At 36.6% G+C, this 288,358-nt stretch overlaps 10 protein-coding genes across 16 annotated transcripts in view; 4 read left to right on the forward strand and 6 right to left on the reverse strand.

Moving 5' to 3' along the window:
- Positions 1-274: 274 nt before the first annotated feature.
- On the reverse strand, positions 275-194,633 carry LOC106081271 (serine-rich adhesin for platelets). Its single transcript, XM_013243122.2, has 10 exons — positions 193,658-194,633; positions 187,995-191,905; positions 130,402-130,541; positions 92,544-92,672; positions 77,181-77,366; positions 12,283-12,551; positions 11,903-12,214; positions 2,586-2,781; positions 1,809-2,514; positions 275-1,743 (listed from the first exon to the last, which is right to left on the reverse strand). Exons 1-10 carry the CDS (start codon positions 193,664-193,666, stop codon positions 558-560), a joined length of 7,044 nt encoding a protein of 2,347 aa, XP_013098576.2. The 5' UTR covers positions 193,667-194,633; the 3' UTR covers positions 275-557.
- On the forward strand, positions 76,434-92,451 carry LOC106081272 (beta-hexosaminidase subunit beta). Of its 3 annotated transcripts, none has more exons than XM_013243123.2 (9): positions 76,434-76,749; positions 83,107-83,312; positions 83,373-83,452; positions 83,516-83,699; positions 83,760-83,863; positions 83,919-84,237; positions 86,362-86,491; positions 86,547-86,748; positions 91,969-92,451. In XM_013243123.2, the coding sequence occupies exons 1-9, from the start codon at positions 76,697-76,699 to the stop codon at positions 92,404-92,406; spliced, it is 1,716 nt and encodes a 571-aa protein (XP_013098577.2). In that variant the 5' UTR covers positions 76,434-76,696; the 3' UTR covers positions 92,407-92,451. The 3 variants fall into 3 exon arrangements, with proteins under 3 accessions (XP_013098577.2, XP_013098578.2, XP_013098580.2); XM_013243124.2 differs by having other exon boundaries at positions 76,434-76,708; XM_013243126.2 differs by having other exon boundaries at positions 76,434-76,708; positions 83,175-83,312.
- Positions 194,634-197,273: 2,640 nt separating the features above from the next.
- On the reverse strand, positions 197,274-197,963 carry LOC106081267 (NADH dehydrogenase [ubiquinone] 1 subunit C2). The gene is made up of 3 exons (XM_013243110.2): positions 197,737-197,963; positions 197,510-197,653; positions 197,274-197,446 (listed from the first exon to the last, which is right to left on the reverse strand). Exons 1-3 carry the CDS (start codon positions 197,894-197,896, stop codon positions 197,397-197,399), a joined length of 354 nt encoding a protein of 117 aa, XP_013098564.1. The 5' UTR covers positions 197,897-197,963; the 3' UTR covers positions 197,274-197,396.
- Positions 197,964-201,247: 3,284 nt separating this feature from the next.
- LOC106081273 (protein mothers against dpp) lies at positions 201,248-238,566 on the reverse strand. Of its 3 annotated transcripts, none has more exons than XM_013243129.2 (4): positions 238,312-238,566; positions 205,682-206,007; positions 203,680-204,376; positions 201,248-203,619 (listed from the first exon to the last, which is right to left on the reverse strand). In XM_013243129.2, exons 2-4 carry the CDS (start codon positions 205,949-205,951, stop codon positions 203,213-203,215), a joined length of 1,374 nt encoding a protein of 457 aa, XP_013098583.1. In that variant the 5' UTR covers positions 205,952-206,007; positions 238,312-238,566; the 3' UTR covers positions 201,248-203,212. The 3 variants fall into 3 exon arrangements, with proteins under 3 accessions (XP_013098583.1, XP_013098584.1, XP_013098582.1); XM_013243130.2 differs by having other exon boundaries at positions 238,247-238,566; XM_013243128.2 differs by lacking the exon at positions 238,312-238,566 and adding an exon at positions 218,134-219,050.
- A 4,134-nt stretch (positions 238,567-242,700) lies between these two features.
- On the forward strand, positions 242,701-244,034 carry LOC106081275 (tetratricopeptide repeat protein 19 homolog, mitochondrial). Its single transcript, XM_013243134.2, has one exon. It carries the CDS (start codon positions 242,811-242,813, stop codon positions 243,822-243,824), a length of 1,014 nt encoding a protein of 337 aa, XP_013098588.1. The 5' UTR covers positions 242,701-242,810; the 3' UTR covers positions 243,825-244,034.
- A 113-nt stretch (positions 244,035-244,147) lies between these two features.
- Positions 244,148-248,745, reverse strand: LOC106081274 (polycomb protein esc). Of its 3 annotated transcripts, none has more exons than XM_013243132.2 (3): positions 248,500-248,745; positions 248,163-248,340; positions 244,148-245,163 (listed from the first exon to the last, which is right to left on the reverse strand). In XM_013243132.2, the coding sequence occupies exons 1-3, from the start codon at positions 248,604-248,606 to the stop codon at positions 244,270-244,272; spliced, it is 1,179 nt and encodes a 392-aa protein (XP_013098586.2). In that variant the 5' UTR covers positions 248,607-248,745; the 3' UTR covers positions 244,148-244,269. The 3 variants fall into 3 exon arrangements, with proteins under 3 accessions (XP_013098586.2, XP_013098585.2, XP_013098587.2); XM_013243131.2 differs by having other exon boundaries at positions 248,402-248,745; XM_013243133.2 differs by lacking the exon at positions 248,163-248,340.
- A 4,196-nt stretch (positions 248,746-252,941) lies between these two features.
- LOC106081266 (augmin complex subunit dgt2) lies at positions 252,942-254,209 on the reverse strand. The gene is made up of 2 exons (XM_013243108.2): positions 253,609-254,209; positions 252,942-253,555 (listed from the first exon to the last, which is right to left on the reverse strand). The coding sequence occupies exons 1-2, from the start codon at positions 253,844-253,846 to the stop codon at positions 253,095-253,097; spliced, it is 699 nt and encodes a 232-aa protein (XP_013098562.2). The 5' UTR covers positions 253,847-254,209; the 3' UTR covers positions 252,942-253,094.
- A 1,002-nt stretch (positions 254,210-255,211) lies between these two features.
- LOC131996406 (uncharacterized) lies at positions 255,212-255,612 on the forward strand. The gene is made up of 2 exons (XM_059366079.1): positions 255,212-255,289; positions 255,346-255,612. Exons 1-2 carry the CDS (start codon positions 255,278-255,280, stop codon positions 255,583-255,585), a joined length of 252 nt encoding a protein of 83 aa, XP_059222062.1. The 5' UTR covers positions 255,212-255,277; the 3' UTR covers positions 255,586-255,612.
- Positions 255,613-258,704: 3,092 nt separating this feature from the next.
- On the forward strand, positions 258,705-262,658 carry LOC106081276 (U4/U6.U5 tri-snRNP-associated protein 1). Its single transcript, XM_013243135.2, has 6 exons — positions 258,705-259,003; positions 259,351-260,237; positions 260,296-260,843; positions 260,897-261,652; positions 261,718-261,943; positions 262,007-262,658. Exons 1-6 carry the CDS (start codon positions 258,787-258,789, stop codon positions 262,160-262,162), a joined length of 2,790 nt encoding a protein of 929 aa, XP_013098589.2. The 5' UTR covers positions 258,705-258,786; the 3' UTR covers positions 262,163-262,658.
- Positions 262,445-288,358, reverse strand: part of LOC106081277 (protein-glucosylgalactosylhydroxylysine glucosidase) — a 70,444-nt gene continuing 44,530 nt past the window's right edge. Inside the window, exons 2-13 of the mRNA XM_013243136.2 lie at positions 276,539-276,824; positions 276,123-276,475; positions 275,681-275,971; positions 275,522-275,622; positions 275,180-275,463; positions 274,878-275,116; positions 274,727-274,814; positions 274,476-274,670; positions 269,335-269,503; positions 263,062-263,251; positions 262,677-262,820; positions 262,445-262,610 (exon numbers count right to left, since the gene is read on the reverse strand). Of these exons, the coding sequence (XP_013098590.2) occupies positions 262,567-262,610; positions 262,677-262,820; positions 263,062-263,251; positions 269,335-269,503; positions 274,476-274,670; positions 274,727-274,814; positions 274,878-275,116; positions 275,180-275,463; positions 275,522-275,622; positions 275,681-275,971; positions 276,123-276,475; positions 276,539-276,633 (2,193 nt within the window). The 5' untranslated portion in view covers positions 276,634-276,824 and the 3' untranslated portion in view covers positions 262,445-262,566. The remainder of the gene's footprint in view (positions 262,611-262,676; positions 262,821-263,061; positions 263,252-269,334; positions 269,504-274,475; positions 274,671-274,726; positions 274,815-274,877; positions 275,117-275,179; positions 275,464-275,521; positions 275,623-275,680; positions 275,972-276,122; positions 276,476-276,538; positions 276,825-288,358) is intronic.

The following is a 288,358-nucleotide window of genomic DNA, read 5'->3' on the forward strand; positions in this document are numbered from 1 at the left end:
TATATATATTTATATCATTAGTTCACAAATAAATAAAATATGTACACATAACAAATAGGTATTCAATGAAACATTCCGTTTTAAAAAGTACAAGTTAACTAAACGTAAACGATGATTAGTGCTAAAAGTTGTTTTGTTGTTGTTGTGTTGTTGCTGGTGATTTGTTGTTGTAAATTCATTTCATTTTAAACGCACCAAGGTATGGTCTGCACATGGTCCGCCAGTGTGGCCGCCACCACAGGTGCGCATGCACCCTAACCCGCATGGAAACTTGGCCATGATGAGTGAGTGAGTGCATCATAGGCCCTACTCGGTTGTGAGCAAGAGTTGTTGCCTCTAGTTTTGGTTGTTTTTGTTTTTCTTCTAAACGGTGAAAACGAGTGTTGTAGGAAACAAATGTACGAGTGATGATTTGCAGTTGTCTGTGTGTCCTTTATTCCAAAGTTGCTAACAAAACCGTCATCATTTGGTAGCCTCAACTCTTGGTGTCAAGCTTAAAAACTATCCTCGTCGTCCTCTTGGACTTCGTACATGTCATGATGGCGACCTATATCATGTCATAGCGTGGAACTGTTGGTAATGCCTTCGGCATCCTCGGACCAGCTCATCTCCATGGGTGTGCCGGACAAACTGTTCATTTTGTCTATCAGCAAGACTTCTTCGATGGACATGCGTGAGTTTTTCATGGGATTGGACGAAGAGGTCGATTCAGAGTTGGCTGACGATGAGGCTGTGCTGACGACGTCATCCGACGAGGCAGAGCAACTTTCATCCTCGGAGTTGGTACCAGAAACCATGGCTTCGCCGGCCGACTCCTGAATCTCCTGGCACTTTTTAATCACTTTCAGGTCTTGCACCGAGGGATGCGAGGGAAGAGAACGCATTTCCAAACGTTCGCCCTTGTTTAAAGCCGAAGTATCGCAAGTGATGAGCTTGGCATTACTGCGCCTAAACAGGATGTCCTCATGGGGCTCGTTATCAATCTTCAAGGTAGAACAGCGGGGTCTCATGCTGTAAGGCGAGCTGGCAGTCACAGGTTCCTTGAAGGCGACTGCATCGAGGTTCTTGCGTGAACTACTACCCGTAGACATCTGTCGAGACAACTTAGCTGAGCTTGACTTTTGCTGCTGCTGTTGCAGAGCTTCGCAACTCTTTACACTTACTGACTTTGAGCGTATACGTGGATGTAATCTATTGTTAAATTCATTTGTTTCAACTTTGGAATGTTCTCTTATCACTGAGGTGGCAGACATAGACTGGGACAGAGGATTGGGCCCAGCTGCGTCCAATAAACTAGAATTACTTGTTTGTCCTGCACTGGCACTGACGGACAGTTGGCGCCTGGTAGAGGGGCTGCGTTCAACAGATCTAAAGGAGCCGGCTCGTTTAACCATCTTGCTGGCAGCCACTTCGGGCGTTTCATCATCCATTTCCAAGACCCAAGACACTGAGTCGGTCTTCTCAATCACACCCTTGATGACAGGTGAGGTGGGCGGCGAAATGTCTTCCATGTGAACTGATGCAGATAAGGCAGATCCATTCATGGACGATCGATTGGTCATTGATGTGGATGAGATGTCATGAGCAGATAATTCTTGCAGTTTAGATTCCACCAGATGCAGTTGTTCGGAGCGTTGCTTCAGTTGCCATTGTAGGGCTTCATTGTCATAGGATAAACGAGTGCGCTTGACAGATTCGTGGTTAAAGGCCTTTTGGATCTCATCGATTTGTCGCAAGTATTCCCTGCAAAAAAGTTTAATAGTTTTATTGTAGTAGGTTGTGCAAAAATATGCCAAAGTTTTACTTACTTCTCCTTATCCGACTTAATTCCCATCTCGGACAGCAACATTTCATTATTGGACTCCAGCAAGGAGATCTTGGCCTGCAGGGCCATTTTCTCGTCGGCAACCCTTAAAAGTTCTTCATTTTGTTTAGTCAACTTTGAAATTTCTTTCTGCTTCAGCTCAAGCACACATCGCAAGCTTTCGGCCTCACTCTGTAGCCTTGACAACTCCATGTTACCCATGGCCGAACAAGATGATGTGTTTCGAGTTGAGCTGACCCCATTCTCATTAAGACTTCGCCTAGTGTTTCGCAGTATGGCGACTTCATCATTTGATAGGTTAAGTTTGTCCTTCAAATCCCTCTCATTGCTTTCCTTCAAGGACTTTAGTCTATCCAGCTCCTTTGTCAAGGATCTCAAGCGCTCCTCTAATTCTTGCTCACGCTCAGTAGACTGTTGCAAACTTGTTGCGCATGAACTTTCCGTTTGGCTAATTTTTTCCTTCAGTTCTTGTTCGGAAATTTCCAGACTACAAAAGCGCTGTTGCAAAGCACCTTCACGCTCTGTGGCATTTTTCAATTCTTCCTGTTTCTGTAACAGTTTCTGTTCCATTTCCATACGATAGCAATCAAATGTTCTGCGGTGCTCCGCTTGGGCACCTTCCAATTGTGTTTGCAGGGAGAGAATTTTCAGCTTTGCCGCCGATTGGAATTCCAAGAAACTCGATTGAGCTAGAAAATGAGAGAAAATAGAACTTCGTGTCACATGATTGTTAGGGAGGCGAGAGTTTTTGGCTGCTTACCTTTTTCCAATTCACACCGATGCAAAGCCTGCAATTCGTTCTCCCTTTGCGTATAGTAGGCATCTTTATCACAAAGTTGATCCTGCAGCTCGGAGCAAGCAGTCTTAGCCTCATCCAGCAGCAACAGGGTTTTTTTCAGTTTATCCTTGGTTTTAGTGTTTTCCGACTTCAGAGATGGACAAGCAAAAGCATCCAACTGTAAATATAAATTTTAATTAATTATGATAACATTCTAATCCAAACACTGGGTGAAACTGGTGAGGCAGCTAAAGTCTCTGGCTACTGAGTGTGTAATCACCTACCGCACTCTTTGTGGTATTCGTAAAAGGACGAGAAGTCCATGAGGGCGAAGGCAATGGTGTCCATGAAATCAAATCCATTGTTTCATTGGCCAATTTTTCGTTGGGAAATACAAATTTATCGAACATGTTTTACAAAACTCCGATGTTTAACGCTGTCTTGCTAAAAGTAAACTAATGAGGACCTTTTAGCTGAGCCTCCATTTATACCTCTGTTGATTGTTTAGATCCTAGAGCAGGTAGCTGAAGTAAAATGGAAAAATACGTGGCGATTACACTGGCAAACAGAAACATCTGTCCCTTTGTTATGGATTTCTAATTCACTTGGTAATGCACCATGTGAAAACGGGATTGTTTGTGTTCCTATTGACACTTGGAATTTTATTTGAAACTGGTCTGGAGAGAACAGTTGTATTTTGAAGGAAACTTGTCTTCTACAGAAAATACATGCGCTGGGAGTCTTTTGTTAGTATTATGAAGGAAATGTAATTATTTTCCTTTCTGCCTCTGATGTACAGTTGAACAAACAGTGGCTCTAACATGAGACAGGATCAATGGAAATTTAATATTAGGACAATGTTTGACATATGACAGCATACACTCCACACGCACTACTGATTCGGTTTAACTATGTCTGTCTGTCTGTCCATGTTATTTTATCTACAAGGTACAGGACACAATTTCCATCCGATCGGCACAGGCTTTTTTATTAGCCTGTTGAAATTGGAAGAAAACGGTTAAGATTTGGATATAGCTTCCAAATACATGATCGTCATTTGCAAATCGATTTGCACAAGGGAGTCTCTTATGATTCTCGATATTACTGATGAATTTGATAGAAATCGGTTCAGATTTATATAAAGCACCCATATATATGTATCGTCGGATTTTTATATCCACCACAGAAGGATGGGGGTATATTCATTTTGTCATTCCGTTTGCAACACATCGAAATATCCATTTCCGACCCTATAAAGTATATATATTCCTGATCTGCGTAAAAATCTTTGACGATATAGCCATGTCCGTCCGTCTGTCCTTTGAAATGACGCTACAGTCTTTAAAAATAGGGATATTGAGCTGAAACTTTGCACCGATTTTTTTTCCATAAGCAGATTTAGTTTGAAGATGGGCTATATTGGACTATATCTTAATGTAGCCCCCATATAGACCGATCCGCCGATTTAGGGTCTTAGGCCCATAAAAGCCACATTTATTGTAATTGCGTTAGGCCAAATCGGTTCAGATTTGGATTTAGCTGCCATATAGACCATCGATCTCTCGATTTAAAGTCTTGGCCCCATAAAAAAACGCATTTATAATCCGATTTCGCTGAAATTTGACACAGTGACTTATGTTAGGCTTTTCAACATCCGTATCGCATTTGGTTTAGATCGGTCTTTATTTGGATATGGCTAACAAAAAGATCAATATTTTATTCTATAAAATTGAACAGTGAATTGTACTTATTAGACCTCTTAATATACGTGTCGATTTTGCTCCAATTCGGACCATATTTCAATAAAGCTGCTATGGGGGTATAAATTATGCATTTTCACCGGATTATAACAAAAGGTTATTTACAAATATACCCAAGGTGTTTCTAGCCTCTGATATATATTTTCGTACGATTTTGACCAATACTATAATAATTACGGAGGCCACCGTAGCGCAGAAGTTAGCATGTCCGCCTATGACGCTGAACGCCTGGGTTCAAATCCTGGCGAGTCCATCACAAAATTTTCAGCGGTTATTTATCCCCTCCTAATGCTGGCGACATTTGTGAGGTACTATGCCATGTAAAAACTTCTCCTCAAAAGAGGTGTCGCACTGCGGCACGCCGTTTGGACTCGGCTATAAAAAGGAGGTCCTTTATCATTGAGCCTAAACTTGAATCGGACTGCACTCATTGATATGTGAGAAGTTTACCCCTGTTCCTTAACGAAATGTTCATGGACAAAATTTGCATAATAATTACGTAATTTGTTAACCGATTTAAGTTAATTTTAGTTTGCATGACTTATCCTCCATAAAACATGTGGTGTAGGGTATCGATTGGTCGACTTCGCCCGACTTTACCCCGTCCTTACTTATTTAATAAAAGACCATATTAAGCGTAAGTTTTGAAAGTCAAAGCCAAACTAGATTAGAATTGTTACCTATAGATGTCGAAGAAATTAAATCATAAGTCTGTTAATATGGGACCTTATTGACCAATTAGGCACTTACGTGGCATAAATGTTAACTGTACATAAACTCCGAACAAAATGTTTAATTGATTAGCTTCTTTTGTCGGTATCGCTGCAACCATTTTTAGCAAACACTTTTTGGGTATGATCTTGTTGCTATAGTATAGCAAACATTCCCTTTAAACAGAAAAATACGGCTGAAATTGCAGAAAGTGTTTTCTGAATGTACACCATGAATACAAGCAGAGTTACATATATATTCGACCATAATGATGATTTCTACAGACGGATGGTTGCATTGAATGGCAGGACGAAAATTTTAGGCATTTGCTTTTCCTCCACAAAATAGTTTTCAAGCGAAAATTTTAGGACCGACACAAACCATCGATTCCATTTTCGATCGTTAGCTGATTCTTATTTTCGCAGATGACTCTCAAAATCTAATTTTTGAAATTAGATTCTTTACTCTTCTTTTTTAATGCATTTCTCTGTCTCTAACTATGGTACAACGTTTTCCTTGATCCAAAGTAAATTTCCAAAACTTCAACGCTATTTTGACCTTCATTAAAATAATTTTGTCTTTAAAAAAGGCTGCTACTACTCTCGCTCTTTATGATGAAAATCAATATTTTTCACGACAAATTTTTATCAGATCATAGATTTTGAAGCAAAACAGCTTGCTGATTTCATTCAGTTGGACATTTCGTCATAATTTACAACATTTTAATAAGAGCATTATGTTATCATTCAGATTTTTGTTGTTTCAAAAAACCGCGAAAATCATAGGATTTCTTCTGTGTATCACGAACACATTACCGACCTCAAGCATAAGTTAAGGATACTAATATTTAAGATCAATATTCTTGAATATTAAGTGAAAATTTAAAAATTGGTAAACTTTTAATTAACTCATTAGTGCATAGTATTATTTTTTTTTAATTCTTACGCTAAGTGTTCATTTACATGAATAGTTTGGAAAACCATATAGAAAAGAACTTAGAGCATATCACAATTCACAGTTATTCTGTGATTTTTATCAAGTTTCAACTTTAAAGTTCTTGTTTACTAACCAAACCGGCAAGAAAAAATAAAAAAAGTATAAAAAATATGCGTGGCATGTTTTTTAGACCAAATTACACATGTCACTTTTTTGGCCCAAGGACAAACGCTACTAAATTTGAAAAAAAATAGGTTCAGATTTAGATATAGCTCTCTCCAAAGATGTGTCGTACTGCGGCATGCCGTTCGGACTCGGCAATAAAAAGGAGGCCCCTTATCATTGAGCTTAAACTTGAATCGGACTGCACTCATTGATATGTGAGAAGTTTGCCCCTGTTCCTCAGTGGAATGTTCATGGGCAAAATTTGCAAGCTCATTCAACTCTTCAAGGCTAAAGATGAGCATATGGTTTTGGTATCGCTCACGCCATGAGACCAAAATCGAAATCAAGGAAAAAGTTTTGCGGTAGAAAACCGGCTACTTAAGTTTGATTTCACAATTTGTCATTTATTTCGATTTTAGCACTCCACAGCCGCATGAGTGCTCTTTGGACCTTACAAATTGACCCAGCTCAATACTAATCCTTCTTCTTCAACTTTAACTTTAACAAAAAGTCAATATTCATGCCTAACGGGGGAATTCCTCTTCTATCTGGAAGAACTGCCGATTAAATTAAATTTTAACGATAAAGAGGACGGTTTAGAGATAGTCTTTACATACATCACATTCTATACATTTTTGGGAAATTTTTAAGCGTTGACAGAAAGGTCATTATTATCATCCGATTGTGCCTATTTTGATTACAATTGATGGTAGTGAGTGGTCGTTCCTATGAATATCGAATATACTATAGAGTTGGTTATCCCCTACCTATTTCTGGCGAAATTTGTGACACATACAGCTCTCGTTAAATCTATGTGCATATTTGAATGTATTCAACTTGGACTTCGCTATAACAAGGGCCGCCAATCAATAAGAAAAACTTAATTAGGGCAATTATCAAGAATATAATATTGTATCCATTCTTATCTTAAACCCTTTTGGCAAGCACAACAAAAAGTCATTTAGTTTGTTCATTTAGGATGGTTGATTCCTCGATGCCATTGTCCAGAGTTGCGCATAATTACGTCGTATTTACAAAAACTTCAAAGCAACAGCTACATTGATGTTTGCTAATCAAAGGCAATCTATTAACATGTGTGCTAATATTTACATACGTTTTCATTGTAAGGAAATTGTTTTGCTATTTTAACACAACATAGAAAGTCCATTGCTTAGTTGGCTCAACAATGGAGATATTTACAAATCGCACTGATGCAGGGAATTCAATGGTTGAATAATGGGAAATACCCACGGCTTTCATTGATTTGTAATAGTTTTGAATAACCCAAAGATGCTACCAAGAACTCATAATGTTGGCCTTTTCTTAAAATAATACCAAACCCTTCTCGATGTACAAATGTATGTCGGCAAAACCTGTCTGGCAAACAAAATGATTAATCTTTTTATTTTTAAAAACAAACTCAGGCACACCTAATCCCATGCCATCGCTAATGTTCACATAATGACACCAGCTAATGGCATGGAATATAATTACGGACACAGACTCAGATCTTTAGCCGTATAAGCATAATTATATTTGCAAGACGTCCTACCTGTTTACCTGCAACTCTATATTAGAACTATTAAAAATTGCTTCTGAATGGTTACAGGTATAATTAGAGTTTAGCCCAATTCTGTTGTTCTGTCCTATTGGCAAAACCGCCGTGTTTGGAAAAATTCCATAACCGAAATGCGGGATTATATTAGGATTTAAAGCCAAATTGGCTATTTATTTTTATAAGCAAATACCTGCCCTGCTTGTAAAAGGCAATCAGAAATTGTATTTTGACTTTGGTTCTAATGATCTGATGTCAAAAGTTTCAATAGGTTGACTATCATGTCGAGAATATTTCAACATATTACTTCAAGAGCTAAACAATAATTTGGGACTATTTTAAAATTCCCTTAGATGTTAAGAATAACGCTAATTGATTTAAGAAGTAAAACCGCTTTCGGTATACAACACCAACTTTCAACTCTACTCATAGGTCTCAAATTCAAAATCAAGCTAACGACAATATTTCTTTATCTGATACTAATTAACATTCTAGCCTTAGACAAAACGATTGAAGCTAAGATCCTTGATCTTTTGGGTGAGTTTCAATGTTTGCTGTGTTTTATTTTAGTACTGGATAGACAAGCCATGAAGGGCAAAAATAAAACGAAAGAAAAGTTTCCAGTGCACGACTGTCTGTTTACCATGAGATGGTTCGAAATATGACTAAAATCGTAACACAATCCTACAGAACCTACAAATAGTGTTTTACCACAATTGAAAAAAAACCAGTGTTAAAAGAATACCTGTCCTATTATGTACCCGAAAAGTAAGAATTTTAAGATAAGACTCATAGATCATTTCTGGGGCCGAATTACCGCATACGTGATGGAGTACGTATTTTTATCGAATGAGATACAAATACGATTGTGACCTTTGCTCTATTGTTGTAGAAAAAATTGACGCCAAAATAGCTTACAGCATGCAAAAACCAAAGAAAAAACTTCTATGGACTAGAATTTGCGGGGCTAGAGGGGATTCAGCTAGTTTCTTTCCATAAATTACTATGTTGTCTTGTGATTGTTTTAATGTAAGAATCATCTGCATACACCTCTCTACAGCAACTCTACGAGATAGTTTTTTTGGAACATGTCGGTGCTTCGACAAGAAGTTTATATAATATGGTACAAGCCATACTGAGAGAAAGGTTTATATAGGAGCTAAATCAGATTAAGGATCGCTTCAAACCATACTTGGCACAGATATTGGACGTCATATGAGAAGTCGTTGTCCAAAATTTCCTATAGTAATTGTACTTTCTAGGAGCTTAACATATACAATGGGGAGATCGATTTATATGGGAGCTTTATCAAGTTATGGACCGATTCTGACCATACTTAGCACAGATGTTGGAGGCAAAATGTGCAAAATTATAGCTAAATCGGATAATAAATGCGCGCTTTAAGGACTCAAGAAGTCAGCCCGATAGATCGGTTTATATGGCGGGCTACATTCTAATCTGGACCAATTAAGTCCATTTGCTAGCTTTACTAGTTCGACTTCTACAGTGATTTCGGCAGACAGACGGACAGTGTCGCAGATAATTTTTTAAAGGTGTTCCAAACGGAATGAGATCTGCTTATATGGGAGCTATATAAGGTTACGGACCGATTAAATCCATATTTGGCACGTATGTTTTAGGTCATAGAAAAAAAAAACGCTGTGCAAATTTCAGCCAAATCGGGTAAGAATTACGCCTTCTCGAGGCGTATATACCGTCCGGAAAAAAAGACTTAAAAGAAAGGCTTCGTTTTTTTGAGTGGGGCATGCCTTTTACTCTCGGCCCTTATTTTGTACAGCGTATTTGGACTCTATTCCTGAAATCCGTTATAACGCCTATATTACAAAAAATAAAAACTGACCGAGTGACAGCACCCTGACTTCGAATGGCAATGGGACTTCTTCTTAGCGTTGGAAAAAATTCACAAATTTATAACATCTTGTACAACAGTCGTGGTGTACGATAAAACAAGAACCATTCTATCTTCATTTCGGAATGTTTTGAACTCATTTTCACAGAACTACACTAAAAAAATCGCATAAAAATTTTCTATTCAAAATAAAATCGTTTGCAATTAAAAAATTAATTTTTTCAACCATTTTTCTAATTGAATATGTTTTTTGTTTCAATTACTTTCGTAAATGAAATTGAATCTGAAAGAATTTTCAATTATAATCATGATTAAATTTTTTCTATTTTAATTAAATTAATTAATTGAATTGAATTAATTGAATTAATCTTTTTTTAATTGAATCAAAACATTTTGAATAACAAAATAGTCTTAGACTCTATATCTTCTTTTATAATATGTGCACTGTAGCCTTTAATTGTTTTACTTAACCACCATACTACATGTCGTCCCCTGTGATATAACTGGAAGGAGATTTCAAGGGGCCATACGTTCCACATTTTGGTAAATTTATAGTAATCCGATAACAACCGGTTCTACGAACCGAATTTCAAAAGATGTTTTAAAAAATGTCAATCATTTTTTAAACTGGATCAATTAAAAAATTAATTAATTTTTTTAATTGAATATGTAACATTTTTAGTCGAATTTTTTTTCAATTACTCCTTCAAAAACGATGATTGATATTATCATTTTCGTGATTGAAGCAGTTTCAGAAAACAAAATTAGTAGGAGAAATTAATTTCGTGATTGAAATCGATTTTTATTTTTTTCTGTGTAGCTACAGAAAACCTCCCATCATACTAACATAGCAACCTTTAGGAAAACCCACTAGAATAGGTCACAATAAAATTTTAAGGAATTTTGAATGACACATCTAGATTTTCCTATAGTAAATACGCACACAATGATATGCCTTCAATATGTCATTGAATAATTTGTTTTCGCTTGCCAAGCTATAGTATTTGCCAATATGATTTTTTGGCACATCTTAAATCTGACAGTACTTATGTAGGCAAACATATGATGACAATGGCAGTATCGATTATTGGTGATTCCAGAGATATGGATTTTGCCATATGTGTTTGTGTTAAGCTTATGGCAAAGGAAAATTACATCTATGTATCTACCTGTGGGTGAAATGACCCTCTAAATGGGTGTTAGGAAAATGATAAATATTTTCCAACTTTGTTAAATCCCCACAGGTAAAAGTACTAGAATTCATCACACAAACCAAACATGACTATTTGGCTAAAGTATTTTAAAAAGAACAACAAAATGTAACAATTTGTTGAAATCAACCGCATAACCCTTGCTTTCATTCCTACAATTAATTCTACAACGAAGTAAACAAAAACGATATCCTTACAATGGAATGAAGTAAACAATGCGGACAATGTTTTATGTAGTTAACCAAAAACAAATACCACACGGATTTGCCTTTGTTCTTACCCTATGTATGTTAAGATATACATATCAAGGCGGGAATTTCACAAAAGCCTGATTTCAGATTATCGAGTACTCGATGAGCTAGATTTTTATCAATTCAAATGGCTCTTGGTAGACAGAAAGTAGAACGTTCTTCTACTTATACCTGAAACTCAATTTCCAAACCCACAGACGGCAGCTGTTCACTCTCCTTGGGCGTTTCGCTATCAGGAACAAAGAAAAATTGCCACAATTAAATGAAATTAGTTACTACAATGGCAGATGTGATGCTTGGAACCTATGGTACTATTCATTACAAGATTATCCAGTTTGTAGGTTGAAGGATGAAGATTAAAAAAAGGTACAAAAAAGGAACTGCAATAATTAAATTTTGAATATTAGAGCACATTGTTCTACATATTGTTTGCTACAGCTTCTCTTTGAGAAGTTCTTGGCCAATTTCGATATTTATGCATGGAACGTCTTCGACGTACGGCAAATTTTACTTAACGATAGAAATAACTTTGAATTTCTATGAAAACAAATCCTCACCCGGCACATAACATACATTGTGTATGTATACAATTATGTGGTATGGAGTTTGATATTTGAATAAAGTTTGAGGTTTAATCTTGAAATGATGGCAGGCTCCTTGGTTAGTAATTTCTTTCACTTTCACATTTCAAACTTTCATAATCAATATGCCGCACACATAAAGAATTCATGAGTGGTCAACGATTTACATGTAATCAGAGTGCTTCCTGAGACTGAGACTTACACCCCAACTCACGGAAGTTAGATGTTGACTACTAAACTAGCACCAATTTGCACTTACATCATAGACCAGATATTGAAGCAGCACTCCTAAAGCTTCTGTACTCTTCGATTGATGTGCCGATTGCTGCTGCAGTTGTTGCAGTTGCAACTGCTGTTGTTCAAACGCCTCATAGTTCAATGCACCATTGCACGAGTGCCGGTTAAGTAGTTTCAATTGTTGCAAATCATCGACGGCAGGTTCTGCTGAAGGTATGACAATGTCATCTGACAGTTGTTGATGCTGTTTGTGCAGCAAAGACTTTCGACTGACACCAGTCGAGACAGACGACGTTGGTGGTGAAGGGGATTTGTGTAATTTATTTTGGATTTTCTGTAAGAAAAAAGGGAAAGACGTTTTTCAAATATCCCAGCATGGCCAAAAACCCAAAATGTACCAACCTTTTCGTTGAGGTTATTGGCAACAGCTGGCGATGAGGCGGGTGTGGTTTTCTTATTATTGATGTTGGACAGTATGGGCGACGATGTTCTTGAATTTGTTCTGGCCGACTTATCTGTAGTCGCCGCCGCTGCTCCTGTTCCAGTTGCTGCAGCTGTCGTTGCACTAATATTATTATTGTTGTTAAAGGAAATGCCATTTTCCTGGAGATCCGTCGGTGTTTCCGCTTTGCTGATGTTATTTTTCGATTGATTTAAAATGCGATTGTGATCTGTAAATAAACACAAAAACAAAGGGTTAGAAAGCAACTGACTGGAGTCAAAAACAATATGATTCATATTTTTTATTCATCACAACTCGACTGCTTTATGATTGGATTCACACGGCTTATTATGACATCTTGCCAATGGTGAATCCAATATATTTTTATGGCACACAAACAATGAATATTTATACAAAGCAGCGTAAAATATAGATTTATTGTCCAACGATGGCTCATTGCCCTATAAAATAGCAAACATCTGACCATGACTATTGCGTGGCTCCAAAGCAGCTTCCAAAATACTTTTTTCCCCGATAAAATGTAGCATTTACTTTGACGCCAGGCGCGATAAAAACGATTGGAGAATGGACTTCGGTGCTCACTAAAGCGATGCGCTTGAAATTTTGCATAAATACTTCTTATTAATTTAGATCGGTTGGGATCGTAAATGGTACAGCTCCCATATAAACAGATCTCTAGATTACACTTCTTGGGCCTTTAGAGAGCGGAATCCTCATCCGATTTGGCTAAAAATTTGCATGATGACTTTCCTATGGCCTCCAACTGATGTACTAAGTGTGGTAGGAAACGGTCTAAAATCTACGTTTAACTATGCTAACGTCGTCATAAAGCTCATATAGTTCGTGGATCATACGACGCCGATACACTCCATCAAATCGAACTGGTCCCGTCACGGGATAGTTGTGAGCGCCACACAGGCCGGAACATTGAGGTCCGATCTGCGTGGTGTTCATTGTTGTCATGAGAAGCTTAGCTGCAAGCTTCCGCAAGCGTCCATAGGTTGCGCATAGTGGAATACTCCATACGGAATAGCTGCAACGGTAGTCGCGGATAATCAGCGGTATCGAGAGGAGAGTCTCAGTGAGAAGTCGGGCGGCACCGGCTCTTGCACAAATACTGAATGCCTATGATGCTCGATATGACAGGGCGAGTTATTAGCACCTTTAAATAACCAATGGTCACCCTGTTCCCGCGGCGATCGGTCCTTTGGACCGGAACGAGCTTTGACATTTAGAACGAGAATTTTTCCTATGATTTTGCTACTAAGCATGGTTCTAATACCTCGGAACCATTTATCAACACGGGTAGTATCAGTGGCTTGTATAGTGTGATCTTCGTTTGTCGAGAGGTGGCCTTGTTTCTAAACTGCTTACTCAATCCAAAGTAGCATCTTTTTGCCAGTATTATTCTTCGCTTTATATAAACCGCCTCTAGAGGGCGGTTTATATGTTATATTCGGCCCAGCCGATCAAAACACGTATTTAATTGTTTCGTAAATATTACGAAGACAAGCGTAAAATTTTGCGGATCCCTTATATTCGGTGGACATATATAAAAAAAGGGCCATTAATATTTTCCTTTTGCGGTTTAAAACGCAACATTTTCTTGGACCTCCTAATCACAAGTATGTTATTGCTATATGCAATGTGTGCTTAATATTTAGAATATACCCAGCACAGGTTTTTATTAAGTTGGCGACTATCGTGATTTGTAATAACTATATACATTCTTCAAAGATCTTTTCCACCCTTCAATACAGCAAATTTGAGTAATATTGGTTTGTAAAGCAAACATTGAAGACAGAGAAAGTCCCACTAATGATACTTCTTCCCTCTCCCAAGTGTGGCAAGTTTGTGCGTAAGCCAAACTTGCCGATTTACCAAGAAAAACCCCAAACAATTTCAAACACTTTAGCTCTCTGACAGAGGTTACCAACCGATCAATCATATTTTGAGACGTAACTCCATTGTCATAATCGTAAAGCGCAAACTTGACAAATCATCTAGCATCAGCAAAGGGGAAAGTTGTCAACATGATACACGAGGCATTTGTACATGTGTGGACAACGTCACATTAAAATTACCAAAAGTGCTAAATAAACCTCATTTTAATAACCAAATCTGGTTATAATCACCGCTAACAAATTGTCTGGTAATTACGTGAAGAAAACATGACTTTGCATTACGCATCACTCACTCAATCACTTTTTTCAACAAAACAATTTGCAATTTGCATACAAATTAAAACACATAGACATCATCATCTAGTGGCCACACCAGCAACAATTTGCAGCAATCGCCAACATCACCTGGACAATGGCAATGGCCGAAACAATGTTGCTGAACTTTGGTGCATAAGGCTGCCGCCTCTTAAGACATTTATGCTGTGATATGCCATGTACAACAATGTGCGACACTTATTGTGGACGAACAGGCACTTGAAGTCATCACCTTCCAAACCTGAAAGCAACTGCCATCGATAAAACCAATTTATAATTGGCATGGCTTAAAAGCAAACCTATTTATGATTACTTCTAAGATATTAATTTAAAAAGGCAAGCTTGCGAACACACTTTTTTATGTATTTTCAATAAAGGAGTACACCCAGAAAACTTAGTCAGCTGATATAAGCAAACACTGGATGTTGATATTAAATTAAAAATTTTGAATTATTCCATACAAAATTTTTGAACCTCTTAACAACAATTGAGGCATTTGCTATATATTTATGAATAAAAAAAATCATAATTTATCGATTGTTTCTCATCTGGCTTTGAGGGCCACACATTGTGGTAGCTTGTACTTATATCGAATAAACCGTGAAAACGTGTCTACGACTTTTCACACTAGTTGTTCTCTTCCACCGCATGTAGTAGTGATAGACTTATTTTCTATACGACTACCTTGCTTCCATGGCATACATATGCCATTTGTAAATCTTTTGGAAGTTGTATAGATGGCTTCGAACGCTAAACTACGGCAACGGCTCCTGTTCCAAACTTGCCTAACTTGATGGAATATAAGCATTTTTAAAATATTTAGGACATTTTGAGCTTTTATTAACTTTCCCCCTTAAAAACAGCGGAAAATGTTTGTTGTTTCATCAAAAAATTACTAAATTATACCTGTCTCATTTTCTGCAGATGTTCGTTTGTTATAGCAAACATTTTTGCAGTTTCTATTAACAAATTTCTTTGAGCGTAGTAATTTGAATTTCCACATGCATGCGCACCCATGCTATCAAGTGGGGTATGTATTGTAGAAGGCAGTTCATGTATTCGCCACAAAATGAAGACAGCATCGATTGCGGTAGTTTGATGTTGGCTTTTTTTGTTTCTTCTCTATTTCTTTCCTAGCTTCAAGTTCACTAACATTGTTTTTCATCTGCTGCTTCTTTGTGTTGTTTTCTGCTGCCCCATTCATTGCTTATGGAATTTATTTATCATGGGGGTCTATCGCATGGAGTCAGCAGTTTCAGCTTCCTTAAACAGATCTGTCGCCATTGGAATAGCTCATTTTGTTGACAGGTAGGTGCTGACGATGTTGTTGCTACTGCTACTACTGTTGTTTTTGATGTTGCATAAGCTTCACTTTAATTGGGCACACAGATGTGCAACACCACCAGCAGCTTGTACCCATACTATTTTGATTTGGATATGACAAGTTTTTTTGTTTTATTACATGAACCAATACCAAATAAACTAAAAATCGTGGTATTGCATATTTCCTCAACAGTATTACGAGATGAATGTGAAATACCTAGATTTTATCGAACGTACGCATTCTTCAAGCATATTATAAAGAAACATATGGTTATATTCCCACATATCAATGATTTAGTTCAAATCAATTGTATTGAATCTAATTTGTCAAGTCCGAAAGTCGAATCGTAAAATTTGAACTCTTCTAACAAACTTAAGTGCAACTTCAAGTGTTGTGTTTTATTTTAGTAGTAGTGCACATTACGAATTATTGGGTATAATTTGTTGTCGAATGATATCGATACGTGTTATCGCATGACAACGATAACTGTTATTGCATGATATCCATAACTCTTATCACACGATATCGTTTACTATTATCGAATGATATCGATAATTGTTATTGTATAATATCGATAACTTTTATCGTATAATATCGATTACTGATATCACGTGATATATATTGTCTAATAATATCGAAACTGGTATCGTATAATATCGATAACTGTTATCGTATTATATCAAAAACAGGTATCGCATGGTATTGATAACTGTTAACCGTATATTATCGATCACAACTTTGCACAGAATATTTATCCAGAATATACTTATATCATGCACTTGATAGGATCAAAATACTACAGTAATACTCCCATTAAGGAGAGCAAAACAAGATCTGAGGTTCATGCCGGAAGGATCTGTTCATTCAATATAGATAGCATTTGTATAAAGAAGCTGATTGATAGCGGTTCACCTCACACCACGGCACGTTTTAGTTGTAACGTCTAGAAGCCTCGCTACACTCAACCAAATTTGTTATTCAAAACAGCAAAAACGTTTGCTGGAACAGCAGTTTTTGTCTGCTGAAAATGGAAAAGCAGACATTACTGCTGTTTCAGCAAACATAGGGCTGTCGTATTAGCAAACATTTCCTAGTGCTATTTCAACTAACAAAATCTGCTGAAAAAAAATTTGTATGCTACTTTTATGGTTGCCTGTTACATGTTTTGATTATACTAAGCATTCTTTAGAATTTTTTTAGAAAATTTGGTATGCATTGGCATACATTTCGAAGTGTGGCTGAGCTAGCTCGCATTTCTTGTTATTGATCTACCAATGTGCACATGACTGGCATGGAAAGTATACATTCAGTGGTGATAATAAACATCCATAGAGACAGACATTTACATAGTTGCTTTATTTTTATACCCTCCACCATAAGATAGCGGGTATACTAATTTCGTCATTCTGTTTGTAACTACTCGAAATATTCGTCTGAGACCCTATAAAGTATATATATTCTTGATCGTCGCGACATTTTATGTCGATCTAGCCATGTCCGTCCGTCTGTCCGTCCGTCCGTTCGTCCGCCCGTCTGTCTGTCGAAAGCACACTAACTTCCGAAGGAGTAAAGCTAGCCGCTTGAAATTTTGCACAAATACTTCTTATTAGTGTAGGTCGGTTGGTATTGTAAATGGGCCATATCGGTCGATGTTTTGATATAGCTGCCATATAAACCGATCTTGGGTCTTGACTTCTTGAGCCTCCAGAGTGCGCAACTCTTATCCGATTGGAATGAAATTTTGCACGACGTATTTTGTTATAATATCCAACAACTGTGCCAAGTATGGTTCAAATCGGTCTATAACCAGATATAGCTGCCATATAAACCGATCTTGATTTCTTGAGCCTCTAGAGTGCGCAATTCTTTTCCGATTAGAATGAAATTTTGCACGACGTGTTTTGTTATGATATCCAACAACTGTGCCAAGTATAGTTCAAATCGGTCCATAACCTGATATAGCTGTCATATCAACCGATCTTGGGTCTTGACTTCTTGAGCCTCTAGAGTGCGCAATTCTTATCCGATTGGAATGAAATTTTGCACGACGTGTTTTGTTATGATATCCAACAACTGTGCCAAGTATAGTTCAAATCGGTCTATAACCTGATATAGCTGCCATATCAACCGATCTTGGGTCTTGACTTCTTGAGCCTCTAGAGTGCGCAATTCTTATCCGATTGGAATGAAATTTTGCACCACGTGTTTTGTTATGATATCCAACAACTGTGCCAAGTATGGTTCAAATCGGTCCATAACCTGATATAGCTGATATATAAACCGATCTGCGATCTTGACTTCTTGAGCCTCTAGAGGTCGCAATTATTATCCGATTTGCCTGAAATTATGTACTACGGATCCTCTCATGACCATCAACATACGTGTTTATTATGATCTATCTATATATGCCAAAGGGCGGAATTCTTATTCCAATTGGCTGAAATTTTACACAGGTCTCCAACATGTAATAATATAATAATAGCAGAGCAAATCTTTTCTTATATCCTTTTTTGCCTAAGAAGAGATTCTGGGAGAAGAACTCGGCAAATGCGATCCATGTTGGAGGGTATGTAAGATTCGGCCCGGCCGAACTTAGCACGCTTTTACTTGTTTCTTCTAACATCCCCTTCATAATTAAGCAGCAGTCATTTTTAACAAACAATACACATTTCAGCAGTAAGCCTGCTACTCTGAAATAGCAGTACTACTGCTGTAATAGCACGAATACGATATACGAATATTCAGCAGACAGTGTTTGCTGTTTTCAGCATACTTTTTTCTATGACTGTACCAGAAGGATCATTTCATTCTGCACAAGATAATCAAACAATCAATAAAAAGAATACAGTTTACAAACTTTATTAGAAGAGTAAAACACAAACAATTTAATCGCTGAGAAACAATAGAGGAGGAGTGGCAGTTCTTGCAGCACAACTAAGCTTCAACCTTAAAATGGCAGCGTTTCTAGATGGAGAACTCAGTCCGCTAAGAATAAGACTTGATTAGAAGAGTAAAACACAAACAATTTAATCGCTGAGAAACAATAGAGGAGGAGAGGCAGTTCTTCCAGCACAACTAAGCTTCAACCTTAAAATGGCAGCGTTTCTAGGTGGAGAACTCAGTCCGCTAAGAATAAGAAGGTTTAAAATTCCATCCAAACACCTATTTAACGAAATCTTTGAGGACAAAAGGCTTTTTGGTATTATAAACCAAATATATGTCTGAAAACTCGGAATGTGGTAAAGTAGAATCAAAGTAGTCGACACGCCCATTGGAATATGTGTTTTGGGCAATAAATGACGGGTTTTCTAAGATGTTTCTGAGAATGTTTATCGTCTCTTTCCGTCCAAGACAATACCAAATCTCAATACAAAATCTCGGGTGTGGCTATATGACTTAGCTGATATGTATTGTAGTATTTGAACACGTATAGAAAAAAGTCTGTTGATAATAGTAAAGACTGTCTCTTGACTGGTTAATTAATTACAGCAGTAGTTCTGCAGTTATAGCAAAATGTTTTCAATTTCAGAACAGTAGGCGGACTGCTAACCAACAGACTAACTATTTTAGGAAACATTTTTGTAATTTGAAAACAAATTTCGTTGAGTCAAGTACATCTATACGCACTCCCATTTCAACCTAACCTAAGTACATTTATAACCCCTTATGTGTCGATTTTTATACCCTACACCACCACTGTGGTACAGGGTATTATAAGTTTGCGCATTTGTTTGCAACGCAAAGACGGAGAAGAGCTAGACCGATTGATAAGTAAACCGATCGACTCAGAATCATTTTCTGATTCGATTTAGCGATGTCCGTCTGTGAGTCCATGTATTCTTGTAATCAAAGTGAAGGTCGTATTTGTTGTCTAATCATCACGAAATTTTGCACATATCATTTTTTGACTCAAGGACGAACGCTATTGATTTTGGTAAAAATCGGTTCAGAATTAGATATAACTCCCATATATATGTATCGCCCGATTTGCACTTAAATTGCCGTAGTAACTACAATTTTCAACCGATCTACATAAAATTCGGCACGGACTGTTTTGTTACTGATCTTAAAATATCTGCAAAATTTTATCAAAATCGGTTCAGATTTAGATATAGCTCCCATATATATGTATCGCCCGATTTGCACTTAAATGGTCGTAGTAACTACAATTGTCACCCGATCTGCATAAAAATTGGCATGGACTATTTTGTTACTGATTTTTACATATGTGCAAAATTTCATCCAAAATCGGTTCAGATTTAGATATAGCTCCCATATATATATATATATATATATATCGCCCATTTTGCACTTAAATGACCCTAGTAGCTACATATTTCAACCGATCTGCACAAAGTTTGGCATGGATTGTTTTGTCCGAGATTTCATTCAAATCGGTTCAAATTTGCATATAGCACCCATACATATTTATCGCCGGATTTGCACTTATATGGCCGTAGTAACATCAATTTTTAAACGATCTGTCTGAAAGTCGGTTCAGATTTAGATATAGCTGTCATATACATTTATAATTATATATTGCCCGAATTTATAATTGTAGGGTATTATATAGTCGGCTCCGCCCGACTAATTCAAAACTTATATAAATAGTTTTCAAATTGCAGCCCGGTGCAAGGTGCAAGATTTAATGTCAATAATAGATGTTTTAAGGAAACTACGCCTAGCCCTGGTCAACTAATTTCCAAGGCACACGACTCTAAACTCATCATAAAACACATATCCAATATCCTTTAAGATGCAATGGTCAACTGGACCATTAATTATAAACCAACAGCATTCAATAGATGTTTGTTAAATATCTTCAGCAAGCAATACAGGTATCAACGTCATTTGTCGCCCTACCTACCTACCCTACCATCTAATTTGGCGTGTAATTTGCTAAATGACATTTTCCATTTGTAGTAATTAAAACTTCTGGCGAATTGTTGCCAATGATTGTCCACACGAACAGACACACACATCAGAAGGATGAACTTGTCAAGTATCCTGCCAAGAAGAAGACAATGTTCTGTCATTCAATATTGGGACAGGTTTATTTGTCACAATGGCAGACAATTGAATAATAACTTTGCAAGAACAGAGCTGACACCATTGACAAACGACTGACAGGGCCAAACACACGCAAAGCACATGTCCCGACAACAGCGGGTTACAACTATGGGAGGTCAACACCAAACTGTTAAGCCATTCATAAAATGAAAACCAATGTGAAAATGCTTAGACGATGGTCGCCAGAATGTGGTATAGAGGATTCAGGTTTCCTTAAAGGTTTTATAATTGTTGACCCCGACTGGTAACACCCATCGAGACTTTGTGGCAGCAAATTTCTTTGAGAAATCTAAAACGTATTGTGAAGACTAATTCGTGTCAAAGGGGAACATTGTTTTTAAAATTGTCTAAAAAGTCTAAAGAATGGATTTAAGGGACAGCAGATAAGAGATTATACATAATATGATGCTTTGACACTTTACACCATTAGTCCAGATAGGCCCACATGTCTTATGTATGTAGTCGGGTGGTTTTGTTTATTCAGACATATTACACTTGGTTCTTATCACTGTTTGTTAAAAATGTTTGTTCTTTGGAATTTTGACCTGTATAGAAACTTGTATTGAAGAAAAACCTGTTAAGGTGTAATCACAAAAAAAAAACAAAAACGAACAAAGCCGCCAGTTGCCAATAAACATTCCCATTGCATTTATTTTTATTTTCTAAAGGGTGATTTTTTTGAGGTTAGGATTTTCATGCATTAGTATTTGACAGATCACGTGGGATTTCAGACATGGTGTCAAAGAGAAAGATGCTCAGTATGCTTTGACATTTCATCATGAATAGACTTACTAACGAGCAACGCTTGCAAATCATTGAATTTTATTACCAAAATCAGTGTTCGGTTCGAAATGTGTTCAAATTTTGACAAATTTTGTTCAGCGATGAGGTTCATTTCTGGTTGAATGGCTACGTAAATAAGCAAAATTGCCGCATTTGGAGTGAAGAGCAACCAGAAGCCGTTCAAGAACTGCCCATGCATCCCGAAAAATGCACTGTTTGGTGTGGTTTGTACGCTGGTGGAATCATTGGACCATATTTTTTCAATGCTGTTGGACGCAACGTTACGGTGAATGAACACATTTCGAACCGAACACTGATTTTGGTAATAAAATTCAATGATTTGCAAGCGTTGCTCGTTAGTAAGTCTATTCATGATGAAATGTCAAAGCATACTGAGCATCTTTCTCTTTGACACCATGTCTGAAATCCCACGTGATCTGTCAAATACTAATGCATGAAAATCCTAACCTCAAAAAAATCACCCAATATTTTCCAAATATAAACAACGAACGTGCCATACAGTCTGGCATGCCAACTGTGAGTGAGGTGTGGCCATGTGTGCAGTGGGCATTTGGAGCCAAACTGCAATCCAAACATGTTTCTAACAAAAAATGAAAAAAAAAAACAAAACCAAACTCTGACGCTGTAACAGCAAATCCGCCGAATAAGCAGACAAAATTATGTGGAAAAAAGTTCAAGTTCAATATGCCATGCAAACATTCGCATCGGTTGGAGGTGGACATGGTGAAGGGTTGGGTGAATCTGAAAAGTGTGAATTGGCCATGTTTTCAACTATGCCGAAAACGTTCACCTCAAGCTCTGTAGTTGGTGGGATGGTCTCTAAAGAAAATATGGAAGTAGATAGAAGTGTTAGATAAGTGAGAGACTTAACGCACTAAACAGATGAAGAGTACATTAAACATGAAAACTGTAGTATATGTTATCAAAGGAAACAAAAGAATAAAATAATTGTTGACGATCCACGCAAACGAAAAGATGAACATGATCTACGGATCTGCATCTGGAATGTCTTATTACCGCCTTACACGTAGTCCGGTGGAAAGTAAACGGCGTAACTACAACACCAAACGGTGATGAACTATAACTGCCCTGACACGAAGCATGAATTTGGCTTTTGATTTGTGGTTAGTCGGAGGTTGAAACACATTTTCTCCAACTTTTCTTTGGTGGATGAGAAGCTAGCCACAATACGTATAAAAGACAAATTTTTCAACATTAGCCTTATTTGTGCCCATGACCCGATAGAAACCAAGGAAGAGCAGACCAAGGATATATTCTACAAGCGCCTATGTTCGCACCTCATATTGAAATCGTTCCGTGAGATTTTAACGCGTGAAAGAGAAAGAAAATATCTGTGGTAGGAAAATTTTGCCTCCACGAGATAACGTCCGATCTCTATATGAGTTCATATAGAATTCCGATTTTATAGCTGCATTAAAAACAATTTTTGTCCTATCTTTTAAAAATTTGTCCTGAGTTATTTCATTCAATGTGTAATACGTGTGTGTAAATCAGATTGCGATATAGCTTCAAAAATATCTTCTATGAAAAAAGAACTCGTGGGTCAACCTTTGCAAACATTTTGCATGAGATTCTCTATTACATTTCTATAAACAGATTCCATAAATGTTTCCCTTCCAATATGCCCATACATTTGATACAAAGTAGTTCAGGTACATTCAGTTTTTTTTATTAGTATGTGTCATTAAAAACCATCCTTGTACTTTCACAAACCCACAATTCAATGCCCCAAGGATAAAATTTACTCCCACACCAATGTGGGGACCATTCTCTCTAGGCCTTTTATGGCGGCTCCAACAGATGATGTCATTGCACAAATATTGTCATTAATTAAAACAGAATCTCAGTTCTAAAGGAATGCCATGAATGCACTGCAGTTCTAGTGTAAAATTACTGCAAGAAATGTACTTGAACGTGATTCTCAATCAGTCAGTCGCCGGTTGTCTGCTAAATTGCAAAAACACAAAAACAGCCCAACAAGATTGCCACTGTTTTCCATTGCTGGATTTTCTCATTTTCAGATTGTTTGCAGTTAAATAATTAAAACGTTAAATTTTTCAAGAAACAGCTAATGAACACTAAAATGAACTCGATTCATTCATGGTGTTTCGCCATATAGATTTGGAACTATGAAAAACTAAGAACACTGAATCTACATGGACATATTAAGACGCTACGAATTGGAGACAACGATAAGATGTCTCTTTTGATTGCTTTAAATTAGGCTATTTACTGCTAACATAAATCTGTCCAAGAATTACTTAAGGATTTCCATTTTGAAAACAAATAGTAAAACACGTTGCCTACAAGCAGACATAAATTGTGACGCACAGGTGTAGAGCGAATATTGTTCTCGCAGTACAGTGACTCTTTTTACATCATGCAGTGAAGGATATTCATTAGAATCAAAACCATAGCACAGACCGACAAGGATGCCTACCAAGTCTTAGCTAGCCATGTGACCAACATATGTCACCGGTTTGCATGGTAAGGTTAGTTTTCAGGACAAAAAAGACAGGAAACCCAAAATGAAATAACAGTTATTTAAAGCATTTGCCAAGGGATTCTCATTGACGAAAATTTAAAACAAATTTTTTATAACATATGCAACATATAATCCGGACTACTGTGAAATGTTTCAATGAAGTAGATTTTTTACTGCAAGTTGAATATAAGAGAAACTAAGGATAATTTTTTGTGCTAAATGGATCTTGTTGTGTCTGTCCATCCATATTTCGAAATCACCATACCAAACAAATGAATCTGCATAAAATTTGCCACAGATACTTTTTTCCACACAAATTTGACTTCTGGAGCTCCTAAATGTTTCGATTTATCTTAAATTTGGTTTATGCAGTACAAATATTATGCCTCGATATCAGGGACGTAGCCAGGATTTTATTTTGTGGGGGAGGGGGAAGCCCACCCCACACTTTTGCAAAATAGAAAATTGTCAAAATTCTTCTGTTACCGTTATGGGTGTAAGAACTAGCCTATCAGAGGCGACTTTTGGGCAAAAAGTCAGAGCTAAATTTTTTGTGATTGCCATCACACTATTTATAGGCCGATCCTAATCTTTCAAATCCTTCAATGAGATGTTGTCTTTACGAACATCTCAATTTAATAGTGAAAATTTCGGCGAATCAGTTTCAATTTTTGATGAAATTATTCATTTGCGCTCATTTTTGCTCTCAAACTTTTTTATGATTTCAACAGGTTATCGTTTTTGTCGGTCCATTGGTTTTAAAAGGTTTTTATTCCCATAAAATTTTACGTTAACATTAAGCAACTATAATTGTTGAATGTTTCAAAAAATAAATTTCGACCGATTCTTACAAAAAACCATCTACATTCTGCTTAAATAAGGTTGCTAATTTCTTCTTCAATTTAATTATAATCGATCTAAAATCCATTTTTTATGGAAAAATTGAATTCAAATATTGTATATGCTTATAGTTTCCATCATGTCTTTATAAGTCTTAAAGTTTTCCTAATTTATTGGAGCTAAAATAAGAAAAGGTGGTAGAACTAAAAATCAGAAACGCGAAGAAATTTCTATGTTATTGCAGTTGTAAACTTTTTCTTTCTTTGCCCAATAATTGATGTCAAATGACCTAGCTGCAAACGCAAGTGTAATATAAAACTTGCTCTTACAGATGAAAGTCTCCTGACTAATATTACTTGAGCACATTTCCTCACTTAATGTAGCTTAATACCAACATCGTATTTCACAGTGAAAATTAATATTTCTTAGGATTACTTTTTGTATATAATAGATTTTGAGGCAAAAAGAGTTTCTGATTTCATTCATTAGGGCATTTTCCATTATTAATGATAACATTTTAATAAAAATGTTATGTTATCTGTTATATTTTTGTATGCTTTTAAGAAAAAATAATTGTGAGAAATGGATATTTCACTGCGAAAGACCAACTTAATACCCACCTTTTTGTAAACACGTAATATGACTCGTCGAATTTTATTAAATATTTTCGTACCTAACACATAAAGAAAACATTATTTGCAAAAACATTTTATTCTAAAAAGATTTTCTTGGTAGAAAAATCAAAAATTCAAAAAGTAAATTTTAAATATTTCACTGTTCTCAAATCTACCGTCGAAGCCAGCAGAACTGATTTCTACTAGTAGTTTCGTCCCTTAATCACTATGAGCTCCGCATCAATTGCCTTAAATACTGTATTGTGAATTATGGAATTCCGAGAAAAAAAAAACGAAATGGGTTTATTTGAAATAATTATTTTGAAATGTAAAGAATTCTGGGTGATCATTTCGAGTTTTAAAATTGTGTGTCCGGGTCCTTAAAATTTTTCATTTCATTTCAAATAATTTATGATAAAATATCGTACCTATTCTTTCGAAAAGTTTTCCAGACTAACAAGCGAAATATTTAATTTAAAGACAATTTTAAAATAAATTCCCACTAAAATAATAAAAGAAGTATTGAGAGAAAATTCGTATAGAATTATGTCTGGGAAAAATTTTATTAAATGTTCGTCTTTCGAAACAGCTTTTATAAATTTTTTTTTGGCTAAAAAAATTCCATAAAGATTTTGGGTTAAAGAAACTTTTAATAAATTTTCATTTAAAACAATCACAAAAATTGTATCTTCTGAAAAAATTACAATGCATTTCGGTCTTTAACAAAAATTACATTAGCCCATTAAAGAAGAAAAATGTCCAAGAATAGAGCTGCTCTTATTCTAGCTCGAGTTAGGAAAGAGGTAAAGTAATTTGGATTAGCGTAAAGTGGATGACTGAAACCAGTGGAAAATTGGCTTGTCGAAAGTCGGCAATTTTTTGTATCCCAAAAATCGAATCAAAAAATGTCTCAAAATTCTTAGGAGTGAGATTTCTGGAATCCGTTTTAATGCCTTGTTGCATTTGATGGTTTCTATATTAAAAAAAAATTGTAATAATAATGCAACTTCTTTTGAAAGCATGTGCAATTTTATGCTAAAATCATTAAATCAAGCTTTCTTCGATAAATGGTCATAAAATATTAAGACAATGATTTATTTGTTGTATGTGCAAAAAAAATAAAAAGTTTTGTTTTTCACAAAATTTTGAATTCAAAATGTTTAAAATATTGTTACGTCAATATAAATTCCGTTAATTATGAATATATAAAATTTCATAAAAATCGGAATCGAGGGCAGCGCATAATGGGTTAAAACTTTGTCTTTAAAAATATTTGTTGAAATTTGTTTATAAAAAATTTAAGGAAAATGTTTGGGACCGATAAGCATAATAAAAAGACTTTAAAAATGTTTATGTAAAAATTTTATTGAAAATTTGGCTTTAAAAAATAATCTCGAGGTAAGGTAGTCTAAAGAGTTTTTCGCTGAAATGTGCTTCTTAAAAAAGTCATTGACATTAAGTTTTTAGAAACAATTTTATTAAAGTTTTTTTTATAAAAAATTTTTCTTTTGAAAAAATTTAATTAAATGTTGTCCTTACAAAGCTTTTAAATAAATTTTGACTGTTTATTTGTCCAGCTGAAACTAATATAGGGCTTGTTTTTGTTTTTATATAAAAAAAAACATATAAACAATAAAAAAAGCATTTTAAATAAGATTACTAAATTTTTTGTTTAGAATAAATTTAATTCCTTTTGCCAAAATCATTTTGGGGAAGCTAGGGCTATCTTTGTTAAAAATATGTCAAAACGTTTCAGTCACACTTTCCGAGTATGAACTATGAAGTATAACGAACCTTCTAGCTGAAAAAACTACGAACTCGGTAAGAAAGTCAATAATTTCACATATGTGCTTAAGTTTTGTCGCTCCAGCTTTGACATTGGATAACTTTTCCAAACATAACAAAATTTTAAAATTGTATTGTGAAGTTTGTATGCTATATTTTCCTTAAATTTAGAGTAAAGGCAGTAACAAATAAAAATAAATTTTTACATAAGTTTAATATTCAAATTTTTATTGGAAGAAATGCTGGCTGACAGAATTCCGTACTTTAGTTTTGTCCGCCACTGAAGCTCCAATAGCATAATAATTCTTAGTTATTATTATTTGTTTGGCTATAGAGAGAAACCGGGCAAAGAACTTGACAAATGCAACCCATGGTGGGGGGTATACAAGATTCGGCCCAGGCGAATCTTGTATAAAATTCAGAAAAATGCATGAAATATATATTTGAATCGATAGTAAGATCCACTAATTAAATGTTTTGAAGATTATTTCATGCAAATGTTTCACGCTTAGTACAATTTTGGCATACACTTTCCAACATTTCGGCCGGTATCTCACAAGCAAATGCTTCAATGTTGTCTCCAATGCGTCAGTATAGACATGAGCTTCAACATAGCCCCACAAAAAATAGTCTAAAGGATTTAAATCGCACGATCTAAGCGGGAATTGATCGGTCCCGAACGTGAAATAAAATGTTCACCGAATTCGCCTCCCAATAGGTCCATTGTTACGCCTGCTGTGTGGTATGTGGCACTGTTTTGTTGAAACCACATGCCATGCCAAGCTCTTGCAAAAAGTTGGACCACCATTCACAGTTACGTTACGATTCGCATCATCTTTGAAGAAATACGGTCCAATGATACCATAAACCGCACCAAACTGTGACATTTTCTGTATGCATTGGTGGTTCTTGCAATGCTTCTGGCTGATCTTCACTCCAAAATCGAGAATTCCGCTTTTTTACGTACCCATTGAGCCAAAAATGAGCTTCTTCGTAAAGTGGAAGAAGAGCGCGATGAACTTTCTTAACAAAGCACTCATTTTGATAAAAAAAAATTCAATAATTTGCAAGCGTTGTTCGTTTGTAAGACGATTTATGGTTAAACTATAGGCCAAAATGAAGATGTTTGCTAGTGATACAAAATGTGCGTGAGCTGTTTAAACCAGTGTTGTCAAAAAGATAATAGCTAATAAATAGCCCTTTATGTTATCCATACCTTGTGGTATTCTTGTGATACCATACGGGGTTGCTTCACTACCAATTTTTCTATCAGTGTAAGACGTAGACTTAGGTCCCCGGTAACCGAAATGGTACCGTGCTCGGATTACCTGGTCTGTCGCTACTGTTGTATCACAACGAACTAAAATATTGTCGAAGTGAGTCTGTTTAGAAAATCGACCACCACTCTTACCTCGCCTATACTTAGACTGGTTTGACTAAAAAATTGTATGTGAAGTAGACATAAGTCCCTTAACGCTAATACTAAATACCGTCGTGAAACTTCTGTATGCAGACAAAGCCTATATGGGGCTTTGACAATTACCCCGATTCAACTTGTTAAACTCCTAGAAACCCCACTCCTTTGATTTATTCGAAAAAATAAACCAAGTTTATTTCGGTAATGTTCTAACCTACTCTCCACCTTAGGGTGGGAGGTAATTTTACTAGAATAGAGCTGGCAGCTCGAAATTTTGCACAAATATTTATTATTGCTGTCGATTAGGATTGCAATCCCAATTTCTTTTCGATTAAGTTGAAATTTTGATGATCTCTGTTATGACTCTTTACGCTTAAACTGAAATAGTTTCCTTACAAACTGGTATGACATTTAACAATCCAAAGATTCCCTTCTACCGAACTGTACGCTTCTTTACTTCTTACAAATCTCCTGTCTTATACAAAATATAAAGCCCCGAATAAAATAATTAGCTAATGCAAATCAATTACGTGTTTTCAAATATAATTGGATCAAATTATATCAGACTGGATAAAATTGGATACTATTTGATATTAAATTTGTCCCGAATTTTCCACATTTTTTTGCTTGTGGCTTTTATTATATTTGTGTTTTTCTGTCACCCTTCAACTCTAATGTCTATCATAACCACGTTCAGTTAAAACACAAACCCTCATTCACACATGACTGTCGGCTGATTGCCTGCCAGCCTGCTTGCTTGCCGCTCATCAAAATTGGGACTCATTAGGAAATATTGCCAGCTACATGGGCCCCAAATCCATTTAATATTTATATAATTTTAAAAAGTATGTTGTAGACTGAATTAGCACATGCGGACATAAGTGGTCACTATGGAGCACTTTTTTCCCATTTCCAAAACAAAAACGAAGGAATCCCACCAAATGTATCATAAAAATCATTTACTATCCATTAAGCCATTACGGCGTGCGTCATAATAATGTTCAAGTTTGAAATTTAAATGCAAAAATCCTCTGGTAACCTGCCTGGAAATGTTGTGCGGTGTGAAGTTCAACTTGGCTAATTTGTTCATCTTAAAGTTCTTGGTCTTCACCATGTTTGCGGGTCGAGCTGTTTATGCTTAAGCCAATAATCGTTGAATATTCCTAAATTTAAAATAAAAAAGAAAAACAACCATTCACAAGGAATTTATTTAAATGGGAGACAGTGATGTCAGCATTATAAAAAGTAATGAAATATGTATTAAGTTCTTAATGCACACAAAAATAAACAAAAAAATATCACCAAGAAAGAAAATCTACTACAAAGAAATATTGGTCACATTTGGCAAGAGTATTGAACGAACTTCGAAATTCCCTATGATTTGAAGAATGGGACTTGCAGAACTAGCTCTGGGTCTTTTTATAATTACAATCATACAAATTATTATTTGTATCCTTAACATGATACTAATTATTATGATATGTGTAGGTCGCTTTTCTTGCTCGAGTCTATTAGCGATCACTACTCATTATTCATAACGAACAAGCTTTCTAATAGGTTAAACGAGTTTGATAGCAAAACCTACATTGTGTTATCTGCTAAAGCATACAAATGGCCCACTCTGATAAGCTCCGTAGTAAGAGAACTCTTTTTGTATAACATTGCTCATATGGCCAGATGGATATAGACAACTTGTGTAGCAATAACTAAAATAATCATATATACTGACAGATTTAGTAGCAAAAACCCTGATCTCTTCTTAAAGTGAACACTTTCAAACTTTTTCGAGTTATCCATTTGAATGTATTGTTAAAAAAACGATTTGTACATATTCCCTCTTCCAATTCTATCGCAAACCAATCCCTTTTTCCACATACTTTCAAGGTTATATAACCTTGAAATCTCAAACTGAAAGTTTATGCTAAATGATGGCTTACAAAAGAAAACCAACTAACTCGCTCATATAAATTAGGCCATGTTGCAAATGTATTCGAGAAACAGATAGTGCTGGCCGTTTTTCCCTTCGATGAAGATATAAATCAAAAAATAAAAAACAACACATTTTCCCAGAAGTCAAGGCTAACAAGCTTGTCGAAAGATCCGTAGGTGTGAGAAGAAAAAATTCATGTTCAAAGCTCTTTGTTTTCTAAACATTAGAGAGGGCCGTTTGAAATTGGCGTTCTAAGAATGTTTTTAAATAAATTGGTTTAAGGCCGCAAATTCGACGAAATGTCAAAGGAAGTAGAAAAATTCATAGCTAAACTTAAACTGTTGACCTAGGGATAACAAAATGTTCAAGACATATGCAGAAAAGAAAATAGTGTACTGAAACACTTTTTGTCCTAATTTTAAAGATTCGAGCCAAAGATAAGCTGACTTAAATTATAGATGATCAATTTTCCAACATTTTAAGGAAACATTTCTTTGGTGAAAGATAATTTCCTTGATATTAAGAAATTTTTTATCTTAAATGGTAGGTTAAAATATCCTAAATTTTGCGTTTTCATAGTTAAAATCCTACGAATGAGGAAAAATCTTTAAATTTGGGCCAACTGTTTTTCTGAGTAATACAAATCAGCTCACTTTTAACATCTTAAACTTTGTGAAGATAATAACTTTAAAACTAAAAACACGGTTTGACGGAAATTCGGTACAATTTTCATCTGGTAAGTATGCTACAGGGATGGCTCAAAGCTAAAGGCATCTAGCTGGGTATCTATTTAAAAAAAAAAACAGATATCGCGTTTTATTTTCAACTCTATAGTCGGAGATCTAGCCGATCACAGTGTTAACGTTACATTACTAAGCGTGAACATCTAAACGGACTGTAAAGTAATCAATGGGACACTGAAAATCAGGGATCTGCAGACGATTACAATCAAGTAAAATTTACGAGTAGAACAAATGTTGACAAATGAGGTTCGCTTCTGGATGAACAACAGTTTTAACTTGGTTAGATTTCAGTTTTTATGTTGCATACCACTGTCTCTCAAAACCCTAGTCAGCACAGTAATGAGATATTTTTTTCGAACCAGCCTAATAGACGCCCATATCGTATACTATTAAATATGAGTACAGAACAGAACAGAGTAAATAAGAATTTAAATCCAATAAAAACATTAGGCGACTAAACCCTATACATTTATGTAGAAGCTTTCATGTTTCAACTACATAGCAACATAGAACAATCCAAATGATTTTTGCACCAAAGACTCACCATCGTCATTGTCAACAAAATCCCAAAAATCATCTAGCCAATCTTCTTTGGAAGTATTATTTGCATTGGATGATGACCGATGCTTTATGGAATCCGGTTCCTCCTGTGGCGCTGGTGTAGTGTCCATTTTATTTGATGCTTCGAAAGCTATGCTGGCCGATTTTCTCGCTGGATGCTGCCTCAACAGAGGTGATCTAACACAGAACTCCCTTTCGTTGGAGGGAAAGAAGACATCGTCATAGTAATCCTCATCATCACCGACGATCACCGTGTCATAGAAATAATCGGAAAAATCACTATCAAGCACCTCTTCATATTCGAAGTCACAAGACTCATATTCGTTTTCGTTTTCGTTGTAAAAATTCATAGGTGTCTGATTCGACTCCCTATGGGAGTTCGGAGGACAATTGATGGTTTTATTCGATAAATGCCGCCTACAAAAAAGGGCTCGACTGTTATAGCCACTGGGACTGAGAAGCACCTCCACATGTTCGGACTCTCTGCCATAGCTGATGAGACATTCTATGTTGTAGAAGCCTGTGGAAGAGCTAGGCAAGGAAAAGGTTTTGGAGGGAATAAGTGAACGAAATCTTAGATGACGCTGGGATGTTTGCGAGATGGATCTTAGGCTGGAGAAATGGACATTTTGGCAGGTACCTCGTCGACGTCGCGAATAACGATGCTTCCGTTGCATGATTTAAAATACTTGAAAGCGTTAGACACATTCACACATTTCCTGACATTCACAAACGATTGGACCTATGTACATATATTTTTGTTGGTCTATTTTCCCATACAGAAATATGATTTTCTTTTTAATTTTCCGAATTCACAAATTTTCTTATTCACCAATCTTTTTTGCAATAAAATTTTTGTTAAATACCCGACGCGATTGACTAGAGAGATTCTTTATATGTAGAAATTTGTCTACATTTCAGGGTTACGGTATTCTGTTTTTCTTTTTGCTTGTTTGTTTTCTTTTTTCCTTTCTCTGATGTTTTTTTCGTTTCGTTTGCGGCAATTTATTTTCGATTTGTTGACAAATGTGACATGGGTGTTACATTTACAAAATCTTGGTTTATTTCGTTTCAATAGGAAATTATTGAGCAAACAATCGAGTCAAATATTAACGCTATACTGTCACAGCTTGGCGTGGAATCGATCGATCAATCACGCCAGGTTTGCTGAAAGATGCGTCACTTTGGTTATATTTCGAATGATGGAAACAACCACGAACGGCTAGACCAAGACCCAAGAACGAAAATAAATCGATGATTTGTCATAGTCAACAGCGGGTAATTGCGCCAGCGAGCGTTTTTGTTTGGTATCCGCGAGCGACAATATCTTGCGTGCCACTGATTGCCTCGGTCGATAAGTTTATGCGATTTGGCGCTGGCTTCTTTCTCACCACACTTGTGGGGACACCAGTGGCGAGTCTCGACTGGCCAACACCGCCAACTGGGCAGTTGGGCAGAAATCCGCTAAAGGCAAGCGAACAACAAACACTGTCATTGCTCAGATAGACAGACTGATCGCGCTCATAAAAAAATTATGCTGTGTTGGTGGGGCGATGATCGCTCTTCGGCTTGTTTGCGCTTTTTCGTGAACGTGTGCCAAAAACAAACGAACAGCTAGCGCATGTATGTATGGATATGAATGTGCCACCATGCGACTACATAACATTCATCATCCATCCATGGGATATTGCTGCTGGTGTCCAGAGACAAAATTCACACCACAAAAATAACAACATTGCCAAATGGCCAAACGCATTACGCATTTTGCTCATAGGCTTGCATGAGTTGCTTTCAACATTGATTCAATTGAGAGATCTTTCATCTAACCCCCTACCCACTACCCCTATATCCACATCCGCTCCCAACGGCTAATGTCAAGTGGTTGTGGCGGCAAAATAAAGATCAACGCGAAAACAAAACTCGAGCAAACAAACAAAACACACCCTGCAAGTGTAAGGCATCCCCTTTAGAACAGAGCAAAACGAATAATGACGAAACCGGGTTTCCGAGTAAGTTTCCAATAAATGGAACGCATGGTGGTATATAGGTAAGGATTTGAGACCGAACAGTCGATTACGGGTCATAACGGGTGCATTTGCATAAATATTTGTGGATATTTCAGCCTTGTAAACTTCTCTACAAACAGGCGTCGCACAGTGTCGCGATCATATTCGCAATGCAAATTTTTCGATTTAATTTGAAGGATAACATTCCAATTATTGCAAAATGAATTTTAGTTTTAATATGTCTAGTAGTTTTAGGTATATTGGTTCAAATCCAATATTTTTGGCAATGCCTTTTTTGTTTAATGACGAAAATTAAAAGCTTCAACTGATCTCATAAATTTAAATATTTAGAGTAACGGTCAGTATAAGTAAGTCAGTTGGTTAGTTAGCGATGTTAATAAAGTGGCAGTATGTTTTTTGAATAAAAATATTGAACATATATAATTTACAGCTATCCAAAACTGAAGTACTAAGTAAGATGACCTCGTAGAAGTGAATCCTAACTTAAGTGGATCGGGAACAAAAACATTCAAAAATGATCCCCTTATTTTTTCAGTTTTTATACCCTAAATCACTACTGTGCTACAGGGTATTTCTCGTATAACTTGCTGCATTTGTTTGTAATGCCAAGAAGCAAGAGAGATAGACCCATGGATAAGATCCGATTCTGATTCGATTTAGCTATATCTGTCTGTCCGCCTGTCTGTGTGTGTACAAACTACAGGTCTCAATTTTCGTCCGATCTTCTTCAAATTTGGCGAATATATATATTTGGATGTAGCTCTCATACATATGTTCGTCCGATTTGCAGCAATAATGCAATAAAATGGTCATTTGTTAACAGATTCTCTCAAAATTTTGCGTACTTATGACTCTTAATATTACTGGTAAATTTCATAAAAATCGGTTCAGATATAGATAAAGCTGCCATATATGTATGTCGCTTCTAGAATTAATGCAAGCGCATTTATTTGCAATATTGTTTTGCAATAATGTTTTCATTGTCAATAGTTGTTATTACAGTTTGAACATATTAGCTTTGCTCCAAATTTAATACGGTTTGTTTAATAACCCATCTGAAAACATCCGCCGAGGTCCATTAAAATCGTTTCAGAATTAGATATAGCTCCCATTTTGTACTTAGAGGGTAGGTAGAGTATTATAAAGACGGCACCGCCCGACTTTTGCCTTTTATCACTGGTTTAAGTCTTAAAAAGTATATTGTTAACCGTTAGAAGTATCTGCTGCATGCACCTGCTTTAACGAACGTTATTAATCTTATTAAACCCACCACCATGGCTTTAGGCTTTACCGGCGTATGTCCGTAGTGGCGTGGGACGGATTAATATTCGCACCCTCTTTTCAAACTAACCTATTAAACCCACCATCATTGGAATGGGATTGGACAACTCCTATATAAGGTGGTACTTTGATTTGGCTTCTTGAACCACAAGAAGCCTTAATATTTGTCCGACTAGGCTGATTTTGCACGGCCAAAATCCGTCCTTAGCTCCCATTAAACCGATTTTGTTGAAATGGTGCACGGAGTGTTTGGTTATGACTTTCAACAACCGTGACAGGTACGATCTAAATCAGTCCATAATCCGATATAGCTTTCATATAAACCTATCTCCCGATTTGACAAGTTGAGCCCTTGAAAGCCGTAATTGTGATACGATTTAGATGAGATTTTGCACGTAATGGGTTATTTTGATTTCCAACATCCATGGTAGGTATTGTCCAAAAGAGGAATGAAAAAAATCAACTCTATTCATACGCAAATATTACCCGATTGGATTCATAGATTGGTTGGAGAGAAGTCTTAACTAAATATCTGTTCTAAAATTCAGCGAAATCGGATGACAAATATGTTTTTAATGGTCCCAAAATATGGTCCAATATGATTCATATTCGGTACGGTATCGGCTAAAAAATAGGTATTTTACAGGCCAAAACCATTAATCGGGAGATCGGTCTATATGACAGCTATATAGAAAAACTAACCGATTTTGTCCATATTTGGCATGGTTGCGGACCCAAGGTAAGTTTTTGTTTAAACTTGAGGGAAATCGGATAGAAAAAGAGCATTTTGTGGTCTCGGGAAGGAAAAACGGAAGATGGTTCTACATGAGACCTATTATTAAACGTAGACCTATTTGGTTCATTTTTCATCCTAAATCTTCTACAATAATAAAAAATTCTGTGCCAAGTTTCATCCACCTACGTTAACTCCTTCTATTTTTGGCCAACTTTACTATGAACTCATGACACTGTGCGTCATTTTGCGGTACCTGATCTGGATTTGGTTATAACAAAATAAGCTTCTTTTGATTGAAGTAAGGCAGTACTTATATAAAATGTCGTGCTTTGCTGCTAGTGCAGCAGCAGTTTTCCTCTTATAACAAAATGTTTGCAATTTCGGATCAGCAAGATGACTGCTGAAAATTCTGTTGTTTGTTTAAAATGTCTGCTGCTTAATAACATTTAAGAAACGGTTTAGATCATGAGATCTATGCTTTATGTAGCCTTAGCTAGGGCTGATGTACACACGGAACAAACCTGTACAGGCGAGGCTTTTCTCTCACAAATTTAAGTAACCTTTTGTAAATATATGTACAGTAGTTGTAGTAAAAACATTACCAGAGAAAGCGTTTAATAAAGAGCATATACCGTAAATATCTGAGTTCTTCTTTCTCCTCCAATACCGCCAAATGCTCAACTTTGATTCAGTGGCATCGAAGCGATGGTTCATATTTGCAATGATTATGGAAACTTAAGCACTAATATTCCAATAAGAAATAGCAGTGAGATTAGTAGCAGACCAATTTCTTAGGAACTATTAGTTGTCACTTCGCAGTGTCAGATGTATTCTCATTTTCAGCAGACAAAAACTGTTATATTAGCTAACTGTGTTACCATTTTGAATAATATATATCGTTGAGTGCTATCTGGACAGTATATGACACAGCTTTCGATAAATTAACATACACTTATGTTCATTGGAGTGAGCCTTGACAGAAATTTCGATAATTTTGCTCATTGTATCCATTTGTTTTTCTGGCGAAAACTCGCTAACTTACAGACGAACGAATCTTGAGCTTTGAACGTGAAACTTTTTGAACCTTTAAAGTTGGCTAAATTCTTTACCGTTTGACTTCCTAAGCCCCATATTGGAAACTGAGCTTCCCCTGCTATATCTCTTGGAGGCTAAATCTCGATATAGTTATGAGTTATATAAGCCCTCCCTACGCTTGTTCTATGTATTTTGTAAGCTAACAATTCGTTATAGCCGCCATATAGATCAATTTCTTAATATACCTTTTTTGTGTTCATGATGAGCTCATCCATTTGATTTCAATGAATATTATGAGTATGGGTCCCGGAGGTTCAAATCAACCCTCTTATTTAGTGTCAGTATAAGGTTCGCCGAATATCTATAATCGGGGGTATAAAAAAAGTTTGACCCGCTACTCTAAGTGCCGTTTTACTTATTCAAGTATTCCATCATTTCAAAGTACATATCTGCGACATGTTACACAATCAACCTGAGTAACCAGGTTAGGTACTGGGCGCCCCGGTAGCCGAGTTGCTAGCGTGCTTGGATTATCAGTGCAGGGGTCGTGGATTCGATTCCCACCAGAAGCCTTGGTCTGTCGCTACTGTGGTATCACAATGGACTTAAAATTGTCTAAGTGAGTCTGCAAAAGGATTGCCTCCCTTACCTAACCTAACCTAACTCACTGCAAGTAACTTCTTTATCACTGAAGTTGTCATCTATGTTCTGATTAATTTCTAGGTTTATATAATTTTTAATATTAAGGGAATGCATTAGGAAAAATAAATAAAATATAACTTATACTGATAGGTAATGCTAATGCTAATTACAGAATTTGAACTCTGTCCTTGAGTCTTCGAAAACATATAACGAAAAAGTACCAAATGACTGGCCTGGTTACCGTGGCATTTTCGACGTCTTAAAAGTATCAAATACATCAAAATGACCCGAACGATCAACTAAGTGAAGTTGCTATGTAGAATAGCAACAATTCGTCAACCGAACGAAGCCACACGAAGTTGCTTACAGTTGTGCTAAATCGATCTAGCCATGCCATACCGTTCAAAATTGCAAATTGACTTCCAACTTTCTTGTCTAATCTAATTATTTCTATATTAATTATAATCTGATATGGCTAAAAGTTGGGTTCTGTTTGGCTAGAATCTCAGTGCTGTTATGACTCTTTAACATAAAACCCAAACATGGTCAAATCGGATGAAAAACTGATGAGTTTCCCATATAAACCAAACATTAGATTTAATTTATAAGGTGCCTGGCAAACTTACGTGGAATACGCAATCTACGTGGAGGGTATATATAAATTTGCAACACCTATGCGAAGCGTGGTCTAAATATAATCCATATAAATCGCTTTAAAGCGGAAATCTTCACTTCATATATCCCCATTCTAAACACGATTCTAATGGGCCGATTTGTCACCTTGAGCCCATAAAAGCAAAAATCTTAAAATGTCGTTTTTATTAACCGAAACTCGGATTTTAGGTATTTGATCTTGATAAGATATCTCTAATTATGCACTAAGACACAATCGACTATCGCAAAATTTTTATTGTTGTGTGTTGTTTGCAGTTTATGATGTATATAGGCTTGCTGGTTAGTCGTGAGTGGTGAATTCTCACGAGTCAAAAGTTACGCAAATTTTTTTCTGTTGGCACATCCACTTTATTCGTTTTTGAAAACGATGTATGTACTTTAGAATGCCTACAAACCTATAGACATATACATGTTGTAGAATAGGCAACTTGTGTTTGTTCTCAAGAGCCTTAATAAACATTCGACTAAATATGTAGTATGATGAGCAATTTGTACAAACGAAACTACTTACATCAGTACATAATTTTTTTTACACAGTTGTTTTGTTGCCGATTTTGAATGGAAAGCGTTAATTTATTCACCACAACGCAATGCCGAAGTTATGACGTCATGTCCTCAGGCTATTATAGCCTACCGAGTCCAATACAAACAACACAATCACTCAAGATTCGATTTACGAAAGATATGCCAGAAAACTTCAAAGCTTCTGAACCAGAACAGACAATACTATTATAAAATTTTTTGCAAAGACGGTGTCGGTCCATCAATGTATCAATGCAATTATGACTGTTAATGAAATGCAGTCTGGGGCACAGAGCCATGTGCCACAGTCTGTAAACTTTTAAGTGGCCACAATGTTTGTTGGGATATTTACTTCAACGTTTGAATGAAATTCATCATTGAATACCATCCACATTTGGCAGGCTTTCGTTTATGAATAATTTCTGTGCATGGTCGACTATTGTAATTAAAAAAGGCAGATAAGATTGAATGAATGAAATTGCTTAACGTAATGACGTTCATACCACACAGGAGCAAGGTGAATGGTTGTCAGTCTTTTGTGGCAAGTCCAAATCAGTAGCAAGTAAGGTATGCGCAAACGTTTTCTGCTCGATAAGGAAATTTAAAATGCAATCGCAAAAAGGGGTTTTGGCTGTTTTCAGCATTGAACAGGTGAGGTAAATTTACTGACAAAATAATGCCCCTAATAAATAATTGTATTTCACATATACTCAAGAACTAAATAACAGACATAGGCCTACTTCAATAGACAGCATCAACTATAACTAGACATTTCTAAGATCTACTTATGAAATCTCTGTTTCCTTAGTAACGTCAGACAATGATAATTTTGAAAGGCTTGAGCTTTTGTGTACATGCAAGGCACTTGAAGTATTTTTAAATCAATTAATAATGGTATATCAACATTAAGTTTCCATTAAAACTCTTCATTCTACGTATTCATAATTCTCAATTGGAAATACAAAATACAAAACATTTGAAAACAAATAGACAGTCTTCTAGATCTATTTCATATTCGCGACTGCTTACACTTGAATATGTCATTGCCAACACCGACCAACAGGAATTTGCCTAAGAACACGCAATGACCTAAAATGTATATTGAGTAACAGAGGAACCCTACGCACATTTTAAGTGAATTGCTTAAAAATTTCAAATGTTTTCTGTTTAATGAATCTTATATATAGAAATCAATTTGTGTTTGTTTGTATGTTTGTGTGTTCCTTATAGACTCAGAAACGGAATTTTTTGATATCTAAAGGGGGGCGGACCCTCCCCCTTACCCTAATTTTTAGAAACGCCAGATCTCGGAGATGGGTGGTGCGATTTAAGCGAAATTTTGTGTTGTACGCTAAAAATAAAAATTTGGAATCCAAATTGCGGATGGAATACCTAGGGGGGCTGCCCCACCCTAAAACCAACCAAACATATATTTAGACCAATCATGACAATATGGGACTCAAATGAAAGGTATTTAGGATAAGAAAACGTATCTGATATCCAATTATCGGGCCAAGTGCTAGGGGGACCACCCCAAGCCCCAAAACACCCCTAAATCGGACATATTTAGCGCCCATGGCAATATGGGATTCAAATGAAAGGTATTTGCGAGTAGAATACGAATCTAATATCCAAATGTGGGACCACGTTTCTGGGGGTCCACCCTTTCCCAAAGCACCCCCAAGCAGGACTTATGTGCTGGTCATGGGAATATAATATACGAATCTGATATCCAAATATGGGACCTCTCACCAAAAACATCCCCCAAAGGGGAAAAATTTACGACCATAGCAATATGGGGCTCAAATAAAAGGTCTTTGGGGGTAAAGCACGAATTTGATATCAATATTCGGGAAAAGTGTCTACGGGGCCACCCCCACAACACCACCCAAATAGTAAGTATTTTCTGACTATTGCAATATGAGGCTCAAATAAGAGGGTTTTTAAAGTGGAACACGAACCCGATATATATTTTCAAGGCCAACTCACTGAGTTTCCGCCCATCCCCCAAAACACCCCTCAAGCCGATCATGTTTGCCGACTATGGAAATATGAGCCTCAAATTAAAGGTATGTGGGAGTAGACCACGTATCTGATATCAACATTAGGGGCCAACTGTCTAGCGGACGTCCCACCACCATAACAACCCCCAAATAGGACGTAGTTGCTCACCAAGACAATTTGGGTCTTAAAGAGAGTGGAACTAAATATTCATAGCCCAAACCGGACATATTTGCTGACTTTTGCAATAAGGAATTTAAATGAGATTAAGAAACGAATTTGATATGCAATTTTGAGGACAATGGCACTATGGGGTTCAAATAAATGATATATAGATATATGACAACAGAGCACGTTTCTGATATATTTTCCGGGCTTAGTGTTTGGGGGACCACCCCAATCCCCAAAACTCCCCTAAATGGGCCATATTTACCGACCATGTCAATGTGGAGCTTTAATGAAAGGTATTGGGGTGTAGAGCAATAATTGATACCCATTTTCGGGCCCATTTTCTGGGGTCTACCCCTTTCCCAAAATACCACACATCGCAATATGGTGCTCAAATAAAGGTATTTGGGAGTAGAATACGAATTTGATATCCAAATGTATATAGGGCATCACCCCCTCCCCAAAACACCCCCAAAGGGTAAACATTTTTCAACCATGCCAATATGTGGCTCAAATGAAAGGTATTTGAAATTAGAAACCTAATTTGATAACCTATTTTGGAGCCATGTGTTTGGGGACGCCTTATCCTGTAAACTCCTCTTGAGCCAATGGCAATATGGGGTTTAAATAAATGGTATTTCAAAGTAGAGCACTATGCTGATATTTTTCAGGCCCAAGCATCTGGGGGACCACCTCACCCCCGGAAACACCCCTAAATCAGACATCATGAGAATATAGGGCTGAAATTAAGTATTTTAAGAATGGAGTACACCTTACATCCAAACTTAAATTCGTAGACCAATAAATCATATGGGATTCAGATGAAGGCACTTATATTGTTAAACTGTTAGTCAAGTTAGCATGGTATTTTACTAAAAGATCTTCAATTGTCGAAAATAAATATTCAAAGAAAAATTCTATTCCATATAAAGTAAAAGAAGGCGCAGCGAAGCGGGCCCGGGTCACCTAGTAAGTATATAAGAAAAACAAACAACAAATATATTTATTTATAGCACAGAAAATTCAATAGGTAGACCTGGGTTTGTTTGGACTTTCAAGTCCAAATCTTTTATCTTTTAATCATTAAATTATCGGATTTAAAAAGGTGGAAATTTTTATTGAGCTAAAACTTCAATCAATGGCATATCAATAGGGGATTTGCGCCTTAATAGGATGTTTATAGAAAAATTTACTTTTGCATAGGGAAATGTAGAACTACATATCACCGGCTTAATGATATCTATGCCTATACACCATTTTAGAGTTTTGTGGATTAGGATCTTCAAGATTAGGATCTTTAATGTATCTCATCTAGTTTTCGAGATATTAAGGTGTATATATGGCAAATATGCTCCATTTCAATGCATTTTGTAAACTTCGCCATTTGAGAAGGACATGATTTCGAGAAAGATAGCATTAGCTAAGTATTAAAGCAACATCTACTTCTCTTCAAAAGCAACAATATACATTGCTATCTACGAATTTAGCTAAACTAATCGAAGTTAGATCCATCCAATAGCAATGATATCGACTTGTCATCTTTCTCGTTAAGCCATCTGGATCACGTCAGTCTAGCCACAGCAATAAAGTGTAATCAAAATTTTTTTTTTTTTTAAATTTTGAGTTTTTCTATATTTTTAAGTTCTCCCATATCGGGACGAACCTAAACATGAACGATATGTTTAATGGCAATTAGCTTTCGTCTTTAGCTTCTCATGTAAATTGATTAAAGATAGAAAATCTTCTTCCCATATATTGGGTTGCCCAAAAAGTAATTGCGGATTTTTCACATAGTCGGCGTTGACAAATTTTTTCACAGCTTGTGACTCTGTAATTGCATTCTTTCTTCTGTCAGTTATCAGCTGTTACTTTTAGCTTGCTTTAGAAAAAAAGCGTAAAAAAAGTATATTTGATTAAAGTTCATTCTAAGTTTTATTAAAAATGCATTCACTTTCTTTTAAAAAATCCGCAAAATCACTGTAGCCTAAACTTTTATTGTTTTACTTTTCTACTCAAAATAGAAACAAAAATCCATTGGTCTAAGCTGGACGTAAATCCAACAACATAAATTTTTTTATTTTATTTTAATTTATATTATTTCCTTCCTATTTAAGTTTGCTTCGCTCAATTTTATTAGTTTTTCTTTATTTTACCTAATCTAATAATAATTAAATTTTTTAGTTTATTTCATTTCAATTCATTCCATTTTATTTTACTTGATTAATTTACTTTGCTTCATATGTATTTTTTTGTTTTTCATTTTTCTCTTAAGTTCATTTTCTTTTGTACAGAAATTGTTCATATATATATGAAAATCAACATTGTAAATGGATTTACAACATTGTAAACTAAGCATGAGCCAATCAATATAAACAATAACATAACAAAGAAAAAATCCAACATAACCGCACAAGCGTCGACACGAACCCGAGCTCAACGAATCCAATTAATTTAACACCGAGAGCGCTTGTTAGGAACTTATATCTACAAAATAGTCATTAACATTGTTGCAATGCTAAAGAGAAGAACTGAAAAGAGAAAATACAATTCGAAATGAACAAAAGAGTTAAGAGAAAATGATGGTGAGAACGGTTTTATTCCTCGCCGGAGCATAATTGGAAATGGAAATCAATTGGGACAATTCAACACAAAACACGTGGATAGTTAAAATATCAGTTGAGATCTCCCAAAAATATTTTAAATTTGTAATAGTTAATAAGAATTAACACTAATCTGTGTAATCATGTTTTTTACATATAATACTCACAATTTAACGCAATTTTAAGACCATTACTTAAAATGAAACATCATTCTTTGGAGGAAAATACATTATTTTATTTGCACTCCAATTACATCAAAGCATCTAAAAAATGTATTCAGTCCATGCAACAAAGTGCAGATTGTTCATACATACATGGGCATGCATTCATACACAGTGGATGGGCAAATGGACGAGTGTAAGATTTCAGTTTAAACATTGGGATGAGACGAGAACAAATTTTTGTAGCTGTGTTTTATTTTAGTACTGGATAAACAAGCCGCGAAGGGCAAAAATAAAACGCAATAAATATTTCCAGTGCAAGTCTGTTTGTTAGCCAAGAGGTGGTAACAACAAGATCTATGATTTTCAACATATTTAGCAATGGAACTATAGTACAATGGTAAAATATGAAAATTGAAAATTTTGCCCATGAACATTCCATTAAGGAACAGGGGCAAACTTCTCACATATCAATGAGTGCAGTCCGATTCAAGTTTAAGCTCAATGATAAGGGGCCTCCTTTTTATAGCCGAGTCCGAACGGCGTGGCACAGTGCGACACCTCTTTGAAGAGAAGTTTTATATGACATAGTACCTCACAAATGACATAGTTACCAGCATTAGAAGGGGAAAACCACCGCAGAATTTTTTTTCTGTTGGTCTCGCCAGCATTCGAACCCAGGCGTTCAGCGTCATCGACGGACACGCTAACCGCTGCGCTACGGTGGCCTTACTATACCGTTTTAAATACTTATACAAACCATTTATAAGTATTCTCATAAATAAAATAAGCCACCCTATTACATGTACATGATTTTAATTAAATTGCACATAATAAAGCAAACTCACAAAAATCTATGAGAGGGAGTAATCCTTAAGCTGTCATGGAAACAAAGAAAAACAACAAATAAGCCTAACTAGCAAAATTCACATTTTGATTGAAGTTTTATTTAGCTCAAGCCATAACCATCAATTATTGTTTGCTTTCAAGTCAACTAAAGTCAATTTTATTACTTCAAAGCCAAGATTGTTTTAAATTTTTTTAATTGCTTATTGGTTTTATTTTTACTTCGTACTTGAACTATTTCAAAATTTGGCTTCGTAGAAATTGAAATGAATTCTCTAATCAACGTATCACTTTAAATTTTTCCGCAATTACTTTCTACAACATTTGGACCAAATTAAAAACAATTATAAGAAACCAAACAACAAGAGTTTTAAGTATTGTAGCTAAACATCAATGTGCTTGTCCTTAAACTTAACATAAACCAGTATCTTCGTTTTTGTTATGTTTGTGAATACTTTGTGATTTTTTGACGGGCTTTAAACATTATTTTTTTAAAGCAAAACAAAAAATCTTTTGAAATAATTATGCATTTTTCCGTGCATTTACTTATAAATTGCTGTTAGCTTGTTTTGCATTTGGTGTGATAATGGATATTAGTGCAGAAGTCTGTTTAAGATTAAATTACGAGTTCAATACTTCGAGCCAATGCAAATACCGGGAAAAATAAAAGCCTTTTCTCTTTACCTGGAGGGGTACAAACAACTATTTATTACACTTGGTAATATTTAGCTTTTTATTCTTTAAATAGTTGAGGGCTATTTGCTACTATACAGATGATAACTTCTCTCAATCAAAACTTATGCAATTAATAGCATATTGCTGGTGGATGAATGCACTATTTATTACAAAATGGAAATATAACCAAGCCATACCCAGATGATATTCAACTGTTCACTCCCCTTGAGTGTTGTTGGCGCCAGGAAATAATTAAATGAAATCATGTTACGACAAATGAAATAAAAAGAAATAGGGCAATATCCAGTATTGTTTTAAATAATTCTGTAATTGTTAATGGAATAACTTAAATATAGGGCATATGCACCGTCTGCTAGCACAAATTCGACATAGAGAAATGAACATAGGAAAGATGTAAGGCTTTCATAGAATGTATTGTTGTGTATTCTTTTGCGTCGTCTTTGCAAAATGCCATACAGCAACGTAGTAAAATATGGTTTAACGTGTATTAGATATGACCCTCATGGTGTATGTTTACAAGTACAAGGATATCTCAGCTAGAGAAAAGGTAGAAACCAGAGTATAGCTGGCACTAAAACACCCCATACACTCAAAATAAAATTGACTCATTCTAAGAGATTTTGTCCTTGATTTCAGGATTTTGGTAATCATTAAGAGTCAAAGAAGCGAAACTTGAAGATGCTGCTATCTTTAAAATTTAGTCGTTATATATTGGGTTGCCCAAAAAGTAATTGTCGGTAATATAGTAGTAATATAGTCGGCGTTAACAAATTTTTTCAACGGCTTGTGACTCTGTAATTGCATTCTTTCTTCTGTCAGGTATCAGCTGTTACTTTCAGCTTGCTTTAGAAAAAAAGTGTGCGAAATTTTGTTTACATTTGTTTGTTTGGCGTCAATTTTAATATGGGTACCACAAGTATTGAAAGAAATTCATTTAACAAACCGAATCAACGCTTGCGATATGCACCTTAAACGCAATGAATTCGATCCGTTTTTAAAACGAATCATAACTGGAGATGAAAATTGGATTGTTTACAACAACGTTAGTCGAAAACGATCATGGTCCAAGCATGGTGAACCAGCTCAAACCACTTCAAAGGCTGATATCCAGGTTATGCTGTTTGTTTGGTGGGATTGGAAGGGTGTGGTATATTTTGAGCTGCTTCCAAGGAACCAAACGATTAATTCGGATGTTTACTGTCAACAATTGGACAAATTGAATACAGCCATCAAGGAGAAGCGACCAGAATTGGTCAATCGTAAAGGTGTCATATTCCAACAGGACAACGCTAGACCGCACACATCTTTGGTCACTCGCCAAAAACTGAGTGAGCTTGGCTGGGAACTTTGATGCATCCACCATATAGCTCTGACCTTGCACCATCAGACTACCATTTATTTCGATCTTACCTTAAATGGTAAAACTTTCGGCAATGATGAGGCTATAAAATCGCACTTGGTTCAGTTTTTTGCAGATAAAGGCCAGAAGTTCTATGAGCGTGGAATACTAAATTTGCCAGGAAGATGGCAAAAGGTTATCGAACAAAATGGCAATTATATATTTGATTAAAGTTCATTCTAAGTTTTATTAAAAATGCATTTACTTTCTTTTAAAAAATCCGCAATTACTTTTTAGGCAACCCAATACTAACAAACACAACATTGCGATTCGAATTTCGATCGCTCACTGTTTCTAATTTGCCTTCCCAGAGGACCCTCAGTTCCTTATTCTTGGCGAAATCCAAATAAATAAACATTCGCATTTGCATCTCAATTAAAAGCTTAAACAATTAAAGACGCTTCTATTTGTAATAAATGTCTGTGTCTTTAACTTAAATTTCCTATCTTTTAATTAGATTTGACCTTCATTACAAGATTAATAAGATGCAACTTTCAAAATATGAGTGATTTTTTTGAAACATTTTTCAATTTTTTAGTAAAAAACAACAATATATTTTCAAATGATTTTTCCAAATTTCAAAAAGTTTAAAATTTTTGAGGTTTCAATATTTTTGTTGACACCTCATATTTAAATTTCAAAAAATTTACTCTAAATTGTTGTTTTTGCAGTAAAATGAATACATTTGAGCCCCAAAATGGTGAAATTAGTAAAATGAAAATGTTTCCCAAATATTAATTATCCTCAATCTGATTTACTGGAGAAAAACCCAAATTAGCTGCATGAAAAAAGATGAAAATGTGACGCAAATGTTATGTTGTTGTTTTCCATTTACCTGTTTGGGACATTTTTTTTCATTTTGGATTTGGGGTGTAATTTCCTGGTAGTTCCCCACATTTTGTACCAATAGTCTGTAAACATGGAGTTAATTAGAGTTTGACCGCGGAATGGAGAGACCAAAACAATTTACTGAAATAGTGAACTAGTTCACTTTAATGACGTGCATTAACTGGATTCTGATGTCCAGAGTATAGTATTTTGAACACTTGCTTTAACCAAGGTTAAGTTAGGTTAAAGTGGCCGTCTGCTATCAACTCACCTAGACATTTTTATCCATTGTGATGCCACAGGAACAGGAGAAGAAATATGCCTTACAGTTCCTAACGTTGAACATCCAGATCGCCTTAAAAGCCCAACAACTTGACACTGTTCACATCCGCTAATTCAGGCAAGTTCTCAATGAATTGGAGAACCTAAAGTGGAACTCCTTCTGACTTCCAGTGCCGAACACACACACAGCAGATGATCTCTTTTTTCTCGACTTCCTTACAGATTCTGCATAAGTCGTTACTGGCAACCTTCAGACAGTCAGCATGTTTTCCGATCTGAAAGTATCCTGTCGGACACAATGACTCAGGCGTCTGTTCTAGCCAGTGACAGTAAAGCGGCAGACCTCTTCAAGTCTAGATTTGGCCACATAATTTTGGAATGCTTACAATCCCCTGATCCTACGCATACCACTGATTCCAGTTCACCTGGAATCTTTAAGGCACTTCCTTTTCTCGCAAGACCGCCTGCTTTACAATTTCCATGGATATCTCTGTGCTTCAGCAATACAATATGATTATTGGGCCTATTGTGATAATTTTATGTTGCAATTTTTTTTTCCATCGCAATCCTCCATACTCTCGACACATAGATTAGAATAAGTCTACACATTTGTAGAGACATTGGACCATTATTGTATTCATACCCATTTTGAACCAATGACTCTTTAAAACATTGACGAAGTATTGAGAACCTTTTCTCAGGCTTCTGCTTGTGGTACATACATTTCTGTTGCCTTTCCAAAATTAAACCCAAGTAAACATTTTATTAGGTACACTGATATGTATTTTGTCCTAACTTTAAAGATAAAAGCCGAAGATAACGAACTTAAGTCAAAGTTGTTCAATTACCCAACTGTTAAAGAAGTAATTTCCTTTGGTGAAAGAGTTTTTACTTGATATTAAGGAATTCTTATTCTAAATAGAAGTTTAATAGATCCTTAACAATATTTTTTATTCTCAAAGGCAAACATTTTTTTGGCGAAGGTAAAAATATGATTCAATGCTTAGGAAAAGGGGAACATCGTAGTGTCGTTTTCCCTGTCAGCAAGCAGGACATCTCGATTTGACAGATAACGTTAAGACCTCTAGAGGTGGCCTAATTCGTGCATAATATTTACTTTTTCAATAAAATTTATTCAGTTCTGTATAACAATCATGAACACTACATGTGTAAGATGAATTCAGAGATAATTAGAATCACAATAATAATAAGTTTATAAAAAATGGTTTTGTACTACTTTCCAACCGAACTGTTTTCAATGTGCCGTATACCACAGTTTTTTGTTGAAATTATTAAATCACTTAAATTGTTTAAGACCGAATAATGATTAAGTAGGAATTATCATTACCACTTAACACTTGTATTGGAGTAGACACAGCACAGAGTTTACGATAATAAACAAACTAAAAATCACAATTGTCCAATTTGGGCAACGTACGGCAGACATACCGTCATACGAATACCACCATAATTGTGATGCACATTGGCGGCAATTAAAATGTATTTTCTTTCTTTATTTTTGTCTAATAAATCACTTAATATAATAATGACCAGTGTGGTTCATTATCTACCAACAACAATTTTAGACTTTTGGGTCAATTTAATGTTGTTGAGCAGTGAAACACTTAGAAGACCGACCCACCATTGTTTATTTAACCAACCATAAACACTTCTTTCACACATTCACCATACAATCGATCATTGAGTTCGGGGGGATCGTGTGAGATTGCTTGATCAGGCACACGAACGCCAACGATTGATGAACGAAGAGAACGTGATCGATCTTATCGATCAAGAGCATCGTCGTTTTGGGCGAAGAAAGCCTAACCTGACCAAGAGTAATGGCAATGCAGGCAACAAGCACATTAACGTCATAATTACGAGTATAGACAATGAATGGTTTTTTCACTTGACTAACATTTCCACCCACTTTTTACGGTTATTGATCTCTGATTGCACATTGTGGCTTTTGTAAGTTGGCATTATTTATGTCTTCTTTGAGGTTGTTTTCGGTTTTTTTTAGGAAATGCTCACAAGCAGGTGAGTGAGGCTTGTGTGCGTGTGTGTGTTTGAGTGAACAAAGTGCTATTATAAAGAAAGTTTTCCTAGGCCATTGTAATCAAAGTGAAAATATTTACATTAAAGGTGGCAAACTACCGATGGAAGTCTGAAACAAAGGCACCCACTACCTAGCCCAACAAATTTACACATCTTAATGAAGCCAACGAAAAAGAAAACAAAATTGTACGGAGAGTGAAAAAAATCCATTAAATTCCACTTGAACCGATTTATGTATGGTCTCACAGAAACACTTGAAATGAAGTAATGGGTCCATTTGGTACAGCAAGAGCAAAGGAAAAAATTTGCAATGATTTCAAGTGTACGAATGAATATATTGTATTTCAAACAACATTTTAATATTATGATGAAAAAGTACACTTACAAAAAAATCGACAAGAATAGTGCCGCGGAAGGGATGCCTTGACAAGGAGTATTCAACATTTGTTTGCTAAGGAACAGCAGGAAAACTTGTATATCAATGCATGTGGTCCGTTTCAGCTTTAAGCTTAACTGAGGCTGAAAGATCAACAAATGTCGCCGGCTGTAGTACATAACCATAACCGGTGAAAAATTCTTCTGATTTACAAACCACAGTTCCAAATTTCAGAACAATCAGATAAAAATTTTCTTTTATAGGTGCCAAATTCAGCTTGCAATCCTATTTTGTAAGAACGTAACTGATTTCAGTAGACAGACAGTTGGATATGGTGGTGGATAGAAAAAGAAACGGCATAAATTTAAACCTGGGATATGCATATTAAAAGTTAATAAACAGTAACTAATAAATGCAATTCCTTTGCTTTACATTTAACAACCATATGCCGCACTATTTCCCATCGCCCCTATGTAGTATATTAACAAAAACAGTTTGACAATCACTGCTTCAATTACGACTAGTGGTCATGTTGAAAAGCGAATGTTATGTTCTCTATTTTGTCATTTGCCGTTTGGGGCACCCGCTCTCAAAGAGTGTCAGTGTGTCAGCAGAATGCCTGTCATGTTTAGTCGAGATTTTCCTTTTTATGTCCTTCTTTCAAACAACCCCCAAAGAGTCCTTTGTCGTGCTTGCTTTTTCTTTATTATGCAACCTTATTATGTCGAAAGAGACGAATTCTCCAAACGACCTCTTTGGGGGAGAAATGCGTTTTGGGGGGAAGCAATCATCAGCTAGACCATATGAAATTATGAGTCATCACTAAGTTACAGACAGAGGCAACATATGCAAATCCTAAGACATGCGAGTAAAAAAATTAAAAAAACAACAACAACAACAATTAAATTGTGCATAATTTTGAAACAGAAAAAACTAATAGAAAAAAACCTTACATTCTATGCGACTCCATCTACTGCCAAAGGAAACCCGGCAAAAAATCGTTATAATGCAAGGACATGCGCACAGAGTTCTCTCTTCTTTCCGAACGATTATAAGATAAATACAAATGTATTTTTCTTCAAACAAAAAAGAAACAAAATGAAAACAACGATATACTCGTATTCTGGTGCTTTCTAATATTGATGTCTACGCAAGATTTAGCAAATGGAGCATTTGCCAGCAAGAAAAGCATCAGGTGTAAAATAAATAAAATATTTATTCCATATGTCCGCTTTTTTCTTTCTTCATATATCTACCATATTTGCTTACAGTTTATAAGAATTGCTTGCCAGAAATGTTGTTGTGATGCTTGAACTGTTGTGGTAAGTATGTCTTGCCTAGAATCATTGATGTCCTGCATAAAGGCTTTTCACAGCTTCTTTGGCTTATCAATCTGTCTATCTGTACCAGCCTGTAATCAATGCCAAGGGCGACATTATCCAACCGATAATGGCTTCCATGATACTGAATTATTCAATAGCAACCATGAAACTGTACCATAATTGGGACGAATTCAATCAACCCTTTTTTCTTCATTATAGACCAAATATAAATCGATGAAATATTAGTATGTTAATATACGAAGTAATGTAAAATACAAACATATGAATAAATTTCTGTGTACATACTTAATGAGTTTTATTAAATCTATGTATTCATGAGTTGCTTATGTATAAATTTGAAGGCTACACTAATCTGTGTTTCCTTGTACATATTGACGGTAAGCTTAATAAATTTAAACTTTGCCAAAGAACAAGCAAGTTCAAACCCTTTTGAAAAGTTCATATTGGTTGGTTGAAATAATCTATTCTCTTTTCTTTTTCTTTGTGATGGGGTCTCACTACGAAATTTTGTTGGTCTGTGTGTGTCAAAGACATCCTTATATTGAAACGAGATATGTTATTTACTTAAAATTTTGAATAACTACTGCTAAATAAATACCTAGACCAAGGTCGGTTGTAATGGTAAATTATTCTGTTCACCCATATCCATAACTCCCATTGAAATAAATTCTACAAATTGACTTTTTGTGATCAATCCGGATTAAATTTTACGCAAAATTTCAATAACTTAACATATCTTATCAACAAGAATCCTTTCATAACTACATAAAACATCATACGATTTCTTATAATGATATGTATGTGAAATTATTTTCTTCTCATCCTCTACTTCAACATTTGAAGTTAGTAGACAAAACAATAATATTTAATAAAACAAGAAAATGTTTTAATTATTTATTATTTTGAAAACAACAATAGTTCCGTCGTGTTAAATATACCAATGAACAGATTGTCTTAAAACATCAACAGTTCTCTTTTGAAGATAGAATTAACCTTTCACTATACTTCCGTGCTTCAAAATTAACCAAGAACACGTAAATAATTTAATTGAGATCTTTTCTAGTATAGAGGTTTAGTAAGGTTAAGCGACAGGCAATAACCACCAATGGAAGTGTGTACAGCCAATAATTAGAGTTTTACGTCTCGCGGTGAAATGAAATCAAACCAAGTTACAAAAGTCCACGTTTATATCATCAACTAAACTAAGAAATAAGATAATTCTGAAGAAAGAAGCATGAGTACATGTCAAAGCAAACAAGGCATTATTTGACGTGTTTGGTTTAAAGAATATCGGCTATTCCGTTTACTAGGTCATGTCAAAATGAATGAAGAAGACTTAAAGACCAAGTAGAGAAAAACAACTCGATGTGGCTGGAAATCTTTTCTCCTTTTACCTGTTTTTTACGCCGAGTCCGAACGTCGTACCGGAAAGCGACACCACTTGGTAGAGAAATTTTAACATGACAGGATACGCCACAAATATATCCAGCATTAGTAAGGGATACCCACCTTTGAAAATTGTTGTGATGTTCACGCCAGGATTTGAACCCAGGTCTTCGGCGTCATAGACAGCGTCGCGCCCACGGTGTTCTCGTCCCTTAAACCATATATATACAAAAATATAAGAATTGTCTTCAACATATCTCTTTGAAGGCTACACAAAAAGAATTATTACAAATAAAAAAGTTTCAGTGTATATCCAGATAGAATATAACATAGCCCTTAATGGACGAAAATAATTTTTATTTTCAAATGTATCAACTCATAATAGCCTTTCTTAACGACAGACGGACAGGCATACACAAAAAAAGGTTTGCAGAAAATTGAAAATGTTGATCGCTTAATATAAAAAGGTCTAAATCAATTTTGCCAAAGTGGCATTTTTTTTAGTTTGGAAGACAATTTGATACAATTGCAAATAAATTTATTATCAACTGGAGATCCCCAGTTTAATCGGATAATTGTGATCAGCGTGAGGATCATTTCTGAATAAATAGTTACGTAAATATTTGAAACTGTCGCAAGCGGGTGAAAAACAGCAACATGCCGTACAAGAGTTACCGATTCACCCCGAAAAAAATAAAGATTGGTGTGGTTTATGGGCTGGTGTCATCATCGGTCCATTTTTCAAAGACAATCGTTGAGAAATGGTTACTGTCAACGGCAGCGCTGCAAAAGTAGACCTTACAACCATTTTATTTTTAACGAGTAAAAAGTAAGTGGCAATGGCCATTTTATCGTTTCTAACAGACATTCTGAATATATTAGTTTTCTATTAGCTTTTAAAAAATCTTTAACTACATTTTGCCATTCAATAAAAGATGTATGTTTTTTGTAATAAACAGCTAAGTTAAGGATATATTAACTACAATTTATAAAAAAAGTGTAAAATCAACTACAAATACTTCAGCAAAGGAATTGTGTGCTTAAATACAGTTAGGACGAAAAATTTACAGCACATTTGGACTAGGACCGGAGTTCATTAGTATACTTATTAATAGGTCTATTACATTTCCGCCATTATAACACCAAAGTATAATGTTCTTCACCAAAGTAGAAGTTTAGGGTTTAAACATTTCGTCAAGGTTATAGTTTTTGACAATTTAAAGAAAAAAATCTAGAACCAAAAGATGTGGCTTTAAGAATGAAATAATTCAGCAGAAAATTCAATTTGACTTGAGTTTCACAGTAAATTGATGGCTTGATAGTGCGGGAATCTTATCATGTTACAAGCAATTAGCCCAAATAAATTATACTTGTCATCATTCCTCCACAAGTCGATAAATTTGTTTTTAAAAAACTAGAGATTAGACTTGAGATTATCGATGTTTAGCCACAAAAATAAGAAATTATGTTCTAGTCTCATAGTCAAAACTAGTCTTTTTTTGTGGAATCAAGAAAAATCTCTTTCACTTTTTTGTTTATTTTTATTTTTTTTTTTAATTATCTCTTAATTAAGTTGTGACACTTCTTCGATTTATGGCCAGCAAACACCAAATGCGAGCATCACTATAATCTAGCCGGCTACACCGGCTTCAAATAACTTTTTGCATTTAAATTCACCAGCAATACTCTATGTCGGTAACTGTTCATATGTTGTATGAGGGTTTTACACCAATCACGTATGTTTGTGTACTTAGTTAAGTGAGTAAATATAGAAATTTCCCAATTACACGGATTGCTTGGGAAACGCATATTTTGCAATGGGCCAAGCGAATTAACACCGATCTGTGTTTGGCCAACACTTCTCAGGCACTATTTGCCTAACGTACCATACATAGAGAGACAGACCTATGTATGTTAATAGGTAGCTTAAGCCATAAATTTAAAACCAGTCATGATAATGGAATAACCCCAATGGAAATTCATAAGAATCGCAAAGAAGTTAAAACTGCGACTTATTTGCGACTCGAAATTGCCATTATGATAGCAATAAGAAATAAGAAAAAAGAACAAATGATTTTAGGGCGGATGAGAAGACATGTAGAGAAAAATACCATTTTCCCAGTGTATGGTTAACTTCGTAATAATATCAATGAAAACCAACTTAGAACAACTTCAATTTAACCAATCATGGAAATGTTGGCCCTTTCAGTTTTACGATGGCCATTAATGAATGGCTTTAAATAAGTTTGGTGAGAGAGAAAGATTCAGGCAACCGAATTCAAAGGAAGTAACACAAATGAGAAAGGGAACATAAAAATAGTTTTCCTTGGCATGGGAATGGCAACACTGAAAATACTCTGTGGTAAGGTACCCACCAAACTGAAATTTATTGCTGGCATTTGGTAAAAACGGTGAATATAGGTCAGCTGACACTAAACAAAGACAATAATGAAATCATGGCTAGCCAAAGACGCAAAAAAAAATTATTATTACTTTCTTTAAGAAGAAAAAATATTATACCATAGAAGAATGATATTTTGCCTTAGGAAGAAATTTCACTTTTATGTAAAGTCTGGGGCAAACAATGATTTTTTCAGTCACCACAAAGAAATGGCCAATAAAGAGTTTTTTTTTCTCAACTTTAATATTGTCATTACCACCATTAGAAAATATTCACACACACTCACAGAGACAAGGGTAAGCAAGCAGACAATTAGAGATGGACCAACCATCATCATTGGCCATTAGGTTTCATCGATTTTTCTCACAATGCCCATTTTGGGAGTATTTTTTGTTGTGGTTGTTTTTAAATCTATATTTGTTCCACTGTTGTAGTTGTTGCTTTTCCGTATTTTTTTTTTCTTAAAACATCACACGTGACTCACCTCCTTTTTGTTTGCGTGGCATACGAAAAGAATTCCATAGAAATGAAGATTTTTTGCGTAAACCGCTAGGAGCCTTAAAGAGATCCATTTCACTGCCACTACAAGATGTTGTAACCGCGCTGGAAGTTGTTGACGAGGTCGTGCCTTGAACTGATTGAGCTGTGGCAGCATCCGTCGTTGCAGCTACGTTTGATAGTTGTGTTGCAATAGCAGCAGGTGCATTGGCATTGTGGCACTGGGATGATGGAGTGTATGAAGATTTTCCCAGAGTTCGGTATTTCTTATCAATGATGTTCTTGCCACCGCCGCCGCCGCCAGCAGCAGCCGCTGGATTTCCACCACCACAGCCAATTTCACCACTAGCACTTTTACTCATACCACCACCATCACAATTTACAATGCCAATTCCACCACCGCCACTTCGAATTCCCTTTTGTTGTGGTGTTTTCATTGATGTCAACGTCATGTTTCGCGAAAATTTCTTCTCACTCGCATATTCATTTAATTTTGGCAATTTGGAGTTTTTATGATTTTTCAACATTTCCAAAGTCTTTGTTTTAAATTCAATACCACCCGGAGGAACACCATCAACACTTGTTGTCGCTGTTGTTGTTGTTTGTGTTGCAGCTACGGAACTTGACGAAGTCGTGTGAAGGCTCTGTGCTGAACCATAGAATAATGAAACCAACTCATTGAGACCCATGTTGTCACAGCACAAATTCTTTTGCCCAAATTCCTTTGTGAGTAAAGAGAGTTCTGTAGGGCCCAACTGCCGAGTGCGTGTGTGTGTCTGGGGAAGAAGGGAGAGAGCACCAAACCTAACCGATGAAGTCACTTTGGTTTTTTTGAGTATTTGGCCAATAGGGGTTGTTTCGCATTCTTGGCTAATATGTGTCGGTTTAAGTTCCTTTGCAAGAGTTTCGTAAAGGCTCTTTGTCCAACATGGCCAAAGAGAGCTTGCTCTTAAAGGCCAAAAGGAAATTGACGATAGATACTCTTCAGTACACAAACACTCTTATAAATTTACCGCCATAACAAGCTATTGCCTATGGCTTTCAAACTGTAGTCTGAGACAAATATGTTTGTGGTGATACTATTTTGCATCTTTATTTTGTCTGCATTTTTTTGGTTTTCTTAGCTTTTGTCGTTTTTGAACGATTATGATTTATTTAACCTTAGGTACACACTTTCGCAATATAAGTTCAGTTTTGCTCTTCTCTGAGGCACAGTTCGCACAGTACACAGTCCGTCAGTCAGTCAAGTTCATTTCACTTCAGGCGTTCGTTCGCTCTTCCAATCACGACTAGCAAACGTTTGCAAGCGTCTGTTTAAAGCCGCGACTTACGACGGACTATTGGCAAGCAAAGCTGCTAAGCTTCTTCGCAACCCCAACAAATATGACCAAAACAACAACAACGTCATCGCCGCCACCGCCAGTAATACCATTGAAAAAAATAAAATAAAATAAAAAAACACAACAAAAACTAACGTATACCGCTATTTCTCGAGAGCATGAAACCGTGGTTGGAGTAAAAGCATACACAAAATAATGAGTTAAGACACAAAGCACAGTGGGCCTAATCAAAAATAGTTGCATGCTAAAGCTGTTTCAAAAGTATGTATATCCATAACAGTGGAGCATGGAATGGGGAATTTATGTAAGGGGTGTTTTAATTGAATATAGAGTGCATGAGAGCACAATATCGTCTGAGATCGGATCAAGATCGTTTAGATACAAATTTTAACAGTGATGGCCGAATTAGATGTATATATGATTGACGACATATCAGATATGTTAAATTTAGGCACTGAAGATTCAAACACCACCATAAAAGGAATCAACAGCTTGTCTAACTATATGATTCGATGTGTATTGGCAACGCTGCACAGTGTTGCCAAATCGAAAAATCTTGGAAATAATTCTGGAGCTTTGAACGGATAGAAGAGATATGGACAGGAAACTTAACATAGTCAATGTTGTGGGGGTTTGCAATAAGTATGCTTAATTTGGGGACCCTAGTAGATACAAAGGCTAGATAGCATTTTACTCCATACAAACTAAGCAACAAAATCCGTTTAATGGCTAAATAAAACACCCCTAGTATCATTAGAATAAGGTGTGATACACAAAAATTTTGTTCACTTTAAGGTGTTTGAGTTCGCCAACAATAACCAGTTGTGATTTTCCAAATACAAGGCAATCACACTATGAGGCTTGATCTCTACTACGAGTAACTCTATTTTTAAATAAACTCAGAACAAATGTTTTTGTGGCTTGTAAACAATATAAAGAACTGTCAATAAAACAAATATCATCTAGTTTCAGCTACCATGAAAAACTGGCACTGAAGTTTAACATCGCAAATCGCTTACAATTCAATATAGGTACATAGTTGTTAGCAGTACCACAGCCGAAAATATGTAACAAGGAAATGTGCAGAATGGCTTCATATTTGGAACCTAGATAAATCTAAATAATAATCATATATATCAAGTATGTAAGCCTAGGTTCCACTGTACACCTGCCCGTAGTAGCGGCGGCGACCACCACCATGAGCATTATTCGCAGTGATGGGGGTTTTTTCTTCTTTAATTTCTAAACTAAGTTCGGTGTTCAATGTGCGCCGTTGTATTCATGGCTGGCTAAAAGGCAAAAACCGCAAAAAGAAACGAGCATAGAAAACACCAAAGCAACCAAAACAATAACAACAACAAATTTGAAAAAAGTAGGCAACAACAAGACCCAAAACATCATCGACAATACTAACAACAGACCAAATGTGGTGGTAGATGGATGGACTAAATGACTGACAGACAGACAATCGCACGGGCAGACGGAATAGATAGACTTCTTTCTATTCGAACATGGAGATAGACCGATACTTACTTGAACACGCTTGGTGGAGCTCTTCCCCATGCGGGGTTGTTGCTATCCATGCCCGTGTCCAAGTTATCCCATGGCTCCGTATGTGTACCACTTACAGACATTATTATCACACATACGAGTACAAGTATGTACTCGCAATGTAAAGTGTAATACACTCCTCCATCGCAGGTAAGCAACAGTTATGGCCCACAACCTGGCCAACGTTTTTCATTCATTCATTAAATCCCCATTTAACAAAAAAAAACTTACATTTTTACACGAGGCATGGAATATGTGAAACCCTTATGGATTGAAAATGTCTTCTTCACATTTTTTTAGCTTCTACAATGTAAGTTTCGTTTTTTAAACCGGATGTTAATAATCGACAAATTACCAAATTACCCTACACACGTTCAATTGCAAAAACATTAAAAATATGTCAATACAATTGGACTTACTATTGTAAGTGTGAAGAAGTACAATAATTTTTAAAATAAGTAGATCTGCATACACGAGGTGACCGAGGCAATGTTTATTTCTTCTTCTGATGTCCTCAACATGACGATGAACTCATTGGCGATAGATCTACATTGAAAACAATTGATTTATGCGATATTTAAAAAAAAAGAACTTATGGCTAGGCTTCCCGGAAAAATAACCACAACAACAGAATATTCTTATTCCTAATATTTGAAGTAAAATAAGATGACAGGACAGAAGGGATAGTCGAAATTTGGATGCAAAACCAAGATGTTCGCGAACAGCTCTAAATGCTTTGTGAAGTTGCTTAAGGTGACTTCCCAGTAAACTACCAAAGCAGTCTCTGTTCCTTTCAGAGAATTGCGCTGCGTTTTTAGGCCGTGATATAATCCATAAGATTCTTGTTTGAACCGTTGAGTGGAGCGGATGGTTTGTAAACCTATCCTAACCTAGTCGTTAGTTGTCGCATCGTGAACGAGATCTTAACCAAATCACGTGACCGTGCATCCCCGTAATTGAATAAAAATGTTTCGTGCGTGAGCGTGAGTGAGTGAAATATTCTCACAACACTAATCACGACCCACGAGAAAATCAAGGCTCACGAGAAAAAACACGAATCGAGGCAAAAGACACGTCTCACCACAAAAAAACACAACCCACGAAAATATCACGAAGGTCGCGCTCTTATAGTGTGTACAGGCGTAGTTAAATTTACCCCCTTGTGTTCATAGAAGAGGATCAACCCACAATCATTTTACCGGATTACCCATAAATGTTCGTAAATTAAGAACAGTTTTTTTTTTCGAAACTGTCCCGCGGCGCCCACATTTGGACAACGTCTATTGTACAACTTTCTCAATAAAGATTGCAAAAGTTTTTGATTGATGCAGAGAATCGAACCTTTGTTCCCTCCATTACATGCTTGTGTGATTACAGAAAGAGGGTACAACGACCGTTGTCATTATTTTCAACAACGCCTGATGACACGACTTCGTTCTTTTTCATCATGGGAGAGGTACATCCCGAAGTGGCTTCTACGCTAGCTTCTGATCCATGCCGGGATTTAAGAGAAACCTGGGCCCTGGATCTATTCGGTTTGCTATAACTGCCTCCATCATCGGTCGGTGTCTGTGGGGTGTAAACTGTACATGGAGTGGGTTCATTTCCGATCTTGCTCTGGCCTAACGTCACTACGGGAGTATAGTTGCACTGAATATGTTACAGGGTGTAGTGCGAACATAGACAGCAGTGGGTCATAAGCGTCCTCATCGTCTGACTATGTAACTCCTCCGACTTCTCCCGTCCGCCAATATACGCAACAGCAAAATTCCGGCCAGTGCCGGGAATTGTTTTATGCAATTGAATTACAATGGTCTCAGAGGCAAGATCAGTGAAATAGTAGCTTTTAAATCTCAACCGCGCCTGGCGCTAGTGACCCCTACATGGAATATATGGGGATAACAATTAATTCCGGTACTGCCGTCATAGAGCTTTACATCGTGTTGTGTCCAAAATAATGACCAAGTACAGGCCCGACAATAGTGACCTGCTGTCTGGCCATAATCGCCTGTTTCTAGGAGACTTTAATGCGCATCACACTTCATGATATTCTCCTCTAGGCAACGACCATAGTAGTTTTGGCAGAGCAGATTGAAGGCTCCGACCACCACCGACATTAGTGACCTGCTGTCTGGCCATAATCGCCTGTTTCTAGGAGACTTTAATGCGCATCACACTTCATGATATTCTCCTCTAGGCAACGACCATAGTAGTTTTGGCAGAGCAGATTGAAGGCTCCACGTTTTGTACGGCGAATGAGGATGCGAGGAGATTACGAGAAGGTGCAACAGCTCGCCAGACATTTTAATTGCATCCCCTGATCTACTGACTGACTTATCCTGGCAAGCCTTAATTTTTTTGGGAACAGACCACCTCCCCATAATACTCACCATCGACGGACCACCCGAATTCATAACCTTTGAGCGCCGGACGTTTATCAATTAGAGAGTACACCAACCGACGCTTCAGTGAACTAAAATGCGCTAACTGCCGAGTGGAAATTCTGAGACATCAATAACGCATCTTTAATAGCAAGATGCAATGATAGGGATTCATTTATCTACTAATTAAAATAAAAAATATTTAATATGAAGGAGAATATTTTTCACCGGAGCGATGCAAATGTTTCCTTAAAAAGTTGAAAAATGTATCATCTTCAAACTAAGTTTGCTAGTCTTTGGTTCGAATCTTTAAAATTACGATAGACATTTTTCAGCATACAACTGTTCTCAACCTGTCGCTGAACACTCTTATACAATAGTACCTGATGTCTGGATGATGGGCAGAGTGATCCCGCTATTGAAGCCTGGAAAGGACCCGAGCAAGGGGAAGTCATGTAGACCGATCTCCCTTCGCTCACCAGTAGCCAAAGCGCTTCAGGGACTACTCCTCCCGAGCCACGTTGGAGAATTTCCATTTGTCGAGCATCAGCATGGATTCCGAAGACTGCTTTACATGGGGGTGCTGGCAAAGAAACCTTGCAATTGTCCGGTTTGTGGTAAGTTATGCAGGACCAGTGCGGTCTCGTCAGCTCTGTGACACGCAGTGGAATAGTTTTTAGATCTGTCAGAATGCCGCTCTTTGAACTACGACGAACTGTCTCTACAGTTTCCACTTTAATCACCTTTATCAGGAGACAAAGATTCTACCCGTGCGAAAAGATAAATACATGCAGCGACATGCAAACTACCATCTTGCGGTTGACTTTTCACCGCCCCGAAGCCTCAAGGTGAATCTTTCTGATCTGCAGCATAGATGGGCAACAACACACAACTGCACATAAAAAACGAACAGAAGGACACGGATAGTGTAAGCAACTTGTGTGCCTTCGTTTGTTCGACGCATTGTTGTTATTTTACATAGTATTTTGTTATTTTCCGCTTGGTTGATTGATCAGGATTTGCTGCCCCTTATACATACACAATTAACTATTTTCAATTGTGTTAGTGTGTCATTCACTGATCTGGAGAAAGAGGTTTAGGGCTATAAGAGAGAACGTCTCGATTAAGCGGCATATCAACACTCAAGGACAACATTCATGCAGACACGGTAGCAGATGCGGGGAATAGCTCCCTGGTGAATGTTGTTCTTGGAGAACGACCACCACCCATCACATCTAAAGAAATTTACCTCCCCTGACAAACCTGGTTCAATTACGATCCGACAGATGCAACCGCCTCACTTCCAACAGAGCAAGGATTAATGCCAACGTGCAGGATGTGTATGCCGATTGTGACCTGGGATCACACATCTGCTTAAATGCCCAGCTAGATTCCTTTGGACACACCCCACCTTAGTCGCACAGTTTTTTAATCTGGATATTCAAAAGAACCAAACAGACAAAAAAATAGAACACAACACACTGCTCCAACAACTCGATAATGACATCATTGGTGCATAATTTGCAACTTTTTTCTTTTTAAGATCTTGTAAAAGTTTCCCGGTAAAGTCTACTTAAATACATCAACCGGACAGTATAGTTACTACAGGGAACACAATAAAATTCTCTGCGCAGTGTTTTACGTGTGGGTACATGCAAAGATGGACAATTAGATATGTGTTTCCGCGGACCAGTGCCGCTGCACATAAATAGGGTGTGAACATGATCTGTTCCACACCCTCTTGTTTTTGTTCTAAATTTCTGGATGTAATCAAGAGTAATCTCATTAGAGTGTCACAATGGCCGCATAAACTTACCTTTATGGTGGAAACCTCTATTAAGCTTCTTTCCAAAGAGATGCTGCTTATCATAAAGCATAAACTTCAATCGGACAGCACTCACTGCTATGTGAGAAGTTTGCCCACATTCCTTTATATACTGTTCATAGGGTGGCCCCCAGCAACCAGACCTGGAATTTAGATCCGCGTTTCGAAATCATTCATTAAATAAATTGTTTATGAGTCCTATATATTGGGGACGAATTACCCGCTAGATTTGGGTGCTAGATTCGTACATTATTGTTTTTCTATCGTTTGAGTGTCATAATGCATCGAGCGCTTAAAACATCTACCAGTTGGCATCTTTGGGATATACTTGAACATGTATTTTAATGTCCGTACTCTGCTCACAAATACCTTCCATTTAGAGTGACATGTTTTGAACTTTGGAAAGTATTTTTAAATGTTTCACTATGCCTAAAGCATCGGTTCAAAACTCTAGAAGAAAGTTTTAATAATAGCTTCTAATGTATAAAATTTTCAAAATATTACATAACTCGTACATTATGCAGGATGATTTGTGGCCAACAATTAACAAACGAGGTACAATTTAAGACAATAGTTTTCTCATAAACCATAAGTCATTAGCTAATGACAAATTTAAAATAAATCTCTAGACGTTGCACTTTAGTGAAATGAAATATAAACTCTTTTCAATATATTTACTTATATTAACTCTTTTCAATATACACATAAGGTCCACAAAATGCCTGATATCTCAGAAAAAATTGGCAATTCGCCTTTGCAAAATTCGCAGATAATAACCAAAGTTAAATAATTCTCCATATTTCTTTACAATATCTTCTTTTTATTTGTTTCTTCAAAAGTTTTAATTATCTTTTGTTTTCTTTTACGCAAATTAACCCCCTCCCAAATTGCGGTAGGTTGAAGGTACAAATTGTAAATAAAATTAAATTCAAACATATTATTTCCATAAATTTTCCTAAGTACCACCCGACGCAACATAAAGTTGTAAGTTTGTGGTCTTCAGAGATAATCATTCCCTCATTGGCAAATTATCCCAAAAGTTAATGATCTTTGTGTGAGCATTTTCAACGTTAAAAAATTAAAAATGAAAAGTGACGACACGCACCTTGGAAAGCCCAAAACGAAAACTTTTACTTTGGCTGCAAAAAATACACAATTAATGTTTTGCCTTTGAGGCATGGTGCGTTGAAACACAACAATGTTGATAGGTAAGACGTTAAACTAAGCGAATAAACACACAAGCAAATTTGATTTCCAGTTAAGTTAATGCCCTAAGACCTTGAATTTTCTAAAGCTCAAACACATTGCAAATAAAAGTGGGCTTTGCTTAACTTAGTTCGTTGTAATAGCGTACTCTATAATATTTTTCATTTTAAAATTTGCAGCAATTTAATATAATTATATAAATTATTTAAAACCAAACATATCGTTTTGTTTGCTTTAATTTTTTACATATGACCTCAAGCCGCACGAAACCCAATTAATTAAAATGTTTCTTTACAAAAAAAAATTAACCAACTTCAATATGTTCTCGCGAAATGTTTATATGGCTACATGTATTGATGAAATGAACACAATGTGTGACTGAGTAAAAACATCACAATGATGATTATTAATGAGTTTCACAGACGCTTCTCTTTATCGGACCGTATTCCTGCCGGTTGGCCCTTGGAAAATTGAATTCTTATATGGAATATGCAAAACAGGATTACCTATAGTGAAGCTTAAAAATTCACCACAACATTTGTGTATGCATAAATTAAAGTATACGCATATATTTGCTTATTATGCATATGAAATCTAGATTTTATATTAATTAATTTCAGATTGGATTTCATTGCAATTAAGTTGACTCACAAAAAAAGGAACAAAAAAAGTTGATAGTGGAATAATGAGGAGCACATACCATATGGATTAAATTTATACCCAACACTCACAATATTATTAGAAATTTCATATCGTAAATTATAATGTTTTAAATTTAAATTTTAAATATATGGTTTGCATATAAGGAGTTTGCCTCTAAATGTCTTTTCTACTGTATATATAAACAAGTTAGAGCGAGCTAAGTTCGGCCGGGCCCAATCTTATATACCCTCCACCATGGATCGCATTTATCGAGTTCTAGGCGCGGTATCTCTTTTTAGGCAAACAAAGAATATTGTGTAAGAACTGTTATGCTATTGGAGTTATATCTAGTTATAATCTGATTCGGACCATAAATGAATGCTGAACATTGTAGAAGTCAATGTGTAATATTTCAGTTCATTCGGATAGGAATTGCGCCTTGTAGGGGCTCAAGAAGCAAAATCGGGAGATAGGTTTATATGGGAGCTGTATCAAGCTATTGATCGATTCAGACCATATTAGACACGTATGTTGAAGGTCATGAGAGAAGCCGTTGTACAAAATTTCAGCCAAATCGGATGAGAAGTGCGCCCTCTAAGGGCTCAAGAAGTCAAGATCCCAGATCGGTTTATATGACAGCTATATCAGGTTCTATACCGATTTACCCCATACTTAGCAAAGTTATTGGAAGTCATAACAAAACACCTCATGAAAATTTTCAGACAAATCGGATGAGATTGCGCGTTCTATTGATTCAAGAAGTCAAGATCCAAGATCGGTTTATATGACAGCTATACCAGATTATGAACCAATTTTAGTCATACTTAGTTGTTGAAAGTGATACCAAAACATCACGTGCAAAATTTCAGTCAAATCGGACGAGAATTGCGCCCTGTATAGGCTCAAGAAGTCAAGACCCAAGATCGGTTTATATGGCAGCTACTTCAAAACATGGACCGATTTGGCCCGTTTATAATCCCAACCAACGACCTACACTAATAAGAAGCATTTGTGCAAAATTTCAAGCGGCTAGCTTTACACCTTCGAAAGTTAGCGTGCTTTCGACAGACAGACGGACAGACATGGCTAGATCGACAGGACATGACGATAAAGAATATATACTTTATGGGGTCTCAGACGCATATTTCGAGGTGTTGCAAACAGAATGACGAAATTAGTATACCCCCATCCTATGTTAGAGGGTATAAAAAAATTGAGGTAATGAATCTTGGCACACAAACTCAATTAAAGGAGTTTATTCCATTAAATACAAGGAATTTGGTAGCTTTCATTATTTATAAAGCCGATCCTTGCGAATTGTAAATATCGAAAAATATTTGGTCACCGCCAGGCCTCCAGTAAAAACATTTACAAGGACGGTACATAATCATTGTCAAATCTAATCTCCACTATGGGTCATCATGGTTATGATTGTTGTTCACAGACAAGGCGCAATCACCGGCGTAACAGTGGGAAGTAGTGACACACTGGAGACTTTTGTACAATGGTGTAGGTGATGAATATACACGTCTATGTTCGAATTTTGGAGCATATTTTATTACCTTATGCAGAATGGGATCTCCTTCTGAAATTGATATTCCAACACCGGAAACATATCAGTAAATTGGCAAAGGAGTGGTTAAAGGCAAAGGAGTCTCCTGACCTCAACCCCATTGAACACATATAAGGGGACATCAAAATTATGTTACAGTGACACAAATGTCGAATGCAGAAGAGCTATGGAACGCAATTATAAAGCCTGACAAAAAATGTGTTTAAAGAGATACCAAAAACTACCGGTAAAGAGACGCCAGGATACATTTTGGAATCCTTGCATCGTATATATGCAGAAATCATCAACACATATGCTAGTGTGCATAATATTTCCAAGCTCATGGGCTTAAGTTTTTGTTCGTGTACACAAATATGAGTAAAAGTGTGAGTGCATTTGCCCGCCACTGCTCTAGAGATAGAAATAATGAAATTTTTAATAGTTAACTTCCAGTATTTTTGTCGTTTGATTTTAAATTTTTGAGTTATATATCAATACTTCTATTATTTGAACAGCAAATTTTTGGAAAAAATATGAAATGAAATATTTCACATTAATGTAACTTTTATTACATAAATATTTGTTATAAAATTTAGGGAATTGATTAATAATTATCTTACGAACAAACATCTAAATAACATAATACATTTTTGTACAAAAACTAGCAACCCTATGGTCCGCTTCGCTAGCCCCGTTTTTCATACCCCCTTTTTAGTGTAGAACTTCCAAAACCGTAGGTAGCCATTCAGTTTATTTCAGAAATATGTTTTCTTCTGTACAGAAAGTACCAAATAGTACCAAGAATAACAATGCATCGGAAAATTCATTAAGTCACCCAATATATATTGTCAAGATATAAATGAATCCAAATATTGAACGCTTTAGCTCAATTCGTAAAGAAAGTATCTATTTGAACGTTTTAGTACCTAAATGTACGATTTTGCAAAAAAAAAATCTTTTGGTCGCCCAAATTGTAGCTATATCCCAATTTCGAGAGCTAAAAATCACTCTGTAAATAAAGTAAGTATACGAATAAACAATATATTCTAGTTGCCCAATATATTCTTTCATGGCACAAATTACACCACAATGAGTACGATTTCTTTCATATGTCGTATTTTTGTCAACACTGCGATAATGTTTGTGAAATTGCTTAATTTTAGCAATCCCCGTTCGCTGTTGGCGAAGATAAGCTATTTCGTACGATTTTGCACTTTTTGGTACCAAAATGTACGAATTTTGATAGATCATTTAGTCATCTATTATATATTTTTTACGTGTACCTACATGCCAAATTTCAGTCCTCTAGCTCCATCAATGAATAATGCACCAAAATGTTCGCATTGTGAAAAAATGATTTAGTCGTCTATCATATATTTCTATGTTTTACCTACATAGCTCCATCTACGCAGAAAGTACCAAATGGTACCAATATAGGTACCAAAACTTACGAATTGTCATGGTCATCCATTATATTTTACCTAGTTGTAGCTGTATGCCAAATATCAGACCTCTTGCTCCATCTGTACCAATTTTGAATACATCATTTAGTCACCCATCATATATTTGCTAGATGTACCCACGTGCCAAATTTCACACCTCTAGCTCCATTTGTAAAGAAAGTACCAATTGCGGTACTAAACGTACGTTTACTCACGTCGCCAGTTCCTATTTTCCACTATTTCTTTTTGTACCAGATGTCTTTTAATTCAAATTTCAAATAATTACCTCTATCCATCAGCCCTATATACACACTTTCCCCATTTCGTACCTTTTTGGTACTTTTTTTAGTATCGAAATATATAAATTTCCAAATGCCCTTATAGTCACCCAATTAAGATTGCCTTAGTGTACCTAAGTTCCAAAATTCAAAGCTCAAGTCCAATTTACAAAGAAAGTACCAAATAGTACCCATTGCGGTACTAAACGTACTATTTCTCCCAATTCCAGTACGATTTTCCAAAAAAAATTTTGTCAAACCTAATTTTTTTGAGAAGCTCTTTAATTTGAGCCCAAGAACATAATGCGTACCATTTCGTACTTTTTGGTACTTTTTACAACCTTAACGTACGAACATCACCAAATCCAGCCTTATTCAATTCCTATGACCCAAGAACAACATTGGTGCTAAATTTCATGATTCTAGCTTTGGCATTTAAATCCCTTTTAATATGTGGTAAGATAAAAAGAACTAATCGAGTTTCATCGGCATTAAAAATTAAAAGTACCATCGACTAATGTTCTTTTCGAAGACTGTTATTAAAACTACCAACTTCTCAGAAAGAGTTTCAAATCCCCTTCATAAAAGCCCAGAATCCAAACTCGTCAGATAATGTAGGGCCAATATTCTAAGTATAAGTTACTTCCAAGTGTAGTCCTCAACGCCTCTGAATCAAAAATTTTTTAACTTTGTATAAGCCAATTTCCAAGCTACATTGAATGCACCAACTGCTTTATAATTGAATACCAAACCACACAGCTATCTAAGGACACTCTTCTTCGGTATTCATTTTATACCGTATCTGTTCAAGATTAGCCAAAGGTATTACTCACGCTGAGATGCAAACAACACTACCGCTGCTGCGAAAACGCAGCAAAAATACAGGGATTTCTCAAAAATGGAGTTATATCTGTTTAACCTTAACGTATCCTCTATTTCATCCGCATCCGCCTCCACTTCATAGACAGCGGAACATTTCCGGCACAATTCCGACATAACTATTCCACAATGTCATATATGCAGTTTGTGACAAATTCAGAATAAGGAACAAAGTCAAGAAGTCATTAAAGTAAAAGTCGGTAGACATGTAGCAATTAAATGGCGTTCCTGGAGATCATCTGCCGATTAAAGCATTAAAAGAACTTTTTAGCAAATCAACATTTTCCACTCACTCATTTTCCACTATCCCCAGATGGCATGGGACCCAGAATAAAAAGTTGTTATTGTCATTAAAAATAGGATTACTGAAATATAGTCTGTGATGGCACCTATTCCCCACAGTTGGAATATGCCTGCAGTTTGCAGCAGAATCGATTAGTGTCCAAGCTTCTAAGAACATCAGTTTTTAACTGTCTAAGTCTCAAAACAATTTTCGCTGCTGAACACTTTAAGTAAAGGTGCAATGGCTACAGGAGATCACCCTTGAAGTTGTCGACAAACATGTCCGCCTTTGACGCTAAACAGCGTGAACAACAGAAAAAATTCCTGCGTTGGTTTTCTTTTTACTAATGATGGAGGCAACCGTAGCGCAGAGGTTAACATGTCCGCCTATGACGCTGAAAAATTGTCAGCGGTGGTTTTCCCCTCCTAATGCTAGCAACATTTGTGAAGTACTATGCCATGTAAAATTTGTCACCAATGAGGTGTCGCACTGCGGCAGGTCGTTCGAACTCGGTTATATAAAAGGCCTCGGACTGCACTCATTGATATGTCAGAAGTTTGCCCCTGTTCCTTAGTGGAATGTTTATGGGCAAAATTTGCTGGCTACATTTGTGAGGTATCCTACCATGTTCCAACTTCTCTTCCAAGTGGTTTCGCTAAGCGGCACGCCTTTCGGTCTCGGCATTAAAATGGAGGCCTCTTATCATTGAGCTTAATCGGATTGCACCCATTGATATGAGAGAAATATCCCCTGTATGGATATGAGAGAAATATCCCCTGTATGGAATGTTCTTGGAAACTTTACATTATACAATGGCTGCAAGCCGAGTATAGTATTAAGTCTACCCCTACGGGTACTATTTTTCAAAACAAAACAATCTGCAAAACCTGTCGAACCAAAACTGCAAAAACCCATCACATTCCGTTCTCTTAGGACCTTCATCTCGACTTTCTGTCTACAATTTAATTTTTTGTCAAGAATAATACCTTTGTGTTAAGATTTCTATGATAGTGATAGTTCTACTCTGGGCTTGCCCCTTAAATCATCGATCTGCCTTTTCTGGTGAAGAGTACCATGTCCGCCTTTTTTGCGTAAGGAATAAGGATAAATCTTCCTTCCGCCATATAACGAATTCGTTTGTAAAGGCAACAACTTGTACCTCATTCATCGGATATCATTGATAACTAAAAGACTCAAAAGAACACTCTTCTAGTGATATATTGATATTTCTGCCTTTTAGCTTCGTACAACCACAGTCCAGTGTTATACTCTTTCAGAGATCTGTTTACAACCTCACCTTTACGTTATTGCTAAAATTTCATTTCTTAATTTCCATTAATATAGTCACTATTGTTTTGCGAGCGATTACATAGTCGCCTTTTTAAAAAGACTCTGATGATAAAATAACAAGATAATAATTGCACTTTCAAAAACAGGAAAAAAAGAAGCAAACAATTGGCTCTTCTTCAGTTTTCATATGGGTGTGAAATATCACTACAGTTCCGTGAGGGTTTAGCTCATTTATTGCTAATGAAGTATTTTTCATGCGAAACTATAATTTGGTTTTGATTTTTTTCCAAGTGGGAAACAGCACTTCATTATAAATTCAAATAAATTATTTATAAAGAAATTACATCATTGACTTAACACTTTCCTAGACGACAAAGACGCAACAAATAAATCTTTCTCTGACAGAACTTGAACTACAAAGTCCAAAGGCGTTAAGAGTCGTCTTCCAAACCTATAACCACATCATGTTTTAATAAGACATCAATAAAATGATTGTATGAGGTCATAACCGCAATGACCAAGCCATATTTGCAAATGAATCACCAATCAAGTTGTTGACGTTTGATAACGATATTTATTTTTGAGAAATGAAACATTACATAAAGTACTAAGGAACTTTAGTGACCCTACTAAGTGGCAGACTGTCATATCTTCGTTTCAAAATACTTTTATTTTGCAATTTCCAATTTTTATTGAAGAAATAAATTTTGAAATTAAATCCAAAATCTGAAATTAAATAAACAAGAAATACAGCAATTGCTGGTCAAAGATGGGTATTAAATTGACAAAAAAAATGTTGCAAAACTATTTGTTTACAATTGTATATTTTAACGAAAACATTTAGACGAGGTCCCTTCTCATTGAGCTTAAACTTGTAGCGGAATGTTCATGGGCAAATTTTTAATTTTTCCTCTCAAAACTCCACTATGTAGCCCACCTACATTTTGTGGATTTAAATTTATTCTGCACATTTTTTCCATCAGCTTTATTGAGCTTCCTATTTTTTGTGCTGAACACAATTCCCAATTTGTTAAAGCTGCAATAAATGCATAAATACCACAAATCCTTTAAAAACAAGTCCTTTTGCTCAACTTCATTCAATGGCACACAAAGCAAGAACTCATTCACTCAATGTGTATTGTATGTACGCGTTCATGTTTCACCCATACAAACACCAACAACTAGTGCGACTGTGTAAGTGTCAGTGTAAGGCAATTATTCATTTGTGTTGTACTTGAGGCAGGGAGTGGAATGGTTGAACGCGCTCTTAACGATGTACAATTTAAAAAGTTGTTGTTGTTGTTTATTTATTTGACATTTCATGCGAAAGTATATTTGTCCCCCCCACATGCACACAAGCACCACCATGTGGGTAGGTGGTATATACCTATGTACATGTTCATATGTACGCATGTGTTGGTTAATTCATACATTTTTAAATTGACAACTTTTTTGGGTTCCCTTTGGGGCGGCAAGAGCAAAAACTCTGAAACACTTTGCAACTCATATTTTTTTTGTGTTGGGAGAGCAACAATTACCTCCTTGTTTGAAGTTTGAATTGTATGGTGTTTGTGACACGGTAATGAATGTGACACACCAACAGACAACCATTCAAGTCAGCTACAGTTCCGAAAGTGTTTTCCACAATGGCCAATGTCAGCCATTCGATTCTCCTAACATTGAACGGAGGTGTGCAAATTCATCTATGGGACTTTCATGATATTGCAACGTGAGTGATTTGAAGTATCGTGTTTACCAAAGCAGCACCAATAGAGGAGACTTGCAGTCTCCCCCCATCCACATGAAGAATTGGTCACGCATGGCCATTGAGGCCGTCACCCCGTCATCGCCATAACTCAATTGGCCAACACATTCATATTTTGTTTAAACTGGATCGAATACTTTACTGCCGATTAAGATAAGTCATGTCCTAATTTGGCCCCCAATCACTGCCAATTCAGTGGCGCAAATTAAGTTGACAACTTTTTCAACACCAAATTTCCCAACTCTCCTCTACCCAAGGAGGAGGTGTCCTATTCACGCTTAGCAATTCCAGCACAAGCCGTGCCACCCAAAATGATGGATGGTTGGATGGTTTGGAATCGAATCAATCGATTTAAGGCATGAGTGAATGAATGAATGGCAAGGCATTTGGTGGCAGCATTTGTGCCGCTGCCATTCAATTAGCCATTAATTGTGTGTGTATGTGTAGAGAGTTATTTATGATTTAAAAAGGCAATTAATTCCATTGCGATTATATTTGAAGCGTTTACAATTTTCTTTTGTTGCCTCGTATTTCTTTCTCAACTTTTACTTTCATGCCAAAAGGCCTACCAGTTAATGAGCAGCAAAGTGTAAATCTTTTGCACATTTGTGGCTTGACGCTTGGCGAAATTCTTCACACTCTAGGCCTCAGTGGTAAAAAAAAGTAAATATGTATTTTTTTTAAATATTTACAGTGTAGAAGTGTAAAAGCGTAACGTATAATGTAGTAAAAAATTTACCCAAAATTGGTATAACAATTTTATTACGCTTTATTAAAACTTTCTCTTCTGTTAAGAAAATTTGCTTAACTACAGGCCCATATCCTATATTGCATTTAGTTCATATACTTAAAATGATATGAAAATTTCCTTAATTTGTTTTTTCTTTATAACCAGTATAAAAATATTTAATTCACGTTCAAAAATTCCAAATACAATTTTGGATTGGAAAAAATTTTTTTAGTAAATTTTTACTGAAGTTTATTGCCACTGATTTTGTGGATTTGCTTATTTGAAGATCATCATGTTTTCGAAGTAAGTAAAAAAATATTTCATACATAACTTTATAGTTAGTGTAGAATAAAAAGAGGTATATAATTGCTTAAAATATGTAAATGTATTTTAAGATTTTTTTCTTAGCTGCCAGTAAAATATATACCCATTTATAGCCGGAATTAATTAAAATCTGTTTCGTTTACCTTTTTAGGCAAGGTAGGGCATGCTGTAAAAAGAATGGCTCTTTGTGGATTGGCGTGTAATCATGTATGCATGGCAGGGACGTAGCCAGAAAAAAATTTTAATTAAATTTATTCTATTTTTTTTTTTTTTTTTGCTAATGACAAAATGTCCATGCAACTTTCTCTTAAGACAAAATTTCCATGAAATTTTTGTTAATGACAAAATGTTCATGAAATTTTCTCTAAAGACAAAATTTCTGTGAAGTTTTCTCTAAAAACAATTCCATAAAATTTTCTCTAAAGACAAAATTTCCATGAAATTTTCTCTAAAGACAAAATTTCCATGAAATTTTCACTAAAGATAAAATCCATGAAATTTTCACTAAAGACAAAATCCATGAAATTTTCTCTAGAGACAAAATTTCCATGAAATTTTCTCTAAAAACAAAATTTCCATGAAATTTTCTCTAAAGACAAAATTTCCATTAAATTTTTTAAAGACAAAATATCCATTAACTGTTCTCTAAAGACAAAATTTCCATGAAATTTCCTCTAAAGACAAAATTTCCATGAAATTTTCTCTAAAGACAAAATTTCCATGAAATTTTCTCTAAAGACAAAATTTCCATGAAATTTTCTCTAAAGACAAAATTTCCATGAAATTTTCTCTAAAGACAAAATTTCCATGAAATTTTCTCTAAAGACAAAATTTCCGTGAAATTTTCTCTAAAGACAAAATTTCCATGAAATTTTCTCTAAAGACAAAATTTCCATGAAATTTTCTCTAAAGACAAAATTTCCATGAAATTTTCTCTAAAGACAAAATTTCCATGAAATTTTCTCTAAAGACAAAATTTCCATGAAATTTTCTCTAAAGACAAAATTTCCATGAAATTTTCTCTAAAGACAAAATTTCCATGAAATTTTCTCTAAAGACAAAATTTCCATGAAATTTTCTCTAAAGACAAAATTTCCATGAAATTTTCTCTAAAGACAAAATTTCCATGAAATTTCCATGAAACTTTCTCTAAAGACAAAATTTCCATGAAATTTTCTCTAAAGACAAAATTTCCATGAAATTTTCTCTAAAGACAAAATTTCCATGAAATTTTCTCTAAAGACAAAATTTCCATGAAATTTTCTCTAAAGACAAAATTTCCATGAAATTTTCTCTAAAGACAAAATTTCCATGAAATTTTCTCTAAAGACAAAATGTCCATGAAATTTTCTCTAAAGACGAAATTTCCATGAAATTTTTGATAATGACAAAATGTCCATGTAATTTTCTCTAAAGACAAAATTTCCATGAAATTTTCTCTAAAGACAAAATTTCCATCTAAAGACAAAATTTCTATGAAATTTTCTCTAAAGACAAAATTTCCATGAAATTTTCTCTAAAGACAAAATTTCCATGAAATTTTCTCTAAAGACAAAATTTCCATGAAATTTTCTCTAAAGACAAAATTTCCATGAAATTTTCTCTAAAGACAAAATTTCCATGAAATTTCCATGAAACTTTCTCTAAAGACAAAATTTCCATGAAATTTTCTCTAAAGACAAAATTTCCATGAAATTTTCTGTAAAGACAAAATTTCCATGAAATTTTCTCTAAAGACAAAATTTCCATGAAATTTTCTCTAAAGACAAAATTTCCATGAAATTTTCTCTAAAGACAAAATTTCCATGAAATTTTCTCTAAAGACAAAATTTCCATGAAATTTTCTCTAAAGACAAAATGTCCATGAAATTTTCTCTAAAGACGAAATTTCCATGAAATTTTTGATAATGACAAAATGTCCATGTAATTTTCTCTAAAGACAAAATTTCCATGAAATTTTCTCTAAAGACAAAATTTCCATCTAAAGACAAAATTTCTATGAAATTTTCTCTAAAGACAAAATTTCCATGAAATTTTCTCTAAAGACAAAATTTCCATGAAATTTTCTCTAAAGACAAAATTTCCATGAAATTTTCTCTAAAGACAAAATTTCCATTAAATTTTAGATAATGACAAAATTTCCATGAAATTTTCTCTAAAGACAAAATTTCCATGAAATTTTCTCTAAAGACAAAATTTCCATGAAATTTTTGATAATGACAAAATGTCCATGTAATTTTCTCTAAAGACAAAATTTCCATGAAATTTTCTTTAAAAACAAAATTTCCATGAAATTTTCTCTAAAGACAAAATTTCCATGAAATTTTCCGTAAAGACAATATTTCCATTAAATTTTCTCTAAAGACAATATTTCCATTAAATTTTCTCTAAAGACAATATTTTCCATGAAATTTTCTCTAAATAAAAAATTTCCATGAAATTTTTGCTAATGAGAAAATGTCCACGAAATTTTCTCTAAAGACAACATTTCTGTGAAATCTTTTCTAAAGGCAAAATTTCAATGAAATTACAAAATTTTCTCTAAAGACAAAATTCTAGAATTTTCTCTAAATACAAAATTTGTATGAAATTTCTCTTAGTGCAACCTTTTCTTTGCATTTCCAATAAGTGAAGTTGCCACTATTCTTATGTAACATAATAGACGAAGATGATACAACGTAGACTCTAATAAACATTCTAAAACAGAAATCTACGTATCTTACAATGATGTTTGCCATCTCATCTTATATCATAATAGGCAATCAATCTGGGTTCAAACTGGCACTCAGAAAATCTTGCATTCTTTGTCTGTTGCTCAAACGAGAAAAACAAAAGTCGCGGGCATGCAGTGCATTTGATCATTTGTAGAACGCAACACAGGCATTGAGAGCAAACAAATCTCGCATTCCCACTTAGCACAACAAATTAATTTGAACGCTGTTACTGAACATCTTCGCCATTGCCGCTGTTCTTTGCCAAAGTGAATCTTGGCGGCGGCGGCGGCACCAATAAATTGATTTGATGTGTTAATTTGTGATAATAAAAATCATTTGGAAGTGGCGCAAAATCAAATTAGATAACGGACTACGATATGACCAAAAAAGTGAGTATTGTGGCTCATCATGGTAGGGGAAACACCTCTGGGTAAGTCAAATAAACAGAGTGGAGGTGATGATTGACTATGAAATTGGCGTTCGAAATTTTTGCGAAACAACTCAATCAATCCAGAGATCAGAAATCAAATTAAAAGAAATCTTAACCGGATGTTGGAATTGAAAAAAAAAAACAGGAAGGAAGCAAACAACATTCGAAAGAAATAATGAAAGCTTTGATTTATATTTGCTCAACAAAGCAACAAAAGTATTTGCAACGATCATCACGTTTCAGGCACTGGTGTTGGCAAACAGCAAACCAATGACAACAATGACGGTGTACTTTTTTATATTTCTCACAAAAAAGCCCCATTTCGTCAAGCTTTCACTAGACTAGCCGAAAGGAATATTGCAGAGTGGGAATTAAAGTTCGTCAACCAAAATCCCCATCAGGGGGATTCATGCACATTGTCTTTCACCTACCTTTCAAAGGAGTTTTACCCGTAGGTGCCTTGCTGTCTGAACGCCTGGCATTCAATTGGAATTTCTTTAAGGGCGGCGAACCTTTGATGCTTGTGGTGCTGCCACCCGTTGTAGGTGTGCTTGCTGCTGTTGAAGTGGTCGAGGGAGAAGGTGTTGTACAATTGCTCTGGGCATTAAAGCGTTTTTCTGAAAAAAAAAAACAAAATTAAATGTTTAATTAAAAATAAATTTCAGCATACTTTTAGGAGGAACATATTTAGAAGATCGACAACATTGAGGCCATGTCTACAGCAACATTCAACACAAGTTTATAAACATAATGTGAATGCTAGCAACATGTAAAACATGTTTATAAAGATGATGGGAATGGTTTGTAAAAAAATACATATATTGGGTTGCCCAAAAAGTAATTGCGGATTTTTTAAAAGAAAGTAAATGCATTTTTAAAAAAACTTAGAATGAACTTTAATCAAATATACTTTTTTTACACATTTTTTCTAAAGCAAGCTAAAACTAACAGCTGATAACTGACAGAAGAAAGAATGCAATTACAGAGTCACAAGCTGGGAAAAAATTTGTCAACGCCGACTATATGAAAAATCTGCAATTACTTTTTGGGCAACCCAATATTTGTCTTTTAATGAAGTTAAATCGGATAAAAATGCGATTTTTATGAACTTCAAAAGTTTGGCCTAAATCATGATAGATAGCCTGGAACGATACATAAGCGAACTTAACCTATGGCCAAACAAGTGTTCTCTACCAAGTTTCAGCTCAATATATTCCCTTTAAAAACATACATTTTTATTAGTCCATTAGCCGAACGTAGAATAGCGTTCCAAACGACACGATTTTCTGCGCTCCTTCTATAATCTCCGACACCAATTTTCGAGGTGTCTCTTACCACTTCATCTTTCCCTTTACAAACATACAGTGTGATTACGGCAGAAGATGGAGGTCGGACAAGGTAGATCGTCTCAAAAGTTTATTACAATAACAAAATTAATATTCCCCTATCCTTTGGTGGTGCCAAGACAAAATAAGAAGGTAAAAGAAACTTAGACACTCAAATTTCTAAATGAACGGCATTAACTAGATAAAGTGAGAATATACCAAGTTATTTCATTCATAAATTTTAATCACTTCCTTTTAGAATACTTAACACCTACTGTGGTCATATACCTTTCAACTCATTTCAAAATCACACCAAAGACGACATTAATAATGGAAAACAATGTCAGCTGACCACCATGATTTTCATGTCAACCAGCACCACCACCACAACCACCACCACCACCACCATCAGAATCGGAATAAGTCTTCTTAACAAAATGATGCTGTGGTTTAACAAAACTTCTTCCGTCGCAACACTCAGTGTGTGTGAAAGATGGAAGCGCCAAGAAAACCTGTTTGTATTGACCAGCTTAATGCCTGTCTGCTGGTTTGCTTGACCAAATTTAGTCAGGAGCCTATACATAGAAACGAGCCCCGCTTTGCTTTGTTTTTTGTTTGTGTTTATTTATTTTTTATTAAGCAGCTGCTGCACTTAGGGAGATCACCTTTCTTTCTTCTTCTCTTTGCAGCATCATTATAGATTGATAACTGCAAACAGAGAGAACATGGACATAATTAACACCTGTTGCCCAGCATCTGCGCTATAAATATAAAAATCATTAAAAAAAGAGTTAATCACAAACAACTCTTCTAATGGCAGCTGCATTGTGTTCAGGGCTGCCATATTTACAGAAAAAAATTGGCATTTTTAGAGTAAGAATCTGTACTCTAAAAATGCCGATTTTTTTTAAATTTTTAAACAGGTACTTTTATTTTTCCCAGATTAAGTTCGAAGTTAGGCCATCTCTTGATATTTTTCTCGTATCAACCGATCTGCAGATTTAACTTCTTTATTTAAAAAAGACGTATTCTTTACTAGATTCGGCTAAAATTGAGTGCAAGAATTAAAATCTATGTTTAATTAAGAAATTTGTATATTCAATTGAAAAATTTGCTGAAATCAGATGTATAAAGGCATTCGTAATATTGATTTACAATTTTGCAATTTGGATTTATGATAGGCTCAAAAATTTAATTAAAGTGGTTAATAACTCCATAAACCAATTATTTGAAATTGCCCTTTCCTTTAAGCAATTTTTTTACTGTTTTAAATAATAATAAAAATAAATAATTGATATTTTTCACATGAATGAATCACTTTTTATTTCATTGGATTAAATTGCCTATAACACATAAAATATATTGCTCAAAAATATAAACATATAAGAGAGAAGAAAAATTATCGTTTCCATCATGAACCTTTCTCCAAAGCCTCTCCTCTTTCAATGAGTGTCTGTTTGATGCGGTTAATAATTCGACGAGGTCATTGGACATTGGACGTTTTCAAAAATAAAGTTGGATCAACAATAACGGGGAATGCATTGCGCTATCGAGAGATGATTAATGATTTTTAATTGTTAGAGTTGGATGAAATTGATCTGAACAGCGTTTACTTAAAAAAAAAGTTTCCCGGCCGTGTTATCTCCAGAAAGGACAATTGGCCACCGAAATCTTGTGATTTGACACATTGCGACTTCTTCCTTAGGGGCCACGTTAAAGATAAGCTGAATGCCAAAGGCGCAGCGTCGATTCAAGATCTCAATGATAGAATTCGTGAGGCTTTCAAGGACAGCCTTTGGACAGGACTTTGCGATTTGACTATGGAAAATTTCATAAAAAGGGTATGTCCCTGTAAGTGTAATCAGAGGGGCCATTTCGCATACCTCCTCATTTATTATGAAGTAAAAATCCGATAATTTATCTCCATATTTGGCACTTTTCTTTGAATAGCAAAATATAATCTCTAATAGGAAAACCCTTTATTAGAAAAATATATGTGGGTTATTTACAAAAACGTTGAATCAAAAATTCCTTTCGAAAATAATATTTTATTGTTGCTTCAGATTCCTAATACCCCAATAGAAAAATAGCATCTACATTTTCCCTATTGGGGGAGAAATCATCCCACATTTGAGTATAATCCCCAATTTGGGAGAAATTCCCATTTTGGGGAGAAATCCCCAATACTGGCTACACTTGTTGCAAACACTTTGATGTTGCCGTGGCTCACACTAGTACATCTATCAACATGTTGGTAATGAATTTTCTACTCTTGCTAGCGCAAACGAATCACCATAATCTCTCTTAAATTTTCAACTGTTTAAGAGCGACTGTTATAATATTAAGCTCCAGCTAGTAAAAGATCTTGCTCTCACTCTCTCTCTCCCTCTTTCTTAGTTGTTGACAGTCTTGTTTACTACAACAGGTTTTTTGTGTATCTTTGTTATTTTATTTCATAGATTTGTTTGTTATGCATATTTAAGGAATTCTTTTCGAATACTTGCACTTACATACACACATGCAAGGTGGTTAATTGCTTTTTTCCCCAGCATTTATTTTCCATAGTTTTCTTTTCAATTTGAAATCATTTAACAATCGTTTGTTTTTCAATGCCCGCCTATTATTCTCTTACTAATTGGAAGATCATGAAATCGGCTTGTGTGTCAAGGGGTTAAGAAGGCTGTATATACGACACATGTTAATAACATAGGTAAACGATGACAAACAAGCATATAAAAATACACATCGAAGATGCCAGGAGAACAATAAAAATCTCAGCGATATTCCTAAAAACATTTGTGATTGCACTGACTACACCATCTTCCTTTGCATAGTGACATGCACACGGACAGACATGTAATAATCTTGCATTTAACACTCTCGTGAATTAGCCTTTTTAAAAATCTTAAATATGGTTCCACGTGGGCTTCAAAGCAATCAACAATTTTACCACGACTCACTCCAGTACCACAGGTGCCGATGACGATGGACCAAAACACCGAATCGTTGGCAATGCAAACAAAACATTGGAAACACAACGCGCCAAACCTAATGTGAATGAACGCTTCATGCGCTCAGCATGGTTGGCAGTGAATGGAGCTAAGGCTGGCATATGAGTGGGCTGCAGTTTTACGCTAATACGCTGAAGATAAATACAAATTAGCATTGAACTACATTTTCCCATGAATGGGCGAAAGCAAAATAATTTAATTGTGCAGAGTGGTCAGCAGCAAAAGATAAAAGAGTTAACAACCATAATTACTTGTGCCCAAATAGAAGTCGATGTTAATGTGTTGATCTATCAATTAGTCGACATGAAAGAAGAAATTAGTAACGCATACAGGATGGCCAACAATAATATTGGCCAGCACATCATAATATTTTGGTACGAAAATGGATTTAGTCTTTTTCTTACTCGATTTTGAAAGGGAAATCAATAAATTTGGATGGACCATGATTTAATTTAGGTAATTTTTCTCTTAAAAAAACATTAAATATTTTATGGATTTTGGTCGTCGAGACACTGATATGTAAAACTGAGTTGATGCTTTAAATATGGGACTTAAGCAATGATTTTATTCGCAAGTACTTGAAGTTTATTTAAGATAAAATATTTTAGACAATCGACATCCGAAGAGTCTACACCATCACAAAAAACACGAGTAAAAAAAATCATGTTCCACACTTCATTTCGCTAACACAGTGGCTCCAATTCACCAGATGACAATTCGTTAGACTTTTCATTTTGGGTTTTTTTCGATGGGAAGCTAAGGACTAATAAATATGCCAGAATGGTTTTGTAAGAAAGCCATTGTGCGGGACACAGATTTCATTCGTACAGTGTGCAACTCGTTTTTTACCGACTCGGAGCAATGGTCAAGGTAAAAGGTGGTCATATAGAGCAAAAGTGAATTTAACTTTATAATAACTTCCACACAATTTTGTCTTTTGAATCAATAAAAAATATGTTCGCACAAAGCTACCCTGTGTATAAATACAACATACGCCCGGACGGACATTTCTAAATCGCCTTACTTCTACATAGTTGTTGGGAACATTTTTGTGGGCCATGAAATCTCCGAACATGACTATCGTCATGAACGAACTTGGTTATGAGGTTAGGTTAGGTAAGAGTGGCAGTACTTTACAGACCCACTTAGACAATTTTAAGTCCATTGTGATACCACAGTAGGGACAGACCAAGGCTTCTGACGGGAATCGAACCCACAACCCCTACACTGGTAATCCAAGGACGCTACCAACTCGGCTACCGGGGCGCCAACTTGATTATTAACTCGAATTACATATTGCCCATCTATCACCCTTTACGTCTTAACATGCATACATCTCCTTTTCTCGAACTGTACTTAACTTTTAGCCTTTTTTTAAACGAAATATTTGCCATTGTTTAACTTAAAATGATTTCTCAGCGATTTAACTTTGAATTTCTCATAATTTCAAACCATTTTCATAAAGTCCTCTCCTATTCGAACCTCAAACATTTCATCTCTCCTTTTCGGTATATGTTAGTTGTATAAATCGCTCATCGTTAAAATGCCATGGAAAATGCAAATTTCACACGAAACTCCCTCCTCTTTATTTGATTCAATTGCATTAAACTAAAATTCAGTTAGACAACAACAAGATGGCCAGAATTTAAAATGAGAGTGGGTTTTTGTAGTCTTCGTAGTGTCTGGGGAATAAATTTACAAGATTCCTTATGTAATTCAAGCCACCATAGTTGGATTCCAGCAATGTTTTAGCATGGAAGACGGGGAGGGCTGCATTTTAGCTCATTCCCACGAAAGTGCAGCTCGACCAGGATTGCCTGTTAGCCAATATTTTTAAACTTTGTTTTCTCACTAATTATGGTTGCAGATATTTGCTTAATTTGAGTGAGTGAGGGCACAAAGGGAATACGGAATTGGCAGAAATAATTATTAAAAAAAAACATACCAAATTAAAAGTAAACAGTAACACCCCTGAGTTGGTGGGGTTGATTCAGGTGTTACTAAATTTATCACCGTTTCAGAGAAACGTTTATGATGACGACTTTTCGTTTTCATTGGAACCACCTTCCAATTTCATTTGCATTTCAAGTGGTGAACATGAAAGTTATAATCACCTACATGCCAGGACTCAAAGTAAATTTTCTTATCCTTCTATGGTCCATCTTCATAAGTGGGAGTCAAGGTGGCCATTACCTGAGTTATGGTCCAGATCTTAAGCCAGCACAAGGTAAGTGCTTATCATCATGTGTTGTATCTATAGACTTAATGATAATGTTACGAATTAAAGGTTCTGTTTGGCCCAAACCATGGTGGCAAGATGACACCGGTCGCTATTTCAGTGTTGATCCCGAGAATTTTCGATTAGTGGTAAGTTTGTTCAAAATGTTCACTACAAAAGGCAATGTTTCATATTGGTTTCGTGTCTTCTAGGCTGTCAATAAAAATTGCCCCCTACTGCAGGATGCCATGGCGCGCTACACCAAAGTCATACGCCAGTCAGCTCAAGGTTATGTGAAGGCGCCCCAAACTGCAGTCATTCGCAAAATCCAACAACTAAGTGTCAACTTGACACAAGCCTGTGAGACATTGCCCCATTTAAACATGGATGAGACATGTGAGTCATTTGGCCACGAAAATAAGGAATTTATATGAAAAAAAATAAAAATTTTTGCAGACTATGTTTGGGGTGACGGAAGAGTGATTGCCAATTCAATTTGGGGCATTTTTAGAGGCCTGGAGACATTGTCTCAGCTCTTGGTGCCTATGCCAAATGGTCTGGTGAGTGGGATTGTGTGCACTTTTTTAATTTCAAATAAATTTCCACTCCATTTAGTTGCGCATACCAGAAACTGAAATTTACGATGAGCCTCGCTTCAAATATCGTGGCCTGATGCTTGACTCCGCCCGTCATTTTATAAGCAAAGGGAAAATTTTACAACTACTAGAGGGCATGGCCTTTAACAAGTTGAACGTTTTCCACTGGCATTTATCAGACGATTCAGCGTTTACCTTTAACTCTACAACATATCCTGAATTATCCTTGAAAGGCGCCTATCGGCGAGAAATGACATATTCACCCGCGGAAGTCAAAGAAATTGTTGAATTTGCCCGCAAAAGAGGCATTCGAGTGATTGCTGAATTTGATACGCCCGGTAAGTGAATAAAGGCAAATGGAAGCTACAAAGAAAGTAGAAACAATTTACTGGGAACAAGTTTACAAAGGTATCAAATTGTGATATCATATTACAAAATTTAAATTGAAATTTATCTCTGAAAATTTTTTCATTGATTCCGAGGAATTCTCCTAAAGGTGCTATCAGACGATATGTATTGTCATATGACTTAACCTATTGTATCCATATGAATTTTCTTACGTATGTCAGATACGAATAAAGCGCGCTTTAATCAGCATGTGTTAGACATATGTATTGCACTTTCATTTAGTCATTTCGTTTACAACGCATCGAAATATCAATTTCCGATCCTACAAAGTATATATATTTCGGATCGTCGTAAAATTCTAAGGCGATTTAACGATGTCCGTGTGTTTGTCGAAGACGAATACACGTCTGTCCGCCCGTCTGTTGTACTCACTTTACAACCTTCAAAAATTGAGATATTGAGCTGAAATTAGGCACAGATACGTCATTTTGATGCACGCTGATTAAGTTCTTGAACGGACCATATTTGGATACAGCTGCTATATAAACCGATCTGCCGATAAAGGGTCTAATGCTCATAAATGCTTTATTTTTTATCCGATTTTATTGAAACTTGAAACATTGGGTAATTTTAAGCCTCCCGATATCTGACTAAAATATGGTTTAGATCGGACTATAAATAGATATAGCTGCTATATAGACCGGTACCCCGATAAAAGGTCTAGTGCCTATAAATGCTTTATTTTTTATCCGTTTTCGCTGAAATTTGAAACAGTGAATAACTTTAGGCCTCCCAACATCTGGCCCAAATATGGTCCAGATTGAACTATATTTAGACATGTTTACTAGTTTTTGTTTCCTTATAAATCAATTTAACGTCGCGCTTACGTTTATGTATATTCTTATTAATTTTAAAATTGATCGAGCATATTGAAGAGGCTAGCAATTTCAATTTAATGTTGTAACACAATTCTAACTCAATTTTTTACCAAATATAAGCAGATCTAAGGTGTTAATTCAAACTCTTCAACAATATGTATATATTTAGATTTATTTCGATGTTATGATGCACAGTTATTTTAAAATCCTTTCATGTTGCTCTAATAATTTTTTTCACTGGACGTACCTATGGCGAAGCTTTAAAAATTGCCAATTTCCGAGTTTACCATTCGCCCTTCACTTTTTATCCATTACTGGTATATACGCTTAAATACTCTCTCTCCCTAGTAGGAGAGTCACAAGAGAATAATTATTGGTCCGATAAACGAATAATCGTGTGCGGCTATCGAAACACGTTTGCCATTAAAGAGTTTTTGGATTTACAACAAAAGAAAGGTACTTTTAAATATAGACCTAAATTTGACCGATTAAACAGTTATTGACTTATAAAAAACTTTTCAAACAAGGTGTTAATTGTTTTAATAATGTTTGACATTGAAATCCGATTCTTTTTTTTTCGCAAGTGATTGGTAAAGAGGACATTCGTTGAACATGCGAATGAGCCAAATATATGTCTAGTTTCCATTATAGACAGACACATAGTGGTGTGGGTAGACAAATAAATATCAAGAAAAATATAAAGTGTATTTTTTTAAAGTAAAACAATAATTTTTTTTAAGTGTTATCCTGAAATAGTGTAATACAGAAAAGATTAGAATGTGAACAAATGAAATAAGTACATTCCAAACGAAACCAATTTGAGGACATGGAAGAAGGTAGACGAGGGATTTATAAATATAAGTTTATTTTAATATTTGTTATTATCCCTATATTTTGGCTTGGAAAACGACGCTGATGACGGAAGATAAAAAATTAAGTATTCCTATATGTGAATGTAGATTTCGTGATATTGTGTGCAAAATGCTAAGACTGGTATTTATTACGACACGCTTTAATATGTATATAAATTATTTTGTTCATTATACTTTTTACAGACGGTATCCACGACAATGAGGAGAGGCTTAACACATTTACAATACAAGAAAAAATATTTTATTTCTCGTTAAAATTTCTCAAACGTTTTATTTTTTTGCGTATAGAAAACGACTTATGAACAGAATTTATTTTTTGACAAATTCATTCAGTTTTTATTATTTTACTACTTGCAACTTTCAGCACACACAGCTTCCTGGGGTGCTTCACATCCGGAGATCATGACTAAATGTGCTGGCAAATATGCGGGTCAACTGGGGCCATTCAATCCAACCAAAGATTCAACATTTACATTCCTTAACAAGTTCTTCAGGTACGTCATTCACCAAGAGCTTAATAAAAATTTCTAAAGACAATTATAACTACAGTGAAATACGTAACCTATTTCCCGATCGATATCTGCACCTAGGAGTTGATGAGGTCAATCCTTCATGTTGGGAAGGCAATTCAGAAATCCAGAAATATCTGACTTCTAAAAAGCTGGACAATGGCGATTTGCCATATTTATATTTGGAGAGATTTACTGCAGACATATCAACGCTGGGTTGGAAACAAATGGTGTGGCAGGAGGTAAGTAAAAACAAGTAAAAGAGTGCTAAGTTCAGCCTGGCCGAATATTGTACCCTTATTAACTGAGTTTTTATTTTAATTAGTTTGGTCTCAAGAAGTGTTATCGGGTGATCGATACTTAGGGGGGCCTTTATTACCATATTGACCGATTCGGATAAAACTTGGCACTGATGTTGTAAGTCATAAGACAGGGTTTTGGGCCAAATTCTAGCCAAATCGGATAAAAATTGAGGCTTTTAAGTGCTGAAGAAGTCAAATCCGGGGATTGGTTTATAGGGCGCTATAACTGTTTATAGATCGATTCGAATAACACTTAGCATGGTTGTTGGAAGTCATAATTCAAGTCCATGTTCGACATTTTAGCCAAATCGGATAGAGGCTTCTAAGGGCTCAAGAAATTAAATCCGGTGATCGCTTTATATGGGGGCTACACCTATTATTATATCTCAAATCTTTGTTCAAAATTTCAGTGAAATCGGATGAGAACTGAGGCTTCAAGGAGCTCAAGAAGTCCAATCGGGGGATCGGTTTATATATAGGCTATTACCAGATCTGAATCGAAATAGCCCATTTTCAATCCCCAACGATCAATAAGAAGTATCTGTGCAAAATTTCAAGCGGCTAGCTTTAGGCGTTCGACTGCTATCGTGACTTCGATAGACGGATGGACGGACATGGCTAGTTAGGCTCAAAAAGTCGAGACGACCCAGAATATATATACTTTATGGGATAGCAGATTAATATATCGAGGTGTTACAAACGGAATCGCTAGATTAGTATACCACCATCCTATGGTGGTGGGTATAATAATGAAATAGTGAGAGATTATCTAAAATACGTAAGTTGTTGGCTAGCGAGATATGAGTTAAGGCCTGGTTTTGCTCTCATAAACATACCGTAAATTTAGGAAAACGTGTCAGCTTTTTTGTTTTGCTTTATGAAAACGTAAGCAAACGATTACCGAACGTTTATCGTCCGTAAACGGAAAGTAGAATTTAGTAAAAACAAAATTTTACGTTCCGTTTTCGTGTCAAGTGATAAAATTTGAAGTTTGAAGAAATTTTAGAACCAAAAAGTAATATTTGAAAACTGATATTTCTCTGCGGCATTTATTACAATTTAATGTTAATAATAAAGGTTAATTGGGTAGCCCATCATGAAAAGGTGGTCGGTCTGGCCTGTTGTGGAAAAAAAGTGTGACATATGTGATAACAACAAATTACAAGAAAAGAGTAGGAGTAAACGCCAATACGGCGCTGTCGTATCTTCTAATCCATGTTATCACTATGTCGTAAAACTGAGGTCCATTCAGGGATTCCACACACTCCTTCACGCACTTCGACCTCACTACTAGAGCTCACGGCTTTGGGGGCCGCCATATGCACATACTGATTTCGACCTGACACGCGATGATTATAAGCACCACATCAGTTGAAAATTTGAGCTCCAATTTGCTTGGTGTTCATTGTCATTACGAGAAGCTCAGCTTGGAGCTACCGTGCGAGTCCACAGGTTGCGATTAGTGAAAGGCTTTGTATACGAAGTCGCTGCAATTGAAGTCCTATTGGCGTCTTTTATAACCAATGGTCATGACGTTCCCGCGGCGATCGGTGACTGGAACGAGCGTGAAGAGAATCGCTAACTCCACATACAAATGTTGCTACTACAACATCACCAACAACAACTTATTTCGAAAACTGTAAATCCCTTCCCAGAATTTCTTTTGCGCCTATCGTTATGGCACATAGCCCTGAAATGGTGTGTGTGTCACAGTATAGTCCCAATCCAGTCCCAGTTCATCCATAGTGTCCCGAAGGGAAACTTGGCAGCATTCTGTCTCCCCGTGCTGCTCAGGGCGGTGCCGGTCGACCCATCTCCTCGGTGTTAAATGCCCTCTCAATATTCGAGAAGGCCGCAATTGCATCAATTGCGCAATTCAGTTGGAGAGACGTCTCAACTTCAAGCATCACTGCGTGGAGTTCTATCTTCTCCAACCTGTCCTTGAGTTATGCCTGAAGTTCTTCCATGTCAGATCCTTACCACCTTCAAGTCTTTTTTGTTAAAAAAAATTGTTTTGTTTGAAATATCAAATGCTACGTTGGGTAATAAGCATAATTGCCTCTTTACATTTACGATACATTTGTTCTACATTTACCAGAGCATAACCAGGCCATTACTCAAAAAATTAAAAACAAGTAAAAGCGTGCTAAGTTCGGCCGGGCCGAATCTTATATACCCTCCACCATGGATCGCATTTGTCGAGTTCTTTTCCCGGCATCTCTTCTTAGGCAAAAAAGGATATAAGAAAAGAGTTGCTCTGATATTAAAACGATATCAAGATATGGTCCGGTTCGGACCACAATTAAATTATATGTTGGAGACCTGTGTAAAATTTCAGCCAATTCGTATAAGAATTGCGCCCATTGGGGCTCACGAAGTAAAATAGAGAGAACGATTTATATGGGATCTGTATCGGGCTATAGACCGATTCAGACCATAATAAACACGTTTGTTGATGGTCATGAGAGGATCCGTCGTACTAAATTTCAGGCATATCTGTAATAATAATTGCGATTACTAGGGGTCAAGATCCCAGATCGGTTTATATGGCAGCTATATCAGGTTATGAACCGATTTGAACCTTATTTGACACAGTTGTTGAAAGTAAAAATAAAATACGTCATGCAAAATTTCAGCCAAATCGGATAGGAATTGCGCCCTCTAGAAGCTCAAGAAGTCAAATCCCCAGATCTGTTTATATGACAGCTATATCAGGTTATGGACCGATTTCAACCATACTTGGCACAGTTGTTGGATATCATAACGAAATACTTGGTGCCAAAAATTCATTCCAATCGGATAAGAATTGCGCACTCTAGAGGCTCAAAAAGTCAAGACCCAAGATCGGTTTATATGGCAGCTATATCAGGTTATGGACCGATTTAAACCATACTTGGCACAGTTGTTGGGTATCATAACAAAACACGTCGTGCGAAATTCCATTTCAATCGGATAAGAATTGCGCCCTCTAGAGGCTCAAGAAGTCAAGATCCCAGATCGGTTTATATGGCAGCTATATCAGGTTATGGACCGATTTGAACCGTACTTGGCACAGTTGTTGAATATAATAACAAAACACGTCGTACAAAATTTCATTTCAATCGGATAAGAATTGCGCTCTCTAGAGGCTCAAGAAGTCAAGACCCAAGATCGGTTTATATGGCAGCTATATCAGGTTATGGACCGATTTAAACCATACTTGGCACAGTTGTTGGATATCATAACAAAACACGTCGTGCAAAATTTCATTTCAATCGGATAAGAATTGCGCTCTCTAGAGGCTCAAGAAGTCAAGACCCAAGATCGGTTTATATGGCAGCTATATCAGGTTATGGACCGATTTAAACCATACTTGGCACAGTTGTTGGATATCATAAAAAAACACGCCGTACAAAATTTCATCCCAATCGGATAAGAATTGCGCACTCTAGAGGCTCAAGAAGTCAAGACCCAAGATCGGTTTATATGGCAGCTATATCAAAACATGGACCGATATGGCCCATTTACAATACCAACCGACCTACACTAATAAGAAGTATTTGTGCAAAATTTCAAGCGGCTAGCTTTACTCCTTCGGAAGTTAGCGTGCTTTCGACAGACAGACGGACGGACGGACGGACGGACGGACGGACAGACGGACGGACATGGCTAGATCGACATAAAATTACACGACGATCAAGAATATATATACTTTATGGGGTCTCAGATGAATATTTCGAGTAGTTACAAACAGAATGACGAAATTAGTATACCCCCCATCTTATGGTGGAGGGTATAAAAAAATGAACCTACAACAACTCAACAAAAAATGGAAATAATGTACAGCTATTGAGCTGTATACGTATTGTAAAGGCTGCGCAACTTTTATTTATGATTTACTGATTTACATAAAATTTTAGCAAAGTAGATATAAAAAAAGTTTCTCACAGAAGGAAAATAGCCTGTACGCCCGTAGTCCCGGACATAAACAAAGCAAGGTCTCTCGATTATCTTTGTTCGGTTCTCAGAAGCTTTAGTTTTTCCTAGTTTCACTGAATAAAATTATGCCCTTCAAGTAAATTTATTTTGTATTAATTGTTAGCAGAATCCATGATGGTAGGTTCTCAAGATTCTGCCCGGCCGAACTTATCACGCTTTTACTTGTTATTTCATGATTTTATAGCCTGGCAACGCAACTATAGTTGAGTTGCCATTCACAATCGACCCCTTAGTGCGGAAAGAGTCTTGTCAACTTTTGATTTTGTGAACATTTTAATATGTTTATGGGTGCTATCATATCATATCGATGATTTTTAGGTTTTTTTTTCTATCAACCAACACGCAGGGGATGTCCCCTATGAATGCAGTGCACTGCGTTGGCGAAAGGAAATTAGACATTGGAGGGGGGATTAAACATGATTAACCATGCTCTCCATGACCTTGAAAAGACCAGAGCATATCGCAATTGGACGTTCAATCGCAGGGTTGTTTGCCTTGGACGTTCGCAACCTTCCAACGCGCCGGGAAGACTCCCGCACGGCAAGCAAGGTTGATAAGGTTGCGTAATGGCCGAGCAAGTGTCGAAAAACAGCTGCGCAAGACAAGTGTTGATATGCCATCGTGGCCCGGGGATTTTTTTCCGTCCAGATTCTCAAAAACCCTTTTAACTCCACGAGTTCAAAAACAATATTTGGGGCATGACGCCAGATAGATTTTCGATTAAGGGGAGTGGTTGATTGCTATCCGACAAGGAAGAGTTCCCTGCAAATATATCAGCCAGTGAACTTTGATCATCCTTAACAAGAGTTGGAATAGATGAAGAACTACCCTTTACCCTTTTTACGAACGACCAAAAGCTCTTACTTCTTCGTGTAAAAGCAAAAACCTTAGTACTCAGTTAGTACTTAGTACTTAGTATTCGTAAAGAAATCTTTCGCGCCTAAGCGCATTGGCACACGAAGATATTGCCTGCTTGCGCAGCAGTTCAGTATTGGCATTTTTATCCAAGCGCCAGTTCCTGAATGCCACCTCTTTCCATCTGACAGTGTAGCATTGCATTATTTTCATGACATTGTAATTTATATCTCATTTTACCCAATTTTTCAAACCTAATTTTGTAAATTTCCCCAAAAATCACAAATATCCTTTTTACTTTTCAAAACAAAAAATATTTTGTTACAGGCTATGACCGAATACCCATATATGAAGTGGCCAACAGGGACTATTGGCCAGGTCTGGTTTGACTTCAAAAACGTATCCCGTGATTTGACTGCTCGTAAGTTCGATATAATACACAGCCAAGATTGGTACATGTACGTCCTGTCCACTGGAGGAGATTGGGAAAAATTCTATAAAGTAGAGCCCTTAGATTTTGAGGGAAGCGATGTACAGAAGAAGCATGTCCTGGGAGGCGAAGCATGCCTATGGTCCGAATATATCAATGAATACAATGTTATGCCCACAACTTTCCCTCGCGTTAGTGCTGTGGCCGAAAGGCTGTGGTCAGAAAGGGAACATCGCAGTACGGAAGAAGCCACACCACGCATTGAAGAGCATAATTGTCGTATGATATATCGCGGCATTGAGGCAAGACCGGCCAATAGTTTTGGCCTTTGTTAAAGCAAACAGCAAAAATATTAAAAGCATTAGAAAAATACGACTTGACATCATTATTATTATTATTGTTATTATCAGCTATTTGAGGCCTTAATGTTGTCTGGGCCCCTTAATAGGTAGTGTATTAGGCTATCACTTACGTGTTAATGTTATAACCGCCGGTTTTGGCCGTGTTGAAGTACCGTTCGACGTTTGTTGTGTTTTTGGTGGTGGTCCCAAATCCGTTGGCGATATACTCAAATTGCGCACATCGCGTTTTTTGGCTGCTCCTGTAAGAGAAAAACATAAAGCAAAGAAAAGGGAAAATTAGAAAATTTTTCAATTGCCTTGTCTGCTTCAAGTGATGCAAAAGCACGCATTGCGTATTATCTGCATTCCTTCTAAACATCTACTTTAAATGTGAATACGGGCATAATTTCATAAAACATTATGTCAGAAACGTGACCATTTACACATTTACACCATTTCGTGAAGTTTTAGTGGGACGCTACTACTCCAAACAAAGGCCAACGTCACAGAGAAAAGCGTAGCCTATTTGGGTAATTTGAGAAAACAACGGAAAACTGCGCAGATTAATTTTGATAATGTTGAATAATTTGAACTCTTGTCGAGGATAGCAAACATCTCTCTTACCCGTACCTGAGTGGCGCCTGCAAACACTCTGATGTACCCATCTCACGACTTAAAACATGACAAAACCGTCAATTTTCCCTCTGCAAAACGGCTTCCATTCAAAGTCCCTGTCAGCAGCACAACAGCTACCGTTGTTGCTAAGAATTTGCACAGTTATCAAAATCGCTAGTTATGAAACCAAAATTTTTAAGCAAAAGTGCTGAGAAGACCAAAAAAATAATTATCACAGAAATTTTTATTAAAATTTTACCTAGAGGAATTTGTCGTTTGAAAAAAGTTTTGTCGTTAGAGAAAATGTTGTCTTTGGAGAAAATTTCCTTAAAATTTTGTCGTTGGAAAAATATTGTTTTTGGAAAAACTTTTAGTGAAATTTTGTCTTCAAACAAATTTGGTGAAATGTTGTCTTTAGAAAATATTTCAAAAAATTTTGTGTTCAAATAAAAATTTCTTAAAAAAATTAGGATTGTGAAACCAAAAAACCAAAATTTTAAAAATGGCAGTTTGGTAAGGTAATGTGCTAAGAAACATTGGAAATTTTTCCTTTAACCTATTTTAGACTACTACCCTTCTTGTGGTACAATCGCTTTGAAATCTTCCATGTAAGAAGTTCTTGGTTCTCTGATAAATAAAAGGTGCACTCGTTGTTTTATATATTATTTTCCATGAAATCGGGATTGGTAAAAAAGATAGGACAGACACTATATTTAATATCAAAAATAAAGTTAAAAAGATATGTACACATATTTTTTTCACATCTTCTAGTGGACTTCGGAATGTACTAAAATTAATATTGCGACACATTTAATTTTTTCCATCAAAATAAAAGAGTTGTAAAAAATTCAAATTTTAAAATTTTTGTCGGGAAAAAAAATTTCCTTGGCTTATTTTACGAAAATTTGTAATGAAAATACCACAGGCAATTTTTTGAAAAACATAATTTCTACATCATTCTGTAAAGTCGGAGCAATCCTTAAAATTGTTTTTCATTATAAATTAGTAACCTACAGCCAATACATACATGTAAATGTTCGACAAGTCACTGATGCAAAAATGCAACACCTGTTTAAATTAGGTTAAGCAAATGTTAATAAAATGTTGTCGTTATAAAAAAGTCATTAAAATTTAATGTTCAGAAAAAAATTTCACTGAAAGTCCACATTTAGAAAAACATTAAAAAAATTTTATAAAATTTTAGTTTTAAAAAAAAAATTTTTATTGAAATTTTGTCTTAAAAAAAATTTTTTTTGGAACACATTCCCGATTTTCCTTTTATAGAAGGAGAACCCTTTGAGAACAGCAGTTATGGTATGCCATAGCGGGCCGACATTCGCACCATGGTATATTATAGTATGACGAGTGTCATCCCGTGACTATAACCACATCATAACTATAAACTCTTGTAGAAAAATTAGTAAGGGAATTTGAACCGACCCCACACCGGTCGACTTTACATACTGGGATCGATCAAGTATCATTCCTGGCCAAGTACTGCCCCCCTTCGGAAATTTGCAGCTATAACAACAGCAGCTATGGGATTTGAACCAAAGGTTTTCGGAGTTAACACTTATTTTCTACAATTTCTACCACAGTGCAATGTTAAAAGTAAATAGTTGTTTTGCATAATCCCAGCTGAAAATAAAAGAAGCGGATTATTTTCCTTCCTAGCTCCTCCTAGACTTGAGTAAACAAATTTCATAGGCCTTTTTAACAAATGAACGCACTAAAGTATTCGCTAGGGGAAAAAAAGACATTTATCATAAAAAGCATGAAAAATAAACATCCGGCCTCCATCATTGATCAAAAGCATGGACACCTTGGAATGGAATACATTGCAAAGAGAAAAGACGCAAAGTACATATTTGCGAAATTAATTTCATATACGCCCACTATCGCAAATGCGTTGCTTGAAAGTATAGACTTAGCAGTAAGGGATTTCCTTAAGGGGATTCTGCAATATGTTAGATAGTTAGAAACGGACAAGGTCAAAAGTAAATCTATGGTCTGTAAGGGGTAAGTTATCAAATACCTACTACAATAAATTTCCCTTAAGCACATTTTCTATACCTCAATTATTGGGTGGCACTTTAATTCAACACCACTAATACATATACTCGCAATACCATTAAGTACTTGAACATGAGAAAAATAGAAAAAGGCGTTTGTTTAAAAATTTATTGTCTTTGTGTGCCTTTGAATAATGCAAGTTGACAGAGCTTCCCGCACAACGATGGAAGACTCAAGATACTCGAAAATACAGATGTTCTTCTGTAAACATCCATTAAAGTAATTTCACTTGTCCATTCAAAGGAACACATTAAGAAAGGGAAATGCTACGATATACAAACATATATAAATAATGTCTTAAGACACATAAGGGTGTATCATCAAAAAGAATTATTAATCTTGCAAAAATCCAATTTCAACAAAATTTGAGCATTGGGGAAGGCAATGCTTTGACTGTACATTTTTATCTGACATAACTTATTTTTCAAATAATTTTTTTCTACAGATAAAACTTCAATTATAATAATAATACAAGAATTAGGAGAAAATTCATTATGTCTTAGAAAAATTTTTGTTAAAAGTTTGTCTTTCGGAACAATTTTTATATTTTTTTGGCAAGAAAATTCCATGAAGATTTTGGCTTAAAAAAGCTTTTAATAACTTTTCGTTTAAAACAAACACAAAAATTTTATCTTTTGTAAAAATTACATTGCGATTCGGTCTTTAAAGAAATTGTATTAACGACGAAAAATACCTAAATACCTCAGATAAGAGCTGCATTAGAAAATTCTAGATCGAGTTAGGAAAGCGGTATCGTGATGAAATTTGGATTGGCGTAAAGTGGACGACTGAAACCAGTTCCAAAACATTTCCCCGTCATGTTTTGGGGGAAAATTGGCTTGTCGAATGTCAGCAATTTTTTATATCCCAAAAATCAAATGAAAAAATTTTCTCAAAATTCAACAACAAAGTAAAACTTTGTCATTTTAAAAATGTTACCGAAATATTCATAAATTTAATTTTAATTTGTTCTTTAGACAAAATCATTTTGGGAGGCTCGAGCTCGAGACGCTGCAAATCATGCATCAATGTAGTCATTATTATACACAGACGTTGTTCTTAACAAACCTTGGGCCAAATTACCGCAAACGTGAACGAGTAAAATCGTTCGAAAACTCTCTATTGTGAATTATGCACTTTTTATTGAACAAAGATATTTGAAATTTAAGATCGCAAATGTTTAAATCGATCATAATTCGTAAATAATTTGACTTTAAAATGTCTACAAAAGTGGTATAACATCCATTTAATAGGAGATGAAGTTTCATTCGATACAAAAGCACATTCGATCACGTATACGGTAATTCGGCCTCTGGATGATTGTGTGAACACGCGTTATTGTTTCATACACCGACCGTTATGAATATCATCCGTACAAAATATGTATGTATACCATAGATGAGCAGCATATTCATCCGCACATAAATTCCTACGCCCGCGGGCTTAGGAAAAACGAGTAGAAGCTCACGGACAGTATAAACAATTTTGTCTGACTTTGTTCGGCTGTTTGAAGTTTGATAAAACTCACACATACACATTTTGGTATTTTCAATAGTGTTAGTGTGCCCATCACTGATTTATACCAACCTTAAGTTTAAATGACTCTAAAAACAATGCATATACCGCCGGTTATGGTGCAATGTGGTAAGGCGTTCGTAATCATTCCATGGAATGGACAGCACGCAGCCGTACACAAAAACTTATTGAAAACTGTGCACTCGACGTTTACAAAATATGAACGGGTGTGAATTTTTTATTCACGAAATCTGTTATTGTTTTATAAACATATGTGGTTAATCTGATAACATTTGTGTGTTGATTTATGTTTATGAAAGAATCTGATCAGTTTGTCGACGCCGTGCTTGATTTTTTTGGGGGTGTGACGTATAGTCCGATCTACCTATTTTGGGCACTGAAATATAGGGGTCAAATATAGTACCGATCGGACTATACCTAAATTAAATTATTGCTCGATTTCGCTTAAATTTGGAACAGTGGATTGCACTAGGCCCTCCGATGTCCGAATCTTATATTGTCTAGATAGGAGACTACTTATATACTGCTTCTACCAGAGACGTAGACGGTATTTTATTTTGGGTTGAGCCCATATTAGAACTGGATAATAAGTACATATACGGAAATTAAGAATTTTGGAAATAGGGGCTTTGGTCCGATAGGTCCTGAACGCCATATATACCGCATTTATTACCCAATTTTGCAGAAATATTGAAGAGTGAATCTATTTACACCAATCAAAATTCGTACCAAACATAGCCCGGATAGCCTCATTTGACGATATATGGTCTTGATCATTAATATCCATACAAAAATTTACCGATCTTTTTGTTTAAGGTATGACACCCAAAAGATTGGTTTATATGGCAACTTTATCTACACAAAGTCCGATCGGGACTTTGCAAACACATCGATGCGCACAGTGCAACCGTTTAAATTTCAGAGAAATCAGATATTAAGGGCGCTTTTTATGTGCTCAAGCTCATAATCGTTCTATATGGCAGAAATATATATCTAAATATGTTCTCGCATATGCAAAAAATGCGGATCTGTATCAAATTGCAGTGTATTATCTCAGTTTTTAAAGGCTGTAGCGTGATTGCAACTACCTGACACACAGAGGATTGACACTCGGACATCGTTAAATCGTTTTAGAATTTCACGAGATTAAAGAATTTCTATAAATACTTTATAGAGTTGGAAGTGGATGCTTCGATATGTGTTTAAATAAATTATACATGTAAAAAAAATATTTTCCGCCTTAAAAAATAGTTCTATTGGCCGGAGTCTATCAATTTTTTTCCAGAGTCGACTCCGTCTCGCAACCCTGGCAGAGCCTATGGGTCCTTAAAATTTTTGGACTTTTATATTTAGGAGAACACCTTTCGAGAATTCCACCAACATAACTGAATGTCATAACCCAAAAGAAATACATATCAAACTAGTTGACAGAAATTGGAGAAGAATCGCAGTAGATTAAGGCTTTGGGAAATTTATCCTGAGTTCGGCTTGGGATTAGATTTGTGGCAGTCATCAGCATAAAACAAGTGTATTACAAACGGCATAAAAAATTGTTGTATACTATGGTGGTGGGAGTAAAAATTAAGAAATGGTTGTGTCCTTTGCGATATCACTTCAGCGATAGAACAAAGGCTCTGGTGGAATTCATACCCACGACCCCTGCACTGGTAATTGCTTAAAATGGTCTGGGCACTTTCAGCTAATTTGATAAAATTTTGTCATTTTGTAATCTAATCTTATGTTATATAAAACCAAATTTAAGACTTTATTTTTATAGCATAGTTTTTTTATAGCAAAGTTTTTTTCTTCAATAAAAATAAAAGTTCGTCAAAATTTTAATAAGAATAAATCTACTCTCATATCCCTTAACTCTGTCATTCGACACGATAGTAGACCATGCCACACTATGCACTACCGTTGTTTTTATATTATTCACTACACCCTATTATATTTGCTAACCTACCCAAATGCATAATTGCGTTTAATATGTTTACACAAATGCTATAATGTCGATTGTGGTGGTGATGACGGTTTTCAGAAGAGGGTGAACATTAAACGTTTTTTCATGGAAAATTACACTAAAGTAGGGCAAAAGAAGAGTAGGGCTAGTTTTGTACTTACATACGTAAATTTATGCCTTCACTAAAACAAATTTACATCGAAAAACAGTCTTCTGTGACATTTTCTTATAAATATTTAAATGGTTAGATTAAGTTAAAAAACACGGTGCGCCTAAACAAACTTTAATCAAAAATGTCTTACACCTAGAAAATTTTGTCTGTTTCTGAATTTTCAATATTCATAGATGAGAAAAAAACAAAAAACTAAAATAGCCTGTAGAGAGTATTTCAAAAGATCCACTTTGATTCGTACGTACGAAGTTCAATTATTTTTTTGAAAATGAATACTCAAATTGAAAGCAATACTGCGAGTTCTCAAAACGCAATGTCCATATCCCTCATTAAGTTTATGTTTTTCTTGCTTAATATGTACCCTAAACTCATGCATACAAGTTTTGCCCCAGATAATATTTGTAGCTTCCACAGGCAATTTACAAAACATGGTATTGGGGGCAAATGTTATTTTAGGTATTTTTGTGAAAAAAATTGCCCAGTATTTATTTATTGTTTTTAAGGACAGATATTTTTAAATATGTATGTTCGTTTTCAAAAGAAAAATTTATCGTGCTTCGCAGATTATTTTAGTTTTTTCGTTTTTTTTTTCTCTTATGAGAATTGAAAATTTAGAATCTCACATAATTTTCTAGGTGTAAGAACTGTTATTTAATGTTGGTCCAGGCGCACTATGAATAAAGTGAGCAAATTTTATCCAGTATGAAGTGATCCAAAACCTCGTTGTCCTCGCGTGTTCAGGCATTGATCGTCCTCTTGCACTGCAGAAGCGTCGGTGATTTTACTAGCCATGTCGTTATTACAGCTCACGTGATCACACCTGAGGCGCAGATGATAAAAAAGCTTGCTTTGTGTAGAAACCCAAACCTCTTTCCTCACCTAGTTTCAATACCAGGTGTCATACAGGTTTTGTATTCGTGCTTCACACGTGGGATGATGGTGCGACCCACTTCCATCTTCCCCAATGTGCAGTCTGTTAGCCACAACGGTTGCCTCTTTCTTCATTACTATATCGTCAAATTGACTTTAAAATCGTTCATGGGCAAATTTGCATTTGCTCCTCTGAATAACGACCAACATATGTTATCCTTCTTCACACCCTCCTACATCTGTGTACTTACAATCATGTTCCCTGTCTATAATCATTTCCAGCAACATAACTCTATCGAATATTGAGATGATTCTGCTTAGAAAGCTTGCGTCCTAACTTTTCAGTCATAAGCCATTCACAAAACCCTCTCGCCCACCCAACAGAGGATATTTGGATCCCCTCACCTAAGAAGTATTGTATTATCGGTTGACTAACAAACTGGTTTAATCTCCATAATCAACGAGGCACTTCATCTATGGTTGTAAAATAGCCAGCTACAGTATACTCTATCTTTATGCTCTGTCAATAAACACCGCTAATGTGTACAACATCGAATCATTCCTTGTACGACCTCATGTAGTATCCATGGTGTCCATTATACGCACCATGGTTCTGAGAAGGGAGGATGTACACACCAATATATCGGGTTAGGACATGGGTTTCCAAAAATAACTGTTTCACCCAGCATCAATTATGCTATTGATCTGTTCCGGAAGATACACTTTGCCGCTCTAGTTATCATATTGCTTTCCTATTTGTTACTGAGTATCACAAAGACTTAAAAAGTGTTTTCTATACTCTCACTGATGCTCCCGATAATAATGAGTATTTTAGCCATGTACAACATTTCTACTAAGTGTGCTTTGGTGAAACATAGTTTAAGCTCGTCAAAAAATGAAAGCCTTTTTTTCTTTGACCAATAATTGACCAGTCACTTTTTCCTTAAATGGACTTGGGTGATAAATTAAGGTTATAATGAAGATAATACACAATCATGAACCAAATCTAAAATCATACAAAAATCCCAACAAGCCATGGGAATAGAAAGCAAATTCTTAGGTAACCCTGCAGCAAAATCGTAGATAAATTACCTATGTATTGATAAATCATTTGAACTTCGCACATAGACTGTTTGGAGGCGTTTGTGAATATAGATAAATATAGAACATGGCGCAAGAAAGAATTCTGCTCTCGATGGCATGCAGTTTGCGTCGTTTGCATTTTCTAAATATGCATTATTTCCTTTCCCGAGTAGGAAACAATGACGTAATGCATGTACATATATAGGGTTTCGGCAGTCTTAGCTTCCATTATGTGTATACCGACACCTATAAACATAAAATTTGCTGTCAAATTATGAGAGCACAAATATTTCTCTGCCATTTCAATCCTCTTTGCAAAATAACTTCTTATTAATAAATTACAGCGCGCAGTTGTTGGCTGTTAATAGCAACATTTTTAGAGGGTTTTAATTAATCAGTTGTCATTAATTGAAAATGTCTCCAAATATATTTTCACTAATTTTTCGCAGTGTATCTAAGCATTTTTTTTGTAAAACGTTTAAAACTAAATAAAATGTTAGAAGAAATTAAAAATAATACCTATGCCACCTAAGATCCCACGTTTTTTTTTTTCTTTCTGCGGTTAATTGAGACCCCACATAAAAGTTTCCCATTTTTAATGTACAAAAAAATGAGTTTCTCCATTTTCTTTGCTAATGGATGCATTTTTTGCCAGTTTTACTTTGTAGCCAATACTGGTAGGACTTAAAAATTAAGGATTTTGTGCTTTGTTTTATTAATCCTTCGTTATAAAATTAAGGCTTACCCTTAGCGCGTTTTCCAAAGCTGCCAAAGCGTTCCCTTTCGATGACTTGAGTGTGGATATAACGCTCCGAATAGGAACGTGAGAGTTTGTCTTTTGAACTATGGGCACCCATCTTTTACCGCGCAACAAAAACACGAACACATTAACGCAATACAACTTCACAGAGCTCTGTAATACCAATACCAAGAAGGCATATAAACAACATCAGCCATGGAACTCATCGGCAATTTGCAATTTCTCTTACAAAAACAATTTTATTACTTTTTTCTTTTCCAATTAATTCACTTCGCTTTGTGTTGTGCTGTGCGGCGTTGTTGGCTGCCCCCAGGTCTCAGCATCAGATGGCACACATGTCGCTCCAAACACTTCAAATGCTGCGTCCGCCCGCATACATTACGAGGCCACCGCGAAAAGGGTGAACTCTTGAGTATGGCAGCATTCTTAAGGCGCACTCACTCACACACGCGCTTGGTACGATCACTTTAAGTTATTTGCACAATTGTGGGATTGCCTTTTTTCTCACTTTATTTGTTTTTTTTTGATTTTTTATTAAAACTGGTATTTAATTTTCATCGCTAACAGCATTTCTTTTATGTGCAATAATAATAAAAAAAATAAATTATGATTTGGATTTGGCATACACATTATACACACAAAATTCGTTGTGGTTTTTGGAGGGAGATCTTTGGTGTTGCCAAACTTTTTTTAATGGTGGGGGGAAAATGTTCTTCAAAGGAGCCTTTAATCAACTTGAGAATAAATTGCCATCCCATAAGCCAAATTGTAAAAGTTTGTGGCCCCTATTTCATATTTCTGGCTAATTCGTTTTCGTTTTTTTTTCAAAGGTCTTGCGCCATGTCGCAAGAAGGCAAATAAAAATTACTACATAATACCAAAAAAAAAACCAAACCGAATAAGCCAACTGTGAAACATAAAAACCACAATTCTCCCAAAACTATTTCTCCTTGAATGTGCAGAACAATTAATTGTTGCTGCTGCTGATGTAAATTGAAAATCTTCTTGGAACAAATCACTCTGATTAACGTGGCATTACCCAATTTGTGTAATGGCAGGCTGCAGTAAATCATAATCGTGGAGGCCTGGGACTACCCCACACAGAGCTTTAGACTAAACGATTAAAAAAACGAAAGAAACAAGGCCAAAAAAGTCCCACATTAATTTGGAGCAGAAAAAACACCAAGGCGTCTATTTTTCCAATGCTCAACTCTTATGCGTCTCACAGCACCAGGTGTCTACCTTGTTCACACTTTCATTCCATGGACCAAAATATACAATATATGTATGTTCACATGAGTGTCATAATCCCAAGACCCAATGGCGACATTGCTCCTTTCCCCTTCTTTCCTCTCCAGCTGTATATGTTGACAAATTACTTTTGGGCCAAATTCAAATTTTGCTCATGATGCAAACAAGACCAAAAATATGGCACATGGCAAGAAAATACGCAACCTATTGGTGAAGCGTTACATGGCTCGCTGTTAGATTTTGGCCAAGTGACATTTATCTGTCGTCTTTTTGGTGTTACAGGGCATGATAAACGGGAACTAATTAAATGTTTAAATAAAAACTACAGAGAAAAAGACAACAACGGAAGAGCGGACCGATGGACCGCCAGATAGACAAGGAAACATTTCCCAAATACTATATACACAAACCCATGAATAATCCAAAGAGGAGTGAATAACAAGGCCTTAATCCTAGGGGCCTTATACAATCAGATCTCACGAAAACTTTTGTACTATTTTTAATCTTTTATTAATTTCAAATCATCGATATACCTATGGGCTGAGGCATAGAATCGTTAATGCCTAGAAGCGAACAAATCCATACCTAGGCTCTGCGCGATTTGTTCATGTACGGGTCTGTAGGAGTACAGGTACAGTACAATTTGAGGATTCGGTTCTTTTTCGATACTTATCTCAGGTATTTAAATCCCTTTAGCAAGTTTAACAGAATCAGCCAAAACTGGCTTCCAGGTGAATACAACATAACCTACGGTGGCTCATGTCTGCCGGGGACACAATACATAGGGGCGGGATATGGAAACAATTAGGTATTTTATATGAAGCACGGAATTCCTGACTAAGATTTTCTTTTTCGATGCAACTTTTTATTATTTAACCAACAAACCGGTAACTGGCTCGGCGTATGTCTACAGTGACATTTAGCAAGCAATTTCTTAAAAAATGCTGGCCATTTGATAACATTATCCGAAAGTACCTTGTCGTCTTTAAAAATAGATAAAACAAAAGAAAAAAGACGTCGCAAAATCATGCACCAATGGTGCATTAACATGAACAGACGTTGTTGAAATTTTTCTCAACAAATGGGGATGATATTCTGAACGCGTTATTTTTGTTGATTTCATGCACTCTTAAACACACAATCATGAGATTATCCATCGACAACACAGGTTCGATTCTCTGCAGCACACCAAAACATTATGCAATCTTAAAACAATGTTCAGTATACGTTGTCAGAATGTGAACGGCTGTGGACAGCTACGAACGTTGCGTTCACAAAAAACTGTTGTAGATTTATCAACATTTGTGGTTGATCTGATAACAACGGTGCGTTGATTCACTTTTATGAAATAATGGACTCAATTTCACGTTTTGCTTCCAAAAGACCCTGTTTAAGCTAATTCATCCTTTTATTTGCATATCTTTAAGTGGTCTTTAGTTGAATATATTTTGAAGCTAATTCTCCCGTTTTCAAATCTTTATGTTGAATACATTTAATACTAGAAAAATGATTTGAATTACAATTAATCTCATATCTCTAAATTGAATACATGAATTGCTATTGTGAATTAACTGACCCTTGGATTTGAACTATGTTAACGTAGGCATTGTAGTCGATTAAAGGATGTACCGTATAAGATCGTTATTTTTGCGAAAGGATGACAATACCAATCTCTTCTTGTTGGTATAAGGTAGCCTGCGAGCTCGAATCAATAGCAACGTCCTCTTTTTGGATTTGGCCCTTGAGGAACACACACTCCCATTGTTCATTCAATAAAACTTTATTGAAAATCCCATTTCCACAAATTTTCTCTGGTTAATATCACACCCATGTAAGTATACACCGTAACTATTTTGAATGGAGGCTGCGAAAAATCTGAATCTGAGGTTCCTTGATTTTTTTGCCCAAGTCTCTGTCGTTTTCTAGGAACCTTAGTTCCAAGTCTCGTCCCGTCCAATGAGCCCTTCCCCGATCGAACAGACCCTTAAAAAGTAAAAACATAAACACTTATACACCGATTATTCAGAAACTTTTCGATCTTAAGCACTGTCGATTGAACGGCACGCCGCTTATCTTCGATTAAAGGCCCTTTTGAACACTCTCCACCTCTGAATACATGAAACTGTTTTGGATGAGTGTATGTGGATCTGTAAAGTATGATGATAGATGCAAACACCACGCTGAGTTTCCTTTCGAGAAATTTTCCTAAATATTGTCCATGACACATTCAGTGCACCCAGCTTGTATATTATACATATGTAATTTGGTTAGTGTTTTATTCTACACAGTAGCCATGTAACGCAATACACGAATGTGTTTAAATGTTGTTCGTTTTTTACATTAAGTGCCTTTCCCCGGCGCAGGTATTTTTAGAGTTTCCCTGTAAATGTCAGCAGTGGACCAATGCGTGTCTTTTTTTTATAATTTCGGTCTGTTATTTCAACCGTTCTTTTTGTTCATACAAGGTACTATTTGGGTTGGGAGAATTTGTTTGGCTACTCGCCTCTTGTGCGACTAATAATTGGGCACGGTGGCGGGAAATTGAATACTTTTGGTGAACGTCCGCCCATCATGGGTGATATATGATGAATGCGCTTCAATAAATTCAATTTGAATGAAACGGAAATAAAAACAATTCCCTTAAGCTAGAAGTGTGAATGTCAAGGAGAAATTGCTAATATTTATGTATGCATGGAATTCTTATTGGCTGCCAATACTGGGACAACCAATATGGAGGCAATCACATTAGTTCTACATATTATTAAAAAAAAAACTCACCAAAAATATTTAAGGAAAATATAAACAGAGTGAAAACATACACACTGAATGATGGAAATAGAGGACACGGAATGTGAAGTTTAAAGAACCAAATCAGAATAAAAAATTAACACCAGCTAACAACAGAAAGGGTAGTAGTCCTTTCCCTAATTCAACAAAAACAGATCTCTTCGAAAAACCTAAAAGTTTGCGAATGTTCCCATACTGATAGTGAACCACTCCTCGAACAATTCATTTCCACATAACATAGTCCAAACGACTATGACCGTTAATGTCTGGGTTTGAGTCCCGACGAGAACATAATAAACAATATCCAGCATTAAGCTCAGCCTTATCGCTGCACGACTAAAGATACCATTTGAAAATTTAGCTTAACTTCGTTTGTGAAGAAAATTTTGTAAAAAATTATTTTTATAGAAAATTTGTCAAAATTGTCTTCTAACCAAAGACGAAACGCGTCCCATAGTGGTTGGTGAGTGTTGCTATATTCGGCTTTCCTTTTCCATTGCATCTCCGATCATTGAGCTCGTCTCGAAAGAGAAACAAACAAAAATTGAAAAATTTAATGATTTTCGCCCTAACAGGCAAAAAACTTGAAAGGTTCGGCGGAGCCCGGCCGGGATTCGAACCTGGGCACACGGAGTAACAGTGAGAGCCATTGCCGTTGTCTTAGGGTTCGAAGCCATCAATATAACTTCCAACAGATGCACAAAATCATGTGTAGTACGGAAGAAGTGTAATTTGCCACAGAGATAATGTCTGTCATTACACAAAAATACATGCATTGGGAAAAAACAGATTTTAATTCTGTTGCAAATGTTATTTTTGTGGAGCATTAAGAAAATTAAGCCAAAAATTTTTATTTGAAAAAAGGTTAACAATCCAATCATATATTTAATTGAAAACAATTTCAGACTCAATTTAAAAAATTATCCATTTAATACATTTTTATTTTCAATTAAATTTTTTTATTTAATGTATTTTCGTGGAAGTTTTTTCTGTATGGCCCTCTTCAGTACTATGGCCGAATACTGTATGCTAGGGTAACATCAATTTGTATGCATATATGTATGCGCACACATGATTTTTTTGTTTTATCAAGGTGTGACATTTTCAATTTTTTGTTTTGTGTTGTGGGTTATTTATTTGAATATGATGTCTGTCTGTCAATCTTTTGTATAAATAATCAATTCGGAATCACCTCATTATGCCTTACGCAGCTTAATTTTCTGATACTAGTGATGAATTCGAAGAGCTCTCTATAATTTTAAAGTTAATAGGAAAGATTTATGTATTTAGGCGTTTTTTCTGTTTTGGACTAGGAAAGAAATTTCAGGGAAAAACGTTCTTCAGAAAGTGATAGGGAGAGAAAATAAATTCAAACAAAATATATATGTATATGCGTAAAGTAAGAGGTGAAGAAAGGTTAATTTGAACGTAAAATAAAGTTTTGGAGTAAAAAATATTTTTTTTTGTTTCTTGGTATTTCCCTATGCTTGAATATGAAAGTTAAAGTGTGTCACCAAAATACTGAATATTAACTCATCTTGGCCAACAGAACTTGTTTCTTGTCTAAGCAATTTTTAAAAGTGACATCACTTTCATATTGCAGCCAAACTTTCTTCACCCCTTGCACTAAAACAATATTCGGCATTTGTGGGGATCACTGGTCCACACTTTGGCTTAATGTTTGCATGGAACTAATTGCAATCTTTGGCAATTGTAATCGCACGTCATCGTCAGCGTTTCAAGCCAAATAACCAAGCAATTTGATGTGGCGATGGTGTAGACCTGAAATTTCGTTTGATTGCAAAAAGTGAATGAATTTCGCTCTTGCCGGGTTTCTTTCACAGAAAACATAAAATAAACACGAATCATCATAAAACGCACTAAAATGGCACATAAAATATGAGCATGTGTGCGTGTCTCTTGTTGATTTTAGCAGCGCCTGACTGACACAGATTTTCGCCCCAAAGAAATCATATCGGAATATAGTTTTATTTTCACACTGCACCAGTAACATACAATTTGTGATGACATTTCTGGTTTTCTGCAAAATTTTCCTCAATTTTTTAAGACATTTTCCACTGCTATAATGTGTTTTTGTTTTTGCCATAAAATTTGGCTAAAAACTATTTTTTGTCGAACGGCCGTGTGTTCATTGGGTTGGTTGCGTTGCGCACGCTTATAAATAATTGTCATGTTTTCATGTCGTTGTTGCCATTTTCAAAACCAGGCTAGGGGAAGTGGTGCGATTTCGCATCCTCTTATGTGAAATGGGGTTTTCCTTAGCTTTCTGCGGATTCTTAAAAATCTAGGAAAATGAATAGATGGATGGATGAGCTGATGGAGGCCACTTTAAAAAAAAAAACGTACAAAGCACAAGTGTTTTCGTTGCTGCTGCCCCATTTGAGTTAAACAAATGTTTTTTTATGAAATATTTAGCACACGAGACGACGCTAACCAACCACTCAGCCAGCAAGCCTCATGTAAAATTGAGTAGCCCCATCTATAATGGCTTGATGGGAATGTGGAAACATGAAATGGATTGTTACCAAAAATTTGTGCAGTAAAACAATACCGCAATTTGGACTCCTATTCCTAATGTGAGTTTGTATTGTCATATAACTTAAAAATAAAAATGTTTTTGGCAAAACGAAAATGAAAGGCTTCCAGTTTATTTCATGTGTTATATACCCGCTCCGCCGCTCCCGATAATACTATGTTGAAGAGGAGTGCTCTAATTTTGGAAATTTCTGCTTAGATTCAGTTCAAAATGTATTCCAATTTTTCTGTAGATATTTCTACTCTCAAATACCTCTTATTTAAACCAATTTTTAATTTTTTGATTACAGTAAGTGTGCAAACAAAATTTCGCTTAAATACCCTACCCATCTCCGAGATCTGGTATATTTGAAAATTAAGATAAGGGGGAGAGTCCGCCCACCTTGAGATATCAAAAAATTAAGTACCCTGGTAAAAACCACGGGTCCATAATGCACCATCTGTGATAATTTCAAGAAAATCGGTTCAGCCGTTTTCGAGTCTATATGGAACGCACAAACAACAGGACAGGGCCCGCTCCACTGCGCCTTATTTCACTCTCACTTATTTTATCTGAGCCCTATACTGGCACGGTCAGGAAATAAGTCCTGTTGGGGGGTGCTGATACGGCCTTTTACATATTTCCCACCAATATGGATTTCATATTGGTGCTCTACTCCCAAATACCTTTCATATGAGCTTTATATTGCTATGGTCGGAAAATATGTCCACAATGGGATATTTTTGAGGGTGAGGTGGACCCCTATACATCAGATTCGTGCTCTAGTCTCAAATACCTTTCCATTTAGTCCAATATTTTCATTATTGGTTTATATTTACATTTGGCGGGCTTTGGATACTAAATTTTTGTTTTTGAGTTATTATAAACAAGCTAAATTTCGCTTAAATCGCCCCACTCATTTCCGAGATCTGGCATTTTCGAAAATATGGTAATGGGAGGGTCCGTCCATTAAAGTTTGGATGTTAGATCTACTACATTCTCTTGGTGGTGCTAGTGGATTGGAGTAGCCAAACGCTTTGCACCCAAAGTGGATATCAGATTCATACTCTACTCCCAAAAACCAAATTTGAGCTACATAATGCCATATTTGGTATATATGTGGGGTTTAGGGGGAGTTTATGAGGTGAAACCCTTGGCCATAAAATAGATATCAGATTTGAGCCCCTTTTTGCCATAATCCGCATATATGTCGAGTTTGAGGGGAGGCAACCCCCGCACTTACCCCTGCAAAAATATCAGCATCATGCTCTACTCTCAAATTTCTTTTATTTGAGCCCTAATTGCCGTTGGTTTAGAGGGAATTTATGGGGTGAGAAGACCCTCAAACACTTGACTTCAAAATTGGATGTCAAATTCGTTTTCTACTATCAAATATCCATTATTTATTGCCATAGTAAGCAAACATGGCCGGTTTGAAAGAAGGTTACGAGGCCAACCCTGAGATAATATCAACATCGTGATTTTGTTTGAGCCCCATAATGTCAAGCTTTTTGAAGGGGGCTATAAAGATATTCAAGGCTACGAGTCCCGTTCAGATCCAGACTAGTTTTTTTTGTATGGTTATCTAAATTCAAAATCATTTTTCAAAGCTACCACTTGGGATACCACATTTGTAATTATCCGTAGGTCCTCCTACTACCTACCTCCTACTCTACTCTATTCTATCCTGATCGGCCTACATATATTTTGTTAAGTTTCTTTTTTTTTGGTAGGATCCTGACACATCCTTTTATTTGAGTGTAATATATTCTCGGTCGTTCTACATGACAGTTTGGTGTTGTTTGTATTAGGTGGAGAGGGTCGGTCCGCCCGACGCTAAGATCCAAAAGACAATTTATTTGAGTCCTTTATTGTTGCGATCTACACGTCCTGCTGAACGGCAGAACGTCAGAACGTGACCCAGATACTTGAATTCTTATATCAACATTAGATTCGAACTCTACTGACATAAACCTTTCTTCTGAGTCACATATTATCCCGCTCGAACTACACGTCCTATCAAAGGCTTTTTCGTGAGTGGGCCGGTCCCAGACTCTGTCCCAAATGTGTGCATCAGATTCGTAGTCAACTCCCAAAAGTCCTTTCATTTGATACCCATTTTGAAACGTTGGACATTCATGCCCGTTTTGGGGTTGGGGAGACTCAGTAGACACCTTGGACCAAATTATTGTAAAAGATGTGTACTCAACTTCCAAGCATCTTTTATTTGATACCCATATCCCATCGGTAAATATGTCCTGTTGAGGGGTTTTGGGGTGGGAGAGACTCAGACACTAAGGAATAAATTTTTATATCAGCTTTTGACTCTACTTTTAAATACCTATCATTTGAAATCCACATTGTCCCAAATAGTAAATATATCCTGCTGGGGGGTTTTGGGGGTGCGCACCAAGGAATAAATTTTTATGTCAGATTTGTACTCTACTTTTAAATAACTTTCATTTGATACCCATATTGCCCAAAGCGGTAAGTGTTCTGTTGGGTGGTGTTTTTGGGGGTTGGGGACCCCACCGACACTTATGGTGACATTTTTATGTCTTGTTGGTACTCTACTCTTAAATACCTTTTATTTGATACCCATGTTGTCCCAGAGGGTAAATTTGTCCGTTCGGGTGGGTTTTGGGATGGGGCGTCCCCCCAGGTTATTTGTCCCGAAAATCTTGTACCAATTTCGTGTTTTTGATGTACCATAAGGTGGCATACAAAAATATGGCTTAAATCTATGCAAGCATCTCCGAGATCTGGAGTTTTTGAAAATTGAGGTAAGGGGGAGGGTCCCACAGGTTATTTGACCCCAAAATGTTATATCAGTTGTGTGTTTTTTTTTTTTGTTACGAAATCGACTTGAATAATGAAATCAACCCTTACAAAACCCCTATGAACTTTTTAGCTTTCAGACAAATATAACTCTCGGCTTGACATATTCCACACCCTTTTATTAATGTAGCTCATCTAATAAAATATGTTTACTGAAATAAAAATCTTTAATATTTTTCTTTGAATCTATATACCCAAAATCAATATACCACCCAATTACAGGTGTTCTCATGACTTGTTCGTCTACCTAAAGTGTAATTTCCATAGAAACCATGCAAATCTTTTTTTCATAATCAAAACAAAGGCAAAACAATTTGAACTAAAAACAAACAGCACTTCAAAAAACAAATGAGTGGGAAAAAGGAAAATTCACACCGCTTTAATTTTTATGTGAGAAATTGTAGCTACTTGGGATTTACAATGGCAAATCGCTTTGTACTACTGTGTGGAAATTGAAAAAGTTGCAACAAAGTTTTGTGTAAACTTGCCTGAGCTAAATTAAATAATTATGTAAAGAGAAAATATTAGAATATGTTGTACAAAAAAGGTGATTTCATGGGGTTGGATGCGATATTTTTATTTATCTGCTTACAATTTTGTAGTACGTAAGTTGCGTAAACTTTACACTTAAAGTAATTTTTGTTTCTAAGTGTTTAATTTATTTTAAACATGTTTTTCGAAAGCTATTGTATGTGTGGGTACTATAAGAGACTTGCGTTCCTTTCCAAAAAACACATTTTTCTAATAATCACATTTTTATTTCCTTTTCATTGAGAGCTTCACACTCAGCCCTTTAAACTTAACTCTAAACATTACGCCTCATTTAGCATTGTGATTCAATTGAACAATAAAGTAACCCATTTCTATTCAAAAGACGAATACACAATTATGTAATGTTCAAAACTGCGAAAGCTATTTAAAGCGAACAACAGTTTAATGGAGCACATTTTTTCAAATCTGCAAATTTTTTTTTTCAACTCGCTTCAATGTTTTGTGTTTTCGAAATATAAAGCTCGAAAACTATTTAACACGAAAGAAGCAGCCGAAAATGAGAAAATATGAAACGCTGTTAACAGCTAAAATAAAAAACAAGCTACAAAACCGAGTTAAGCTCAAATAACCAATGAAGACACCAACACTCTCACGCCCAGTCAGTCTGTCAGTCAGACAACCAGCCAGTCCATTGTAATGATACAATAGTTTCAATCAAAACTGCAAAAAAAGAAGATCGCTACAAAAACATCATGGCCCATAATTATATGGATTGTCTTTTTGTCCATTTGGCAAATCAGTCAGCCGGGCGCCTGACAGACGGCAAGCCAAGAAGTAATGGAATACTGGAAATGAATGTTGGAAGTGAACTCAAGTAACCCCGGGTGTATCACAATTGCCGAGATGGAACAAATTAAAGATAAAAAAGCAAATTAAAATCACAATGAGCGCACAAGTCCGGCTTAGATATTTCCGCAGAATAATGATAAACGTAACATCCAACAAAAATGGGAGTAGAGACACGAAAAACAGGCAAGGCAGTTAGGTATATGGCAAATATGGTCCATAGTTCAGATCAATTTAATGACCGCCCATTAATAACATTACCACAGACATTGCCACCTATTAGGTCTTAGTGTACAATTAGAAAGTTCTGGAAACAAAGAAAAAAACAAATCTGCAATTAGCCAATGTTTCCCCCATAGTGGAGGCTATAAACAAAATTATGTACAAATAATTCTGTGCTTTCAACTGGATATTGTCCTTTATTTAAAACAGAATAAGCAAAAACACTTTTTCGGACAAAAATTAAGCCAAAATGTTGTTTGCAGCAATGGTCAGCTATTGATAATAATTACATTGTATAGAACTTACTTTATCAGTCAGTTAAGTCAAATGGTTAGTTTACTAATAGCGACAAGTTCAACGGAAGAAGTATGCTATCGAGATTGCATAATCGCTCTAAAGGAATGTTTTCCAACATCTCAAATTAAAAAACTTCAAATATGCTATGTATATCAACAAGCTTTTATGCCGAACAATCATCATTTGCCTAAGAGTGAATGCTCAAACCGGAGATCTAGGACGTGTGTATCGTCGTTGCTGTCTACAAACAATTGCTAACGGAAATAACAAGAAAAAGCTTGTTAAGTTTGTCTGGGCCGATTCTTATAAACTCTTCACCGTGTATCGCTTTCGACAAGATCTTTGAGTGACTTTTCAAATAAGAAGATCCAACACGATTATGGACCGTTATGAACCGCATATGACATGATCGTTAGAAGTCATGAAAAAATAGCACGTGCAAATCGGATAATAATTGCCACATCTTGCCACAGCTTAAGAAGTCAAATTGGGAGATCGGTTTATATAGAACCTACATCAAACCATGGACCGATCTTTGCCATTTACATTTACAACTGGTCTACACTAATAAGTATCTGTGCCAAATTTCAAGGACCTAACTTTGTGCGAGCTTCCGACAGACAGACATGCGGACAGACGTTGCTAAATCGATGTCTGAGATTATATAAAAAAAGTTATTAGTGATGAACTTCAGGCGTAAGATTGTGATTACGTTATAATTGGCTGGAAAGTCACTACCGGTTATTGTTGGCGAACTCGAACTCCTAAAAGTGCACAAAATGTTTGTGTGTAGCACCATAAATAGTTGTAATGATACTGGTAGCGTTGCCAAACGCAATGGTGATGGTCTAATAAGGACTGCCACAACATCTGAAATGGTTCGCCGAGGGAAGGCTCAATCAAATTCAACAAACACCACGCTGTATTGGCAAGAGGAGGCCAACGTAGCGCAGAGGTTAACATATCCGCCTGTGGGGCGTGTTCGAATGCTGACGAAAATATCAGAAAAAAATGTCAGCGATAGCTATGCCCTCCTAGTGTAGGCGACAATTATGAGGTACTATGCCATGTAAACACTTATTCTCAAAGATGTGTCGGATTGCTACGAGCCGTTAGAACTCGGCTATAAAAATGAGATCCCTTATCACCGAGCCGAAACTTGAATCGGACAGCACTCATTGATGTGAGATGCTTGCCCCTCTTCCTTAGCAGTTTATTGTGTACTATCTTTCGTCTGCTTGATTCAGTTGAGTGTCAAAACCGAGGAACTCCGCGACTAAGATGGGGTGCGTCCACAGGGATCTGGGTCTGAGTCGATTGGGTCTGGCCGGGCAGTTAAACAGGTGACGTGTATCGTGCGGTCCCTGGTTACAATCGGGACATACATCTTGCACGTCGGCATCAATCCTAGCTCTGTGGGAATTGAGGCGGCTGCATCTGCCGGAACGTAATTGAGCCAGAACCACTCTGGTTTGCCGGGAGAGGTCGATTTCTTCGGGTGCAATGGATGGCGGTCGTTCTCCAAGGACTACATTCACCCGGTAGCCAATTAACGCATCTGCTACCGTGTCTGCATGAATGTTGTTCAGACCCGCTTGATATGCCGCTTGATCTAGAGGTTCTCTCTTGTAGCGCTGGACATCACGCTCTAGATCGTGTAGATCTACCTTAAGGCTTCTGGGCGGTGGGTATCTATCCACAAGATGATGATTTGGATGATTTCTGCGATAAAAGCCCAAAAGGTATTGCTTAGACAGCATGTAGTTATGTCTTCGGACTGGTAGGATCTTTGTCTCCTGATGGAGGTGGTCCACATGAGAACTAAGGAGACAGCCCGTCGCAGTTCGGAGGGCGGCATTCTGACAGATCTGAATTTTATTCCACTGCGTGTCACAAAGTTGACGTGACCACACTGGCGCTGCATAACTTACCACAGACCGGCCAATTGCTTTGTACGTGGTCAACAAGGTTTCTTTGTCTGCACCCAAGTGCTGCCAGCGAGTGACTTGAGGACCTTGTTTCTACTTTTGACTTTATTGCAGATTGCTGTGGCATGTGGGGAGAAAGTGTAGGAGCTGTCAAATGTGACGCCAAGTATTTTGGGACACTTGATGGTCGGAAACATTTCTCCATCGACCATCACAGTCAGCTCAGAATTCACCTCACGCGTATTTGTAGTGAACAGTGTGGCTGAAGATTTGGTGGCGGATATCTTCAGATTTCTTGCAGAGAAATATGAGGCAAGCTCGTTGAGGTAGACGTTCAACCTATCGCAGATGTCATCAATGGGTGGGGGGCCTGATGCCATGATCGTACAATCGTCCGCATATGATACGATCTCTATGCCGTCTGGAGGAGGTGGGATGGAGGATAGGTAGAGGTTAAACAGAGCCGGAGATATCACCCCACCTTGGGGAACTCCCTGTTTCACTCTACGGTGTTTTGACTTCTTATCCCTAAATTCCACAAATGACTGACGGCCACATAGATAATTCGCGACCCAACGTTTCAGGCCTGGCTGGAGGGACGTGTTGGCGATGTCCTCAAATAATTTGGCATGGCTGACAGTGTCGAATGCCTTCGATAGGTCCAGTGCCACGAGGACCGTCCTATCACATGGCCTGGATTGATTGAAGCCACGGCAAATGTGTGTGGTGATGGCATGCAAAGCTGTTGTTGTGCTGTGCAGTCTCCGAAATCCGTGTTGATGCTCGGCTAATGGAACTTCTCCTACGAGGCTCGGGAGGAGTAATGCCTCAAGCGTCTTAGCCACTGGTGAGGGAAGGGAGATCGGTCTGTACGACTCCCCCAAACTCGGGTCTTTACCAGGCTTCAGTAGCGGGATCACTCTGCCCATTTTCCAGACATCGGGAACTATAAGAGTGTTCAATGACAGGTTAAGGACAGTGGTAAGGTACTCAACTCCAGGTAAATCCAGATTCTTCAGCATCAATGTAGAGATTCCGTCGGGGCCCAACGCCTTGGAAGATTTGGCGCCACGGATGACATTCGTAACTTCGCACACGGTAAATTGTGATGGCTGTTCATCGGCTCGGAGACCACGAATACGGCGAATGGCTCTCCTCCTTGCACTGTCTCTCTCGGGATGCACAATAAATTGACGGTTGAACCACCTGGCGCCTCTCTTCGGATCAGTCACGGTTATCTCACCAAAAGTGACTGAGGTCCTGTCGTCCCGTCTACCGGGGTTCGAGAGAGACTTAACAGTGGCCCACAGTTTGCCTGCACCGATGCCTAAGTTACATTGCTCCAAGTGTTCCAGCCGCAAATTCCGCTTATGTTCGTTGACTACCCTGTTTATTTCCAGATTCAGCTCGCTGATTCTGGGGTTAGCGGGGTCCATAGCACGAAACCCATCACGCTCGTCTGCGAGTACCACTGCTTGCGCCGGGAAATTGGGTCGCACTTGCGGTATTCGACCGGCTGGTATAAAGCGAGCGGCTGCTGCGTTGATGATGTCTCGGAATTTCCTCTCGGCCACAAGCACATCAGAGGGGGGTGGCAGTTCATTGAAGCGGCGATTGGTATACTCTCTGAAGCCAGTCCAATTGGCCTTCTTGTAAGTGATGAACGTCCGGCGCTCAGAGGTTATGAAGTCGGGTGGTCGGTCGATGGTGAGGATTATGGGGAGGTGGTCTGACCCCAAAGAGATGACGGCTTGCCAGGATACGTCACTCAGGAGATCAGGGGATGCGATTGAGATGTCTGGCGAGCTGCTGCACCTCCTCGTAATCCTAGTGGGGGCATCCTTATTCACCGTGCGACGGTCGATGAAATATGCCAGTATAGATACACTGAAGAAAACCATTCTTCGAGAATATACCTAAACACTGGCAGATTACATCCGTGCAGCTTACACACGTTTTTTGACCGATTCAGAATAATAGTCAGGCAAAAAGTAGTAGTATCTGACAAGTGAATGGATTCGGAAATTATAAATCAATAAAAAATATTTCTACGTAAGATCTCAGATCAAAAATTTGCGGAGTTACAAACGATATGCCAACACGAGGGTTGCCTTTTATATTTCGGGATTAGAGAACACAAAAACAAATATTAATCATCGAAAATCGCCTTATTGTTTTTCAAAATATTCCCCACTAAGATCTATAAACTTTTACATGCATTTAAACCAATTGTCGAACCACTTTTGTCACTCTGATTGAGGTACCTCCAAAACATGCATTCTAAACGCATCAATCGCTTCTTCAGGTGTCGAAAAACGTTGACCTCTCGTTTTTTGCTACGTACGCGAATAAAAAGAAGTCAATCGGTGCCAAGTCAGGACTATACGGTGAATGACTCACCAAATCGATGGTTTGAGTGCTATAAATTGCAGTTGTTTCGTATTTTTTGAGCATTTCTTTCAATCAATCGACTCAAGCTTTTTTGAGCGGTTGACAAATTGTGTGGGATCCAACGCTAACAATTTTTTTAATAATGCCTAAGGTTGTTTCAATCTTACGATAGGTCACATGACGATCTTCGTCTTGGAGTGGAGTGGAGCTTCATCGCCAAAAATTTAATTAAGTTTATCGATGCACTGTTGTTGAGTCAATCCACGTCGAAAGTTGTAAAAAATAATCGCACGAAAATGTTTACGATTTAATTCCATTTTTTGGGCGAGATGAATCTTTTAAGTTACTGTAAACAACCCAAATAGCGCTAAAAGTTCGCAGTACGTATAACCTCAAAAATGTCAAGCTGTACGATAGGGCTCTCAGTTGGCAGATTGCAATACAAGGGTTGTCCAATCCCGAAATGTAAAAGGCAACCCTCGTATTACTATACCCCACATCCAATGGTGGAGGGTAGGTCAAGTTAGTCATATGCCAAAAATAAAAATTAAAATTATCCTGGCACAGGGGTGAAATAGAATTCCTTTTCCTAATTATCAGACCAAAAATAAGCCTTATACATAATTCGTTTGATATAAAGGAAATTTTCGCCAAGTAAACTTGTTTTCTGAAACACATTGGACTTTGTTTGCGATAAAAGTACACGTTTTCTTCGATAAATTCTTGCAAAGAATTTGTGACAAATATTTTTACCCTGACAATACCTTTCAATCTTGATATACAGAACATGTTCTTCGGGGTTTTAACTAGTTTTTCTTTATTTATAAATTAATTTAACGTTAAACGTTTAAAATAGATTGTGCATATTGAAAAGGATGGCAAGTTCAATTTAATGTTGTAACATAATTCAAACTCAAATTTTTGCGAATTAAAAGCAGGTCTCAGTTGGTAATTCAAACTCTTTCTGAGAATATTTGTATTTATTTCTACAAAGCCTACCATTTTCAAAATATAAGCCATTTGTATTAAAATTTAAAATTAAATTAAAAATTTGTACCGAAACTTTAAAAATGTTCACTTTCCGAGTTTACCATCCCCACTCGGCCGAGCTGCTCAATACACTGACAGTTCTTTGCTCAGTCAAAACAAACAAGGAATAAATATTGTGTGTCAGAATGTATTTTTACCAGTGGTGAGCACACAATTGCAATTATTTGCTAGATTATGGGTGTGTTTGAGATTATTTTCTTGGGTACGTACAAAGTAATGTGCAATAGAGAGACTTTTTTGTCAACTTTTGGTCCATACGCTCAAATACTCACCCTTTCTCTCTAGTAGAAGAGACTCATGAGAATTATTATTGGTCCAGTTGGCGAATAATAGTTTGCGGCTATCGAATTACTTTGCAATTAAAGAGTTTTTGGTTTTACAACAAAAGGAAGGTTCTTTTACAATAGACGAAGCTTCTAAAGACTTTACAATAAACAAAGTTAGTTACGTTCAATAATACTATGTTTATGGCTAACGTTCGATATGTTACAATAAAAGCAAAACTTCGTGGTAAAAGTATTTTGTTTGTCGTAAAAATTTTCCAAACGTTTTTTTTTTTTGCATGCAGTAAGCTATTGTTGCATATATTAAAAATGTAAATTCCATAAACAGCAAAATTGAAAATTTGCCCGCTTTATGACTTTAGAGGTTTTATTTCACCTAATTTATAGTATTTCTTTTTTCATACATCTTTGAACGAAATAATTGTTAATTAACACCAACTTCCAATCTAATTTTGGTTTCATTTAATGGAGAAACGTTAAACGTCATGTCGTCAATAAAAAATTAAATCAATGATGATTTCATTAATGCAAATGTGATTGATGCAAATGCATACAATCAACCTAACAAAAATAATGACCAGAAATACAGCCATTCGAATAGGAACTACTGTAAATGTTCAATTGAAAATCCCTCGACTTGACTTTGATTAGACAACAATCATTTCTCAGCAGCTAACAAAGGGGAAGACAATAAAAATAAAACAGACAGTGCGCACAGACGAAAGTGAGCTGAAATAAAATCACCTTAGGCTTTGTTGCGGTAACGCACTTGTCTATTGCGAAAGCAAAACCAATAGACCGTCAAACCGACACCACCACCGCAATCACCGGTTGTCAATAATACCAGATTTTCCAAAGATCTTGTGGTCGACATGTTGACAATGAAGGAAATCCGAAAAAGACTTTCACTAAACCATCCAAGCAACCGATCGGACCCCCAGCATTTGGCTCCAAGTAAGTGCGCGCCAATGTTTGGCCATTTTTATTTTGATCTTGATTTCTTCTCCCATTTTCCATTCTGCTCAGGTCTGGCATAACTTGCAAAAAAAGCCTATAATTTTGGTTTTCAGTTTCCAAGACTTTTCTTTCTATTTATTGTGGAGCAGAAACAATGAATGCCTAACACACAAATGCGAATAAAGGCTAAAATAAAACGACAACGAAACAATTGAATTGACTCATTATTCATAGGCACAGGAGCATGACCTAAAGTGCTGTATCATGTCGTTGAGGGGGGCTGACAGGGATTTCCAGTCTTCTGATCATTGGACCATGGCAAAAAATACTTGTGCCAAAAAAAAAGCTTTGCTTCACATAAAGAGAGAAGAAATACTATCACCGTAACGTCTCTTTTCACTCTGTTGGCTGTGATGCAACCCTGGTGATGGCTCAAGAACTTGGCTTTATCCAGGTGTAAACGATATCGTTTACATATGTATGCAGCACCCATCTGATTTCTGACGTCTTTACATCTGTACGACTGCCAAATTGTGTGTGGTTTTGTTTACAACCTCTCTGGGGTTTGATTGGCGCGGGATGAAATATGGGAGAGAAGCCTTCAGTTTCAAATATACTCGCACTTTACATTTTACTACTGGTTTGAGAGGGGAAAGCATCACTTCCGCCTATTTTTTTTTTAATACCAAAGACAGGGGCAATTTGTTGTCCAAGTTATGGCTTTTAGTCAACCACCAAAGACCACCTGGCTTTAAGGTTGTACAGTGGTCATTAAGTCTATATTAGAGGGAGTAAATGCTTCGATTCACTTGAGTTGGGATAGGAAAAATTCCAAAGACGTTTACTAAGAGATGTTCGTATAGGTAACCTTTGATTATTATTTGGCCTTTATGGCACTGGATAGGTTAGATCTTCAAAAAAAAAAAAATCAATAACAAAATATATAAAATGTCCAATATCGCTTCTCTGCCATTGACCCTAATGGAATGTTCATGACCAAATTTGCATTTGCATTGCTTACTACTAAAAGACAATTCTAATACAAAAAAAGTATTGTTAACAATTGTGCTCAAAAAAAAAAAAATAAAACGTTTGGGACATTTTTACGACAAACAAAGTACTGCTATTACGAAGTTTCTCTTTAATTGTATCTACGTAACATTTCGTTTTAATATATCAATAGTTAGCCATTAACAAAGCATTATTGGACGTAACTTATTTTGTTTATTGTGAACCCTTTAGCAGCTTCGCCTAGGGTTAGAGGACCTTTCGTTTGTTGTAAAACCAAAAACTCTTTAATGAAAAAAGTATTTCGAAAGCGGCAACCGAATTTTCGTTTACCGAACTAATAATTATTCTCTTGTGTTTCTCCTAATGAATAGAAATGATAGGTATTAGTAAAAATACTCACTCTATTGCAGATTACTGTGTACGTACACAAGAAAATAAGCTTAAGCAAGTCCTTGGGCTTGCACATAATTGCAATTGTGTGCTCACCACTGGTAAAGACACATTCTCACCCACTTTTACTGGGCAAAGAGCAGTCAGTATCGCATCTCGGTCGAGTGGGAATGGTAAACTCGGAATGTGAAATTTTTTAAAGTTTCATCTTTTATCATTAGAGCAACAGACATATGCTTGCCAGGGCAAGATATTATCAAACTTTTTATTTGTCACAAATTCATGGTAAACAAAATCCAACATTTTTCACAAAAGAAGTTGACTTGTCGAAATTTTCCTTTATTGCGAAACGAATTATTTTTTTGCGTGTGGCTGTTGGCAACTACAATATAAGTGTCCAATCTAAGGGGCTTCAAGGAGTCAAATCGGGGGTTGGGATAAATGTTTGCGGAGGCAATAAAAGAAAAATAAAGGAAATAAGACACAGGATATTTACCTTTGAAAATGGTTTGGTTGCTTCTTGGCGGATGAATATCCAAGAGAAGAATGCAATTCCTAATGCAAAGGAATTGCATATTTGTTACAAAGCGGGGCTTATTTTGACATTCGTTGGAATTTGACAACCCCCACTTTGCGCAAAAGCACAAAGTTGCGTTTTTACAAGTTAAGTAAGCAAATCTTAATGAAGATTAAAATATTTGGAAGCTGCACATAAAATCATACTATTTGTAACTAAACATATGGGGTTACATTCACCAAGAAATTTCGAAATTTCAGGCAGATATTGTTCCTTCGATCGCTTTCGTAATTTGGCAGTCGGACGGACATGGTTAGTCGATTATTTTCGAAGAGACCCTTTCGGAATGACTAGTTAAGTAGTAAACCTCTATGTAATGAAACTGATTTGTAGGAAATACTCTACGCTCTTCTCATAGGCCCACTGTCCACTAGGCAACAAATGAAGGTCGTTTGCTTTGCTTATTCCAAGCGTGTATACATCATCAAAAGTCACCAACGGACAAAGAGCTAAAAGCGCAATTATCACGTGCATCCAACTCTGACTAGCAACCAGCGCTTGTGTCATGGCAACGGCGTAAAAAAGCCTGCAACAAAATCCACCACCACACTCGACCCCTGACTAGCCTCACCTGTTGTGTCCAAAATCTTGAAATTGATTTGGATTGTTGTTCACTCTGGAGAACAAAACAATCTAGAAAATCGTTATATGTCGTTTACCAGAGACAGAAAAAACTAATGCTGCTTTTGGAGATGATTTTAGTGCAAGGTTCTCGAGACACTGTCTGCGGAACATTAAATTAAGAAATGACATAGTTTTTGAAATGTGAAAACGACCAGAATGTAAGGAATAATGACAACCCACTTTTTACAAGTTAAGTACTACTTGTTGATGGAAAAGGCTATGATTAGTTAAAGTAAGCTATCAGGCATCTATTGAGAAAAAAATTTACTCTGATTTTCTTCTCTTTACAGAAACAGTTCAAAAATAAATTTTTATACAAAACAAGTAAAAGCGTGCTAAGTTCGGCCGGGCCGAATCTTATATACCCTCCACCATGGATCGCATTTGTCGAGTTCTTTTCCCGGCACCTCTTCTTAGGCAAAAAAGGATATAAGAAAAGAGTTGCTCTGCTATTAAAACGATATCAAGATATGGTCCGGTTCGGACCACAATTAAATTATATGTTGGAGACCTGGGTAAAATTTCAGCCAATTCGTATAAGAATTGGGCCCATTGGGGCTCACGAAGTAAAATAGAGAGAACGATTTATATGGGATCTGTATCGGGCTATAGACCGATTCAGACCATAATAAACACGTTTGTTGATGGCCATGAGAGGATCCGTCGTACAAAATTTCAGGCATATCGGATAATAATTGCGACCTCTAGGGGTCAAGATCCCAGATCGGTTTATATGGCAGCTATATCAGGTTATGAACCGATTTGAACCTTATTTGACACAGTTGTTGAAAGTAAAAATAAAATACGTCATGCAAAATTTCAGCCAAATCGGATAGGAATTGCGCCCTCTAAAAGCTCAAGAAGTCAAATCCCCAGATCTGTTTATATGACAGCTATATCAGGTTATGGACCAATTTCAACCATACTTGGCACAGTTGTTGGATATCATAACGAAATACTTCGTGCAAAAATTCATTCAAATCGGATAAGAATTGTGCCCTCTAGAGGCTCAAGAAGTCAAGACCCAAGATCGGTTTATATGGCAGCTATATCAGGTTATGGGCCAATTTGAACCATACTTGGCACAGTTGTTGGATATAATAACAAAACACGTCGTGCTAAATTTCATTTCAATCGGATAAGAATTGCGCACTCTAGAGGCTCAAGAAGTCAAGACCCAAGATCGGTTTATATGGCAGCTATATCAGGTTATAAACCGATTTGAACCATACTTGGCACAGTTGTTGGATATAATAACAAAACACGTCGTGCAAAATTTCATTCCAATCGGATAAGAATTGCGCACTCTAGAGGCTCAAGAAGTCAAGACCCAAGATCGGTTTATATGGCAGCTGTATCAAAACATGGACCGATATGGCCCATTTACAATACCAACCGACCTACACTAATAAGAAGTATTTGTGCAAAATTTCAAGCGGCTAGCTTTATTCCTTCGGAAGTTAGCGTGCTTTCGACAGACAGACGGACGGACGGACGGACATGGCTAGATCGACATAAAATGTCACGACGATCAAGAATATATATACTTTATGGGGTCTCAGACGAATATTTCGAGTAGTTACAAACAGAGTGACGAAATTAGTATACCCCCCATCTAATGGTGGAGGGTATAAAAAGAGTTCCTACTGATCCCATCTACTAGATATTGAAAGCTGAATAATCAAAAGACATATCATTATTTTTGAAACCCATTATTCCTCATTATATCTCGTCTAATTAAACTTTATCTTCAACTTTTCTTTTGATATTAATAGGTTGTTACAGTAGGCATCTCGCTTTATGTAAAGCAACCAATGCAATAAATGATTCCTAAAACAATATAAATATTTTTAAATATGACAAATTCTTCATCTTTACACATTTTTTTCTTACTACTCATTTTTTAGATAAGGTGACTTTCATGACTTGTCTCTCAATAGCTTTTAATGTCAAAACCGCCATGGAACAACTAGCCATTGCCTGTATCTGAAAGGTTTTGCAATTCTTGTTCAACGGGAATTATACGAACAATGAAATGAAAAACATTTAATCGGTTTACTTCATTCGTTCCCTTTGCAGCCAAAAATTTCCAATTGATATTCGAAATTTGTTTAACAATAAACGAACGTAATACGCGCTCAGCATAACCAAATCGATAAAGTGTTCCCAAGAGAGTGACCAAACAAATAAACGCCGACTTGACATTCAGAATTCGCCATGGCACTGACACCATCACCACACAACAACAAACCTCTACTCAAGCCACCAGCAAAGCAGAGGCCCTAACTGGCTACAGTGGCTCAAGCAGTCGCTTGTGGATAAGGTAAATGTATATAAAAGGAATTTAGAAGTTCATCATCGACACGTTCAAGGCGACTGAAAAAGGAAACAACAACAAAAAACAAGCTTGTAAAATGGAACGAAACAAGCTCATTGGAGTTTTCTTCCACAGAATCGTTCGTAAAAGCTGAGTTGGTAACAGCTAACCATACAAATACCTGTTTCTTGAAATCAAGCTACTGCCAACTGCAGCAACCACAGTTTTTGCCCGCCAACCACAAAAAGAAGGTGATGCAGATGATGAAGATCTGACTTCTGTTATACTTAGAGGTTTGTCTGTATGCCCATTTCTAAACCAGGAATGAATTTTTGTGTGTGACCATGAACCTTGTTGAATGAATGATGAACTAGTTAATGTCTGCAAAAAGTTGACTGTAATGGAATGAGATGAGGCCATAACGTTTTTTTTTTTAAGTTTTAAGTAAAAAAAAAACGAAGTTTAGATAGGTCCTAAATTTGTGTACCACAAATTGGATGTAAGGAAAAATAACACTTATGGGTCATATTTGATTATGCTATTGTTGATATCTTTGGCTGTTAAGTCCAACTTCTCTACGAAGAGTTGTTAGTTAGGTTAGGTAAGGTTGAAAAGACGGTCCAGATATTAATCGGCCCCATGCCACTATGGACATGCACCTAAGCCAGTAATCGGCTTGTTGTGCCCTCTTTAAACTATAAAGTAATTATAAGTTTGAAATTCCGTGCTGCTTACAAAATCCTGAATTGTTTTCATAGCATTGTTTGAATAGCACTCCCCTGAGTTGGTTCATGTCTGGTATTGTGTCTCCGCCTAAGTGCCGGTATCTGTTAGACGCGAAAGCCGGGCAATGACAAAGGAAATGCTCCAACGTCTCATTATCTTCCCCGCATGCCCTACCCATTCTATCGCTTGTCACACTGATTTCACCGAGTTGTTAGTTACTAAATGGTGATTTTGAAGCTATTATCTTTTTGGCAACACTGGTTTAAACAGCTCGCGAACGTTCCATGTTATGTTTCAACTTCAAATATCTTCAGTTTGGTCTAAGTCTGGTCTGGTTTAACTATGAATCGTCTTAGAAACGAACAACGCTTGCAAATCATTGAATTTTATTATCGAAATGCGTGCTCTGTTAAGAAAGTTCATCGAGCGCTTCTTCCACTGAGCGACGAACCTCATTTTTGGCTCAATCGGTACGTAAAAAAGCAGAATTGTCGATTTTGGAGTGAAGATCAGCCAGAAGCATTGCAAGAGCTACCAATGTACCCAGAAAGTCACAGTTTGGAGCGGTTTATGGGCTGGTGGCATCATTGGATCGAACTTCTTCAAAGATGATGCGAATCGTAACGTAACTGTGAATAGTGAGCGCTACCATGGGATGATATCCAGCTTTTTTTGCCCAAAATGCAAGAGCTTAACTTGCATAATATGTGGTTTCAACAAGACGGTGCCACATACCCCACAGCACGCGTAAGAATGGACTCATTGAGAGGCGAGTTCGTTGAACATTTTATTTCACGTTCGGGACCGGTCAATTGGCCGCCTAGATAGTGCGATTTAACGCCTTTAGACTATTTTTTGTGGGACTTATTGCGATATTGAAGAAAGCAATTCTAATTAATGGCTGAGTAAAACCAAAATCTTTTCATAATATTGCCTAGTACCCATATAAACGGATCTCCTGATTTTACTTTTTGATCTATCATGTGAATTTTAGATAATGACTTACAACGTCCTTGCGTTTTCACGTTGATTTGTGTTGTGACTTTCTTCATTTCAATAAAAAAAAAATCGATTTTTGAAATTTTAAACGGTGTTCCTAATTATGTGGCCACCACTGTTCATGTACGTGCATATCACACACACATACATATAAAATTCTTGTCAACAGTAGAATTTTTGGTACTTTTGTCGATTATTCAGCCATGATATAGGATTTATTTGGGATTAGAAATTCAATCTACCGAAAATTTTATTTATTTTTGTGTCTAAACAGCGTAAGCGTGCTTTAACATAATTTACCAAAATCGGACGGTTTAACGTTATCCTCAAAAACAGAACATAAGTACATAGGCTCTGTGTACCATATTTAGCATGAGAATGAAGGCGGGCGGATCGGTTAATGTGGGAACTATTTTGAATATTAACCGATCTCCCCATCTTTATCGCTCATGGCTAATTTTGGTCAACTTTCTAATTTACTATAGGCTGATCCAACGATTCTCCTTGAGCTCTCCTTACTGACGTAATGATGTTAATAAAAAGTCGTTGGCCAAAATGTGTAAGCAGATTTTTACTTATGAATTTCATTTCCACCGTAAAGCAGTTCAAAAGACTTTGCCTCAGTTATTTTCTTGACACATTTCGTTCAAAATTGTTGCTTAGTTTTAATACATATAGCGTACATTATTCTTTGAAGTAGTCCCAGCTCTGGCTATGAACAATTTTTTTCTCAGAATCTCACATTAAAACTTGGTTTTATTTTTGTTGTACATTAAAATTCACTCATCGAGGTAAGCAGGTTGTCAAAGAAGTGTGAAATATGGCAAAAACAAAAAAAATGCCAATGCGACAATTTTAGCTCCAACTTTTTTAAGAAAAAAAAAAACAAATTATAGGTTAAAACTACACCCCCTAAAATCTTGACTCAAAACAAAAAATTGACAACATCAAAGATCATTTTGCAAATCCATTCCAAGTGGGGACACTTTTCTCACGATTATGGATACTGGATTCGGTTAGATTAAATAAATTATTTTATTACTCCAATGACAGGCACTTGTAGATACGACCAATGTCTATATGTTTAAATGATTATGGGTCTATCCAACTATTCATTTAATGCTGGTCACTCTCTGTGCAAACTTCCTTGCTCATAAAGCTTTTTTATATCACAGCAATTTATCAATTTAAAGTCATTATCATCATCACTTTGTCACTTTTTATGTAGACATTTGCTAAATGGTTACGCCGTTATAAATCCGTATGCTTTTTTGTTGCTTAATTTGTTTTTAATTTAGCACATTTTATTCAAATAATCACGGATATGGATTTAATTTTTATTTTCTTTTTTCATTTTATTTGATCTCTTTTTCATTCATAGCAATTTCGTGGAAAGAAAAAATTATTGATTTCGTGATCAACGTTGATGTTGATGTTGATTGAATCATAAAACACGACTGCACAACAATATACAACGATTTCTGACCAGACCAACAAACGGTAAGACAAATGCAAGAGCAAACACAACAAGACTATCGGCTAATTGTTATTCATTCTCTCTTATAGCAAGAGAACGAAAAAAGCCGGTTTCATTTTAATGTTGCTCTTAAAATAGTGATGCATACAAGAGATTTAATTTGAAGAGGATCTTTAGCAACATGTTGATCAACGATTATAAATACAGCCTAAAATTATGCCAAACAAAATACGTATTATGTTCCTGTTTAAGACTTTGTCTTAAACTGAAAAATAAAAATTACTTTTTTCATTTTTCTATTCGACGTTTCGTTGGTATTTTCCAACTTCTTCAGGGATAAGGTTTATTCATCTGGCAACAACGAATATACATATAAAAGTATTTAGTTTCCATATTTCTACATTCTTTCTTCATAGCATTACAATTTTTTTCTTTGTACTTACAAATAATCCATCGTCAATTTTTCATTTCGAATTCGCCAATTGGTTCTTAAAGATCCCCTTCAAATAAAATCTCTTCTATAGATCACTATTTTAAAAGCAACATTAAAATAAAACTGGTTTTTTATCGTTCTCTTGCTATAAGAAAGAATGAATTACAATTAGCCGATAGTCTTGTGTTTGCTCTTGCATTTTCTTTATTGCCTCAATTAACATAAGTTGCCAACGGCTCTCAAACTATTGAAATATATTATGTAACACATACTTTTAGGAGAAACATTTTCATTCTAGGTCAAACTGTAGATGAAGAAATAATACCATAAGGTTGGTACTAAGTTACTCGGGAACCCATGTTTTTCACATTACTTTTCATAAAAATCATTCATTCATCAGTGGAATGTGCGGAAATGGCGTACTGGATATAATCATCAAGCTTTTCACCGAGGAAATTTCAATTATTAAATAACAATTTGTATTATTAAATAACAATTTAATTCGTACATTTAAAAGTATGTTCAATGTATGACTTCAATTAACTTGTTGTTTGAAAAGTTTTTTATAAGTCAATACCATGTTTAATCGGCCAAATTTAGATCTATATTTTTTCTGTGTACCAATTCTAAATACGAAAATTAGAAACCCTGAAAAGCCTATGTTATTGTAAAATTTCTGGATTTTTACTTGTTATATAATCCTCCTCCATTCTATGCTCTCGATTTGGTTCAAGTCCGGTATAACATCTCACCCCAAACGTGGTGACGTTTCCCTTGCGAAAGCTATATATTGGCACAAGAATTCCTCCAAAGTCTCCACAAGCCCTGCACACAGCCACCTTAGACGCACCTTTGTTGTGTAGTTGCGCTAATATTCCTATGCGACCGGTGTAGATAATTCCTACATTGCCTCAGTATCGGCCTCGTCTTGTCTTTCCAGAAGCCTCTTCGCTCTAACTTGCCACATAGACGTTAGGTTAGGTAGAGAGGCAGTCCTTTACAGACACACTTAGACAATTTTAAGACCATTGTGATACCACAGTAGCGACAGACCAAACCTTCTGCCGGGAAACGAACCCACGATCCCTGCACTGGTTATCCAAGCACGCTACCAACTCGGCTACCGGGGCGCCCCTAAACGTTTCTCGCCCATGTTCTTAACTTAGAACGCGTTGCGACAATGGGTTTCGGTGGGGGCCAAGTGTCTGAAGGGACCGACTGTTCCTGCAAAATTCATGAAGTGATTCTTAAATATCTACGGGATCTATCTTCACAATAATATAAACAATTCCTATTTAAAAAAGGCCGTTATGGAATGTAGCGAAAATACAAGGCCAGCTACCAATTTATATTAATGTCAGTCCCTTCCACAGGCTTTAGACCGACGTAATGCATGTTGGATCACTATGCAGTCGTAGAGAACTTTAAAGCTTATCTTCTGCTCCGCGAAAAATAGCAGAAACTTTGGCCGGAATATTGAAAAAAAAATGCAACATATTTGTGGTTAGATTAGGTTGAAAAGAGGGTGCAGATATTAATCCGCCCCATGCCACTATGGACATACACCTAAGCCAGTAATCGGCTTGTTGTGCGCTCTAAAAACTATAAAGTAACCTCTAAAAAGAAAAATTTAAGTTAGGAATTTCGTGCTACTTACAACTACTTCTTTTCAATACCACTCCCTTAAGTTGGTTCATGTCTGTTATTGTGTCTCCACCTAAGTGCCGGTATCTGTTAGACGCGAAAGCCGGGCAATGACAAAGAAAATGCTCCAACGTCTCATCATCTTCCCCGCATGCCCTACACATGCTATCACTTGCCGCACCGATTTTACATAAGTGAGCTCGTAAATCTTTGTGTCCCGTTATGATACCAATAGCTATACTGACCACCTTCTTGCTTCTTTCAGTAACAGCCTCGTTTATTTCAGTTCATTAAATGTACTTGGCAATTTTTTTTTTATTAAATATTTATTGTATTTAAATACAAATATTTAATTTAGAGCTCTATCAAATCGCAAACCCCATCAATCAGATAAAGAAAAAATACCTGGATTATGAGTAGTTGTTGTTGTAGTAGCAGTGTGTGGTACACTGAGGCGGCAGCCCTTACCGATGAAGGAATTCATCGGGTCAATCCGGTACATACAACCGGCTGCCATGGGATTGAATATGATGAAATATGATAAGCGCAATAAGGGTGCAAGTTAAACACTTAAATGGCAAGACAAAATTACTTTGTTGCGAAGTGCACAAAAACAGCAAATGATACAAAGCTCAAATTACTGTCAGTTCAAATAAATTCTAAATCAATACAAATTATGTTGTTTGTAAAATATTCTTTTTCCTCAAAAAATATTCTTAAGATAAGAATATCGAAATTCAACACTTATTATGTATTCCAATGACCCCATTTGTATAAAATTTCGTATTCATAAGTTAAAATAAATTATCCCCATTATTAATGCGAAAGTCTAGATTTACTTACTCAATGGAGTTTTAGCCAAGAGTTTGGGAGATCCAGCACTTCCACTGCCAGCACCACCAACGCTGCCAACGCCGCTGGCAAAGCTTAGATCACTTTGAGAACTCTTTTGGCTGTCTTTGTCTTTACTGTAGGAACGGACACTGAAAAATAATAGAAAGATTGAGATTACAATTAATGTTCGGCTATCTTGTGTTTTTTTTTCTATTATCACATTTGATAAAAGCTAACTTAAGAAAGATTGAATACAAATCAATATCTCACATTTCTACATACACACAAGTATTTTCGTACTTTAGCCGGTATTAAAAATGTGTCTGAGCCAAAATTAAAACCGTCCATCAAAACCAGCAACGACGACATTCAACCATATTTCGAACGTGAGGTTTTTGTGTCTTCTGACACCCTCCGAGCCACCTCACCCCACACTTTTATTTAGTATCCATTTTCATTTGTTTTTGATGATTACAACACCATTCTTCGCACATTAGCAATCGAGTTCGCAACACCGTCATTTATTTGAATATGTGTTTAACGGACATTTCAAAGAACGACCATTTGTATGTTTTGTTGTTGTCTTTTGCCAGTACAATGTCTAATACCTTATTCTAAATCAAAACATTGAGAACAATGCACATCCATCGATTCCATGGCATTTAGAGAATAATGTAAACTTTAGACAAATGATAGTTGGTTAAAGCGCTGACATAATTATAACATTAAGACAGCTTTCGATTGTTAAGCTGAAAGTTTCTGTTCAGTTAACCAAGGTCTTATGAACATTCCGGAATGCTGACCCCAGCATATTGACACAGTCGAACTTCCCTATAATGAATCTTGACGGGACCAGAAAATTACGTCATTATATATATAAACTTCATTATACAGAAATTATATTTTTCCCCACCTTTTTTTATAAAAAAAATAATAAGGCATAATAGATTGAGTTACACCTTTCATTTGTTTTCCTCAATAAAACCTTTAAATAACAAAACAATTGTATACAAATCATAACTTTTTTTCATCTATTTCATCATATTTGAAATAATCAGGTATTTTAGTTTGGATAACACCCTTCCATTTCTCTTCATAAACAAAACCTTCTTACATATTTAGAGACTTAAATACATTACTTGGCGCGTTACTCTTCATCTGCACAAAAGTTCTAAGAACATCAATTGATGAAAAAACGTGCTCCAATGTAGGTATCGTCTTATTGACATCAGTCAATTCTTCATCGGCTTGTTCTTCTTTATCGTTATCTGAGTCAGTGGATTTAAACGTAATTTGGCGTTTGGACTAAAATATGTATATAGGCAAAACAAATAAATAAATATGAACCTGTCATAGCCGGAACTCCACGAGTTTCTAGAAAACCGTTCAGAACAACCTCATCGGACGGGATGCCCAGGGACTGCACATCAATATCAACATTGACATAATCTTCAAATGATGCATCAACGTTCGTTACTTGCCTAAATAAAGCCTTTAGAGCAGCCAAATCAGCTAACGGAAGAAAATCTTCCTCATCCCAATGAGCCTCCATTCCATCTTTCGAAAATCCTGCCTTTTTGAAGCAATTGGCAATTGTTTCTGGTCTTACAACGGCATTCCACACTGTGCTTTAATTTTGAATAGCTTGAAGCAAATCTATGGCCAGAACAGGTTTGCGGTCCCCCAGTTGTGACAGTATGTTCAACAAAATGCGTTGTCTGAAAAGTTTGATGTTGTGTATAATGTCATGGTCCATTGGTTGATGTAAGGACGTCATGTTGGGAGGAAAATATGCAAGCTCAATATTTTGCAGCTTATATTTTGCCTCTTTAGGGTGAGTGGTGCAATTATCAATAAAAAGTAAAACCGTACTTTTTTGAGAAATGAATTTTTTTGTCAAGCTCTTAAAGCCACTTCATAAAAATGTCACTTGTCATCTAGGCTCTTTTGAACTGAGAATCCACGTCTAAAGATCCTATTCCTTTAAAACATGTGGGATTTTTGATCTTTCCTATAACAAGCAGTTTCAGTTTCTTCAAACCAGTCATATTACTTGCTACTAGGACAGTAATTCTCTCTTTGCTCCGTTTTCCTCCATAGCATTTCTCATTTTTGAATGTTAGTGTTTTTTTCGCAAACATTTGAAAAACAATCCAATCTCATCGGCATTAAAGATGTCATTTTGACCATAGTTCTGTAGCAATCTCGGTAAAACATTCTTAATCCATTCATCACGATCTCTTATGTTGGCGGCAGCACTTTCCCCACACACGGTTTTTGCTACAATACCATGCCGCTTTTTGAATTTGTCTAACCATCCTTTGCTCGCTTCAAAATTTTCATGACCCAGTGCATCAGCAAACTCTTCTGCTTTTTGCTTTATTAATAGCCCAGAAATCGGAAGATTTTTATCACGTGCAGAAGTGACCCATTTAAGCATTGCTTTATCAATATCCTCAAAATGGCAAGTTCGAAGCCTTTGCCGTTTACTGCTAAATTGCTCTTCTTATAAATTTTTACGAATTACACCTATGTATGCTTTTTTTAATTTTTAACGTAGTAGGCAGAATTCCAAACTGCTTAGCTACGTCTTTCTTTTTACTCCTTCCAGAGAAATGCTACTGCGTGTCATTATCGTTTCACTGAACACCACTAGCTGATGCCAAAATTGTAATTGATATGACTTTCTTCTTTTGTTTGTTTTGGTTTTTTATATTTGGGAATCCCCTCATTATATGTAACTTTATTCTCGGTACACAAAGTTGTTAGTGTGCGTAACAGAAAATTGTTTGAAAAATTCATTATAAGGAGACAGAAACGCACATAAGTCAAATTTACACATGCAAAATTGTTTCATTGTATAGAAAACTTCACTGTATAGCAATTTAATTTAAGGAGATCAGATACAAATCAAATACAAGAAAATGGGAATGAAAAAGTAATGTTTTTGAAATTTGTTCATTATAGAGAAAGCTTAATTACATAGAAGTTCACTGTAAAGAAGTTTGACTGTATATATAATCATAACCGCATAACTGTAGCACTATTTATTGAAAAATTTCGCATCGGTGAATTTTGATGAAAAGAAACATTATATGTTGTTCAATGCTATTTAATTAGTGAAACATAGCTTAACTGAAGGATTTTACAACCCAAATTTGGTTTTTCTTTGAAACTAAAATGACGTACATAAGTGAAAAAATAATTCCATGGAAAACAATCTATAGAAAACGAAAAATTCGCGTCCCTTTATGAAAATGAATTTCTTTTACCCGAGCTACGCTTAACTGAAAATTGCGGATTAACATTGCTTTTAACGTTGCACTTATCCTACCTGAACGGAAAAGAAAATCATAAATAAATTAAACAAAATTGAAGCATTTTTTGAATTTCGCTTATCCGGTTTCGACTGTATTACCTGTATAGGGTAAAGAGGCATGAGCCTTCCGAACTCTGTTTCTTTTGTTTTCTGTCTACAACATTTTCAATTGTTAAATTTTTTCAAATTATTTGAAAATATGTATGAAATGTCCATCCTTCCTTCTAAGCCGTACTTAGCAAAATTTTTGACTCTTTGAAGTGTTTATGAAAAATATGTTTTACACCCTTTTGAGTTTCATGCGACCATAGGTTCTTAGGCAGCACTAATTATTTATGGCTCAATGCCTAAATGCCAAAGTAAACTCTTTGCCACCATTGGGGGAGTAGTCATTCATTCATCGCTGCAAAATACTTCCTTGGTTGAAGACACCCATCGCAGTGAGTGAGTACACCACGAATCTATTAACCATGATTAAAACAAGCACACACTCACAAACATAGAATTCACTTTACGCTCTGTTTGTCAGCGAGACCATCAACCTGCAACAACTGCCACAAAACCTGTCCTGCCCCTACCTTCTTCTGGCCACCTTTTGTCAACGAAGGTTTATTTAAAGCTTTTAGAACTTTTCTGCAAAAAGCCCGCCAGGGTAGAAAATATTTGTTTGTTTGCTAAATTGTTAAAGAAATTGCTGAGAAATAACTGTTGGCGGATGACATGCACCGCAAAACAACAGCTTCTTCATCTGTACCCTCTTCAGGTTGGAAAATGAAAAGTTATTCGTAAGACACAAAAGAAAGTGGAAACGAATTCTTATCAAATACTCAAATATGACGAAAGCGGAAAATTTTAGTGAAACTATTAGACGTACATACCTTAATTTCCATTACAAACTTTTCACTTATCAATTAGTGCTCTCCGTTTCAGGTTTTTGTGCAATAAACGGAGGTCCCTTTTTCGTAGCCGTCCGAATGGCGTGTCCCATTATTAACATGGATTAGTACCTCACAAGTGTTGCCAGTACTAGGAGGGTAGGTAAGAAGATTTGATGCTGATCACAGATCAAGATGTATGTCTCTTGACTACCAGTATTTTACTTTTAAATTCCTTTATTTGAATACCGTACACCCAAAGAAATATGTTTGCCAATATCAGCAAACACTCTCTCGTGGCATTAATTGACATGTGTATACACTTTTTGACATTCTAAATATTGAAACATTTTGTTATGCATTAATACACCTTTTTGGCAATTTCATATGTAAATTTATTGCCCCAGAGCATAAATATGATTTAAGCAGAATTTTTGTCTGATTTTCTGTAGTTTGAAATCGTAAAAAAATGTTCAAGTTGTAAAATATTAAAAGAAAACTTTGGATGTTAGAGATACTCCTTTCCTAAAAACCTTTACATGAAACCTATGAAACCCAGAATATGAATATCGAATGTGTTCTCTACTCCCAAATACCTTTAGGCTGTTTCGTGGATGGGGCGGTTTCCAAACACTTGGCTACGAAATTGAATATCAGATTCGTTTTCAACTCCCAAGTACCTTTTATTTGAGTCCCATATTGTCTTGATTGGTCTATACATCACATTGGCGAGTTTTGGGAGTGAGGCAGTCCATTCAGATACCCCGGCCCAAATTTAGACACAAAAATTTTGTTTTTAGGTAATAGAAAAGTACATATAACATACATGCATTTCAACCGTGTTACACGCAAAAAAAAATAAATGTTTTCACATAAAAGAAATTTTTGCCAAGTAAACTTCTTTTCTGAAAAATGTTGGATTTTTTTACGATAAAAGTTCATGTTTTTTGCGATAAGTCTTGAAAGAATTTGTGACAAATATAAAGTTGTTTTTTACACAGACAATACCTTTCATTCTTGATATTTGAAATGTTATTCGGGATTTCAACTAGTTTTTCTTTACTTATAAGTGAATTTAACATCATGTTGTTTTAAGGCTTCATAAAGTTTTGTGAATAAGGCCAATATTCCTTTTAATTTTAAAATATACATACATTGTGCAAATATACAATACATTGTGCATATTAAAATGGGTGCCAAGTTCAAGTTAATGTTGTAACACAATTTTAACTAAAATTTTTACCATTTATAAGCATATCTAAGTTGGTAATTCAAACTCTTCCAGAATATGTATGGATTTAATTCGATGTTATGATACACAATTACTCCTATGTTAAAAGCCCTCCATGTTGATTTTTGTCATTAGACGTACTTATGGGGAAACTTTAAAAATGCTCAATTTGCGAGTTTACTATCCGCCCATCACTGGTCTATACGCCAAAATACTCACCCTCTGTCTTTCTCTCTCTGGTTCGGTAAACGAATAATCGGTTTCGGCTATCAAAACACTTTCCAATTAAAGAGTTTTTGGTTTTACAACAAAAGAAAGACACTTTTACCGTAGGCGAAATTGCCAAAGGTTTTACAATAAACAAAGTTAGTTACATTCGATAATACTACGTTTATGGCTAACGTTTGATAAGATGAAGCGAAAAGTTGCATAGTTGCAATAAAAGAAAATCTTCGTAATAAAAGTATTTTGTTTCTCGCAAAAATGTCTCTAACGTTTTATTTTTTTGCGTGTAAATATCCGATCTGAAACCTCTGCAATTCAAATTGGTTTCCTACCGTCGCACAGTGCTGTCAAATCGAAAAATCTTTAAAATAATTCTGGAACTTGAACGGATAGAGATATGGACACGAAACTTTACATAGTCAATGTTGAGGTGTTTTCCAATAAGTATGCAAGTGTAGTAGTATTATATATAATATAATATTTTTACCCACATTGTTATTACTTAACTTGGTGAAAATCGGTTAAGATTTAGATATAGATTACATACATATGTTTGGATTTGGCAATTTTCTTGTGTTGATAAGTTTTTCTAGAGTTGGGTTATGATAATTTTAGAAGCCCCGGTAGCCGAGTTGGTAGCGCGCTCGGATTGCCAGAGCGGAAGTCATGAATTCGATTCCCACCAGAGGCCTTGGTCTGCCGCTACTCTGGTATCACAATTGACTTGAAAATTTTCTGTAGAGGACTGCCACTCTTACCTAGCCTAACCATTGTAATACCACCGGAACAGGAAAAGGAAGATGCTTTCTAGTTCCTGCCGTTGGACCATCCATTTCGCTTTAGAAAGCGCAACAAATGTTTACATCCGCTAAATCAGACAAGTTCTCAAAAAAATGAGAGCCTAATGTGAAACTCCTGACTACCATTGCAAAAGCCGTTAATGGCAACCTTCAGTTTTTCAGTATTTTTTCTGATCAGATAGTGACTTGTCATGACAGACACAATGACAGAGACATCTGTTCTAGCCGGCGACAGCAAAGAGTCCAGATTGGATCAAATACCCCCACTTTGTGACTATCTGTCATTCATTGCCTATAAGGGCTGACCCTGAAAACTTAGTTTACATGTCGCTAGATACATATCCACAAATTCCAGTTCCAGGCAAATCCTAGTCTCGCAAGCTCGTCCGCTTTACAATTCCCTGCGAGATTTCTGTGGGCCGGCACCAAAACAGGTGAATTTTAAACTGTTCAGCCAGTTCAGTTGAGAAATCTGCGACAGTCCAAGGGGGTGAATTCAGAAATATATTTCCGAGAGGTTTAATGGCTGCCTGGCTGTCTGAGAAAATATTTATGACATTAACTAGTGTGATCAATTCGGTTTTTGAAAACCCAGTTTTCGGTTTCTTGAGCTCAATACACTAATCGGTTTCATGAAAATTGCAATTTTTTGCAATTTTTTAATATAGCGGTTTTTTGGCCAAATTAACCAGTTATGTGGTAATTATCACTTTTATTTCATTGAAATTTTGTCTTTTTAAAGTATTTCCTTGAGGTTTGACGTTTATAGGAAAAGGTTTACAAAAATGTATCGAAATTCTGTCTTCAGGGAAAATTCTGTCAGCATTTTGTATAAAATAACAATTTTGATCGAATTTTTGTCTTTATAGAAAATTTAATTAAAATTTGATAAGAAAAAAAAGTTATCGAATTTTTTTGATTGAGAAGTTTTAAAAAATTTTTCACCTTTTTAAAAAATTTAATTATTGAATTTTGGTCTTTATAGAAAATTCATTCAAAATTTGGCCTTCTCAGGACGACTTTTGACTTCATCTAAGATTTGTTTATGAAATCTTAAAAGGGTTTACTTTATAAAGAAAATAACCGGTTTTTAAAAATCTCAACCAGCTAAAAACTTTGTTTTTTCCCGATGACCTATAACCGATACTATTCACCAAACTTCAAAATATTAAAAACTTGAACCGGGTTTTCAAAAAAGCTAATTTTTCTAATAGTTCGAAAACCGGTAATAAGAAAAATCCAGTTTTCTGATCATCCTATCTCATACCTTAACCATTCCAGCTCTTCTTTAAGTGCAAACATTTCCGCTTGAAACACATTACAATGGTCGGGTAACCTTCTCGATATGACCACCCCTAGTCCTTCAGAGTACACCCAGTTTTGATTCATTACATTTTTCTAACTCGCTGCAAATATCAGAGCCCTTCAAATATTTAGATTTGTGCCTGGGCTAATCGAATTATTCCACTTCATTTGTTTGAACAAAATTCGTATTTCAGAAGAATTGCATTGCTGATATCTCCATTGAATTACTATGGAGCTGCTTAGAAACTTGCACACGTTTTAAACATTCATTTATCAACTGACATTGGCATTCGATTGCATAAAATTGGTATTCTTGGGGTGATCCTTCATTTAATTGACGTTAAACAATAAAAGAAAAAAAAATAAAGTTCAATTTGTTACAAATTACAACCAACTACAAAACACAAATGTCGATATATACACCCCTAAAGCCCAGATGCACTCCTAAAATCGCAGACTGATTGACTGAGTGACTTTGGTGACAGTGATCAAGCTTTGATTGATGGTCCATTGTAGTGCCAGACATGCGGCAATTTTACTAACATGAAGCCATTTCGAATTGAACATCATCGTATCGAATCATCGAATGAATCAATAACAATTATCACGAATACGACGAAATGTGTGGATAGAAATGCATATCTCTATGCAGCTATCATCGCTTCAACCTTATAAAAGTCGTCTTTCCCCTTTGATCACTCGAGTTAGGAGGTAGTTCATACTCGTTTGTATACAAAATTGTTTAAGAATAACACCTTACCCTCACTTGAGCATGTGGAGCAGGTCAAGTGGGAAAAAAGTGATGATGCTGAGCTGTTGTTGGTTAAATAAGCAAGCAAACATTTTATGATGGCAACATTATTATTCGTGAAAATCTGCACCTATTTCTACTTCTCATTCATTTAGTCAGTGAGCTCTCAGTCAGACATTCATTCGTATTTTCCTTCAAGTTTTCACACATTAATTAGAGTGGAACACCATCGCCACCAATATCCTCAACCACTGCCACTGCATCATCATCAGCAACCACCTCCATTACCACCCACCTGTCTTTCATCTCCATCAACGTAATTATTGGCAGAGGAAAATATTGAAAGAAAAAACCTTGCAATGTATTGCCCTCATACGAGTGGCATGGTGCTTGGTAATAAAACATCATTAAAAATTAAAGACGAGGGTCATAAAACAACTTTTGGGAAAATTCTTCATTCATTTAGGGGCAAATCCCATAGAACACCCCGCGCCTAAACAAATGTAAATTCATTACAAATTACATAAAAAATCTTTAAGACTGTGAAGTTTTCTTGTAATGAGATTTACATAGATTTTTCAGCCACATCTCTCCTTCCTCGTATTTGCACTGTCTGATTAATAGCTTGCCTCTGATAGATAGATTATGAAACATTAAGACAATGGAAAGTTGCAAAACAAACGATGGAAATGATCATAAAATACAAAGGCAGGAAAAACCTTAGCTTTAACATAAATTTTGCATTAGAAGTAGAAACAGACACAGAAACACGCACATCACTGAGTTTGAAATTAATGAGACTACGAGGTAATGAAATAGTTCCCACTGTGGGATTTTCTTATATTATTCCGTATGTTCTTCCAGCCACCCAAAAGGAAAGTGAGCCCCTTTATCTTCAAGACAATGTGGTACAGAAGAAGCCAAAATGATTTCAATAGGAAAATTCAAATTCGACAGACAACAATGCTGCGGTAAAACTAAACATACTAACTTCTTCGTATGTATGTTAATGAAATGAGGCCACCGTAACGTAGTGGTTACCATATCCGCCTATGACTCTGAACGCTTGGGTGCGAATCCCGACCAGAACATCAGAAAATTTCCAGCGGTCACAAATGAAGTCAGCTTGGGTGCGATCCTGACCAGAAGAACAGAAAATTTCCAGCGGTCACATATGAAGCCAGCATTAGGAGGAGATAAATGCTGATGCGTTGTTCGCACTCGGTTATAAAAACGAGGTCCTTATCATTAAACTTACATTGCATTTTTTAATTTGAAATTGCGATTGGGTAATCAATACCGCCCTTTTACTCAAAATAGTTGCCTCATCGCGACTCGCATAAAGTGTGAACACCATTCGAAAGTTTTTTTCTCATCTATAAATTGGCCTTTCTCATGTTAAATTTCTTTTAAATTTTCAACTAACTTTAGGGCCATTAAATAGATTGGATCATAGATAGAAAAACAACTTTCAGCTGACTCCAGAAACGGCAGAAATAATTCACTTCACAACGTCTACGAGAGTACTCTTTAGCCAAAACCAGTGCTGAAATATGGTTTGCCTGGGTCAAAAGGAAAAAATTTAAGCTCAATATCCTATTGAACCATATTAGGCACTTTTGAAGAAGAACGGACCTCAAATAGAAAGGTAACTGGCTGGATGTATTCTTGAGACCATCTCCGACATACTCATGATCAAATGATTTACTTAAAGCCTAAGAGTCCAACGAAGATAAGGGAAATCACAAAGAACCCGGAGTGCTTACACTTATAAAGCGAAATTTTTAAAGAGCTATAGGAAAACTTTCAAAAAAAAAACACACATAACATTCAAAAAAAGGCATGAAATCTTTATTTGAATCGATAGTACTGTCCATATTATTTAATGTTTGAAGATTATTTCATGCAAATGTTGAACGTGACTGCGCCTCAAATGGTCGATCCGCTAAGTTAAATTTTGGCATACTCTTTCCGACATTTCTCACGAATAAATGCATCAATATTTTCTTCCAATGCGTCAATTGAAGCGGGCTTGTCTGTATAGACATGAGCTTTAACATAGCCCCACAAACAAAAAAAATAGTCTAAAGGCACAATCTAGGCGGCCAATTGACCGGTCCTGAACGTAAAATAAAATGTTCATCGAACTCGTCTCTCAATAAGTTCATTGTTAGGCATTCTGTGTGTCATGTAGCACAGTCTTGTTGAAACCACATGTCATGCAAGTCAAACTCTTTCATTTTGGGCAAAAAAGTTAGATATAATATAGCGATAGCGTTCACCAATCACATTTCACTACGATTCGCATCATCTTTGAAGAAGTACGATCCAATGTTGCCACCAAACTGTGATTTTGTCTGGATGCATTGGTAGCTCTTGCAAAGCTTCTGGCTGATCTTCACTCCAAACTCGACAATTCTGCTTATTTACGTACCCATTGAGTCAAAAATGAGCTTCGTCGCTGAACACAATTTTTCGCGCGATAAACTTTCGTAACAGAGCACTCATATTGATAATAAAATTCAATAATTTGCAAGCGTTATTCTTTTAGGGTAATTCGTGGTGAAATTATAGACCAAACTAAAGATGTTTGACAGTGAAACAAAGCATGAAATGTGCGTCAGCTGTTAAAACCAGTACTGCCAAAAAGATAATAGCTAAAAAATTACCCTTTAGAACCACTGGTGTAAAATAGTCTGCTGAGTATTCGTAACTAATTTTGCTGCTATTTCAACAATAGTTCTGCTGTTAAAGCAAAATGTTTCCAATTATAGAATAGCAGATTGATAATAGCTAAAAAATCACCCTTTAGAACAACTGGTGTAAATTAGTCTGCTGAGTATTCGTAATTAATTTTGCTTTTTCAACAACTCGTACAGGGTGGCCCCAGTACAACTCTCTCTCCCCGGAAAAACGTCATCTAAGTCGGAACTCCATGGGCCGATGCACCGATCGCCAGAAATGTTTGGCGCGGAAACTCTGACGTATTTGACATATATTTGCGACGTTTAATACATACGTCGTTAACGTCATAAAGAGTTATAAAATAATAAGGAATTATGGCGTTTTTCGCCTTCCTAAGGGAATTCATCTTGGCTCCTGACTTTAACAACCCGCAAGGACAGCGAAGGAGGGAAGCCCGAAAACACATGAATCTACTGTACGAAAAGATAGTTGGAATCAACCCATACATCTCGGAATCAAGCCAAGGCTATGGCCAACGATAGAGCTAGATGAAGAGAGCTTGTTGATGCCCTATGTGCACACTGAACAGTTTACTATTGGTCATATTTTATTGTAATGTATTTAATAGACTCTTATTGTAAATAAGTGACATATATATAGATAAATACGACTAAAATCTAAATCTGAGTCAAGAGCCTGGCGCTTTAAGCCAGGTAGTTCAACGATTGAAAACGTTGAACTACCATTCTTTGGGTGGAGGAAAGTTTAGAGATGTTTATAACTTATTTGAAAAATTTGCATAAAGTGTGGGGATCGTGGGTCCGATGCTTACTGCAGACATAGTCTGTCGCTACTGCGGTATCATAATGAACCAAACTAGGAGTCCTTGATGATTTAAGTTTTCCACTGCAATAAAATTTAAAATTTATCGAAAAACTTGTGAAGAGTAGATTCCGACTAAAAGGTTGTATTCAAATCTAATTTTGACAAAAATTCATTTAAAGTTTGCTCAGATTTGCATGGTCTTCAATTACATACTTTTACATAACACATACTTTCTAAAGAAAATTAAGAAAACAAAACAATAAAATAAATATTCTCACAAACATTTCATAAAAATCCAACATTAAACAATCTTTTGTTAGGACTTAGTCAAATTTAATCAACTATCGACTCAAAATCTTTTAGATTCTATATGAAAATAAAAGATGAACTGGCTTTATTTTCAAATCTTCCAACATTTATTGTAGGGTTACATACCCATCGTTATAGTTTCAGTTTTGTTTAGCTTTTATTAGTTACAACTAATCTAAGCATTGGTTATTAATTATAGCAGTCAGGGTAGATAACATTTTAATGGCATTTTTTATCATTCCAGCTTAAAACAAGAACCGGTTACTTCATCTTTGCCTGTAAAAAAAACAGCTTAATGGCTTAAGCCAGTCATACAAAAGCGGACGAGACGAGACTAGTTTTTGCGAAAAAGTTCTCACATAACATTAAGAGGCCCAATAAAGAAATTATATAAACCATTGTCTATTGTGAAATAAATAATAAAACTTTTTCATTTGATTGTAAATGAGAGAGAGAGAATTTTAACCCAACTGAGCATTAATGAGTGCTTTGCAAAAAAGCATTTAGAAAATGGTATTCGTAGAGGACGGCTTCAGTACAACTTTCTATCCACGGAAAAACGTTATCTAAGTCGAAATTTTCTGGCCGATGCACCGCTCACACTATATAACAGCGCCGTATCCGGCGCCTAGCAAAATGAAAGAACATTAATGAGTTGGCAAAAAAAAACATTTAGTTCATCTACCATTGGAAAATTTAGCAATGACTAACTCTCTACTTTTTTAATTCTGTCCCCAATTTGGCATTTTGTTACATACATAGCCAACAGACTCACTACACTCCCTCATTTATTTTGAAATAGAAAAACACCAAAACAATAAATAAAATAAATTGTTTTCGCAGCACATGTGACTCCCCACAAATGTAGATTAAAATTCTAGGCGTTGATGCTTTTTTTCGAGTCACAGTTACCAACTTATTTGCATTTAAAGTGAAAATCGAACATCAGCCACTCCTCTGCGGATCTGCCGCCAAACTCTTACCATATATTTGCCAGATCGGGAGACTTAGGCAATGTTTTTCGCTTTAAACTTGTTCCAATATTTGACATAGTCGCAGGTTATTTTCTACCATTTTTTAGAATCGTATTTATCTTTGTTTCGAGTGTCTTTTTTTCTTGTTTTGTGTACTTGGAATTCATGTCAGTCACTGATAAGAGAAATGCCGACTAACATGAAATGGGCCGGTGGAGGTAACCCCCGTCCCACCTGTGAACAGCTCCCCTGAAATATTAATAATGTCGAGTGTTTCGCACAAAGCTCAACAAAAGCCAGTGAACACCAGCAGGCAGTTAGGCAAGCCGGCACACAAACAGACAGACAGACAGCAAATGAAACAAAGTGCCTATGTTTTAGGTACTTTTTCCGTTTCCACACAAGCCCAAACAAATGTGTTCCAAAGATACTGCCTAACGCACAACGACGACACATCAGAGCCAGATTAAAATTGCATGTTCCGATTTAATTCAGAAATTTTCATTTTATGAACTTTGAAAATGGCCTCATTAAATTAGCATTGCTTTATAATTGTGCATTTGGCATTTGGGTGTAATTTTCTTAATTATCAACCATAGTAAGACCATAAGTTCATAATCACCAGCTGCCGTACTAAAACAGTAATAGTTGGTGTTTTATTTTGAATGGTATTCATATGAAAACTTAACTTGTGATTCAAGCAGTCATTATGGTAGGATATCAATAAAATGGCTTCGATTCCCATATATCTATAAAACCTTATTTGGTGTATGTGTGTTAGTGTGCCAAGAAACGTTCGATCTGACACTGCACGGGAGCTGGACATCGGCTGAACCAAATAGTGGAAGAAAGCACTCCTCAAAGCGGTAGTATAGCAGCGCAATGGCAAACAATTATCCACTCCATGGAGAGTGTCGCAAAATCCGTACTTGGGTACCAAAAGCCTTCCCCAGGAACTCATTGTACCATATGTGTCTACTGAATCCAAAAATTTGGCACACAGAGCAACTTTATAGTCAGTAGCAAGGCGCCAGGCAAAGGAGAGTTATCAGGAGAAAAGGAGATGGGGGAAACGTCTCTTTTGCAAGAAAAAGAAGGAAATAAAAAGACGCGAGATGTTTAGGAGTCAGAATGATGTCCGAAAATTCTACCAAAGAATTAAACATCAAACCGACGGCTATGGTACAGGCGCATCCTCCTGCTGGGACAAAGAAGGAAATCTGGTAACAGATACAGATAGTGTGCCGAGTATATATGAAAATAGCACTTTTTCCAGCTGCTGATGTCAGATGATGGTGCCCATGAGTGCACCGCAAATCCAATACCTGCTGATGGTATAGAAAGTGTACCACCTAGTAAGAACGAGGGCCAAGTAGCAGTTATCTGCTATCTGAAAAACAAAAACGTAGCATGAGACGATGGGTTGCCGGGGAAACTGTTTAAAAGCGGAAGCGACACGCTGATAAGGCGTATGCAACAGCTCGTCTACGCAACCAGGCTAGAAAAACGCATGCTCGTATATCAAGCCATGTCTGAGTTTGGTATCCCTGCAAAACTGACGCTTGCTGACACTCGCTCCTTAATGAAAGAAGCAAAGAACCTCTTCGATCCGTTCAACATCAAACGAAATTTCAGACAGGAGGTTGCCTATCTGGTAATCTCTTTAATATCCTGCATATCCTGCTGGAGAAGATTATACGAGATGCGAGTGTGAATAGGCATGGTGCACTACTCACAAGAGAACATATGCAACTCGCTTATGCCGACGATGTCGATATTATGGGTCGGCCACCAGAAGAAGCAATAACAATAGTATCGAACTAACGAAAGTGGGTCTGGCAGTAAAAAGATATAAGACTAAGAGGATGGTATATCTTCCTCAAAGTCTTGTACACCCGAGCAGATAAAGCAAATAAAGAAAGTAGGGAACTACAAGTTTGAGATAATCAGCAACTTTATCTACCTTGGCACCGCGGTAGCAGAAACAAATGACACCAATGAAATAAAACGAAGGATAATATTGGCTACACTGAAAAAATGAAATGAAAGATATGAGCCAGAGATAAGCAAACTTAATTTTAAGATGATTAAATTTCCAAACTTTTAAGGAAACTTGAAACTAAGAATTTTTTTTATTTTTAATTCTAGGTCAATAAATCCTTAGCTTTGCTTCTTTTTATTAATGACAAAAATCTCGATTGAAGGTCAAAATATCGTTGAAAGTTAGGAAATTGACTTTCGGATAAGATAAAATTGTACCTTAGATAAAGACGCAAAATAGCCTTACTAATTAGAACATCTTTAAATGTTTAGTTTTTTAAGCTAAGATGGAAAGTTTAAAAAAGGAAAAGAAGAATATGTAAAGTAAAATAGGAATCAATCAGCGAGCAAAAGTTGAAACCGATGCACGTGTCCGTTAGTAAGTATGAAATTAAATTTAAAGATAGCTTCTATGTTTAAAAGTTTTGGTACTTTGGCTAGCTTTCAATGCTAAAATCCTGCGAATTAAGAAAACATTTAGATTATCGACCAACTTTTTTTTAGTGTACTTTGGATTGAGCAAGTAGTTCAAGAGCAAGGCCAACTCTCGACAAACGAAAACACACCATGCAAAAGACTGATACATCCCTTGCTGCTGTATGGCTCCGCAGTATGAGTACTGGCGAAAGCAGATGAAACAGTAATTAGACTAATTGAAGGAAAGATCCTTCGTAACATATATGGATCAGTCTGCCTTAATGGAAAATATATTCCACTAGCTGTATGACGACGATGGCATAGTAAAACGCATCAAAATACAACGGTTGGGTTGACTAGGTCATGTTGTCACAATGAATGAAGAAGCTCCAGCTACGAAGTTTTTTAAAGGCCACCATAATAGAACACGCAAAAGGGGAAGACCAAAACTCCGACGGAGTGACCAAGTGGAGAAAGACATCCCGAAACTGGGTGACAGAGATTGGAGAAGAAACGCAGAAGGTCCAAGCGCTTGGAAATCTAATCTACGCTCGGCTAGAGTAATAAATTCTCCTCTAGCCGAACAAAACTAACTTATAAAAATAACTTGATATAGCCCCATATGAAAATTCTCTGATTGCGTTCATTAATTTTTCCGGAATGGATAGGAAAAGCAATGAAATATCACCCTAAACAAACCACCGAGGTTAAATAACTGATGAAATTATTTTTTTTTCAACAGCGCAATCGTAATCTGTTTTCCAAATTTTGGTTCACTTCACTGAAAATCATAGTTGATAAGATAAAGCCGTTTAAAGTTTTTCAAATTGAAATTTTAAACTTTGGTAATGATCTCGAATTAAACTTAATTTTGCGCTACAATACCCTAGTACGGGAACTGCAATCTTTGATTTTATTTGATAATCGAAATTTTGAATATTTGGTAGATATAATGCAAATTTGCCCAAGAACATGCCATTAAGGATAAGAAGGCAAACTTCTTACATATCAATGAGTGCTGTCCAGTTCAAGTTTTGGCTCAATGGCAGATGACCTCCTTTTTATAGCCGAGTTCGAATGACGTACAGTAGGGCGTCACCAATTCTGGGAAGAAGTTTTTACTTGGCATAGTAGCTCGCAAATGTTGTCAGGATTCTAAACCAGGTGTTCAGCTCATAGGTGTACATGCTTTCCTCTGCGCCACGGACAAAGATCCAAATGACTGTATCATAATTATTCATAATTTCTGGAACTATCAAATCCATCAGATATTGTGTTATTTTTAATTACTTAAATTTTCTTGTAATAATCTAATCACTCAAAGTTACATCATTTATAGGCTTAAGACAACTACTAATGGCACGCCTCTACTCGATCATAAATTTTCTTACATCCAATTTATGTTTAACACCATATAAAATTTTTATATCTTTACGTTTTTATGGTTTAACATTTTGTATTTGGCAATGAAATTTAAAAAGTTTTTTACAGCGCTCGTGTAATTTAGGGCATGTGAAAGATAGACTGATTGATGACAAGTAGGTTATCTGTAAATTGCTATAATTCTTGGACTTTTCATACGTGTTGTAATTTCATGAAGAAACGCTTAAAAATTTAAATGTTGTTCGTATAGAAACAATCGGCATTGAAGTATGGCACTATGAGTTGGCCGCGGAGCCGTAAAATTTTGCTGGAGTTGGAGTCGACTCTATGGGCTTAAGACCCTAAATCCGTATATCGATATATATGGACATGGTACGGTATATGGTATATCTAAGTACGGTACGTTATCAAATTTTGATAGCTGTTTGATTCTTATTTTATTTCATAGAATACTGTCCAATTATTATTTTTTGGAAATTTCTTTTTTAAACAAAGAATCTTAAACTAAAACAAAAAACATTTAGAGACGCTTCTATTTGCAATGCTTTTCTGCGTCTTTAACTACGGTTCGGAGTTGTCTTGTCCAAAGATAAATTTTGTAACCTTCAACGATACCTTCATTTCAGATTTGTGTCTTTAATAACTAGACGCAAAGTTAAAGATTTATTAACCTACCATTTAAAATAAAAAACCCTTAAAATGAAGGAAACTATTTTCTATGTTTTCTTAATAGAAAAGTCGTGCGGAGCCGACTATATAATACCCTATACCACCGAGTCAAAATACATACTACTTTCATTATATGAAACCTTTGTTGAAATCTAGTCAGATTTTATTTCACATACCTATAGAAAAGCTGAATAGAAATTTTTTTTTGATAGGACTTAAATGGTCGCTACTACAGACTTTAAGAGCCATATCGGATGAAAGATATATCGGAGATATATCTTAATCTAGACCGACTTCAGTGAAATTTAGCACACGTGCTAGAATGTTAAATAAAACACCTCACGCTAAATTTTACAAAGATCTAACCAAGTTTGTGATGACTACAGCCTTAAAATGAAAAATATATATGAAACCTATATATAAATCTGAACGGATTTTCACCTGTTAAGACGTCAAATAAAACATCTCATGCGAAACTGTGTAAAGATCGGATCAAAATGGCTAAAAGGCCATATTGGCTGGAAGATATTTATATTCGGTTTTAACTGTTAAATAAAACAACTCTTGCAAATTTTGTAAGGATTGGACAAAAATTTTAGTTTCTACAGCCTTAAAAGCCATATCAGTTGAAAGATATATATGGAAGCTACATCTAAATCTGATCCGATTGTAATGAAATAGTGCATATGTAGGTATTAAGACGTCATATAAAACATCTCGTGTTAAATTTTGCAAGGATCGGACCAAAATTGCGGCTACTATATCCTTAAAAGACCATATCGGATGAAAGATATATATGAGAGCTATATTTAAATCTGGACCGATGTTTTCAAAATCAATAGCGTTCGTTCCTGGAACAAAAAAGAAACTTGTGCAAAATTTTATGAAAATCGGACTACGAATGCAACCTATACCTTGATTACAAGAATACATGGACAGACAGACAGACGGACAAAGCTAAATCGAATCAGGAAGTGATTCTAAGCCGATCGGTATATTTATCGATGGGTCTAATTCTTCTCCTTCTTAGCGTTGCAAACAAATGCACAAAGTTATAATACCCCGTACCACAGAGTTGGTGGAGAGCATAAATGTGTATCACTTGCTACTTCTACTTTAATATGCGAACACAGGCTCACTTTACAATCTGTGCAGTTAGAAATTTCCCTTACTCCCTTTTCTGTAGAATTCGGCGGATGTTTTCAGATGGGTTATTATACAACCCGCATCAAATTTCGAGCAAAGTAAATCTTCAAACTGTAATAACTACTATTGACAAATGACAACATTATTGCAAATTACACAAAATCTGAAGAACATATATATGGGAGTGATTTTGACCAAACTTCTCAGATTTTGGCAATATTGGTTAATAAATGCACTTGCAGTGGCTCTAGGAGTGAAAATCGGGCGATATATGTATATCAGAACTATATCTAAATCTGAACCGATGTCTATGAAATTCACCAGTAATGTCAAGAGTCAAGAGAATCCTTCCTACCAAATTTCGAGAGAATCGGTCAAATTGGGCGAACATATATATGCGAGCTATATCCAACCCAATTTCAAGAGGCTTCGTCTCTATGCCAAAACTCGAAGACGATCGGATGAAAATTGCGACCTGTAGTTTGTACACAAATTAACAAACGGACATAGTTAAATCAAATCAGAAAGTGATTCTGAGTCGATCGCTACACTTATCAATGGGTCTATCTCTCTTCTTTCTTGGTATTACAAACAAATGCACTATGTTATAATACCCTGTACACTTATTAATGGGCCCATCTCTATCTGATTTGATTTAACTATGTTCGTCAGTCAGTCTGTCTATCTGTCCGTCTGTCCATGTGCAAACTACAGGTCGCAATTTGGTGTAGGGTATATAAAATTCAAAATACCCTCAAGTGTAATTCTGGCATATCAATATACCATTCTTTGTCATTAAATTTCGATTTGATTTTACAGCAAGCAATTTGCCAGCCGGAAAAAAAACGTATATTTCAAAGGCCGGCGATTTACCTTCATTACGTGGCTGCAAGGATGACAAAATTTTGGTATTACTTATGTCTAGGTTTCGCGAAAAACGCACAACTGCAGCTTATGGCTGTAGCAAAACAAAAGCAAAAAAAATTAAAAACCAAACAAACAGCAATCACTTCTCACAGTCATACCGGAAAAGTGTTATTGGGCCATTGTTTTGCTGGAGAAATAATCGTTAAAGCCCCTAAGACAATACATTACCTACAACCCGGTGACGACGACGACGACGACCAGGGGTAAATAGTAATATGTCCATTGGTGTCTGCAACGGTAGCAAAACTAAAATCAACACCAGCGATCGAACGACCAACTACAGGTTGCCCCATTGTGTCAGATTTTCTTTTTTCTGCAGTGCATTTAACACCACCTTCGAAATGGCAGTAAAAATGTTTCCTTAACGTATCATTTATCAATAGCCAGCATGTTGTCGGAATAACTGCACACATCATTACTGCTGATACAAATGCAGTTGTTTACAAACGTTTGCGTAATGTGTTGTAATGAGGTTAGTAAGTTAATATTTAATCATAAGTAAGTGCAGTGCGCCGCCAATTGCCTCAAAGAAACTTGTCAAGACACAAAGGGGCATATGGGATAAGTTGACTGAAAGAATTTTTCAACAATGCTTCAAAAGTTGTAACAAGTTATGAGTTTTAGTTTTGTTTCCCAATTGGTTTGACTATAGCTTTATATATCGAAAATTCGAGGAAAATCCTTTTAACTAATATAAATCAGTCAAACACTTTTCTATCCGTAGCCAGAACCGATATAAGGTTTGATAATACGAGGGTTGCCTTTTATATTTCGGGATTAGAGAACAAAAACAAATATTAATCATCGAAAATCGCTTTATTGTTTTTCACATTATTTCCCATTAAGATCTATACACTTTTGCATGCGTTTGAACCAATTATGAAAGCTTTTTGCCACTCTGATTGAGGTATCTCCAAAACATCCATTCTGTACTCATCAACCGCTTCTTCAGGTGTCGAAAAACGTTGACCCCTCACTTTATTTTTTACGTACGGGAATAAAAAGAAGTCATTCAGTGTCACGTCAGTATTTTTTGGGCACTTCTTTCGACCAATCGACACGAGCTGTTTTTTTGAGCGTTTGACAAATTGTGTGGGATCCAACGCGAACAAATTTGTTTGACTGTCAAATGTTCATGCAATATTGAATGTATGCTAGTCCCCCTAATGTCTAAGGTTGTCTCAATCTCACGATAGGTCACCTGACGATCTAGCAATATCGGTTGGCGCACAACATCTATGGTTTTTGGAATAACAAGTGATTTTGGACGACCTTTACGAAATTCGTCTTGTAGTGATCTACGACCTCGGTTGACTTCATCATACCAACCTTAAACACTGGTCTTTGATGGAGCTCCATCGCAAAAAATTGATTTAAGTTCATCGATGCACTGTTGTTGAGTTAATCCATGTCGAAAGTTGTAAAAAATAATCGCACGTTAATGTTCACCATTTAATTCCATGGGCGAGATGAATCTTTTAAGATACTGTAAACAACACAAATAGCGCTCGTATTTCAAAACGTTCTGAGTACGTATAACCTCAAATATGCCAAGCTTCATGATAGAGCTGTCAGGTGGCAGATTGCAACAAGAGACTTGTCCAATCCCGAAATATATAAGGCAACTCTCGTAATGTGAGTCCGTCATCGAACTTCCCCGAGGAAAACAGAATGCAGACAATTATTTTACCTTGATCAGAAGATTTTAGTAATAATTACTCAAAGAAGCGAATCTTCAAAATAACGATGATATTTTTAAATTTAAGTCGGTACATGGCAACAGACACAACTTTTCGATTCGATCGCGTCTGATTCACATTTTAAGTACGATCATTTGAGGACGAATGTTCCTAGTTGTAAGACTTTTGTGTTGTCTTTAGCTAAGGTATGTTGTTCTTTTGCTAAAGTAAAAGGCGCATACTTCAATATTTTGTCTTTCATTTAAATAACTTTATTTACACCATTTAAGATAAAGACGAACCATGTCTTTTACTTGCATATTGCAAAACAATGCAATTTCTTAGCATTAAACTAGCATTTTTATTATTTCGCGCATTTTATAGTTTAACATTTTTATATCGATTTGAACAGTTGTCCACTTGAAAACAGAAACAGACTAAAGGCCCACAATTTGATATCCCAATTTGTTAAGATATTGAGCTGAAATTTTGCACAGATTCTTTTTTTGTCCATAAGCAAGTTAAGTTCAAAGGTGGGCTGTATCTTGCTATAGCCCTCATATAGACCGATCAGCCGATTTAGGGTCTTAGGCGCATAAAACCCACATTTATTATCCGATTTTGCTGAAATTTGGGACAGTGAGTTAAATTAAGCCCCTCGATATCCTTCTACAATTTGCCGAGATCGGTCCAGATTTGAATATAGCTGTCGTATGATCGGTCTATACGCCAATCTAGGGTCTTAAAAGCCACATTTATTGTCCGATTTTGTCGAAATTTGGGACAGTGAGTTGTGTTAGCCCCTTTCGATATGTTTATTCAATTTGGTCCAGATCGGTCCAGATTTGGATACAGCTGCCATAAAGACCGATCTCTCGATTTAGGGTTTTGGGCCTTAAAAGGCGCATTTATTGTTCGATGTCGCCGAAATTTGGGACCGGAAGTTGTTAGTTAGACCCTTCGACATTCTTCTTCAATTTGGCTTAGATCGGTCCAGATTTGGATATAGCTGCCATATAGACAGATATCTCGATTTAAAGTATAGACAGATATCTCGATTTAAAGTATTAAAGAATTTGGTCCAAATCGGAACATATTTCGATATATCTGCTATGGGGCATAAGGTATGCATTTTCCACCGGATTTTGACGAAAGGTGGTTTAAGTATATACCCGAGATGGTGGGTATCCAAACTTCGGCCCGACCGAACTTAACGCCTTTTTATTTGTTTTTCTTATTCATCCTTACTTTTATTTTATTTATTAAAATTTAGATTAGTTTTTACAGTAGATTTCAAATTGTTTTCTTCCTTTTCCTTTATGCTCAAAGACTTTCAACTAATTTAAATCTTAATGTTTTTTCACTAATAACTTTGTATGTTCATTTAATATTACATTGTAAGGGAAGTCCTTTTAGTATCTTTGCGAAACAAAACCCGCATGTCAAGATGCTGCATACAATCCATTAATAATGTGATTTCCTTTGCAGTCTCCTTTTTTATGAACACAGTCTATCTTTACTTCCTCTTCCTTAAGGGAAGATACTTTCAAAGCAAGAAATTCTGTAGAAACACTGTTATACTGCTACACTTGTTCTCATCCATGTGTACATCGCCGCCATTGTTTAAATTTTATGCACATTTATTCTGTGCCAAAATCATAATAAATGTGTTTTTTTATTGTGCCATTGTTGTTGCCTTTTATCCATGGGATAGACAGCAAAGGCAACGTCATCAATGCAGCCATCCCCACATTTCCTATGAAAATGCAGAGTGGCACAACAGAACAATGATTTCCTACTGTTCAGCCAGGGACTCAACTAAGAAGAACACCCACTGTTACGACCCTTATCGCTTCAAAAACTCTCCGCCTTCCAATTGTCGACCAAGCGACCGAGAAGCGAGAATGTGAAATGACACAGCTAAATGAACATACTACATGGCTATTGAATGCTACAGCAACTGGAAAACCGCCTGTAAGTTCACATCCATAAATTTACTCCTAAGAGCAGCATCATGTTAAGGGGATGCCCAACAAATAAGTTTCCATTAAACTTTAATTGTCATGGCCTGCCAGCCAGCTTGCCTGTCTGCATGCCTGCCTGTCTTGTCACATGAGCTTCTGATGTCGTTCTTGCCTTTTTTATCTTCTGCTGTTGTTTGGCCCACACACACAAGAGATTCCATTAAATTGTGGCCCATGGTGACCATGGGAACCGTGAGCATTTAAATTAAAAGCATTTAAAAAAAAGGACCAGAAAAAGATTTCTTTTTGGATATTCCATTCAAAGAATTTCGAGGATTGAAAATCTAAATCTAGCGAAATTAGGATGCAGACAATTAGAATTTGTATACAATGATGCATGGGTGAAGTGAACGCATTGCATTCCACACAATTGAGTTGTAGCTCCCATCGCAGTTACTTCATTCAATTGAAAGTTTTGTTTGCATTAGTTCTCTAGCCATCCTTGGACCTATAAATAAATATCATCATCCGCGTCTTCCACTATGCCTTGATGATGATGACAAATACGTCCTATTTTTGAACATTTGTGTATCTAACACATTTTTTCTCTACTACTTAGTGTTGTGACCAAAGAGCAGTCCACAATGCAAAAAACTAAAATTAAATGAAAATGATTGAAATTTATTCGAAAGATCTAAAATTACACTGTCCACCATGTAGGTAAACGGTGAGGCAGAGAAGTGGGACACAGATAGTGCAAGATTTCCATGGATATGGCAATTCTAAAATGCGGACCTGTTGGACAATACGTCTTATGATAGTAATTAGTATGAGGCACATTTGTCAGTGCAAGGTGGGCGTAAGACTGTTACGAGGCCGCCACTTTTTGTTTGTTGCTTGTGATGGACCATTTTCTTTCAGCCCTAACAAGACTAAAGAAAGATATGCAAAGAAATTCTTCAAAAAAATTTCGAAGTAAGAGGACCTACACCAAAAATGACTAAAAGACTAATTCCAAAAGTTTACAAAAATGTTGTAAAGAGCTGTATAAATTTATTTCCATGCTATTTTTGCTTTCCGAAAACCTAGAATATTTTTATACAAAAATTATTTATGCGTTTATCTTTTCTTATTAAAATTCCTACACCCTACGACGAAAATATAATTTTTAAATAATTTTTTTATGCTTATTCATAAAGCGTATTGAAAGAACTACGAAGCTTCTATAAGAAAATTTATTTGTAAATGTATGTTTGAATGTATGTTCATCAATATAATTTTTCATCTTCGAGATACATTTATGTCAGCTGTCAAACATAAATTATTTTGAATGAGAATGTAAAGTGATGAACGCATATGCATAAGATATCAAAGATGCTCGTAATTATACAATCGAACCTGGAAATAAGGGTCACCCAGACAAAAACCAAAAAAAAGAAGTAAACTCTATTTATAATTGGAAACTAAAAATCTTGGCAAATCCGATTATAGCTGCTCCCTGGACAAGTGGTAATGTTTTGAATCAATTTGGGTCATACTTTATGCAACTAATGTAAGTACATATCTGCCAAACTGTAAAAGAAATGCAGGCTCTCAAAAAAACAAATTCAGGCCGCATGAAAATTCACCACAAATTTAAATTAAAAAATAGACCCAAATTTAGGCTATTTATACGAAAAATTACATCACAACTAAATTATTAAACAACGACGGTATGTGGGACCTTTTTCACAAAAATATTTTCAAACAAGTAAAAAGGCGTTAAGTTCGGCCGGGCCGAACTTTGGATACCCACCACCTCGGGTATATATGTAAACCACCTTTCATCAAAATTCGGTGAAAATTTCATACCTTATACTCACATACCTCATACCGATCTGAACTATATACGACACGGATGTCGAAAAGCCCAACATAAGTCACTGTGTCAAATTTCAGTGAAATCGGATTATAAATGCGCCTTTTATGGGGCCAAGACTTTAAATCGAGATATCGGTCTACATGGCAGCTATATCCAAATCTGGACCGATTTGGGCCAAGTTGCATAAACATGTCGAAGAGCCTAACACAAAGCACTGTCCCAAATTTCAACAAAATCGGATAATAAATGTGGCTCTTATGGGCCTAAGACCCTAAATCGGCGGATCGGTCTATATGGGGGCTATATCAAGATATAGTCCGATATAGCCCATCTTCGAACTTAGCCTGCTTATGGACAAAAAAAGACTCTGTGCAAAAAAAGACTCTGTGCAGCTCAATATCTCTATTTTTAAAGACTGTAGCGTGATTTCAACAGACAGGCGGACGGACATGTCTAGATCGTCTTAGATTTTTACGCTGATCAAGAATATATATACTTTATAGGGTCGGAAATGGATATTTCGATGTGTTGCAAACGGAATGACAAAATTAATATACCCCCATCCATCGGTGGTGGGTATAAAAACCTGGCGATTTTCAATTATATTTATCACCTGAGTCACTTTCTGCGATTGAAAAATAGTTTTTAAAAATTTTCTGCGAACTCCAAAAAAATACTTTAAATTATTTTTTAAAAATTGCGAAAAAAAAAGTTTAAAAATATTTTCTAAAAGTCAGGATCTAGATCTAAAATCGATGGATTGGCTACCATATAGCTTGGATAATCTGAAATTGTATGTCCCATTTGCAATCCACATCAATAAGATGTATATGTATCTGTTCGACCGCTCTCGTGATTTCCTCAGCCGGTCGGATGGACTTGTCTTAATCGACTTAGAGTGTCAAGACGATCAAGAATATATGTATATAACCCAGACAAATAATTATATCTGCATTAAGTAAAACTGCTCTAAAATATGAAAATGATTTTTTTTAATTTTCAAGTTTTTGCCTGTTAGGGCGAAGATTCTTTTTCGTGACAAGTTCAATGATCTGAGATTTTCTTTGCAAATGGAAAAGGAAAGCTAGAGAAAGTAACACACACCAACCACTATGGAACGCGTTTCGTCTTTGGTTAGAAAACTTTTTAACCATATTAGGTGTGATGGCTTCAAGGGCCGTGCGCTGGTATGTTGCACTTGTATTTTTTGCGAAACGCCTCTATATAATTATCACAACCACGCTCGCCAACCCCATCTTTAAGCTGTACTTTTTTCCAATGCATGTGTTTTCGTGTAATTACAGACCTTTTTTCTGCGACAATTACACTACTTCCATGGTGCACATGATTCTGTGCATCTGTTGGAATTTGTGTTGATGGCTTCGAACACTAGAAAACTGCAACGGCTCTCGCTATTGCTCCGGGTCCCCAGGTTCATTTTGAAGTTTTTTGCCTGTTAGGGCGAAGATCATCAAATTTCACAATTTTAATTTATTTCTCTTTCGAGTTTTTTTTTAATTTTTTTCTTTTTTTATTTTAATTCTTTACTTATTTATTACAAACAATTTTGAATTTTGTTGGTAGGAAAAACAATTATTCCCAAATTTGTTTTATAAAAAGAATATATATGTGTGCATAACTAAAATTTCTTATTTTTCACAATAAATTGTTATATTATATCTATGTTTTAAATCAAATAGTTAGAACGGTATTGGTTTGTCCTTGTGAATACGGACATTTTGGAGTATCCATGGCATAGAACCCACCCAATGTTTTAGGGTTGCCATATCAATTTTGTACTATTTCCTCATTATCGCCTGTTTCAAATCTTGAGCGTCCTGTGTGGCTTGTATTTTGCAAACACCTTTGAAGATAGGTAGATATCTTCAACGTGATTCAAACGGGATCCATGGCGGGCCGCTGTTTTAAAGGTACGTTTCTTGATCTAAATTATACATTTTCATTGTTTTATGGGAAAGTCCACACAATTCGGTTATGATTTTGTTATCTAATTCTGCATTCATTTTAGTTGGAACAAAGCTTATTTGCGGTGTTCCAAGCGCATCAAATACAATAAGGGATACTTGGCCATGGGTACCGAGAATCCCCTCCAATATTTTTATGACCATCGAATCTAGTTCTTCCGCATAAAATTTGTGTATTTCAGCAATCAAAATTCGTGTGTCTTTATAGAGCTGAGATATGGATTTTTTTGAACTTTGCATTGATATAAAAGGCCAACATATTGCTTCAATATTTGTTGGATATGTTGTCTGGAAGCAGATAGATCCAACTCGTATTATATTTGCTTCAAACTCATGTTCTCTTGCTGCTAGTTGTCGCACTTTTGTCTATGGATTATCGATATATGTATGTACATTAACAGATTGTTAACAAAAAGCTACGGTACTGCGGTGTGGTTTGACTGCAGCTGTATTTTACACTATTCTCTTAGTAACTAATCTCATTTAAATAAGCATTCCGTGCCAAAACCCGAAATTTAGTCTCCACGTGGTATTTTCGTAAAAAATATATTTTTTTTTTAAATTTTATTACAAGGTAGTAAATTTCTATATATTTTACAGTCATCACCAAAAAATTGGAAATTGCTGGCTTTTTAGTTCCTAAAACTTAAAATTTTAAAAATGCACATATAAATATTTTCTATGAAAATTTTAAGTTTCCACAGAAATTAAGAATAGCGGTACTTAGGATTAAGTTGAAACAGAGAATTAGTTTTGGAATGGAAAAGTGTTGAAGGTAGTGAACATTTTGTCCTTTAATTGTTGTTCAATTGCCGATCTCATTTAGATGGAAAACAGCAAAATGTTTTTGCACATTTAATTATTTGTCTGGGGTACTATATGTGGTCGCAGATCAATATTTCGAGATTTTACAAACGGAATGACTAGTTTTGTATACCCCCTTCCTATGGTGGTGGGTATAAAAATTATCTATTGAAACAAGTTTAGTTGCCTTCTACTACCTATTCTTTCATTAACTAATTAAAAGAGGCCTCCTAATTCAATTTACTTCCTATTTTGTTAAAAATAATTTTTGACATCACTGCTTTATGCCTTTACACCGCAAGCAAGATCAAAATATTTGGCGTGATTGTGCAAACTTCGAGGTCATTTTGCATATTGATTTTTAGGTTGTATTTTTGTTTTGGAAATACACCACAAAACTTGACCCTGATTTAAAATTGGATACTTGGGTTGAATTTGTTTTAGATTCATTTTTCAAAATGCATAATTACCCCAAATTTGGGATCAATTTTTTTCTTTTTCAATTTGGAGCGATTAGTTTAGGGGAAACCCAAAAATATTTACAATTACAATTGTGGGATCCAATTGAATTTCAATCAAAATGTAGAACAATCCCAAGCATAATAAATGCATGAAACATAAAAAGGATTTGTATGCTTATTTAGGGCAAAAATACTTGATTAGACCGACTCCAATGTGGCATCCCGAAAAATTTCTCTAGGAACTTGGTTCCAATTTTTTTAATACGAATTAAGGGTAACTTATTTAATATTGAAAAACAGGCCCAAAATTACATTATACTCCTTTTCCCAACTTTTGGGTCCAACTTTCTCAAGAGAAATGGAGGCCATGTTTACTGCAAAGCCTCATTGGAATCTGTTATAGATTTGCTATTCATTCGATTATTTCGATGAAGATGAAATCAGTTATTGTATTCGACCATAAGAATCATTGGTTCTTGTCTCTACCCACAAATGGTCCTTATAAGTTTCATTTTTTATAAGTTTCATTAAACTCGAACTCAAAGAAATTACGAATAGAGTATGCAGCACAGTTGCATTCATCATCGTATTTGCGAAAAACAAAAAAATAATTCTTCAATTAAAACTTAATTTAATCCACACCGGTGGTGGTGGCATGGTATCCAGCATTGATAAGTGAACTCAAATAAAAATGAGATGAGTTAAATTAAATGACACTCACTTGCTGCAAATGGTATGATGGAGTTGATGTTGATGCTGGTGGATACCGCCGCTGTATGAGGACATAGTAAACATGATGAAATTTAATTAAACATTTATGACTTTAATCGGCTTTGGTTTTCTCGCGCATTCGTGCCACATATAATGATTGGTAATATCACTGATCATTGCGGAGGGAGTACCGCTACATACATGGTGGCTATATGTATGGGGGGAATATTGCAGGTAATGACCATAATCACATTTTCACTTTGGCATTATCGAACGGCTAACCAGTCCAAACGAAACTTTCTTTACATCACATCGCATACATACAAGTGCACATTCACACACAAGCACAGGGTGCAATCGCTTAAAAGCAATAACAATATCACAAATAACTGTAGATACAAATGACAGTAACAACTCAATTGCAACTGTCTTCATTTAACACGTGAATTTGTCAACGGTGAAAACGACGAGCAACAAACAAGCGAATGATAACAACAACGGCCACAATGACAATCCACACGGTCAACACCGGCAAGACAACGACCATCAACAACACACAAAACAAACACTTTACCGTCACAAATCCAGAAGATACACTGGCGTTTACTTGCACCGAGAACATTTCTTCTGTCTCACACCGGAGGTTCGCTTGTTGCTCCGCACTACAGACGCATGCAGCCTTTGATTCATTGACTCACGGCGACGAAACGAAACGAAACGCAACGCAACCCCACACTGCTCTGCACTCTCTCACGCTTGGCCCTGCTACAGTGGCAGCAACCGAAAGTTGCTAAAAATACGTTGTGTGAAAACACGAACGAAATAAAATAAAACAAATTTCGTTTTCCTTCTGCAGCATTGGATCATTTCGTACATGGCAAACAATCATCCATCCCATTCTCCCAAAATACAAGGAATCAAACTTAATTCGAACCTGTGCACAGTGTGAGAAAAGTTGTAACCCATCTAGATGAAAATAGGATTTTTTTAATGTAAAAAAATGCTGGCGACATTTGTAAGGTATTAAGTCATCTAAAAACTATCAACGAAGCTGTGTCGCTAAGCTGCATGCCATTCGGAGGTAGTCCCTACATCGATATAAAAACTTTAATCCGTCAGCACTCAGTGGTATGAGAAGTGCGCCCTACTCCTTAATGGAGTGTTCGTTTAAAAAATTTTTGCAAGATATGTAGTAGTAATTGGTTTACCAAACTCAATTAAAAATTATTTTTTTTCTAATTTTTTTTCTAAAAAATTAAAAATATTTTTTGAGCATATATATTTTGAGCAATGCTCTAAATAGCAAACCATTTAATTTTAATCAAATTGAGCAACGGTATCGATAAGCGGATTTAATTGGTTAAAGCATTTTGGTTAATTTTTTTTTTTATTTTTAGCGATAAACGAAAGTCTATGTTGAAAAATAAGATTTTTCTTCTTCTATTGCTATTTCGAGTTTCGAAATAGCGAAAAATACTATTTATATGGAGGCATAAAACGTAACCTCGCCCGCATAATTTTGAGGTAAGTTTGAAAAAAATTTAAGGAGGCATAAATGGTTAACGATTTTAAATTTTTATAGAAAACATATATACATATATATATTTTTTAATTTTGTGATACATAGTTCAAAAATTTAAAAAAATTCAGAAAAAAACTATTTGTTTAAATCCATTCATTTGTTTTAAATTAAAGCGGTTCGAAAATTACACGGAACTAAATCATGCTCTAAACATATATAATTACCAAGAAATATGAGCACTTTTTTAAGTGTTTTTTTTTTTCAGAGAAATCCTCATATAACTCATTAGTATTGTATAATCCGAAATTTCCACATCTATTATTTGGCAAATGCGGTGATATTTATCCAATATTTTTTTTGATTTGAAAACTTCAATTCCGCTAGTAAAAATGCAATATACCAACGCATCCGATGTTGCATATAAATCCGGACTCTATTCATTTGACTTATTAATCTGTAATCATTGCAGTGTCTAATAAGTCATTGATCTCAGCCAGTCTTGTGGGTAATTGCCCGTAATGTGGTTTAACAGTTCAGTTAGAATGTTAAGCCATGTTGTTGTCATCCATCAAATTGAGTATTTCCGAGGGAATCTCATCTGGACCGCTAGCTTTATTGTCCTTTAGAGACAATACTGTAGACTTTACCTCTCGTTTTGTAAATGCGTTTCCTGTATATGGGTATACGAAGACTAATAGACCGGGTACTAATAGACCGGGTTTCATTTATATATTCCTTCCGTATTTTCATAATAATTTTCAATGTCTTAATATAATGTAAATTTGATTATATGACAGATTTCCTTTATTCAACTGTCAAATAAAACTAACCGATTTTAGACCACTACCCTTTCGTGTGGTGCTGATTTCAGAAGAAGATTTCAGTTTCCTGATAAATAAAAGGTGCACTCGGTATACTACACTTATGTAGTATAGTTCCCGAGAAATCGGGGTTGAAAAAAAAAATAGGACAGACACGACATTCAAAATCAAAAATAAAATTGAATATCTTATATATATATATATATTTTTTTTTTTTAATTTGTCATATCTTCTAGTGAACTTCAAAAAGTATTAAAATTAATATTTTTCAGTATAAAGGTTGTAAAAAAGAGAAATTTTTTTTAATTTATTCGGAAAAAAAATTTAGCTTGGCTTATTTTAGGGAACATTGTAACAAAAATACCACAGGCAACCTTTTGAAAAAAAATTCTTATTCTATAGAGTCAGAGCAATCCGCTAAAAATTTGCAACATACAGCCAATACATACACGTAAATTTTCGCAAAGTCACTGATGGGAAAATGCAAAACCTCTCTAAAATGGATTAAAGTCTTTCAGTTCTGTGAATATGCCCAGTAATCTTTCGATCTATCAGGATTGGTTAATAATATGGTTATTTTTTGCTGTCCGAACGTACGTATCCCAGTATCTTCCGTTATTTACATTTTTATATTTTCGACGTTTATTTATTAGCTGTTTTTCATTCGCTTACCGTTTCTCAGATCATTCACTTCGTTTCCCAGATCATTGACTACTATGGATTTTAGTGTAGCGTCAATACTTCGTGGTAATACTTTGGGTGTTCAATTGATATAATTGTTAAATCTGTTGACCAATAGCGCTTTTTTCCTATGAATGAAAAAAAATTTTTAAATGCAAAGACTGCTCTAAAAATTGCCTGAAACCTGTAGTTTGCTAGTTTTTGTAATACGTTCGTGGATAACATCAATTGACTTTCCGGTTTTCCAAACTCAGGAAAATTTGTTAGTAAGGATAGTAAAAAAGTTTGCTGTAACAACAAAAAGTCTAGTGAAAATGGGACAGCATTAATTTTTGCTGAAACAGCAACCATTTTCTGCTGTTTCAGACAGTAAAATGTTGATTTTAGCCTCAAAGTATCAGATATACTTCAACAAATTGTATATTACAATTGTGCTTAAGGTTTTCAGAATGCAGTTTTATCGAACTTTCTATAATTTAATTATTTTTAAATGATTTCAAATAACAGCAGACAAAATATCTACAAAAACTATATTTAACGCCTAAAATGTACATAAATATGTAGAAAATGCCTTAATAACCGTTGTTTACTGATAGCAGCAAAATTTTTTTTTGGGTGCAGTTTTACTTCTTGCTCAAAATGGCATGTAAGTTTTTGAAGCCATTAAGTATATCAGCAAATTTTGATAACACAGCATCAATCTTAATCTGCTATAATCATGCATTAGATCTTAAACAATCATCATCCACTGTGCACTGCCTATTTCATGTCACGGAGAAACCAACAGAAATGAGTCAATAAATTTGATAATAAAGAAAACATGATCACAGTGAGAATTGCGTAAAAATACACCCGTCTGTCCTACTGATAGGATAGAAATGAATAGTCCACAAGATTCCTATGAACTCAAACAACAACAATACGCTAATGCAGCACGAGGCAACAACTAAAAGTTGCAGTAGCAGACGAGGGAAGGGCCATTGATATCATGAGACGATTGTAAGTTAAGTGCAAAAGTGTCATGTATGAGGGAAGTCTAATAATAGGGGTTAAAAAAGATGAACAAATTAAAATTTACAAACAAATAATTTACAACGGAGTCGGGGTTTGGTTCGGAGCTGAGCACGCTAGACCCGACTCCAACCCCGTGTCGGCTAAACTCCGCTATTAAATTTTGGTGAAATCCTAAAAATTTTTTACCAATCTTCAATTTGCTTCTTTAGACAATGTAAGGTTAACCTTTTATTCGATTTCCCTAAAAAAAACTTCATTAAATTTGTCTTAATATTCTCTATTATCTAATAGTTGACATATGGAAGACTTTTGCACAAATTCTTTATCTAAATTTGATGCTGGATATGATCCAAGGTATTTTTTAGGCGGCGTAGGTTTCATCCGATTTTTGTGAATTTGTGCTCAAAGTCTAATTCTTGGAGTCATTGGAGGATTTATTTATACAATCTTATCTTCTTACTCGATTTTGATATCCAAAAAAATGTTGAGGTAATTATACGAAAGTTCTATCTGACCGAATTTCTAGACTATTTTAATTGTGTTACACATTGACCCCACCTTTACAAACTACTCTCGTTGGCAATTATTTCCTAACACAACAGACACACTATTACCAATGATCTGGAAAATCCCCCCAAACATACGCATGATGTCTAACACAATGAAATATTAATTTAAATGACATTTTCCTAACTGGCAATAAATTTGCTATGATTCCAAGGCATTTGTTTGTTTGCACCCGAGGAAAATCGAAATCGAAAGAGAGGACGAATAGATGAATAAATGCCAGACAAAAATCTCGATAGACTTTTGTGATCTTAACGATTTGGAATCTTTGACTTGTGTTGACTTTGTACAGAGTTTTTGGAAATCAGTGTCAAACCAATTTTGTTGAACTTATGAAGACCAATGCTTAACTGTATCATGTCTTGTATATCCCCAAACGGCAAACGAAGTGAACTCTCCGCCAAAATAGCCCTACATAGATTAAAAGTTATTGTTGTTGTGAGTTTTCGAACATCTCTTCGTGATTTTTCGAATATCTTCCAGCTCGAGATCATATGATATGATATCATGACTTCGGATACACCATGTATCCTCGTCAACACCTTTGTCAAATTAATTAAGGTGCCCTAAGGTTCTTGACAACAACTTGTGCTCAACAAGTGACTATTTTATTCACCTACCCAATTTATTGCCACCATGTTCTAAAAAATTTAAATTTAGGTGAAAACTATCACAATAACAACAAATTATGATTAGAATTTAAACCCAAATCTTGATACAAGTTTGGTATCCTCTACCTAATTACCTTTTATTTGAGTCCCACATTGTGCCGGTCGGTCCAAATTTCAGTTTGGATGATGTTTTTCGGGTAATGTGGGTGTCCCCTTTCGGTACCAAAAAAATTTTATGGGCTTTCATTTTTACAAGATTAACCTACACAATCTGCAAGTATTTCAAGAAACTCGGTCGTTAGTCCATGGGAATAAACAAACACATTTCGGCTATCATACATAAGATCCCGCACATTAAAATCTTTTCTCTTATTATCATTAGTTAAAATTTTAATTTTGAGAAAACGAAGTTTTTTTTAATTGCCCTTGTTAAAAATAATAGATTCTCATCTTTGTCAATTATACCGTTACAGATATTTTTAACTTTTAATCTTTTGCAATGAACAATATAAAATGAAAAACCGTTAGTAATTGCAACTAATTAAACCGACTCCCAGTTTAGCAAACCCTCCATACACTCTTCATCCCCTATAACAACTCTAAAACGAACTGATGATCTAACTGGGTGATACACAACTGAATACGCCATGGAAATGGGCGAATCACCAGCACAACAACAAAAGACTAGTCATTTCGCAAATTGCATTGTATTCAAATCATTTTTTTAAGCCGTGAATGCCTTTAATTTATCTTCCAACATCCCTCCCGAACCAGCAACATCCAATGGCGAGATAAGCACACCCTTCTTTCTAAAAGAGATGAATACAATCCATTGAGTGGCGCCAAAATCTGGATACAGACCTCATGGCGGTAGCTTAAAAATTCATAACATCCATTAAATTTGTATTATCTTTTAACGAGTTTCGTTAAATAAAAATAATACCTCGTAATTTGAATTTCAGTTAATGCCCCGGCTCAGAATGAGACGAGTTTTTGGTAATCCGAAGTACTATGACGTATAGCTGAGCTACCCCAAAGATATATTTCTACGGAACACGCCACAAACAGTCCATTAATATTCGCCAGAAGATGGCACTTAATGGCGTGCTTTCACAGGCTGCTCGCATATTCGCATCGCATGTACTATTCCATAATGTTTGGCAATATTTCTCTGGCGCACTAAGATACCAAGTCTCCAAAACGCACAGTCGAAAAAAAAACAAAATGAAACGTAATTAGAACGAAAAATAAACATTTCTTTCAATTTTGCGACTACTGGAAGTAAACAAAACTAAAAAGTTTTTGATGTTCAATGGCCAAGTTTGCTTCGCAAATGCTCATACAAACCAACAGTGCAGAGCAAAAGTAATGGAATATCATTTACATTTCACTATATAGGAGTCCAATTATTAAAGGCGAATATCGTTTTCAGACATTCGTATATATTAAATGAGATTCGCTGCTGAAAAAATGTTGTGTTTGGCTTTTATGAAAAAAGGTCTTTTAGCGGCACAAAAAATATCAGATTATTTTGATTGAAACATCAAACACATGGCCAAGGGAAATTTGATTTTTGAAACACCTTTCAGTGTAATCCAATTTTTTATTTTATTCTTCTAGTTTATTCTTTCATTTCAGTAAGATTAAAAACATAAACAGAATGGTAGAAACTATATACATATATCCATATTTTTAATAAAATAGTTTTCGTCTCCTAAACAAATAATTGTCAACTACAGCATCGAAAACACTTTTCCGATTCTGCTCAAATGCCATTGGTTAGCCTACATTCACAAAAGAGTGGGGATTAAATCTTGTACTTGAATAGCATTGTCTAACTCTGTATTGAATTTTTAATAGAGAATAGAATGTTAATGAAATACTTATCTCTAACTTACCTGCTCCTCTCTAATAACTTCTCTTAAGCACACTAACCCATTTACTTAATAAAATATTTTAACATTTACTGAAACATTTGCTGTATCTCTGTTTTATTTTTTATTTTGTGCTGTCTACGACAATGTTTGTTAAGGTTAATTGGCTCATAACCTGATATAGTTCCCTTATAAAAAGATGACCCAATTTTATTTATAGCTCTCATATTAACCCATTTTCTTATTATACTTTCTTAACATCCTGTGCTGCAGGGCCGGTGTTAGAGTCCTATTCGGAGTCAAGCAACGATCCTACTTATATGTGGGTGCTCTTCTTTCCATATGATATAGGAACCCACATTCCTTCTTTCTCCCCCTGTACCTGCTCTAACTAGTTTAACACAATGGGTCAAAAGTATACTCTAAGTGATAGTCTAAGATTCATCCTAATCTAACTTTCTTAAATTTAACTTTCAACATACAAGCCAAATTGGTACTCTAGAAGTCAATTTGGGACATGAAAGGTGTAAAATGTATAATCAAAAGCCTTCACCATATTTCCTTCCCTTTAGTGTATCTTCGCTTATGCTTGCCACTATTGGCAAAACGTCAGAAGCTTAGCAAAAATAATTTAACTTTTTACGCAAATCATTAAATAAAAGAAAAAGTACATAATACACAAACCTCATAGTCGAGTGTATCGTTTTATACATTTTAGACTTCAGTCGCAGGCATGCTCCTTCCACAATGCTGTTATTGTACTCTGTACTGCGGGTAAACTGCGATAATAATGAGAGTACAGAATTTCAATACCCCATTTAGGTGTTAAATTGTCTATAACGCAATAAATGTGATCTACACTCCGAAAGCGAAGAACACACACTCGCCAAAACTAGATAATTAACATAAAATTAGTTGAAACGACAGAAGCGTGACTTCAGCGAAATCCACAGTTAGGCTTGACAAACTCTGAGGAAGCTGAAGAGAACTTTTATGTTTAAGTAGCGATATGGCCATTAAAATGCTGTCCCAAAAACATAAACTGACAAAACAACACAACACAGAAGCAAGTTGGATGGCTTTTTGGAATGAAATTGTAAATAGCAGTCGACAGAGAAAAAAGCTTGGTAAAGTTGCGTCGACTTAAACTGCTTATCAGTTAAATATATGAAATTTGAAACCAAAGTTGATAGGAATAAGAGATTCGAATACCAAAATATGGAAACAAGAAAAAACAATTAGTTATGCTGCTCTTAGATTAATGATATTCTTATATATGGCAAAAGATAATAACGGAGTTAAAGATTTTTTGATATCTTGACAAAAAGTCACATGTGCATGATAAATTAAATATGGGAGTCATTCTGGGAAAATTATTAATGTAAAATAATGTTGGACTATAATGTTTGACTGTTATGTAATGTATGACTTTAATGTAATGCTATAATTCATGCAGTGAAAACAAACCATTCAAGAGTAAGAACACAAATAATAAGTTTGGTAAACTCTCCCTAACTTTATTAAGTGAATTTCCTTCACATGAAATAGTAAAGCTATTGAAAAATTTATTTTTAAAGAAAAATTTTAAAACAGTACAAAAGTCCCTCATATATATGAATCCTCAGATACATTGCAATTTTGCCAATGCATATTCCATTAAGGAACAGCAGGGATACTTCTTTCATATTAATGAGTGCTGTCCGATAGAAGTTTAAGCTCAATGATAGGAGACCTTATTGCTATTACCGTGTCCGAACGGCACTAGGACTAGGAGGGGATAACCGCGCTGAATATTGTTTCTTATGTTCTCGCCACGATCCTTTAGATATACAAGAAAAAGTCAACTCACCTTCACCAAAATCCATCTCCATATAATACTTTTGCACATTTACAGTTAATTTAAAATTCTTTTTCCATACACTCATAAAATATGTAAAGCTTGTTTGTATTTCAAAACACTTATGCACTTCAGTACAACCTCAAACTTATTTGAATGTAAATTGAGGCCCTTGGGTAGTCTATTCCATATTCCCTAGTTTAATTAAATGAAATTAATTAACCTGAATAATTTCTTCTAAGTGCACAAACTTAATGTTGTGACCTCTAGTGGCGTGACAAACTGAATTTGAGTCATTTACTTTTGTTTTGGAAATGAAACAAAACAAAATGAGGAAAAACTAAATAAATATAAGTAGAGTTTGTAGCAAGGTGATAAATTATTTTTTGTGTTCTCTTTGTTTTAGATTTTTGTATGGGTAAGTGGTCAATGCTAAAAAACTGTCTGCTATTCAGGACACTTCATGAAAATATGACGTTTTCATAATAACAAAATGCGTAACAAATGAATTTAATTTAGAGCAAGTGGAGGAATGGAAAATATTGTTGACCTAAAACAAAGTAACCATAAATAAACGTATAGAACATATACATGTATGATCTTAAATAATCGTTTATGCCATAGCTTATCTTTGTATCCTTTTATGATTAGTCATTTGTCATTCCGTTTGAAAATGTCAGAATATCGATTAAAATATACAGTTCCCAACCTGCAAACTCCGAAACTTGGAGACAGACTTATATTTAGGAACAGACACAGTGGATTACATATTAAGGTGCCTAGATCGGGGAAATAACATAAAGCTGGGATTCGGTTTGTGGCCATTAATATATATGACCAAGATGAAAACGATACCAATTGTGATATTCTTTGCGGCGAACTTGAGATTAACATTTCTTTAAGAATGAATCGCCACCTCCACATGAAAATATGGATGCAATAACAACATGGTCACATTCGGCCCAAACTTGGCATGGGTATAACACAATTCACTGGTTAAGACGGTAAAACAGAATATTGGTTTATATGGCAGCTACATATATCTAAATAAAGTGAGATCTCCACCGTATTTGGGTGTTATACAAAGCCCTATATCTGAACTACAGCCAAATATTTGTCATGGAATGCTCTAGCATTTGATAAACAAAAAAAGTAGAGCTCGTGTTAACACATCTGTTCGATTTGGTGTTCTCACAGCAAGAGGTGAAAGAGTGATGCGAAACTGTCATAAGTGAGTCGCGTCCTGTGCTAAAAAAAACAATATAGTGTTAAAAAAAGCAAAAATTTTATTACTAATAAATGGTAGTAGTCAAAGGCGGCTCTATGGCCCGGTTCTACTTATGATTGTTTGTATATTGGTGGAAATTCAAGACACACAGACAGAAACGTAATTTGGCATTTTGATTGTAAAGAATTAAAACTACCCGACAAACATTAAGAAACACCAGGGAGATTCCTCTTGTAACGAATGTAGCACACATGACTATCAGTTCTCTTTCGTAAGCCCCTCCCAAACACTTTCCAAACGGGTATATAGACAACCGGCACAATATGAGTTTTATATGAAAACCATTAAAGAAAAGAGTGCGAGTCTGATATAAGTATATAGGGCCAAATGTCAGGGTCATTAAGTCTTAAACTGTACCGATAGATATATATTCACTTTTCGCGAGGGTGGGACGGGCCCGCTGAAATATGGCCCCTAATCCGTACCCTACTCTTTAGTTAGTTAGTTCATATGCCTGTTTGTGGAGGGAAGTACCCCCTAGAATCTGGACCCTCAAGTTTATATGTGATTTGTGTTTTTGGCATACTGTTAAGATACAAGGTCTGATATATACCTCAAAATTTGGCCATATTAAAAGGGCCTTAAAAAGATTTAGCCTCAGACCACTATGGGGTTATGTTCTTCTGGCCTAATACCACCAATCTGATTTGGAACTTTATATCCCTTAGATTAGCTGTTATACAATGAAATGGACTGATTACATTTTTTCAGTGCTTGTGACAATTCTCGTAAGCAGCGTTTTTCACTTGCAACTGTGTGTGAATGTGAATCACCATGAGTTGAATGAATGCTTATAACATTTCGCTCACGCTCCCATCTCTAATTACAATGTTGTCTCCTCTGGCAATTGTACTTAGCCACAACAATAGCAAAGGTGAATATTAAGGTGTTGTTATTTTCCATAGACTTAGTCAAAAGCTGTCTTAAATAAACCTGTACTAAAGCAAATAAATATGTAAACTTAGTGTGTATATTTGTAGCATTTGTTTGTAATATTCGTACAACTGTGCATCATTTTCGATGCGTTCTGAGGACTGGCCCCTTTTGTGGTTTTTTCAAATGTTAACTAAGCTGGTGGAGGAGAAACGCACATGCATATATTAAGATGGGTCCAAACACAGTAAATATAAGAATTTATTCAACTGTAAAAAAACGTTGTTTGCGTTTTATCAGACAAAGAGAAATAAAATTAATAGATCGCCTTTTATGGGAGCTGAATGTTTCGGTGTCGTGGAATTTTTGGATGTTATTGCTTGATTAGTAATAAGCGGCTGCCAAAATCGTAATCCGCGACGAATTTAAAGAATTTATACCCAAGATACTATAGGTGTTAATTCAAAATCTAGCTTCCGGTTTTCAAGGAAAACGTCTGTGCTTTATTTATTTATCTTCTAAGCCCAGACGAAACTGTCGAAGTTAGTATCATTGGACAGAGAGTCAATGTTGATGTGTTCGATCTAAAAGCTGGTACTATATTCGCTTTTCGCGATATTTTTCCCTGGTTACATTTTTTAGATAATAGATTTTTCAAAAAATAATCGTGAAAAAATGGGTCTTTAACGGTAAAACACGATCATAGTTCTAGCCATAAGGCGAAAATCATACCACATACACATACAATTGTACAAAACGTACTAAACCCCAATCCAATGATATTAAGCGAAAAAATATGGCCGAAATTTGCAGTCTCCTATGTATAAAACCAGTAAGGAAAGGTTAAAGTGTCGCGCAGCCGACTAAATAATACCCTTTTAATAGATAGAACCTATGTCTCAATCTTGTCAGACTTTAGTTTTGTATAAATTTTGTCTATCGCAGTTTTAGGTGCGAACATCGGTCAAAAAATATACATAGGATTTTAATCTAAAATTTTAATCTAATCTAAAGTTCATGTCAAATGAAAGATATATATGGGAGCTATATCTAAATCTGATCCTATTTTTATGAAATTTTGCACACATTTAGGACGTAAAATAGATCAACTCATTCAAAATTTTGTAAAGATCAAATTAAATTTGTGTCTTCTGCACCCTTAATAAGCCATATCGGATGAAATATGTACATATAAATATGGAAGCCATAACAAAGTCTGATCCGATTTTGATGAAATTTTGCATATATTTTTGGACGTCAAACAAAACACCTCATGCTATATTTTGTAAAGATCGAAATAAAATTGTGGATACCAAAGACTTAAAAGTTCATAACTGATGTAAGATAAAAAATGGGACAAACAAACAAATTTTGCCCATGAACATTCCACTAAGAAACAGGGGCAAATTTATCACATATCAATGAGTGCAGTCTGATTCAAGTTTAAGCTCAATGATAAGGGGCCTCCTTTTTATAGCCGAGTCCGAACGGCGTGCCGCAGTGCGACACCTCTTTGGAGAGAAGTTTTACATGGCATAGTAACTCACAAATGTTGCCAGCATTAGGATAAAAATAGGGAGCTATATCTAAATCCAATCCGATTTTGATGTAATATTGCACTTATTTTAAGACGTCAAACAAAACACCTCGTGCTAAGTTTTGTAAAGATCGGACCAAAATTGTGGCTTCTGCAGCCGTATCGGATGAAAGTTATATATTGGAGCTATATGTAAATCTGGATTGATTTTTTTCAAAATCAAAAGCCTTCATCCTTGGGTCAAAAAAGTGACTTGTGCTAAATTTCACAACAAATGCGACCTGTACCTTGAAAGTTCATATCGGATGAAAGGCATATATGGGAGCTATATGTAAATCTCATAGTATTTTGATGAAATTTTGCACACAAAATTTGAAAAGATCGGATCAAAATTGTGGCTTCTACAGCCTTAATTGGCCATATCGGATGAAATTTATATATGGGAGCCATATTCAAATCTGATCCGATTTTGATCTCATTTGCACACGTTTTAACGGAGTATCGGATGAAAGTTATATATTGGAACTATATGTAAATCTGGATCGATTTTTTTCAAAATCAAAAGCCTTCATCCTTGGGTCAAAAAAGTGACTTGTGCTAAATTTCACGATAGTCGGACAACAAATGCGACTTGTACCTTGAAAGTTCATATCGGATGAAAGGCATATATGGGAGCTATATGTAAATCTCTAGTATTTTGATAAATTTTGCACACAAAATTTGAAAAGATCGGATCAAAATTGTGGCTTCTACAGCCTTAAATGGCCATATCGGATGAAATTTATATATGGTAGCCATATTCAAATCTGATCCGATTTTGATGTCATTTGCACACAAAAAATTTGGCCCCAAGCATCTTGTGGACCGCCTTAACCGATTGGACCAAAATGGGTATCAAATTAAAAGTATTTATAAGTATTGGGTTGCCCAAAAAGTAATTGCGGATTTTTCATATAGTCGGCGTTGACAAATTTTTTCACAGCTTGTGACTCTGTAATTGCATTCTTTCTTCTGTCAGTTATCAGCTGTTACTTTTAGCTTGCTTTAGAAAAAAAGTGTAAAAAAAGTATATTTGATTAAAGTTCATTCTAAGTTTTATTAAAAATGCAATTACTTTCTTTTAAAAAATCCGCAATTACTTTTTGGGCAACCCAAAAGTATACAAATCTAATGGGCTCAAGATGTGGGGGGGGCGCACCACAAGCAAAAATGCCTCAAAACGATCATGGTTTGGTGTTTAATGAAATGTCCCAGGGAATAGACTAAACTCAACCAAATTTATTATTAAAAACAGCAAAAATGTTTGCTAAAACAGCAGTTTTTGTCTGCTGAAAATGAGAAAGCAAGCATTACTGCTGTTTCAGCAAACATAGGGCTGTTATATTAGCAAACATTTCAGTCAGCTAAATCAGCAAACAAAATCTGCGGTTTTAAGTGCAAAAATTTGCTGAAAAATGTTATGCTATTTTTTAAGTTTGCCTATTACCTGTTTTAATTACTTCAGTAATTTTTTTAGAAACTTTGTTGGAAGAGATGATTTAAATTTGTGGAATATTACTGTAAAGAAACTACCTGACTTTTCCATTGGAATACATTTCGAAATGTGGCTGAGCTCGCCAACATTTTTGTTATTGCTCTATTAATGTGTACATGACTGGCATGACCTTTTGTATCTAAAACTCCGTTTACACTGCTCTTTAAATCCGGATTTCATGACTCAATCCTCTGTTTTCCCGAGGTTTAAATTAAAAAAAAAAGAGTATGGAAAATACTCCTTCAGTGGTGATTATAAAATCCACTGAGACACACATTTACATTTGTATTTTATTTTTTCTTCTAACATCCCCTTCATAATTAAGTAGCAGTCATTTTCAGCAAACAACAGACTTTTCAGCAGTAAGCCTGCTGCTCTGAAATTGAAGAACTACTGCTGTAATAGCAGAACTATGTGCTGTTCGATATTTTTGAGGCCTTCAGCTATGTTAAACTGGGGAGGTGTCGCTCAGCAGCATTCAGCTTGGAGGACCCACTCACCACTGACCAATATCTGCTATAGTAACAGAAGAGTTATTATTTCAGTAAAAAAGCATAGCCTGAACATTTTTGAGTATCCAGTAACCATAATGTCAGCACACCCTAAGATATTTCTATTAACATTGTTTTAAACTTTAATTACATTAACTGGAGAAATATTCTAAAAAGAGAATCGTTCGTACCTACAATAATTCACATAGCACATGGATTTCTACATACATGCGAAGAACGAACGCGAATCTCCAACCTCACAACACCGCACACACAAACATAATTAGACACAAATGATATGAGCATAGCACAGAACCACATGACGATTCATTCCCCTCCCGCAAACATCGCACTCAAAACCAACCACAAGCATCACCCAACACCTCCCCCACAAACTTGTCACAAAAGGGCCATAAAGGGACGACCTTGTAAAAGTGTTATCGTGTTCAGCTCGCTGTGTCTGTTTCTTGTTTATTTGGGTGGCTTGAGATGAAACTACAATGCGGCATCTGCGCTGTCCTCAGTCTAGCGCCGACGCCAATTGTTTTTTCTGTTTCAATTTTTATAAAAAAAAACAGCAGAGCCAAAAACAAAAATCATGCTTATTCTATGATTTTTGGCCGTATTTCATTTTAACATACTTTTGTAATGTGGAAGGCGATATTTATTACATATGCCGACATGTTGTACGAAGGAGGCACTCGATTGCCACCATGGGAGTAGGTTTTATTTTGATTCAAGTTGGGGGCCTCATTCTATCACAGTGAAATAGGAGAAACTACTTGTTAACATGATATCCTGATGCCAAAAGCGCCACCTGAAGAAGAGATGTACAAATGTAAAAACCATTTTGGTGAAATGTGCCCCTAGGCCTTCCAATCCAGTGTGGGTCTACAAAGTAACGTTATAACGTTTGCTTTAGGAAGAGGCCTTCTGATAGGCCCCTGATGGCATGATGTTTTTTCATTAACATAGCAGCAGCTACAAAGCAAAAAACCATAACACCACTTTTTAAAATGTCGTCGCCATAAAATGGGGGCTATTCACTTCAAATCTGGCGCAGACAGTTTTCAAAGATTTAGTTGTGGATATTGTATAACGGTTCATATTTACATACTCTTGTATATCCCACATAAATACTGGAATTTCCCTAGAAGCTTGTTTGAATCCGATTCGGCTAAAACAGGTTTCCACCAGAGCCTTCGATCTATCGTTAATGTGATATCAAAATGTACAAAAATTGCCTAAGCGATGCCTATTTCAGACTGCCTAAGCGAATTGTCTGATAACTTCATAGTAGTGCAATTTTACTATGTATCACTTATTGAAAAGTTTTGTTGGCTACGCCGTTTTGTATTTCAATTGCCGATAGGCTCTGTATACACTTTTGACATTCATTCCACCATTCTCTCATAATTTGTAAACTTTTGTTTCTATTCTTGCAAAAGCGAACATGTGTTCCGCCTTTCGCCAGAATGCTCGTTTGCTTATTTCTCTCGGATTTCCGTTTTTCTACTTTTTGATTTCAACGAGAACAACAGACCAATCTATATCATAAATTTTTTATAACAAAAAAAAATCCATAAATTATTCCCATTGTGCAACAGTGGTCTTTGCGATAAGTATAGTTCGTTGTATGGCACGAATAGTTGTCCGTTCAAGACATTTGCTGTGAGACTGATTTTCAAAAATAAATTTTATTATGCCATTAAGCTAGGGGATTCAATACGCTGTAAGGCTTTCCATCAATCTCCTAAAGATGAAGTAGAATTTTATGTCGATTGGAAAAAGTACAAAACAATTTAAAAAAAAGCTCATCCTCCAACGCATGAGAATAATATCTAATTTCAAATGTGTGATTCTACACTTGAAAGGATTTAAATGGCTCTGCATTTGATTGATTATAATTACAAACGATGTTTTATTTAGCGGTTTAAATCTCAACAAGTAATAAGGCGTTAATTTCGGCCGGGCCGAACTTTGGATACCCACCACCTCGGGTATATATGTAAACCACCTTTCGTCATAATTCGGTGAAAAATGCATAATTTATGCTACCATAGCAGCTTTATATAAATATGGTCCCATTTGGACCAAATTCGACACGGATATTGAGTGGTGTATTAAGTACAAGTCATTGTTAAATTTTGTAGAATCAAATATTGGTCTTTTTTGTAGCCATATCCAAATATAGACCTATCTGAACCATATACGACACGGATGTCGAAAAGCCTAGCATAAGTCACTTTGTCAAATTTCAGCGAGATCGGATTATAAATGTGCCTTTAATGGGGCCAAGACTTTAAATCAAGAGATCGGTTATATGGCAGCTATATCCAAATCTCAACCAATCTGGACCAAATTGAAGAGGGCTGATGAAGGGCCTAACACAACTCACTATCCCAAATGTCGGCCAAATCTGGGCCAAATTGAAGAAGAAGAATGTCGAAGCGCCTAACACTTAACCTGCTTATCTACAAAAAAAGATTCTGTGCAAAATTTCTGCTCAATATCTCCATTTTTAAAGACTGCAGCGTGATTTCAACAGACAGACGGACAGACATTGCTAGATCGTCTTAGATTTTTACGTAGATCAAGAATATTAATAGGGTCTGAAATGGATATTTCGATGTGTTGCAAACGGAATGACAAAATGAATATACCCCTATCCTACGGTGGTGGGTATAAAAACTAAATCTAAATAAAATATTGTAATCTCATAGAAAAAATATAGGAATCTATGACAATTGCGTGAAACAAAATAGGTACATGTCTGGTGCAAGCCAACACACACACGTTTGGCGAATGAGGGATAATGAACAAATGCACCGTTCAACCTATGACTGATGTACACATAAAACAAAGCCGCCCGCCAAAGCAAGGCTCTCTTCTCACGAATTGAAGTAAGCTTTTTTAATAAATAGGGAAGCTAATACGAATTGTTGCCGATTTGACAGATAAGCCAGTGAGAACTTGGTAACACTTCGTATCAGCTACCCTGTATTAACCGTAGTAAAATCGGTTACATAAACGATTAGTATAATCCTTTGCAGTAGGCCACCGTAGCGCAGAGGTTAGCATGTCCGCCTATGAAGCTGAACACCAGGGTTCGAATCCTGGTGAGAACATCTGAAAGAATTTTCAAGGGTGGTTATCTCCTCATAATGCTGACAACATTTGTAAGGTACTTTCCCATGTAAAAACCAAAGAGTTGTCGCAGTGCTGCACGCCGTTTGGACTCGGCTATAAAAAAGAGGTCCCCTGTATCATTGAGCTTAAACTTGAATCGGACAGTACTCATTGATATGTGAGAAGTTTGCCCTATTTCTTATTGGAATGTTCATGGGCAGATATGCATTTTTTACAGAAATAAAAAGGAGGCCCCCTATATCATTGAGCTTAAACTTGAATACTCATTGATAAGTGAGAAGTTTGCCCCTATTTCTTAATGAAATGTTCATGGGCGGATTTTCATTTTTTACAGAATTTTCTATCAAGTAAGAGCGTGCCAAGTCCGGCCAGCCGAATCTTATATACCCTTCACCACGGTTCGCATTTGTCAAGTTTTTGGCCGTTATCTTTTTATATGCAAACAAATGATAATGGATAAATATTTCCATTGTATACCAGCTTATGGACCGATTCGGATCATAATTGGTTTGGATATTTGAAACCTAAATGGAGACTTTGTGCAAAATTTAAGCCGAATCAGATAAGAATCGTGCCCTATAGGGGCTCAAGAATCAGTTTATATGACAGCTATATCTGATTATGAACCGATTTGGACCATGCTGAGCATAGTTGTTAGAAGTCAAAACAAAACCCTTCAAGCAATATCGGGTAACAATTGCGTACTCTAGAGGCTAGAGAAAGTCAAAATTCGAGATCGGTTTATATGGCAGCTATATCAAAGCATGGACGATATGGCCCATTTACAATTCCAACCGACCTACACTAATAGGAAATATTTGTGTGAAATTTCAAGCGCCTAGCTTTATTTCTTCGAAGTTAGCGTGCTTTCGACAATCGAACGGAAATGGCTAAGTCGACTTAGAATATCAAGGCGATCAAAAATATATAGATGTTGTTGGTTCTCAGATCAATATTCCAATGTGTTACAAACGGAATGACGAAATTAATATACAACAATTACTCATATTATGCTATAATTACTCATATAAATAACACCCACAATTTAATATTTATGGGTGGCATTGATTGGTCCCTTTTGGTGGTGACGTATGTTCCTTTTTGGTAGAAACGTATCGTATGTCCAATCAACTATTGAATATTTTAGTTTTGTATAAATGTGTATGTAATGCGAGAGTTCAACAAGGAATTGCTAATTATCTAGAAAAAACAAAAGCTCAAAGCAATAGTCTTTGCATGCGGCTTATAATTAGCGATTTTCGTCATTTTAGCTCGTGCATTTATAATTTAGATTAAATCTTTTATTGTTAAAAATTACGTTTAAGTACTGGGCATGTTGTGACATTCTTTTGTTTGTGTATTTATTTGCAAATAGGTATTTATCGTTGACATTATCATAGCAAACTTCAGATGTGAAAGGGGCGAGAAGGCGCCGTTACATAGACAATAGCTTCGAAAACATACGTCATCAATATTTTTACAAGCCCGTTCTACTATTTCAAAAGTTAGCTTTGTATTGAAATACTGAACGAGGCATTCGCACTCTCATTCCATAGCATTGAAATAGAAAACAAGTAAAAAGCCATTAAGTTCGGCCGGGCCGAACTTTGGATACCCACCACCTCGGTATATATATGTAAAACACTTTTTGTCACAATACGATGAAAACTGGATAACTTAAGCACCCAAATTCGGCACGGACATTGAGTGGTCTAATAAATATAAGTCACTGTTCAATCTTGTAGAACAAAATATTGGTCTTTTTTGAAGCTGTATCCAAATACAAAACGGATTTGTACGATATAAGACACATATGTCAAAAAGCCTAACATAAGTCACTGCGTCAAATTTCAACGAATTCGGATAATAAATGCGTTTTTATAGGGTCAAGACTTTAAATCGAGAGATCGTTCTATATGGCACCTATAACCAAATCTGGACCGATCTAGACCAAATTAAACAAGGATATAACAATCATCCTATTTATTGTAACTCCACTACTATATCCGTAGTTATATCTTAAAAGGGACTGGTCTCGATCATATTTTATTCAGGACCCGAGAACTCATGCACAATCAATATTTTCAGACAATAAATCTACTTTTTATGGGATTAAGACTCAAAATTTAAAGATCGGTCTATATGACAGCTATATCAATATAGTCTGATCTGACTCATATGTGGGTCGGACGTCGGAAGGCTTAAACCAACACAGCACTTAAAATTGTGACAAAATCGTGAAAAAAATTAATTTTTATGAGCTCCAGACCCTTAATATATTACTATTTTTGGGTCAGATACTTACTATATTTGGGTCATATGGCGGGTGGCTTAAAACATCTCACTAATTCAAATTTGAGCCAAATCGGGTAATAAATAAAGCTTTTATAGGCTTCAGACCCTTTATCGGGAGATCGGTTTATATGACAGTTATATCTTAATATAGCCCGATCTGAACCAGATTTGGGTCAGATAGCGGGAAGATTAAAACTACTCACTGTTTAAAATTTCAGCAAAATCGGGTAATAAATAAAGCTTTTATGGGCTTTAGACCCTTTATCGGGAGGTCGGTTTATATGGCAGCTATATCTAAATATAGCCCGATCTGAACCATATTTGCCTCAGATGTCGGGAAGATTAAAACTACTCACTGTTTCAAATTTCAACAAAATCGGATGAAAACTAAAGCATTTATGGGCATTAGACCCTTTATCGGCAGATCGGTCTATATAGCAGCTATATCCAAATATGATCCGATTTGGTCCGTTCAAGAATTTAACCAGTGTGCAATGAAAAGACGAATCTGTGCCAAATTTCAGCTCAATATCTCAATTTTTGAAGGCTGTAGAGTTATTACTACAGACGGACGGACAGACGAACAGACACACGGACATCGTTAAATCGTCTTAGAATTTTACGACGATCCGAAATATATATACTTTGTAGGGTCAGAAATTAATATTTCGATGTGTTGCAAACGCAATGACTAAATGAATATACCCCATTCCTACGGTGGTGGGATGGTGGGTTTCTAACGCATTTTAACACGCCTACCTTGGTGATTTGTCTGTAATGTGGGATCGATTTCACATTCACAAGCAAGGCTAACCGCACGTTTTCTTCCTTTAAAAAATACATGAGAACGGTATTTTGTATAGCAAACTGCATGGAAAAAATCTTTTAGGAAAACATATTTTTACGAATTCGGGGGGTCAAAACTGATGAACAAAGTAAAATAACAAGGCATAATTTGTATGAAATCTTCTCTTAAGACAAAATTTTTACGAATTGTCTCGAATATTAAAATGAAATTATCTCTAAACATAAAATTTAAATGAAATTTTCTCTTTTCTCGAAAAACAAATTTCTAGAAAAATTTCCAAAACAAGATTCCTGTTGATATAGCAAACATTTAGTTTATTATAAAACAGTTGCATCTTTAAGATATATAACCTAAACCCCTAAAATAAACGAGTTTCTAAAATCGACCAGATCACTTTAAGGTAAAAACAAGAAGAAAAGTGCAAGTTCGGCCGGGCTGAATCTTGGGATGGATGGCACATGTATACCTTACGTACCAAATTTCTGCCAAATCAACCAAAAATTTAAGCTGTGGAAGACTAATCAGTATATCGGCTTATATGGAAGTAATATGACGTTATAGACCATACTTAGCATGGTTGTTGAAAGTTGTAACGTAACACCACGTGCAAAATTTCAACCAAATCGGCTGAAGATCTCAAATCGCTAGCACCGTAAACTAAAAAAATAATTAAACTCATATTTGTAAGGCCTTTTTGCGTCTTTAACTAAGGTACAATGTTGTCTTGTCTCAAGGTCAGTTTCCTAACTTTCAACGATATTTTCATTTTAGATATTTGTCTTTAATAGCAAGACGCAAAGTTATAAATATTTTAACCTACCATTTAACAATAAAAAATCCTTAATATAAAGGAAATATTTTTCATCAGAGGAAATACTCCGTCAAAAATTTGGAAAATTGATCTTTTAAATTAAGCTTATTTGGATTGAATCTTTAAATTTAGGACGAAAATACTTAACCGTTTACTTAAAAACGTTTTCAGTGCGTACTTGGCACATTTGTTGGAAGCCGTAACAGAAATTTACATTACTTTAATTGGCTATGATAGAATTTTTGTTCCACTAACCGAATGTAGAATAGCGTTCCAAGCGCCTCGATCTTCTGCGCTCATTCTAAAATCGCTGACACCAAATTTCAAGGTGTCTTCCACCACTTAATTTTTTCATTAGGCTTTTGGTCGTCCCGGTTTGCTTGTACCACCGTGTTTGCCTCGGAAAAGGCTTCTTTGCTGGAGCTTCTTCATCCATCCGTAACAGAACACTTAGCACAAAATGTCAGCCAAATCGGATAACAATTGCGGTTTCCAAGGGCTAAAGAATATCGGTTTATATGGAATCTATATCTAAATCTGAACAGATATTGCCAATTTGCAATACCCAACGACCTAAAATAATATGAAGTACCGCTGTAAAAGTTCAAGCTGATATCATTATTCATTCGACAGCTATTATGATTTCGACAGACGATCGGACGGACGGACTTGGTGGAATTAAAAACGCGTTAAGAAAGATGTCTCATGAAATCTTATTAATTTTTTTACATATAAACTATTAATTATGATTATATTCATGATAATGATGATGATAACTTAGCGATGAATTCCATGAAATATTTACATAATCGATGCCATTCTAAAAGTTGCTTTTGCAATGCTGCATAACTATGTACTAATTTGCACTTACGTGTACTAAAGGGTGATTTTTTTGAGGTTAGGATTTTCATGCATTAGTATTTGACAGATCACGTGGGATTTCAGACATGGTGTCAAAGAGAAAGATGCTCAGTATGCTTTGACATTTCATCATGAATAGACTTACTAACGAGCAACGCTTGCAAATCATTGAATTTTATTACCAAAATCAGTGTTCGGTTCGAAATGTGTTCATTCATGTGTTCAGCGATGAGGCTCATTTCTGGTTGAATGGCTACGTAAATAAGCAAAATTGCCGCATTTGGAGTGAAGAGCAACCAGAAGCCGTTCAAGAACTGCCCATGCATCCCGAAAAATGCACTGTTTGGTGTGGTTTGTACGCTGGTGGAATCATTGGACCGTATTTTTTCAAAGATGCTGTTGGACGCAACGTTACGGTGAATGAACACATTTCGAACCGAACACTGATTTTGGTAATAAAATTCAATGATTTGCAAGCGTTGCTCGTTAGTAAGTCTATTCATGATGAAATGTCAAAGCATACTGAGCATCTTTCTCTTTGACACCATGTCTGAAATCCCACGTGATCTGTCAAATACTAATGCATGAAAATCCTAACCTCAAAAAAATCACCCTTTAGATGCTCGGCATGTTGACGTAAACATTGCCGTAATGCAATCAGGCGAAACTACCTTCTGGCCAGTCTACTGCTTGAGAGTGTGAGAAAAACATCTAAACACGTTTTAGTCTGGCACAATATGAGCTAAAAGTTTCAGAATTGTGCATTTAGAATTTTTTGTATTTCTAATTGTTATTATGTTTATATTGTACAAAATAGGTATTTCATCATATAAATCCTTATTCTAATAACAAATTATTTGTGAAGAATAACTGGTTGTAGTTGCCGATGAAGAACTCCATCTGGTCAATCCGGTACGTACAACCGGCTGCCATGGGATTGAAGAATAACTGGGGTTTTCATTTGAGATATTTTAATGCACAATTATCTCATACTGAAAAATGTGGGGTTCAAGAACAATATTAAGAATCGAAAGAAAAATTTACACATGATAAGAAAAATGATCCTCGCTCTAACAAGCAAACAAAATTAGAAATAAAAAATTCGGCTGAACATAGCCTTTTGAACCCATGACGTTAGACCAACAATGAAGGTTGCCGTCATCTTAGCGTTTTATCCGTCACACAACTTCCAAATAATGCACATAACCATGTATATACCCTAGAAACAACTGTAGGTGTGTGGAAGAAAGAAATCTTTCGCTGCAAAAAAACACACATGCGTTGGAAAATACACACTAGGATAACAAAATGTCGAGCTTGGTTAGTGTTGTATGCATTTCATAGAGTTACTTTCCCAATTTCTTCAAGATAAATTTGCGACCTTTGAAGCCACACACATCTACCGATTTCTGGTGATGTGGGATCGAAACACGTCAAATCATGGTTGATGTGGTGTATCTCATGTGGCTTTCATTTTTCATTGCATAAAATTTTCGATCATGAAGCCGATTTCGAAAGAGAAATTAACACAACATTAAGAATATTTTTGAAAAAAAAATGGTGGTAACTGGATTGTGATAAAATATAAAAGAATAAGATTTAAAGTTAAATCTATTAAAGAAAATAATTTATAAACCGATATCAGTCGATCGCCTACTTCTCATGTTGTTGCAGGAGTGTGTTGTACACTGAGACGGCCGCTCTTGCCGATGAAGGACTTCATCGGGTCAATCCGGTACGTACAATCGGCTGCCATGGGATTGCCTACTTCCCATAATTTTGGTGTGGTCATTTACTCCTAAAAGACAAGCTATCATTAAAATAGTCAACATTTAAATAAAAAAACGACTCTTACAAAGATGGCTACTACTTTAAGTTATATATTTGGAGAACAAATTGCTTTAGATTGTTTTTATTAAAAATTATTTCACAGTAATAATCTGAATTATTAGGCGGCTTCGATAAAAAGTTCTATTATTTGGCAAAAACCTGTAGAAAATCCAGTCATCGAGAGGGTTTGAGATACGTACATATCTAACATAACTAAAGTGTTAATAGATTCACAATAAAAACATTGAAAAATGCACCTCACCAGTCGCAACTGGTTAATTATGTACCCACATTCATATGTGGTGATAAATGGCTCTGAAAGAATTTTCGAATGGATGTCAATATAAAGTCGCTTAGCTTAAGCCATTGTAGCACAATTCGCTAATCATGCATAACCGCTATGCTCTTGCTCTGTTTATTTTTATACAAATACATTTGTTTGTCGATGGTTTAAGCTAAACCGCCATCATTTAAACATCAAAACAAAAACTTAATTTTTACTTGCTTTTTTTGTAAAATTTTGTACTATCAGCCACCGGCGATTTGCTAATGAAAAGATAAAAAATGAATCTGATAGCAGTGAGTCTCAGTTTCCACAAATATTACGAGCAAAACGACAACATGGAATGTGGCCGATAAGAAACTCTTCAATGGGTCTCACGACATTCTAATCAATTTGCCGTTGGAGGTATTGTTTGTCTGTATTATTACAGTGCATGGCATATTGCGAAATATGACTGAAAACGTCATTAAAACTCATGGTTAAAAGTTTAGAATATAAAATCGACAACGGTGATAACCACGTGTTTTTATACCCCACACCATTACTGTGGTACAGGGTAATAAAATGTGGTGCATTTGTTTGTAACACCCAGAAGGAAGAGGGGTAGACCATTGATACCATGTCCTTCTGCCTGTCCATGTTTATTTTTGTACAAAGTACAGGTCATTTGGCACTGACATCCTTTTTGGCCAAGAGACGAAATTGAAATTTCAAGAAATCGTTTCAGATTTGGATATAGCTCCCATATATATGTTCGTCCGATATGGACTAATATTTCAATAAAATCATTATTTGTTTATCGATTCTCACGAAATATTGCACGATGGACTCTCGACATTATAGGTGAATTTTAAATAGAAATCGGTTCAGATTTAGATATAGCTCCCGATCTGGAGCATTTGCTAGCGCATTTATCAACCAATCCTTTCATAATTTTCCACAATACTTTCTTCACCAACTGCCACTATATCTCTGCTTTTTAGTGGAAATTGGTTCAGATTTGGATTTAGCTCCCGATTTGGACTAATATTTCAATAATGTAGTCATTTGTTAGCCCATTGTCACGAAAGAAGCCACAAGGTATTGCCTTAGACACCCAGTTTTTATGTTGAATTTCACAGAAATATACACTCATAGCAAAAAGTTTGCTGAAAATAGCAAACACTGTCTGCTGAATATTCGTAGTTAATTTTGCAGCTATTGTAGCTGTAGTTCTGCTGTTATAGCAGAGTAGCATGGTTACTGCTGAAAAGTCTGTTGTTTGCTGAAAATGACTGTTGCTTAATTATGAGGGGGATGTTAGAAAAAACAAGATCCCAGATCAGTTTATATGGCAGCTATATCAGGTTATGCACATATTTGCGCCATACTCATCACAGTTTTTTGAAGTAATATCAAAACACCTCTAGCGGCTCAAGTTAAGATCCAAGATCGGTTTTTTATGGCAGCTATATCAAAACATGGACCGATTTGGCCCATTTACAATCCCAACCGACCGCTAGTTCGACTTAAAATGTCACGACGATCAAGAATATATATAATTTATGGGGTCTTAGACGCACATTTCGAGGTGCTACAAACGGAATGACGAAATTAGTATGCCCCCTTACTATGGTGGAGGGTATAAAAATAGAACCCATATGAAAATGTGTGTCTCAGCGGATGTTTATAATCACCACTAAATGTACATTTTCCATGTTTTTTTTTTTTTTAAATTTAAATACAAATGGCCATGCCAGTCACGTGCACATTAGTAGAGCGATAATAAAAAAATGCGAGCTAGCTAGCCACATTTCGAAATGTTTACCAAAAGATGGATCAGATAGCTACTTTACAGTAATATTCCACAAATTAAAATCATCTCTTCCAAAAAAATTTCTAAAAAATGCCTAATGTAATCAAAACAAATAAAAGGCAACCATAAACAGTAGCATACAAACAGCAGACTTGTGTACTCAGAACACTAGTTTAAATAGCAGCAAAAAATGTTTGCTAATACAGCAGACCTATGTTTGCTCGAACAGCAGTAATGTCTGCTTTCCCATTTTCAGCAGACAAAAACTGTTGTTTAAACAAACATTTTTGCTGTTTTGAATAACAAATTTGGTTGAGTGAGCATATTCATTGTAGGGTGTAGGGCATCAAAAGGTCGGCTTTGCACGACTTAAATCCTTTCTTACATGTTTTCCCATTGAAATTGACACATATTATTAGAATATTTAACTTATTACGATTAGCAAAACTCAAAATAAAGTTGTTTCGAAATTAAGAACGTATTATTAAAATACTGAAATTCATACTATTAGAACAGTGCAAAATAAAGGTCAACAAATTTGTGTCTGCTAAAAACTCGAGGTTATACTTTCCTCTTTTGCTAATTTGTTTTCTCTAGAAAAAATTTTATGGAAATTTTGATTTCAGAAAAATTTTAATATCGATTATCTTAAGACCTGTTTGCTTTTTTGATAAACTGGTTTTTGCTATTATATACTTTAGAGAAAATTTTACCGAAATTTTTCCGTTAAGGGAATTTTCACTGGAATAGGAATACATTGCCTGTTTTCACTTGCTCCATATGCTTTGAAAAGGAAGCTTACTGACCATATATTGGAGATAATAGAACTACAATTCTATGCTTAATTTTAAATACATTTTATAGATGCATTAATTTAAATACTGCATGCTGGCGAGCGATTTCTTATGGTTTTCCTTTTGCTGAGTTACCTCGTTGGGAGCCTTTTTTGTTTACAATTGAATTTTTAATTCTATAACTTTGAGTAGTTCATGCATAGTAAATTAAAGTAATTGTAATTTAATTTGCCGTAAGTTGTTGTTGTTGTAGCCACATGTCTATATGTGGAGGTGGCGATTCTCATCAAGCTCCCATAGGTGAGCAAGCTCGTTCCGGTCCAAAGGACCGATCGCCGCGGGAACCTCATGGCCATTGGTTATTTAAAGGCGCCAACAACTCGCATTGTCAAATCGAGCATCATAGACACTCAGTATTTATGCAAGAGCCGGCACCACCCGCCCTCCAACTGAGATTCTCCGCTGATTGTCCGCGACTACAATTGCAGCTACTCCGTATAAAGCATTCCACTTTCCGCAACCTCTGGACGCAACCTCTTCCGCACCTCATCTTGTCTTTTGATTTTAAGGATTAATAGACAATATTGCTGCTTCAGAAAAAATGTTTCCTTTCTTTTTTAGGATTTTTCTCGTAATTTTAGCAGACTTGTTTGCTGTTAAATTTTTTTGAGTGTAACAAAGTTTAATTGTAGTATTATTTTTTAGAGAAATTTGATTTTTACTTTGAGTCCAGCTTAATGATCGAAAAAATTTTATGTAATGTAAAATGAAAGCCAGAATAACACGTCCATTGAAATTTTGTCTTTTGAGAACATTTCAACAAAATTATGTCTTTAGACAAAACTTTATAGAAATCTTACAAAACAAAAGTTAACTAAAATTTTTGTTTTGAAAAAATACCTACCAATGAAAAACTTTAGCTGAAATTTTGTCCCTTTGTCTATGAAAACTATAACTATTTCAAACCACAATGACTTACCGGTTGACATTTTGCACTGCTCGTTTGTTATCCAAATTTCTGGGTGATGTTGTTGCTGTGGTCTCCGTTACTCCGTGAGGGGAGGATTGTGATTTTGCAGTTTTATTTACACGATTTGTTAACAAATTATTGGTGGGTGATCGACGAACAGTTGGCGAGATGCTTACCGATGAGCCGGAACGGTTTCCGCCACTTCTTGCACGATTACTATCACTAGCACCCGCACCTGTACTGCCCGCCGATATCGGCCCACCACCACCAACAGATATACGAGTGGCCACTTTCGGTTTCACATCGTTGTAATTTTTCCTTGTTAACGCTTTATTATTGGCAATTTGATTCATAACGGCTTCCCATTTGTTGGGCGAGTGATGATATTTACGCACTGCCGGTGGCGAATTGTGTTTGGCGCCGACGCCGCTGCCACTGCCACTGGGTGATAATTTAAAAGATTTGGCACTTTTTGGCGTTGTTATTGCTGTTGACGATGACGATTTCGAACGCGGCGTGTGTTTACCCTGCGGGGTATTATTTGCGGATTTCGTTGTTTTCTTGTTAGCATTGGGCGAGTTGGTTGAAAGGCTCGATGCGTTTGACTGCGACGTTGACGTTGTAGCACACGAAAACGATCTGTCCGAATCGGTTATGGATTGAACACTCGATTGGCAATTTACACCACCACACAGTGATGTTAGCGACGAGTGTTGTTTGCGCGGCGAATTGTTCTGAAGAACTGTCAAATGTTTGTGCAGCAGTGGTTGCTCGCGCTCACACCACGAAGTTGTTGATGTGGTGGAGCTTTTCATGAGTTTAACCGGCATGTGGTTTTGCATGCTCTCGCCATCTAAAGCTTCGTCGAGAGAAGAGAAACTTTTGAATTCATCAACACAGTTGGGGCCCAATATGCCGCCACAACCCCCACCACCGCCATCCACACTACAGTAAGAGGTTCGATTGGAGAGAGTTGCAGCTGAGAGACGATCGGTGCTCATGCTGCTTTGGATGGTTGACGATGTTTGACTGCTGCTCAAGTGACCTTGACCGTGGGAATGCACCGAAGTGGTTGATGTGCTGTTAATTATGGTGCTGCTGCCATGTTGTTGCAACCTTTTGGACGAGTCACGATTGCTTCTGACGGTCTCCGTGGAGTCAGCATCACATTCTAAATCGGGGGAAAGGTCTTGCGTCTCGTCGTGTGTATTTTGTCGTCTTATCTGAGCCAAATCCTCATCACCTCGGTTTTCAACGTCAGTAAATATGCCAGAGGACTCCATGCAAGAGTCCTCCATTTGGGGATCCTCCGAAATGAAAACCGATGCAGACGGCTGCAACGTAGGTCCATATAGTTGGCCGTCGATTACTTGGGCTCGCCGATCACCCCTATGGAATATGTCATCCGCATCGGATTCGGTGAAGAAGTCAGAATCTGTCATGGGATCTTGACGCCGTACTGGAGGTACTTGTCCCTGACCTTGTTGTTGATTGAAGCTAGGTTGGCGTGAGACTCCCTTGCGCAAAGGTCCATTTGAGGGTGAGTGATCACAGGCTCCTCTAGAGGCGGGCCTAGACATTTCTCCATCTCCTTGGTAGCCAGTGTCCAAACTGGTGACACTAGTAACGCTCGTAATAAAGCTGGTGGAAATTTTGGAAACAGACGATTTCGTGATGGATTCACTTTTGGAGGGTTCTGTTTCTGACAGCAACGACAACGATTCGTTGCACTGGTTCTGTAATGGATGCTGTTCATCGTTCGCATATGTTGACTGGCTCTGGCCATGTTGTTGCTGCAGCTGATATTGATGTTGTTGGTGTTGCAACACCATCTCATTGATGTCAGTCTTCACTTCCACTGGGTCCAGCGGCAATTCCTCTGGTGACGGAGTTTGGTCTATGCGCATTTGATGCATTGCCAGTTTGTGATTATAACTGTTGGCAACATTGAGCATTAGAGGCATATCCAAGTTATTGTTTGTGTTGTTGGTGGCAGTTGAGTCAAGAAATTCTTTCATTTGGTCTGGCGTGAGAATTCCAAGACTTTCGTCCATATCAAAAGAGTTTTGCTTCTTTAAAAGCTGTTGCGAGGACAAAGAATTGGAGAGATTATTAATGGTGTTGTTGCTAGGCTGGGACAAGCCCGTGGACGACAGTGAGACATCAACTAATTCTATGGAGCAGTCCAGGGTTGATTCGGTCAGATCTAGGCCGAAGGAGAACCGGGCCTTCTGATTGCCATTTGGATTGTTGACATCTTGCAATGAGGTCGCTGAATTCTGAATTTGTGCTTGATGGAAGAATCCATCTGTTTTGCCGGCCACAGCTATCATAGTACTGTCCACATCCATGGGCTCATCTGAACTCTCTTCGTCGGGTGTTCGCGTAGGCAGAGCCAAGTCACTCTGTGCCTGTTTAAGCTTTAACGGAGACAGCAGGTGATGGGGTATCGGTGTGAGTTGATAGAGGGGATTCAAAATCTTTTTGCCATTGCGGTCTGGCGTGGTGGTGCATGACGATGAAACTTGGGTCATATACAGCAGCTGAGTGTTATTCTGATTTTTCCTTAAGTCTGGTGTGTCTATGTAGTCCTTGGTTAGGTTGAGCAATTGCATGTGCTTGGCTGGCGTGTTTACAGTTTGCGTCAAATCCAATAGACGTTCTGTGTTCATGGTTGAGTTAAGGGGCAATTTCATAGTAGTCTTGTTGGGCGCCAGCGCCGTTAAAGTATCGTCCAGATTTTCGCTTGTAAATTCAAGGAATTCTTCATGGTCAAATTTTTTCATCAAGTTGTCTTTTACATCCACCCCCATGGGTTCCTCAAAACCTGAAGGTATTGATACATCATCCAGCAATAACATATTCTCGGTAGAACCGGGGTTTGAGTAGGTGGCATTGGATGCTGGTGTTTGCGAGCCAGATTCGTCTGTCTTCTTTGTATCATTCTCAAGTGTCCGATTCAGTGCTTCATTGTCCTCCAAGGTTATCGTAGTACTCTTGATATTCTCATTCTTCTGTAACATCACTGGTAAAGTCTGACCCAAAAAGTTGGTCCTATTGTCTATGGTATGTGTTGAATTTACTCCAGCATGGCTCAAATCTTCAATACTGTGAGTTTTATTTACCGCTCTAGTCTCATTAGGTCTACCTAAAATGTGAGTGGCATCATCCAGATTATCTGTTATACTCTCCAAAACACTCCTAGTTGTATTTATAGTGACTGTGTTTCCAAAACCGACGTTCGACATTCTTGTACTACTTGTCTTTGGGGATTCCATATCGATTGTATTACCAAAGCCTATGTTCGATATTCTAGTGCTCTCAAAGTTGTGATTACGCTGCGTCGAAGAACCCGGTGCATTAAATGTTGTGTCAAAGGTCTGTGTGGCATATAGGCCTTTCTTGTTGGCAGTTCTTAATAAGGGTGTGCTTTCGCATATTGCCCTACCAGTCTCTCCACCAATGACCGGCATTGGTGTTGCGATTAAATTCGCATCCGGACTATCGGTTCTGACAAATGTGTCAGATCGCGTCAGGGGTCGAGGTGTACTCTCCATGGTTATCGTTGCACTAGGAACATCTTTTGAGCCTGGCTTGGTTTCCTTCCTCATAGGCGTTTGCAAAACGTCAGGTGGTTTCGTAAATAATTTCTTCAATGCTGTTGTCGTCTTTCTTCCGACCAGGCTCATGGTTGTGTTTATTGAGTTTATGTGATCGCCAGAGGATGATTTCTTTAGTAGCAGCGAGGGTGTAGTCGGTGGTCTCAGACCGCTAAATGACATTGGTCGAGCTTTGACAAATGTGGATGGTGCTCTCAGTTGAGATGGTCGAACCACAGGCATAATGGAGGGCGGCCTTATGAAGCCAGGCAATGGGATCCGGGACACACCGGGCATGGGAAGACGAGACTGCATCGGTTCCTAAAATGACAAAGATGCAGTCAATCAACGGATTTACAAATCAAATGTTGATTATACATGTGGGACATATTTTTGCAGATAATCTTTTTTAAACTAGTTTCAAAAAATTATAGATTTTTTTTAAATCATTCATTAAAATTTTGTCCTAAAAATTTCACTTAAATAGAGAAAATTTTAATGTGAAAAATTATTTGTATTACGGTTTTAGGAAATGCCGTACGTGTGTAGTCAAAGCTGTCCAGTTGCTTTTTTACATATATTCTCGTTCTTGATTTAGATGGTTGGTAATTTAAAACTGGCCACGTAGCTTCGTATTTGATTGTTACTCCTATATAAGTCGAATGGCAGTCTTTACTTTTTAAGCCCTTATAAACCTTCATTTTTATCCGATTTTGCTGAAATTTTGTATGTGAAGGACATATAATCCTTATCCACTTATGCAAAATCGGTGCGGCAATTGATAGCATTTGTAGGGCATGTCGTGAAGATAATGAGATGTTGTAGCATTTCCTAAGTCATTGCGCGCCTTTCGCGGGCGCGAATCACGATACAGTCTTTAGAAATAGTACGTACCGAATATAGTTTAGATCGGATAATTTTTGAGTTTATCGCCCATATAGACCGATCGAAGGCCTTTCTCTCAAATTTGTTCCCAAATTTTAGTCGGAAAAATCTTTTTGTCGTAGCAACGCTGGACACAATACCAGACATTAACCAACTTAGGAGCGTGAAGAAGTCTCAAGAAGTCAAGATTCTAGATCAGTTTATAAGACAGCTATATCAGGTTATGGACCGATTTCGACCTTACTTGGCACATTTGTTCGAAGACATAATAAAACACTTCATGCAAAATTTCAGCCAAATCGGATAAGAATTGTGCCCTCTAGTGGCTTAAGAAGTCAAAATACAAGATAGTTTTATATGGCATCTATATCACAACCTAGACCGATATAGCCCATTTACAATCCCAACCGATCTACACTAATAAGAAGTATTTGTGTAAAATTTCAAGTGGCTAGCTTTACTCCTACGAAAATTAGCATACTTCGACAGACAGACACGGACATGACTATGTCGACTCAAAATGGCATGACGGTCAAGAATATATAGATTTTATGGGGTCTTAGACACATATTTCGAGGAGTTACAAACATAATGATGAAATTAGTATGTCCCCATCCTATGGTGGAGGGTATAAAACAAATTTTTGTTGTACACTCATTGCTGGGTGTTTTCGGGTTCTAAATGTTTTTTGTGCTTTGCTAAGCGGTAATGCTCATTCCAATATTATTTGCCTAAGGTTTATGACCATTTTTTTTTTCGTTTTAATTTATACTCTCGAATACTTTTGGTGTAAATGAAACATCGCATAGATGTGAAGCTATGAATTTTTAAAAAATCCCCATGTCTTTCCCGGGCCCAAATTTTTGTTTCTCTTTTGAACAAATACTTTTCATTTACGATAGTTACACCTATATGAGCATTTGAATAGTTTGCGACTTCACAATTTCCCAGTCTATATTGCCTATTTAAAACGTTGCCTGTATTCATTTGCATTACAGAATATTTCTCTCAGTGTGATGTAATATTGCATTAAAAGTCTAAAGAAATCAAAACCCTTTGGCTTAAATCACAATAATCGTGGTAGGTTTGTGCTAAGTTAGTGACATACCTACATACTTGGAGACAGCCCCATGTATATGTACATCACACCATATTAAACGGTGGAAGCAAGGACGAGGTAGGACTTACCTTTGCCATTGTTTTCGATTTATTCCAATTTCATGCAGCAACTACGACGGCACCAACAAATTTCATTACACAACTGACGACTTCAATTTTCTCAGATGACACATAAAAAATAACAGTGCTCGCAAGGTGGTGGTGGATGATGATGGTGGATGAAAAATATCCGACCTATTCACTTACGTTTTTCTCGGCAAGCAACGCCACGGTATTTTACACTATTCTCGAAGTTAATGGGTTAATGGCAACCGAACAACGGACGATCACCGGTGGTCAACAATGACTTACAGGAGAACAAACAAAAAAAAAAAAACACAAACATAAATCGAAGTTGGGAAGGAGCCTATATTCATCACTTGGATGTTCATTTTTTTCCGTAGGTTAAATATATATAACGGTTAATGGATGACAAAACGAACATTCATACATTGTTTTTTTTTTACACTCTATGTTATCTATTCTTCACTTCGTTGGGGGGAACACTCACGTACACGCGATACAACAAAACGAAGAAAACTTACGACGGACACAAAACAATGGGAAAAAATCCCTTCACATTGTTATTGGTTGCAGTCACTGTGGTGCTCTCCGTCTGCTCCACCACAATCCGTGTGTATTGTGGATGGGGAAAAATCGAAATGAGACCTCAAAAAACAACAAAAAGGAAATGTATTTACGAGGTTTTTATTGATTTTTAAACTGGCGATTCCTTCCTTTGAATTTGTTCGCGATTTTTATTCAATTAGCAACGGGTAATTGCAAATAAAAATCTTTTTTTTTTTTTTGTTGAGTAGACATTAAGTCACCACTTTCGAAGTTTGCAAGGTCCTCCACTTTTCACTTTTGCTTGCAATATTGTGTGTGTTTTTTAGCTTAAAAATTCCTTTGCATACCCAATGAGGCAATGTTCCATGGTTCCATATACTAATACATTATACTGTATAGCGGTGCAAACGAAATGTGATGTTTATCGTATAAGTCGCGTAAAACAACTGGGCAAATGAGAAGATTGGCAGTTATAATGAAACTAAGGAACCCCAAATCCCCAAATGAGCCACCAACAACAAGTGCGTGAGAGAAAAATAACGGTAATTACACAAGCATGCGCTTTAAAAAGTGTAATAACGCAGGGATAGGGATGTGCGGCTATGATATGAATAAGAGAGACACAGTGTGCCACAAAGATACAATTTGATGAAAAGTGCAGATTATCGGCTTTAATCTCATATTATGGTTAATAAACAAATGCAACTAATTTTGCTCTGATTGGCTATGTATAAATTACATACACATGTATGTAAATGTGAAAACACTTAGTATAGCCCACAAAACGTTTTGTTTGTAAATTTAGGCAAATCGTTGTATTTCTTTGTCCAGCTGAACCCAAGTGGCTTTGACTCTATTTACAATAGAAAGTAAAATAATAATCTTTTTAAGCTGACCAAAGCTTCATCATCAGTCCGCTAAGGACTTGTTCAATTATCTTATTTATTTTTTTTTTTTTTTTTTGTTAAATGGATTATTATCAACACAAATTTTATTATTAAATCAAAGTGACCCCTTAACAGCTAATATCTACCACTACTACTGTTGTTGTTGCTGTTGTAGCCACATTTTCATCTAGATGTGGCGATCCTTGCCAAGCTCCTGTAGGTGTGCAAGCTGGTCTTGGTCCAAAGGACCAATCGCCGCTGGAACATGGTGGCCATTGTTTATTTGAAAACGCCAACTCCGCTCGATACCGCTGATTGTCCGCGACTGCCGTTACAGCTACTCCGTATGGAGCATTCCACTATCTGAAACCTGTGGACGCGCCTGGTAGCTCGCAGATAAACTTCTCGTGACAGCAATGAACACCCCACAAATTAGACCTTAATGTTCAAGACTATGTGGTGCTCACAGCTATCCCGTGCCGGGACCACTTCTACTGAATTTCGCAAGAACATTCCATTAAGGAACAGGGGATACTTCTCTCATATCAATGAGTGCAGTCCGGTTAAAATTTAAGCTCAATGATAAGGGGCCTCTTTTTTATGCCAAGTCCGAACGGCGTGCTGCACAGCTACACCACTTGGTAGAGAAGCTTTAATATGGTAGAATACCTCACAAATGTACATACCATTAATAAGGGGATATCACAGCTGAAAATTTTTTGATGTTCAGCTGGGACCTTAACCCAGGCGTTCGGCGTTAAAGGCGGACATGCTAACATCTGCACCGCGGTGGCCTCCGCAACCGCCACCGCCAATATCCCTAACTCAAAAAGAACATCTAGCACCAGCAAAATACACAATGGCCAAAACTTGTAACCTAGCAATCGCTGCTTGCCAAAAAAAAAACTTTTCAATATGTAAATGTGTGCATATTGCAGCATACATATTTATCGACGTGCAGTCCGTTCATTCTTCTTGTGTTTTGCACTACTTTTTATATCGTTTGCTTCGTTTTGTCGTTGGATTTCTTTATCCAGCTGAAACCTAGTGCTTCTATTTACTTCTATTACCTTATATGGAAACTATATCCTTATTCGTTCGATCTTTATCGTGATTTCGACAGACGGACGAACGGACATGGCTAGATCGATTCAGATTGTCAAGACGACCAAGAATATGCATACACTTTAAGACCAATATACGAAGTATGAATATTTCGAGGTATTACAAACGGAATACCCACCATCCTGCGTTGGTGGGTAATTGCAAATTATTGAAATTTTGAAATACAATACATTAAGAATGTACAATGGTATATTAAAATTTTGAGTAACCCGCACGCAATTTTGTTTACCGAATTATAAAAGAAATAGTAGCAGAGCGGGTTAGGGCTAGCGAGTGATATATAACATAAATTTAGGTATTACATTTATTGGGGAAGCCCAATATACGTTTATCAAGAATATTATAATAAGATGGATGCAAAAGAAGCCGTTAAGCTGTTAATATGCATAATTTGATCATAAATAGAATAATAGTTAAGGATTTAAAGGCTCATCGAAAGAGTGCTTGCATGGGATTTTTTTTCTTATATATTGTGCAAAACGTAGATGGGATAGGCTTCTTTGAACAGCGGAGTGACATTCTTAATTCATGGGACGAGAAATAAAATATACTTCATAGGGACTAAGATAATTTTTTTTTATTCTAAAGAAATTTCAGGTTCAATTAAAAAAATTATTGAAAAGATTATTCTTTAAGTGAAAATGATTCAATTAATTTTTCAATTGAAAATGGCAAATTTTTCAATCACGATGGTAATTGAAAACATGCTCATATGCAATTAAGTTTTTAATGGAAAACTCTTTATTTTAAACTACATTATTGATTGAAGTTCGTGAAATGTTCGTGATATTTTTTTCTGTGTATATAAATTATCAATCTGGAACATGGTGAAGATTCTGGAGCCTCTAAAGATTCATCCTAAATTTAACCTTAATACTATTATCAACGGCCTTGATAGGATAAAGTATTAATAAAAATGAACAACACCTAACTTCCAATTTGTGTTAGAATACTATTGTAACAGCGTGGAACGTTTTTAAGCTGGGTCTCTATTCTGGTCGGAAGAATTCAAATTTTTTGCACCAAAGTTAGCATATACTATTTAAACAATATAACTAGATATATAGTTTTTTCATAGAGTGGTCTATTTTAACCATGTTTACTATTACAATAAGAGTAATTCAAATATACAATTGTCTGCCAATTAACCACAAACTCTCCAACGTTGCCATTTATTGTTTTTCACCTTAACGAATGGGCACCCATTGCTCCAAGACGTCGGCATATTTCTTTCTCTCTGCAAATGAAAATAATGGAGGCATTTTGATTGGAATAACATATTCATTTAACCTATACTCACGAATGGGTGGGAAATCTTCGGGATGCAGTTGAACATAGTGCCTTAGAATAGCATCACGGGTTGCTAGTTCTTCATTACGCTTTTTGTCTAGGTATGTACCACCAAGCAGACCAAGAAGAGCGAATCCAACATGATTTTGAATACCTAAGCATACAACAACAGTTAAAAATTATTTGTTTTAAATAAATTATTATATTTGTTACTGTTACGTCACTTGGGAATCTTACCGGAAAATATTGGCTTGCGAAGGCCCCAATTTAGCATACATGCCAGGCCAAAACCTGCGGCTGTACTTGCCGCTGGATTATATACGCTGCTCAAGAAAGAAGGTTTGCGATCTTCCTTGGCAGTCAGCAATTCCAAAGGATCAATTACAGATGAAGGCATTTTGCTAAAAATGGACAACAAACCCCGAATAAAAACCACGGCCAAAACAGCTGTTTTCGATTGCTAAATGTATGATGACAGAACGATGTTGGAATCCAGAATCGATTACGCGTCAAATCGATTATTAGACTTTTGAGTATTGGAATATTCGACAGAAAAGCATTCACAATTAAATGAAATCAAATCACAATATAAGAATTTCGTTTAAAAAATAAAATTTTCTTCGTAATAAATGTGAAATTGTATTATGTATTGGGTTGCCCAAAAAGTAATTGCGGATTTTTCATATAGTCGGCGTTGGCAAATTTTTTCACAGCTTGTGACTCTGTAATAGCATTCTTTGCATTTACTTTCTTTTGAAAAATCCGCAATTACTTTTTGGGCAACCCAATATTATGTATCTGGGCCTGAAGACCTTATTTTAAATTCTGACTTGCAAACATTTCTGTAGCACCCGCAGAAGATCTGTAAAGATTGTTAACGGCTACAACTCCTGCTGTTGTTGTAGCCACATTTTCATGTAGAGATGGCTATCCTCGTCAAGCTCCTGTAGGTGAGCAAGATCGTTCCGGTCCAAAGAACCGATCTCTGCGGGAACAGGGTGGCCATTCGTTATTCAAAGGCGCCAATAATTCGCCATGTCAATATTTGTGCAAGAGCCGGTACCGCCCGGATTTTCACTGAGACTCTCCGCTCGATACCGCTAATTGTCCGCGACTGCCGTTGCAGCCACTTCGTATGAAGCATTCCAATATCTACTATTTTAACCATGTTTACTATTACAATAAGAGTAACTATCAGCAACCTGTGGACGTGCCCAGTAGCTCCCAGCTTAGCTTCTCGTGACAGCAATCGGTACGCATTCGCATTCTTTGGCGTACTTTTGCTGCCAATGTAATGAAAAACTAAGCAAAAGGTTTGGCGACAGTCATTTTCGAATTTCTGATAATAATACACCATTCCAAGCTGCATAGACCTATCCCGTATGCACTTGGAATGAATGGGGGAAGCAGTCAAGCTCGCATCTGCCGAGAAAAATGTCCCCATACTGGTGTTTTGAGTCACTTATCCTGTGAGATCAAAATCTCATAGTATTCGTACCGCATATCTCAAAACCTCTTAACTCTTAACAATTCGAAGAGTGTCGATTTTCAGAGAGTACACTAATGGCCACTTCTGGGAACATCCGCTCCTTTAGCTACAGCAATTGAAATATCTCAGGTCGGATAGAATTTCCCAGCGCAAGAAGCCGAACTCGTAGAGAATTATGGTGGGATTCGTCAAGCAAAAATTAAAGCCACTAAAATCAGGGCTCGATTAGGAATGGTCGCGCACCTATAGTTGTGCTGCCAGGAGATAAAACCATGAAATAAAAATTAGTAAAAATTTAGAATTTTTCTCGAATCGAGGTAAAAGGAAAAACAAAGATATTCGCTAAGGGTTTCTACAACCATTTAGTCAATCCCATGGCAGCCAGTTATACGTACCGGATTGACCCGCTGAAGTCATTCTTTGGATACAAGGGCTGCCGCCTCAATACAACACCAACCAACCATCGACTTCATAATCTCTGACTGCCGGACGTTTATCAACCAGAAGATGGCCGATTGTGCTGCCTTCAGAGAGTGCACCAATCGCCGCTTCAGTGAACTGCCACCCCGGATGTGCTAGTTGTCGAGAGAAAATTCTGAGACATCGTTAACTCAGCGGCCGCTCGCATTAAAAATCATCCAAGGCGTTGGGCCCCGACGGAATCTCTTCATTGATGTTGAAGAATCTGGATTTACCTGGAGTTGAGTACCTTACTACTGTCCTCAACATATCTTTGAACACTCTAACTAGTTCCCGATGTCTGGAAAATGGGCAGTGATCCAGCTACTGAAGCCTGGAAAGGACTCGAGTTTGGGGGAGTCGAACAGACCGATCTCGCTTCTCTCACCAGTAGTAAAGACTCTGGACCTATCAAAAGCTTTCGACACGGTCAGCCATGCCAAACTATTTGAGGACATCGCCAACAAGTCCCTCCAGCCATGCCTGAAACGTTGGGTAGCGAATTATCTGTGTGGTCGCCGGTCATTTGTGGAATTTAGGGATAAGAAGTCGAAACACCGTAGAGTGAAACAGGGAGTTCCCCAAGGCGGGATGATATCTCCGGCACTGTTTAACCTATACCCATCCTTCAATTCACCCCCTCCAGACGGCATAGAGATCGTATCATATGCAGACGATTGTACGATCATGGTATCAGGCCCCCCTAACTCAAAGAACTTGCCTCACATTTCGCTGCAAGAAATCTGAAGATATCTGCCACCAAATTTTCAACCACATTGCTCACTACAAAAACGCGTGAGGTGAATACCGAGCCGACTGTGATGGTCGATGGAGAAATGATTCCGACCATCAAGTGTCCCAAAATGCTTGGTGTCATATTTGACAGTTCTTACACATTCCCCCCACATTCCACAGCAATTTGCGATAAAGCCAAAAGTAGAAACAAGGTCCTCAAGTCACTTGCACTTGGGGTGCAGACAAAAAAAACTTTGTTTGAATTTGAATTTGGCGAAACCGAAGCTGAAAAAACTAATTCTGTTTATATGGATATTACCTATGAGAAAGAACATGTTATTTTCTGAAGTTCCAATATTAGTAGGAAATGTCGAAATATTACTGCGGCATAACCACGTTGTTCAAATGAGTCCGACTACAGACTACATTGAGAGCCAACCTATTAAGGCCAAAACAGAAAATTCCTAACTTGCATTAATATCAATTTTGTTAAGGGAAAACAGTAAAACATTTACATATACATACATATAATTATATTGCAATTTTTTCTTTTATTGTAAAGAAGCATAAAAAGCACATTTGAATAAAGCATAAGCCACATGTGATGCTCAAAAATTCTTTTAAGGCAAAATTAAAAATTATACTGTAGTATATTGAGGGTCGGCGTACTCTAAGTTCACTTTAGATCACCACTTTTTTCGTAGGGCAATATTTATCCTAGTTTTTTTTTCAGTTGTTTAAGATGAAACACTATTCGTTTTTGTAGTTGTTATTATAAGGCAAAGCAGTAGTAAATAGTCATTATTTTATACTGAATGGGTCTTTTGTTTTTTCTTAATATCTTGATCGTATGGTTTATTGTATTGCAATAAAACTCCATGAGGCACATCGACGTATTTGATTTAATTAGTTGTATATAAGAGCTGTATAGGGCATTTCTGAAAATATCAATAAAGTTATGATTGTTGTAAGAGATAGTTGAGTGTGAACTGTATTTCTTGTGTTTAGCATGGATGGCATGGATAATTGCTAGTTGTAATTGGTGTAAATAAAAAGAAAAGTATATTTTCTTAAATGTTTATTTTTTGATAAAAGTAAAATCAAACCAATTATAAAATTAAAAAAAAGTTTAAAACTAAAGGAAGATCATAATTGTTGCACGGGTCATTTAATTGCTAATATACACTCGAAAAACTTTCGACATATTGCTGAGAGAACATTGCTGTTGCAGTAGTAAAACAAAATTAAACCGAATTTCCCTTTTGTTCGCGGTACAAATAATTGATATTTATTCTAATCAGCGACGCATATTGGCTACAGACACTAATAGACAGCTACAGCGACAGCATGATCATATGGTTGGAACCGCCAAACGTAACCCTATTGATATAAATGAAAATAATATCTAACTAAAATGCTACGACAATAAAAAGGCACATGAGACTTGTTTAATATGTATAAAGCATAAGCGGCAGAGAAAATGTTTTGCAAACAAAATAAGTCACTCATTGTTGTGGGGTGGGGGAGGATGACACAATGGCCCCATCGTCCATAAACTTTTCGAAAGATGTTGTTGTTGTAGCAGTTGTGTTCTATTTTTCGTCTGCTTGATTCTGTTGAATGTCGAGACCCAGGAACTCTACGATCCGATCTGGGTCTGAGTCGAGTGGGTCTGGCTCGGCTGTTAAACAGGTGACGTGCATCGTGCGGTCCCTGGTTACAATCGGGACATACATCTTGCACACCGGCATCAATCCTTGCTCTGTAGGAATTGACGCGGCTGCATCTGCCGGATCGTAATTAAGCCAGAACTACTCTGGTTTGCCGGGGGAGGTCCATTTCTTCAGGTGCAATGGGAGGCGGTCGTTCTCCAAGAACTACATTCACCCGGTAACCATTTGCCGCATCTGCTACCGTGTCTACTTGAATGTTGTCTAGACCAGCTTGCTATGCCGCTTGATCTTGAGGTTCTTTCTTGTAGCGCTAAACCTCGCGCTATAGATCATGTAGATCTGCCTTAAGGCTTCTGGGCGGTGGATATCTATCGACAAGATGATGATTTGAATGGTCTCTGCGATAACAGCCCAAAAGGTATTGCTAATACCGCATGTAGTTATGTCTTCGCACTGGTAGAATCTTTGTCTTCTGATGGGGGCGGTCCACATGAGAACTAAGGACAGATCTGAATATTATTCCACTGCTTGTCACAGAGCTGACGAGACCACACTGGCGCTGCATAACTTACCACAGACCGGCCAATTGCTTTGTATATGATCAACAAGGTTTCTTTGTCTGCACGCCAAGTGCAAGTGACTTGAGGACCTTGTTTCTACTTTTGACTTTATCGCAAATTGCTATGGCATGTGGGGAGGATGTGTAAGAGCTGTCAAAGTGACGCTAAGTATTTTGGGACACTTGATGGTCGGGATCATTTCTCCGTCGACCATCACAGTCAGCTCTGTATTCACCTCACGCGTATTTCAGATTTCTTGCAGCGAAATGTGAGGCAAGTTCGTTGTGGTAGACATTCAACCTATCGCAGATGTCAACAATGGGTGGGGGCCTGATGCCATGATCGCACAATCGTCCGTATCATATGCGGCGTCGTGTTCTTTTCGAAAGTAATCACTACTTGTTTTTCAATCGACTTTCTCCCCCCAGCAACGCGACGTGGAACAACCACCTATTTAACGAAATAGGGATAACGAGAATAATCATAAGTAAGGCTGGTTCATAGTCATCAGAAAAAAACCCATCTATCATAAGTTCATCTCACACATCATTAAGAAACCGCTAAAACCTTCGTTCACGAAAATGACAAAAATAAAGGAAAATAAAAAATACGAAAAAAATCTATATATGCTCAAACAATAAAGTTAATGGTCTTTTAAGCTGCTTTTCTCTTTTTGTGTCAGGATTTGACTGATTTTTAAATTTTGAACTTAACTCCTCAATTCGTTTACTTAAAACTTATACTAATGGTACTCTTAAAAATAATGAAAAACATTGTGGTGCCGCGTCAATGGACTTTTACGACACCGAACTTATAGCGTTGTGGGGTGAGCCCATTTGTGTTAGGACCTTGTCCAGCCACTGCAGCGGTCCATGTAAGTGTATTTCAATCCAGCAAGGTGTAGAGGTTACGTCCTGCCGATGATATTCGGCACCCCAGCCCTTCACGAAACTCATACGTATCGTACACATTTTCGTTAGCTCATACACGGCCTCGAAGCCGTTGTTGACCGACTGGGAAAGCAATTGAGCAAATTCTTGATTATTGAAAATCTTCAAAGAACAACCAGGTGGTATTTTACAAACGGTGCTGGGATGGAAGCCGTGATGATAGTTACAATTGCGTGATTGCACAAAGATGGCCGAATCAGACAGGCACTCAGCGTAAACCTCACCGGTAACGTAGTACAAATGCACACCTTTTCCTAAAGAGATAGACTGTAGTTATCATCAGGGCTTCATTAAGATGTTTGCAATGTTCTTACCTATATGACGTCGGGTATTCTCAATTGTACTGTTACGGTTCACATTACTCAATTGTCCTAAGCAACAGCGATCCGAGTTGTTAGAAGGATTTGTAAACCCGTCTACTATTACGGAATTGTTATTGCAGTGGAATACCTCACCCACGCGACAGTTTAGTTCGTAGTATGCAATTGAAGCCCAAAACGCTGGCTCTTGGTAGCTTACCTGGGCCACATCGCCCATGGGAGCGTCAAGCAATTGTGTGCCATCATTGGGATTGTTTGAGTTTCCGTCTTCTGATGGACTGTAGGCCGGCGGTGGCGTCTCAGCCATACTGCTGTATGGTGAGTTAGGATTGGAATTCACAGAACTTGGACTGCCAACTGATGTCATTGGCGGGCTGTTGGGGCTTAGGTGATTGTTGAAGCCTGCCGTGGAGTAACTAACATTGTGTGGCATTGTAGACTCGCCCATTTGATTGAACTGCAGCATTGAATGCCCAGGGGCGAATTCCGAGTGGCGTGGTACTAATACGGGCGGTAAGACAGGACTTTCAACCCTTTTGTAATGATAAGGATTTATGCAAACTTCCTTCTGTTTTGCTGAGAATGGATACTGACATATCTCTAATGGTTTAAGTTCGTGATGTGACTGTAAATCAGGCCAACGCCAAACACGGCAATATATAACATGCGGCAATCCTTTGCGATGTGATACCTGAAAATAAATTCATGTTCAATCAATTTACAATTTAATGTCTTATTTTTATTGGCAATTTGGAAAATTTTTAAAATTAATTTGCTCTTAAGGAATGGTTTACAGACTGATTACAATTAAAAGCCAAATTTAGACAAATTTAGCCAAAAATTTTTTTTTTTGAGTAATGAGATTTCAAAAAATTTTGTCATTTGAAAATATTTGTAAAGAAAAGTGTCTTCAAAATTTCTTCTTTAAAATTTGAAAATAAAGAAACATTTTAAAGTACAATTAATCAACATTTTATCTAAAGATTTTTCTTTGAAATTTTGCCCCAAGAGAAAATTTCATTGAAATTTTGCCTTCATAGAAAATTTCTTTAAAATAAAGCCTATATGAAAAATTTCATTGAAATTTTGCCTTCATGGAAAATTTCATTAAATTTAAACCTTTATGAAAAATTTTATTGAAATTATGTCTTTAGAGAGCACTTAATTCAAAATTTCGTGTTTTCTTCTGCAAAATATTAGCGAAATGTTTTTTCTTGAGATTCCACTGCAGGAATTGTCCGGCTTTAGACTATTGTTTAATGCTTTCTATTCAAAGAATAGTAAAGCAAAAAACATTTAAGAGTTAGCAAAATCGTGTTGTTGCTAGAAGCATTTGACTGGTTTCCCGTATCGTGATTTCATTTTCGACCAAGAAAAATCATCAGCGGGAGATGTTAAATGGATCATGGTGCTTGGCAAGTCGCGTGTGGTGTAGGTCACTGCCTATACACAGCACTGGCGGCTTCAACAGTTGGGCGATGGCCGTGCGAAGAATAAAAGAGTTTTGCAAAAGATGTTTGTTTTTGTGGCTATTGGCATCGTTGGATAAGTTCGATTTGAATAGAGGAAGTAAGATTTGATTTCGTTTCCATTGCGCTTATGAATCAAGTCGTCTTAAAGATCCCTGTTTAAATTCAGATGTGTGCTTTACAACCTACTCTAGTTGGGATGGTTGTAAAGAACAATGATCCATTTGACATCTCCCGCTGAAGATACGGGAAACCAGTCAAATGCTTCCAGCAACAACACACTTTTGTTGACTCTTAACTGTTTTTTTGCTATACTATTCTTTGGATAGAAAGCATTAAACTGGTCGACTTTTGACTTCGTCCTAAGTTTATTTATAAAATTATTAAAGGATTAACAGGGTTTTTAAAAATCTCAAAAACTTATACCGGTTTTTTAAAAAAAAAAACTTTATTTTTCGATTATCTCGAAAAACGGGTTTAGGAAAGTCGATTTTTTGATCACCAAAGTCAGCAATCACAGAACTTACCTGTAAACGTCCGTCCAATGAACGTGGAATTGTCACGCATTTTGATGGTTGGCCAGGACATGATAAGGCTCTTTCCAATTCCTCTATAGCTCCTTGACGCTTTTTTAACTTTTTAACCAAACTATCGACAGCCTTTTCAGCCCATTTCTCCTCTTCATCTCCCTGCTTCCATCCCAGTAATTTCTTTACTGCCGGTGAGGTGAATGTAAATAGGGCGCCTATTTTTGACATTGCGCTACTTGAGGTTGATTCCACATCGTCGGTGTCCATCCTCGGTAATGTGTTGTTTACCCGAAATTCGGGATAACTTGTAGCTGAAGAGTAATCTGTAAAGAATGTTTCACAAACCAATAAAAGTCGAGCAAAAATATGACTTATAGAAAATATAATTTAAGAAAGCATTAAACTCATTAATTCAGTAACAGATAAGTTTTTGTTTGTATGTATCATTTTTATTTTGTATGGTTTGCCCAAAAATTTTCTGTTATTTGCTTATGAAGACAAGAAAGTTTAGGATTGGTGTTACATTATTTTATTTCATCTTATATTTGCATATCCCAAGACCATTGTTGCCACTCAAAAAAATTATTTCCTACCAAAATTTAAGAAAATTCCTACCAAACTCGACCATACCCTACCAAATGTTCTATAAGCCGAAAATGTGGTTTTATACCCGTTTTATCGCCGAAGAATTGGCCATTTTCACCATCATCAAATTACACATTTTCGACCCTACAAAGCATACATACTAGATTATCGTTATAGTCACATACGATCTAGACATATTTGTTCGTCTTTTGTTGAAACCAGTCTATATCTTGACATAGCCTCGGCAGAGTTATTTCAAGCAATAAATGTGCCGAGTTTGGATAAGGCGATCTCCCGATTTAAAAATTTGGAAGACAAGAAATGCTTGTTTACTACCAATTCGTCGCGATCTGGCTATATTTGTATGCAGCTGCAGATGCCCCGTTTTTCGATTAAATGCATTGAATGCACAAAAGCCGCATTTCTTACCCAGAATTTACCAAATTTTGAAGAGATCCTTTAACAATAGTACCAGTTACAGTCAACATCAGCACTTACGCCCCTTTTTGCTGAAATTTGAAGCAGTAAACCCCTTGTAACAGTTTATGTCTCCTTGACAACCAAGGTTTTATTCTCCACTCTTAACGAATACACAAAAACGACAAGAAGTGAAATAATTTTTGTTATTGTTGTGTGGTAGCAGTTTATTGAGTTTTATCTTTCGTCTGGTTGATTCTGTTGAGTGTCAAGACCCAGGAACTATGCGACTAAGTTGGGGTGCGTCCACAGGATTCTGGGTCTGAGTCGAGTGGGTCTGGCCGGGCAGTTAAACAGGCGTCGTGTATTGTGCGGTCCCTGGTTACAATCGGGACATACATCTTGCACGTCGGCATCAATCCTTGCTCTGTAGGAGTTGAGGCGGCCGCATCTGCCGGAACGTAATTAAGGGCGAAACTACTCTGGTTTGCCGTTCTCCAAGGACTACATTCACCCGGTAGCCAATTACCGCATCTGCTACCGTGTCTGCATGAATGTTGTTTAGGCAATGCATAAAATTAGACATTTTTTATTAATACACTGATTTTGTTTTTGTTTTTTATGTTGCAGTAGACCGTCTAAATGATCTTACTTTACTTTACTTTAATTAGCTATGACAGAATATTTGTTCCACTAGCCGAACGTAGAAAAGCATTCCAAGCGACTCGATCTTCTGCGCCGACACCAAGTTACGAGGTGTCACCCACCACTTGACCTTTCCCCCAGGCTTTTGGTCTTCTCGGTTTGAAGGATCTACCGCTCTAAAATTCGAATATGTGGTTCTAATTTCTCGGAGTTTTCATGCAAAACAAAGCAATTTTTTTTTTACGAATTTTTTTCTTAACTTGTTTTGCTTCATTGAAATTTGACAAAATCATTCGCCAATAACAGAGACGTCTGCGTTGCTCTCTCTTTTGATATGTTGATTTGGAGAAAGTTTTGCAGATAATTTAAAAGGTCCATTCAAGACGCAATAATGGTGGCGAAACATGAATGGGGTGCGAAATATGATGTTAAAAATGGCTTTGCCTAAATTATTTAATTGGGATTCAAGCGATTACAACAGTAGCGATGATTTGCCACCAGCACAATTGTATCCACAAAATCAGATTTGTAATAAAATAAACCAAAACATATTGCATCAAATTAACGAAAACAATATAAAATATGGATGAAATCGAAAATTGGAATGATAGTAATGCACTGATAGTAATGAGGAAACTTCAGTTGTTTCTGATGTAACAGCATTGAAAAGCGTAAATACTCACATTGAATGGCTAATAATTTTAGCTTATTATCTAGTAAGGATATGTCCAACCTATTGAATTTTCGTTACGGTATCGTTATGTGTAGTAAAAAAAAAACAAAAACAAGTACATATTACTGATTTTATGTCCCGACCAGGGATTGCTGAGAGCACCACACAGGCTCGAACATTGAGGTCCGATCTGTGTGGTGTTCATTGGCGTCCACAGGTTGTAAATAGTGGAATGCTTGATATGAAGTAGCTGCAACGGCAGTCGCGGACAATCAGAGTTATTGAGCGCAGAGTACCAGTGAGAGGTCGGGCGGCACCGGCTCTTGCACTCAGTGCCTATGATGCTTGATATGACAAGGAGTGTTTTTGGCGCCTTTAAATAACCAATGGCCACACTGTTCCCGCGGCGATCGGTCCTTTGGATCGGAACGAGCTTACTCACCTGCAGGAGCTTGACGAGGATCGTCACTTCCACATGAAAATGTGGCTACAACAACAAGAACTGATTTTATCTTGCAAATTTTTAAAGAATTAAAAGTTTGTCAATTTATTTGGGGTTCGTGTTGTTAGATTGAAAAATAATTTGTTTTTGTGTTATACTATTCTAATGCATCCAGAAATGCGAACAGCGCGAGGAACGGAGAAGTTCAAATTTGCGAGAGTCTACTGTATATGAAATTTTAAATTATTTATGGCAACCAAAGCATGTTAATCAGGTGGCCGCATCAACCCAGCTGATAGAATTTGATACGTCGATTAATTCTTGAATACGCCTTACAAAAATATAAACTTCAAAAAATATATTTTTAATCGATTTTTGTTTGCTGCTGTAATGGTTTTTAAACGTAGGTTATAAAGGGTGATTTTTTTGAGGTTAGGATTTTCATGCATTAGTATTTGACAGATCACGTGGGATTTCAGACATGGTGTCAAAGAGAAAGATGCTCAGTATGCTTTGACATTTCATCATGAATAGACTTACTAACGAGCAACGCTTGCAAATCATTGAATTTTATTACCAAAATCAGTGTTCGGTTCGAAATGTGTTCATTCACCGTAACGTTGCGTCCAACAGCATCTTTGAAAAAATACGGTCCAATGATTCCACCAGCGTACAAACCACACCAAACAGTGCATTTTTCGGGATGCATGGGCAGTTCTTGAACGGCTTCTGGTTGCTCTTCACTCCAAATGCGGCAATTTTGCTTATTTACGTAGCCATTCAACCAGAAATGAGCCTCATGGCTGAACAAAATTTGTCAAAATTTGAACACATTTCGAACCGAACACTGATTTTGGTAATAAAATTCAATGATTTGCAAGCGTTGCTCGTTAGTAAGTCTATTCATGATGAAATGTCAAAGCATACTGAGCATCTTTCTCTTTGACACCATGTCTGAAATCCCACGTGATCTGTCAAATACTAATGCATGAAAATCCTAACCTCAAAAAAATCACCCTTTATAATGGCAGTACCACAAATAACACTTTACGTTAAATAACATTTACGTCATTACAATGTCAGCCAGAAGGAGCCAAAATACATGACAAAACGGCGGTAAGGACATGACGGCGGTAAGGCGGGCTGGAGAGTTCGGTAGCTATATTAGTCAAGAATGGTGAAAGGACTATGCGCATAAAGATAGCCATAATCCTGCACCTTGCCCCGCAATTTTAGGGCAGTGCCGCAATAGGTGCTCAACTATCTATAAATCATCCTCATCCCCACACATCAAACGTAATTCCGTCATGTGTCTAGGGCGACATCAAAATCCTAACATTGCAATGAGAGCAGTAGCTCCACCCTATCGAAGTGAGATACCCTGAACACACCAAGTTACCTCGTATTGGTGAATTGCACAATCATTTTCTTTCGGGAGATACATCAAGTCCATTGGTCAATCTTGGCACACGACCATACACCATAATGACAACGTCATCTTAGTAGCTAACAAACTTAACTGTTGTCTTCTAATGACCTAAACATCGCACGAATATCCAAGAGCTTCAAAAAGTCATTCAAAAGCCCCACTTGTAGTGACGGAGCTCTAGTCACAATCTTCATTTTTGAGCTCTTTGCTAGTAGAAAGCTAATTATTTTGCAACATTCAATGTCAGCTTGACTTACTAACAATCTACCGCTACAATAACCTAGTGGATGTTATTTAAGCCTGCCATCTTGGTAGTTTTTTGGGTTAAGCCTTGCAGCTAATAGGAATTTTGTAAATTTTAAAATTTGTTTTTTCTTGGTTGACATTCAAAAATAAATAAAGTTTTTGGTCTGATTGGTCGAAGCAAATTTGCCGAAAATTTTAAATGTCACAGCGAATAGAATTTTATTCGCCTTGCTTATAAATTTTGACATATCAAGTTCTCAAAAAAAAATGCTTCGTTGTAGCAATTCGCCGATGCGTCCACCTTATTAAATACGCCTTGATGGCAACTTTCTGTCATACCAAGAAATTAAATTATAATTTAAACATTTTTATAAGCATTTTTGCATTCTACCATGGCTTAACTTTTTAAAAAATAGTTTGCATTTAATGCAATGGATTTGTCATAACTAAATCCAAATTTAAATATCCTTGAAACATAAACGATGATAAGTTGGCTCTAATGGCTTCTGTTATTGGGTTGCCCAAAAAGTAATTGCGGATTTTTCATATAGTCGGCGTTGACAAATTTTTTCACAGCTTGTGACTCTGTAATTGCATTCTTTCTTCAGTCAGTTATCAGCTGTTACTTTTAGCTTGCTTTAGAAAAAAAGTGTAAAAAGAGTATATTTGATTAAAGTTCATTCTAAGTTTTATTAAAAATGCATTTACTTTCTTTTAAAAAATCCGCAATTAATTTTTGGGCAACCCAATATAACTACTGCTACTAAATGGAGGCCACCGTAGCGCAGAGGTTAGCATGTTAGCATGACGCTGAACGCCTGGGTTCGAATTCTGGCCGGAACATCAGAAAATTTTTCAGCGACGGTTATCCCCTCCTAATGCTGGCAACATTTGTGAGGTTCTTATCAATGAGTGCATCCGATTAAAGTTTACGCTCAATGATATAGCGCCTCCTTTTTTATGCCGAGTCCGAACGGCGTGCCGCATTGCGACACCACTTGGCAGAATACCACATAAATTTAGCCAGCATTAGTAAGGTGGTAACAACCGCTGAAAATTTTTCTGATGTTCACGCCGGAATTTGAACCCAGACATAAGCCGTCATTGGCGGACAAGCTAACCTCTGCGCCACGATGGCCTCTATATTATAACTGGAATAAAATAAATAAATTTATGAAAGAGCGTTCACTAATTTGGTTAGATTAGATTGGATTGCAACCTCGGTAGCAAGCCACTTCAACAGAAACGATAGAAAATCAGAAAACCTATGCACTATACAAAGTATGGAATCTGGTGGACCGGAGAGAAACTCTAAGCGACGACAGGATTACTGGATAGCCAAATCATAAATGACTAGAGGGATAAGAGTCTGGAATACAGGCTCTTTGTCTTCCCTGGCAGTAACACAAAAGATGTTTGATCGTCTGCAAATTCTGCAGATGTCTGCTTCATCCTGACGTTGCAATGACCAGTCAGCAATCGCAAGTCATGTTGCCACAAAACCCTACCTTTTCCTATCTGTAATCATACATATGTAATTTCGAAAGAGATTTTGTCCTTACTCGTTCTTTTTAAAATTTGTGAATATTTGAGATTTCCTAGAAAAGAAGAACTATTTTGCTAGAACATAAATAGGGCAACAGTCATCGATACGATTTCTATTAAAATAGTCGTGAGATGAACATAAACATCCCATGTTCTTGACTGCCTAGTGAAACAGCGTTTAAATCTACAATTGCCAATAATTTATGTATATGTGCAAATTGATAACAATTCCTTCTTCATTAAATAACTAAGTTGTCTGCAAGCAATTGAGTGCATTTCCTTTCTTCATATTGCAGTAATAAAAGAGAACAAAGAACAAAAACACCAATGAAATTGTTATCACAGGTTTGGTGTTTGATTTGTATGATTCCATTAAAATGCAGGTGAGCATGCGCGCATTATTAAATTAATCAATCATAAAACAACTGATTGGGTGATGAAGAGACTTTGATTGTATTGTGATAAATAAACAACTATTTATGCATACATACGTATGAATGCACATACACTTTCTTACATACGCGTATTTTAACTGCTTGCCACAAGGCGTAGAATTTCAAGCACTTCCGTTCGTTCGAAACGAAAGAAAACAAAAAGACGACAAATATGATTGTATTTGTTTATTTACATAAACAACATGTAAACTAAGTGCATTACATGCATACATATGTACATACATATACATATGTGGCGTTGTTAGTCCGATGGAATGTGAAAAGGAGAGTGTATTGCAATGCACTCACTATAGGTACATACAGTAAAGTGGGTATCATGAAACAATGCAATGTTAGAAAAGTAATTGCTTGATATTTTCAGCTGCTTTAAAAAAAATTAAACAAACATATATATGTAGTAGTAGTAGTAGTAGTTCTTCTTCTTCTTTATTTAACTATTTTTTCTTTTCATTTAATATCAAGAATACATTCAGTTATTCTAATTTATTTTTAATATGGACAATGTATCATCAATTCGTTGTGAAGAAGTAAATAAATAAATGTTATTGCGACAATGTATTTAACGTCTGTCGCTCAATAAATTTTAACATCTTGGGAATTCTTTCTATTGGAATTCAGATAATAAATAGTGTCTATAAGTGTATGCTGATTTTAAATATGTTACGATGTTGTCCCAATCGGCATCATTCTTGCCGTCCAATTTCTCCAAAATCTCTTCCTGATTCAATATTGTCTTTCCAAAGGCCATCATTCTAAACTCGCTTAAAATAGGACATATACCAAGGAAGTGTTGAAAGGTTTCTTCTGCTCGCATGTTGCACAATTTACATAATCGCTCCTCTTCACTGGTAGTAAATCTGTTGTACCCCAGGTATAACATTCCACTTCTAGCTTTAAATATCCATGCAATCTTTTCTTGTGTATATTTGTCATTCAAATACAGCTGTGCTCTAGATGGATTCAAAAATTTGTAATCTCGGGAATCGCTTTGTAGTTTTCGTTGGATCCTTTTATGCTTAAGATCTAGTTTTAATGAACATAGTAGTTCTGTTGAGAAAGTGTTCCAAGATTCAATGCTATTTATAGTCTCGGGCCATTGTACATTAAGACTCTGTGTTACTGCTCTTAACTCTTTCACCCAAAAGATATTTTTGCGCATCACTATTGCTGTTAATTGGTTAGGCAGACGATAACTGTTATATTGAAACATGATTCGTCCGAGATATTTCAAGTGCAATCCTAATGAATAAATTTGGCTATCTTCCACATCAGTTTCTAACATTAAGATATATGTTGGTGTATGCATCGGTAATCGCAATAATTTCTTAATGAAAAATCTTTGCAAGAAATTAACTTCTTCGAAATGAGCAAAACCCCAAACTTGTGCTGCATAAGTTTGTATTGACCTGCAGACCGATAAATAAAGTCTCCATTTCGCATTCATGCATATATCATTTCGCCCAATTACACTGTCCCATGTAGTATTTAGAGCATTCTTCGCCATTATGTTCCGATTTTGTACATGTTTTCCAAATTTCATGGTTGGGGTAAAGGTTACACCAAGATATTTAAATTCATTTGTTATCCGGACTTGTCTTTCATTAAACTTCCATACTTCTTTTTTGCTAGGTCTACCTCCATTTCTAAATACCATTATATCTGATTTTTCTAGATTTACTTCGAGATTCCAAGTTTTACAATAGGTTTCGAGTTTACCTATCATCTCTTGCATTATTGTTATATCGTCTGCAAGTAAAACAATGTCATCGGCGTATAGCAATAGGCGAATGTTGATGTTTTCAATATATAATCCTCCTCCCAGATTGTCATGCAAATCATTTATATAAAGTGTAAAAAGCATGGGTGAAAGTAGACACCCTTGTTTTACACCTCTTGTTGTTGCAAAGTACTCTGACCTCTCCTGCCCAGTCCATACTGCCGACTCCGTATTTTTATATATGTTTTCGATAACTTTTACTATTTTATATGACAGCCCAATTTGGTGCAATTTAAAGATCAATGCCTGGCGAGATATGTTATCAAAGGCAGCCTTAAAATCAATGAAAAAAGCGTACACTTTTTTCCTTTCACTAAGTTTCAGACTAACTATAGCTGCCAGGTTGTATATATTGTCAACAGTAGAATATTGCCTCCGGAATCCAGCTTGGTATTCTACCAGAATATGATTTTCCTCGGCCCATGTATAAATGCGATCGTTTAAAATACCCATAAATATCTTGGCGGCACAATTCATAAATGAGATACCTCTATAATTGGAAGGGTTGTCGTAATCGCCTTTCTTATGAATAGGGTAAATTATAGATTTTGTAAAGATCTTATCCATGGTGCTTTCATTGAAAATGTTATTATAAGTGCTTAAAAGCTGGAGGTGAAATTGCTCTGTTGCGTATACGAAGAACTCATATGGTATTCTATCTTCACCCGGTGCCTTATTCAACTTGACTTTGTGAAGCATATTTTCCAATTCACCCATGGTTATGGGTCCATCTAAAATCGGATCATGGTTTAACGGTGGCGCATAATGTATTTGGGACATGATTTGTGACGTATTTAACAGATTTTCAAAGTGTTGTTTGAATAGTAAAGGACTTATATGTGAGCTAATTTTATTTTGGTGATTTCGCATCTCTCTGGCCATCTTCCACCACTCTTTGGCATTATTTATGATATTTATCTTTGCAGATATATTTTGATAGTACATGTTTTTACTATTAGTACATATTGATTTGTAGGAGTTTTGAGCTTTCAAATAAAGTATTTTATCTTCCAAATTGTTCGACTTCCGATATTTTGCCAGTAATTTGAAGCTTTTTAGTCGGGCTTCATTGCAGGAAAAGTTATACCATTTATGCTTCGGCTGAAATGATTGCATTTCATTCGGCTTTTGCGGCCAAGATTTCGTTATCATTTCGCAAAGATTACTTAGTTTGAGATTGCTGGTTGCTACCTCATAATTATCCATAATTTCGTTGAGTCTTCTCTGATATTTATATTTCATCTTATCCTTCCAGATTAGCTTTGGCAACAAATTCATTTTTTGTCCACTTTCTGCTGATATATTATAATTCAATTTGAGTACAATTGGGAAGTGGTCGGACCATATTTTGTCGTCCACTGAGAAGTTATTAACAAAGCCTAGCAATTCAAGAGATGCAGAACATATATCATTTACAGATTGACCAAGTGTATTGGCATATGTCACATTACCCTCACCATCTCCGAGAGTAATTCCATTCAAAATAAATAAATTCGAGTCATTGCAAAACTCAACAAATTGCTTGCCTTTTTTATTAATGACCTTGTCTTTTGATTTTCTCACGTCATAACCAGCAACGAACATCTCCGTACCTATTTCATTTAGATATTGTTTCAGTTCTCCAATGCGAACGTTCAGGTCACCCATTATAATACCATTAGTGATTTCAAGATTATTATATACATCCTTCAGACTATTGAATTCCTCCGACCAAGAATCTGGACGAATGTATGTCGGTATTAAAGTGAAGACATATGTAGTGGTGCGTATAATTAGTAGCTGCGCATCTGAACTTTCATTCACTTCATATGTAATTCCAAAATCCTCTAATTTTTTGCTAATTCCGTATATTTTTCCACCAATAGCTCTTCCATGCCTATGATTACGTGTTGCCGGTATAAAAATTAAGTGAAACCCATTGAAAAACATTCGCGCTCTTTCTGACCTTTCATCTTCTAGATGTGTCTCCAATAAAATAAAGATTTCAAAACTTTTTATGTAGTTGAAAAAAGTAGGATACAGATATTTATTTTCCAACCCATTTATATTATAAGATAAAATTGAAATCGTATGTTGAGTTGGTGTCTGTCCGGCATTTACATTATTTGATTGGGTCTTTCCTAGTTTTTTGGATTTGTGTAGGTTTTTAAATCATCGTAGTTAATATTTATATTTCTTATCGCCTCTCCATAAAGTTTTGCCAGTTGTTCCACACCATTACCATTTCCACAGAGAAGTATGTTTCCATTGCTCCACCTAAACCACTGATCTTGAATTTTCATTTTATCCGCTCGAATCATTATTTTATAATCTTTGCTTATAGCAAGTAATTCTATTTTTAATCGTAGGAAAGCTTTTTTGTGGTCTTGTTTCATTGGCATCATATCCCGCTCTATAGAGATGGACGTATTCACCAGTTTTCGCGTGCTTTTGAAAACCTCTTGTATAGCGTCCTGGTTTTCAAGTTCAACTATTACGGCCATCTTTCCGTTACGATCAAAGATTTTTCGAACTGTTTTAAAGCTTGGTGCGACACCTAGATTTTCCGAAAATAGTTTCTTTACTTCTTCCTCCGGTTTGCTTGCAGAAGCTAAACCCTTAATAAACAACTTGTTCGTAGCTACTTGGTTCTGTAACCATTGAATATTCCTTTTATTCGATTCATTTTCATTCTTTACTTTACTTAGTTCTTCTTTCAGTTGCGAATTTTCTAATTTCAAAGATTGTACTTCTGAATTAACGGCTGTAATTTCATTTTTAATTTCTTCCAGGTCGGCTTTTGTTGGAAGAGATTTTAATTTCTCATCTAAATTTGAGTTTATTGTGTCCCTAATTAAAGTAATTAAATCATTTGGATCCATTGTAACTTTATTTTGATTTTGAGGTGACAGAATTTCTTTGCATTTCCTCTTTGGAGTCTGGTTCATAAGTGACATAGCTCCTTAAGATTATTAGTGTGGGCAAAAACCCTTTATAAATAACTTGGTATGGCAATGCCGTGGTTTTGTTGTTATCGATATCCTTCGTTGAGTTTATCGAATATATGTCATCTCGATGTTCGTTGGACAAGGCCAGATGATATAGTTATTTTATTTTCGTTTGTGTTTGTTTACATCCAATTTCCAATATTTGAGTGATAATTGTGTAATATGTTTTTGCGAAATTTATTTTAAAAATTGCTCACCAGTGCCTTTAAACTAGTACAACTCCAACCAACACAACTCTGCCTCGAAAATGCTTCACTTTGATGTATAATACTTTCTCAGTCGTGTCTTATTTACCGAGGAACAACAAAATCAACCAGGAGCACACACGAAACACGTCCGACACCAATGAATTATTCATATAGACCAAACATATATATCATGTATATAAACATACATCCCTATACGCAATATGTTTTTTTCATCGTTAATTAGGGATCAAAATTTCAATCATATTTCAGTTGCAGACAGTCGCTAACAGATACAGATTGTGAAAATGAATTCAATATTTCTAATTAATTTGCCTTCGGATACTCGAAGAACAACAATTGCCATTTCACAATAATGAAGTTCTAGGAATTTCTTTTTTCATTTAAAAACATACGTTTTTCCTTCAATTTCTTGTTTAGACAGAAGAGTTCAAATTTGCTCCGAGGCTTCGGGCGGACATCACACTACTCCAAAAATTTCTTGTTACCTATTCCAACACATTTTGTATGTGAAAATTTATTTTATTAATTGAAATGAAAAAAATATGTGGAAGAATTGTGAACCGATCGAAAAAAAAATTTCGGACATGCTAACCTCTGCGCCACGGTGGCCTCCAGATGTCTCTTATCGCCTTAAAATATTGCGCCGATTAAGAATGTGTTGCAAACGGAATGACAAAGTGTATGTTATTATACCACAGTGGGTACAATAACATACACATCGACCGAAATTGACCGTACATCAAATGACAGCAACAAAAATCGAAATTAGTGGGCATAGTTTTTTGGCCGACGTTAAGGGAAACAACTTGTGTTGAACATTAAGCGAGGCATAACTCCAAAAGTAACAATAACTTGCTTATGTTGATAAGTTTTTTTGGCAATTGACGAAGAATAAAAATAATAAAAATAATTTCTACTTAACCCCTTTTAATATATAAAATACTTGAGAATGTATTGTATGTGGCGACAGAAGAACACACATACAACCCTACACTTATACGAGTATATTATTGAAAGTTACTTCGAAAATAAAACATACACATGGTGGCGAAAATAATTCTGATCCAAATCCAAAAATAATCGTTCCGATTGATGCATAAAAGGGCAGCGAATAGGTGATGGCGTAGAATTGCGACACCGACTTCACCAACTTCATACAAAGCAAAAAAACAAAACAGCCAGCCTGAAGGAACTGGAAATTATGACCTCCTCAAAGCAGCGTATCTGAAGAGGCAAACAAACATCAGTTCCTCACATTTGAATAGGAAACAGAGAGCAACAGCCGTTGATGGTTAGCAGCAGCAATTCCGTTATTCGCACCGTTAAAACAACACTTGGTCAACCACCGTCGTAATGATTAATAAATGTAATGTGCAACCAACAACCACTTCACCGCAAAGTTGTTGTTGTGTTACGTATCATTTAATGAATTCAAACATTTCTCTTTGTTGTTATGATTTTTGTTTTCGTTTCGTTCGCCTTATTTCAGATGGCTGGCTAGTAAAACGATATTAATACACTTTTTCAATGTTTCACTCAAGACACTACGGGGTCCAAACGATGGATCCACCGATCCCCTGCCCGACCGACCAACGGACTGGGCTAACCGAACAACAAACTGACCGTATCGATCTTTCATTGCATTTATTCGGTGTACTTGTATTTGCAGGATGGTGGATTGATCGATAGATGATAGTGACTAGTTGGTGGGGTACTAGATATGGTCATTTATTCCCCCCTCTTCTGGTGTTCAACAGCAATTAGATCACTCTGTTTCGTTCATTTCACTGGCGTACTTGATGCTGTAATGTAATGTTAGGTAGCAGTTACTACATAGGTAGGTAAGCACTGCTCATATGAATTATCACCACTAAGAACACAAAAACACGCGCGCCTCCACCATCCGTTTGTTGACTTCAGACGTTGTAAACATTTGACAGTGTAAACGCCAACTGTGTTGGAAAATGTGCGAACCATACCGATCAAGTGAACCCCACCACAAAAGGCGTCGTCGACGACGTCGTCATCGTCACCGTCGTCACTTTCGTCGCCGTCATCATCAACATCGTATGCATGGTTTTCAAGATTGATTGACTGATTGAATAGTGAGTGGTGCTAGCTCTAGCTAGCTGACTGCTAGCTAAACTAGAAGCTATTGACTGGCTGATTTTGTTCGACTGTGGTTGTGTTCTGTGACTAACGGCCGTCGCTGCATTGACTGATGAACAACACAAACAAAACACTGCACGGAAAATGATTGGAAATGCAACAGGAGAGTAAGAACACTGCTGCTCTGGGTTAAGTACAAACATGTATTGGACATACGAACGAATATTCACACATGGTCATATTCTTCGGCGCGGTCTTTTGATTCAGCTGATTAATACATGCAATATGTACAATAGAGTGCTCTAAACAAATGCTATATGTTCGTTTGGTGCACAAGTGATGCAAAAACCCCATCCAAAGGGAGGAAAACATTGAGAAACTTTAATTTATTTACATTTCTGAGTATTTAATTTGTTATTTTCGATGTTTCCTTGAACTCGAACGGTTGCTTCCTATTAGCAATAACCGACGGAGCGGACATTTAGACCGATCAGAACAATATAGGAAACAACTTAAAGGTATTTGGGAGAAGTAACCAAACTCTCATAGCGAAAATTCGGCCCAAGTATATGGGGTCAGATCCCCCATACGCCAAAAAAGATTAAACAAATATATAGCCCATGGGACTCCGATGCAAGAAGCTATTTGGGAGTATAATATGAATCTGACACCCATGTATCAAGGCGATTGTACCTTTTTCAACCTTACAAATACAAATTTGCCCACTGAGTAACAGGGCAAACTTCTCACATATTAATGAGTGCTGTCCGATTCAAGTTTAAGCTCAATGATAAGGGGGCTCCTTTTTATAGGCGAGTCCCTCACAAATGTCGCCAGCATTAGGAGGAGATAATCACCGCTGAAAAAATTTGTTCCCACGTTCTCGCCAGGATCCTTTAACTTTAGAACACGTAAAAATTTGCATGTTCCAATCCTAAAACGCACAAGCTGGAATATACCTTGACTAGTTTGTTGAATTGTTTATAAAATTATACAAATTTTGATATTGAAGTTGCAATGCTACCGGGACATCCTAATGTATGCCCCCTATGTACAAATTAAGTTACATATGTACAATACAATTGGATAAGAATAATCTTTTGATATAGCTTTTACCCATTGATAGAGGTTGGGAAGATCTGCAGAAAAGTCGCTAGACGAATAGTTGTAAGTAGCACGATCTCACATCTAGCATAGTAAATTATGACCGTGCTATAATAACGCAAAATGGCGATCATCTCAAAAATAGCTTTTGTAAAACAGGGCAGATTCGATGAAAAACTCCATCTACTCAACAAAGTGGCTGAGCGTTGAAGAAACCAGGAATATTTATAAAAAAAAATTTGCAATTCAAATTTACTTTATGTAGGAAAAGAATCAATGGACAATAACAAAAACAAATTTTGCAACCTAAGCGATGTTGACATTGTCGGTTATGTGTGGCACAAGAAACAAAGAGGCAGGCAATGAAGAATAAACAAATCATATCAAAACTATCAGAAAAAATGCCAATCAAATGGCTTTAGCAACACCAGCGGGCCTTGTACTACTCAAAGGTGTTAAAGCAAACAAAAAAGTCGAAAAAAACGGCAATCATTGACGAAAACAAATTACTGTCAAAATACAATAGATGTTCAGAAAAATTACATTTGATGCACTAAATACTTTACATAAAAGTTAATGAAACTAACAAAGAAGGCATTTCAGCAGTTTCTGTAGTAATCCATCTTTATTTGAAAACATAGAAAAACTATTTTTTTGATATTCCTAACACTACGAACACAAGACAAGGGATGTTGATTTAATTTTGTCATTCTGTTGCAACATTTCAAAATATTTACGTCTGGTCCTTTAAAGTATATTCTTGATTATAATTCAATTCTAAAACGATCCAAACACTTCTGTACAAGCACCATTCTGCGTCGTGCTAAAACTTGGTACAGACAAGTTTTTTGTCCATAGGCAGTTTGAAAGCAAAAATATGTTATTTTGGACTTTATCTTGAGAAAGTGCCTGTATTCCGACATTTAAGGATACCCTTATAAAAAGCGCATTTTTCACCCCATTTTGGTCAAATTTAAATTTTTATTTGAACCCCAACATCTTTTTTATCAACTATTCCAAATATAGGCCGATCTCTTGGACCCACGCGCAAGGCTTTACAGCAGTGGTGGGCACACTAGCACATGTGCACACTGTGCCAATGGGTTGTGTCTTTATGCACGTACACAATCAATAATGTGCAATAATATGTGTGTATTTGCCCACCACTGCTTTACAGTGATCATGTCCCAAACCTTTTTACGTCTTTTCCACCTTCCCTTAAAGGAATTCACTCATAGTTTTTTTTTAAAATATTGATGATTTTTGATTCGATTTCGAAAGGAGTGTCAGTGAGTGGTTAGGTGGCACTGACTCTTACTCGCATACTGAATGTCAATGATACTTGAAATGACAAGGCGTGTTATTGGTACCTTCAAATAACCAATGGTCAACGTGTCGGATCTTGGAGCAAGGGGCTCGCGATATCGAGGGATACATTTGCGATCTCACATAACCCATGGGGTGGGGGGAAAAGTATAAGGTTTACTCTGAGAAACAAAAGAATAGTAAAACGGACTCCCCTAACGTTGACGATCTACGCAAACGAAAAAAGGACAATGATTTGCGGATCTGCACGTGGAATGTTCAGACTCTTTATAGGGAAGGTGCAATATACGCACTGGCGGATGTATTAGAGAAGTACAATGCAGATAGTACCGTCTCACAGGAAGTACGATGGACCGGGCATGGCGTCACAACAACACCAAACGGTAAAGAACTATACTATAGCTGGCATGACACAAGGCATTCATTTGTCTGTGGATTTGTGTGCTTTGCGTATTGCAGCAAAGATTCCAACCCTTTTGATCTGATATTGCACGGAAGCTAGACATTGAAAAGCTGCAAACACAAAAAATTGCAACGCCATACTCCACTCGACTGACCCAACTGCTTGTTACAAGCACTTCTTGTCCCGATGATATAAAGGCAAAATGGCAGTCCATTGCCCATTACATTGAAAATGAAGCGAAATACGTACTTGAGTGCCAGAACCCTCCCACAAGAAACCCATGGTACGATCAAGTGTCAATAAGCTACTAAAGCCAAGAATGCGGCATAGAGAGCAACCCTGCAATCAGTATCAACGCGCCAAAAAAAGAGGAAGGAGAGGTTATTGCATCAATCCGATGGCTTTGGTGCAGGCAGAGACAAAGAAGGAAATCTGGTAACTGATACAGATAGTGTGTTGTGGATATGGAAAGAACATTTTACCCAGCCGCTAGTGTCCGATGATGGTGGCGAAGAGAATAGCGCAGAACCAATTGCTGATGATGGTATAGAATATTAACTCCTAATCAGAATGAGATTCAAGTAGCAGTGGCCCAAATAAAGAACAACAAGGAAGCAGGAGCCGATGGGTTGCCCGCTGAACTACTTAAGACCTTGGATGACAAGCTGATTAGGCGTATGCATAAAATGTATACCTCCTAATCAGAATGAGTTCCAAGTAGCAGTGGCCCAAATAAAGAACAACAAGGCAGCAGGAACCCATCGGTTCCTGCTGCCCGCTGAACTATTTAATACCTGGGGCGACAAGCTGATAAGGCGTATGCATCAGTTTGTCTGCGCGATCTAGCTAGAAGAACGCATACCCGATGATTGAAACCCAAGCATACTATGTCTCGTACACAAGAAAGAAGACAAGACGGAATGTGCCAACTACAGAGGAATAAGACCATCGCATACAAGATATATTAAGCATACTGTGTGAAAGATTAAAACCAATAAGATAATTGGACTCTACCAATGCGGCTTTAAACCTGATAAATCGACCATACACCAGATATTCACACTGCGCTAAATCCTAAAAAAGACCCAAGAAGGAAGAAAAGCTCAATCCATACCTTTTCTTTGTTGACTACAAACATGCTTTTGACAACCTTATACGTCCAATCGAATTTCAATCAAATTCTGAGTTTGGTATCCCTGCAAAAATTAGTAAGACACGCAGGTACAAGCTGCTAATACACGTTCCTCAGTAAGAATATTAATAAAAAAAATAATAAAACAAGTTACGGCCACCGTGGCGCAGAGGTTAGCATGTCCGCCTGTGACACCGAACGCCTGAGTTCAAATCCAAGCGTGAACATCAGACAAACATTTTTTGCGGTGATTATCCCCTTAAAAGATGCTGGCGACATTTGTAAGGTATCCAGTCGCGTTAAACTTCTCTAACAAGTGGTGTCGCTTAGCGGCACGCTGTTCGGACTCGGCATAAAAAAGGAGATCCCATATCATTGAGCTAAACTTTGAATAAGACTGCACTTATTGATATGAGAGAAGTATCCCCTGTTCCTTAAAGTAATGTTCATGGAAGGAAAATATGTATGTACAACAAGTTACGGTATAATTTTATTGATTCATCCATTTCAAAGAAAAGCGATTAAGAACATGCATTAGATGTTGCATATTTTACGACACTGTCTGGATGAAACTTCCCTGAATTGTTGTCATGAATTGAATTCACATAAGAAAATCTCGTATAGAATTTTGGACTGCATTACTAATGCAACATATTTGTACATCTATTCATACATATGTCGATGGCTTAATTTAAAAAAGGCTTAACTCGATTTTTTGTTACTTTACAGGTGAAGGAAAGAACTCGGCAAGGCCTGTTTTTGAAATCGTTTTAATTCTGCTATTTGCAATTGCATCCGCCTGAAACTTTGAGAAAGAGATAGAATAAATAAAAAAGGCAAAAATAGCCGACCTTAAACGCATATAGACGACAGGAAGAACTATGAAAAACAGATCAACAAAAAACAAAGATAACTACATTTTTGCTTCTTTACAGGAGAAGGAAAAACCTTTACTTCAGCTTCCTTTCAAAGACGTTGTAAATCCGTTATTTGCAATTGTATTCACCTGATATTTTGAGGGAGGCTGCATCTGAAATTAGTCTTCCAGAATAAACCAAAAATGCCATTTTGGTAACAAAATGAGTTGGGCCCTTTTTATATTAAGCCATCGATATGTATCGCATGCATTCAACTCCAACAAAAACGATCGGCTAATTTGCATGCAAACAATTGTCGATATGTCACGTCCTACGAAAAGCAACTGCAAATGAAAACGACGGTCAAAACAAACAACTCCATCAAATGGTTGTGGAGTTTTAGCCTCGACAACAATAACAAATTAAAATTATAGTACGGCTTGGGCGCCGCCCGCAAGCAACAACCAACCAACACAAATGAAAACGAAAAGAAAAATTTAAATAAACAAGCCAACATCCATCCGCACTCACCCATCCATTCAAAATCTGAAGTGTAAATTACTCGGCTAACGAAAACAACAGAATAAAAGAAATAAAAACTGAATGCAATCGATTATGGATCTACAAGAGCTACACCATGTACTCACTCAGTTGAAAAAAGGGCGCCTTCAATAAAAGTAAAGAAATGACAACCTACGTTTTGTAAAAACCCAAGGGTTCTTTTTAGCAATATCTCATTACATCCAATCTTATTTTTATCATTAAATTTGTATTATAAGTTGCCAAAATTATTGTAACATTCGATACGATTTACACCAGAGAAGACGGTTTGTCGCTACATTAGTATAACAATCGGCTACAAATTTCTGTAGAGCATTTTCACTATTAACTCATTTGTGCATAGTTTCCGTTTTATCGGGCGTTTTTATTATATCGGATAATAGATGTGGCTTTTATGGGCCTAAGACCCTTAATCGGCGGAACGGTATATATCGAAATCGGACAATAAAGGCGCCTTTTATGGGACCAAAACCTTAAATCGAGAGATCGGTCTATATGGCAGATATATCCAAATCTGGACCGATCTCAGCCATATTGAAGAAGGATGTCGAAGGGCCTCTGTCCAAATTTCGGCGACATCGGACAATAAATGTGCCTTTTATGGGCCCAAAACCTTAACTCGAGAGATCGGTCTATATGGCAGCTATATCCAAATCTGGACCGATCTGGGCTAAGAAGAATGTTAAAAGGCCTAACAAAACTCACTGTCTAAAATTTCAGCAATATCGGATAATAGATGTGGCTTTTAAGGGTCCTAAGACCCTAAATCGGCGGTACGGACTATGTGGCTGGACCAAATTGAAGAAGGATGCCTTCGAACTTAACCTGCTTACGGACAAAAAAGAATCTGTGCAAAGTTTCAGCTCAATATGGCTATTTTTAAAGACTGTAGCGGGATTTGAGCAGACAGACAGACTGACATGGCTAGATCGTCTTAGATTTTAACGCTGATCAAGAATATATATACTTTATAGGGTCGGAAATGGATATTTCGATGTGTTGAAAGCGGAATGAAAAAATTAATATACCCCCATCCTTCGGCGGTGGGTATAAAAACGGGCTTAAATTTAACGGAACTTTATGTGACGAACATTTTTATTTTACTGGCAGGTGGAAACAATTCTTACAATATGCTCGTGCAATTTTTGGTCAATATAAAAAAGATTGACTTACAATAGGTGCACCCCGTGTATATCGTCTTTTATAAAGGACGCTCTCCAAAAATTAAGTTTTCGTTTTTAGACATTTTTTTAAATCGCTTTTTTATCGCCATTCAATTCTTAAAAACACACATTTTGAACAAACTTTGCTAGAGAGCGTAATGTACTAATGGGTAAAGGTACCTGACATGATTGTTGTTATTGTTGTTGCCACATTGGTATGTGGAGGTAGCGATCTATCCGAACTGCCTCCTCATAAATATGAGCTCGACACAGTCATTAGAGTCTAGTACTAAGTACAAGAGCGTGATAAGGCCAATACTTACTTGTGCCTCAGTAGTTTGGTGGACTGTGATGGAGAAAAAGTGCAATGACAGGATAATTCAACAGGTTAAGAGAACATGTTGTCCATCAGTCCACTGGAGTCTACTCTAGATATCCGACACATAGGCATACAGATTAAGTTTGAGGCAGCCATTGTTGCCATGAGAATAAGGTGATGGATAGAGGATAGGAGCATACCTTCGTCATACCTTCGCAGTATAATTGAGGCAACGACAGGAAACCTGGAAGGAATGGAAGAGCTTTCCGATCGGAAACCTGAGACGACACATTAATTCGAGTGCGAGGCAATGCTGTCAGCGGCACATATTTGGATTGAAGGAACCCTTGTATGTCATCCGGAAGATTATGTTACACGGATGGATCAAAGCAAGAGGATAGAGTTGACCTGGGGATCTACATTGAGAACCCAGGGACTGACATCGGGGTAAAACGAGTAAAATCGTTCGAAATCTCTGGATTGTGTATTATGTATCTCTTTATTGAACGGGAATTTTTGAGAATTTTTATCTTTATTTACAAAAACTCTGGTATAAAAATGTAGATACAAGTGGAATAATATCCATTAAATACGAGATGAAATTTCATTCGATACGAAAACTCTCACGTATGCGGTAATTCGACCTTTTTTTTAGATTGCCTGACCATAATACGATCCTGCAGGCAGAGATCCAGTCGATCAGGGAATACGTGAGGTGGTGTGGTTTTCAGGCGAGGACGTCGAGTGAGAACATCTTTACGGACAGTAACCTAGCCGTCAGGGCAATAATAACCAGGACGGTAAGGTCACGAACAGTCTTGGAGTGTAAGAAGGAGTTTAACGCCTTTTCTGAGTATGGCACGATCAGCATCGATTGGGTGCCGGGCCATAGCGAGTCCGAGGAAAAAAGAAGTAGCTTTCGGTATCATAACAGGACACATAGGACTACGAGCTCACTTTTGCAAAATTGATGCGGAAAGTGGTAGCATGAGGGGAAGATGATGAGACGTTGGAGCATTTCCTATGGCATTTCCCGGCCAACAGACACCGGAACTTATATGGGGACACCATACCACACAAGAACCAACTTAGGGGCGTGGTATGGAAAACAATTAAAGATTTTTTAAGTAGCACGGGAATTTTCTTTTTCGATGTTACTTTTTAGTATTTACAGCGCACAACAAGTCGATTACTGGCTTAGGTGTATTTCCATAGTGGCATGGGGCAGATTAATCCTCCCCTAACCTCGCCCTGATGTTGACATATGGCAACGCAAAAGTACACAAAGCTTACTTACTGTAAAATTACCGTGTGATTGGTTCTCACATAAAATGGTTGCAAAATTGGGCTTTTAAAAGAAGCTTGCAAAAATTGACAGATGGCAAGTGTTTATCGGTAACTCATCATTTAACTTTGATTTCACAAGACAAATTATGGATAATAAGAAGATTTGATTGAGATTTTGAGATTTTTCTTTAAAGTGTTGAGTAAACTTTTATTGATAGATTTCATATTTTGTGACCATTTTATGTCGATAAAACTGAGCTTACCATATGGCAACACCAGGGCTGTTAGGGTACAGTATTTGTATACCTTCCACCAAAGAATAATCTGTCTGTCCAAAAGCATGCTTACTCTCGAACGAGTAAAGCTAATTTCCAAACATTTTTCGCAGATACTTCGCATTGAAGTAGGTCGGTTGGCACTATAAATAGGCCAAATCGGTCCACGTTTAGATATAGCTCCCATATTAACCTATTTAAGCCCTTAGAGGGCGCAATTTAAATCCGTTTAGGTTGAAATTTTGTATAACGTCCATGTTACGACTCTCATCATATATGGTAAAAAATGTGAAATGAATCTCTGGATTAAACTTCTTGACCTGTATCCCAACCGCCCTGGTGTTGCCATGTGACAATAGGATACTTCTTGCTTTAAACGACACCTAAGGATTAAATCCAGCTGATTTGAAATACCTTAACGTTCATGAAATAAATCTTGAGTAAATCATCCAAAAGTATTCATCTAAAAATTTCAGGGTGATTCGGGTTAATTGATTGAATAAAGTGTTGTATGACTTTATTCAATCGGCAATTGGAACCATAGAATGGACCAACAGCTACAGCCATATGAGTTGCGTTCCACCATTAACAGATTTTGTTAGAGATGGGTAAATGGCAAAATTGGGTTAAAAACTACATATTCACCCAAAAACCGGGTAATAACTATGCTAGTTAATCAACATGGAGTAAAATCAAATTTTTTCATTTCATAACCAGTATACATAAAATTAGCTTTCTGTTTGTCAGCATGCTTGTGTATTTTCTGTATATTTTGAAAAATGCAAACATTGTTTTTTGGGAAAATTTTATTTTTTTATTTTAATCTATACCATCGAATATGTTTATTTATGCAAAGAATCGTGTCTTGGAGAAATTTCAAAAGATATCTTTAGCTTTACATTTCTGGTAGGAAAATTAAATAAAAAAAAATCTAGGACCGAAAAAATTAAAAAAAAAACTTGTTCCAACTTTATTAATACATATAATTTAATAATAAAAAATTGTTAGGAAATCAGATTTTTAGTAGTGGATCGCTCGCTTAGTGTGTCCCTGTATACTCAGCAATTGTTGTATTCCTAAAAACACAAAATATGCAAAGTATGCAACATAAATACTGCACACAAAGCATGGAATTAACTAATGCTATACACGTTTAGCAAATATCCGTCGCATATATTTTCGAAGAAACTACACAATCGAACAAACTTTTATGCAATGATAAGAATCAAATTTATGCCCACAAGGCTGGTGGTAGATATCAAGCAATACAAATGTTAATTGTAGCACAGCCAGAAGTTGTGAACTGTTACATGTTTATATTTATTAACGCGGAACACCCTGAAATTTTCTGTTGAATATTTTTGGACGATTTAATATTTGTACGTTTAAGATTCTAAAAATATTGTGCTTTAGTCCCTTCGTGTCCTTTAACACGAGAAGTAACCTGTTGTCATATGACAACAACAGGACTGTTTAGTACTGTTTTATTTTGAAGAATATTTCAGATAAAGATGCATTTTTTGCAGAAGAAATTTTAATATTGAGTCCTTCCCGCAAAAATGATGTGAGCGACAAAATCCAAATTTTAAAGAATACGATTTTTATTGAATAACTTTTGATATATTCTTGATTGAATATTCAAATTTGGCTGTTGTTGTTGTAGCAATGTTTTGTACAATCGGCTGCCAAGGGATAGATTAAAATTTGGTATTGGACGTCTACTAAAGCATATTTACGAAAATGAAAAATAATTTGTATAGCAGGGTTTTATATCGCTTACATCATTTTTCGCGGGGACACTGGAAGGCTAGTTCTCAACAAAGTGGCGGATACATAAACATATAACATTAAAGTAGAGATCGCATTTTTTATCCGATATTATTGAAATTTGACACAAATGACTTTCGAGGCCTGGTTCAGATTTAGAAATAGCGATTAGGATTAATATGGCAATAATCGGTCATTTTTTCTTCTGATCTCCAAGATATTTGGCACGCAAAATTGTGGCTCAATTTGTGAAACGCGCTAATATTGGATCTGTAACAGCTTATTGACCGATTTGGACTATACTCGAAACGGATATTGGGATTCATAGCAGAAGCCATCGCGCAAAATTCAGCCAAATCGGTTCAGAATTGCGCCTTCTATGGTAGAGCTGACAAAATATCGATGGCGCATCCATACTATCGATATTTAATTTTTTGTCTGAATATCGATTGATATTTTTCCTATTGCTACTATCGGCAAAGTTAATTTTTTTCGAAAATAAAACAAAAATAAGCAATCCGACACTGAATTCACAATTTTTATCCCATTTGGGCTAAAATGTTGTACAATGATTTCTCTCATGGCTTCCAACTGACTCGGTTTAATTTGGTCTGTGCATTGATATTGCTTCAACATAAATCGGACTCTTGATTTTTACTTTTCATATTCATTTGAAATAAAGGTGATGGGAAATTAACGATAGTATCAACACAATCGATATTTATTATTAGAAACATCGAAAATATCGAATGTTGTGATTATCGATAGTTTACCAGCTCTACTCTATGGACTTGAGGAGGCAAATCCAAAGATCCGATTTGCCTCCTCAAGCGATATCCTGATTTTTAGTTCTCATTTTCGTTTCAAATATAGATGATGGGAAATTAACGATAGTATCGATTTTATCGATATTTATTATGTTGCGAAAATACAGAATATTGCGATAATCGATAGTTTGCCAGCTCTATTATATGAGAGCAACATATGTATATCAGATTATTAATCGATTGGAACCAAATTTTCCAAATAGGATGAGAGTCATAACAGATGACTGGTTCAAAATTTCAGCTTATTCGGAAAATTTAGCATGCTTTTGGATAAGCTGATAATCCTTTGATGGAAGGTATACAAATATTGTACCAATATGGCAACGCTCCATTGCAAAAATCTCCGATCAGTGAGCTCGTCTCGAAAGAGAAATAAACAAGAATTAAAGAAAAAAAATTATATTTGCCCTAAAAGGCAAAAAGACTTGAAAATAAAAAATTCGGCAGACCCTGGCCGGGATTCGAACCTGAGCACACGGAGCAATAGCGAAAGCCGTTGCCGTTGTCTAGCGTTCGAAGCCATGAATACAACTTCCAAAATATGCACAAAATCGTGTATATGCCATGGGAGTAGCGTAATTGTGCAGACAAAAAATCTGCCATTACATTGGGAAAAGAACGACTTATAGACAAGGTTGTCCTTGTAGTTATGAATGGAAAATAACGTAGCTTTAGACTTCGAGGAATTAATGAAAAATCTATAAAACACCATTCATGTCATTAATAGATTCATTACATAATCAACTTGGCTTGCAATACATCTGTGTTGTAGATATCTCCAGTAAAAAGTATTTGTACATCATCCGCATAAGAAGAGGGCGAACACCAGCCCTTCCATTCACATTAATATATTGATTTCTCTCACACAGGTAAGAAAAAATAAGCCATACGCACTCGAAGAAAATCCGTAGATTATATGAAGCTTGCTAATGAGTATAGAGTAATCGATCCTATCAAATGCCTTCTCTAAGTCCAATGAGAGAAGGACACTGATTTTCTGTTTCTTATGCAGTCGGTTAGTCCAACAAGCAACATTGAAGAGGTCCTATGACTTTGAAAGCCACACTGAATATCACTCAAAAGTCATAATAACGACAAACCATTGCAATTTTAAAGCCAGAAAGCTGCGAGTGTTTTTGCGTTGCCTTATGGCAACACCAGGGCTATCCGGGTTAACCTTAACAGCCAATTTTGAAGTAACTAAGGGCGGCATTAAATTTAAACAATGACTATTGTTACACTACCTATCAACGCTACCTTTTTAAAGTCCTTCTATACAAAAAAAAAAAAAACACAAAACGCATATGGTGGCTCAAAAGAAGAACTGTAAAAGAAGCCCAATGCATAGCAGAAATAGTGCAGTGTCGGGTTTTGTTTTGATCAGCCCCAACACAGTCATTCTCATGTTGCTATCATGCACGAGTAATTAGTAGTGCTATGTCTTTACAATTACAATTGCAGTCCGCAATCCTTAAATTCCTTATGTAGTCGTAATTATGATTCTACTACCTAGTGGTGCGTTATAAGTTAGTTGCCATGTCTGCAGCTTTTTATTAACCAACATGAAGCAAATTCTTAGAAAGAGCATAATACTATGTCGATATGAGTAGGTAGGCGCCTTTTTCGATTTGTGTCCGCGTTTTAATTATTATTGGAAAGGTATTGAAACTTGATATACGTATTAGGAATGCTACCAAAGCTTGTTTAGCGCAAATATCACTGAAGTGACAATTGTATAAAAAACAAAATGGTTTAAAATTGTTTGAAATTAATTTTAAATTCTCATTATTATTAGAAAACTTTTTCAACTTATAATATCTAGCATAAAATATTTCTTTATCCTTTATTTTAAATTTGCGTGTAGTTGTGTTAATATAATATGAAGACATGCCCCTTTTTGTGACCTTTTCTGGCAACATCCATTTGACCCTTTTTTATACCCACCACCGAAGGATGGAGGTATGATCATTTTCTCATTCCGTTTGCAACACATCGAAATATCCATTTCCGACCCTTTAAAATAAATATATTCTTGATCAGCGTAAAAATCTAAGACGAGTAGAAACTTTGCACAGATTCTTTTCTTGTCCATAAGCAGGTTATGTTCGAAGATGGACTATATCTTGAATAACCCCCATATAGACCGATCCGCCGATTTAGGGTCTTAGGCCCATAAAAGCCACATTTATTATCGGATTTTGCTGAAATTTGGGACAGTGAGTTGTATTAGGCCCTTCGATATTCTTCATCAATTTGTCCCAGATCGGTTCAGATGTGGATATAGCTGCCACATAGCCCGATCCTCCGATTTATGGTCTTAGGCCAATAAAAGCCACATTTATTATCCGATTTTGCTGAAATTTGGGACAGTAAGTTGTCTTAGGCCCTTCGACATCCTTCAATTTGACCCAGATCGGTTCAGATTTGAATATAACTGCCTTATAGACCTATCCTCCGATGCCTTATAGACCTATCCTCCAGATCGGTTCAGATTTGGAAATAACTGCCTTATAGACCTATCCTCCGATTTAGGGTCTTGGGCCCATAAAAGCCACATTTATTATCCGATTTTGATGAAATTTGGGACAGTGAGTTGTGTTAGGCCCTTCGAAATCCTTCGTCAATTTGGCCCAGATCGATTCAGATTTGAATTTAGCTGCCTTATAGACCGATCTCTCGATTTAGGGTCTTAGGCCCATAAAAGCCACATATATTATCCGATTTTGCTGAAATTCGGGACAGTGAGTTGTCTTAGGCCCTTCGACATCTTTCTTCAATTTGGTCCAGATCGGTTCAGATTTGGATATAGCTGCCATATAGACCGATTTCTCGATTTAAGGTTTTGTGCCCATAAAAGGCGCATTTATAGTCCGATGTCACCGAAATTTGGGACGGTGAGTTTAGATAGGCTCTTCGACTTCCTTCTTAAATTTGGCCCAGGTCGGTCCAGATTTGAATATAGCTGCCATATAGAACGATCTCTCGATTTAAGGTTTTATGGGCCCATTAAAGGCGCATATATAATCCGATTTCACTGAAATTTGACACAGTGGCATATGTTAGGCTTTTCAACATCCTTGTCATATATGGTTCAGATCGGTTTATTCTTAGATATAGCTACTGTACTTATTAGTATTTGGTCCAAATTGGAACATATTTCGATATAACTGTTATGGGACATAAGGTATGCAATTTTCACCAGATTTTGATGAAAGGTGGTTTACATATATACCCGAGGTGGTGGGTATACAAAGTTCGGCCCGGCCGAACTTAACGCCTTTTTATTTGTTTTGTTTTTTTCTTATTTTACTAAAATTCCTTTTAAAAAAAGTTGACAAAACTGTTATTAAAGCAAATAAAGTACTTTTTGCTTTATTGAACACTTGATGGACCGGGGTTCTTAAATGGCTCCCAATCGGCCCATATGATCTTTTGATGGGTATGATGGGCGTGGGCGGCCCCCACTTCTTTGCGAGGCACAGTGGAAGAAACCATGAGTCTAGCGCGAGATAATTCAAATTTCAAAATAGAGAAATAGTTAAGTATTTCCATATATCAGATTGCCAACAAACTACTGGCTTCGAAACTAGTTGTTTCTGTTATTTTATGTACACGTTAAACTGACTTAGAGATTTCAAACATAAATTATGTTTTAAAGGGGAAAATGTGTATTTTTGGTACGTTTTATGTTGTGGGTTACAAGAATAATAAATAAAAAAAAAAATTCAAAAATGAATATAAAATAAAGTGATTGTTTTTAAAACTATGGGTGCATGAAAAAAATGTTTTCGTGCATTGCGACTTGTTTATGTAGTCATAAATAGCCAAATATTTGCTCTTTTTTGCCCTTATCTAATATTATATTATGACCTTAAACGGAGTGATCTATTTTTGTCCAATTTGTCCAACCTGAAAACTTATTTTTCTATTTGTGTTGAAATTTGTTAAAAGGCTGAATGTGAAATTAGCGGCAAGTTTTTGCAATATTTTCATATTTATGCAGGTACAGTAAAAGTTTCAAAGCGGTTTCTTATTACAGCGTTTATATAACTATAACAACGAAAAGATGTCTTCCAAATATCTTTTGGCCATGCAGACGATGTTTCCAATAAATTAATTGTTGAGACTAGGATAGGTTAGCTTATAAAGAGAGAGCGGATATAAATCCGCCCAATGGCACTATGGACATACACATAAGGCAGTAATCAGCTTGCTATGCGCTCTAAATACAAAAAAAGCATCGAAAAAAAACCTAAGTCAGGAATTCCGTGCTACTTACAATATCCACAGCGTTAAATGCGCGTTCGTCGACCACGCCCTTAACTAGGACTACGTCGTCCCGAAAGGCTTCGGGCTAACAAAGTTTATTTAGTAAGTTTTTTGACGGTTGAGTTTATTTAGTAAGTTTATTGACGGCGGTCCTCTGGCCTTCACTGCCAATTCGTCTGCTTTTTCATGTTGTTGTTCTTTCAGCCACATTTTCATGTGGAGGTGGCGATCCACGTCAATCTTCTGTAGATGTGAGCTCGTTCTGGTCCAAAGGACCGATCGCCGCGGGAACAGAGTGCCCATTGGTTATTTAAAGAAGCCAATAACCAGCCTTGTCATATCGGGCACTCAGTATTTGTGCAAGAGCCGGTGCCGCCCGCCCTCTCACTGAGACTCTCCGCTCGATACCGCTGAATGTCCGCGACTGACGTTGCAGCTACTCCGTATTGAGCATTCCACTATGCGCAACTTGTGGCACCGCCAGGTAGCTCGCAGCTAAGCTTCTCGTAACAGCAATGAACACTGATCGGACCTCAATGTTGCAGCCTATATGGTGCTTACAGCTATCCCGTGCCGGGATGTCAGGTTCGTGTCTTGTCAAAGTTATATTCAAATTAATCTTTACGGACATCATTTCTACATTACTCTAAATACCTTTCATGTGACACTGATATTGATTTGGGGGGTTTTTGTGTGAGGCGACCAGGTTATTTGACCCCACCATTCTATAACAGCTTTGTGATTGCAACAAAAATTTTGCTTAAAGTCATGTTCCCATCTCCGGTGTTTCCTTCGGTATTCATGGTGTGTAGTAGAGGCCTCCACAAAACGACACTAGTGTGCAGCAAAATCTCTTTTTTTATTTTGTTGCTGGCATTGTCTCTTAAACTTCATTCATAAATATTGAGTGTGATGAGAGCGCAAAGAAGTAAGACGTGTGTGAGAGTGTGGTCATTATTTAAGAAAAGGATAGTGTGCCGGAGAAATCAAACAGTGTGCCGCAGAAAATACAATTGTCCTTGATCTAATAAATGTTTTATACAAAATTATATGCCACTACATGAGTGCGGTGGGAGGCCACAGTAGCGCAGAGGTTAGTATGTCTGCCTACGACGCTGAACGCCTAGGTTCGAATCCTGGCGAGACCATCAGAAAAAATTTTCAGCGGTGGTTTTCCCCTCCTAATGCTGGCAACATTTGTGAGGTACTATGCCATATAAAACTTCTCTCCAAAGAGGTGTCGCACTGCGGCACGCCGTTCGGACTCGGCTTTAAAAAGGAGGTCCCTTATCAATGAGCATAAAACTTAAATTGGACTACACTCATTGATATGTGAGAAATTTGCCCCTGTTCCTTAGTGGAATGTTCATGGGCAAAATTTGCAATTTGCAATTTACATGAGTGCACACAAGGCTCATTTCTTATCCGATTTTTACATAAACTACTGGTACCTCGTTTTAAGGCACAAATGATTGCGATTAAATTCAAAAGAAGACTTAAATTCTTTAGGACACAAAGTGATTATTGTTCTGGTTTAGTAAATCCAGAACAATAATCACTTCTTATCTAGCTAAATTTATATTTGTTTGTATCTTCGTATGTTTATTTGTGGTGTTGTAAATTAATTTTTTTCGTATAGACTGGTGCTTTTGTATAAAGCACCACCAAAAAAAAGGGGGCCGATCGAGACAATATAGGACTCAAATGCAAGGTATTAGGGAGTGAATTCGGAATGTGTTCTTTAAAATGTTGAGTCCAAAAAACTGGGGCCATGCCAATCCCAAAACCACCTTAAACAGTCATATTGACCAACCATGGCAATATAGAACTGAAGAGAAAGGTACTCAAGAGCAAAGTAGGCATATAGACCGGTAATTAATATATGGGACTCAAGTGAAGAGAAAAATACTAATCTGATACAAAACTGGTGCAGGAGACGTCTCATATCTCTGGAGACGTCTCACTACTCTGGAGACATTACAACCTTAAAACAAAAACCCCAACGGTGGCCTTCAAAAAATCCCTTTTTTAGGGGAATTTCCCCTTATCTGACAATACTGTTTGTTGTCATTAAGTGTGATGTATACGATAGCAGCAGAATAGTGTTCAGTGTGTTAGCAAAAACAATAACAAAGTACACACACTAGGCTCGCTTCGTTTGTATCACACTTAACGCAACATTAATTTGTGTTGCTTTACACGCACAGTTTGGTCACGGCAATGCTCCCTAACGATTAATTGCTTGGAAGTGTAGTCTTGTGCAGTTCTCTAGTGTGTAGTATAGTTGTCAACTAACGCCAGTAAACGAAAACTCTCAGGAACGTCGTTTGCACCTCGATTTGTTCAGTTCAAATGATTTTTCGAAGAAGTTAGGCTAGGTTGGTAAAAGTGGCAGTCTCTATTTTTGTCCATTTTGATACCACAGTAATAGAAGGAATATGCCTTCTAGCTCCTACCATTGAACCGTACATCTCGCTTTGTGAGATGTTCATGCCAACGGTCGTTATGACATATTTGATTTTGTCGTTATTGATTTTGTAACAGTATGTTGTACCAGGTATAGTTATTTTTGTAACCGCAATTGCATGTGGATGTATCGATCCTCGTTAAGCTTCTAAAGGTGAGCAAGCTCGTTCCAGCTTATAGGACGCCGCGAGAACATAATGGCCATGGCTCCAATAACTCGTCTTGTCATATCGAGCATTATAGTCATTCAGTATTAAATAGCCGGTGACGCCCGGCCTCTCACTGAAACTCTTCACTCGGTACCGCTGTTTGTCTGCAGCTGCCGTTACAGCTACCCGTATGGAACATTCCACTATCGCAGCTCGTGACACGATACAGATGGGACCGCAAAGTTCCAGTCTGTGTGGTGATAACAGCTGGCTATCCCGTGCTAGGGAATATTGTGGTTTAATCAAATAGCGGCTCAGGCAGTCGTGACTTGTGAGTCGTGTCTCGTGAGTGGTGATTGTCTCGTGAGTCGTGTGTGAGTAAAATTTTCATCTCGTGTGCGTGCGTGAACGTAAGTCGACATGAAAAAGTCGTGATGAGCGGAGTGGAAAATCACTCACGCGCTCATTGTTCAGCTCGTCCGCCTTTGACGCTGAATGCCTGAAGTCAAATCCCGTCGAGAACACCAGAAAATTTATATTCTGTGTCAAAAGACTATAGTATTTCCAAACTACCCGATATTACAAATATAATTTTGGTCACAAAATCGGTGGCGGTTTACAAATTCCGCCAGAAACCATGAAATGTCCTTAATGAACAATAAAATGTCAGCATCTGGAAAGGTTCGGTGACATTGACCAAAATCAATCCCATGGCAGCCGGTTGTACGTATCGGATTAACCCGAGTCCGTTATCGTCAAGGGTTTCCGCCTCAGTGTACAGCAAACTGCTACAACAACAACAACTGACCAAAATAAAATAGCACATCCATTAGCGCTATAACACAACCGAATATTGCTCTTACTTAAATTTCCAAATCAATGGTGATTGACTGCAGCTCACGTATGACATAGCGACACTTCCAAAATCATTTTATATATGTAGATATTTATATATTAATTATTAAACAAAAACCAGTGGCCTAATCGATGCAGTCGTCCCTCCGCTTATTTTTTTCCATCCCTATTTTTTCTTGTACATAGTTGTCGTCGCTTACAACAACAACATTAGTAGCTTTTGTGATTGACCTTACATTCATTCAAAGTTCTTGGAAAAACAGTGTAAAAAAAAATAACTCACTTGTCTAGATATCGAAAGAAAGTTAAAAGCGATGATTCCGTTTATTATTTTATCATTTTACTTACTTAATACTTAAAGACCACTCGCGAAGCACACACACGGACTATAGGATTATATTACGGCATTCTACCCGGGCTATATTACATCGGGCACACGGGTTATATTACAAACCACCGAGAAGCAAGCTTCTTGCAAACTTTAGAGGAAATCTGGGGTCCTGAGATCAAGAAAATAAATATTCCAGGCGTACAATCAAGACTCATAGACCGAATAACAACCGCAGCAGACATACGGACATACGTATTCTCTGTATGTATGTGAGGCAGGGTATGTGTAAGCAACAGGGACAATAGGAATAACTCTCTCATTCTTTCTCACTCTAACGAAAATTGTGCAAAGCAACAAGAATGTCATGGGAGACAACCGCCGATCCATGGTACAATTAAATAAAGTTAAGTCACTTACCCAGCTGATGGAACCTTCCAACTCCAGAGTTGTATCCTAGCCAAATTTATACAAGGACAGAGTTCACTTGAAAAGGCCATGTCACTTGCCCAGCTGAAGGAATTGCCCAATTCCAGAGTTGTATCCGCATCCCCCTAGAACGTCAAATGCTTGTTTTGGATTTTTTTAATATATTATTTTTTTCTCACATGTTAGTAGTTTTAATCATAACTCTTTTGATCTTGTGGCTACTACATATGATAGTGCAAATAAAAGCTAGAATGTCAATTTGAAAGTGCCCAGTTTGACAGCCAAGATGGAATTTGCGACGCCATCGCCACATTGTTGCATCGTGGATTTCGTTGTTGATGGGCAAGTGACTCAACCTTCTTATTTCAACCAGGTACAAGGTACTGTCTCTAGCCCAGCTGATGGAATTTTTCAATTTCAGAGTGGTACCAAAAGCCCACTAAAACGTTTTATTATTATAATTTAAACGTGTATAATGATAAATCTTTTAATCCTGCGGTTGCAGCACATGATAATGCAAATTAAAACTAGAATGTCAATTGACTGTGTGCAGAAATATGACAGCATAGCATGGCGAAACAATAAAAGGTGGTCTCATTTTTAAAACAACCATAAATCATATGGAGCAATCCGCTAATGTCATCAAGCTGATCGACGTTTTGCCAACACACACACACAAAATTTTGTGTGCGTGTGTGTATACGTGTGCGTACATGACCAGAGAATATGAGATAAAGAAGATAACAATAAAGAGAATGCAAACAAATATTTTACATCTCAATACCGTCAAACCTAGCCGGCTGCTAAAAGCTGTTCGCGTGAGAACGCCTTTTTAAATCCGCCTTGACAGCCTAATAGGAATTTGCGCCACCATCCCCACAGGGCAGGATTCACTAATGGAAGGTTAGGTCACTTGCGAAAACATAAAGTGAATAGACCCCATGAGCGTCATAAAGGCTGTCATATCTGCCGATTGAAAAATTTATTAAATAGGAGAAAACGTAAACAAAGAATGAATGTGGAAAGAGAACATGTTGACACACTCAATGCCAAGTTCTGCCAAAAGTAAAAAAAAAAACTTTTGCGTCGGTTTATTGCTAGGTTTAACCTTATTCAGTGAATCCTACACACAAAGTTGTATATTTGTAGTTGGGCAAGTGTCTAGCTTTCTTAACTTAACCATGCATCGATCATTCCGAAATGTCAATCCGCACAATTTGGAAAATGTCGTGCACTCACTCGTTAGCATGAGAGAGGTGAAGCGAATATCGAATATCTATATCTATCTGGAATCCATATGCCATACATATCGGCACAACAGCACAAGCGTTTAAGTTTCGTTTTAGCAGTACGTATTATTCACAGACAGTAAATGAATGAATAAGTAAAGGATCTACTGTCATTAACAAAATAATATAGTATGGTACTGGCTGGTACGTTATGAATACCCGGTACAACTTTTTGGTCGCCAATGCTCGGTACAAGGCGTATTAATAAGGTGACCGCATCGGCGAGTTGCTGCAACAAAGCATCTTTTTGGGAATTTGATATGTCAAAATTTGTAAATAGAGCGAAGAAAATTCGTTTCGGCGTGACATTTAAAGTTTTCGGCAAATAGCTTTGACCAATCAGAGTAAGAAGAAAGAAGTTTATTAATTTTGGAGTGTCAAGCTAGTAAAACAAATTAAAAAAAATTCTGAATCCCTAACGGCTCCACCAAAATGGCAGGTTTAAATAGTTTTCACTAGGTTATTGTAGCAGTAAAATCGCTACCAAGTGAATGTCTTTAACCTTCCACTGTAGACCAGGGTAGTTCTGGTTCAATTTCAATTGAGCTGGAACTGATTCCGACTTCATACACGTGTGTCTCGATTATAACCAGTGACCACACATCACATGTGTCAAAAGCATGACTCTTTAGTTTGGTTGACACGAGGTTTCCTCCTGAATTGAGTTCATACGATGTTGATGGGCAGGATATTTAGCGTTCCAAAAGCAAAGTACTTAAATACGATTTTTGTGCGACTAAAGCTCTATCACCATAAGGACGGTTTTTATATCCCTTTTTTAAACTCTTGGATATTTGTGGGATTGGCAGGTCATTTGAAAACGGGGTTAACGTTTGTTGGCTACGAGGATGACGTTTTCACCTTTGTGTGTGGCCGTTCAGAGTGCATGGTATGCTGCCATGATTGGCCAATGGGCTTGATCACGGAAAGATAAAGTTGGTGCTTTCACCAACATGAGGTAACTTGGTGTGTTCGGGGGACCTATCCTAGGATGGAGCTACCGTTCTCAATACTGAAAGAGGTCCTGACAGGAAATTGCAATTTCAGGACTTTGACGTCATGCTGCGCTCGACATTGAGTACTTAATATGACACTACCTGAAATTGTGGGAGTAGGTGCAGGGTTATGGCTAAACCAGTCTAAATTAGACCTTTCGCAATTCTTCACTACAATAGGGGCTTGAAATGGTAGACTGGAGGGTACTTCTACAGCCCGCCTGGAACCCATTATTGTGATGCATTTTGGCTCCTAATCTTCTTCATTCTAATGTCTGGCTTTGACTGCCGTAAATTTTGTCTGTGTTCTTCAGCGCTTATTGAATCTTTTCCGGGGGCGACACAGTGAATCTTAGTTCCATGAGTGAAGCTGATAGTGATTGAGGTTGTTAGACGCGTACCATTATATAATCTAAGTTTAAGAACCATAACAGCAGGAAACACAGAAATCAATTTAAAAAATATTTATTTTGAAATTTATATTTTTATAAAGCGAATTCAAAAATGAATTGACATATCAAGTTCCATCAGCAGTGCCGATGCGGCCACCTTATTTATTACGCCTTGGCTCGGTATCTAGCATGACATAGTTACAGGTAGTGCACCGTAAACAGCTGAGTACAATTTTTTCTCGCGAAGTGCACTATCTGTCAACGAGTTTCGGTTGTGTGTGTATTAAAGTTAAGAACAACACACAACGAAAATTGGTGCGAAGTAGTAACATACACAAAATCAGAGTTGTACTAATCACTGATTTTGACAGATAGTGCACTCAATATTTTGTTGTTGGGCAACTGCCTGAAAATTAATATATCTAACATTATTGTTAAATAACAAACTTTTAAAATCACGTTGCCAATGATAATAAACAATAACTTTGCTTATTTTATACCAGATAAGTCGATGAAATTTAGTGACATCTGCCCACAATGTAGGCTACTCAAAAACTATTCACCACACTTAACGTATTATTTTTACTATCCCTACAATTTGGTACCATTCGACACACAATACAAACCAACCTTTTTTAATTATTTTAACATGCACACATAGCACAACTAAAAGGTAGCATGATTAGCACAACAACAAAAATCTATCCCCAACCAAACTACCTTGAGCGGCAAATGCCGTAAATTGAAATGTCAAAGTGGGTTTAAAAATAAACTTTTTTTTACAACAAGGTGGGTTTAAAAAGGTGGTCTCACGCGAACGGCCGTTAACAGGTGGCCAGGTTTGACGGCATTAAGATGAAAGATTTTTGTTTGCATTCTCTTTGTTGTTATCTTCTTTCTCGCATATTCTCTGCTCATGTACGAACACGTTTACATACACGCACACAAATTTCTTTGTTTGTGTTGGCCAAAATTCGATCAGTTTAATGGCAAGATGGCGGATTGTACCATATGATTTGTGGTTGTTGTACGAATGACACCACCTTCAATTGTTTCGCCATGTGACTTTACCTTCTTATTGTACCAAAACTGAAATGAATACTCTGCTTAAGCAGAGTACTACTATTCAGCCTATTTTTTTAATTGGAGTTTGACAGCATTCCGTCTGAAAAGCTGAACAGAATACTAAGCTTTAATTAAACAATAGCGTGAGACAACCTTTTTAAATCCACCTTGGAGCTTTGGTCGATTATTACCCTAATTGAATGATCCGTCTTCAAGTGTGAACAGACTATAGGAACAACGAAGTCATGCTGTATTTTGAAAATAGTGACGTACAAACGGACTAGACAATGAAAATCATTAGAAAAACAAAGTCGACCAACATTACATAAATACACGAAATCTTATCGAAATGAGATGGATTTTACAGCGCTACTCCTCTTGGGCGAGGAGTTTCTCGGTTCACTACTCCATAGGAAGAAATGTCAATAAGCTACGGCTATGCCGGTGTCCTCGACTAAAGTCTAGCAATGGTGGAATGATATATGTCCCTCTCTCAATTAGTCTGTTTGGGTTTGGTTCCAAAGATGAGGACACTCCTGAAGACAAGCTCATAACAACCATTAAACGTTCGGTTTTGAACATAAACCGTGGGAATTTTGACAAAGCTGAACAAATGTTGCATCTCGCTCTTCGGATGGCGCAAGATTTACAGAGTAGAGAAGGCATTACCTACGTTTACGATGTGATGGCAAATTTGGCCTTAGAACGAGAACAATATAAAAAGGCTGAAAAACTGTTTACGGAGGTGATGAAAAGATTGATGCAAGAAGGTTATGCGGAGGACAATCCAAAGATACTTCACATAAGTTTAAAGTTAGCCAATATTGCTCAGTTTTTGGGCGAAGTTAACAAATCCATGCTTGGATTTACCTGGACCATACAAAAGTTGGAAGACATATTAAGAAATTCGCCTGATGACACAGACGTTCAAGAGCTATTGGGTTTGGCCCACTACTGGTTTGGCCAGCTGCACATGAAAATGGCCAACTACGAGGAAGCTAGGAAGTATCTCAAAGAGGCTTATGAGTGCTTCGTTAAAACCCATGGTCAGGAAAATGAGGAGTGTATAACCATCCTTAACAACTTAAGTGTTGCATGCGAAAAATTGCAGAGACTTAGTGAGGCTGTGATGTATATAGTAGAGGCATTGAAAATTGTAAAAAAGACCAACGATTCTCAACAGGAAGGCATATTGCAATCTAATTTGGGGCTAATATATCTGCAGCAAGGGCTTGTAGATGAAGCAAAAAACCTCTGTACACAGGCATGGCGCATGGGGCAAAGCAAAAACGATGAAGCAACCGTGCAACAAGCCGAATATTGCCTTAACGAAATCAAAGCTAAACTTGCAAACCACAAATAGACGTATTTTCTCTATTTGTTTGAAAGATAAAAGCACTCTTACGACTTGGTACGTTTCGGCTTTCTACTAATAGAAAAATAGAAATAACCTGCACATAGCGATGTACAGTATTATCTGCGAATTTTTCAAATCTAACTTCTTTGGAATTGAACAAAATAAATTTGAGGAAGAAATGTAGATACAAATAGGCGAAAAGTCAACTATTTATTATACTTAGTAAATTTTATTTTTAAAAAATCTTAGCGTTAATTCTGTAGTAGTCATAGTAAAATAATACTGAATACCTACCCAAAAGAAGTAAGTGTAATATAACCAGAGCAGAATAATGTTTCTATTCTTTATGGCAAAATTTCTTCTTCATAATTTAAAGTAGAATGGCATAGTCTATTCGCATATCTTACAATGCTAAGTCTCAAATATACGAATTTTCCCCATGCGGTGAATTTCATTGTCCTCTATCCCAACGCCATATTGTTCCATCATCGCATACACATATCAATATGGAACCATCCTTAGAAAATGTAGTCTGTCTAATGGCTGTTGTACACTTCGGGTGAACCAATTTACTACACTTTGTCATATTGGGATCAGAGCTATCCAACTCCCATACATAGGTTTTTCCTTGTTGATTTCCAAGAGCCAATATTTTGTGCCAAATGTTGAACGCAAATCTAATGAACCAAATTTCACATTCTTTATAATCAAAGTGATGAATTATTGTCGTTGAAGTTTCATGGGGTCTTATTTCCAATTGGTCCAATTTACCCGGCTTCCAGCACACTATGGAATTCTCACAAGATTTCGAAAGTACGAAATCTCCAAACCACACAACACAATCGACATAATTGCGGTGAATGTCTCTAGTAGAAAAGTCTGGAAAATGCTCTTTAATCGTAGGATAGGGCGATGCATTTTTGCCAACATTGAACTGGAAACTGTTGTTGATAGCCTCTCGTATAGCTGGTTTATTCAAACACCAAAGTTTAAGAGAATGGTCCATACCGCTGGACATAATTCGATCCCCTTTCAAATCAAAATCTAATGACAAGACTTCATCGCGATGTCCTTCTACGCCACCAAATATGGCTACACAAACTTCGGAACATATATTCCACAAGCGTAATGAATGATCTTTGCTTCCCGACAAAAGAATTTGTGGCAATTTAGGATGGAATTTCAATTCATTTATGGCATGACCATGACCAATGAAATGCTTGTTACTAGTATTTGTGGAGATGTTAAAGAGGCGAATTACACCACGATATCCAGCTGCCGCTAAAATAGGTTCCGATGTTTCAAGGTCATAGGACCATGCACATGTATAGAAATTCTCATCGGGCTGAAAAGAAAAGAAATTTTATTCTATATAGAAACTTTTTAAATAAATTGTTGGTTTTTTTTAATTGGTTATGTTTGTTTAGCCTCGATTTGCTTGGATGGACAAATACCATATGCTATTTGAAAATGAGTACAGGTAGTTAATTCCCATCGAGTTTTAGTTGATTTCCATCGAGTAATCGAGGCTATAAACCAGCGATGGCAAATACCCAGCTAACCAAATGTCTGACGTTAGACAACAATTCTAAACAAATTGTGAACTCTTCTGATAAAATGTTTTCGAGTTCGACTTTCTGAGGGAAGTTTATTCCAATAGTTTGGATCGAATTCTGAAAGATTTGTGTTCTGCTTGTCTCAATTTTTTTTCACTGAGAATTTGTTGTTGTTGTAATCACATTTTCATGTGGAGGTGGCGATCTTCGTCAAGCTCCTGTAAGTGAGCAAGAGTGGCCATTGGTTATTTAAAGGCGCACTCAGAATTTGTGCAAGAGGCGGTGCCACCCGACCTCTCACTGAGACTCTCCGCTCGATACCGTTGATTGTCTGCGACTGCCGTTGCAGCTACTCCGTATGGAGCACTCCATTATCCGCAACCTGTGGACGCACCCGGAAGCTCGCAGCTAAGCTTCTCGTGACAGCAAAGTACACCACACAGATCCCGTGCCGGGGCTAAGATTTTGTCTTAGAGGCCACCGTAGCGCAGAGGTTAGCATGTTCGCCTACAACGCCAGGATTCTAATCCTGGCGAGAGACCATTAAGAAAAATTTTCCTCGGTGGTTTTTCCCTCCTAATGCTGGCAACATTTGTGAGGTACTATACCATCTACAATCCCATGGCAGCCGGTTGTACGTACCGGATTGACCCGATGAACTCCTTCAGCGGCAAGGGCTGCCTCCTCAGTGTACAACACACTGCTACAACAACAACAACTATGCCATGTTAAAACTACTCTCAAAAGAGGTGTCGCACTGCGGCACGCCGTTCGGACTGCTTCTTATCATTGAACTTAAACTTGAATCGGACTGCACTCATTGATAAATGAGAAGTTTGTCCTTGTTCCAAAAAGAGAATTTGTCTTTCGACATTTCGGAAAGAATTCTAAACATTGCGATTCTGAAGAATCTTTAGATCGTTAGGGATTGTTGTGCGGACAGTTCGAAACGAATTAAGAGCGATGTCTGGAAGACACGTAAAATTTTTTTTCTTTTGTGCTTATAATATGATGGGGTCAAAAAATTTGGTTGAAATTCTACATGAATTTGTGAACCATTCCATATACACATTTTTCGTTAAATTTGAATAGACTTCGGATGTAACTACAGACTTTCGTCCATAATTTTGATCGAATTAACGTTTGGTTCACTGGGTAAACACGCACTAATGCACACTATTTTGTACGTAAAAAAGAAAATTAGCCCATGCACTGTTCTTGAGCAACAAAGGCTTAGCTGAAGAGGCCAATTTTAACTGCAACGACAGGTAAGTTTAAAACCGTCTTCTATGAGCTCGAATGGAAGGTTTTTCAGCATCCGTCATTCTCAGCAGATTACCATATTTTCCAACTATATTTATGGCATAAGATTGAAAAATGAGTTGCTACAGCCGAATCACAGCTTGTATCGTAGAAGACATACGTGGAAAAGGAGAATTACATCTCGGCCTAGGATAACTATGTATGTGCACAGGTTGAAATTTGAATCCGATTTGTGTGGTGTTCGCGGTTATCAAGGGAAGTTCAGAAAATTTGCCGAAAGTCAAATGCTCCGTAAATAATTACTGAATGCATTTAATATTCAATATGACTAGGCCTATGGGAACCTGATGTGAATCGATACACCTGTAAATATGCTGTAGTTACGACAACAGAACTTAAATGTTATAAAAAAGTTAAATTTTTTAAAAAATAACCCCTTATTAGCTCATCCCATACTAGTCTGCTCGCATAGTACAAAGTCACGTAAAACCAGCAAAGAAGGGCAAAAGTCGGGCGGTGCCGACTGTATAGTACCCTACACCTACCTTATAAGTAGAATGTGAGGGCTATATCCAATTTTAAACCAATTTTGATGGACCTCGGCGGATGTTTTCAGATGGGTTATTAAACATATCCATATCTAAATCTAAGCCGCTTTCTATGAAATTTACCATAAATGTCGAGAGTCAAAAAAATCCTTTCTTCCAAATTTCGAGAGAAACGGTTAACAAATGAGCACTTTATTGTAATATTTCCCAAAATCGGACGAACATATATATGGGAAATATTTCTAAATCTGAAACGATTTCGAACAAACTTCTCAGATATCGGAGTAGACGTCAAGAAAAGCGTTGCGCAACATTTTGGCTTGATTGGTCAATAAATGAGCTTGTTGTGACTCTAGAAGAGAAAATCGGAGTATATATATATATATATGTGAGAGGTATATCTAAATCTGAACCGGTCTCGACCGAACTTTATAGATATTGTCGAAGTCGTTGGGGAATGGGTTTTACAAAATTATGGGAAGATTGGTCAATAAATGCGCTTGCAGTGGCTTAGGAGAGAAAATCGGGCGATTTATATATATGAGAGCTATATCTAAATCTGGACCGATTTCCATGACCATTTTATTGCATTATTTCTGCAAGTCGGACAAACATATATATGGGAGCTATATCCAAATCTGAACCGATTATTTACAATTTCAATAGGCTTCGTCTCTAGGCCGAACAACATGCCCATACCAAATTTAAAGATAATCGGATGAAATTTCGACCTGTAGTTTGTACACAAATTAACATGGACAGACGGACGGAGAGACAGACAGACAGGCGGACATAGCTAAATCGGTATACTTATCAATGGGTCTATCTCTCTTCCTTTTGGGTTTTACAAACAAATTCACTAAGTTATAATACCCTGTACCACAGTAATGGTGTGGGGTATAACAAAATATAAAATTGCAAGTAATTGTCTTGTGAAATATTTGTAATTAAAATAACAATAAAATATAAACTCTTACATCTGGATCTGCATAGCTTTGCAATAATTTTATCCCACCATCGTCTGTGACATCGGAGTGGCACTCATAAATGGAAATTCTGTCTTTTCCCACTGATGCAAAAATAGCTTGCTGACTAAAATGGTGATTGAATTGAACACCAAACAAAGGCTGGCCATGATCTTCCCGTAGATGACACCTTAGATTTGAAAAATTGAAATATTGAAATAATTTCTCAAGTATAAAAAGTGCTGTCTTACACGTATTTAAAGGAAGGCTTAACTATCTTCGGTGATTTTGTTTTGCGGCGAGCCTTATTCACCCCTGAACTTGTTGTTGTAGTTGTTGAAGTACTTACATTGTCTTCAGTGTCGGTGTCACTGTCTGGAACAATGATATCCCTTTTCTCCGAACTCTCGTTATCCCCATTGGCAAACTTATGCTCGGATGGTCTCTGTGAGCCATTTAATTCACTTTTGTTGCTTGGATTTATATCATCCGCCGTCATTGTGAACATAATTTCACAAATACTTATTCTACGACGGTGCAATCAGGCACATACAGAGCAACATATTGCGTTTCTCTTTCTGTTACAGTCAGCTGAGTATTTATTTACCTACAGATGAACAATCAAACGTACATGGGAATGAGATACAATGCTTGCAAACATAAGAGAAACTTATATAACGATATAATAATAATAACAATTTCAAAATATTGGGCCAAAGATTAAGATTTCGTATTGGGACGCGTCTTGGAGTATATAGTACTGGGCTATTAGAACTGATGCACATCGAACGAATATGCCAGCAGCATATACTTGTAAAGTTCAAATAAACTCATTGAGAAGCTTTTTCTGCAAAAAAATTTTTTAATATCTTTTCGCTCTGTCTTTCGTGAACTTACTAAATTATTATAAATTAAATTGTTATTAGTTGTATGAACAGTTCTGCAAAAATTCCCCATAAATTTTTTTATTCTAAAGATAATTTTTATAAGACTTCGTTAATCTTTAATAAAAAAACTGTGGCTAACTTAAACGATTAATGTAGCATTCCGTACACCCTGGTGTAGCAGGTGCGATTGTCAGTCAATATAGGGCTCTGCGGAAAATTAAAGACCAGGAATACTGAAGGGCCTCCCCCTGTTTCTTGAAGGACAATAACTCATAGTGTACCAGACCCAATTATCACCCTCGCCTGATTAGGGCAGATTGGTGGTGCTTGTCCGACTTCGTGGCGATATTTAATGCGAGGCAATATTATAAACATACTCTTCCTTTCGTTCGTTTTCGTAATGAATACTACTCGGTACGACACATATTGATTGAATGAAACGTGTCTGGAATCGACATGCCTCTATCGGATATACTGAACTGTAAAGGTATTAGCTGTATAACAAGGATTCGTCTATCATTTCCCTGTAGGACGTTTGGGCATGTCGATGTTATGTTTGTGTCTTTGTCACCAGATTGTCTACAATCTTGTTAAGATTTTTGTTTTATTGACAGGTAAAAAAATGTTATTTATTTTATTTTTTATTCGTTTTCTCAATGGTTTTGTTGAAAATAATTTTGTCGGTTCATAAATCTTTTCGAAAAAAACAATAAAACAATGCTAATTAGCAACATAAGTTGACCATATGCAAGTATATAACTTTATTGTAGCACAAATTTAATAAATAATTTTAAACTTCTTGTTTATACTTAATAGACACGACAGATGTATACAATTCTTGTTGATAATGCTGAACGCAACCGACCTCAGGTATTTGGGCACTGCAATTTTTCACGGCTCATTTAGCAGCTATTCAAAGGTTTCTTTTTTATAAAAGTTTTTTTCTTCCCTAAATGTATATTTTAAACAAATAAACATATGTTTAAACTGGTTTTAATGCCTTATTCAGCTAGTTTTTAAATTAAGTAAAAAGTTCGAAAAAGACTACACATACACAGAAAAAATATCAAGAAAAAATTTCCATTAAAAATTGAATTGATAGTAAAAATGTAATCAATCGAAAAATTAATTGAACCATTCATACGATCTTTATTAAAATTTTCGTCATTTTCAATTAAAAAAATTATTGAATCTTTTTGTTAATTGAGACTGAAATTCTTTTCAATTACGATCGTAATTAAAATTTTTTAAAATTTTCAGTTAAAAAATTATTTGATTCAATAATTATTTTAATTGAATCTTAAAATATGTTATCTATAAAATGTGTTTGAATATTTAAGCTTTTTCAATTAAACAATAACGGCCTAGATCACTAACTTTTTTTAACCTATTATGACTGCCCGCTTTTCTAATCTTATAAATGTTGTTGTAATTGTAACCACATTTGCATGTGGAGGTGGCGATCCTCGTCAAGCTCTTGTAGGTGAGCAAGCTCGTTCCGGTCCAAAGGACCTATCTCCGCGGAAACAGTGTGGCCATTGGTTATTTAAAGGCGCCAATAACTCGCTTGTCATATCGAGCATCGTAGACACTCAGTATTTGTGCAAGAGCCAGTGCCACCCGACTCTCCGCTCGATACCGTTGATTATCCGCGACTCCAGTAACAGCTACTCCGGATGGAGCATTCCACTATTCGTAACCTGTTGAGGCGCCCGGTAGCTTGCAGCTAAGATCGGACCTCAATGATTCAGCTTGTGTGGTACTCACAGCTTTGCCGTGCCGGGCTTATCTTATTAATGATCAAAATATGCATATTAATAGCATAATGTCTTCTTTAGCATCGACCAATTTAATAGTTGCAATATATATATATATATATATATATATATATATATATATATATATATATATATATATATATATATATATATATATATATATATTAATTTTATATGCATCATTTTCGTTTCATTTAACTTGAGTTGAATTCTCTTAAATCATTAAAATACACAAGAATTTGCTCTTTTCCACATAGCACTCATAATAAATTTATTCTTTATATACAAAATCGTGCACATAATTGCCCTATCTCTCGAAATTAAATATCTCACCAAAAGGATGAAATAATTCTCACAAAATTTTTGAAATTTGTTTCATTTCTATATTTGGGAATTTGTTCATAATGAAATAATATCAAATTTGGTAGTGCCAAATTTTCATAAAAACATTAGAAAGTTGTTTTATTTTAAAAATAAAAACAAAAAAGGCCACAACGGGCGTTCTGGCGGTCATAATGACCAAAAAAATCTTGGGCGTTATGACCTACCCTGATGCGGTCTGTTTTTGGGCGTTATGTCCGTAACGGGCGTAATGACTGGTCACGAGTTCGACGATATGTAACTTAGCCCTCGGTTTAGGCAAGCTGTGGTCTACTGTTAAATAATTCTTCAACCCTGGTATACGGGATGATAGGACCTCAGCCACTTTCGGTGACGTAACTGTGACTGATCCCAAGAGATGCGCCAGGTTGTTCAACCGTCAATTTATTGTGCATCCCGAGGTGACAGGGCTGGGAGGAGAGCCATTCGTCGTATCCGCGGTCTCTGAGCTGGTGGACAGCCATCACAATTTACCGTGTGTGAAGTTATCCAAGGCGTTCAGTCCCGAATAAATCTTTACACTGCTGCCAAAGAATCTGGATCAACCTGGAGTTGAGTACCTTATAACTGTCCTCAATCTGGCTTTGAACACTCTTACATTACCCGATTTCTGGAAGATGAGCAGAGTGATCCCGCTACTGAAGCCTGGAAGGGACCCGAGTAAGGGGGAGTCGTACACATCGATCTCCCTTCTTTTACCAGTAGCCAAAACGTTTGAGGCACTACTCCTCCCGAGCTTCGTTGGAGAATTTCCATTTGCCGGGAATCAGCATGGATTTCGAAGACTGGATAGCACAACAACTGCTTTGTATGCCATCACCGCACATATTTGCCGTGGCTTCAATGAGCCCAGGCCCAGGAGGGTCCTCGTGGCTTAGACCTATCGAAGACATTCGACACCGTCGGCCATGCCAAACTTTTTGAGGACATCGTCAATTTGTTCCGAATTGACCTCCACCGGCAGATGATCCATTGTAGTTCTGGCTCAGTTACGATCCGGCAAATGCAGCCGCCTCAACTCCTACAGAGCAAGGATTGATGCCGACGTGCAGGATGTCTGTCCTGATTGTGACCAAGGGCCACACGACACACAACACCTTAACCCAATCGACTCAGACCCAGAACCTCTCATCTTAGTCGTAGAGTTCCTGGATCTGAATACTCAACAGAATCAAGCAGACGAAAGATAGAATACAACAAACTGCTACAACAGCAACAAAGTCAATAGTATGTTAGTATAGATTTACTATTGACATTTCCTACAGAGTTAGTTTCCGCAGCATCAAGGATATTTAGATCATTCAGGTCAATAGTTCAAGCCAGTATAGATTTACTATGAAAATTCCCTAAAGGTTTAGGTTCCACAGCATCAATGATATTTAGGTAAGAGTTCAATCATATCATTTAGGATGTCACTGAACTATAGTTGCGTTGCCAGAAGATAAAATCATGAAATACAATATGGCATAAAGTTGAAAATTGTTGTCAGTTTCATTCGATACCAGTATCAGTATTTTGAACGTTTAACTATTAAATTGCAGTTCAATGCAGAAATGGACATTTCTATAACAAATTTGCCAATTTTGCAATTTGGGTTGCAATCCATATTCGAGCTATTAATCTTTTACTATAAATGTGTAATACGTTCTATATTTTAATGGCATAGGGTTTTAGATACCCGGCACTGTTTTTCTATATTTCATAAATTATTTTATATAATATTTTAAATAAATAAATATCGTTGCTAAGGTAGACATATTTTAAAATTATCAAATTATTTTATTTTTTATTTATATTGTTTTCCATACTAAACTTCTATTTTGTATTTAACTTGCATTCCGAAATTTTTTCATATCATATTATTGGAAATTTTTTATTAGAATTTAATATATGTGACACTAGTTATTTGCATCTAACTCTTTTTCAAGGTCGTCATTTATATATGATTCCACCTCCTGAATAGCTTTTAGACTATGTTCAGTTCGTGTTAATAATTCGTTGACAAAGTAACCGCGTAGAACATTAACCTTTGTCTGATTATGGCGAGCTTTGGCATAAGCAACATCTAACTCGTAGGCCAAGTACGGACCCATTTTTAAATCGGCGGCTACATTTAAGAAATGACATTTTTTATTGCGCAACGCTATCAGCTGTTCGAAGTTGGCTCTTCTTTGCATTTCTAAATTCAAAATCTCCTCATGGAGATAATAGGTTTCTGAAAATAATTCTGGTAATTCACTCTGTAACTTCTGCCCAAATTCACGAATTATTTCCAACTTTTGTAGACTTTCAGACAAATGCTGCCTCACAGACTTCCTTTCCGTGTAATTGAGATTAACTTTACATGTATCGCCAAGGTCTGGAAGCGTCAAATGATCAATGGGATACTCAAACCGACTAATTATTACTCACCTAAAAGACATTGGTTCTTTTTCTCATTAAGATGTAGATAATCTCCAATTTTAAGAACTTTTAAGGACTTTTCAATTGACTCCTTATCAGAAACTGACATTTTATTACAATTCAACTGCTTCAGTTCCTTAAGGACAAGTCTCAATTTCCGTACATTGACAAGCTCCGCGTCACGGGACTTTTGTAGTTGCTCTATGGTCTCCGAATTTAACATACGAGTTGTTTCATTACAATCCATATTGAAATATTGTAGGACAATTCAAGTGGAATGGATAGACAAACAGTGATGTAAATTCTTATAGAGAATTCTATAGTGAATTCTCTTTTTACCTTTCTATTTTCTTAAAATAAAATTAAGCGCCTTTACTATCTTTTTCAAGAGATCCAAAATCGATATACGATTATTCGACTAATTGTGTTAACAAATCGCATAGACGGCTATGATATCGACAGAGACAAGAAATATTTAGCGATTCTGTTTAATTTATCTATGATCACACTTCAGAGGGTGACATCAGGGTTCACTAAAATTACGTTTCACTACAGGATGGACTTATAATTCTTAATTCTACCATGGTTTAACTAGAGCCTAATCCACTTGATTTGAGAAAATCTCCAAAGATACAATTCAAGTGACTTTTATTTGTCAACAGGCAATGGTACAATTAAGAGGTAGTGTCATTAAGGTGCCATCACACTACATGTTCTTGTCTTATGACATGTCAAATTTCGCTATTGTGAAAGTTACACACATAGTGTGATACGAATCAAAATAATACATGAAAATCTCTTTTCAAAATAAGACTTTTATTTTTTCGTTTAAAGGCTGGTACTACATTCGTCTTTCACAGTTGAAAACACATAATCTTAATGAAAACATAATACTTTTAAGAAAATTTTTGATAAGTAAAGAGGGAATGTCCTACTGAATGAAATCAGCAAGTTCTTATGCTTCAAAATCTATTATCTAAAACAAGTAACCACGAAAAAATGTTGCGAAAAACGAACATAGTACCAGCCATAAAGCGGTGCTCTCTTCCTTCTGACATAAATAAAAATAATCTTCTGTTTTTGTTGTATTAAGTTGAATGAAAGCAACCCCAAATTTAATTGTTTTCTCAACTTGCTCACATTTTTAGCATACTAGTATGATAGCAAAAATTATAAATCGTATGTAAATTGCCAATTCTGACACACGTAATGAAATACCAATGATACATAAAAAGTCGCATGTCATAAGACACGAACATGAAGTGTGATAGAGCCTTTGGCCCAACAAAATTCTACCCCTACGAATCTAGCTTGATCGGCAAATGCCGTAAATGAAAATGTCAAAGTGGTAGCGATTTGATGCAAATCTCAAATAAGTAGTTTAGCTCACACTGAAAATGTATGGAAACCTTCAAAAACACGATAATTCCGAAATCTCGCCGCAAGTCTAGATTTGCTCCAAGTGTAAACATGGTTCAAAATACAAAGCGTTTAACTGAAAGAGCGTATTATTTATCCAAATCGAATTCGCTAGACTGGTAAATTAAACAACCTACACATATGACATGTTTGATCGTGAAATAGCAACTGTAGGTAATTACTTTTTAAAAATTTGCCAGTAGCGTAAACTATGATCCTGATTTAGGTCGGGTAGTTAAACAAATACAAATATCGAGTTATGGATTCCGAGGTATTTTTTAACCTTAATTTTAAAGTTAAGCGTCTGTGTTTATATATTTATTATAGACATCCAGCAAAAAATCGAAGAAGAAGAAAGTTAAGAATGAAGCTGATGCCTTCAAAAAGGTTGACGATAAAGGACTCGTGCGTAAGCAAAAGGAGTTGATGAGAGTGCTCCACGTTAAAAACTTTCAACTGCAAAATGGAAATTTGTCATACTTAGACTATATTGAACTGAAAGAAGAACTATTTCGTCTTAATGCCTTGAAAGATGTGTTTGCCAGCGTGTCTGGAGCTACAGAGTAAACAGCCAATAAATAAATCTTCACACAATGTTTGTTCGATTTTATTCTTTTTTATAAGTTAGTCAGAACTAGCCGTGTGATAATTTTGGTTTCGATGGCATCTACAGATGTTCAATGTGCGTGCCATCGCCTCTTTATAGAAGCACCACGTATAAAGATTCGATTGGGAAGAAAATCAAGAGAAGAGAGAATTTCAATATAACTGTGTATGAACATTGAATGACTTCAATGGATTGTGGACACTTGCTTTTAAACTTTTAATAATTTTTACAAAGCACTTGTTAGCTTCTTTTTTGTTTCAATTCCAATTCCATATGCTCCTCTTTTAGATGATTGATATTAAAACTATTATAATTATTTTAATATTTAATTATATTAATCACATAATAAATTGTTAAATTTCCGTGGTGTCTTGGTGTCTAGTTTTCGTCGTGATGAAAAACAAAAACAGCTGGCTAAAGTAGAAACCGGAAACTATAGGTCTGTTCGCGTGCTTTTCCAGCAAAAATTTGCAGGAGAGTAATTTGCAGTCTCATATGCTATTTAATTAAATTAAACAGCTGTTTTTCATCTTTTATTAGTTTCAATAGTTAGATTTTCTGTATTTATTTGTGAAAAAATATATTATACAGAAAAATTAATAAGTGCAGATAACAAACACGTGTTTTGGTATGGAAACATAAAAATGTAATTGCTGTCAAATTCCGCTCGCGGAACAATTAAAAATTTTGGCTACTATTCCGAAAGCAGATTAAAATATCAATCAACACATGAAAAATTTAATATGGCAAATGGATTTTTGAAAAAGTATGCAACTCTTTCGATTAAATCGAGATTTTATTTCATCGAACATACATGTAGATACATGTCTATAAAAAACTACAATATATTTGAGAATACATGGCTACTAGGGGGCGCTCTATTCGTATTCGACGTTGATAAGCGAGTCTTATGAATACATAAAGTGACAGCTCATATGACATGTCTTATCATCTAATGGCAGCTTTAAGATATGTCAATGCAATTCTTAAATCCAAAACAGAATGGGCGCGTTATGATCTACTTTTGAGCGCTGCGTTGAAAAATGCAACCCTACAAACAAATTCCACAAAAGCGACGCTCAAAAGTTAACACTTCTTCACGTATGGCAACACAGAATGGCGCTTCAATATCAGTCGTGATTGTTTCACCTCGAAACAATTAAACAACAATAATTACAACAAGCACAAATTATATGGTGCAATCCGCCATCTTGCCATCCAAGGTTGATTTAAAAAGGTGGTCTTACGCGAACTGCTGTTAACAGCCGGCCAGGTTTGATGGTATTAAGATGACAGATTATTTTCTGCATTCTCTTTGTTATTATCTTCTTTCTCCATTATTCTCTTCTCATGTTCGCACATGTATACACACACACACAAATTTCTTTGTTTATGTTGGCAAAACGTCGATCATCAGAGAATATGCCGGAAAGAAGGTGACAACAAAGAGAATGCAAACAAAAATCTGACATCCGTTATTCCGTTAAACTTGGCCGGCTGTTAATAGCCGTGTGAGAGCATATCTATAAATCCGTCTTGATTCTGTTTTGTCTTTTTTGGTAACAAAAATTTCGCCAGAGGTACATATTGCGGATAATGCCTGGTAGTATGTTCGTTTTTCACCGTTGAAAACCCATGTTTTTCGCCATTACTTTTTTGAAACACTGCACAAATAAAAATAATAAAATAAAATTGTTATGTACATTTTACCATAAGTAATGATTTAATGTCCTTCTGAACGAAATTAGCAAGTTTTTTTGCTTTAAAATCTATTATCTAAAAAATATAATCGGCGAAAAATATCGCGAAAAGCGAATATAAAGGGTGATTTTTTTGATGTTAGGATTTTCATGCATTAGTATTTGACAGATCACGTGGGATTTCAGACATGGTGTCAAAGAGAAAGATGCTCAGTATGCTTTGACATTTCATCATGAATAGACTTACTAACGAGCAACGCTTGCAAATCATTGAATTTTATTACCAAAATCAGTGTTCGGTTCGAAATGTGTTCATTCACCGTTCAGCGATGAGGCTCATATCTGGTTGAATGGCTACGTAAATAAGCAAAATTGCCGCATTTGGAGTGAAGAGCAACCAGAAGCCGTTCAAGAACTGCCCATGCATCCCGAAAAATGCACTGTTTGGTGTGGTTTGTACGCTGGTGGAATCATTGGACCGTATTTTTTCAAAGATGCTGTTGGACGCAACGTTACGGTGAATGAACACATTTCGAACCGAACACTGATTTTGGTAATAAAATTCAATGATTTGCAAGCGTTGCTCGTTAGTAAGTCTATTCATGATGAAATGTCAAAGCATACTGAGCATCTTTCTCTTTGACACCATGTCTGAAATCCCACGTGATCTGTCAAATACTAATGCATGAAAATCCTAACCTCAAAAAAATCACCCTTTAGTACAGATAGCCATAAGGCTGGTACTATATTCGCTGGTACTATATCCATAAGGCTATGTTGGCTTATCCCCTGTGAAAACACATGTTTTTTGCGGTTACTTTTTTGAAACACTACAAAAATCTCAATGATATATGCTATCATAAAAATTTGTTCATAAGTAATGAGGGAATGTCCTACTGAATGAAATGAGCAAGTTTTTTTGCTTCGAAATCTATTACCTAAACAAAGTAAACATGAAAAAATTTCGCTAAAAGCGAATATAGTACCACTCTTTGGTGTTCAAAAAGAACCGTGAAAAATATGGGTTTCAACGGTGAAAAACGAACATATTGGGATGCCCAAAAGTAATTGCGGATTTTTTAAAAGAAAGTAAATGCATTTTTAATGAAACATAGAATGAACTTTAATCAAATATACATTTTTTACACTTTTTTTCTAAAGCAAGCTAAAAGTAACAGCTGATAACTGACAGAAGAAAGAATGCAATTACAGAGTCACAAGCTGTGAAAAAATTTGTCAGCGCCGACTATATGAAAAATCCGCAATTACTTTTTGGGCAACCCAATAGTACCAGGCATTAATGCGTAAATAAAACAACCCTAAAATGACCAAACTCAAATTTTAATCGATTACTTGTTTTCACACACAATGTCGAATAATCGATTTGTCGAGAAATGATTTAGTTTCCTAGGCTAAGACTAGAGAAAATAAACGTTTACATACAGTTTTTACTAAAGACAAATGGGTTCGTCTTCGTCTGGAAAAAAACACAAAAAGGAAAAGAAACACAAACGGCATCGTTCACGGACTCCTAAGAACACTACTGATGAAGATGATGCCCATGATAGTCATCATCGCCGTCACAAGAAGCACAAGGAGAAGCACAAGGAAAAACGTCACAAACTTCCAAACGATGATAGAGATCAAGTCATAGCAGTGACTGAGACAGATTCAGACAGTAAGTGGTTTGATGCAAACCAAACTTTGCGGGGGTGTGTTCAATGTTTTGGGGAAGTGTGATGTGTCCATTTATGGAAGGGGGGAATAAGACCTGAAGGACAAATGTAAAGCGATTGTCAATGAAGAATATTTGATTCTTTTCAAAGTCTTCTTTCTCCTGCACTCACACATTTCTGATTGTTCACCGTAAGTCATCGTGTGTTTTCTTTCATTTCTCTTACAGGAAGGGAGGACCAAGAGGTAAACTGTTTTGTCGACATTTGATACAGTGTTGAAGGGTTTTAGAACTTTATCGAAAATTTTCGTTGTGACAATTTGATTCTAACGATATTCATCGTATTTCAGGTTCTGACTGCATTGAAGTTCCCGTAGGCAATGAAGCAAGTCATAAGAGCAGGAGCAAGGAACGTGATCGAAGTGCACCACCTCCTCCACAAATCACTAAACAGGCAGAATATGAGGAAGAACGTCGTCGTAGGGAGTATGAGAAAGAACGCTTGAGGGCGTACGAGAAAGAAAAGGCCAGAGAGCGGGAACGCGAAAGGGAACGGGAAAGGGAGCGAGAAAAAGAAAAGGAGCGGGAGCGCCAGTATGATCGTGAGAGGGCCTATGAAAAAGAAAAGGAGAGGGAACGGCGGAAAGAGTATGAGCGCCGTCGTGAAAAGGATCGTGAAAGGGAACGTGACCGAGAAAGGGTTGACAAAGAGAGATACTCCCGCCGCCGTGAAGATAATGAAGACAAGGAAATCGAAAGAGCCCTTTCAATAGAAAGTGAACGTGAAAAATCTGTGGAGATTGTAAAGTCTCAAGACCGTGAATTCTCCCCCATACCGGAAAATGGTGCTGGTGACTGTCTATCCATAGAGGAAACCAACAAGCTCAGAGCAAAACTGGGCTTGAAGCCATTAGAAGTTGACTCTGGTCCCTCGTCTAAACCTTCCACTTCAGCAGCTGTTGATGCAGAACTAAAAAAACCCGGTCAGAAGAATTTGTCCATGTACAAAGACGAGTGGGGTGAATTTTTACATAAACCAGCAGAGAGTATAAAAGAAAAGACTAAGGCCGAAAATCTAAGGGAAAAGCTGAAGCAACGCAAAGAAAAGCGATTTTTAGAGGAACGTCTCGCGCGTATATCAACGTTGGGAGAATCCGATGACGAGATCGATGATATAAGTAAATGGGTGCAACGAAATAAAAAGGTGGTGGATGAGAAGAAAGAAGCCGAGAAACGGGTAATTGTTGTGCGCATTAACTAATTGCCATTAACTAAACTTTTTTTCTAACTTACAGGCCAAGGCATTAGAAGAGTTGGACAAAGAATTTGGTATCGATGATCTACTACAGCAGGAACAGGCGGACGTTCGTCGCAAGGCGTATGATGAAAAGCACCTGAAGGGCTTAAAGGTCGATCATGACATGGACGACTTTACTGAAGGCAAATCCATAATATTGACATTAAAAGATGCGGACGTTTTAGATGATAAAGCGGACGACACGCTGGTTAATGTGAACATGATAGATGATGAACGTTATCGCAAAAATGTAGCGACGAAAAAGCAAAATCCATTGTCTTATGGCTACAATGTGTACGAGGAGCAATACGATGAATTGGGTAATCCAATAGAGAGAGGAATTTTGGAAAAATATGATGAGGATTTAGATGGCAACAAAAAGAAGACGAAAAACTTTGTAATTGGTGAAAATCTTGATGAAGAACGCGAACATCGACGCAAGCTTTTGGAAATTAAGACCAAATTAGCAGGCAAGCGTTTGGAAACATTGGCTGACACAGAAATAACACTAGCTTCTGATACCTTAACAGAAGCCGAAATGGCCAAGTAAGTTTTATAGAGGTAAAAAATTAAAAGGAAAATAACGAAGTTGTTTTTAGATTCAAGAAGCCAAAGAAGAAGGTAAAAAAATTGAGACAAAAACTCAAGGCTGACGATTTGATGCTTATGTCAGAAGAAAGCTCTGCTCAACATTTTCGAAGTCGCTCAGGCCGTCATCGCAGCCCTAGTGATCGAGACGATCCCATATCAGTCGAGGAGGCAAATGTCAAAGTTGAGGAAGAAGACGATGATTTGGAACGCATGCTTTCAAAGGCACGCAAACTCAAACAAAAAGACAATCTGATCCAGAAACCTTTGCCAGTCGACATAAAAACGGAAATCAAAACGGAGAACGAAGAAGACAACGCAATGGATGTAGACGGCAATCGAGACAGTAATATTGTGTTGAACGCGACAGCCGAGTTTTGCCGTACATTGGGAGACATACCTACATACGGCATGGCTGGTAATCGCGATGAGGACTCGAACGACATGATGGATTATGAAGTCAATGAGACTCATGAAGAACATCTGAGTGACCATGATGACGTTTTGGTTGATACCGGACATGGTACTTGGAATTCTGTTAATCCAGACGAAGTCAACAAACCCGCGAACTTGGATAATATTGTCAACGAAGTGGAGGAAGTGGCCATTCTTGACGAAGAGCCCGATGTGGGCGCTGGCGTTGCTAATGCTTTACGTTTAGCTTTATCTAAGGGCTATTTGGAAAAGGAAGAGCACAATCGCCCCAGCAATTCCAAAATGGCTCATCTACAAGCGAAAAATTATTCAATAGAAGACAAAAATGTTGGGTAAGGAGAAACATAATTTAGACTTTTATATAGAACTGACATTTATTTTACGCTCTCGGTTTTAGCGAGGATGACAAATTTGGTAGAAGAGATCGTTATCACGGCGGCCCCATCATGGAGTTCAAAGATAAGGACAACTTTAAGCCAAATGTCAAATTGGAATACATTGATGATAATGGTCGTATCTTAAATTTGAAAGAAGCCTTTCGTTATTTGTCTCACAAGTTCCATGGAAAGGGTCCGGGCAAAAATAAGATTGAAAAGCGTCTTAAGAAGATGGAACAGGAAGGAGTAAGTGCCGCCAACAAAAGATAGCTTGATGAGACATATAAGCCATATTTTTTACATTTTTAGCTAATGAAAACGATGAGTTCAACGGATACACCACTAGGGACTCTCACCATGTTGCAGCAGAAACAAAAGGAGACCAAAACGCCATATGTTGTGCTCAGCGGTGGAAAGCAGGCCTCCACAAATATTTCGGGAGGAACCATATCTAAGTTTAAGTAACGTGGATTTGTTTTTTTTTTATATTGTCAATGAGCATAGTGAAGACACTACAATAATCTAAATTACCAATAACACATATTTGCAATAGTCATACTCTCCATAGCATAGTCTTATACTTGTCTTCTTGGATTAACCCCTAAATACAATTACCATGCTACAAAATCAGTTGCCACTTGATCAATTTTGATCATTTTCCCAGCCATATTAAATGCAATAGTTTACCACTTTACTTCTCAGCCAATTTTTTACAAACCTACAGCAACCAAATATCCTAAATATATATTAAAAAAATTAAAATAACATATTTTATTACATGTGTCTCACACAATGTATCATTTAATGCAAATATTTTATTCTAAAAAAAATAAATTGAATGATTTCAAGCCTCCAAAGGCAGTCAGTCATCATCTTGTAGTACGTACGATTATTTTTTCTTTTTCAAAATGAACTGTTTAATTAGAGAGATATCAAATAAAATCATGAATATATACCTTAATCCACTAATTTGTCTTACTTTTTGATCCCGACTGCAGAGGAATTATACTATAACCAATAACGAGTTCCAGATTTTGATTTCCAAGTTGCAGGCATTTAAATATGTTTTTCTGTCCCAATCTTCTAACGTGTAAGGAAAATGTAGAGTTGGCAAATTTGATACCTATAAAAAATTGTTCAGTTATTAAAAGGAAATACCACAAACAATATAGCAATAAAAGTGGTTCGGAAGCGGTAATAGTCATGTGGCTGTTTGATACCAATCTCTTGGGTCATGGGTCTTTTCGGGATCTGGTCGATGGTGTAATTAAGAGGTATTCTGCCTTTTGCTTGAATGATGAAGAATACTTGGCCAGTTGTTTTTCTTCAAACTCTCATAAACTCTACTAAGCAAATGCTCGTACCTTTAACTTTGAAATCGCTGGTATCTGGCAATAAAGTTGGACCTCGAATTAACATTTGTGTCGTATTACTGTTGGTATCCAAATAGAACCTTATCCCTGCGAATCCATTTATAATCGATTGCAAAAAGCCTCCTATTCCCGTAAGAAAGTTCGCTGATCCTTGAAGACCGATTTTAGTTTCGCTCCATACCTAGAGAAATGGTAAAGTTAAATTATTCTTTGCAGTTATTTTAATTCAAGAAAATTTTGTTTGAAAATTATTTTATGAAAATTCTGTAAAAAGTGTACTTATTTTCTTTTGTCTTAAAATCTTTTTGGACTTCCATGCAGGATATTTTTTCAGCTATAGACCATTAAGCTCAATGCTCAAATTTAATGAATAGAATAAAAAGTAAGGCAAATGTTAAATGTTGCTCAAGCTTTTGAATGGCTATTTACCATAATCATGCTAAGGCACCGTAATCCATTTGACTAATCTCTTATGAAAGTCACATTTGCTTAAGTTTTTTGCTTTGGCCTTCTTTAAATAGAAGCATTCAACTCACAAAATAGAATTTTTTCCAAATTTTTTTTCTATAGAAAATTTAAAAATTTTTCTTGGAACATGTCAAATATGTATTTCAAAGAAAAATTCCAAAATGCACTCATCGAAATTCCCAATTAGCGCACTGTTCGATCTTAAATCGGTCTTCTTGGTAATACAACCAACTAACATCGTTGTGGTAATTCATGTATATCTCACAGAGTAGCTGACCCAAATATGGCGGAACATTATTTTTTCCTTTCTTGGTGTATACGTGCCTTATGTGATGAGTCCATGGTTTACGACCGAAATGTCTTAGTTCCCACGGCTCCAATTCAACTAACAAAATGACTTCCGGATAATAAGACGCATTAACTTTGACGTCAGGCTCGATTAGAGACCGCCCATCGCCGGCCATATTAGCGTGATAACTTTTTGAGTTTTTCTCAAAATTATTTCCTGACCATACCATCACCTAAGATGCAAAATTATTTCAGGTGGAATTTTTCTTGTGAGAACACGATGTTCGGGAATTCACCAGGTTCGGGCAAGGAAACTCCTTTGCTCTTTCTTGTTTAACTTTTTTCCTTTGGCTTCGGGAAATGTCCTTACTGGCAACCTTCAGTCTGTCAGCATGTTTTCCGATTAGACAGTGACCATACATGAAGGACGCAATCACTTAGACGTCTGCTCTAGCCAGTGACAGAAAAGCGGTAGGCCTCTTCAAGACTAGATTAGGCCACATAACTTCTGGAATACTCAAAGCTTAGTGACCATTTATCATTAGTTGGCCTTCGGGCCTGAACCTGAAGACTTAGCTTACATGTCGCTGGAGGCATACCCACAGATTCCATTATAGGTCTGACAACTGCAGTATATACCCAGTGCATGACACGCGGTTGAAACCCGTAACTTTTGCCAATGGTTCTCTTGCAGGTGTATAGGGCAGGAGTTGTTTTTCTGGCCCCTTCCAAAATGTTGGATTTTAAGTCCTTCTACCTGTCCAGCAAAACATCTAGTAAATGGAACATTCTCTCCTCCCAAGAAGATAGGTGCTACTGTAGGTAGCTTGTATCTCCTGCTGAAAAGAACTACTTCTGTCTTGCACGGATTTACGCCTAGACCACTTTCTGTAACCCACTTCGTTGCAGCACGTAGAGCTTCCTGAAGTACACCTCTAAGAGTGCTGGGAAACTTTCCAGAGATAATAAAATATTGTTGATGGCTGTGTTTCAAAGTAGAGGAGACAGGTGTTCTGCTGCTGACCCATCTTTTTAGATCTACAGATCCCAAGCCTGCCATAATGCATCTCGAAACATGGTGTCAGAGATTTTACAAGAAGTACAGAATATCGAGGCACTTGGAACGCTATTCTAAGTTCGGCTAATAGGACACATATTCTATCATAGCCAATTAAAGTAAAGTAAAGTAATGATCGTGTGTCTTTTGAAACTTGTACGACCTCAGCTTCAGTTCGTTTTCAATATATATTAGCATCTTTTCACGGAATATTTTCAGATCTTTAGACATTCGATTTCCACTACGGCGTGAATTTTGTTGAATTTGAACCTTCACTTGCCGAAGCATATGAGGTGGCGTTGCAATTTTTTTTTACCATAATCCTGGTCTTTTGCAGCAGTATCATTACAAAGGTTTATGGTGCGATTTACAAACATTTTGTTCACTTCGAGGTGTTTGAGTTTGCCAACTATAGCCGGTTGTGACTTTTCAGTTAAATATAACGCAATCACACTGTTACTTGTGCTTGAACTCCAGACCATACTACTAGTGATGTCTTAGGTCACAACAAAAATCGTCTGTTTCAGCAAATTTCTCCCAAATTGGAAATAAATTGCGCTCATGGGAGCTATATAGTAACAAAGCTTTCGCACCTGTTTGTGTAGCAACAAAGGTACGATACGCACCATCACAAGCCTTATCCAAATTTGAACCCTATACTTTTATTTGGGAGGTTGGCCCTATAATAGGTGTGAGGTGAAAATGAAGTGAATCAACTCATGCACAATAAGGCAGCAGGAGTCGATTGGTTTCCTGCTTAACTACTCTTAGTATCAGATGTATCGCCTTGTTTGTCTTCTTTCCATACAAAATGTTGCAGAATTGGGAGATTTAGCTCTAAGGCCAATGAGATGATTGGCCCCTAAATGAAGCTAGAACTAAGTTATTAGAAACAACTTTCAAGGTGCCAACTAAATCAGTCAACAAATCCAAAATCCAGGTCCAAAAAAACACTGAATGTTGATAACTATTGTATTACGTTGATGTAATGAATACGTTTATAAACCTTGGTTGATTAAAAAACCAAGACAATCCCAGGGCAGCCGGTAAGGGCTGCCGCCTCAGTGTACGTGTTCGTCCTTTTTCGTCGTGGGAGAGGCACATCCCGCAGTGACTTCTCCGCACGCGTCTGGTCCGTGCTGGGATTGAAAAGAATCCCGGACCCTGGTTCTGTTCGGTTTGTCAGAACCGCCTCCATTATCGGTCCAGGTGATGTGTAACCGGTGCATGAAGTGGGCACATTTCCGATCTTGCTCTGGCCTTATATCACTACGGGAGTATAGTCATACTGAATATGTTGCAAGGCGCTGTGCGAACATAGATAGAAGTGGGTTACAAGCGTCGTCGTCGTCGTACTAAGTGTGATATTGGTTGCAGCGATTGAGGAGAGAAAGCTGACCAACACCTGCAGTTTGCACAGTTGTCACGGATACAATGTGCTACGTAAGGAACGCCCAAGGAATGGAGGTGGAGGATTGGCCTTCGAGATACACCATTCCGTACAGTATAGACTCATGTCGCCTGCGCCTGGCGCTAATGACCCCTACATCGAGTGCATGGGGATAGCAGTCAGGTCCTGCCGAGATTAAGCTATACAATGTGTACATACCGCCGGTTTGTAGCTGTGTCCCGATTAATGGCCAAGTTTAAAAACCCGACCTAAGTAGATTACTATCTGGCCATAATCGTCTGGTTCCAGGAGACTTTAATGCGCATCACATTCATGGCATTCTCCCCTAGTTAACGACCAGCGGGGTCCACGTTTAGCACGGTGAATGAGGATGCCACAACTAGGATTACGAGGTGGTGTAGCAACTCCCCATTGCATCCCCTGATCTTCTGAGTGGCGTCTCCTGGCAGGCCGTCATCTCTTTGGGGTCAGGCCACCTCTCCATAATTCTCACCATCGACCGACCATCCGATTTCAGAGAGTACATCAATCGCCGCTTCAGTGAACTGACATCCCCCTCGGATGGGCTAGTTGCCGAAAGGAAATTATGTCACTCTCAACCCTTCATAGACGGGATGACAGGACCTCAGTCACTTTTGGCGATGTAACCGTGACTGATCCGAAGAGATGCCCCAGTTTGTTCAACCGTCAATTTATTGTGCTTCCCGAGAGTGATAGACCAAGGAGGAGAGCCATTCGCCGTATCCGTGTTCTCCAAGTCGATGGACAGCCATCACAACTTACCGTGGGCGAAGTTACGTATTTCATCCATGGCGCCAAGTCATTCAAGGCGTTGTGACCCGACGAAATCTCTACACTGATGCTGAAGAATCTGGATTTACCTGGAGTTGAGTACCTTACTACTGTTCTCAACCTGTCTTTGAACACTCTTATAGTTCCTGATGTCTGGAAAATGGGCAGAGTTTGGGGAAGTTGTACAGATCGATCTCTCTTCTCTCACCAGTAGCAAACACTCTTGAAGCATTTCTCCTCCCGAGCCTCGTAGGACCATTCCATTTCCATTCGCCGAGCATCAACATGGATTTAAAAGACTGCATAACACAACAACTGCTTTGCGTGCCATCACCGCACACATTTGCCGTGGCTTCAATCAGCCCAGGCCATGTGATAGGATGGTCCTCGTGGCACTGGGCCTATCGTAGGTATACGACACGATCAGTCATGGCAAACTATTTGAGGACATCGCCAACACGTCCCTCCAGCCAGGCCTGAAACTCTGGGTCGCGAATTATCTGTGTGGTCGCCAGTCATTTGTAGAGTTTAGGGATAAGAAGTCGTAGCACCGTAGAGCGAAACTGGGAGTTCTCGAAAGCGGGGTGATATCTACGGCACTATTTAACCTCTAACTATCCTTCCACCCCCTCCAGACGGCATAGAGATCGTATTATATGACGATAGTGGCATCAGGCCCCCACCCATTGTTGACACCTGCGATAGGTTGAACGTCTACCTCAACGAACTTGCCTCATATTTCGCTGCAAGAAATCTGAAGATGTCTGCCACCGAATCTTCAGCCACATTGTTCACTACAAATACGCGTAAGGTGAAAGCCGAGCTGACTATGATGATCGATGGAGAAATGATTCCAACCATCAAGTGTCCCAAAATATTTGGCGTTTCATTTTACAGCTCTTACACATTCTCCTCACATGCCACAACAATTTGCGATAAAGTCAAAAGTAGAAACAAGGTTCTCAAGGCACTTGCCGGCAGGACTTGGGGTGCAGACAAAAAACCTTGTTGACCACGTACAAAGCAATTTGTCGGTCTGTGGTAAGTTATGCAGCACCAGTGTGGTCTCGTCAGCTCTGTGGCACGTAACGGAATAATATGCAGATCTATCAGAATACCGCCGTCCGAACTGCGACGGGCTCAGTTCTCATGTGAACCACCTCCATCAGGAGACAAAGATCCTACCAGTGGGAAGACAAAACTACATGCTGTCTAAGCAATACCTTTTGGGCTGTTATCGCAGAGACCATTCAAATAATCATCTTGTGGATAGATATCCACCGCCCAGAACCCTTAAGGTAGATACATATGATTTAGAGGTTTAGCGCTGCAAGAGGCGGCATATCAAGCGGGTCTAGACAACATTCATGCAGACACGGTAGCAGATGCGGTAGTCCTTGGAGAACGACCGCCTCCCATTGCACCTGAAGAAATTGACCTCTTCAAGCAAACCAGATGCTCAATTACGTTCCGGCAGATGCAGCAACCTCAACTCCCACAGAGCAAGGATTGATGCCGACGTGCAAAATGTATGTCCAGATTGTGACCAGGGACACACGTCATCTGTTTAACTGCCCAGCCAAACCCACTCGACTCACACCCAGATCCCTTTGGACGACCCCATCTTAGTCGCAGAGTTTTTGGATCTGGACACTTAACAGAATCAACCAGACGAAAGATAGAACACAACAAATTGCTACTACAACAAAAACTAGAGGTGATCAAAAACAAAATAATAAGGCCTGCTCCGGTTTTCGAAAACGAAAAATTTTCTTTGTCTAATATCTTGCAAACCTTGTCATATTAATACTGGAGTGTTTACTCTAATCAAATAAGTGAGAGGAACCTCAAGCTAGGCAAACCGTAAAAGAAGACGACTTTGAAAATATAGGCAAAACATTTATTTTTCGCTTTGTGAATTCGAAAACCGGAACAGGCCTGTAGATTGGCCAATACTAATGTGGACTAAGTGAGAAGTTCGCAACCAAAGGCGGAGAAAAAGCATGCTCTACAATACACTTTTATTAGAATCATGGGAAATTGCGATAAAGCAGTTAGTCAGCGGTTCGAGACAAAAACCCCTCATAAATAAACCGTAGGCGAACAAAGACTGAATCGCTGCAAAGTAATGGAATGAAGTTAGTGAGGGAAAGCCTAAAGATCTTAAAATATCTCCCGAATTTAATGTTGGTACAATGGAATTTGCATTCTGAGTCCATCAATTTATAATTCAATTCCAATCATTTACCTTAAATTCTGGATGGACATATTCTTCATAACCCCTGGTGAAAAATTGAATGGCCTTCTTCTTGTCTCCAACATCCAAAAAATTTATAGCGAACATTGACCAAGTCATAGCTGGACCAGATTTGCGAGTTACATTCTCATACGTTAACAGGTCGTTGTAACGTGTAGAACTGAAAAGAAAACGAACATTTGGCGCGAATTAATAATTCAGAAGCATATGCGTAAGTCGGGTCATACACTCGGCTTAGTGGAACCATATGGCAGTCGAGAAAAGAGATACTGTTTTAGAGTAAGACAAGGGTAATGAGTTGGTATTACATTACTCTAACAAATTAGACTTGGATTTCAAATTGTAGTTTTATACCTGTGGCCCCGATTTGATAAGGTGTTTTTATGCGTTGAAAGGAATGTTATAGTTTAAAACAAGCAAAAGCACCTTAAGATCGGCCGGGACGAGTCTCATATACCCTCCACCATGGATCCCATTTATACATAGTTGTTGTATTTGCTTTTGAGGCTGAAACCAATACGAGTGCATTTTTTAATAAGATAGGTAGAATTGCACACTAGAAGCGCTCTACAAGTAAAATTATGAGATTGGCTTGTACGAAAGCTATAGCAGGTAATCTATCGATTCATTTTAGACTCGTTACAGTATTGGTAGTCGTAGTAGACACTTTATGTAAAATTTCAGAAAATTCCGTTAAAGACTGTGCCCCGCAGATGCTCAAGAAACCTCATCGGAGGTTCAGGTTATATTGAGCTATGTCTGGTTTTGGACCTACTAAGACCATGCTAGCTACAAATAGATGCGGGAAGTAGTAACAAAATGCTACTACCAAAGTGTCACCCAAATCGTTTAAAAATGTTGCCCTATAGATGCTCAAGATATAAAGTCAGGAGGAAAATCGATTTATAAGGCAGTCATAGCAAAATATGGATCTTTTTGACCAATTTATATTCCCTTCACTATTAAGAAGTATTTTTGCAAAATTCGACTAAGAATGTCAATCGACCCATGGAAATCGACTGACAATGACAGGACTAATTCGACTAAGAATGCCAATCGACCAATGGAAATCGACTGAGAATGACAGGACGATCAAGAGTATGTATACTTTTTGGGGTCTCAGATCAATATTTCGATAAGTTATGACGAAGCTAGTATACCCTCATCCTATAGTGGAGGTTATAAAAACGAACGATTCTTAATGGAATGTTAGAAAAAATTTGGATATTTTAATTGAGAGATGGGCTACCTTGAACAAAGTCTGTCTGTGTATAAATTGATTTTGCGGACGAAATCCTTTAGCTCATAAAATCCAAATTTTTAATAGGATGATGGTGCTCTGATACTCACTGTCAAATCCGAATGGACAAGAGGAACTATAATGAAGAGATCTTTGGAGCCAGTTCCCATGACGTAGGGTACCGGAGACTCACACCTAAGCACGGGGGTACATTGCTAAATGGGAATGAATACGCCAGCAGGGAAATATTCGATAGAAAGTTGGTAGTTAGATGACATATTGGATGTAGGCAGTCATTGTATATTGGAAAACCTGCTTTTGAAAATTTGGGAAGATTCACAAATTTACCTGCGTCGAGATTACGTGATCGTTAAAGTCAAGATTCCGCTTAGGAAGAGGGAAACCTGCATGCTGTAGGAATTTAGGTACGGCTACATTACCAAGTTTGATGCGACGTATGGTTAGAAAGGCTAAGGAGGGTCTAAGGCTACCTGACACTGTGATCACTTCATAACAGGCTGAGATGGGAAATGGCATTGATGGTCAAGTCCAATGCACTTGTTTTTGCAATATCGTGGAGACTGGCGGACGTACGGTCTTTTAACTGAAGTCCCTGCTATTACGATTACCGCAATCTTGGACAGGCATCTTCTTAAACATTTAAATAAATAAAAATTTGTAAATATATGTATGGAATTCCTGAATAAATTACAAGCCAAGACATTACGACGACTTTGGTGTCAGAACAGGAAAAATAATCAGAAAATGAGAAAGCGGACTAACATGCAAAGCAGGGCTAGATCTAGGAGAGCGAACGACAAATTTTTCATCTATGTACATACGGATGCTATTTTATAACTACTAAACCAAGTGGACGAGATGGCCAGTGCAAAAGGCGGTTTAAGGTGAAAATCAATGCATTTCTGCCAAACTATCAGTACTCTTTAGGTTGGCATCAGCCGAAAAATGGTGAATGAACTGAATAAAAAGAGCGCTGAGTAAAGAAAGGCAAAAGTAAAAAGTGGGAGCTATATCTAATTATGAACCAATTTTGATGGACCTCGGCGGATGTTTTCAAATGGGTTTTTAAACAATCCGTATCAAATTTCGAGCAAATTTGTTCAAACTGTAATAACTACGTTTGACAAATGAAAACATTATTGCAAATTACTCAAAGTCTGTCGAACATATAATGGGAGCTATATCTAAATCTGAACCGATTTCGAAAAAAATTCTTAGATATTGTGGTAGTCGTCAAGGAAAGTGTTGTACAAAATTTTTGGAAGATTGGTCTATAAATGTGTTTGCAGTAGCTCTAGAAGTGATAAAGCTTTTTCTGAACTGAACCGATTTCATGAAATTCACCAGTAATGCCGAGAGTCATAAAAAATCCTTCCTGCTGAATTTCGATAGAATCGGTTTACAAATTACCGCATTTTTTCCAATTTCAATAGGCTTCATCTCTAGGCCGAAAAACATGCCAGTATCAAATTTGAAGACGATCGTGTACCTGTGACCTGTACTTTGTACCCAAAAAAACATGGACAGACAGGCGGATATAGCTAAATCGAATCAGGGAGAGATATAGAGTTGATCGGTATACTTATCTATGGGTTTATCTCTCTTCCTTCTGGGTATTACAAACAAATGCACTAAGTTATAATACCCTGTACCACAGTGGTGGTGGATAGAGATAACGCTTTGAAATGGTTAAAGGTGTTATCGAGATCATGTGCAAAATTTCAAGGAGTAGTGGTCCGAGCACCTTTTGGCATGCCCCTATATTTGGTCATCTCGGCATTTCGGACAATTGTTCGGACTGGCAAATCTTCAAATGTGGTCTGATTTTCAAAATTCAAAAATCCCTACAAAAAGTCTGCTTATGCAATATCTCCACTGGTTTCGGGGATATTCCACTTTTTGTTGTTGAAATTTTGCCCGAAATTGGCTTTGTAGGCAAAGGCACTTGCGGTTCGATTTTCATTTTGATGCATGGCTTTGATTGCTAACAAAATTTACAATGACTTTGGTGCAGCATGCGTTAACATCCGATATTTCACTTAAAAGTTTACAGTTTGGAAGTAAAAAATGTGAAAAAAGTAAATTTTTTGGGCAAAAAAAGTATTTTCATTGACTGGTATTTTTTTAAAAAAGATGCTTAAATACCATGAATTTTTTTGTTTTTTGTTAAGTGAAGTTTAAAACAGATATGCCAACTTAAACGGGTGCAATACACACTTTTAAATAGGCAATTATTTTATTAAAAATTAAGAAAAAAATCAAAAATTGATTTTGTCTGATTTCTTCTACAAAAATCCGCAAAATATCCGTTTCGGGTAAAGACGACTTCAAAATCGGAATTGTTTAGTAAATTTGCTTAGAGATTAGAAATATTGTATGGTGCTAAAAACTTTTTGCATGTGTTTAGAGGACATATGAAGTAAAAAAACATTAGCCCGAATGAGTAATGTGGACCTTGCATTTTGGAAACTCGACGGATTTTTAAATTTTTTAATTAAAAATTGCCTTTTTTGAAGTGCTTATTCCCCCGATTTAAGTTGGCATATCTGGTTAAGACTTTACTTAAAACGCATTTACAATATGTCCTCTTTACAAAAAAAAGAAGAAAAAGTTTAGGAACATAAGAAACTTTTTTTAATACAGACTAATCAATGAAAGCACTTTTTTTGACCAAAAATTCAATGCACCATTTTCACATTTTTTATTTCTTAACTGAACAACTTTTAAATAAAAGCAAAGACATTGCAAATGTTGTCATCATCATGCATCAAAAATTGAAAATTGGACCACAAATAAAGATTTGGCAGACCGAACAAGTTTTCGAAATGCCCACGTACCAATTTTTGGGGCCTACAATGAGACGCCCGGTCTCTAACCATTTCAAAGCGTTGTCTCTATCCGTCTGAAATGGAATATTTTTTACTATTTTTTTTTTCAGTTCTATCCCACTACGGAATAGCCAGTCAAAAAAAAAAAAATAGTTTTTGATTGAATTAAAAAATAATAAGAAACCTTCATGAATTTATGATTATGGCCGTCAAGGCAAATTTTTCAGCTGTTGTTCATTTGCATTTGAAAATATCTTAATGGGGTTAAGACTATAAAGCGATTTAAAGCAAACACTTTTTTTCACGACTAAAATTTTGAAATATTTATATAGGCGCTATAGCACCAATAACAAATTTAAAACAATGATATGAAGTCAAAACTAAAGTCTTAGCAGCGCGATTTCGAGGTTTATGGCGATTACCAATTTTTATACGGTTTTTATGACGTTTTCGACGTTTACAACTTTTTGAAAGTCAAAAACCTTAAGGAGGTGGTTCTTTCATAACCCGGAAGACTTTGCAAATTAATCTCTTTCTGGTCTACTGAGATGCTGGTTAGGGCAGGATGAGTGCGGAAAGGGGCACGGCTGCGGATTCTGACCGAGGTTGGTGTCGAAGTCAATGTCGGAGTATTCAGCCGGGATCGGAGTCCGGTTCGGACTTGGAGCATGCTTACTCTACTCCCAATTCTGGCTAAATAATATGACTGTGGCTTCAAAACATCGACTCCGCAGCTCTGGTCAAAATCATAATCTACAATACATTATAATAAGTTTTGCCCAGCCAATTTTTGATCTAAAATCAAGTTTCCTTTTTGTAGCTACAAATTCAATGGGCTTCTTGCTCATCTGGGGGCTACCATCCTTTTTTGGATTTGTGTGAAATTTCGCACAAGATGTACCGTTATAACTTTTAAAGGTAAGTAAACTGATATTGTTGTCAAATGACCAATCTCCCGATTTGAATCCTATGTAGAATGCTATACACGATAGAGAGTATATTAGATTCGGGCTAACGTTTTGTTTTAATTAGTAAATTAATACTTATGCATATCGAACTGCAACGGATATCCCAGCAGGATGGTGTCGGCTTGTTTGATTTCTTGCCCTGGCATGTAGCCAACATGTTGTGGATGATAGTCCTTTGCAGCATCATAAGGAATGAACATTTTATTAGCCTGCTCCAACCAATCCACAGAGGATTGGTATAGCTCTGGTGAACATTGACTTTGAGCATAGCTAAAAAAATACTCGTAAGACAAAATGTAGCATGCAGGAATACTTAAGTAATTCACCTAGCAAACCGCAGCGCCTTTTGGAATACAACATTTGTGTAAACGTTATCGTCAACATTTGCATGGTCTTCATCTGGACCCATAACATCTAGCAAGAAATAGGATAGGGCGGGGTAGGTATAACATTGATAGGCTTAAAGAAATGCCTTACTTTTGATATGGTATTTGCCGGTGGTGGCATTCAACTCTGTCCGACTGCATAGAAACGAAGCAATTTCTCTAATCAGAGGCCAGGCGGTGCCACATAACCACTGATGATCAAAAGTGGTTGCATAGAACCCCTCCAGGGATGCTGCTATGTCAGCAGAAATGTGTATTTCTTGTTCAGCTACCTCTGGACAGCATGGATTTGTGACCTCAGTGCCAGTGAAGGCACTTTCCCAGGGAAATCTGCAGGAGATATGGACACAAGATTTAATATCCAAACAACAGCCTTAGGAAGTTGTTGCACACCTTGCTCCCGCATAACCTGTATGATTGGCATTGAACGTGGCTCCTGATAAATGGTTCAGACGGTAGCTGAATAACTGCTCGGACCAATGACTTTCCATCTGTGTTATAGCCGGTAGCATCCATATCTCAGTGTCCCAGAAATTATGTCCTTCATAATCATCATCAAGTTGACCTCGACTTAGTCCCGTCGGGCTTAAGCCATAGAAGGGATTGTTGGCACTTCTGCTCTTCAATGATGGCAAGGAACTAGTCATGTAAAATATGCCTGCATTTATGATTTGCGACTGAAAAAGATCAAGCTTTTATCATTGCCACAAAAGTAAATTGACTGAACTGACTCACCAACCCCATGTTATGCTTAACTTCTATGTGAAATTGGTTCCAAAACTCTTGCCAACTTGAGCAATGCTTTTCAAAGATCTGTTTTTGATTTTGTGCTAGAACTGTGAAAATGGTCTCTTACAGCCTTTTTGTTTCTTAAGAAAACTAAATTTTACCTACTTTCTCTTATTTCTGCAAGAGCTAACTGCTTAACTGCGTCCATGGTTATCACATGTCGATGGCTTAGGATATTTTGTCCTATTTCGATTTTCAAATGATTTTGGTTGTCCTCGAAATTTTCACTGAATGCTACATAGACTCGAGTGCGATTAGCTTGGAACTCTTTGTTTTCTATTTCTCTGGTAGTAGCTTGAACCATTTCTATGTCGTCGGTGTTCAGTGTCACAGGGACAAGGTCAATGGCATCAGAATGGGCGCCAGGTTTCCGACTTAGCTCTATTGTAAGTGCAGCTGTGGTAAGGGGGAGAGTTTTGAAATATTAAAATAATAATATATTCGAAGCCATCTACAAAATTCCAAGTGAAGTCAGAAGGTTGTGTTTGGTCCCAAAGACCTATGACGTTGTGGGTTTACTTACGTGAAGAAATTCTTGGCAACCTACCTTCCGATGTTTCACGTTCAACAATCATTTCGTAAATTAAAGCTCTATTATAGAAACGGTGTGCGTACACTCTTTGCGTGAGTGTAACACCAAGATCATCCATCCTGTGAGTCCACTGAAAGTAGCCATTTAACAAATTCATGCTGTATGTCACATTTTGAACCTGGCTCAAGTCATCGCTTTGTGTCCCTTGAATATTGGCACTTATGTTTAACCAATTTGGAAACCGGGCACGCCTGCTTTCACCTTTGAACCCATTGTAGACACCATTCACATAGATGGCATCGCCAAAAACCGTCAAACCTAAATTGCCATTCGATATCGAAGGCATAAAATTAAGATCTGAAGGTAGTCTTTCATACCAAGGTTTTGCATATTAGTTTCGGTGTCTGAGAAAAATGCATGGCTTCTTTTACCTCGGTGGTTCCAATACAAACTCCCGACCAATTTTAGCTTCCAGTAGTAGAAGATGTGATGACGCCACCATGATTATGAATATCAAAGCTTTCATAGTCCGAGTACTTGTGTGTCAATATGCTCAGCTGTGCATTTCTTAACAGACTAATTTTCTGCTTAATCAAGGGCAGTTTCTTTCTCTACAAAAGTGAATACTTTTAAGCGATAAGCAATAATTTGGCTTCTGACCTGTAGATATCGCCGTCTTTTGTTTTCTCCAGCTAGTTTTCAACGGCCACTGATGCACTGTGGGTGTAGTTTAAGAAAAAATTTTTAAAGTATCGAAAAACCAGTTATTATAACAAGGAGTCCTTGCCTGAAATAGAAAAATGCTATTAATTTTTCCCCAACATAAAAAATAGGCAATTTTTTTAAGTAGAAAACATTTGAGTTTATTGTTTTAAAAACCAAAATTTCAATGATTAAATCAAAATTCATCATTTGAATAGAATTTTCAAGAAAGATAGAATTTTGAAGATTTTTCTTACAAATTTTCCCTGAATTTTTATCTGAAGAAAAATGTTTGTACAACTAATATTAATAAAGTATTTTCTGAATAAAAAAAAAAAAGAAGTTACTAGGTGCCAAGTCAGGGCTGTACGCGGATGATTGAGCAACATTCGTTGCATTTGGCTCATCTTTTAAGACCCACACGGTCGATTGTTGTTTTGTTTCAGGCTCATTTTTGGATGATCTTCACGGAATTCGACTTTGAGCGAGCTTCGGCCACGACTGAATTCATTAAACCAGGTTTTCACCTTCCTATAGGATGGTGCTTCATCGCCATAGATAGATTTATTGATGATCACAAATGCACTTTTGTCGGGATAATCCACGCCGAATATTGTGAAAAATGGTTCAATGTTCACTAGAGAATTCCTTTTTTTCTGTATCAAATTATTTTTTTAAGTCACTGGTAAAAACACAAATGATGTTTGTACATGTTCACGGGAAAATTTGCATTTTGGTTTCTCCTGTGACTTTCAACGACAACTTGATATAGCTTCCATATAAACCAATCTTTCGATTTTACTTTTTGAACCTCTAGTGGGTTTCAATTTCTATTCGATTTGACTAAAATTAGCACAATGACTTCTCCAACATAAGGGCCAAGTATAATCTGAAGCGGTCCATAAGTTGATGTATCCTATCTACCGATTTTACTTGTTGGGCCCTTAGAGGGCCCTAATCTTATCCAATTTGGTTGAAATTTCGCACGTTGTTTTCTACTATGACCGCCGTCTGTCTGTAGTGATGCAGTAATTTTTTAACCGACCTTCACAAAATTTGGCACGAAGGATTCGCTTGTTAGTATTGATATTACTGGTTAATTACATAGAAATCGGTATAAATTTAGATATAGCTTCCATCAGGGACGTAGCCAGGATTTTATTTTGAAGGGGACCCAACCCAAATTTCTTCAAAATCGAAAATTGTTAAAAATTTGGTAATGATACCTCAGTTTTTTGCAGGTACGGGAACTGGCCCATCGGCGGTGGCATTTGATCATTAAGTCAGAGCTGAATTTTGTACTGATAGGGCGATCTTAAACTTTCGAAGCCTTTAAAGTGTGGTAGGCTTTGCGAATATCTTAGTTTTATAGTGAAAATTTGATTTAGCTATATCCGTCCATCTATCCGTCTATCTGTCTGTCTTTGATCGTCTTAAAATTTGGTATGGGCGTTTTTTTTTGGCCTAGAGACAAAAAAAAACCCATAGTCTATATGGCAGCTATATCCAAATCTGGACCGATCAGGGCCAAATTGAAGAAGAATGTCGAAGGGCCTAACACAACTCACCGTCCATAATTTCAGCAAAATCGTATAATAAATGTGACTTTTATAGGCCTAAGACCCTAAATCGGCGGAACAGTCTATATAGCGGCTATATCTAGATATAGTCCGATATGGGCCATCTTCGAACTTAACCTGCTTATGGACAAAAGAAGAATCTGTGCAAAGTTTCAAATCAATATCTCTTTTTTTAGAGACTGTAGCGTGAACTCAACAGACAGACGGACATGTCTAGATCGTCTTAGATTTTTACACTGATCAAGAATATATATATACTTTATAGGGTCGAAAATGGATATTTCGATGTATTGCAAACTGAATGACAAAATGAATATACCTCCATCGTTCGGTGGTGGGTATAAAAACTATAATATATTAAAATCATAAAAGTAGTTTGAGAGCAAAATATGCCCAAATGAAAAAATTGCATTTCGAAATTATTTTTATACCCTCCACCATAAGATGGGGGGTATACTAATTTCGTCATTCTGTTTGTAACTACTCGAAATATTCGTCTGAGACCCCATAAAGTATATATATTCTTGATCGTCGTGACATTTTATGTCGATTTAGCCATGTCCGTCCGTCTGTCCGTCCGTCCGTCCGTCCGTCCGTCCGTCCGTCCGTCCGTCCGTCCGTCCGTCCGTCTGTCTGTCGAAAGCACGCTAACTTCCGAAGGAGTAAAGCTAGCTGCTTGAAATTTTGCACAAATACTTCTTATTAGTGTAGGTCGGTTGGTATTGTAAATGGGCCATATCGGTCCATGTTTTGATATAGCTGCCATATAAACCGATCTTGGGTCTTGACTTCTTGAGCCTGTAGAGTGCGCAATTCTTATCCGATTGGAACGAAATTTTGCACGACGTGTTTTGCTATGATATCCAACAACTGTGCCAAGTATGGTTCAAATCGGTCCATAACCTGATATAGCTGCCATATAAACCGATCTTGGGTCTTGACTTCTTGAGCCTCTAGCGTGCGCAATTCTTATCCGATCAGAATGAAATTTTGCAGGACGTATTTTGTTATGATATCCAACAACTGTGCCAAGTATGGTTCAAATCGGTTCATAACCTGATATAGCTGCCATATAAACCGATCTTGGGTCTTGACTTCTTGAGCCTCTAGAGTGCGCAATTCTTATCCGATTGGAATGAAATTTTGCACGACGTGTTTTCTTATTATATCCAACAACAGTGCCAAGTATGGTTCAAATCGGTCCATAACCTGATATAGCTACCATATAAACCGATCTTGGGTCTTGACTTCTTGAGCCTCTAGAGTGCGCAATTCTTATCCGATTGGAATGGAATTTCGCACGACGTGTTTTGTTATGATACCCAACAACTGTGTCAAGTATGGTTCAAATCGGTCCATAACCTGATATAGCTACCATATAAACCGATCTTGGGTCTTGACTTCTTGACCCTCTAGAGGGCACAATTCTTATCCGATTTAAATGAATTTTAGCACGACATGTTTCGTTATGATATCCAACAACTGTGCCAAGTATTGTTCAAATCGGTTCATAAACTGATATAGCTGTCATATAAGCAGATCTGGGGATTTGATTTCTTGTGCTTCTAGAGGCCGCAATTCCTATCCGATTTGGCTGAAATTTTGCATGACGTATTTTATTTTTACTTTCAACAACTGGGTCAAATAAGGTTCAAATCGGTTCATAACCTGATATAGCTGCCATATAAACCGATCTGGGATCTTGACTTCTTGACCCCTAGAGGTCGCAATTATTATCCGATATGCCTGAAATTTTGTACGATGGATCCTCTCATGACCATCAACAAACGTGTTTATTATGGTCTGAATCGGTCTATAGCCCGATACAGATCCCATATAAATCGTTCTCTCTATTTTACTTCGTGAGCTCCAATGGGCGCAATTCTTAAACGAATTGGCTGAAATTTTACACAGGCCTCCAACATATAATTTAATTGTGGTCCGAACCGGACCATATCTTGATATCGTTTTAATAGCAGAGTAACTCTTTTCTTATATCCTTTTTTGCCTAAGAAGAGATGCCGGGAAAAGAACTTGACAAATGCGATCCATGGTGGAGGGTATATAAGATTCGGCCCGGCCGAACTTAGCACGCTTTTACTTGTTTAAAATAATAATATTCTACAAACACAACATTTTGCTGAGGCAAAATTTTTCTCAAGGACAAAATTATAATAAAAATCTTAGTTAAAATAAAGTTTTAATGAAGTTTTTCTAAACAAATTTTAATGAAAAATTTCTAAAGACAAACTTTCAGCGCAACATACTTTGGTGACAAAACTTTAGCAAGGGCCAGACCCCCCTCGAAATTATTTTTTAAAACTCGATTTCTTTAAAAAAAATTTCATAACAACATTTAAAAAATTAATTTTTTTTAAAGACAAAATTTTTATAAAGTTTTGCAGACCATTGGCATCGTGGGATAAGTTGGATTTGAATAAGGGAAGTAAGATTTGCTTTGTTTTCTATTGCGCTTATGAATCAAGCCATCTTAAAGAGCCCTGTTCAAATTCAGTTGTGCGCTTTCCAACCTACAGATTGACCCATTTGTAGTTTTTCAAAAAAGAAGGCGTGGAAAAGAAGTTCTTGGCTTTAAGAAATTTTTATTTAAAACAATCAAAAAATTGTATCTTTTGAAAAAATTGCATTGCGTTTCGGTATTTCAAAAAAAAATGTCTTTAAAAATATTTATTGAAATTTGAAATAGAAATAGAAACAAGTAAAAAGGCGTTAAGTTCGACCGGGCCGAACTTTGGATACCCACCACCTCGGGTATATATGTAAACCACCTTTCGTCAAAATCCGGTGAAAAATGCATACTTTATGCCCCATAGCAGCTATATCGAAATATGTTCCCATTTGGACCAAATACTAATAAGTACAAGTCATTATTCAATTGTGTATAATAAAATATTGGTCTTTTAAGTAGCTATATCTAAAAATAAACCGATTTGAACCATGTACTACACGGATGTCGAAACGCTTAGCATAAGTCACTGGGTAAAATTTGAGTGAAATCGTATTATAAATGCGACTTTTATGGGATCAAGACTATAAATCGAGATATCGGTCTATATGGCGGATCTGGACGGATGTGGGTCAAATTTGAAAAAGATGTCGAAGGGCCTAACACAACTCACCGTCCCAAATTTCGGCGTCATCGGACAATAAACGCGCCTTTTATGACCACAAAATCTTAGATCGAGAGATCGGGCTATATGGCAGCTATATCCAAATCTGAACCGATCTGTGCCATATTGCAGAAGTATGTCGAGGTGCTTAATTTAACCCACTGTTCCCAATTTCGGCCACATCGGACAATAAATGCGCCTTTTATGGGCCCAAAACCTTTAATAAAGAGATCGGTCTATATGGCAGCTATATCCAAATCTGGACCGATCTGAGCCAAATTGACAAAGGATGTCGAAGGGCCTAGCACAACTCACTGTCCCAAATTTCAGCAAAATCGAGTAATAAATGTGGCTTTTATGGGCCTAAACCCCTAAATCAGGGGATCGGTATATATGGCAGCTATATCCAAATCTAGACCGATCTAGGCCAAATTGGCGAAGGATGTCGAGGGGCCTAACACAGCTCACTGTCCCAAATTTCAGCAAAATCGGATAAAATATGTGGGTTTAATGGGCCTAAGCCCCTAAATCGGAGGATCGCTCTATATGGCAGCTATATGCAAATCTGAACCGATCTGGGCCAATTTGACAAAGGATGTCGAGGGGCCTATCATAACTCACTGTCCCAAATTTCAACAGAATCGGATAATAAATGTGGCTTTTATGGGCCTAAGACCCTAAATCGGCGGATCGGTCCATATGGGGGCTATATCAAGATATAGTCCGATATAGCCCATATTCGAATTTAACCTGCTTATGGACAAAAAAATAATCTGTGCAAAGTTTCAAATCAATATCTCTATTTTTGAAGACTGTAGCGTGATTTCAACAGACAGACGGACAGACGGACGGACATGTCTAGATCGTCTTAGATTTTCACGCTGATCAAGAATATATATACTTTATAGGGTCGGAAACGGATATTTCTATGTGTTGCAAACGGAATGACAAAATGAATATACCCCATCCTTCGGTGGTGGGTAAAAAAATACCTCTAAAAAAGGTTTATGAAAAATGTAGTGTCGCAAAATGCTAAATTTTGTTGAAATTTTAGCTTTAAAAAATAATCTCAAGGTTAGGTTGTCTTTAGACAGTTTTTCGATGAAATTTATTCCTTATAATTCATTAAAATTTAATGCTTAGACAAACTTTTATTGACATTTTTTGAGATTGTTTAAAGATTACTTTTCGAATAGTAGTATAGCAGAAAACATTTAAAAGTCAGCAAAAGTGTGTTGAAGCATTTGACTGGTTTGCCGTATCGCGATTTCATTTTCGACCAAGAAAAATCATCTGCGGGAGATGTCAAATGGATCATGGTGCTTTGAAATCATACCAACTAGAATAGGTTGTAAAGCACACAACTGAATTTGAACAGGGCTTTTTAAGATGACTTGATTCATAAGCGCAATAGAAAACAAATCAAATTTTACTTTCCTTATTCAAATCCAACTTATCCAACGTTGTCAAAAGCAACAAACACAAACATCTTTCGCAAAACATTTTTTTTATACAAATTTTGTCTTTAAAAAAAAATTATTTAAACGTTGTTTTGAAAATTTTTTAAAGAAATCGAGTTTTAAAAAATAATTTCGAGGGGGGTCCGGCCCGTGCTGAAGTTTTGTCACTAGAGTATGTTGCGGTGAAAGTTTGTCTTTAGAAAAATTTCATTAAAATTTGATTAGAAAAACTTCATTAAAATTTTGTTTTTAATAATACTTTTATTATAATTTTGTCCTTGAGAAAAATTATTTTAAGACGGTTCCGAAGGCCTCCTCCCTGGCTCCCATATATATGAATCGCCTGATTTTCAATTCTAGAGCCTTTGTAAGCGCACTATCAACCAATTTTCTCACAATTTTGCACAGTATTTTCTATTATGATTTTGCTTTAAATCGATTTGAATTTAGAAATAACTCCCATATATGAGTTTGTCTGATTTTTTAGACGGGTACTCACGAATTTTCAGACACTGTTCACATTCTAGTGAGTTTTCTTTTATTGAAATTTTGCTTCGATTTACCTAAAAATAGAATTGGTGAGGATATATTAACAGTGGCACAGACAAATCTGACAGTCATATAAAACTGACAGTCATGTAATGAGGATATGACTCAATCATGAGTCTCATTTGAGTAATCATGATATGATTACTCAAAAAATGTTAAAAGTTTATAATCCAGGAGATCACGATGAACAATCTTAACAACATTCCATATTTTGCGGAAACACCTTTGGTATAAAAATTTAGTTTTGTAAAACTCGATTTTTGAGTGGGGTATGTAGACTTTTCTGTGCTACTGGATATGTGCTTTATTTAAAATGGAGTATATTAAATATATTACAAAATAAATATGACCAGTAGTAAAAAGTTCCATGTTTCAGAGTTCAGAATTAGATATAGCTTCCAGATAATGATAATCTTATTCGATCTTGCCTCCTTATTTCATAATTTTAATTTTTTTTAATTACAAACCTTTTTTGTCTTTATTTTGCGATGTGTCTTCATAGTAGGCCTCTAGTCTGGACACAAAAAGAAAATTCAGCATACAAGGTGCAGATGGAATGAAATTAACATCTGCATAAATTACTATAATCGCAGTGCGTTTACCAAAAGCGAGGGAATAGCCACAGGTGTCTGGAAAACTACTAGAAAAAGAGTATTTATGAATCTTTTTTAAGAATTTAAATTTGTCTTATGTTTACTCATTTCATTTTTGTTTTTTGCAATTATAATTATGGTCAGATTCACATCAGCAGGCATTGCTTACACAGATCTACTGTGTAAATGACACCGACCATTGTTCATCCCTTTTGATGCACTACAAGTTTAAATATCATTCCACATTTATTTATGTTATGTTTTTTTGTAAATACAAAAAGTTTACAAGACGTAAATGACCATTACAGATAGGCATCTTAATTGGCCAACTTTTTGTGCTTCACCCAAAAAGTCATACAATTAAATTACAGTAACACAGGTAAATTGAGATAATCTAATGGTACCTCTACTTACCTACCTACCTACCATTCATCTAAACTACCCAGCAAGCTACCCCATTTCCATAATTTCAATTTGTGTAATTACCGCAATACTTTAATTTCTGTGGGAAGTCATTTAAATCCAAAAATTCAAATTCAGACAAGAGTCTTGAATAAAAACAATCCACAGCTGTGTGAAGTTCTTAATGACCATTTGTCCTGGTCTTAGCAAAATGTCACAATGACTTGTAGGAATTTTAAAGTGCTTTAGAGATATCATGATAATAACTTATTTCAGGTATACAAATATTTGTAACTCTAAGGAAAAATTGGAGAAAAAAACTTTTTTAGGTGTTTTTGAACGCCCCGGTATCTGATTTGGTGGCATGGTGGGATTAGCGTTGCGGGGATGGTGGGTTCGATTTCTTCCAGAGGCGTGGGACTTAAATTGTCTAAGTGTGCTTGTTTGAAAAAAAGATTGCCACTCTAACCTATCTTTCTTGTGGGGGGTTGGAATGGGCCAAGGATGATCCACCTAAGGGCATGCATAGTTTGTGAAAAGCCTTTAAGAAAAGAGTTGGGGTAGCAAACAATCCATAGACGATTCATGTTGGCATAGTATTCTAAAAAAATAATATTTTGAATAGAAATACAAGATTTGACAAATTTAGCATTTTTTACAACATTGTCACTGAAATAAAATTTGGACATGTCATATGAAATGAAATAAAATCTAAAATGAATATTTTGTAAAAACAACGAAACGAACGAAACGTTGGGTTTTGTTGGTTAACTTGCTGATACTATGTGTTTTTTAGGGAAATGGCTGTTGTTGTTTATTGTTTTCTTACTGCGCTCTAAGAATATGTTAACCAACAAAACCCAACGTCTCGTTGGAAAGGCATGCTTCTACCATTGCACTTCTCACTTTAGTGGCAAAACAATCTGATGAGGCCCTTGGTAAAACCGATATCGGGATGACTGTAGCCTGCCCAATGCATTTTGCCAAAACTTTTTAAATTTATTTTATTGGTTTTCTTTTCTTTTCAAAATACAAGCAAAAGTAAAAATTCATTGGTCTAAGCTGGACGTGAATCCAACAACAAAATGAAATAATTTTGTGACCAAAAAAAAAAAGAAGCGCACAAAGAAATGAAAAAAGATTTTTAGAAAATATTCAAGAGAAAAGAAAAACAAGTAAAAAGGCGTTATACCTCGGGTATATATGTAAACCACCTTTCGTCAAAATCCGGTGAAAAATGCATACCTTATGCCCCATTCAAGCCATATTGAAATATGTTCCGATTTGGAACAAATACCAATAAGTACAAGTCATTGTTCAATTCAAAAATATTGGTCTTTTTTAGTAGCTATATCTAAAAATAAACCGCTCTGAAACATATACGACACGGATGTCGAAAAGCCTAACATAAACTCACTGTGTCAAATTTAAGTGAAATCGGATTATAAATGCGCCTTTTATGGGGCCAAGACTTCAAATCGAGATATCGGTCTAAAAATGTCCAAGAGCCTAACACAACTCACTGTCCCAAATTTTGGCAAAATCGGGCAATAAATGCTACCTAAAATCGAGAGATCGGTCCATATGGCAGCTATATCCAAATCTGGACCGATATGAGCCAAATGAAGAAGAATGTCGAAGGGCCTAACACAACTCACTGTCCCAAATTTTGGCGACATCGGACCATAAATGCGACTTTTATGGGCCGAAGACCTTAAATCGAGAGATCGGTCTATATGGCAGCTATATCCAAATTTAGACCGATCTGGGCCAAATTGAAGAAGAATGTCGAAGGGCCTAACATAACTTACTGTTCCAAATTTCAGCAACATCGGATAATAAATAATAAATTTTTTTGGGTCTAAGACCCTAAATCGGTGGATCTGTCATATGGGGGCTATATCAAGATTTAGTCCGATATAACCCATCTTCGAACTTAACCGCTTATGGATAAAAAAGAACCTGTGCAAAGTTTCAGCTCAATATATAAAGACTGTAGCGTGATTTCTACAAACAGACGGACGGACATGGCTAGATCGTCTTAGATTTTTACGCTGATTAAGAATAAATATACTTTATAGGGTCGGAAATGGATATTTCGATGTGTTGCAAACGGAATGACAAAATACATGTACCCCCATCCCTCGGTGGTGGGTATAAAAATGTTCATATATTTTGGTCCGACTCTCGACCGTAATGAGAATTGATTACTGCAACTAGGGCTAGGATGGTGTCATCCTTTATCGTCTGATTTTGTCTTTATCCTTTCATTTTCTTCTATGCCTAGGACGTCTTTTTCACAAGAATCAGCTGCCATTTGGACCACTCTCCCCTTTGACTCCCAGAGTTTAGCGCAGTTTGAGTATTTGGTTGATTGTGGATGTATCAGGGGTAAAAGACTACGTTGGAAATTCATGTTCGTATTATGCAATTCACCATTGGCTATAAGTTTCATAAAAAAAATATTTTATGCTCCTGCAACTTAAGAAAGTTGTCTAGCGATAAAGTCGTTGTTGACTTGGAAAGTTTACAATTTCCATAGCATTCAAAATTGCGTTGAGGATATGTGGCATTGTGAAAAAGTGCGAAGTCAACCTAAACGAAGACGCAAAGAAACAACCATGCCATTTGTAACGCTTCGATTAAAAATGTGGTTCTGTTGGTGTTGAAACAATCAAATCTAAATGGTGATGTTCCCCCTTACGGTGTTGGATTGTTGGCAATGTAATTTAATAGAATATTTAGGTTACGGTTGGTAACCTCATGCCATCACGATAACTCCATTCAATCATTCGTTTATTTCTCTTCTTTGAAATACTAAATAGAATGAAAGAACGACAAGCATGTCTAGTGGAAGAAATTTCTTGAATCCCGGAAAGAGCAGTAGGATTGACTTTTCGGTGTTATAAATATAATAAAAAAACAAGTAAAAAGGCGTTAAGTTCGGCCGGGCCGAACTTTGGATACCCACCACCTCGGGTATATATGTAAACCACCTTTAATCAAAATTCGGTCTACATGGCAGCTATATCCAAATCTGGGCCGATCTGTGCGATATTGCAGAAGTATGTCAAGGGGCTTAACATAACACACTGTCCCAAAATTTCGGCGACATCGGACAATAAATGAGCTTTTTATGGGCCCAAAACCTTAAATCAAGAAATCGGTCTATATGGCAGCTATATCCAAATCTGAACCGATCTGGGCCAAATTGAAGAAAGATGTCGAAGGGCCTAATACAATTTACTGTCCCGAATTTCATCAAATTCGGATAATAAATGTGGATTTTGTGGGCCTAAGACCCTAAATCGGAGGATCGGTCTATATGGCAGCTATATCCAAATCGGAACCGATCTGGGCCAAATTAACGAAGGAAGTCGAAGGGCCTAATACAACTCACTGCACCAAATTTCAGCGAAATCGGATAATAAATGTGGCTTTTATGGGCCTAAGACCCTAAATCGGAGGGTAGGTCTATATGGCAGCTATATCCAAATCAAGACCGATTTGAGCCAAATTAACGAAGGAAGTCGAAGGGCCTAACACAACTCACTGCCCCAAATTTCAGCGAAATCGGATAACAAATGTGACTTTTATGGGCCTCAGACCCTAAATCGGAGGATCGGTCTATATGGCAGCTATATCCAAATCTGAACCGATCTGGACCAAATTGAGGGAGCATATCGAAGAGCCTAACACAACTCACTGTCTCAAATATCAGCAAAATCGGATAATAAATGATGCTTTTATGGGCCAAAGACTCTAAATCGGAGGGTAGGTCTATATGGCAGCTATATCAAGATATAGTACGATATAGCCCATCTTCGAACTTAA

This window comes from Stomoxys calcitrans, chromosome 3 (assembly GCF_963082655.1).
Source record: "Stomoxys calcitrans chromosome 3, idStoCalc2.1, whole genome shotgun sequence".
Classification (NCBI taxonomy): domain Eukaryota; kingdom Metazoa; phylum Arthropoda; class Insecta; order Diptera; family Muscidae; genus Stomoxys; species Stomoxys calcitrans.

Coding starts and splice junctions, on each gene's coding strand:
- LOC106081273 (XM_013243128.2), bottom strand. Junction 204,377..205,681: donor CATTGGACGGACGTTTACAG/GTAAGTTCTGTG, acceptor ATTTATTTTCAG/GTATCACATCGCAAAGGATT. Junction 203,620..203,679: donor GAATACCCGACGTCATATAG/GTAAGAACATTG, acceptor CTATCTCTTTAG/GAAAAGGTGTGCATTTGTAC.
- LOC106081276 (XM_013243135.2), top strand. CDS start 258,787: ATGGGTTCGTCTTCGTCTGGAAAAAAACACAAAAAGGAAAAGAAACAC. Junction 260,238..260,295: donor AGAAAGAAGCCGAGAAACGG/GTAATTGTTGTG, acceptor TCTAACTTACAG/GCCAAGGCATTAGAAGAGTT. Junction 261,653..261,717: donor ATAGAAGACAAAAATGTTGG/GTAAGGAGAAAC, acceptor TCTCGGTTTTAG/CGAGGATGACAAATTTGGTA.
- LOC106081271 (XM_013243122.2), bottom strand. Junction 77,367..92,543: donor GGCGGTTATAACATTAACAC/GTAAGTGATAGC, acceptor TTTTTTTTTCAG/AAAAACGCTTTAATGCCCAG. Junction 2,782..11,902: donor TTCAATATCTGGTCTATGAT/GTAAGTGCAAAT, acceptor TTATATTTACAG/TTGGATGCTTTTGCTTGTCC.
- LOC106081267 (XM_013243110.2), bottom strand. CDS start 197,896: ATGCCTTCATCTGTAATTGATCCTTTGGAATTGCTGACTGCCAAGGAA. Junction 197,654..197,736: donor TCGCAAGCCAATATTTTCCG/GTAAGATTCCCA, acceptor TTGTATGCTTAG/GTATTCAAAATCATGTTGGA. Junction 197,447..197,509: donor CGAAGATTTCCCACCCATTC/GTGAGTATAGGT, acceptor TTTCATTTGCAG/AGAGAAAGAAATATGCCGAC.
- LOC106081275 (XM_013243134.2), top strand. CDS start 242,811: ATGAGATGGATTTTACAGCGCTACTCCTCTTGGGCGAGGAGTTTCTCG.
- LOC106081272 (XM_013243123.2), top strand. CDS start 76,697: ATGACCAAAAAAGTGAGTATTGTGGCTCATCATGGTAGGGGAAACACC. Junction 83,313..83,372: donor AGATCTTAAGCCAGCACAAG/GTAAGTGCTTAT, acceptor TACGAATTAAAG/GTTCTGTTTGGCCCAAACCA. Junction 84,238..86,361: donor TGCTGAATTTGATACGCCCG/GTAAGTGAATAA, acceptor TGCAACTTTCAG/CACACACAGCTTCCTGGGGT.
- LOC106081266 (XM_013243108.2), bottom strand. CDS start 253,846: ATGGATTGTAATGAAACAACTCGTATGTTAAATTCGGAGACCATAGAG. Junction 253,556..253,608: donor AAAGAACCAATGTCTTTTAG/GTGAGTAATAAT, acceptor TGACGCTTCCAG/ACCTTGGCGATACATGTAAA.
- LOC106081274 (XM_013243131.2), bottom strand. CDS start 248,658: ATGTTCACAATGACGGCGGATGATATAAATCCAAGCAACAAAAGTGAA. Junction 248,341..248,401: donor AAGCCTTCCTTTAAATACGT/GTAAGACAGCAC, acceptor TTCAAATCTAAG/GTGTCATCTACGGGAAGATC. Junction 245,164..248,162: donor AAAGCTATGCAGATCCAGAT/GTAAGAGTTTAT, acceptor TTTTCTTTTCAG/CCCGATGAGAATTTCTATAC.